The 210,000-nt window shown below is 41.3% G+C and overlaps 10 protein-coding genes and 2 long non-coding RNA genes across 24 annotated transcripts in view; 6 read left to right on the top strand and 6 right to left on the bottom strand.

The window, feature by feature from the left end:
* The first annotated feature begins 6,236 nt into the window (after window positions 1-6,236).
* hlx1 (H2.0-like homeo box 1 (Drosophila)) lies at window positions 6,237-10,915 on the top strand. 2 transcript variants are annotated; one of them, XM_037087502.1, is made up of 4 exons: window positions 6,241-7,100; window positions 7,496-7,681; window positions 7,826-8,010; window positions 9,773-10,915. In XM_037087502.1, the coding sequence occupies exons 1-4, from the start codon at window positions 6,587-6,589 to the stop codon at window positions 10,103-10,105; spliced, it is 1,218 nt and encodes a 405-aa protein (XP_036943397.1). In that variant the 5' UTR covers window positions 6,241-6,586; the 3' UTR covers window positions 10,106-10,915. The 2 variants fall into 2 exon arrangements, with proteins under 2 accessions (XP_036943398.1, XP_036943397.1); XM_037087503.1 differs by lacking the exon at window positions 7,496-7,681 and having other exon boundaries at window positions 6,237-7,100.
* Window positions 10,916-83,605: 72,690 nt separating this feature from the next.
* LOC119012336 lies at window positions 83,606-93,260 on the bottom strand. The gene is made up of 3 exons (XR_005072445.1): window positions 89,954-93,260; window positions 86,132-86,168; window positions 83,606-85,415 (listed from the first exon to the last, which is right to left on the bottom strand). It is a non-coding gene; the product is annotated as an uncharacterized LOC119012336 (long non-coding RNA).
* Window positions 93,261-95,554: 2,294 nt separating this feature from the next.
* dusp10 (dual specificity phosphatase 10) lies at window positions 95,555-121,404 on the bottom strand. Of its 2 annotated transcripts, none has more exons than XM_037086052.1 (4): window positions 121,241-121,404; window positions 107,402-108,231; window positions 102,249-102,611; window positions 95,555-100,844 (listed from the first exon to the last, which is right to left on the bottom strand). In XM_037086052.1, the coding sequence occupies exons 2-4, from the start codon at window positions 108,183-108,185 to the stop codon at window positions 100,579-100,581; spliced, it is 1,413 nt and encodes a 470-aa protein (XP_036941947.1). In that variant the 5' UTR covers window positions 108,186-108,231; window positions 121,241-121,404; the 3' UTR covers window positions 95,555-100,578. The 2 variants fall into 2 exon arrangements, with proteins under 2 accessions (XP_036941947.1, XP_036941945.1); XM_037086050.1 differs by lacking the exon at window positions 121,241-121,404 and adding an exon at window positions 109,407-109,850.
* Window positions 121,405-132,249: 10,845 nt separating this feature from the next.
* taf1a (TATA box binding protein (TBP)-associated factor, RNA polymerase I, A) lies at window positions 132,250-137,612 on the bottom strand. The gene is made up of 11 exons (XM_037085602.1): window positions 137,355-137,612; window positions 136,722-136,880; window positions 136,213-136,376; window positions 135,835-135,948; window positions 135,532-135,730; window positions 135,185-135,306; window positions 134,728-134,886; window positions 134,412-134,478; window positions 134,001-134,124; window positions 133,741-133,895; window positions 132,250-133,218 (listed from the first exon to the last, which is right to left on the bottom strand). Exons 2-11 carry the CDS (start codon window positions 136,837-136,839, stop codon window positions 133,190-133,192), a joined length of 1,251 nt encoding a protein of 416 aa, XP_036941497.1. The 5' UTR covers window positions 136,840-136,880; window positions 137,355-137,612; the 3' UTR covers window positions 132,250-133,189.
* Window positions 137,613-138,729: 1,117 nt separating this feature from the next.
* On the top strand, window positions 138,730-154,930 carry mia3 (MIA SH3 domain ER export factor 3). Of its 2 annotated transcripts, XM_037085586.1 has the most exons (28): window positions 138,730-138,945; window positions 140,099-140,232; window positions 140,333-140,419; window positions 140,548-142,648; window positions 144,352-144,681; window positions 144,932-145,062; window positions 147,851-147,982; window positions 148,262-148,283; window positions 148,373-148,461; window positions 148,570-148,647; window positions 148,838-148,948; window positions 149,038-149,109; window positions 149,202-149,306; window positions 149,409-149,531; window positions 149,639-149,726; window positions 149,833-149,885; window positions 150,014-150,104; window positions 150,220-150,358; window positions 150,558-150,720; window positions 150,809-150,844; window positions 150,965-151,032; window positions 151,692-151,777; window positions 152,041-152,154; window positions 152,817-152,879; window positions 152,968-153,014; window positions 153,099-153,167; window positions 153,595-153,979; window positions 154,156-154,930. In XM_037085586.1, the coding sequence occupies exons 1-28, from the start codon at window positions 138,825-138,827 to the stop codon at window positions 154,410-154,412; spliced, it is 5,295 nt and encodes a 1,764-aa protein (XP_036941481.1). In that variant the 5' UTR covers window positions 138,730-138,824; the 3' UTR covers window positions 154,413-154,930. The 2 variants fall into 2 exon arrangements, with proteins under 2 accessions (XP_036941481.1, XP_036941482.1); XM_037085587.1 differs by lacking the exon at window positions 153,099-153,167.
* Window positions 154,931-156,313: 1,383 nt separating this feature from the next.
* On the bottom strand, window positions 156,314-164,890 carry aida (axin interactor, dorsalization associated). 3 transcript variants are annotated; one of them, XM_037085603.1, is made up of 11 exons: window positions 164,504-164,889; window positions 163,611-163,677; window positions 163,463-163,516; window positions 162,634-162,688; window positions 162,168-162,231; window positions 161,402-161,505; window positions 161,228-161,236; window positions 160,557-160,679; window positions 160,191-160,313; window positions 159,118-159,235; window positions 156,314-159,020 (listed from the first exon to the last, which is right to left on the bottom strand). In XM_037085603.1, the coding sequence occupies exons 1-11, from the start codon at window positions 164,608-164,610 to the stop codon at window positions 158,921-158,923; spliced, it is 924 nt and encodes a 307-aa protein (XP_036941498.1). In that variant the 5' UTR covers window positions 164,611-164,889; the 3' UTR covers window positions 156,314-158,920. The 3 variants fall into 3 exon arrangements, with proteins under 3 accessions (XP_036941498.1, XP_036941499.1, XP_036941500.1); XM_037085604.1 differs by lacking the exon at window positions 161,228-161,236 and having other exon boundaries at window positions 164,504-164,890; XM_037085605.1 differs by lacking the exons at window positions 160,557-160,679; window positions 161,228-161,236 and having other exon boundaries at window positions 164,504-164,890.
* A 774-nt stretch (window positions 164,891-165,664) lies between these two features.
* Window positions 165,665-171,872, top strand: rnf8 (ring finger protein 8, E3 ubiquitin protein ligase). Of its 4 annotated transcripts, none has more exons than XM_037085594.1 (9): window positions 165,665-165,907; window positions 166,151-166,279; window positions 167,971-168,419; window positions 168,523-168,730; window positions 169,405-169,467; window positions 169,595-169,684; window positions 169,782-169,889; window positions 170,091-170,295; window positions 171,401-171,872. In XM_037085594.1, the coding sequence occupies exons 1-9, from the start codon at window positions 165,785-165,787 to the stop codon at window positions 171,613-171,615; spliced, it is 1,590 nt and encodes a 529-aa protein (XP_036941489.1). In that variant the 5' UTR covers window positions 165,665-165,784; the 3' UTR covers window positions 171,616-171,872. The 4 variants fall into 4 exon arrangements, with proteins under 4 accessions (XP_036941489.1, XP_036941488.1, XP_036941490.1 ...); XM_037085593.1 differs by having other exon boundaries at window positions 165,666-165,907; window positions 171,398-171,872; XM_037085595.1 differs by having other exon boundaries at window positions 165,666-165,907; window positions 170,091-170,302; window positions 171,398-171,540.
* Window positions 171,873-173,592: 1,720 nt separating this feature from the next.
* LOC119012108 lies at window positions 173,593-191,662 on the bottom strand. Of its 2 annotated transcripts, none has more exons than XM_037085588.1 (2): window positions 190,733-191,662; window positions 173,593-176,289 (listed from the first exon to the last, which is right to left on the bottom strand). In XM_037085588.1, the coding sequence occupies exons 1-2, from the start codon at window positions 191,524-191,526 to the stop codon at window positions 174,528-174,530; spliced, it is 2,556 nt and encodes an 851-aa protein (XP_036941483.1). In that variant the 5' UTR covers window positions 191,527-191,662; the 3' UTR covers window positions 173,593-174,527. The 2 variants fall into 2 exon arrangements, with proteins under 2 accessions (XP_036941483.1, XP_036941485.1); XM_037085590.1 differs by lacking the exon at window positions 190,733-191,662 and adding an exon at window positions 176,419-177,162 and having other exon boundaries at window positions 173,593-176,367.
* LOC119012112 (dynein regulatory complex subunit 5-like) lies at window positions 179,439-188,590 on the top strand. Of its 3 annotated transcripts, none has more exons than XM_037085601.1 (6): window positions 179,439-179,457; window positions 181,537-181,716; window positions 181,805-182,373; window positions 183,136-183,585; window positions 185,881-186,050; window positions 186,327-188,590. In XM_037085601.1, exons 2-6 carry the CDS (start codon window positions 181,560-181,562, stop codon window positions 186,346-186,348), a joined length of 1,368 nt encoding a protein of 455 aa, XP_036941496.1. In that variant the 5' UTR covers window positions 179,439-179,457; window positions 181,537-181,559; the 3' UTR covers window positions 186,349-188,590. The 3 variants fall into 3 exon arrangements, with proteins under 3 accessions (XP_036941496.1, XP_036941494.1, XP_036941495.1); XM_037085599.1 differs by lacking the exon at window positions 179,439-179,457 and adding an exon at window positions 180,755-181,200; XM_037085600.1 differs by lacking the exon at window positions 179,439-179,457 and adding an exon at window positions 181,194-181,210.
* A 3,304-nt stretch (window positions 191,663-194,966) lies between the features above and the next one.
* The window catches only part of LOC119012109 (dynein regulatory complex subunit 5-like), a 27,926-nt gene continuing 12,892 nt past the window's right edge, over window positions 194,967-210,000 (top strand). Inside the window, exons 1-5 of one of the 2 annotated variants that reach the window (XM_037085591.1) lie at window positions 194,967-195,108; window positions 195,445-195,624; window positions 195,713-196,281; window positions 197,228-197,677; window positions 198,883-199,052. In XM_037085591.1, coding sequence (XP_036941486.1) covers window positions 195,468-195,624; window positions 195,713-196,281; window positions 197,228-197,677; window positions 198,883-199,052 — 1,346 coding nt within the window. In that variant the 5' untranslated portion in view covers window positions 194,967-195,108; window positions 195,445-195,467. Of the gene's footprint in view, window positions 195,119-195,444; window positions 195,625-195,712; window positions 196,282-197,227; window positions 197,678-198,882; window positions 199,053-210,000 lie in introns of both variants that reach the window. The other variant, XM_037085592.1, reaches the window with a different exon arrangement.
* Window positions 199,059-209,657, bottom strand: tmem151ba (transmembrane protein 151Ba). The gene is made up of 2 exons (XM_037085597.1): window positions 209,113-209,657; window positions 199,059-205,795 (listed from the first exon to the last, which is right to left on the bottom strand). The coding sequence occupies exons 1-2, from the start codon at window positions 209,194-209,196 to the stop codon at window positions 204,350-204,352; spliced, it is 1,530 nt and encodes a 509-aa protein (XP_036941492.1). The 5' UTR covers window positions 209,197-209,657; the 3' UTR covers window positions 199,059-204,349.
* The window catches only part of LOC119012115, a 2,513-nt gene continuing 2,043 nt past the window's right edge, over window positions 209,531-210,000 (top strand). The window contains exon 1 of the long non-coding RNA XR_005072368.1: window positions 209,531-209,660. This is a non-coding gene — a long non-coding RNA (uncharacterized LOC119012115). The remainder of the gene's footprint in view (window positions 209,661-210,000) is intronic.

Raw genomic sequence — 210,000 nt, 5'->3', positions numbered from 1 at the left:
TGAAGAAGAGCTGCTGCCTCCTCAGAGATGATCAGACAACAAATCAGTTTCAGTCAGTTAGTCATTTTTGATCATGTTTTAACAGCGAGGGAGCTGTTCGTTCTGAATGAATCACATCTCCTTCACAACGCAAATGGTCGCACGTATGTTAGTCTCCAATAAACAGTTGATTTGATGTGCATTGTTATGAACCAAATGCACTGAGAGCTATCAGAATAAAAGTATTTGTTCCACAGAGAAATGACTGATATACTGATACATATGACATTAACAGATCATTTATATTGATTCAGTGGTGCATAAGCAGCATTTCGCTGTTGCAGCTTGTTGAGGAGGAGCTACTCTATACAGTTACTGTGGGTAGTGTAATGCAGTTGTCCCAACTCAGGTGTGAGGACCCTCCAGGAACTGAAAGACTGAAAAGACTTTAAATATGACTTAAAAGTTGAAGTCGTCCATCTGACTAGTAGAGTAAAAAGTCCTGAAGCATTGGCTCTTAAATGAACTTAGATATCATAAGTACAATGTAAAAGTACATTATGCATTACTACATATATCTATGCTATACTGTATACCATGGGTCAACTGATTATCAACTGTGCCATTTTAAGGTATTTGTACTTTACTTCCATTTTCTGATACTTTCTGCTTCCACTTTGCCACATTTTGGAGGCAAATATTGTAGTTTTTTACAACTTCACATTTATGTGCTAACTTTTGTCACTTATTGCTTTGCAGATCACGTAATACATCAGAGCCAAATCTACTAGGCCCATAATCAGTGGATGATAGCATACACAGTAAATACATTTAATGACGTGCATAATTTACTTTAACTCGTACTTTTGAGACTCAAGTACATCTAACATCAGATACTTTAAGACTTTTACTCAAGCACCATTGGTATGGGTGACTGTATCCTTTGCGAAAGTAATATTCGAACACATTATCTTTATTTTTACTTGAGTAAGACTTTTTTACAACACTGCTTGTTTTTTTTTGCAATCTGATGATTTAGTCCCAAATACAGGCACCTTCAGTGTAACTACCCAACCGTGGTCACAACATAAATCTGAGGGGTCGTGTGATGATTAAATGGTAAATTTCAGCTACATTTGTTTGTTTGATTTGCTTTACTGCAAAAAACTTTAATAATTTTACATAAAATGTAAGTTCATCTAAATAATCTCAATGTGGAATCACAAATGCAATTCATACCTTTTCTTTGTTTTGTTGTTTGAGGGGTTTCTGAAAAGTTGCTTCATTCGTCAAATAAACTGACGTTCCACTACAGAACTGAAGTGCACGAAGGTTCTTGTGGGACAGCAACAGTTGGAAAGACAGATTCGTAAAATGCTGGTACTATGAGCCGATTAAAAATTTATAATGTCAGGATCAATATTCTGTTTTCCAAACTACTCCGGACGAAGAGAGTGAGGCTAACTGTGAGTCCTCCGTCGCTGAAGACAGATGGTGGTGTGGAGAGCTCACGGTCCTTTAAACAGAGACAGGAGTCGCTGGCACTGGCTGTAATCCCACCTGCCATCAGTTATACAGCTCCGCAGAGGACGCGGCTGGAAAAGAGAAATAAAGGTGAATAATGGTATCCAGCAGGGCTCCGGCTGAAAAAGTCATATTTCAGCTTTTACAGGTGATTTGTGGATAAAATGTGTGTGTGTGTGTGTGTTTTTTTTCTTTTTGTTTCAGACCTGAACTTGTACGGTCTGCAGCCGTGATGTCAGGTTTATTCTTACGTGCAGAGGAAAAACACACTCTCCTCTGAAGAGCACGCATAAAAATCAAGTGGAGGATGATTTAAAACATGCACGCACGAATCATATAAAACCAAGGGAAGGGTAATTATTCAACAATAAAACAATCATAAAACAATGCGATGTCTGTACTCAGTGGCACAAATTCTGATGTTTTCATGAGCACAGTTACCTCCTGCATCCTCCACGCGTCTGCAGGCTCCACTGAGAACGAGATCGAGTGTCAGAGCTGGAGAAACTCTCAGCTCGCATTCCTCCTCTCCTCCGACTTGTGTGTCACGGCAGGAATATAATCAGGATTCGTTGCTTTTTCACACAAATGTTATCGTGTTTTCTCGGCTCTCTGCACCGAGTGAGAGTCCAGAGTTCACATCCGGTCTGCGTTTGCTTCGCGCAACAGAAGCACTCTGGTTAAGGTTAGGAAAATATATTCTCTGTGTTTTAACCAGTCCAGAAATGTAATCTATAGGTTTTTACTTTGAAGAGGGTTGGGGAAAGATTGCGAGTTTGGTCGTATGGAAATATAAATGTAAATGTAAACCCTTAAGCCTCGTGTGCGAGGACGCGAGGACAGTTCGTGCACGTTTACACAAATCATGCGGATTAAACTTCAGCTCTATTTTGCAAACTGCTGGGGTATTTACAGTATATAACCTTTATTTAAGAAGGAAGTCACATTGAGATTCAAATCTCTTTTACAAGTGAGACCAGAGTCAAGATAGCAGCGTCGAGAAGATTTGAATACTCAGCAGTAAGTACAAAAATACATTTCATGATGAAGTGACTGCTCTGTGCTCTGGATGTTACAGTTCTGTAATACTTTTACAATACATTTTAATGTAATTTATGAAGGAGAGAAAATCTGCAGCTTTACAGCAAGAAACCTTAAAATGTTTGTTCCATTTGTGATAGGATTAAGTTAAAATCCTGTGTGTGTGTGTGTGTGTGTGTGTGTGTGTGTGTGTGTGTGTGTGTGTGTGTGTTTGCGTGTGTGTGTGTTCGTATCGTTTCTTTCCTCTTTTCTCTCCTCAGGGACACTGTAGTAAAATGAAAATATCTTTCTGACAGAGGTTTGCAGATGTTTGCGCTCCTCTGCTGCCTTAAAAGTCCCGTTCAGTCTTACGAACATTTTGCCGTGTATCGAACACGTCCAGCTGATTGTGGTACGAGACCAGATATCGTCTTAGATTTCTGGATATGATGGTATCACGAGCGTGGATGTCATCCTCTGAACGGTTCCACTTGTTCTTGTGTCATTTATACTTGTGACACTGTGGACATGAATACCAAATGTCAAACATATCTGAAACATATCTGCACAGTATCCATACGCCTGTACGAGCTTTGCTTTCTCGCTCCGTTCTCTCCAACAGCCGGCTGAAACTCACACTGCTGCAGGATCCACACAGGCCCGCCTCCTCTCGCTCTTTTGACTATGGACAGAAATAATTCACCTTAATGTTGTTTTGCTTAAAGGAGCACTATGTAGTTTTAGAGAAGATTTTTTTTTTATACATATATTTACAATATCAACGATGTAATAATGCAAACTCAGAAATGTTTATTTCTCCCATAACTGAATAAACAAGCTGTTCTCAGAGGAAAATAAGGTCCCAGCGCACTGTTTGACGCTGGAAAGGTGGCAGGGTCCGCCACATATAAACAAAGAAAAACTTCTCATTATTTTTTTTTCACACAACTACAGAGTGCTCCTTCAACACACAAGCCTTGTTAGATTTTTCTTTTAATAAGAATGTAAAATGTTTTGCCCTCGATGCTGTTTAAGTTTTTCAGTATAAAGCGTCGTCATTTTTCAAGGTATTGTGTCAAAGTAAGAATTTCCAGTATCGCGAGCCAGGAAGTGCTAACCAACAAATGAGATTAAATGAATTCTGATACGCCGTCATACATTTTTTTTCCCTGTCATAATCATTAACTCTAACCTGAGACAATCCCATCATTCCATTACTGTCTCAATCCCGGTGTTAAAAAACTTTTTTTTTTGATTGCTCTTTTTTTTTTTTTTTAACTGTAAGCCCTGAGGTCCCCACCAGAAGAAAAAAGAAGAACAAGAACAAGATGAATCTTTATTTGATCACCCATAAAGTGAGTAATAATCATGCTCTTATTATTGAGATTTTTGGTTTTAAAAAAAGTCTTGATATTTGATTTGTAACATTTACGAAGTGTTTCTGAAGAGATGTGAAAACATCTAAATATACATTGTGTATATAACAATATTGAGATCTTATCTTGAAGCCCTGGAGCCCCACCCTATTTGGCTCCCGGTGCCTCCTGTCACTTCTACAGTAACTCATTTTATTAGAAATGTTTCATTATTTGAACAAGGCGTCCTTTAAAAAAAAATAAAAAAATCCTACAAGGCAACAGAAAAAATGCTCTTCAGAATGACGGATGCATATCTTCCACTAAAAAGTAAGAACCTGAGGCTAAATTTATCCAGCCCTCCTGTGCCTGCAGCTCAGGAGCCTGAGTTTTAAAGGCTGATCTGAGGCCTGAGGAGCTCATCAGCACCTGAAATAACTCGAGGCGTGCAGCGTCTGCCACATCCTCTTCCCTGGATTGTTTTGACTGCGTGATGGAGGGCAAACGTTACACACAAAAAAAAAAAAAAAAGAAAAAAAAAATCTCGTTTCTAATTTTAACCCGGAAAAGTGTCACTCGAAAACAGCATGATAGGAGGCAGTCAGGGTCATCGGCCCTTCCGGCCGCATGAATCAAGAGTAAATGGAGGCGCGGGGCTTCAGAGGCCCATTGTTCCAACACATGAGAGAGGACACACATGCGAACACACACCGACAGCACGAAGGCACGACACACACGGAGACAGCTCGGTTTAATTGAGAGTGAACGAAAGTGTGTGATAACAAACCTGCAAATATTACCGCAGACATAAACAAATAAAAAAATATATATTTTAGGTCAATCAAGCCAATAAAACTAATATTGTTGCGAGGGAAAAAAAATAATGTCGTGTTTTTTTTTTGTTTTGTTTTGTTTTGTTTTTTCTTTTCTAACAAGTGAAATCCTAAACTGTAAAATGTTACTGGCCAGGACCCAACGTGTGAATCCTGGGGGTGCGGATGAAGTATCGTCTCTGAAGTTAATTGTGTTTTGGTTGCGGAGGGGAATAGGTTTCCTCTGTTTATTATGAGCGTGGGGACGGATTTGCGTCACCGTGCAACTTGCAGGTCGAGATAAAGTTGCACAAATATTGAACAAGGGAAGTTCTAACAGTCATTATAAAGTCTCCCCCCCTCCGCTCCGGAAGAAATAAGGATTTCTGCTGTATCCTAAAATACTAAAGCTGGTTCTATTTCGGGGGCGAATCTAGCAGGAATATCCGCTCATTTAACACGAATCGCAGCCCATCAAAAACAGGATGAGACGGAGCTAATAGAGGCGCTCCTGGGCGAGGGGCTGTGGGACTGCACGCCCGATTTTAAAGGTGCAATATGTGGTTGTTGTTTTTTTTTTCTTTTTCGTGTAAATGTAAATTAAATAAACAAACTCTCTTTGCTTCCATGACTGAATAAACAAACGGACCTTAAAGGACAACACACTTTTATATGGTTTGACTTTGTTTATATGTGGCGGACCCTGACACATTTCTAGCATCAAACAGTGTTCTGGGGACCTTATTTTCCACTGAGAGCAGCTTGCTTATTCAGTTATGGAAGACATTTATATTCCTGAATTTTATCATTACCTCATTAGTATTGTGAATATTTGAAATTATGAATTCCTTGTGCAGAGTTACATGGTGCCCCTTTAATGTCACAAAAGGTAGGTAGATGAGTTAGAGGAGGGTGGAAGTCGACATGTAGGTAATAATGAATATATAAAAAGCTGATTTGATGAATTTAAAATTAAAAAAACGCATTTTTGATTTATTTATTTATTTCTAATTGGGACAAGGGGGCTCATGACCTCAGTAGTGTTTGTAACATCCTGGTCCTGTTGATTTATTGTTTTATTGTTCGTTCTGATCCCACAACATCTAGTCCTCTGAGTAGATGCAAAGAAGAAATTACACAGATTTTTTTTATGCCTAAACAAACTTAATAAACAAACTCTCTTTGTTTTCATGACTGAGTAAACTGAATAAGCAAACTGTCCTTAAAGGACAACACAGTTTTCATACTTGTTTTACTTTGTTTATATGTGGCGGACCCTGCCACCTTGATAGGTTCAAACAGAGTTCTGGGACCTCATTTTCCTCTGAGAACAGCTTGTTTATTCAATTATGGAAAAATAAGTGAGTTTTATTACAACGATTATGACTTTATAAACTACATAGTGCCCTTTTAACAGTTATTAATCTTTTTATTTTCTTTCTTTTTTTGCAGAGCATGGTGAAAACTGACAGATTTAAAGAGCTTTTCCTGCACGAGGTGTAATTTATTCCCACTCTGAAACATCCAAATTAACGCGAGAGTTAAAGGCTGTAATGTTTTTCTTGATGGGTGGAGGTTCCCCTCAAGCCATCGGTCCATCATCTCGGGCTCAAATTTGCTCCGAAGTGTCCCGGTCATCATCTACGAATGGGCGTGCGTGTGCGTGAGCGCGTAACACACCATCCTCATTTACAAAGGGCGTGATGTGAGCGGGAGCACAGCGTCCATTGGCTCGGGGAGCGACCAATCAGTGTTGGCGGAGGAACTTCGGAGTGGAGCTGCAGGGTTTGGATTTCAGAGTTGGGAGAGCGATTTTGGCTCTGACACAAAGAGGACGGTCATCTATCGCAGCTAAAACGCTCTCCCAGTTTTTTTCCTTCCCCCCACCTCTCCTGCATGCCTGTCAGTGTAAACCCTTTTTCTCAGAAAGACGCTTTAAGAGGCTGCGGGATGTACACAGCCGGGCTCAACCCGTTTTACGCGTCAAACTTCAGCCTCTGGTCCGCGTACTGCGCAGGGGGCTTCGCTGTGGATACCATGAAGAAACCCTCGTTTTGCATCGCAGATATTTTGCAGGCTGGAGATGCGGAGAACATCCAGGGGTCGTCGGCCCTCATGGTGCACATGGGACACCAGCACCACCACCACCGTGCGCAGCAGGGCCACTCCGGCGGCTCGCCGCTGCGCCCCTCCCCTGTCGCGCCAGAGCAGTCGGTGTACGGCGCCAGGGTGAGCCCGGCGTCCCCCTACCACCACAGACACGGACTACAGCTCACATCAGTCTCCTCCAGGACTGCTTTTAACTCCCAGCAAGCTCCCCCGCCTTCAAGCAAAGACCTCAAATTCGGAATTGATCGGATATTGTCGACAGAGTTCGATCCAAAGGGCAGAGAAAAGTCGTCATTAAGAGGTGAGAGGAGAGATTTTATTACATTTCTGAAAAATATAATGAAATTAAAAAAACAAAAAACATGTATGCTTCCTGTCAAAGACATCAGCAGATAGTGGTGTGTTTGTGGCCTTAAAGCGCTGTTTTGTAATAGAAAACGTAAAAATGACAAACTTTAGGAACTGAAAGCAGCCAGCTGAGCGTGTTCAGTGAGTCATCCAGCAGTTTGAGCGCAGACAGCCTGTCAATGTTCCCTTTAAGAAGCCCTGTGTGTGTGTAGGGGGGGAATCTGCTCCCCCCCCTCTTTTAACCCCCGAAAACCAGAGAGGTCAGAGGTCAGGATCAGCTGCAAGTGTGCGCAAAGACGCAGGTTCTTGTGTCGGTGCGATAACTCCTCATCTCTCGCTCTGTGACAGATCTCACGTCCATCGTTAGCTCGAACCGTCAGTCAGGCATCCACCTCCCCGTTCAGCCTCCGGCCAGCCAGTACTTCTCCTCCATAGACCCCGGGATGAGCGACGCGTCCTCCATGATGAGTTCACTAGGCAGCAGCAGCAGCGGCAGGCAAACAGGCCAGCATCAGTTTCAGGACACCTTCCCAGGTAGACACCACATGTAGGACTGTGTGGAACAGACAGGAAGCTGGGCCCAGTCCGGCTCTGTGACACCTGCCGTTGAGTCCTCTCTCCGGTTTCTGTTCCTCTCTAACCTCGCGTCTTCTCCCTCCCTCCCTCCGTGTCTTTCAGGGCCATACGCCGTCCTCACCAAGGACACGATGCCGCAGACGTACAAGAGGAAAAGGTCGTGGTCGAGGGCGGTGTTCTCCAACCTGCAGAGGAAAGGCCTGGAGAAGAGGTTCGAGATCCAGAAGTACGTCACCAAGCCGGACCGGAAGCAGCTGGCTGCGATGCTCGGGCTGACGGACGCGCAGGTAAGACACAACACCTTATTCTTTATCATTTCAAGGAGCGCATAAAGACGTAATTCATGAGGACAGGCCTGAAAAATAAATAGGTCTATATCAAAATACACTTAGATTATTAAATATTACCATTTTTCCTCCACTTTAATATTTTTTGGCTGAGTAATCTCTTTATACAACTATTTTGTCGACTGTGAATCTGTTGTTTACTCATAGTTTCTTCACATCTGGACCCCAGGAGGACCAGTTGTTGTAGGGATCCAAATCTACATTAGAACGATAAATCAACAGGGCCGTAACCAGAAAAACTGCTGCAGTCAGGAGCCCCCTCCTGCCCCCCTCTGAGCAACATTTAGAAAGTTTGTACCCAGAAATGACGTCCAGTTTTTTTTTTCTATTATTTCAATTGTGCCATAGACGTTTTTGATAATTCTTCTTATTTATTTTTTTTGTGTGTCTAAATCAGGCCTTTATTTTCTTAATTTCCCTAAAGATAAGATAAAAGCACGCCTATATAATTCAATAGTAAGAAGAAGAAAAAAAGCTAGCAGTGCGAGGGTAGAAATGTCCTTAAAGCAATAAAATAAAAAAATAGACTCAAAAATAAGTTAAAATAGAATCAGAACACTATACAGATGGATCTGTGTGCAGATCGCCCTGTTCCTGATCTAAAAGTTGCCTTCTTGACTCTTTCGGCTTCTTGAAGTGTTTGAAACTGAAGTAAAGTGAACCTCAACCTTTGATTCCCCCCAAAAACATATGTGAACGATGACCTCTCTGACCTCAGCAGAAGCTCAGGCCCCGACAAGCTAATGGAAAGATATGAGAGGAAAATGTGTGCGTCCATATTTGACGGTGTAAAATGACAAAAGTAGGCCTGAAGGGATTATTTTAATCAAGCAGTTCTCTGATTTTCACAAGAAACACTCACGTTTGCACCCTGCACTCTTTGCACATAATCGTTTGGGACAAGAACTTTTTGTTCAAAGTTCACATCTGACCTGTCAGGCACTGACACGATGTGATAAAGGCCGACGCAGCCTGCAACACCAGAGCAGGGAACGAGTCTCAAAAATCCACCGTCGTACAAACTGGAGCTTTAAACTTAGATATAATTGACAAAAGACACCAATGACCTTTAACTGAAGTGGCCAAGAGTCACGGTCACTGCACGCCAACGCAACCTGACTGGCTGAGACGCCTCCAAGTGAATGACATGTCTCACCACATCCTGAGCAACAGCACCCACTTGTTTACATTTCATCACACCGCACCTTGCATCATTGCATCATTGCATCATTGCATTGCAAATATCAGAGCAAAATGTCAACATTAATGACAATGATCTTATTTCATTAATTGATATTATTCATATCTCTGTCATCTGATAGGGTTTGGTAAAGTTGTGCACTTCATTTACACTTTTAATGCCCAGGTGTCCCTTGCAACAGGTCTCCCACCTCAGTGAGAGTAAATACAGGTTAAATTAAATATTTTTTAGCTTTTGTTAGCCTTAGAATATGTGTGAGGTGCGATACTATTTAATATTTTTCTTTGTCACAAGGGTGAGAAAAGCGTAATTTGAAGGAAAAAAAATACAGTTTTGGAGGCATTGTATCCAAAAAATTCAAAGAATGATTTACGAAGTGATACCTGGAACTTTAAGGGAATATCTTGGGTAAATTAAATAAAGGGGCTGTGCACAAAGGCTGCAGCTGAGTAACACACAGAACAGGTGCAGTAAGCGGTGTTTGCATGTGTGTCTCTTCAGGTGAAAGTGTGGTTCCAGAACAGACGCATGAAGTGGAGACACTCCAAAGAGGCCCAGGCTCAGAAGGACAAGGAGAAGGGCGAGCAGCCGGACAAGAGCGCGTGTGAGCCCGGCAGCGGGGAGCCCAAAGAGCCGGCGGAGTCCGAGTGCGAGAGCGAGGGCAGGAGCGAGTGCGAATCCGACGAGGCCCAGGAGGAAAACTCTGACGGACAACTGGAGCTTTCTGAGCTCAACAAAACCAGCGTGATCATGAGCGGGAGCGGGCCGGCGAGCGGCGCGCAGGCGGCGGCCACGGGCCCGGACACGCCGGCCTCCTCACAGATACTCATATGAAGGCTGGCGATGAACTCCGAGCGACGAGTTGTAATGATTTTTGACAGGAAAACGACAGGGGTGTGAAAACGCATGTGGAGTGGCTGCGAAGTCAGGCCCCGTCTAATTCCTGGGAACAATTGGAGCAGCAGTTTTATTTTCTTAGCCCGGACACGAGGTGAAGAGGTCCCTTTGAATTTGTGCATTTTATTACATTTCTCCTCAGTTCTCCTGCTCCTTTGTAATAATACATTTATAGGCTTTATAAAATGTAGAAATATGACTTTCGGCTGCCTCCGGCGTCTCCTTACTGTCGTTTTCCTCTCAAGAGCTTTGTGTGCGTCATGTTTTTTTCTCATCTGGAGGAAATGTGCGGTTGTGAATTTTAATTCTAGGTTATGAACCACTCGTTTTCACGTGTTCATGTATTATTATTATTATTGTTTTGGTCAGGATATAGTTGTGCTATTTTGTTAATAATAATTTGCACTGAAAATATTGTAAATAAAATGTTTCTTACTTTGAAAAATCGTATTATTATTATTATTATTATTATTATTATTATTATTATTATTCTCATATTATTATTATTCTCATAATTAAATTACCAAGTTATTTGTTCACTAGGAATCAGTCAGTTATTTCTTGTAGGTTTATTAATATGTTCAAAAATAATATTTATTGTCCACGTTATGGTTCTCGTTTGCTTTTACATTTAGGCCCACAGTAAGAAAAACAAAAGCCTCAGGAAGAATAAGAAAAAACAATCAGGAAAGACACTGTAAATAATGCAACAAAATAAACAAATAAAATAAATGTTATAGAAACTAAGAGTTGCCGCTCTCCAGAATGGTTACATGTTAAAAAGTCATTTATAGGCATGAAAATATGTAACTTAAATGAATGTAATTTGCATAGGCACACTGTTTTATTATACTTTTGTCTAATCAAATTTTTAAAAATGACAGAATAAAGACAAAAAACTCAATTCAAAACAAGGACAAAATGAGCATCTTCTCTTTCATCTGGCTCAGCCGACAAACAGTTGAAAATGGATGAGTGGATGAATCATGATAAATATGCACACCCTCTCCCCCGATAAGCACATTAATGTAACTCCGTGAGCTGAGGCACGTCGCTCTCTGGAAGTGCAGAAAGAAAGAAAGAAAGAAAGAAAGAAAGAAAGAAAGAAAGAAAGAAAGAAAGAAAGAAGGAAAGAAAAAAGGAAAGAAAGAAAGTGAAGGAGAGGGTAATTTATAGTTTGTATACATTGACTGGCTCCAGATAGCAGCAACGACCCGGATGGGTATATTTTATGTATCCAGACACAGTTACAATCAACATCTCCTCCATTTATAGAGCTGCTCATAACCTCCCTCTGCAGAGTCCTCCTCTCATCCGCTCCTTTTTTTTTCCCCTTTGTCATAAGGGTAAGAAAAAACAAAAGTAAGAGGACGGCTTGGTGTTGAAATGCCATTTCCCAATCAGCCTTATCAAGATTGTCAACAGTGACTGCTCAAGATCGAGAAGATAGAAGAAATCTGCATCTGAACACACGTGTACAATTCCATTAAACCTGTTAAAGGATGTGAAATGGCACGATGCAGTGACTCACTCCCTGCCTCTACAGGTCCATCTACCTGTGTCTGTCGGAGTTATTATTTTAAAAGTGCTCTATAACTCTGGGATGGCTTCAGCTCAAGAGCAAACTTTCTACTTTAACTTCCAATATTGATACTCGGCTCGACATGGAGTCGTCACAGCAGTCAGTAATGTTGCCTAATGTCTAGTATTTTTGCTGCAAAAACTTGATGACTCCTCAAGAAAATTCCAACTGAATAAGTGTTTTTCATACGCAGCTGCAGCCCACAGTCAATGGCTGAGTCAGACTATTGTTTATTACAGTACTCCGTGTGTGTGTGTGTGTGTGTGTGTGTGTGTGTGTGTGTGTGTGTGTGTGTGTGTGTGTGTGTGTGTGTGTTCCATGAGTATTATGCATCAGTTTTGGGGTCATCTGCAGCAATCAGTGTCAGCCATCGAGAGGTTTGTTGATGGAAGAATGAGCCTGAAGGAGTTCGGTGCAGTTTTGGCTCAAGTTAAAATCAGGTTTACATGAAATAAACAAAACATTTTTTACAGCTTCACACACACCAGTGCTGAAAGATGTAGATTTACTATGTAAAACTAGCATTAGCAGGCTATTCACCCAATGCTGTAATATTGTTTGAAAGCCTTCTCTGACACTAACATAGGGGTCCTCAGTAGTTTTCTGGGTCAAGGACCTCTTAGCTGATGGAGGAGGGACCCTCCATGACACAAAATTGTGTTGCATATTAAACCGGGCCTACAAAAATGTGACAGGCAGCTGAAACCACAAGTTATATTGGCAGCCTTAGCATGGCTAATGTTAGCATGTTAGCCTCAAAACAATCCAAGGTGACTCACAAGAATCTCTGCACACTTACAGTTAAAATACAGCTAACTGGTCAATGTGTATCAATGTGACATAGTCAGCTGTCGATCACTATGTTTTAGTGCTGCACAGTGATTTAGCACACAGTTAGGTTAGCTTACTCAAATGCATTAACTGTCATCAGTGTTGTGCATGTTTATTATGTTAGATTCATGTGAACGTGTATTTTCAGACACATTCACACTTTTGAATAAATTAAAACTCTAAAAATTTCAGTAATAACAACAATTTAGCTGCTTGTAACACGACCTTTGACGACACCACAGGGGTCAAGGACCCAGGCATTATTACATACATACATACATTATTCTTACTTTTGGTAGTAGTATATTTTTATACCAATACTTCTGTGATTAAGTAAGCTACAGGACTACTATAAGTAATACAGGACTATAACTTGCGAAAAACAGACTTTGCACTTTGGTATTTTCATTATTTTCCTTGTAACTAAAAGATCTGAGTACTTCTTCCACCACTAGTGCAGCTCTCAGTCAAGTTTAATTAAATTAAATAAAAAAAGAAATTGTCTAGAAACACAATCAAAAATAATCTACAAGTAAAAGTACTACATGTTTCAGTAAACTTACAACATGTTGGCATCAAAAAGTTAATGCAAAAGTCAAAATAAAGTGCAGCTTATGCAGAATTTGCCTTGTGTTATGTATTATATGCAAATACATAATAATGTAATTAATAATGATACTAATTAACATTATTTATGATTGATTGATTAACTTCTAAGCAGTACTTAAATGATGCAGCCTGTCAAGGTTAAGTTTGACTATTTTATACACCTTATTGTGTTTATTCTTTCACGGTATTACAAACACATCATGTGGGTTTAAATTTTTCTATGTAAAAAAAAAAGATTGTAGATTGAAAGTACAAAGTTTACCAGTGGAATGTAGTGACGTATGAAGACCGATAAAATGGTGCAGTCTGCCTCGAAATGCAAACTGCTAAACATTATTCAGCAACTAAATAATATAATTTCTTGTATCAACATACAACATAACTTCACGCTGAATAAAGCCTCAGTGTTATATCTCGGTCAGGAAGCTCGGAGCCCTCTGGTATTTGTTGTCATGTTAGCAGCAGCATCATAGTGAATGACCCAAAAACCCAGACCACCACCGCAAACTCCCTCTGCTACGGGGTCCACTTTCCTCTCCTCCGGAAAGAGGACTGACCCCCAGAGAGCTGCAGTTTTTCCGTTTTAGCCTAGCATCTTGAATTTCACTTTTCATTTTCCTCCTCTTACAGGCCGTACAGTAAACCTGCTGCTGCCTGTCGTTTCTCCTCCGTGTACGGACTCAGGACAGCGAGCTGGGCGGATGGCACTCGTGGTCTTAATCTTCACCTTTAACGCACGCTGGATGAGAAGTTGTCAGAGTTATGATAGCCAGTTTCCATGGCAGGCAGTAAAAGCCCCGGGCACTTTATCAACCCGATATTAACTGTTAAACGCTCGCATATTAAATGTCTGGGTGGGTTGAGTCTCGAATTATGCTCGAAAAAGCTATAAATTACATTAGTATTTGCAAATGTACAATAACAATAACAATCCAAACGCTTAACATAATACTGAGAGGCCTTGATTTGTGAACTGTCCTAAGAACTTTTATGAGCAGGATAGGAGAAAGTCCATCTGGCCTGTATTTAATGTCAGCCTCCCCCCCCTCCATTAAAAGCTGTCCTAGCCTTCGTCCCTGTTGGCAACCCCGGGACAGGGCAACCCATAAAACAAGCCCGCCTTTGCAGATTTCGCCAATATTTAACGCTTTGAAAAAGTAACTGTGTAAAACAAATTACGTCTGTGGGAGCAGAGGAGGGGTTTTTTTTTTCTGTCTGAGGGATTAACGTGACTAAAAGCTGTGACGTCTCCGGCGCTTTGAGGCATTATCTGTGAAGTTTTTTTGATAGGCTGATGGAGATTGCTCCTCCATTGTCGTAATGCATCAGAGGAGAGCGTCTGTGGCCCGGCCGGAGGGGAAGGAGGGGGCAACGACGCCTCGCCATAACTCAACAAGTGCTTGAGAAACTGCAGACGCTGAATGCAGCACACACACACACACACACAAAAAGGTGGAGGTTAGGTTTAGTAACTCTGCTTCTTCCTCATTTGGGCGATGATGATGATGATAAAGTCAGTAATTGTCATGATGACAGCGATGATGTTCAGATCTCAAGCCTGAAACCGTAGAGGGAGAAGTGCTCAGATCATTTAATCGAGCAAAAGCAGCAATACCACAATGTACATTTATCTCCATTACATGTTAATGTCTCGTGTTCAACACAGTGAGTTCTTAGTGTCACAATGCAAAAAACGTTTCTTCAGAAAAAAATCTCTTAAAAAACTGGCTGATTGATCTCACTGACATGCTTTTTGTGGACTACGAAACTTCACCAGACCTTCCATCAGCATGAGAAAATATATATAGTAGTATACTGACTTAATTATAATTTATAGGTGGTTGTATGAGATGGAAATAACAGGAAGTTCAAGTACCTTCCAATTCCTGGTTAATTACAGTACTTGAAGGCAATGTAAATTTACTTGAGTGTCACAGCTGGTAATACAGGAAAATATGCCATTACAGCACACAAAAGTACACAAGTATACTTTAAGTATCAAAAGACAGAATTTGATGTTATTTTCTGATAAGTAACATTATTAATGTATTACTTTATTTGTATTTCATGAGAATGTAAGCAGCATTTAAAAATGTTTTGGAACTAATATTACCTACACACTAAAAATGAACGGGTTTCAAAATCAACCCAGTTGAGGTCAGTGATGCAATACTGAGTTATCTTTTGAAAAGCACCAGTTGTAATTATTTATGTAACTTAGTTATGTTAAGAACATTTCAGATCATGATCGACTCTGGTCATTAGACATACATGTCACAGTTTGTTATTAAATGTAAATATAAATAATATGTAAATATTTACTGTTTACCAATATTTACTATATAGTATAATATAGTATAGTGTAGTTGGTATAGTATATTATACTATAGTATAGTATAAGCACAATATATGTGTACATATAGTATAGTATAGTATAGTATAGTATACTATAGTATAGTATAGTATAGTATAGTATAATATAGTATGGTGAAGTCTGGTATTGTATATGTATACGTATACATATAGTATGGTTTAGTAAAATATAGTAAAATATGGTATAGTATAAGTATAGTATATGTATATATATATATACATATAGGCTTATGCATATGTATAGTATAGTATAGTATAGTAAGTCTGGTATTGTATATGTATACGTATACATATAGTATGGTTTAGTAAAATATAGTAAAATATGGTATAGTATAAGTATAGTATATGTATATATATATATACATATAGGCTTATGCATATGTATAGTATAGTATAGTATAGTATAGTATAGTATAGTATAGTATAATATAGTATAGTATAGTATAGTATAGTATAGTATAGTATAGTATAGTCATGTGATAACGTCCTGCAGTTTTCTTGGATTATGACACCTCAGCGAACATTGTCTTAATCTCTCTGGCATAAATGAATGTTTTATGTCGCCTGCTGTAAACACAGGTATTAACTTTTGGCTAGCACGCGTTACACTCCGAAGCCAGAAAATGTGTTCATCATCAGTAGAGCGTTTTATTCAGCAAATGTAACTCCATGAGTGAGTGTCGATGCTCTGGAGGTGGATCTGCTTCCTTCTGAGGTATGTTTGTTCCATCAAACACTGATTTATGACATCGACTGGGTGCTCTTTCACTAAATGAGCTCTGAATCATCGGCATGAGAGATGACTTCCTCCTGAGACTAGCAAAATATTATTACATGGTAAGAACCTTTAATTTGACAGCTGGCCAAACTGTTTCCAGCCGCCCCCGTCGTTTTAGTCGAATTCACTGGAATAACCGGTATCAAGTCTTTTATTTATGGACTTTTATTCCAAACACAGTTGGGACGTTTCTCCCTGAATGGGATTAGAGGAGAGTGTGTGTGAAGTTGATATGGAGACACAGTAAATGCACGTTGAGAGATTTTTGATGTACTGCATGTGAAACTGAAATATCAGCAAAACATTCTGCATTTTTGAGTGATATATTTCCTTACACTTCATATTAACTTTCAGTAAATATACCTTCACGTGTTTTTCTGAATATTTATACACTGAGGCCTGTTCTGCAGCTGCACCAAACATGTTCACCAACGCTGAAAGCTGAGCCCCTCGTACAGAAGCTGTCGCCACATTTCCAAAAAGCCACATTATTGAGTGCTTTTTTAACATGGTCGCAGTTTCCAAGCGTCTTGGCCCTGCTTTCCGAACCAGGCCCTTGCCAGCAGTTGGGAGTGGAAGAAGCAAGAAGAAGAAGAAAAAAAAAAAAGACATCTCAAGTTAAATTTAAAGATGTGTTTCTCTTGGAAGCCAGGCTGCGCTGCCATAAACCAAGGGAGACATTTTCATGCTCCACATTTTTCATGGTTTCTCTCCGAGTTTCCTCCCTTCCTTTCTCACTCCACCTTGGCTCCAGAGTTACCTACTGCTGCACTGGCTGCGGACCACAGCCAGCGGGGCACCGTGGGGTGGCCAGTTCCTCCCTCAAAACAGAAGCCCCCCCCGCCTCCCCCCACCGCCACTGAAAAAGGCTCTCCGGGTTGTCCTTGGATGGCTCTCACAGTGGAGAATCCCTCCGAGAGTCCGCCACCTGGACAGCTCTACTTAAGCTCTCTTTCACCACCGGTCTCGCATAATACACGGCCTACACACTTGGAGCTGATGGCCAACAGTAATCAGTTATAAGCTAAAAGTCCTCTGACCTACCGCCCTGTTTTTAATGTGGCCATGAAGGAACCGTTTTATTGCAGACTGCAGACTGTTGTCTTGAGCCAGCCCCGTGTGGTACACGCTGTAATTTGTGAAGGGTGCAGAGGTTTGGTATTAATTAGGGCTGTGAAATGGCAGCGGTCCGACCGCCTGCCCGTTTCCATAGAGGCTGAATTCATTGAGTGATGTACACACTGGGAGGGGGATTATGGCCAAGCTCCGGCTGCCCGCTGAGATGCAAACACAAAAGAGAGGATGTAAAAAGCACTTTTCAGTTCACATGACCTGTCATCAGCAGCAAATTTTCACTCCGCTCTCTGCAACCGGGCTGAACTGCCTGCGGCTTTCAGCCTAACCGTATGTTAGGTCCAAGCATCAGATCGAGTTGACGTTATGTGCGTGCAAATGAGAGAGCTGCTCGCATATTTAACCTCAGCGCTGGCTTTCAGGAGCATGAACTTATTATTCCTCTCGGTGATGAGAATATCATATTATGAGGTTAGATTTTTAGGGTTTATATACAAATATCAAAGTGGAGACTCTTCAATTTGGGTTATACTCAAAGTAGACTGTAAAACACTTGGTTCAACTTGAGTTCTCCTGCTGCCATGACCATGTGAGTTAGCTCGACGAAAGTTAAATAATTAGTTCAAAGCTCCAAAAATGTAAAACCAGCTGATTTAAAGGTGCACTACGTAGTTTGGGGGGGGGGAGGAATTAAAATCTAATCAGAAGAGAAAGATCTTCATTGACTGATTTTTTTGACTAAACAAACTGAATAAACAAACTGATCTTAAAGGACAACACAGTTTCATACTGTTTTACTTTGTTTATATTTGGCGGACCCTGCCATTTCTCTAGCTTCAGACAGTGTTCTGAGGACCTTATTTTCTTCTGAGAACAGCTTGTCATTTCAGTTATGGGTTTGTATTATTACCTCATTAATATTGTAAGTACTGATAGAGTGCAAATTCTGCTCCAAATCCACATAGTGGCCCTTTAAGTTCACTTGGAAAAAAAACATGTTAAAGGTATAATATGTAACATTCCCGCATTAAAAAGTTGTGTTCTTAATGTTCGCTATCCCAAATGTTTCCAACAGTCTTCAAACCAAATCTCCTACTTCACCACCACATCAAACTTTTGTTTTCCTTGTTTTGACTGAGAGACTTCTAGTGGCAGAAATCACATACAGTGCATTTAAGACAGTATGTTTAATACCTGAACACCTGACAGTTTCAAGAGTCAGTTCTTCATTTGCCATTTTATCCCAAAATGAAGACAAAAGGCAGCTTTCAGTACCTCTATCAAACTGAATCCCTGGAGAGTTTTGACTTTTCTCAAACAATGCATGCTGGGAAGTTTACTAAAGTGCCGATCACGTTTCCTCAAAAACTTAACGTCATGATTTTAGTCAGCAGTGCATTGATCTTCTATCATTTCAGGTCAAACCAGTGAAAGTTTTCAACTTGAAATGTTTTAGTAAATGTATTATTAATTAATTAATTTATTCCCTATCATAAAACAGTGTGTTTATATGAAAAGGCCTTTAAGGAACATTAAATATATATTTATATTTTGAATTTTTTTTCTGGATTTTTTTTTCTCATGATTAAACACTACATAATACAAAATCACATCATCAGGGAAAAGGACAATAAAGCATGCTAAAAGCAAAAACGTTAACAGTAATCAATTTGCAGTGACACCCTATGTGTAGCCCATGTTGCCTCCACCTCTCAGTCAGACTTTACGGGTCACCAGAAGTTGAATTAACCTAAATAAAATGTCAACATTTTGCATTGAGTTAGTGGTAAAATCCTGTTACAGCCAGCCAGGACCTGACACATGATGCAACTCCCGTCACCTGCGTGGCCTCTCTGAAGATACATTCTATCTCCGCTGAGTATAGTTTGAGGTTTCCTCATTTCCCCTTTCTCGCTGCTTATCGTGGCTCACAGATGCCATTTTATGGAGAACAGCTAAAACGAAACACTGCTCGGTGAGTTACACGATGAACTACACATCTGCTTATCGTGATGTCAAAATGACCAACAAGGTTTTTGTGTCTTCATTCAGTAAATGGCAAGTCACCATGCCATGTTCTGTCGCTATCAATGCAGATGTTATCAGTTAAAAGGAAAAATAGTCAGAAGCAAGCGTCATGCAGGGCTTGATATCGGCTTTTAAAAAGCAGATTTTCCAGGAAGTGACAATTTAGAGTTGATCATTTTACACTGAAGTTCTGCAAAATACTTTATGCCCCAATTTAGGGTGACGAAAGAAGAAATGAGAGTACAGAAGTACTCTGACAGAAAGCTGTTTACCATTAAAATGCTTTAAAGAACCACATTTAAGCCGTGTTTCCTTAGTAGACCACCCCGGGGACCAATCACGACCAAGCATGTCACTTGGCTCATTGCTCATGCCCTTTTATCTGATAGTGGCCCTCATTATCTGACTGTGTTGTAGCATTAGACCTGGTCACACTCCGTTATATATCTACGTGTGTGTGCGTGTGTGTGTGGTGTCAACACTCCAGAGAACACACACTTCAGACTGATACTGACGGATCATCGAGGAATTCTTCTTCGCGACTCGGCCTGTTAAAGGGGAGGAGAGGGCAAGAGCGGGAAAATAAATAAGACGTCACTTGGGTTTATCTTGTTCTTGTTCCAAAATAAACAGAGCGACGGCGGAGGGGAACGGCAGGGGCTGCCGAGTATTACACACTCCTCCTTTGATCAAAACAATTTGGACCGAGAAAAGCGCCACACGCTCGTCACCACAGCAACCAGAGAGAGGAGACACGCAAGTGAGGGTGAACAGGTGATTTATAGAAAGCGCTGCTGGGTTTCACATCCTTCCCACTTCCTTTTAACTGATTTAGCAGGCAGATTTAGATGCGGGTGAGAGATCATAATTGCCATCCCCATTTGCATCAGTGTGGTCACAGCGAGGCCGTTCCTGCGACTGTAACCTGAATGCACTGTAACAGAGAATGTGATTTATGCCGCCGTAACAAGGGTCACGTACAGTCTAAGCTTTCAGTGCGAGCCAGCGAGCACACTGTGGCTTTCTTGTTCTGGGTGTGTGTGCGCGTGTGCGTGATGTTTGCACATATTTAAGTGCATGAACAAGAGCATGAGTGCGAGCCCTGTAACCCATATGTGCATGGGGTGAGAGTTCAGTTCCTGCAGGGTTTGTTTAGGAATATATGACACTGCGCAGCTGGCCTAATCATCTGTGCATATCTGACTATAAAACTTTACTGAGCGTCGCCAGAGCCAGCTGCCTTTATCAGCGGAGATGGAGTTATTCCCACTCCGGACGGACGGAGGCCTCAACCCCAGATCTGCTGCTCGCTCTCCCCGCGGCCCTCATCAGGATCTGCCCCGCTCGCTCACTCGCTCTGCTCGAGGAGCATTCAGATAGCGGTTTGTATCGACGTGTGTGTGCGGAGGGATGAATAGTCGCTTCAGTTAAACTGTCCAACCGGGGATGGCAGCTGCAAATGACTCCTAAGAAAGAAAGAAAGAAAGAAAGAAAGAAAGAAAGAAAGAATCAAGCGCTGTTTCCACTTTACATGACACAGGTCTTATTTTCATAGTTTTGGCTAAAAATAAGTCCAACGAGGCAAGAAACAGAAGCTGCCAGATTATCATGAGGGTTTTCCTGTGCAATTACAGATTATCACGCTTTTGGTTCTTTCGCTTGCAGTTCCACCTCTGAGTGAAGTGCATGATAGAATTTGGCTCTGACTCTGTATTTCAAATCCTCATTACACTGGTGATTGTTACCACAGCTAACATCTAAGTTCTGTACAAAGACAACATGACTTGCTTAAGAAGAGGCTTCTTCGGTTCCAGACCAGCGGGGGAGTCGTAGCCAGTTGGACGAGAGGTGAGACGTCTGCAAGAAACTCAAGCAAGTCCACAGTTTCATGTTTTCATTCTGATGCTCTCTCCCTGGAAGCCATTATAAGCAAATGCTCCGTCAGGACAGCGCTTTAGACTGAGCTGCATACTGCACATACTGTACACTCACACATTTCAGTATTACAATTTCTATATCACGCACAAATAAATTAAATCCGTGAGAGGTTTTGCCTCCAAAAAGTCTCACCGCACATCAAGAACAGGGAGCAGCATTTGGAAACTCCTCTTGATTCCTGATGGTGTCATACGAGTGAGCAAAACGCAGTTTTTTCTCAGTACAGTAGACAGACACATCCTCGCCATGCCGCCACTCTGCCCTCGCTGCTCTCCCCTGACACACATCTGACCTCAGGCTCACAACATCCATCAGGTGATCATTACAAGCTGGAGGTCACGACCTGCACACTCCAATCCCCACACCTCTGTCTCTTCCTGCAGTAACCCCTCGGCTGTACACATACCCCACACTTCCCCTCACACTAAAAAAAAAAAAAAAAAAAGTCATCTGCTTCATAATGTTTCCCCCGACACAAACTCACGGATTGAGATATAAAGTGATCCTGTCTGACTGCAGGAAACGGTCGCAGGAAATGGAGATGCACTGCGTCACTCTGAGTGCCACTTCAGGTTATTTATTTGGACGGATTTTTCTTTTTTTTTTTTTTTTTCATGGGAATCCCCTTCCCTCCATCTCTCTTGGAATCCCAAAGTCGATGTCTGGGAGCCGGAGGAACAAGCCTGCAGTGTCATGTAGCTTGTTGAGGCTACGGGGAGGGGGGGATCACTTCCCTTCCCTCGCGCCCCTCGCCACATCGCCCCCCTCTCCCTCCCGCTCCAAACAAAAACTCATGTGGGGAATCCAATTAGTTAATCTCTCTTGACACACTTCCACTTGTTTGCGGGACGGACACGCCATCCCCTTCACAGATCCTCTCATAACAAGATGTCGAAGAGGAGAGAGAGGGAGAGAAAGTCGGAGCTGCTCTGAGCTGAGTGAGGCTATTGATTATGAGCCTTAAACAGACAGGGAGACATCTGGCTTCCATTACGGCCTGTGATGGGATGCAGGGCTCCCCGGCAGCCAGCGGCGCAGGCCACACGACGTACAGGCACATGCTACACAGCCTGTAATTACTGCCTATGGGCTGGTCTGCACGACGAAGAGTATGTCATCTAAAGCTGAAACAGGTTTATTGTGGATTTTTCCATTATTCAAAAAAAAGCGTGACGGTTCAATTTATTTCAACCCGTCTAACTGGTGAACGACTTCATTTGGTCATCATGAAAGATGACTGTGTGCGGTGTACAGTAGGAGGACTGACATGAAAAGCTCTTTCTTAGTCAATCTGTCTGCTGTTAATTCAAATGGGGTGGCACTTTATTACACTTCATTATCATTACACTCTAAGAAAGTCCAATAAGGGTCTAACAGGTAGGAAAAAAAAGATTATTTCTTTAACTTTATTTTGCAGTTAAGTTTATGTGCAATATGTCTCAAGTGGCTATGAACTAGTAGCCTACCTACAAACTCCACAGGATGGAGAAGATCCAGGCTACGACGAGAGACTACGATGCTGATTGACTTTATTTTACAGAGCTGTTGTATTGTGATTAGTGACAAATTACCCTTGATAAAGTTGATCTATGTTAAATAAAGGCTTGATAATTGCTTCATCCTCTGAGCTCTGTGTGTGTGTCCAACCGTCGTCAGTCTGGCACCGCAGTTGTCAAATTACCTCACGTGTCGTCTTACAAACACAGTCCATGTTGGCAGCATTAGACGTGGTGTTTTATTCCACCGTTATTTGCTAGTAAGAGTTAAATAGCTTCAAATGAACAGATTTTGGATTCAGTGTGGCCTCTGATATTGTATTTGATTTCCAATTGCATGATCTTGTAAAATAGAGTGTAATTGGATTTTCTATGTGGTTTCTAATTACAGTATAATTCAGCATAAAAGTGTTGAAGTATGATATGATTTAAGTTTAATAAGACAGCGCATGTGGTTTCTAATCCCTGAATGATTTAGGTGTGTGGTTTATAAAAGGTGATAACAGTTTGTTTACTCAATTAAATTCTTTTTTGATACAAATATTTGGTGTCTTATGTCTAACTGCTTTCGTTTACGGTCTAATATATATCAGCCAGTAAATAAACAACATTATCTGATCATATCTTTTACAAAGTACAGCTTATTATCTATTGTTAGTTTACTCTAAATAAAGTGTGATCTCGAACTGCTAATAGCTGGGGTTGGTTATATTGTAGAAACCAGTAAGAGCAGGCACCATTTTGAAAATATCCAACCAAAAGTATCCTACACAGTTTATTTATACGTTTATCTGCCAAAAATCTAGAAGAATTTAACAAACCTTGTATTTAAGTGTCATAGTTTCTCTCATTGTGTGCGCACAAATGCTGGAAATATGCACATCATTTTGAGAGATCGAAGCTCATGTGTCAAAAAAAAACACAACGCAAGTCTCATCGTTTAAGCGCACTGTGTTTACTTTGGAAAACAATAGCTTTCACAATGCCACACCCTAATTACCAGCTGCACGCATGTGCTTCTCCGCTGTTCAAACTCGACTGGCAAAACTCTTCAGTCACCTTTCACAACAGAAAAAGAGTCCCCGGATGACCTCCACATGTGTTCAGCAAAGAGCAGCAGGGAGAACAGAGAGGAAGAGGAAGAGTGAGAGCAAGAGGAAGAGGAAGAGGAAGAAAGTGAGTCAATATTTCTAATGAAATCCTCCCAACTTCAGTTCGACCTCAAACACTACTGCAGCATGAAGTACCAGTTGATAACTTTGCTGTGGTTATAAGTTGCGGTTGTTTATTTGAGCCAATTTGATCTCAATGGATAGACAGATGTGCATTGTATCATATTGCTCTGACAGTTTTCTACATTTGAATAAGTAACATGGCCCCACGATGCCAAAACTTCGAGTATATTTTGACGGCAGTGTTTTAAACTTGTTGCTATGTTAGACCACAGCTGTTTTAACAATGAATGAGTACAGTAACAGGGTTTACAAAAGTCTGTCAGACAGGTTTCATTGTCCTCTATACCAGAAGGGACAATGCAATTTTATAAACAGGCCACAACAAGTAAAAATATACAACAGTTACCCAGATTGACATGTTAGCAACACATTAGCAATAGAGTGGTGTAATAGATAGCTCAGTTAGCAGTCATCTGATCACATAAAAGAAGCTAATATCTCAAATGGCCAACAAGAGTCATAATAGCGGTGAGAAATGTAGGAAATAAAAGGGCCAACAAGCATGTTAGATTTCTGTCAATATATCTCTAATCGTTGTGACAGATCAGACCAAATGCAACAATGTCGGTTGAACTTCTTTGGAACGGTGAAACTGCAGGAAGTAGAGAGTGGCCTCTTTGTGAACTGTGTGTCTTGACACTGCAATGACAATGACAATGACAATGATGATTTTTAATTCAACCGTAATATGAACTCCTGAACCAATTGTTATTAATCTTGACCATGCATTAACCTAAACCATGCTGTTGTCAGAAGGACACAGCGGAAGCATTTTCAAATCATGTAACTGGAAGTAAAACAAAAATTTAAGAACAGTGGAAGTGAGGAGAGGTTTTCATGTGCCAGTAAACGTGGCACAAACATGTCTTGGGTTTAAAAATCATCTTGGGCAAAATATTTGAATGTTGATGGCATACAAAAGGCATTACATTTCCAACGAAACATAAAATTACAGCTGCAGTTGGACCAATTCCAACTGTTCGGACTCAGTCACTTCACTGACACGCAGTGTGCCGTGTGTTTCCCTGCTGCATGTGATCTGTCACTTCCTGGTGTAAATGATTTGTAAAACATGACGTCAACTTCTCGCAAATACTTTAAATTCATGAGCTTTTGGAGGATTCTTAAACTAAGGCAATACATGTATCTGTAACTATTTTGATAAACATTTGATTTTTCTTTTCAAGCTCCTCCATTGTGACACTGAATATCCTTAGGTTTGCATTTGAGGTCACACAACAGACACAATTTGAAGAAATCAGCTTACAGTCTCCCCAAACTGTTTACAGTGCTGTCATTTAATCCTGATTTGTATTCACATTCATTCATTCGTCATTGAAGTTGTTTTTACCCAATATGCTATTTTCACAATTGCTTCTCTTTAGCTGTGCATCTACGGAGGGCGGGTGAAATCTTGAAGTTGTTCAGACTTTAAATCAAAACAGATTTTGAAACAGGATGTTTTTGGAATACACCCTGAATGAGTTAAGGGTTACTGAAATATTCGTGTATCTGTTAAGTCTAGATGATGTTTTAACTTTAAGAAAAAGCAGTACCGTTTACTGTATCTTTATCTCGTCAGATCACATTGGCTTGTGTGTACGTATTTGTAGAGTTCCCTTTACTGCGTGTTAACCACTATTATGTATTTGACCACTATGTGCGCTTTCCTTTTAACCAGCAACGCTCATTAAGTTTCTCACGGCCGTGTAGCCGTCATCTTGAAAAACAGATCCCTACAGCCACTTAGTAACGCTGACATTGTCTTCTGTGACCATGAAACATAAAAAAAAAAAAGTAAACTGCAATTTGCCACATTGTTCTTTTACTTTCAAGGGTATTCCTCCCCCAGGGCCAATTACTCAGACCACATGGTTCGACTGATGTTTTTGCTATAAGGAAACTCAAACTGCCACAGAGAAGTAATGGCAAAACTTCTCTCTGCAATATCACTTATCACCGTGGCAAGATTATTGACTTAACTGGTCTAAACATCAACAATGAGTGATTTAAGGCTCCCAGTCAGCGTCTGAGATTTGTGTATTTTACTTAACCGGAGGTGGTAGAGAGAAAAAAAAAAAAAGGGATCTTTATTTATTCTTTTAAGACAAAGACGCGGGCAGCGGGCGGCACAATCGTGTCGAGTCATCTCGAAGGGGAACAAGACGAAAAGCTGTTGTGACTTTAATGTGCTTGTTTGGGGTTGCGGGGGCGTGTTGATGAGGTGGGAGCGGGTCGTGTCACGGTAGTGGGGAACACTAACAGCACTAAATCACCTCTAAAGTTAAACTAATCAGACAGACAGTGCGTTTTGTCGGTGTGTGCCGGAGATAAGTTGGAGTGTTTGTGCAACGAGAGAGGCCCAGATTTGTGGCGATAGCCCTCATAAAGCATGTGTATTTATGCAGGAATTTAACATCATAAGCTTCAGAAAGTTAGTATTTATTGCAGGGATTTTATTCGGGATTGCGTTTTATTCCACAGGTGTTGCTTTTATGTGCTCTTGGCTTACGGCTCTGCAGGACTTGACTGTGCTGAGCTACCCCAGCTTGTATCAAGCTGCTTCTTTTTACTGCAGTGTCTCATCTCATTTATCAGCTTAACTAGTGCGTACGTGCATGCACATACATATGTGTGCGCCTCTCTGTGACATGACAGACACTAAAGCTAAACCAAAAGGCTATAATTTACTAATGCACTCCTCAGCCGTGCTCCCTGGGCCTGTCTGCAGCTCCTGATGGATGCTGACGGCTCCAGAGATGGACTGCTGCTGATAGGGAGTGACCAGAGAGGAGCCTGATTAAAAGTAGTGGAGCACGGCGGAGGGCGATAACCCCAATCCAGCGGTGATGAATCCACTCTGGACAGGCTGCTGTCTCATTAGGGTCTAACCTCAGCCAGGCACTGCATGTCCAAATAAACTTTGAAACAATCCTGCTTTTATCAGCAGGATTTTCGCTTGTTTTCCTTTCCACGGCTTTCCTTGTGTGGGCTCGTAGAGAGGGTCCTCCCCCTCTGTCTGTCTCTGTAAACTGAAGGTGTGATTCACCAGCCCTGACTTCACTGTGTTTACACAATTCTGGGTCTATCTTCTTGAATTAATGAGCCCAGCAGCACCATTAGACAACTATTTGCCTGACTAATCTGGAGCCAATATGAAATAGTGAGAAAACGCTGAAATAATCTGCCCTTTATTTGCGATAACATAAACAGTGGGGTTGTTTTAAAGGATGATAACATTAAATATTGGGCCTGGGGAGGGGGGGACAGAAAGAGGTAGTTTACATTCTCACTGGAGTAGTCTTGATAACAGGCCAGGGGGAATATGAGCCCCTTTAAATGTGTGCATTAGTGTAATTTATTGGGCTTCCCTCTCAGCCCTGCTGTTCCTCCAGCTCCTTTTTCCCAAACAAAAGACAGGCCAAGGCTTCAGGATGGATGGGAGTGAAAAATCATTCACAGTTGATAATTACATAAAACAACGCCATATTTGCTGCCTAATAAGCACAAAACGTTCCATCGGCCTCCTCCCTCCGATCGGGATTAGGCGACTCCTCCGAGCAGACCCGCGTGATTTAGACCCTCTGATTTGGAAATGCTTTGGTTTTGGAGTGGGTACGAGGGGAGGCAGGGAGGGTGGGGTGAGGCCGGAGATTTCATAATTCTTTGTGTATGTCTGGAAGTCATCCACGCGTCCCGATTTTTAACCAATTTATGTCCGAAACGGACTGACCCTGGGAATTAATGAGGTTCTGGCCGTGAGTTCCAGCACTGCAAGGTCAAGTAAATCATGCTTTAGGGCTCCAGTCCTCCCCACTCTGCTCTATCACTCTCCCCGACTCCACATCCTGCGATAACGGAAAGACAAGGGGCCTGAGAAATACCACCTCATCGACACTTGTGTCCATCCAGTCCAACATATTTTAGAGTGCAAGCGCCAACCAGCTGTAAAGCCAGCTTTTAGTGGAGACGCGGAGCTGATGAATGGGAGTGGGGCAAGAGCAGCGGGACCAGAGGTCACTTTTCTTCATTTCACATTTCGCAGTAGATTGTTGATGTTATGCACATTTCTCTCTCCAGAGGTGACTTTTTTCTATCCGGGCCTGTGTTTTATTGGGGCATTATAAAGAGTTTATACTTGATTTAGCTGCGCCGTTTCCCTTTGAATGAATATGTGGCGGAGCACACTCACATGGGGGAAAAGTTGACATCATTAGACATAATACCATGAAACCTAATAGAGTAACACCTAAAGTAACGAGCGCTGCAAATCAATCAGCTCTTTTTATGCAGAAAAATAATTTGTCTTTTCATTTCATAGCTGTTAAAGTGCTATAATTTTTACGCATGTGTTTAGTGTTTCATATTTAAAGAGGAAAAAGGGTGACAACATTTTCAAACAAGCATGAAACTGGAGCACAGTTCACCGCTCATGGAACATTGCGGAGAAGGACTGCCAAGTCCGGCTTGGCTCTGTGTTTTTAGTCCTACTGCAACCAACAAGGCGTTTATCACCTAAATTAATTCCCCCAGAACCAAAAGTCTGCAAAAAAATGCCTCTTTTTCATTTTTGCCAACAGTTTTTGTTTATTTTTTATTGTTTCAAAGACACTCAACAGTGATCTCACCAAAAGTTTCCATGTCTTATTTTTTTTGTCAATGACATTTTTTTCCTGTCTAATTAAAGCAGAAAGTTGACAAGCTTTAATAAATATATGAGTTAAACCTGCTTTTCTGCATCGTATAAGAAAATTTTCCATCTTTGCAACTCAGTCGGTAAACGCAGCCTGGATGCAATCTGATCCTCGTGAATCTGACCATAAAGCAAAATAACCATAAATTGTGTCCATACTACTGTATATCAGTATGGATGGAACTGGACGGTTGCCAGTTGAAAGCTCTGGACAGGCTCAGAAAGTCTGGCAGGGAGAGCAAATGACTAATGCCTCGTCCTGCCTGCAGTTCAACCATCAGGGTGCCCTTGAGCAAGGTACTTAACCTCCAACAGCCCAGCAAAGCTTTAATCCAACCACCGAAAGTTAGCAGTATGTTGAAATAAAGCAGATCAAACCACTAATATAAAAACTAAATAAAGGAAAAGTCTCAATTTCCTTTGCAGACAAATTAGATTATGTTCCCTGGCCGACTGTTTTAAGTATTTTCACTCAATGCCACATGGAATTTAATGGTATATGTTCATATTTTGCAACATAACAGAGAAACTGGTCCATTTTTTTATTTGTGTACTCTATTTGGTAAGTAAAAAAACAAAACAAGCAAGAAAAAAAAAGGTTTTTCGGTGAAAGACGCTGCAGTATATCAACACAGCCTGTCATTAAATGCTTTTTGCCTGACTCTCATCACACAAGTTCCATTTGAAGTTTCAAGCCCAAGTTGACATAACCCTAGTGATGCAATGTAACAAAGTACTTTTACTCTTTTTACTTTTACTTAAAGCGTTGCACTTATTTTGGACTCAACAATTTCAAGAATTAAAGTTTGAAACCTTATAAAAACAAACACATTATTTACAGCGGGTGAGGAAACAATAGTGTTGTACAAAGATGTCTATGTACTTTGTTGCAAAGATGTATAGTGAAGTTAGCATGCTAACCAGCAGGCCTCAGACCTTCCAGTCTCCACTTTGTACCAAGATGTGATAATAGCCCTGACAGCTTTTACTGTCAGATAAAACAAACCATTTCTACAGCCATAAGAATGTCAAAAAAATAAATATACTTACTTCTATTTTCCTTATTGGACAGAAGAATACACTATTACACCTTCTAAGTTCACACTTCTTGCTTAGATGAGCTTGCAGTAATTGCTTTGTTAACTTATAAAACATACTTTATTCAAACTCAACATAAATTGAATAAAACTCACCATCGTAGTCTTGGTTTGGATGAAATATACCCTCAGTTTGCTTGCTGTGTCTTGTCATCCCTGAAGTCATCCTCCTGGTCAGAGTCGGTGTAAATCACCTCTGTACTGTCTTCACACTGACCTCTGGTGGTCACGAAGGCAGTATCCAGCTGTGTATGCTCTCATGTCAGGCTGCTGACCCAGTTGAGCTGAGCCCGAACACTCACAGTGCCTCCTTCTGTGATCCGAGGTCCACTGCTAACTGGGCCATGAGCTAATGAGCTAACAGTAGCCTCCTACAGCTAAGGAGAACTAGCAAAGGGCAGCAGTCGCACCCTGGTGATATGCTGCCCCCTATGTTTTTAGATTTACCTTCAAATTCTGAACATCTTTTTAATAATATTTTGATATGCTATCTTTACTTTTACTCAGGTTTAATTTTGGGGTAACTCTGACACCACTTTATAACCCTGATGACATCATACAGTTATGTTTTTTTTTATTTTGGAAACCTTCTTCCAGAATCACAGAAGACATAAAACTGAAGTACTCCTCGTGATGAGTAAACTGAAGTTCAAGTGGAAAATCAGTGTCTTCATGTATCACTGATATGATTTCAGACAGAGAACTCCCTTCATGACCATTTCACAACCTAAGTTTATCCTCACATTCCTTCCCTGGCTAATACTTTAGCTTGTTTATAAGATTATCCTCCCAGTAACAGTTAACTTAATGTATGAATTAGACCAGGGCGACGACTCGGAATAAATCTGGCCTGTCTGTGATTATCGCCATTACATACTTCAGGCTCTGTTAAAACAAACGGAGCGGTGATGTCAGAAGTCCATGTCGGAGCAGCTGAGGAGAAGCAGTCTCCACACTCTTGGCTGATGGCTCCAGACAAGCACCTTGATGGCTGTAATTACTGTCATGTTCCAAAAGAGATGAGAGATACCAGAGGCCCAAATAAAACCTAAAACGGTTTTGATATGATGGATTTCTCCAACTTTGTTTAAAAATTCCTCGAGCTATCTGTCTGGATTCTCGAGGAGATGATGACTCGAGCACTACAGTTGGTCCATTCACCTCCTCGGCACACAAAAGCTTCATAGTGTTTAAATCAATGCGGCGAGCGAGATGCGAGGTTTTGCGAGCCGCTACGATTGCCGCCCGTTTGCTCCAGGAATAAGTATGCAGACTGGTTTCAGTAAATGTCTGCTGTGGGTGTTTACATTCTACCTAATGCACTGAGATGACACTGAATCTAAACACATTCACACAGAGACTCTCCGCCGCTCGGCTTTACTGGCACATTCCACCAAGGTCCATCTTTATGAGTCCAGCTGTCTTTAGGCTGAGGCTTCTCACTGCTTAGCATCTAAACATAAGCAGTCGCTCACTAAGTCAACAAAGATTTGAATTATGTTGTCCTTGAAAAGAAGGAATTTTTATTGTTTGAGTATTTAACCGTGGTGAACCCTGTATCTATATCATAAACATACTCTATTACAGGGGAAAGTCCTGCAATGAGAGTGTTTAGTAAAAGTGCAGGAGTGTTTTGTTTTTTTTTCTTCTTGCTGAATTTACTTAATGTATTAAAAGTGAAGGAACTCAATGAGAAAAATCTCCCTTGTGAGTGTCATGCTGTAATATACAGTATTATATATTTTGACAAATAATTCATGTGCATGTCACTGGTCAAAGAGAAGCTAATTTCAACGGTTTTATATGCTGTTAGATAGTTGTTGATTACATCTCATGCGACTTAAAAATATAATTACTTAAATCATGGAAAACAGTGAATACTTTACTTGTGTTTCATACATTTTGTGAATGACTACATTGTTTAACTAAATGTATACATTCCACAACTAGTGTTTAGAGTCGTCTTCAAACTGCTCTCCTTTTGAATCTTTCCACACAGCCCATTACCCGTCCTACAATCCCTATCATCTCTGTACTTATTATACTTTACAGTTGTGTGCTGATGGACTCCAGTTAAGTAAATGCGTCACAGTGGGAGCTGCCACATCCTCGCAGTGAGCGTGCCAGAAACTTAGAAATGAATGACTCCAGCAATCACTTGAGGTTTCACAGGCAGTTTCTCCCTCCCGCCGCGCTGCCAGGACTTAACACACCGGGGAGATAAAAATCTAATTTTTGCAAATGGGATTAAGGCACATACAATAACAAAAAGAGGAATGAATGGGCTTACTGTATTAAACAAAAGATGTACCTGATAGTCCCTGTGTGGTTTCTGCTCAACATATTTCTATAAATGGCGGACGGTTTGGAGATGCATTAAACGCAGGTCCATTTAGCTCTGCAGGAGGATTGTTGTGAGCCAAGCTACTGTTTAAAGATGTCAGAGTAAACGTCTCTATTTTGAGACAGTGGTGCCCACAAACGGGTGAAATATTTTGAGGGAATATAGTTTTCGCTGGCAGACAATGTGCAACGTGCATATATCGATAGCTAACCACGAGACTTTAATTTGTGCTTCCAATATCTCTCAATCAACTTTATTTTTACATGAACGGGCTCATATATCATGCGGCTGGCTGGAGTGCTGAAATGCGGAAATATCTCTCACAACCTTGAAATCCCTCCAAGCTTCTTGAATCAGAACAAAAAACCAAAGGAATTAAAATTTGCTAAAATATATTGTGTTTTCTTCAAATAAAAGCATGTGTTGCATTAATGCCGAGTCTAAACCTTAAATGGACAGTTCACCTCAAAAAATAAGTAAATAAATACACACACACACACACACACACACACACACACACACACACACACACACACACACACACACATATTTTGTATATACATATATATTTCACTCTTAACTAATGAAAAACTAAGTATGGAGAGCATCTGGTAATTGGGAAGATGATGAATGATGAAGTTGTTTTGTTGCAGAACTATGACTGTATGAAGGTGTCTCTGTTGTGCTATAACGGTCATGTCATTTTAGTCTCTCACTGTGAAGTCGTATTGGGTAGGCGTGCGTAGTTCAGTGGAGAGAAAATACTTCCTACATTACACTACTCACAACGAGGTCTGTGAATTCTTTTGAGAAAACTGGTAATCTACTTTTATCGTATTTGTGAGAAGTCAGATTTCTGTATTGCCATCATCTCCAAATTTAGCAAATCACACAAAAACAATATAAATAAAGCACCGCAGGTCAGAGGAAGAACATACATTTTAGATTTTGGGCCGCAATGTTCCTTTAAAGAAAACTGAGCATTTGAGTATGCCTTCAACAGCCTAACCTTGGAGTTAAACCTTGTGTGCCTGTGTTATATTGAGTTGAGAGGGGGATACTCCATATGCCTCCTCTGTTTAAGATGAAGGGCAAAGGGTGCTCCGGGCTGCCAGTTCTCACCACAGTTTCCTCTCCTAAGTAGCTCTGATGCTGCAATAACAACAACGTGCCAGAAACAAGATGATCCTAAAGGAAGGGATAAAAAGACGCTTTCAACTTGTCCAGGACCCAAACATCACATGCCTGAATCTCAACAGAATTTTAGGACTGCATCACATGAACGTGTTGCATTGTAAGTGACAAGCCCAATCTCTCGGATAACTAGACGGATTAGCGGGTAGAGAGGAAGACAGACAATGAGCAGACCTTCATGAATTAGAGAGAAAAGAGAGAAGAGACCCATCGGCCCTGCCTAAACCACAGGTATGATTTACAGAGGAGGGTTGGTCGCCTGCGTAAAATTAATAATAGGAAATGCGAGGGTAGTCCGGCGACTTGTCCAAGATATACTTTCCCTGGCTCTCCAGACCCCTGGAAAACCTGGGTGGCCCCGCAACCGGGCTTCCTCTGGTTTCTGATGTTAATGTCATTGCTTTTGCTGGTATGACAGGAGCTTCACCACAAGCGTGGTTTGGGTCAGACAAAAGGGACAAGCTGTGATAGCAGGATGCAGACCAAAGAAAAAGAAGAAGAAGAAGATATTCACTCTGCTGTTTATTGGAGGTATTTTCGTCCCATGGTGGAGTTTGCTGCCACAGAGAGGGAAGGAATGAAGAGGAGGATGAAATTTTTCAAATCCAATTGTTTTCAAGTACTTCACTTTTCCAGAAATCAGAAACCACATAGTGTATTATGGTTAGTGGATGTTTTGAATTACTTCAACTACTTAATGGTTCCTCCTTACCCAGCCCGCAGAATTGTTTCATAGTGGCTTTAAACTTTGCTTAAGTCATTGAGTTGGATGTTGAGTAATCTGCTTTCCAAACCTACCCGTCACACTAAGGTACGAAAGTTGTTCGCCTTATTCTAAGGACACACTGTTGAAGGAACATAGCGTAGATACACACACACACACACACACACACACACGCACTTTTTCTCTTTGAGGTCCCCGTTGCAGAATACCCAGTCTTCTGTGATTGGTCAGCTCACACATGCCTGACTCAGCACTGCCAAAAACAACAGAGCAGCTGTGCTAAATGTATTATCACGTGCCAAACTAGGCATTAATTTTGTAACATGGTGACATAGTGTGATTTCACACAATTAAAGATTGAGCCACTGGCGAGGCGTTTCAGGAGCGGTGTTTTCTGTGGGAGAGGGGAGCTTCTGTTGGTGCAGACATTAGCCTTCTTAAATTCCAAAACCATCAACCTGCATAAGCACAAATGTACAAATAAAAAAAACAGAAAGGAAAATAAATAAAAAGAAAGAGCATAATAAGTCTACTTTAAATAATTTTCTGAAGGGAGGCATTACATTTTCATTGAGATTGAAATGAAATTTGGAACGTGTGCAAAAGTGTCATAAATAAACTGAAATTAGGCTCTGAATGTTTTGCACTCCATACAAAAGTGCAGTGTGTCCTTAAAATTCTGGCTGTCAAAGTAAGTGAGAACAGCCCTGCTGGTACTGGTCTCAGTGTTAACCCCTCTGAAGTTGGCACCATTTTGAAGAATCCCCTGTTTTCTGAAATAACAGAGGATCTAAGGCCCATTACTCTATATACAGAGTATTGTAAGGAGGTAAGTGGGGGCGGGTGGAACATTTTGTAAATCTTGTGTCACCAAAACCGCTGCAAGCAGGATGAATGCATTTACTTCGCCAACAGGATATCCCCTCAGACTTTGCTCGCTGCGTCGCTGATGAGGATAACAGAGGGGGCATTATTTTTGCTCAACAGCTCGGGAAGGTGATAAAGGGCTCCCAGATCCTCAAAGCAGCTCACAAACATCCATTTACATTGACGCAACATTTCAACTCCCTGACTACGGGGGGGTTTCTCTGGATTTAACCCCTGAAACAGGGCCATGGTCAACCTGACTGGGGTCAGGAGGAAAAGCCCTCTGAACACAAAGCTGCCCAGACATATCCCCTAAAAAAAATGTCTTCATCATAACATCATTTGGCAAAGATGCAGTCGGAGAGTTTTGAATAGTGAATATTAAATGGGTCCCTATTTTTCTATTTGCACTGGTGTTCTTGTCACCCTGTGGTCATATTTTTATTCTGTTCACACAGAATAAAGCATAGTGCTTATAAATAGATATTTATAGAGTGTACAATACAACTTGATAACTTTCAGTGATAATAAAGCTGTGGTTTTGTGGTGTACATTAACAGTAAAAGGCGTTACCTGTGGTGATTTGTGTTTTATATAAATCCTACATTTCAAGTATTTTTTTCCCCCCACAACTTTATTGAACTCACGATTGATTCAACTTTATTGAAGTAATATGCTAAGGCTAATTTTGCAATCATAACTAAGTGTAGGTTATAAGCCTGTGCCACTGGTTTATTCATATAGGCTACTTGTCCCTGTACAAATAAACATCCATCCATCCATCATCTGTACACATTATATGTACGCCGCTTAATCCTCTGCAGGGTCGCGGGGGGGGCTGGAGCCTATCCCAGCTGACTTAGGGCGAAGGCAGGGGACACCCTGGACAGGTCGCCAGTCTATCGCAGGGCTACACATAGAGACGAACAACCACACTCTCATTCAGATTAAAATAAATGGATAATTAAATGGTGTTAAAATGTTTATGTAGCCTAACTTATGAAGTGACAATGCATATTTCATTTGAACAAAATTCAGAAGAGCATTTATTTAGGAATATATATATATATATATATATATATATATATATATATATATATATATATATATATATATATATATATATATATATATATATATAATTCATTAAATTGTTTTTGCAGAACATGACGTTTACACATATCTTGCAGCTAGCTGTATGAAATCCGTCTAAAGTTGACAATTTTAAAAGATAAAGAAAGTTAACCTACTAAAATATTGTTAGTCTAGTAGCCGACTGACTAACTGGAAGGCAGGGAGAGCAGAGCTAGCAACGCGTCTGTGAGAGCCTGCTATCAAACAGAACAACTCCTGGCCTCTGGGGAAAATAATATTGGGAATGACTTGTCACACTGAGATAAACGTCAGTATTTATAGACTATGAGTTTTCACTGATGTAGTTTCAGGGTAAAGCTACTCGGCTCAGCAAGGGCTAACAACAAACTAGCGCCGTTTCAGTCTCTTCTGTGGGTGGTAAGCTAGCTGCAGTGCTAACGTTAAGCTAGTGCGTGCCTGTGGGTATCCATGGCAACGGGTGGATCGCAAGAGGACATTATATCAACATGGCGGATACAGCTAACGCACCGGATGACTTTTGCAAGATGGAGGACCAGATGTTACTGCACCTTTGCTCAGGTATCAGCCGTGAGGGACCATGATAAAGTTAACCTCTGCAAGGTGAGTAGCTACACTACTGTCTAATGACAGTCATGAAACTCAGCCATCATTCTTTAGAGCATAAGTATATATTTTTCATATTTTTATATATGTAGTTGTATGTTGTTGAGTTATTCAGGGCAGTAAGAGTGAAGCCATACATACTGTGTACCCCAGACAGTGAGAGGGATTTTATGTTTCAGTTCAGTAAATCAGTAGTGACAAGATTAGGTCTCAAGCAATTAAGATACATGTTGGGTCGATAAATACACTGAGGCTGTTGTTCATAAGGAGCAGGAACTGAGCCTCTTTCTGTTCTGTCAGTATGGACTGTGAAAGTCTGAACATTTTCAAACTGTCTCAGTACCAATGACAACAAGACAGACTCTATTGTCTCTTGTGCTTGGTGATTAAAATGAATGATTCCTGTTATGACTAGAAGGCCCATTTTACTTCCCTTTTGTCCACTAACAAGTGCAAATACTTTCATTGTGAGGAACAGTTCTCACTCTCGATTAGTGTTGGATGCATATAGATGTACATTACCCAGACTTCCCCATGTTTCTCTCTTTTTTACTTATGGTCAACATTATATGCTATGTCACTTAGAAAAGGCCTCTGCTTGGTTCACATTTAATTTGTCAATTTGTCTGTAAAACATGAGTAGAACTGAGAGGAACACGTGGGCATGTGAAGCATTATAGTTTGTGTTTTTGAAGTGACAACATTGTGGCAAAGATGAGTTTGTTTCTTTACTTTTTTGATTTGTTTATTTAACACACTATGAAAAAAACGTAGCCATGTATGAATGTTTTATGACACGCCTCTTATCATGAGACATGGCAGGTCTCCATATTCTTGGTTAATTTTGTTTGGTTCGAGCATTTGCTTGACCTTTAGTTGAGCTACCCATTTCACTTCTTTAAGCCTTGGATTGGGTAGGGTTTAGGTTTGATTATATTGAAATATAATTTACTACAGAGATGTTTGTCTTTCTTCTATCTATTTAAGTCATGTGTTGCAAAAGGATGTATAAACACCCGCTGGTAAGGGGGACAGGGGTAGAGTAGCCCATGCGGTGCAGAAGCCTGACAAGCAAGTAGACAGTGAAAGATGGAATCGAGGAAAAATATAACCTCAGGTCTGGTTTGGGTCTGAGCAGTGGTGGACATAGGGTGTTTAAAAAAAGAGAAATGCCAGGAGCTGTATGCACTTGGGCACCACCACACAGAAAGGACACTGAAAGGGCACCCTTGAGGGTACTTCACCATTTATTGTCCGTCACAAGGGCAGTGTAGAGGGCATTTTATCATGTTTTATCTACCATAGGGGCATCAAGAGGACACTATGGTCCCCTTATGTCTGTTTCCAAACTTTACATCATCTCATTGAGTAGCAGATGTATGCTATGTGAGCAAACCAACAGAGTGATGTAGCCAACTGGATGGCTATTATGCTGATTGGACATTTTGCTTCACATGGCTCTTTCTTGTGACATATTTTTGAAGAATGCAACATGAACTATAGCTAATGACATGGCGGATGAGTAGCTTGTGCCAAATAGGAGCTTTTTAATGGTGCAAATGTCCATTTAAAATAAATGCTAAAAGTCTGGCTATTGTCTGCTGGCCTTTAAAAAAAATAAGTTAAAACATAGCAATTTAGATCTTGGATCATGACTGCAGTGAAATAGGACATTGATCATGATATTATTCTTTGGCCAGATCACCCACCTATACTTTTAAGCATTAGGCTGATTACTCATTGCCTGGACTGGTATCAGTCCATATGTCTCCACTGTGTGTCTATCTTTAAAATCATACTTTGGTTCCACAGTGCAAAGAACTGTGTAACTTTGCAGGCACAATAAATCACACTGGATATCTCCAGTGAACATTTAGGCTGGTGTGCATTTTCAACTGTAGAAACTTCAACACTGATTTACTAAAAGTTCAATAATGAGCCCTTTCCATCATTGCCTTAACTCACATGACTTGTTGAAGGGAGCTGCTCTCAATTATAGTGAAGGTGGTAGAACATAACGCTTCCTTTATAGCTCTGAAATCATTTCACAGGCTCTGGAAGCGCTGGCATAATTTTAGAAAAGCTTGGGTCTGAGGTAGCCCATTAAAAATACTCATAAACATTAATTTTGCCAGTGGGATGTGAGATTGTGTTACCTTCTTGGCAGAACTGTGCATGAAATATGTGGTTTTGCATTGGCCAAAATAGTTCCCAGCCCTCGCTTCCTTTGAAAAGTGTGTAATCGAGACTGTGACTGTTTGTCAACTCAGTCTGAAGAAATTGGACTTAACCCAGTCGCCATGCGCCTTGTCATGAGGGTGATGGCGGTCCTGTCAACATAAAACCCTGAAAATCTGTGGGAGGTGACCAAGCCAGAGAAATGTGCTGACCGATTAGTACAGCACATTTCATATATACTAAAGCCAAAAGATAAATAAAAGTCAAGTGATGAGGGGCGGAATGTCACTGAGACGTCTCCAGTACAATGACCTGTTTGAATATGGTTTTCAACCATTATTGTTTTAGGTTTTGGCTTTTGAAAACTTTCTCAATTTGTGAAAGTTATTTATTCCTGTGTTTGATGAAACTTAATACAGTCCCTTAATTTCAGTCCCTTTGCTGGCTGTTCCAACACACTCAAAATTATTACCGCTTTTGCAGCTCGTTACATCAGAAGATATTTAAATAGCTCAATTAACATCATAATTGTGCAACGACTATTTCCGTAAACTGACAACCTCTGGTCGTCTAAGAAAGTCTCTAGTCAGGGGCAGCCCTAAAATTCATAATAAAAATATTTGTATTCTTCATATCCAACTCTGAGAGAGGTGTGTGCAGCAGTCAATAAATCTTAAAACTCCTGTATGAAAAAAATGTTATTGTTGATTGTAACAAACGAATAAGGCACTGCAGATGGATAAACGTTTATGATTTTGTTTTTTTGTAATGTATATATTGAAAAGATGGAGCTTTTGCTTTGTAGAATACTGTAGTCTGATAATTGGGAGTACTTTCTGAATAAAAGGGGAATATAAATGATGAAACAGTCGCCATTTGCAGTGATATAGATCACTGAGGAAACCATACACTGAGATGCATCAAGATGCTTCAAGAATCATTTTGCATTCGAATCGCTGACAGCTGAGTCATAATCAAAGCGTAAGGCCAGTGAAGATTCATGCCTCTACAAATAATAGCAAGCATTGATCAGATCGAGGCAGAGGTATAATTGATAAAAGTCAACTTACAGAGATGACTCTTAGATACACATATTAAGTTGATTATGTGAAAAACATTATCTGCCCCTAGCATAAAAAGATAAGTAGATAAATAGGTCAGTCTCTTGCTACAGCTTGGTCAGGACAAACGGGCAAATAAAATGACCCCTGCTTCTGTAACACAGTCTAAGTGAAGAATCATTTTAGGTCCAGTCTAGAGCTGCACGATATATCATTTGAGCATCGTTGTGTACGCAATAGTCACATAGCAGGGCCTGCGATGTAGGAGGCAAATGAACTCATCTAATTTCAAGGGTACTTGACACACACTGTGCGTGCAGACTCTGCACGCCTAGCGATCCACCAATCACATCAGTTCTTAATCAGTGTGCCAATGCAGCAGCACACCCCTGCACATGGAGTGAGTCGCTGGTAACAACATTGAAAAAATTGCTGAAAACGAAGGCTTGGTGCCAAAAAGAAAAGCAGCGTCAGTTATCTGGAATTATTTCGGCTACAAGAAGGATGATATTAAGCAAACACGTGCTCTGTGTTGACAGTGCCTTGCATCTGTTGCCACAATGAGAGGTAACACAGCTAATTTGTTTTACCATTTACGTCGGTACCACAAAGAGGTAAGATCAGTGCAGGTTAACTGTTCACAAGATAGCAGCAGTGTAGCATAACAAAGTACTAATCAGGTCATATGATGAAAATTCCTATATATTGCAGGGTTAAAAAAAAATCCATTATCATGCAGCACTATTCTAGTCTGTAGGATCTAGTGATATCTAGTGGTTTGGTTGCAGTCTTTCATCAGCTGAATAACTCTCATTTTACCCTCCTGGATGGTGGTTGCTAAAAATGTAAAAAAAAACAAAACAAAACAAAACAAAACAGGAAAGCGCTTTTAATAACTAGTGTATGGATTGTCTTTTCTGGGCTACAGTAAACATCAGTGGAAGAGGTCCCACTCCCTCTTCAGTCATGAAAAGCAGTGAAAATGAAAACACAATTTATCTTAATTTCAGGAGATTATACATTTACAAAAACATTGTCATTTTAACATCATTAAGTCATCACAACAGTAATGCCACATTGTTGGCAAAATTACACCAATAAACAAATCAGACCATTGTGAAGAAGGTTTGCAGCACGTCATTTTTCACAGCTCAGATTTTACAAGATGTGTCCTGAGCTGCTTCACACAAAACGGAACAGTTTCTCACCACAGTATACACCGAACACATTAAATGAAGATTGACGCAAATCGTTGTCAATACATTCAGCTAAGGACAAAGATGAGACAGATGCATGCAGACCAACACCAGGTAGGGGTTAGCAGGGTCAAGTAGGAACCATCTCTTTGGGTTTATGGGTAATGCAGTCTTCATTTTGACAACTAGCAGCACCAGCAAGATCTGTTTACTCCAATAACACCAATGTATCATGATGAATTTGACATGTTGAAATGTTATGTTTTCAGCATGCCACCGCAATGTTAAAATACACTTCGTAATTTAAATTTCAGGTGCTGACCCACTGTGGATAGCGGGTCAGAATGATGTGAGGAGTCGGATATATGAGCAGTTCTGTGGTGAAAAGGGGCTTGGCTTCTTGGCAAACACTAGGTACACCCAATTGATGCTCAGCCAGCAGCCTGACCTACACTGGGTCAAATTTATGGGTAGATATTTAGCTTGTCTCTGCCACTCTGTAGGGCAGAAAGAATAACATTGTGCGTCTTCCAGCCTGGGGATGTTTCCCCTCAGAGGAACAGGCCTGGCCACACATCAGAGGCCCGCTGAGAGCAAACTGAAAATGTCAAAAACACTCCGTCACTCTCCTCTTCAAAGTTAGCGTGTGGCCTAGCGACTCATTTTACCATCACAGTTTAGTTTTAAGAGTTTTGAACTTCGTTGCAACATTACGCACATTACTCATCCCTCCGATCAAACAAGTAAAAGTATTTCCATGTATTTCTGTAGAATGATCATAACTTTTTCATAATTATTCATTGGTCCGTGATGCAAATTGTTTCATCGCGTTTAAATGAACTTCAGTGGGTTATTTACCTTGATCTTTCTTTGTCAGTATGTGGTTGCCTGTAACACTGGTGATAATAAAACAGGAAACAGTCAAAATGTGTCATCGTCAGAATGAGGAAGTAAAGATGCTGCGGTATCAATATAGTTTTCTGGAGAATTATGAGTTACTAGTCTCCATTTAAATGACCTTAAGAATCATCGTGTTTTATCACTGACACAGGAAGGCACAGAGGAGTTGCACAAACAGTTCAAAATGCAGAGGCACATCATTAATAACCCCTCTGCATGTTATAGATTATTCCCCCACCATCCACCTTTTTTTAAACATAGTATAAAATTACATATAGTATAAAAATGGGGAAGTACCGTTTTTATTTTCCTGTTACATGAACCTTGGAACATGCTGCCTTCCAGCTGCTCCAGCAGCTCAACCCCAAAAGGAGTTTCACTTCTCTATGGCTCAAGTTTTCGTTTAAGTTGCAAAATACCTAGTGAGCTCGTTGGTACAATCACTCTCTCCTCAACCACATGTTACTCAGACTGTGGGACTTAAAATCACCGGCCTGAGGGATCTGGCTCACTTACTTGCAAAGACCTTTAGTGTTACTGTACTTACACTGAACTGCTGTTTATTCTGCGTTTGCACCACATAATTACAATTACCTGTAATACCTAAAGTGGAAATCCTCAATTATGTGTAATGCATAAAGTGGAAATCTCTTTTTGCTGAGCACTTACCGTCACTGCACGTTGTGTTTTTCCACTGCACTTCCCAGAGAGAACAATTACTGTGACTGATCTTTCCTGATATTTTCTGCTGATGAAGTTTGTCTTTCATGAAGGGGTGCTTTTTGTTCAGCTGCTCAAATGAACGAAGTGGATTAATGACACACTTACCATCCGTCTCCTGTGGCTCTCAGTTCAGTTGAATTGCTTTGTTGTACATGCAGTGTTGCATGTCTGTCTGTCTATCTATCTATCTATCTATCTATCTATCTATCTATCTATCTATCTATCTATCTATCTATCTAGTGCTTCTTAAATGTAATACATGCATTTCTTTAATCAGTGTTTAACCTACTACTACGTACTACTCTGTTGTTCCATATATGATAGCTTTCAGAAATTGTGTAGAAATGCAGATAAAATGAACATAGAGTATGGACAGAAGGGTGAGTCCGTATCCGTCTATGTCCATCTAACGTTGAGCATAAAAGAGCCTTCACAGTGCTTGAAGTTCTTCCCACTTATCCTCTGCGTCGATGGAATCTTTTGGGCGAGGGCAGTGGTTGGAGGTCTACAACTGTGTGCCGTTGTCTCCAACTGAACATGTTTTGCTCTCAACCTTCTCTGTGACAGCAAGCGTCAAACCCCACCTTCATATGTATTCATTCAGAACAGCTAAAATTATTTTTCCCATTTTGGACAACACTTAATACAAACATTTAGCATAACCCCCTAGCCTTGATATCACCACTGCATTGACAAAGCAGGGAGTTCAGAAGCAGAGGACTCCTGCAAGAAACACAGAGTCATCCAAACCACCTCAGTTATTGCAACAGGGGTTAAAATTATTGTTGCCATAACAACTTTCCGTAGTTGTTAAATCCTTCCTTGTAGTATTATAAACAGCTATGCAGTGTCTTCATAGATTCCACCCCAACTGGCCTTCCTGGATTGTGTTTCATTGTCTTAACACTATCTGAAACAACACACCTCCACCAACGCAGCTGTGCTGCTTTCCGTCTCAATACCTGAAAACTTTAATTTCCCGAGCAACAGAAAAAAAGATAATAAAAATGGCCTTTGAGTAGTTCCCATCCACAACAGGTCCAGTATCTGAAGCCCCACTTTATGATTTGTAATAAAAATGGGTGCCCACACACTCAAAAGTAACCAAATATTACTTTTAGGCTCTCACAAAACTCTGCTGAGATTGGTTTTCAACATGCTTTTAAATCAATCAGCATATGAAATTGAGTTTAATTCATTTGTGGTCACTTGATGCAAGACAGCTGTCTCTCAACAATAGATATTGTGTTGCACAATGCTCTGCATTTGTACTTTGGCAACCATAAGTAGATTGACAGATAAGTGATTAAATGGAGTGATCGCACACAGAACCTCTATTAGCCTGCGTCTTCTGCCAAGTGCATTGCATTTAAGGTGTGTGTGTGTGTGTGTGTGTGTGTGTGTGTGTGTGTGTGTGTGTGTGTGTGTGTGTGTGTGTGTGTGTTTGGGGTGGTTAAGGTGTTGGGAACCGCCGGGCTTCTGCAGAGTCCAAGCAGCACATTTGTCAATGTCACAGAGTGTACTAATTTGTAGTACAGCTGTTTCTTTATATGATGTGTTGAAACACTCGATCAGAAAAATTGGGCTGGACCAGCTCGTGTCTCCAGCTCATAATAATGCCCCATTCACAAGGTAACCAGCCTGGTCCGGGCCTCCCATGGCAGCACCGGCCTGTGTGAAGTAGCAGTAAACTTCAGCTGCTCTAATTTGTAAACTAGGAGAAAGAAAATGGTTTGGAGAGTGTGTGTGTGTGTGTGTGTGTGTGTGTGTGTGTGTGTGTGTGTGTGTGTGTGTGTGTGTGTGTGTGTGTGTGTGTGTGTGTGTGTGTGTGTGGCACTGGATATGGCGACGGCAGTGGTGGGCAGGAGAGACGGGCAGCCCAGCAAGGAGCACCATATGTTCCTGATTGACGATGATTGAATCAAACGCAGTAGCAGAGAGAAGGCGTTTTCCAGCCTGTGAGAAATCTGTGTGCGTTGAGGCATTTGACAGGGGGACAAGGAGATCCCGCTGGAGCTGAAACAGGCAGGACAAATCGATTAGTGATGACCCATTACTCCAAAGAGCGTGCGGAAAGGCTCCTACATTTTCAACTGCACTCTTGCTCTCCTGGAAATACATAAATCTCACCATGCATGACTTTGTCTCAAGTTTTTATTCTGTAGGAAGAGTCATTTTTATATTGGTGTCATAAAAATATGGCTAAAAAAACAGCTTCTGGGATGCCTTTGAGCAGGCAACAAAATCTGATCCTCCCCTCAGTGTCAAGGCTGCAGAGAGATATGAAAGAGAAATTTGGGTGAAAAAAGTCCACCTTGAAGTTCTCCAAAACGCTGCCCTGTGACATGATGGCCTCTAGTGGTACACCGGCGATTGACACAGACAGCTCAATCATTTCCTTATAGGCGTGTGCTGCCAGGTCCAGCTGGCTTTGACATTAACACCAGGTTCTGACTGACAGAGGCCCTGGCCTTGGGCTGGGCTCCCGGGGCCTCCACAGTACATTCAGCTCTCCTTTTAGCCTGTTGATTTACTGTCCCTGGTGGCCGCTCGTTGATCCATTTCCCCTCTCAGTTTGCTCACAGGGCACCCCGAAAACCGTCCTCCAGCAATATATTTGCTTTATGATTTCCTGAGGAGCCGATGAAGAAAAACAAGCCCCCGCTCACTGCACCTGTTCCAGTTAATGTGCAGCGGGCCCGGTCGGCCTCCTCTGGTCTCGGCGACTGGGGAAAAGCAGAGGGCCGCGGTGTCACAAGCTCCATGTGGATCTTCCATTTCCCCCAACCGGCCCAGTCGGGACAGAGCAGCGTGGGGAACAGAGGGGATAGATGGCGTATTATATGTGTGTCAGTTTAACACACGCAGGTCAAATGGGGCCCACGTAGAGTCTTGCTGCGTGTGCATTATTAACATGTGTGTGGGTGTTTATGTAGCTCTGCGCCCAACGTGGAGCTGACATTAATAAGGGAAAGTGATGGGAACTTTGCTTACATCATTTCGGACGACATACAGATGTGACTGAATGGAAGGTCTTAGCCATCCTCCATTTGCACGATGATGTGACCAGTATGGTATTTACAGATTACAAAAAAGGAAGAAAAAAAAAAACAAACAATAAAATCGCCGGATTTATTTGCCTGCAAGTGAATTTTATAGTATAAACCCCTGCCTTGCTATCAAAGTTAAAATGACAAGTTACATGGTGTTGTGTTCAGTAGCCCAGAATCCGGGTAGCGGGTGAAGACAGCAGGGTAAAGGCCTGCTGGGTAAGATCCAGTGAACTGGGGGCAATGTGTCCATTTTACAGCAGAGACAAAGCTCTTATTTAACAGCCAGTTCCTGTTTTTTCAGCCATGCATGTTTCCTCAAGTGTGAAATGATGCTTGAGCTCCTTCATGACCCCTCTTTGACCTTTGCCACTGCCTAAACTCATAAGTAGATATACACTGTACTGTAAGGGGTTCCAGAGTAAAAACGTAATATATCTAATGCAGTGGGCAGGGTTTTTTCTCATTATATCAACTTCTTAAGTGGAAGACCAGGCAGAAACCCCCCCACCTGAAAATGTGATCCATTTATTTCATGGTCTGATATTTCCATTGATAGAGATGGCTGCTATATATTTTCCAAGTCAGAAAAGAGTGAATGATATTGTCAGTAAATTGCCAGAAAATTCCGAATCATAATTCAAGCAAATTCCTTTTTTATTCTTAAACGTCAGTTCCAAGTGTAAACCCACCCTGACGTCATCCATTGGTTTGTGGACTATGGCTCTAAAGACTACAGTATGGCTCTCGTTATCTTTTTTCTTTAGCCAGAAGTGACCATATTTGGACAAGAAGGTGGAGGTGTGGACGATACTGTTTGGATCTGACTGAGGACAGACAATCATAAGGTAGCATATCCTGTGTTATTGTCTTTTTTACTCTAAATGGGACTATAACTTATAAAATGAATAGCATACTGTATTGAAGAAGACTTGAAACTAGAGATTGAGTCCATAAGCTCATTAGGAAACTGTTTACTGAGGGGATATATCAAATAGGAATTAGGGTCATTTTTTCATAAGCTTACATACAATCAAATGTCACCTCCTGCTGGCCATTGGATAGAGTTCAGGTTCAGGGCACTATTGTATTGGCATTCTTCTATAGTGTAGTGTCTTGAATTTTAATCTTTTCTTTTCAGTTGCGATCATCGAAATTTAAATGCAGGACAGGCAATTCTGCTAGTAACTTTTGCGTGCACCACAAAAAAAACCCCAACAACCTATACTTCAGATTTGACACAGCTAGCTTACTGGTGGCTTGCAGCTGCACGTCAAGACTTGAGTACACAAAGACAATCATTGGAATGGCACTAGAGGACATTCTGACAGCATCGTACTTGTTGGGCTTATTTTCTTTTTCAGAGGCCTTTATTGATTTGTTTGGAAAGATAGTGTACTTGGGACAAATTGTTGTGTTTTGTCGAATCACTAAAGGATGCCGATGCTGATGTTGAGTAAAAGAATTCCAGTATAGCTATATTGGCAAGAATGCACACATTTTTTGCAATGATCCCTCAAATTTGTTTATCACATACTACTACAGTAGTGGAGGCAGGACAATACATTTTAGTGTCTTAAATGTCATCATTGTATTGAAACAGTAAACTTACATCAATCTAATAATTATTCATTTGCTCAAGCATCTTTTTCTGCATTATAATCTCGAAAAAAAAGTTTCATATTTGCCACCATGAAAAAAGTCTGTTTTTGTAAAATACCCCTATCTTTTTAAAGAAGAAAAATTTGAAAATGTAAATTACAGCTGTTAGGGCATTAAACCTATGATCTGTTGATATTTATAAGGCCAGATGTGACCATCTAACAATGGCATAGCTGTCAGCGCTGAATTGTATTTTTTTTTTTTATCAAGGATCACATCGAATCATGGATTCAGTGAATCAGGAAACCCCTAGTTCTTATTTTGCTTTGGCAGTTTTTTCCCACTTCACAGCCATTATTAGCTGACGACGAGAAAAATTTGGTTTGACAATTATGAGGCTCATGTCTGGGTAATTGCATTCAGCAGAATGGGAACAGCCCTCACTTCCTCACAGTAAGCCTCTGAACATGGTAGATATCACCATGAGTCCATCTGAAAGCTGTCAACTGCCTCGCTGGCCTAGTTCTTCCTGTTTCCTTGGAAGTGGCCCAGTGCTAAAGTGGCCCAGTGGCTTTTAGGTCAGGAAGAGAGGTGAACAGAGTTATGAGAGGAAGCATGCATGTGGCAGTGTCTGCTTTTCTCAGTCATGTGTGTTTAAGTAGTAACCTGACAGAGTAAATGTATTCCAGGGTGCATTTTTTTTTTTTCCATCTTAACTCACGTTGTCTTCCTGATGGCAGATGCATTGGGGCTCACCCTTGCGTGTAGTTGGTGAGTGTGTGTGAGTCCTTGTGCTTTTCCTCATGTTGTTTTTCCCCCCTCCTTCTTTTTTTTCTCCAGGCTTAAACAGTGTGTTAACCACCAGATCCCATCGCTATCAATCTTAATGGTGGTGGGTCAGTGTAAATGCGCACATGTGTAGGCTCTTTCTGCAAGCCACAGTTTAAGAATAATTCCCGCCCCAAAAAAGAGAGAGGGAAAATATTCTGGCCCCATTAACAGAATAGGTGCTCAGAAAACACCCCAGCCGGCCCAGAGTGATAGCTACTTCCTCAGCTTTTCCACTTCATTGATGGTTATGTGAGTTAAAACAACGCGGCTTAATGGAGACTCTGGGCCCTCGGGGGACTAATCATAGCCACGTGACTTCCTCCGGGGCTTCCATGAAAATAACTCCATTACAATGGCCTGTGATATTAATATCGGCTTTGGGAAAGTCAGGCACGGGATCCGCAGGGAGGGCTCAGCATGAGCAAACAGAGAGGAATGCACGGCATTCGAGGGAGCAAGGGAGGGAAAGAGAAAAGGAGAAACAGAGCACAAGACGCAGAGAAAGAAAATAGTGAGCCATTTGTGATGAGTGATAGCATATTGCACAGTCATGATGTTTGCTTTATCTTTTTGTGAGCCTCTGAACTGTTTTTCCGAGTTAGAATAACTGGTAGAAACTAGCGGTAGTTCCTGTCTAATGTGTCACTTGTGCAGACAGATCTTCACTTCCTTATCCAAATTTAAACACATACTAACTCTATCTCCATATACAGACAGGTGGTCATGCAGTTTTTATGCAGAGAAACATTATACTACCTCGATACCTTCCAGGGGGAAATATTGCACTTTTTGCCAGTAGAATATTTATTTCAAAACATATACATGCAAAATAATCCAATAATCTATGATGCACTGGTGATTTTAAATCATCCAGGAGGACATTAAGTGTAACGCAACTAATGCTGGATTATTGAAGCCCATAACTATATGTTCAAGAGTTTAAAAAAAAATGTAATAGATCAAAGGTCTCTCCACTTAATTTACTTTTTAATTTAACTTGAAAGATTAATTCAGCCTGTTTGTAGGACAGTGAATAAAGGAAACACAGTTTTTTAAAATCTCCTCAAAACTTGATGTCAAACTTGTATTTATGTACTTACTGGCATTTCTTACTACTTATCGCCCCATAAATAAACACTGATAGATGAAGATGCATTTACCTAATACCAACTTACATGTTTTCAGTACGGCATTTCTGGTGTCACATTTACTAGCAGTTTTTAGAAGTTGAAATTAGTCGCGCCGCATTTTCCATCAGTTACATATGATGGTCCCATGTGCACGCAGCCCAACTAAAAAGGGAAATGCTACCATGTTTTGCCCAAAATATGGTGTTTTAAAGCAGCTGTGCCTGTAGCATGAGTCTGTGTGTGACTGTTGCCTAACGCTGCTGCCTGTGTTAGCCAGCTAGCTAGCCAGCTCAGGATGGTTCACATAAAATCATAATGTAAGGCAGATTTGCACAATGTGATGCAAACATTACAAGTTAGGTATCGTTAACAATTATATGAGATTTTTACTCAGGCATCGCATTGGATTCATTGTTAATCAGTGATCAGCTTCAAACGACTGGCACGGAGACCACTGTAAAGTTTTGGTACTGAAGTGTCACATGACAGGGTATTGCTTGGTGTCTCAATAGTTCTGGACCAGTCCTAACCCTAACCCAATTTTTCTCATACTCATATTCATTTAGCAACAGCTGTAAAAATAAACAATGTGTGTTTTCCTCCAGAGAGGCAGATATAGGGCAAATGGGCTGTTGTTGGGGCAACTTTAGCCTAGTCTTTAGACCCTGTTTGACTGAAAGGCTTTCTTTCTTTCACTCTTAGACCTGCACACAATATTTTAACACTCGCACTTAGTACTCTGATATTTACATGTATGATTTTTAAATATTTGGTTCATCCAGGAATATACTTTGTCATTCACCTTTAGTATCGTAAGTCTATGTCGATTGTTTACCCCACTGCATGCTGCCACCAGTCATAATAGAGACTGTTCCTGCTGTGTTGTTGCAGTTGTAGTGAAAACTGTTCCACAGCACGGTGTGTGGATTATCCTCAAGTACAGGGACACTGATTCTGGAGAGAGATAATGGAGTGCTTTAAATCACATATTCAAAGCTGTGAGCAGCAGAAGCAAAATTTCAGGTCTTGCGCAAATAATACTAAAATGTTCTGCATGGCTAGAAATCATTAAAAATGCCAGTTATTTATTATAATTTACAAGCATGAGTTCTACTAAATAGTTTGGATTGATGATCTTAAAGTAATCTGCCATATTCTCTATCAGTAAAAATCCAGGTTTAAATGAAAAGAATTATGTCGGTATCCCTGCCGTTTCAACCATCACACGTATGAAGTATGAGACAGTAATGGGGACATTTAACAGTCAGAGACGGGAAGTGTTTCAAAGACATGTCAGATAGTCCCTGCAGATGATGTTCTGGCCAGGCCTCTGTTTTACCATCCTCTCCTCCTTCCTATAAACCTGCCATACTGTCATTCTCCTGTCTGTACAGGCAGTAACTCGTCGCCAGCTGCATTCAGAACAATTAAACCTCAATGATCGCAGTGAGGAGAAGTCGCCCACCTCAGAGTTCAGTACCCGCTGAAGACTCCCAGGCCTCCTCTGCTTCCTCCCATTCAAACGGACACGTGCGTTAGCTCCTCCAGCCGAAGGGGACATCTTATAGAGCAGCTGAACTCTTGTATAAGCCGTCACTTGTTAAAGACGTTCACTGGATCATAAGCCAGACGCTTTCTCTCCAGTTCCTCCTGTTGTGGGAGATTTATTGAATGAAATAACACTGCCTTCACTGTTAGGCCTGCTTTTATGAATATATATATTGTTTTAACAGCGCTTTTAAATTCCTCCTACACTCCCATTAGGGTCACGGCTTGGCCTTCATCTCTTTGAGGATTCGCTATGATAAAAGTTTTCAGACATTATCATAAACTATTTGTCCTGGACAGACTGCTGGATTTTCTGGTGAAGTATGGAAATGATGCGGGCGGAGAAATACTGAGGAGTATGGAAAGTGTAAATTTTCAAGACTTTTGCTGATACTACAGTGGGCGGTCAGTCTTTCTTGATTTAGATTTAGGTCTTTACATACCTTAAAATGTTGCCATTCCATTTTAAGATTGAAGTTAACCTATAAGAAGCACACCTTACAATACAGCTAAAACAATTAGTTGTTTAACCGTTTTTGACTGTTGTTCAGAAAAAAAAAATACACATGTAAAGAGATAATCTGATTTCACTAAATTAATATGAAACTATTTTGCATTAGCAATTGAGTAATTTATTTGATTTTTGGGAATTTTTTTATTCTCTGATTCCTGCTTCTTAAATGTTAATACTTTTTTTGTGTGGCCTCTGTGACAAAAAACAAAATATCATTGGGTTATGGAAAAAATGAGACATGTGAGGGAGTCATCTTTGTCTTTGAAAAGAGAACATTTAATAACTTAGCTTTGAACTTCCATAGGAATAAAACCAACAATCATCTTAATTAGTGAATGATCTATTAGTTTTTTTTTTTTCTTGACTCACTGATTAGTTGTTTGATCTTTAAATGTAAGTGAAGGTGTAAACTGTAAGAAAAAAATCATAGGGGACTTTAAGAACAGAAGATAATCACATTTAAGAAGCTGGACTTGATTAATCGATTACCAAGACAGCTGGCCATTGATTTAATAGTTGATTTAGTTGACAACTCAATGATTAATCATTGCAACTCTAAACTCCAGTGGGACAGAAATCCAGACACCACAGTGCTTCCAGGAGATGGTTTATCATAACATTCAGCATACAAAGGTTGTAGAAAAGCAGCTCAACTGAAAAAGAATCAACATATCCCACTATATGATACAGACAGTTGTAGATTTAAGTATGCAATTAGAAAACAAGGTCCGACAACTGGTATGCACTCTAAATATGTATATATTTTTAAAATAATGGTAATTAGTAAAATAACAGGGAGTGGGGAATAAATTTGCAAGAAGATTTAAGAATTTCCAGCAGCGTACTTACACCGCAAGTTGTGATATGGCTTTCACATCTTTCAAGTGAAATATTAGATGGCAGTAGCCAAGCCAAAGAAAAGGTCCTCCTCCAGGGTCCAAATAATTATAAGAGTGCCATAACAGATCAAACATTATTTCCTTGACCTTGTCTCCGGCTTTGAGGAACAGCTCAGACTTTTTGGCTGAAAGCTCAGGCAGCGAAAATCTCTCTGTCTGCAGGAGCTCTCGCTACACGGACCTGACGTTTACACAGGATTAGAGATTCATTCACCATTAAGTAAATGACCCTCTGCTGGCCAGGAGCAACACTTCTCTGGCTGTTTGGATTCTGTGGTACAGAATTCACAGAGGGATTAGTTCAGAGCATAAATCAGCTGCTGTGGCCACGCTTGAACAGTACGAGCCAAAAGAGTCCTTGCTTACGTGAGTTAATGTCATTTACTGGTAAAAAAAAAAAAAAAAACTTTTTCAGCTGACATGTTTTTGTCAGATTTGTTGATTGACTTGCTTTTCATCTACAATTAGAACATAGGATATTGCATAATTTTTTTTTTCAGCTGCACACCACATCTGAGAAAACACTGATTGTTGTCTCACGTCCATTTTAATAGAATCCAAGGAAGTTAAAGCGAGTCGATGAAAGCCAGCATCATGACATTAGGTTATATTTTCAGGGCATGATGTAACACTCTGCTTTCAACAATGTCACTTTCAAGTTTCAATGAAACAAAAATCAAACAACTGAATCAAAAATAAAAAATGAAAAAAAGAAACGCATGAGCTGAGGCTGCTGGGAGCACAGCCACAGGTCTTTATGTTTTTGTTGAGTCAGTTGCCTGAGGCTTTCCTGTCAGGTGTGACCTCATCAGCTCCACTGCATGTAACGACTTAATTTCAGGAAATGCAGCCTGTTAAGAATGCAAAACTAATTGCTGAGCCCTCCCTTTCTTAGAAAGTTTGCAGTGTGGGAAATGAAAATGAGCCATATAATTCACACTGGTGCACCCCAAAAGCCGATTCATTTTCCCTTTTGGACCTCAGGCAGTCACACCTTCCATCGCTCAACTAAAGGCCCTATGAGACCTCAGAAATAAGCATGAAACTTGACCTGGTCAACTGCTTACAGCTGGATGAAACGGTCCAGATTATTAGGATATGTAGCGGTGTGGTTCTGTGTCCTGTTATATGTTTTAGGATGCACCCCTGTAACAGCTAATTCATTTTACCAGCAAATGTTGGACTCTGCAACGGCTAGATGCAATTTTTAAAGCATCGTGGCAGGACATTTAGAAAGAGAAGTAAATAAATGAATTAAGTTTGTGTTTTGGTTTAACGTATAATGCAGCACTTGTCTGGCTTTTCCTTGTATTTTCCAAAAAAAGCACACAGCCTTTACAAAAAATATTATAATGAATTACACTGCCAAGGAGGTTATGTTTTCATCTGCATCCATGTGTTTGTTGGTTGGTTTGTTTGTCAGGAGGATTAGACAAAAACTTGGAGGATTGATCTCAGCCCAGAACAGACCCCATGAACATTCGGTGTGGATCTCAAAAAAGGGGCAGATCAAGTTGATGTCCGAGTTCAAGGTGATGGCTTTAAATGTCTGGTTTTGTCCCACCAGCAGTCCAGAAACTGAGGTATTCATTGCAAAATTGTATAAAAAAGAGAAAATCAGCACAGCACAGCACAGCTCCTCAAATCTCACATGAAAAGGGTAGAGAATTTTGACATTCTTGCGCGATAATTTATTTGATCAATTATCAAAATTGTTACCAGTTAAAGCTACACTGTAGAGTTTTTATGTAAACAAATAGAGGCTAAGTTTACATTCGGTGTTTCCCTCCGAAACACACTGTGTGTCCTTGAGGTCTAACACACATGTTGAAAGCATTCCCTTCCTCATAAAAAACTAAAAGTTTTCTTTTTCTTTTTTTTAATGATAATAATAATTGAAACCCTGATTTTTATTTTTTTATTTTTTTTACAAGAAAAGCAAATAAGATTGAAGCTTACTCGTAAAAACCTTGCTCCTTAGTGCTTCTAGTGCTCAAGAAACACTTATTTTATTGACTGGATCAATTGATTGATTGCCATACAAAAACACCCCCACACTTTCAACAGCATATCACTGAATTATCACTGAGCCAAGTATTTTTTTTTCCAAATAGACATAAAAGTGACAAGCTGTTCCCACAGTGATAGCTTTCCTTTGTCAAGTACATTTCAAGCCTCTGAAAGTACATTTGCTTACTTTGCTGAAAAAATGGAAAACAATATGTTTTCAATTCAAGAATCCACAGAACATTTTGCTTTTTGAAAGTGATCTGCAGTTCTGTAATGTGTATTTCAGTTTATAACTATAGTTTGTCTGTAATCCTTTATCCAACCGAGCTCTCTGTTAACATAAACTTAAACGATGAGCCATTATAAAGCTGTTCAGTGTACAGTGTCACGATGTTCTGTTTTGCATATGGCTCCCACAACTCCATCATCACTCCAGCCACCTGTCAGCTGAGCACCATCAGCATCTGAACTTGGCTCGCAAATAACCCCCCCACTCACTGGGGATATGACAGATGCGTGCTTTAATGTTGATGCTGATACATAGTTGTCCCATGCAGGCTCGCGGCCGTTCAGTGTTCAATATTAACAGCCAGAACTCTGGAGAAAAGTCAGAGAAGCCAGTGGTGTTACAGCAAGTGATTTAGGATGGAGCTCACTATATTTCTTCCTTTTTTTTTGAAAGGAGAGCTTTTCTTTTGTGCCACCCTTTAGAGTTGGAGTTTAATTGTCAGGAAGGGGATAGATTTATTTCCCCATAAATTACACACGTTTTCTGTGGTAGGAGCATAATGTAATCTACACATGTGCACACGTGTGTGTTGTGAGGGTGGTGCTCTATTTCTCCTCACTCTGTTCAGCAGAATGAGTTGTGATTTTTGTTGCTTAAGTCTATATTTAAAGATACTAGATATTTCTTTTATGTTTTGTTGAGCTGGACTTACGTTTTCCAAGAGGTTTCCAACAATGTTCAAACCCAGAAAAATCCGTAATTCTACTCAAGGTAACGATGTGTTTCATTTAGTCTCCTGTCGCTATAACTTCCAGGAAAACATCAAATGATTAGAGCCTTACCAATGAATTGTTCTTCCGTTATTATTGGCTGATACTGGCCTCTAACGAATGAATCAGTATCGATGTATATGTTGTTTGACGTACCAATCTGAAAATTTTTCTTACAGAGAACTTGATGTCGAAAATGAGTTATTCGGGCGAAAGTACTTTGTAAATATTTGATTCTTAGTCTACTGTAAGGACTATAACGTTTACTGTTAAACTATAAAATATCTGTCACATATGTCTGATAACAACACCTGAGGAATTATTGCAAAAAAAATGTTTTATACGTATAACATATGTATGAGAAAATCAGTCAATGTATCATTAAAAAGAGAAGTTCACCCAAAATGGAGTGTCTTCCAAGCTCTTCATTAGCAGTGGTGTTAGTCAATGAGGACAAGAACTCCCATGATCTCACACTACTACTTATGCTGTTCGTTTTGTTTTGACTGAGAGACCCCTAGTGGCAGAAATGTCAGAAGTGCATCTGTTGGCCCAGAGTCAGAGCGTGGAACACCAGAGGAGTGTTGGCGTTTACGGCAGCTTTGGACGGGGATGAGCCAGGGCTAGCTGATTAGCATGCTAATTTCAGTAGAAATCTAACACATAATACATGGACGTTTTCCTCACATTCTGTTGATAATTAGGGCCCAAGCAGGTGTCGACCTGCGAGGTCCCTATTATTTTTGTAGTGACAGCTCTATTGTCTATGTCAATTTCCACCACTAGGTGGCACTGTAATCGAGGAAAGTGTGTTTTGGCTTATAACTCCCAGATACTTTATCGCACATTCAAAAACCTATTGGCTGATAACCACAAGGTGGCGCTCTTTAAGTTGAAGTGTTTTATATCCCCACATCGGTTGGTCAGATTAACACAAAACTTTGTACAATTATTGCCAATGCCCTCCTGACAATAGCTGATGAATGGTGTTACCAGGGGACTCTATAGCACCCCCTGGAATATTAAAAATCCAAGCGCCGCCTCCTACATGCATATACATGAACGACTTTCGGTATGCATATGTATCATCACCAGACGCACAAAAAAGATTGGGCTACCAAACTGTCACTCCAACAGGAAGTCGGCCATTTTGATTCAAAGTTCCCATTTCACCCCCATTTTGATCCATTTCCATGCCTCGTGCTTTAACCAACAGATTGAACACCACAGACTTCCAAGTCACTCATTATCATCCTCAGACCTTGAACGTGAAACATAGCCCATCTTTCACCTGTAGTCCATTTTGTATTTATGTAAATTGCAGGGAGTTCTTCTGACTTCAGCATACATTATTTCATACTGGCAGGAGCAGGCCACCAAATCATAAAGGAACAACTTCTTCATTCCTATCTGGACCAAACCTCGCACATTTCATACGAGTCCAGCCCTGAACACATAGGCCAATATACAGTCATAATCACAGCGCCACATTTTGGACACAGGGAATGACATTTAACCCTTTCCTGCACTGTCCAAAACACAAACAGTTAAGATATGCGTAGGCAATAATCGGGTAATGGGGCTGAGTACGCTGCAGGCCCTGACACGCATGTACTGCGAGTACCCGATGATTGCTGCTTGCAGCTTTATTTATAGTTGTTTTCAACTGAAATTCTTACATATTGCACCTTTAACAAAATGGAAAAATCATCTTTATTTTGATAGATGAAAAAAAGTAATTTGCATTTTATACGTATATTTATATATATATATATATATATATATATATATATATATATATGAATTAAGTGTGTTAACCATAAAACAATATTTGATCTTTTGTAAATGTAGACACAGAATTCATTTTATTGAATGACTCACACTCTCCTGTTACAAAAGAAGCATTTATCCCTCAATGTTTTCAACTCTGTATTCAGAATCTGCACAAAATTTATAACATTTCCCAGTAATTACAGCAAAGAGAACAACAGGCTTGATTGATGCTCCATATGAAACTGAATTGCGGACTTTTGCCAGGGTTTTTGGAATATCCTCTCTTTTTTTTTTCCTACAAATTGGTCGGTTTTCCTTCCTGACCTTACAGAGTCGCCACTCAGCATCGGGAGGAAGCTTCTACAGGGAGCCATAACTGCCGCCAAAGGCCTTTTAAATCCTCAATTTGATGGCTTGAGGATTCGGCAGGAGGATTCGAATGGGATGAAGAGAAGAAAATTGCACATCCTTAAGAAAACAAAGAGCATTTCCTTCCCTATGTCAGGATGAAAAAGGGAGAGGAAAAAAATAGAAATACATCCTAATTCATCACTGGCTTTTACTGCTCCTCGATGGTCCATAACTCACTCTGACCATGATTCCCTTTTCCCCTTCATACTGTCGGATTCACAGTCCACTACGCCATGTTTTAATGACCTTATTATAGGCAATTCTACACTGTCCAATAAAAGTTTTACACTTTGAACTGTGATCCATAGTATGACTAACATATTTTATAATATTTCATGAATTATGCAGTAATGGAATAATGGAAAAGAGAGCCCAAAAGTCATTGAGAAGGAGAGAATGAGGAAATCACACAGTCCGAGTAATGAAATGACTCGACTTTGTCCTTAAAATGATGACTCTGGTCTTCTTATATCACCCCAATGCATGAAGGCTTTATCAAAGTTGTAATAACAATTCAATGTAGCTGACAGACATGACATATGAGTTCATGCTGTAACCTGTCTCGAGGCAACATTTAAGCACCGCTGCCATATGGCAACTCCATTTTGGAAGCACAGCTTCAGTGGATTCCTGAGCGTTGTCTGGTACTGTCATTGCTCATCCTACAGACAGGAGAGTGTATCTTCCCAACCTCTATTCCTCGTGGACAGTATGGAATTGACTGAATGGACAGACAGGCCAGCAGATAGATGCATGGATGGATAGATACGTAAATGCATGCATACATTATATTCATACTCTATCCACAGGCTTCAATATTTATACTCTAAAACCTCAGCAAAAGGTCTAATCGTAAATCAAAATCTGAAACAATGGTAGCATTTACAACTGCTTTCGTAGAGATGAACTTCACTGGCAGTATCCTTTGGAAACTAGAGCCATAAATTTTATTACTATTAAATGTTTCTAAAGGGAGTTGACAAATAGTTGAATGGAGTTGATTTTCCCCTCCTGCTCTTGGCAGGGCTGCGAGGAGGAAAATTCCCTGTCTCAAAAAGAAAAAAATGCACTCACATCGGTGCTGCCAATCCATTCATCTTGATGCTGTTTGAGTGTAATTTAAGCCTTTTTAAAACGCCTGCTGAAAATACAATGTGCTTAAGGGCAGTTGCGAGCATTTTATGAGCTCAATAAAATTGTCACTGCATATGGATTAGATGAATGTTGATATACGGGTGTGACGTTTTTCATGTGCACGGGTGTTTACAGCTGAGTGTTAATATGTCTACTGCTGAAGGAGTAACTCAATGCTGAAATTACTCACATTTAGCCCTCATTGGCATTAATCATATGCTCTGATTTAAGAAACAGCAATAACTAAAAGTATGTCTGGAGTTAACGTACACACTGTGATTGTCTATTTGCCAGTCTGCTTTAACATAAGCTGCAAACATTAGCATGCAGCATACTAACTTTATATCATTGCATAAAGTAGAGCTATTGCTGAGGCTGTTAACATGTTAACCTGACTAAATTAGTATGCAAACAAGTCTGGTTCTACAGACAGCAGATTCATATTCATATCTGTGTTCTCGGACTAGTGTGTAATATTTATGAATTGCGGAATGAAGAAAAAAAAACACGTTTGGGTTGAAATGACTCAGTTTCACATAGGAAATTAACCCCAGTGGAATTCAGCCCAGGCAGCAGGATAACCTTTTCATATAATTGACATTTCAACAAAACATATAATTTCACGTTCTTATTCCACATGACTAACTGACTTTAATGTCAAGAGGTGGAGGGGATGGTGGTGGAGTTTGAGATGATATATCTGCCAAGCCAGACACCACGGTTTGAGTCTGCTTTTCAGCTTGAAGTTTGAAACAACTGAGACCAGCACTGTTTGTGGCAACCAAACAAGTGTTTTAGGCCACTTGTCTGTAGTTTATGGACATTTTTGAAAATGTATATTTAGGCAGAAATTGTCACTCTTTATACTAATTTGCTTACTGGAACTTACTTATGCAACAGTTTACATACATATTTAAACCAAAGCCATGATCTTTTCCTTAACCGGCCAAGAAATCTTGGTGTCTAAACCTAACTTAACTGCAACGGTTACACAATGTCAGAGGTGTGATATGTACATTTTTGCTCCAAACAAATAGGGGGCAGCATATAACTAGAGTAACCGCTAACTGCTGCTACTTGTAGCTAATTAGTTAAGTAAGCAGTGCAGCGAGCGGTCTGGAATGGGGGCTTGGAGTAGTATTATGAAAATGGATTGGCCGGGGCTAGCTGGTTATCATGCTAACTTTGATAGATATAGCTGTAGATATTTACAATACATAGACGTCATTATTATAATGTCAAAACTCGAATTTCTTTACATTCTGCTTTGTTGATTTTTGTATGTTTTAAAACAAAATTCTTACATATATTGTACCTTTAAATACGTAACATACCTCACTTGCGTCACTTATGTAAGCTCCATTTTTACCACATTGTCAGGTATCATGTTGATGTTATGTGATGCACCTCAGCATAGCAGACAGCGCAACCGTAACCAAGGGGGTGTGGCTTATTGCAACTCAACAACAATGTATCTCAGCGCTTAAAAAACATTTATACTTTTGTATCTTTTCGTAGCACAGTCCATCTGTCTTGTCCAACTTTTTTTCAGTTGCCATGTTCACAAAATAACACTAAAGCTGACTTTGGTCTTCTCTGCTAGCATTTGGCAGAGCACACTGCCGTGGGTGGAAAAGTTATGACAGCTGTAGTTATAGATGCCAAAAGTGATATACCATATTTAAAGTCAGATATGAATTTAAACATGTATCCCCATGGACTGCCTGCTATAAATCATTCAATCTGTGTCTTATGTGAAGGGAAAAAAGAGTGATGCAACTTTTTTTCACCCACAATCCATATGTGCACCACTACAATGACACATATCTTACCATTCTCTGAAAAAGAAAAAAAAAGGATATAAAATCACATCCAGAAGTCACTTTCCAAGTCGTAAAGAAGTCCAGGTGCATAACAGGTGAATTCAGGTGGAGCTGTACAGCTGATTTAGCCTCAATTGGCAGAAAACTGTTGTCACGCCTACTGTACTTTTGTGTACACTGATGGTTCACTTGTTCGGAGAAATGCATAATTACTTGCGAGGTCACTGAAAGGACAAGCTCTCATAATTCATACAGACCAAGACATCAAGAATCTGGGAATAGCCCTAACATCGTCCTGCCGCCAGCCCTGTACTCATCCAGCCACAAGATGATTTTGTGGAGAGACTTTTCCTACCGTCGCTTTGGGTCAGTGTGATTTACGCACATGTTTACTGATGTCTTTCAGATGGTCCCTCTCGCTGGTTATTGTCTTCCACTATTAGTTCCCAGATGAATCACCAGTGGACAAATTGAGGCATGTCTCTGGGGATTTGATATTTATTGAGGTTACGCATCACTGTGGACCTCTCCATTGGCTTCCCAATGTACGAGGGAAAAACAGATGGTCCGGTCATGGCATGTTTGGACATTGAAACACTTGGGTTTCATGGTGCTTTTTATGCTTTTCTGCACATTTGGTTTACATCTTGTTCAGAGATTATGGCAGGCCTCCTTTTGTCCTTCAGCATGTTGCATATATATTGTCATAATGTTATTTTGAACTTCTGTGCGATATCTGGATCCCTCCTGTTCTGTGAGACCTCTGAATCGTGATCTGTTGACCCCTGCAAAATCACTGACATGGTCCTGATGATATACAGTTTCTAAATACATGGCTTCTGGCCATGTTCTGCTTGCTGTCTGTTGTATTTGGGTTGAAATTCCTCATACCAAAGCAATTGACTATATTTTAGTTTATACTGCAGTTTTTTCTTAATCTCTGTTCTATTAGCCAGCTGGTAATACTCCAGCATGTTTATTGTAATAGGGTAAAAATAAATGAACCGCAATGATTAAAGCAGATATGTAAATATTGTGTTGGCAGTTCATGTAGCAGGGAGCCTCACTGATTACCTTTAAGTAAAGAATAATGAACTCAGCTCAAAGGCAAGATGACAATGAAACTATTCTATTAAATCATCTGAGCACCGGGCTGCTTTGCAGCAACATACAGACTATAAAGCGAGTTTCACTTTTTTTAACAAGCACAAACTAGTCCCATCTCCATCCAGATTTCGTGGAAATCCGTTTTTTGTAATCTAGCTCACAAACCAACAAATGGACAGCTAGAAAAGACATGTCTGAGAACATAAACTTAACTTCCTTGGCAGATAATAAACCTTCTTGGGCAACTTTTCAGAAAGTAACAGTTGTAAAAAGTTCACAAAAGTCATAAAAAATAAGGATATCGTGTTTACATTATTACCTCCATAAAAGTGAAAGTTGCTCATAAAAACAGTGCTTAAATTAAAGTCTTGAAGTAGCTGATTTCAAATGTACTTGAATATCAAAAGTACAAGTAAATGTAAATTATACATACAGTGTATTTTCGCGTGTGTATGTATGTGTATACTGTATAATTTGTATATAATATTATATTTTTTTTATCTGATAAGCCATTTAGAAATGTGCTACTTTGGCTCTGACACTGCATTGCAGCATGTTGTAACTAAAGTTATTAAAACTACTAAACTACTTTTGATCCCTGGACTGAGATCAACAGAGCCTGTCTGGGACATTCATTTCCCAACTTTAATCTCTTTATAACGCCGTCAGCTGGATTCTAAGTAGATGACACCATAAACCACTCGCTGATGTTTTGGATACCATCTACACACTACTACACTAGTATTCGTCTTACCATGACAAGCTCTTGGAGCTGAGCAGATGGTGGATGTTTTATCCCCTGAACAGACACACCCTGGTAGTGATTACTAACCTACAGCATGACAGTCTTAGAAACACAATAACACAGAGCTGTGGAAAGCCCTCGAGATCTGTAAAAGACATGGCATATAATTTTCAAATGTGTGGTTGTCACTGAGAACGTTAGTATTTATTTTATTTCCAAATCATTTTTATTTCCTTGCTTTTTTTTCTCGAGTAAATCAGGGCAGTTTAAAGTGAATACAACTGTAGGGGGGAAAAAGGAAAAACACACGTCCTTAAATGGTGATACCGGAGTTTGGTTCAAATCTTGAAAACATATGGAAACCGCTTTGAAGCGCGCTGGGAGCAGCTGAGGCGGCTGCAGAACGTCTCATTGTTTACCTTTCAACCCCCAACCTCCTTCCTCCAAATAAAAAAAAAAAGGTAAAATGTTAAACCTTACAGGGGTGCACATCGGCTCAGTTCATTAAACCTGGCTAAGTGAAGACTTCCTAATTCACCTACCACCCCGCAAACCCCCCTGAGTATCTCCTGTGTGGTTTTAAATGTTCCTGGTTACTTTCATCCCAATTAAATGCTGCAAATTGGCCTGAAAAACCCAGATACCTCCATCGCCTGATAGGGTTATCTGAAAAACAGCCAGCAGTCTGTAAAATGTAATGCAAGTTTTTAATCAAAATGAATTATGTTTTCAAAAGTGAGTAAGTGTTATTTCATCGTTATAGCTTCCTCTCCGGCTAAATTTAAACCAAACGCCTGTGCCTTTATATTGTGTGGCTGGGAGATGACCCTCTGGAGAGAAACAGTACGGGCGAGGGGCCTGGATGTATTTATCTTCCAGTTTTTCACCTGTCTTCAGATACCGTTTCCTTTTTAAGTCGAGCAGTAGGGATTTACTGGGCTGCTTCCTTCCGTGACCCAGTGGAATACAACATTAAACTGCAGGGAGGAGAGAAAACCTGTAGCGCACTAAAATAAAGTTATGTCAAAACCATTCTGCTCTTCCTGTAGTCTTTCCTCAACCTTGCAAGTATCCTCCAAGGGCCTGAGAACATTACAAGCCATTCAGTTTATATGAATGGGCACTAACAGACTTTTTCGCCATTTTGATATGTCTAAATTTTGCAGGCATATCCTGTGGTCCATCAGGCACAGCCTTAGTTTCAATTTAGTGTCTCCCGATGGACCCCTGTCTTCCTATTTCATGTGGAAATTGTATAGAGTTTTTATCCCTGTGCACTTTCAGCTGCTTCAAAGCTGGGGATCAGTTTTTTTTTCACCAGGGAGATGTACGAGCTAGCATTTTAATGTTTGGAAAAGATTGGCAAGTCATTAACAAACAGCGAGGAAAGGAGTTGGAGTAGATGTACCGACACTGTCCGTCACCTCAGCTGGTCAAAGAATAAATAAATGATGTATCACCGTTTAGCTGTAATTGAACAGAAGTCTGCAGAAGTCTTTGAAAGAGGAAGGAAAGCACCTGTATTTTTATTAGGGCAGGCTTGCCTTATACTACTCTATAAAGTTTGGACACTGTCACGGGAATAATTTCTGATGATCTCTAGAACAGCAGTGCGCCTTAACTTCACACAAACGTGGCCCGAAAGGGTTGTATCCGGAAGAAATGTTTGAAAATGATGTCAATAAAAAAGAATTCATTTGATAGGCCAATTAGGGACAGTTATTTTATTTCATAGAGATTTTCTGCAATGACCCTTTAATGAAAACAACCCTCAATTTACTTGGAAATGTGTTAACAATAGCAAATGCTTTACCCACACAGCTATCCCATGAGAACGTTTACAGATTTCTAAAAGCAGGAAGAGAGCAATCTAGTAACATAGTTCAGCCCAACCATGTCACACTGGGAAGAGCATTTTCTTCTCGTATCACAGCTGAACTAGGCAAACTGCATATAGTCAGACAATTGTCATAAAACTATACATTATATATTGTTTATATAGTTATTTCCAAGAGGCCAAGGTCACATCTTGAATTCTTTCTTTGATTTATCTGACCAACTCTCCAAAGTAGGGCTGGGCCAGTAGAAGATGCCATCGTCCATCGTTGATGGCTGACATCTGAGCCCTTTACCATCTTAACAGAGATGGTAAGCACAAAAGAGACCACAAAAAGTAGTATAAACTTGTAGAGTCGCTCTTGTTGGCGTTTGGCATTAGCGAGAAAATAGGAAGAAATCTGTTGCTGCTAAGTGCACAAATGTTACATCTCCATGTCCCGTTTATTATTTTCCTCTCAGTTTGGTAACCTAAGATGCTCGGTTAAACTGGTGGCAGCAGAGTAGCTCAGCTTCCTCAGAGCAGCTAGCCGGCTAAGTTTGTTTTAAGCTACTAAGGCAGAACACAGCTACGCCTCGGACATGTGTTGCACATGTATGTCGTGGTGACAGGAGACTGGTCTCGGCTGGGTGAGATCTGTTTTTGCTTGAACCGATCAGATCACTTCATCAGTGATTCGACTCTGGTTTAATGCGGTTCATATCATATAAAATTTATTTCCATCCTCTTGCTGCTACAGTATTTGCAATATTTAAATGACAGCAAGACCCTGTGATAACTTTCACCAATAAAATTAGTGCTGTGGTTAAATAATGTAGTTAAACAAATGATTTCATCAGTTGATGATGCGTCCATGACTACAAAGGATCTGGTGGAGACACAAGCTTGTTCTATAGGTCCAACGGTCCGAGAATCTTGAACAGAACTGATTCCAGGGTTACACTGGTTTAAAAGGGGCATCTGGTCAGTGTTTTCCACCAATAATTAGTCCACCAATATGCACATTTACATTTTGGCACACTGTCTATCACAAAGCTACAAGGCTATGAATTTTACTCAATTATCACAAAACTCACTCTGGAAGTTTGCCCTATCAAAGGGGTCATGTAACAACGTCAGTAAACTGCTGCACTCCAAGTATTTTTCCGGGAAATTCATTTTTCCTTCAACAGACTCACTGGCTGACGTTTACTGTTTGGCTCATTAAGTTTGATCATTCACTTTCTCAGACCAGTTCTTAAGAAAGGGTGTTGCATAGAATAGTGAAGAACAAATGTAACAAACAGGAATTATTTACTTTTTATTTGTTATTTATCATTAACATGTTCCTTGTTATGTGAACAGGATTATACAATAAATCTGCTTCCAACTTCAAGCTATTAATGGCAGTTTTTCAAACTAAATAAGATGACACTGTTGAAGTAGACATTTGATTTTTAGCACATTGCTTTCTGTTAATTAATTGACCGAATTTAAAGCAGGCTGTAAATGCAGTGATGAGTCTTTGATTCAGAGGCCAGCCTCCAGTTTCTGCCTGGCTGTCGTAATCATATCTGCCACAGCTGCCACTTTATCGCAGATCCTGAGGACAAATACATTCCTGCAAGTAAACAGGCCGATGTGGCAGCTTGTGCTGAGTGACAATTCAGTCGCCAAATGGTGTAAAGGAAATGATCTTATTAAAGGCAGTCAAAGAAAAATAACTTATACAGTACATCCACATAAACTACAAAAACTCAAAGTAATGTTGTTGATTAGAATAGGCAACTGTAGCCTCAAGTTGTGATGTTTACAGTGATGTCTTAACAGCGCCGACCTACAAGCCACCAAAGACACACAGAATTAGTCTGACAGCTTTTAGAGATGACCTCACATGATCTTATTACATACCGTCCGTGTTTCCCTGCACATCCACGTCAGATCCCTTTCAGCAATTAGCCTTGAACTAGGAAAGGCGATCAGCTCCGGTTTCCCATCGCTGCGTCCCTCGTCATTTTGGAGTACTTTGAATCATTCCCCCTGCGTCCTAATTAAGACCTTAATGCTACCTCCCACGGGGATGTGGATGCCCCCGCTCCCACCCAACACATTCCCTCTGTAGCCATCAAAACTGTTATGATAATAGTCAGCTTCGCACAGGTGCAAATTGCTTACATTGAGTCTCCATTTGCTCTCAATCATGGGTGATCATCAAAGCGTAACCCTCCCCGTCTTAAGTGGCTTAGATGCTTGGAAGTTATGTGAAAGTTACGCTTATTTTCATGCATACAGCAACTGAAAACTGTACGAGAACTTCGCTGCTGCTCCGTTGAAGACCACCATCCTTATTCAGGAAAAGAAAAACTATAATTTCTTTCAAAATGGAGCCAGGTTGTCATCATGAACCTCAACACTCTCACCTGACGGTAATGTATTCAGACCAGGTACGGCAATAAATTCACAATACTTACTTACATGAAACCTCTCCTTGACCTTATAACTATTGAGTTGGACTGGTTCCACATAATGTGTATAAGCTACCCAGGGCAATTACAAAGACCTGGGACTGAAAGAGAGCTGTCATTAGGATGTGCTTTCACATACCAGCCTGCAGAGTTTGGCTGCAGGCCAGGCTGGCAAATGGGAGCCGAGTCGGGGGCCAGGCCAGAGGCCGTGGGGGATAATTAGACAGTTTTATCCCAGCTTGTTGATATAAATGTGGCCGGCTTAGCCCCCTATGCCTTGCTGCGTGGTAATGATCATGTCTAACAGGTGGCAGGCAAACAGACGGGGGCATGAAATGGATACCCAGCTTCCTGGCCGCGTCTCCTTTTTTGTTTTGTTTTGCTTTCCGGCCCAATTGGAGCTGCGTTCTCCTCCGCTGCGGTTGCGTTTAGGATTGTTGATGCGGGGGAGTGTTGGATATTTGTCACCATCTCATCACATTCTAGCTAATCTCAACCTCCCCCAGGACCCTCATACTGAGGGCCAGCCTTGCAGAGGGTAAAACAAAACACATCGATGTGTTTAACTTAAGTGGGTTTGAGAGTCCGATGCAGGAGAAAGTTGACACTCCTGATAAATACAGGCGTAGCGTTGTTAAAATGTTTAGATTTTTTCTTCCTCGTGTAGTCTTTGGAACAGCCTGGTCTTGTATTCTACTTTGTGACTGACATGTGCATGAGAATACTTTTATCTAATAGAGAAAACATGTTTATGGAGGCATGGAAACTAATTCCTTCTATTCTTTTCCTCCCTTTTCACCTCCATTCACGATCTCCATGATGTGTTTTGGAGTTACAAGCCTCTGGATTGAGTCATCTCTGACATCAGGGGCTGAGCACAGCTCTGCAGATCTAAATCTCTTGTATCCTGTGCAGGGGGGGGCTGTGCTATTGAGGTATGCATGTGAAGAGGCATTGGAGACCACTCAATTCCAGGCTCCTGATTCACTGTCATATAATGGATCATTTGGGGCAAAAAGAAGCAGAAAAAATGATGCATGTATTGAAATTTACTACCTTCCCAGAAGTGTGTGGAATAGATCCGGGCCAGCAGACAATCCTCATTTTCTCCAACAAATGCCTTTTTAATTTGGAAGGCCTGTTCAGCAGATATGTTTGAAAATCTAGATTTCTGTACGGAGAGCTGATTTCCTGATGGTACATCTTGTGAGTAGGGAGAGCAGTCAGTAGGAACATCCACATGGCTCTTAGTGCCCTGGCTTGTGGTCAGTTTTGTCCAGCTGATTGCGGAGGCAAAGCTCCAGATTTAGGAGCTTGATGCTTTCTGGCCCGGCTGCAGCGCTGGACTTTGTTATAATTTTCACCTACCAAGTTGTTTTTAAAGCTTACCCTAACCTTAACCCTAATCTTACTCTCATCGGAGGCTTAAAGGCTAACCCTGGCTTTAAATAGAGATGAAAAAACAACTTTTATGATTGCAAACTTTCAGAAGATACAGCTTTTCTTCTTCTGTGCGGTTTGGCGCTGCAAAGTGAAAACCAATTTAGGGTGTTTTGTGGGAGAGTTGGTCTTTGACTGGTTTGCCTGATGTGACGTCCTGAGACCTGTGGGTCACTCCGCCTGTTGGTGGTGAGGATTGTTGTATTTTTGTAAGAATTACCATGCGCTCAAATCTAAGCAGTGAGTGATATATGAATGTAGGGACCTGGTGAAACAGCCAGAGGAGGACAGCACAGTGGAGACATCAACTGGTGAAGACATCAGGTCCTGGCAGCACTCGCAGTTCATAATCCAGCACTCTATATTTGTTTGATTGCCCGCCACAGCTGACAGCAGGTCATCCGCTTGTTTTGAGACAACAAGAGTCGTGAAGGAGGCTCTCATTAATCTCTGCGCAGTATTTTTAGTGTCATGTTGAAGGCGTTTACAGATCATTTCTCGCACCTCGTTGCCTCTCCGAAAGAATTTTTCCTTCTCGCTCATGTGTTTCCCTTTCTGAAAGGATCTTGGCTCATTTTGTCAGCGGCGGAGCTGGTTCACCGGCTGCAGGTCACGGCGGCTGTAACAGAGCCACTGTGAAGCTCCATTTCACTGCACATTGAGCGTCCTATCTAACATTTGTGTTTTGAAGCATTGAGCCTAAGTGATGCAAACAGACCCTGGGATTGCAGTGAGGCTTTTTGTGTAAGATTTAATGAAGCAAATAACTAGTTGTTTCATATAATACTTTTTTACAAAGACCTATACCACTGATGTCTCGGTTTATCGTTTTTTTTTTTTTTTCTACTTGGAACATGTGAGGTCCGTTCAGAACCAATTTTCCATTTGATTCGGTCTTGTTGGCTATGGTGGCTTTTACTTTTGTTATTTAAGCTTTTTTTGAATTTTATAGCATTCTTTCGGGACCAGACTAGGTTAAGATTGATTGAATGAGGAGTAAATAAATGGATTTTAATTAATATTTTTAACATCCACAACTTCGACAATATATTGAAGAATTCAATTTTTTATGTACATTTGCTCTTCCTTCCACTTGTTGTGGTAAATTAATCAGATAACTGCATTTCATAATTTCCCACAGCCCAAGAGGACATTTTCTTATGTCCAACCAATAGTCAAAAACAAAGATATGGGATAATCACCCTGTACCCTCCTTTTCCAGTGCCCCCCAATGAAAAGGGAAGACCTTTCAACACCCTTATACACCATCAGTTGATGTCAATGGTGTTCGAACATTTCCAACATGGCATGTTACACTGAGGGGATTTCTCTTGTGTTACTGTATCCTGGTATTAACACAATGCCATTTGCAATTTATCTGATGAAGATAAAAAAAGCATGGACGCTTGCAATTTGTTCACAACTTCACGCTATCAATCGAGCCACCAGATAAAAAAGAACACGGCTTGTTTGCTGGCTGCTAATGTTAGCATACTTTAAAGGCTAACATCAGTAACCGGGGCTCCTACCCAGCCAGTCTGGACGAAGGAAAAGCAAAATTCCCAGCAAGGTTTGGCCAGTTTTGCCCTAAAATTGTTAAAGCATATTAGATTATCAAAATGGTTGGCAATTTTCTTTTTTTTTATGACAAGCAAATCAATGATAAACTAACATTACACTAAATGAAACATAATGAATGATAAACTAACATTACACTAAATGAAACATAATGAATGATAAACTAACATTACACTAAATGAAACATAATGAATGATAAACTAACATTACACTAAATGAAACATAATGAATGATAAACTAACATTACACTAAATGAAACATAATGAACTATGCTTCACCTAGTTTACTGAAAGAGGACCTGGGTCACAACCAGTATTGTGACTGAGTAGCAGTAGCATGTTCCTGGCTAGCTTGCTTATTAGCAGCTAGCCCACCAGCTACAGTCGAGAACTCACTCATTTTGCTGTGTTACTTGTGAGTGAACTCCCCCTACTGGAGTATTATCCGATCATTACAGATTGAAAATCATTTTTTCCTCCCACAATCAACATTAGTTTATTAGTTCCGAATTTAATTTCAAAAGTGACATCCAGTAGTGATCAAGTGTTTCCAAAGTATGAGAAACAAAGTGTTGAGGAGGATTAAATAAAAGATACAGCTTAACAACCTGCATTCATGTGCAGTGTCCTTGCTCAAAAGCATTAGTAAACATTATTAAAAATTGTATAAATTGTAATTGAATTGATTGATGTTCTATTTTTTTGTGTAAAGGGTTTTTTTTATTAATACAGGACAGCTTTGACATAACATCTTTAAAAACTTGCAGGCAAAAGAGAGAAAAACAAAAGAGATACAAAAACAATGAAATCTGTTGAGGGTAATAAAGTGTGCTAAATCTAATTCTGAAGTGTAAATGTCTTTTCACATTTTGTTTGACTAAAATGCTCAGCCATTTATACTTCATCATGTAAATATTAAGTTCCAGGACGCGCAGCTGTTAATGATGTGTCAACCTCAGCTTTCCACATAGAGCCAACCTCCAAAAACCTCCATATTCCCACAAGCCCACTGGTGCCTGAACCCGTCTTCCGTGCATATTTTTTTGGCATAGGTGAGACAAGCGGTCCACTGTATTTCTCCATATGTTTGTGTGTCTGCTTTGACTGAAATACCTCTGACCCAGAGGTGACGAATATCATTCCCGCTCCGGCGATCAACCAAAGGTCTAAATTTGTCTCTTTGTCTTTGTGTCTGAATCCTGTCCAACTGCTCTGACGTCTTCAGCCTCTGAAGATTATTGCCCTGTCATTGTCTGAAGCGAGTGGCAAGATATTTATATTTAGCAGACTTGTCCTGCTACGCACATGCAAACACACACGTAAGTAACTCTTTATGAGTGCCCTCGTATGTTAACCATCCACTAACCCACTGTTTTTCAACACTCTTGCGAAATTAAGTAACAATGAAAATATTTTTATTTTTATTTTCATGTAGAGTAAATTAGTATAAAATTTGCTCCACGTCGAATACATGAAAATAATGAAAAGCTTGTATTATGAACATATTTTATTTCAAATAAATGTTAAAAATCTTTCAGAACCCCATCTGTCTACCAGCTGGAGGCAAAGAGTTAACACCCAGGAGTGTAAAACTAAGCTTATTCAGCTGTGCCAGAAAATGCTGTTCCTCAAGTGGCCACTTGAGGCTGACTCCAAAAGTGAGTCAATATCCGCAGACCCCCAAATGCTAAACTTTACAGCTAATTTCCCTGTTCATTAAAAATGTACAGGGGGTTCTATATAACTCACAGGTTAAATTTATATCATGGCATAAATGTGTGCATCAGTGGAAGTGCCACATAAGTGACACTTAGCTGCCATAGCTGTTGAACCTCTTTGCTCATTATTGGATCCGTGGGGTGTTGGGCGGAGTCCACAGCCCAAGCCCTTCGGATGAGCAGCAATTAAGTTTCTTCCCATATGCTTACGTGGTGAAGGAAACATCTGTAAAATGGTGAATGCATTTTTTTTTCACAACCCCCCACAAAATGACTCCACCTCATATTCCAAAATATGAAAAAGAGATGAAATGTGAGATGCAAAGAAAAGTGACAGAATAGATCAGAAAAAATCCACATCATTTATTTTGAGATTTTTATTCTTTGTTTCTTGTCTCTCAGTTTTTCTTTGCATTTGTAGTCGTGACCTTAAGGTTGAGAATCTAAACTGTCTAAATGTAGAACTTTAACCTCAACTTTTCCCTCAGATGACCTCAATACAAAATTAGCTTCTATAACTCAAGACGGGGTCTTTAGTCAAGTCATTCAACCCTGAATAACGAAGCAGATAAAGAGTCAAGGCCCCCAGCTGTTTAAGTGCTGTCCTCAGCCATATTAATCAGCAGTGTTCATTTAAATCTGTGTTTGGCAGTTGACTCACGTGTGCTTAAAATACAGCACCTCTCCCATTAGCGTGTCTGTGGTGGGAAAGGTCCTCGTGGTGTGACTCTATTATTACAGCCATTATTATACTTCATCAAAATCCAAAGGCCAAACTGGAGATGTTGTTTCATCCACTCAAGGAGAGAGAATCAGCGTGCCTTCAGCCAAAAGGAGGTTAACAAAGACAGGAAGATTAAATAATACATTCATCACATTCAGAGAGGCCGGGGGCCAAGTTCATGTCAAATCCATAACAAGCAAAGTATCCTCGGACCAGCTCATTTCCCCACACGCACGTCACACTCTGCTGGAAATCTACGTAGAGGATGTATTGATCTTACTGGTGCTTCCTTTCTCACAAGCGCACAAACAGAGCCGCGGTATCACAGGCAGCGCCACAAAACAACCCCCCACCTCCTCCCAGCCCCATAAAACAAAATAATAAACTCACCGCTTGCCAAAATAATCCAAGCACCTTTGTGTGTGCAAACGCTTTTGTGTGCGTGCAGCCTGTGATAATGCACTGTTATTTGCTTCCTTTCACTTCAGCAGATGAAAATAGCCAGCGGGCGTGTCTGTGTGCAGTACGTGTGTTCGAGGTGAGGGGGAAGAAAATGAGGCGACATGACTTTTTACCTTGAGTTAATAACAGCCAGGTGATCCTCTATTCATGCCAATTTGGCACTAGGATCATATAATAATACTCTAATGTAAAAATACTATGTAAAAGTGAAGGTCTATTGTTGCGAATGTTGCTGTGTAACAATGTATCATAGTTTATATATGGCCAGTCTGCCAAGTGTAGTGATTGTAATAATCAAACAAATAAAGTGGGGTTAAAAGGACAGTGTGAAAATATAAGGATTTAATTAAAAACATTCGACAAATGAACTAAAGTCATCAACAGAATGTGAAGAGATAACAGCTTTTAAACGCCAACACTCCACTGTTACTCCAAGCTCCCCACCCAGACTTCAAGCTGCATGGCTAACTGAGCTAGCCGAGCTAATTAGCTAACGGCAGTTCAGGTAAAGGCAGTTAGTGGTTACACTGGCGATGTGCTGCTGGTTATTTGTTTGTGTATGAATTTAACTGCTTAGTTTTTTAATCTTGTAATTAATTTCTTCATCAATGGATTGTTCTGTTAACGTTACAAATGTTAACAGAAAATATCAAAAATATGGAAGACAACTTTGTAAAACACAAAGTGACAACAAATATTTTCACATAAGTCAAAGAAAGACAACATATTCTCACTGTTAAAGTGTAGCAATTTGCAGTCATTTTAACATGTATCAGTCTTGTCTATACAAGACTTGCATAGTTGTTTAATGCTGCTGGACTGTGAACTTGGGGTCAGATTTTCCATGACAGTCCAAAGGATGTGATATGTCACAGTGCTTCTCTGCACTAACAGAAAGCCACAGTTGCTAATGCTCTGAGTGTAACACCACTGTCATAAAAAACAAGTCCCAGGTCAGACACTGTACTATCACCATGATTTTTTTTTAAGGTAAAACAGTTATATCATGGTGTTTTAATTTCAGTACCTGAACAAATATCCCCTTGGCCTATTGAATTACAGTATGCATAATGGTGCAAACATCCAGTTGGTTCATTTACTTCTCAGTTGACACAACACTACTGTCGCAGTTACAGAAATAGAGAGTGATCTTATACATGCAGGTGCACACCAGTGTCAAGAATGAAACTTGAGCAAATACTTCAAACCTGTAAATTATCAGTAGTTTTGTCTCCCTTGATGCAGTCGTGCTTGCCTCTGATTATGATTGCCCTCAAACAGGAAAACAGAATGTTGTTTACCTTACTTGATTATTACCTTGTTTGTCTAACCTCTAATTGCACAGCCGATGTCGATGATGATTAACTAGCGAACCCTTGGATCGTAAACAATGACACGAAGGAAGTCAGACAATATGTCAGAGTTCATTAATTTGGCTGTAAAAAAAGTCAATCACTGAATGATTTGACTTTATTTAGGAGAAACTTTTACTGTACAAGTTAATCACACGTTTTCCTCTTCTTTCTAATGCCACCGTCATCCTTGTAGAAGTCTGTCAAAAGTCACCAGGACAGTAGGGTGATAACTGTTTACTGTTGATCTCTCACTCTGAAATCTGTATTAATACATTTGATAAGAAAAACTGACTCCTAGTGGATCTGGACAGCCACTGCATTTCTGACAAGGTTGTTTGTTTATACACTGTGTTCGACTGTAAAGTTCAACTTACCATATTTTTTGGAAGAAGTGCACATGTATAATGACTTGTTAGGACGCTTATTCTCTTAGTTTTTACATATGAGTGAAGGATTACACTCACTGTGAAGTATCATGTGGTGAAGTAAGTACCTGTACATGTACTAAAATACAATTTTGAGATACAGTGTTTGAGTTTGTTCCATTTAATACATCTAAACCACTCAAATGGAAATATTGTACTTTGTACTCCATTTCAAATTCCACAGCCAACATTGCTTTTAAACTCATATTTGTTTTCTCATAACCCTAACATAACATTAAAGATAAATAATACATACATAAATATGAATGCATCGGCGATAATCAAGTAACTCAGTTCAGTGTATTTCCTCCACCAACAGTCCCCTTTTATTCAACCAAGCCTTAATTAATTTAATATCAAACTGGACGGCCCGTGTCACTTTAAATTTGCAACCACCCACAACTTCTCACAACAATTTAAGCTCACCAGATTTCACCAGACTGACTCCTGGATACCAGTCACCTAAATATGACAGATTTTTTTCATTAAGATCTATGCATTAATTCCCTTAAAAAAAAAAAAAAAGTCCTACAATGACGCCTCACCTAACTAACTGATCTATACATGGGACCGTTGGCCTTTGTCAGGATGACACAGATCAGTGAGTTGAGTCACATTTCTGTTACATACACTTTTTGCATAAAACGACAGGGCTGCCCTGTGGGCATTTTTTTTTTAAATGCCAGAAATGTAAAAACACCATTGATTACAATTGCAGAGAGCTCCTGAAACACGACTCCGGCAGCAACAGAGAGGGAAAAAAGAGAGATTTAAAGGGTGAGTAAAAGTGTATGCTGACTGCGTGACTTTTTGCTCTCTTTCCCTCTCTCTCTGTTCAGTGCCTCGAGACACCTGACAGCAGCACTGGCTGGTGCCTTTTAAACTTTGCTGTATTAAAAAAAACTCCTGGCATTTCAGGTGTTGGGTGAGTTTCACATCCCCTGGGTGCTTGAACATGGTTAACATTAGGTTTAGAATGTCGGAAATACCCGAGAACTAACTGAGAGATTTAAAAGTTTCTGCATTTGTGAAAACAAAAGACATATTTCTGCAGATGTAAGTGCTTTTGTTTTTCCAACAGCATCATTTTGACAGTTTAACGGCAGCCGGCCTCGGCTCTGACTCAACCCTTCCACCTCTTCTCAAATACACTCGTAGCCATCGCCAAACCGAAGCCCCCCGGCTCTGCAGCTGTGTGTGGCCTTTCTCCTTTGCTGGGTCTACCAACTGGTTAATTATCCGACCACATGGGGCAGGACACAAGCAGGCAGGGGATTATGGAAAGAGAGGGTTGGGTTAGCTATAGGTTGTAAGTCAACACAGCGAGTTTTGATCCTGAAATCTGATTGGCTAAGTTATGTTCAGATCAAGGACTGTATTTATGTGGGTGCTAATCACCAAAAATCTCCTCATCAGTATCAAACATTGATATTTTAGTTTTAAAACATTTATTTTGTATTTGTCCCGATTTTCAAATTGTGGCAGTCCATTTATCACTTTATATTATTCATTTGATTTTGTTGTTGTCAAAACCACATGTCCATAATGTTCACACATTCATTTCTACAATCAAAGATCATATTTATTAGTATTTTAAATCTAAATCTATTTAAATTTATTGCAAGCGGTGCATCCAAACAAAGCAGAACAAAACAACAAGTAATCCTTTAAAATGCGCTTTAATCCATATTTCTATGTAGTATTCTTGTCCACTGTATTGTCATTGTGATGTATTATCTGCTTACCTCTGGCTTCACTTGTTGTTGTTGTTTGCTCAGTAAAATTAAAAGAAAAAGAAAAATCACACTCTATCTTATATTATGAGCCACTTAGCAAGTGTTTTTTTTTATTATTAACATGTGCTATAATGTGTAAGCCCTTTGCCATATCAAACCCCAAATTTGTGACTTTTTTTAGCTTGCATTTACACTGCTATATCTATTAAATTTATTTACACGTATACAATTACAGTCTGCATTGTCAGTGGCGGAGTCCGCCATTCCTGTGTATTCCTGCTGTATTCCTGCTGTATTTAAATAGCTTCAAGTGAATCACACGAAATGTGCATACATGGTTGCTACAACCTGTTGACTGTCTTCCTTAGGTTTTGTTTTTTTTTATGACTATAGTGTAATGCAACAAATCTACTCATCTCTCAGTTTAAGTGTGATTTAAACAAATGTCTCTTGTATTTTTCTTCAGCCAAACTGCATTTCCTGTCCCCAGTGATCAATAAATTTGCAGTTTTGCACAAAACTATGGGATTTGGAGGGTGTTCTTAGTTTCCACCTATCACCAAATCAGTACTACCTTTCATGTGAAAAAAGTTATATACAGTAAAGCTTTTAGGGGCCCCAGAGGAATCTCCTCAAATTCTGATTAATTGCCTCAAGTGATATCACTTGAGTCGGTGTCAGTTGGCGCTGAAGATTACAACTTTGCAAATGAAAAGAAACTGTTGGTGGGGAGTTCAAAAAAGAAGAAATCTTACCATTAGCTCATTCTGAGCATCGTGTTGCTAGGACCACACACATTAATCTCTGGCCAAACTGTCAGCAGTCGTAGTTGCATTGTGGGTAATGTAGGCATCAGGTTTTGACAAGTAAGGAAAGCGCGTGGGTTAAAATTGATGATATTTCTGCTTCTGCTGCATCAATATTTGATCCTTTTTTGTCTGTCCATCATGAGTCCAACAATCCTCTCGGACCCTGACGTTACGTAACTTTAATGTTGTTAATATAAAGTCAAGCCTCTGTGGTTAATAACAACTTCAGCGTGGCCTTGTGTTTGTGTCGTGCCTAACAACGCCTCATAACTTTTCCAAATCACTGCAAGCCATAGCCTCGAGTGGCTTGTTGCTTAAATGAAAATGGAGTAGTGAGTTATTTGCTGTCCTAATGAGCTCCAATAAAAAAAAAAAAAAAGCCGGACCCATATAGCATGGATGACCACCACCTCTCCTTCTCTTATTTTCCTGAACACACACACACACACGCACACACATACTTCACTGCATCTGCTGCAGTAGAATCCCATCGGCTATCCAGTTACAGCCCGCCTGGCCAGGGTCTTGCATTAGTGGCGTAGGAGAGCTGTGAACAGGGAGTATCAGATGCTGTAATATGGAAATTCCTCTGTAATGCAGTGGCTGCGGGATTGTGCGATTACTTAATTCATTTAGCTGAGTAAATGTTACCGGTCTGCCAAAGCACAGCGGGGATGGAGGGTTAGCGTGTGTGTGTGTGTGTGTGTGTGTGTGTGTGTGTGTGGGAGTACGCCTGTCTTAGGAGGGAGATAGCTGTATTGAGTGAGCTAGCTTGTGTGTGAGCATGTAATGGCATGCATGTGTGGTTGCGGCTGCGTGTGCGTTACTGGTAGACGGGAGTAACAACGGGGCCTCAGCAACAACAGGTCAGGTTTAAGGCTCCAGTTTCATGTGTCCAGGGAACAAACCATTAAGAAAGAGAGCGCTGAGCCCACCAAGCCCACACTCCTCCTCCTCCAGTACCCACATGACCTATCCCAGACGCTGATTTGTGGCTCCTGACACTTTAATTCATTGGAAAACACTAGTCAGGACCCAGGAGTTAAGTAAGTCCATTAACACCATGCAGAAGTAATGCTTTCCAGTGCCGTGCCAGCCCTGCCACCCAGTGTGATCAAGCATCGGGATCCAGTTATTTCACAGTGGGTGAATATTTCCTGGAAGTTTTACACTGAGGCCGCTGACAACATGATATAAAGCTAGAGTGTTTTTATGTGAATTTATCATCAATAAATAATCCTGTTATGGTGGTCCCTTATTCCTACATTCGATCACCCTTTTGTTCTATCGATGAATTACCGACTGCACCGTGTTCTGTATTCACTGTGGAGAAGGAATGCTGGTGTGGAACATGTTACACATTAAAACACAGGGATCAGCTACACGTCTATAAACAACTTAGAATATGTTGATCCAAAGTTTACAGAAATTATACTACAGATGTTACTGCAAGTTGTTTTGACACTTGTTCATAATGAGAACAAGTAGGACTGTTGCTAAATCTGTTCTCAACAGTATGGATTGCTGGGGGCAAGTAACATAGGCCTTCCCAAAAAAATGGATCTCTAACTCACATTCCCAGCCTGGAAAAACCCTTTATTTCAATTATATAGCACCTTTCATGCAAAATTACAATAGGTGATTAACAATACAATGAAACACAAACAAAACAAATAAAATATAGTTAACAAAGCAATTATGATAGACAGTACACATTAAAATGATAATCTAGGAAATAAGAGAGGCCGGAGTAGCACACTAGCAGAGGGTAGATTAAAGATAAAAGCAATATTCACAGTAAAGCAAAGTCATATTGAGATTTTGATTCTGCTCTACACAGTCTTTCTGACATAGTCATGATATTTTGTCTTTTATATTAGCTGTGTGCTGAAACAGATTCCCAAATATTCAGTCAATACATATACACCTGAATACATTTGTAAATCTTCAGTAACACACATCACAATCATCACCAATCTTTGTTCAGAAGTTATTTCACAATTCAATGTACTGTTTACTTTTATGTTTTATTTCATATTTTAAAGCAGCTGCAAGAAACTTTCTCTTTTGTTGATTCTGGCGACCCCTGTGGACAAAAGTGGTATGAGCCCCACTGCCTTGTGTCTACAGGTCTTGATGTGTGGATTTGTTTCAGTAAAAGAATGATGAATGAAGAGGCAACTTATTTTTTTATATTATTTTTCTCATGATGTTAAGTTTAGCTATTTGTGAATATGTAAAATTAACAATAGTTATATGATGAGAAAAAGTAAGTACACTTTGGTTTAGTGCCGGACCACCAGACTACAGAGCAGCTACGCTCCTCAGGCTCTGAAACTCCTCAAGTCATTCTCTGCAGTCCACCATGAAAAATGAATTAATTTTGTGACTTATCCAACCTTTAGAAGTCTAAAATTAAAGGCAGGAAGAATAACTATATGGAAATAACAAAAAATTTCTCGCTAATGGTCTCGTTCACACATGTAAGTCAAGTATTAAATGGAGACATAACCAGTTGAATGTCCCTCGTTGTGTATTTCAGTGCACCGATGGTGACATGCATTTGATGTATGGCTAACAGGAGACTGAAATTCAGTGTGCAGGAATTCAACACTTGTTATTTTTCTACTGAAATTACCCTAAACTGAGTAATGAAGCTGCGATCATCCACTCCAATCAATCTCTGTCTGGATTTTCAACACGATATGAAGTCGAAGATGCATTTTATCAGCTGTTGTGTCCACCGAATCCATCATTTCCCCAAAGGCATCGCCCAAAAAATGATTTCATTGTCCTCTAATCCATTATATGGAGCAGCGATGTCAGCTGAGCTGTAAATGACTCAAAACACAGCTGCTGGGGAATGGAAAACGGGGAGCCAGAACTCAACTCAAGCAAAATGGAAAAAGGTGGAGTCGAAAAGCTGTTAAAACTATCTGACAGATTCGATACGCTGTGCAGTGTGGAGCAGAATTATTAATTTGGGAACTGGGCCTGTTAAATCTATCATTCCATTATTCTAACAGGAATCCAAAGGACATTTGCAGCCTTCCAGTTCAGCGGCCAGTGAGCCCGATCTGTTGTTTTAACAGTTTAATGTCGGTTTATCTTCCATTTTAAGACGAGGAAGTGTTACTGTATTGTACAGCCTGTGCTCAGTTGGAAACTTTGCAGTGCCACCACATGGACACTCAGTAAATTCTCTGTAGTGGAACCACAGTACTCGAGAGGTTTTAAAAGCCTCTAATCTTGATCGTCCAGTCACACAGACACATTTTCTAAGCACTGAAAATAGCTACCACTCACTCTAATACGAGGTTCTATTCAAGGCCTTTTTGCGCTGTCGCACTTAGGTGAGATCACTATTGGCATTCCTCTTTTTTCTGCCACCACTTTCCGTCATTATCATCATCACTTGAAGGGAGAAGTCTCGTCCATTAGCTGTTTCTTTTTTTTTTTCCTTTTCAAGTTAAACATTTGAAAGGCTGTATAAAGGACCCAGAGGAGGATCAGGCTTCAATTTATTTATCCATAAAATCATGGAAATTATAGTTTTCCCGTTCTAATTAAAGCTGAGGCAGCACAGTCCTGTAGTATCACAGATATGTAGACGACCCAGATATTCAGTGAATTTCTTCTCTGCGCCGTGTAGAAGTATATGGAGAGCTGCTGACAGCTGGATTCCTTGTATGTTCATGTCACCATACTGTCTATCAGTTATTCTGTTTTCTCCTGAGGTGTGAGTAGAAACCCACACAGTACGTCGCTAAAAACTGTTTGTCCTGTTTCTATTTATCTGCGTCTCATCAGCTCCAAGTATAAATGTACTTCTATTTTTAGCATTTTGTTTGTTCGATGAATCAACTGATCGTTGCAGCTCTAGCTCAAAGGAACTTGGACTCTGAGTTTATTTGAGTCACACTAGAAGTTCAGAGTGGTCAAGTATGAAAATCTTAATTGGGAACTTTTTACGGTGAAAGGGACACAACATTTCCACAGATATGTTGCATTATTATTACTTGCATAATAACACACAAAGATGAGTTAAAACAGAGCATGAACAAGGTCAATTTGCTCGCAAGGACCGAAGCTTTTGATATATTTAGTGGTGGCACAAATCAACATTAGGTTTGGATGTAAGCCGCACATAAACAAGGGGCAGAATGAAGGGATTTATCATTAATATTCATCATTTTTTGTTATACTTGTTATGCCATTTCTGTTCTAAAAGGGTAGTCCTTAAGATTATCGAAATCCAATCTTATGTTGGCATATTTAATGTATTTATATTCTTTAACTCTCTCTATTTATACAGCTGTTTTATTTGTCAGTGGATGCGTCTGCCAGAACTGTGGTATCAATCAGTTCTGTTACAGCCAGTAATCATGGGTACATTTAAGTTTATTTAATTTCAACTGTGTCTGTAAGCGTTTTATTATTATGTTATTGGACCACCTTAAGTTAAGGTGGAGAAGTTCTTATGAGACCTGTTTGAATTTTTAAAAAAAAACAAACATACAATGCCAACCATGTCTGAGCATCGTAAGTAAAAAAAAAAAAAAGTAATATAATGAAATACAAGGAAACTGAAATACTATGTAGACAGAAATCTAATAAAGGTAGACTCTAAAAACTCTTCGAGTTAAGCTCCTGAAGCTGGTCGCTCTGAAGCCGAAGCGTGACCCTGGTAGTCCTCATGTGTGGTGGCTCGGGCTGAGAGGTTGTGGGGTCTGCCGGCAGTGCCAGCGGGAATCGCAGGGGGCACAGGAGCCTTGGAGGTCCTGGTTTTACAGCGCAGCAGTTCACAACGTACATACCGGCCCCCGCTCTGCTACGACTGGAGTTTGTCCCTTGCAGATTTATATTTCTCCCTATTAAAGCTCCTTTACAAGCCCGCCGAGATTCCTGGAGATGTGGAGAGGGCGAGGGCGAGAGAGGGAAATGCATAAGGAGAGGCCTGAAATGAAAGAATAAAGCATGTGAGACACCAGGAACAAAGCTCGGTTTAATGACTGTGAGAGAGTCAGGGAGGGAGGGGGGGAGTGCGTGTCGGTGTCAGTTCACAGCGATGTTGAGTCTGAGCCTTACAGATCCATTTAGTGGCTCGCCAATCAGCGTGGAACTAAATCATCGGTGTTTAAAGGAGAATTTACATGTAGCCCTCCATGTGAAAGTGAAGAACACGTCAAGACCATATCTCGAGTGCAGTCTGGGTCTTTGAAGTTTGTTTAAAGCATTTTGAAGTAACTAAATAACAGTTATAAAAGCAGATTTAAAGCAGAGGCGTATTAAAAGGCAGTATGCAGCTCATTAAACAGAGCAGGGAGGGCTGATGGTCACCGAGTACATGTTTCTGGGATCGCCTGAAAACAAACCAAATCAAGTGTGCAACTAACTGTACAAAATCCCCAGGTGTATTAGTGGCTTTTTGTGTACGATTAAGAAACCGTTCAAATAAACATTACAAATAAATGTAAACACTTTTTTACTACATATACCAAAGTGCATTTCCAAAGAGAATTAGAAACAACAAGTCAGTCAGGCCCCTCAGTCATGGAGGAACACCTCAGAAATCAGCACGGAAATGAATCAACACTTCGTACCGTTATGTTTTGAGCTTCAAATATTGAGCATTTATTATTATATATATATTATTTATTATTTATCAGTCTAATCACATTCACCAAGGAGGATATGTCGGTTGGTTGGTTGGTTTGTTTGTCAGTAGGATTCCACAAAATCCAACAAATGGAGAAAAGTTACAGGAAGTCAAATGAACCACTGTAGCTCTTTGTTTCAGCTCTTTCTCTCCCACAAACTCAACCTATATATATATATAGTGAACAGTCTCATTAACCAAACTTTTCTTTTTCCCTTTCCTTTCATGGGAGTCTGACTTTCTTGACTCTTGATATCCAAATGAAACTTAATTTATGTCATCTTCTGTGGTAGCCTGAACCCAGAAGTATCCACATCCTCATAAAATCACCCTGGGAGCTTCCACAATCCTGTTTTCCATCCTGTCCGCTCATTTCTCGGTGGTCCTATACGTCTCTGTAATTACAGCCTGAAGAGAGGAGAGAGCTTCTTTCCTCCACAGCCGAAAAACTGAAGTGAATGATCTCGTTCGCATTGCCACATTCAACGCTTCACTTCATTTAAAAACTTCACAGAAACAAACACCGGGGCTCTGACCCCGGTCGACAGAATGTAGTTTTGCCTGGCTTTCGTTCTGTGGCGAGAAGGCACCAAAATATACACGGCCGCAAATGTCAACGATGACACAACAAAATTCAAGACTCATTCCCTTTCGTGGGTCTTGGTGAAGAGTGAGTAAACTCACAAAAACACACAAGAAGTTAGCCAGTAACTCAGAAGGCCTTTTTCAGGATAAACCTCAGGCTTGCAGCTTTTCTGTCTGTCCTCTGCTATTTGATGTGTAATTTATTTGAGTTTTGTTTGTGTAGCCACACGATGCCCTGTTTATTCATGTATGTTTTAGATATTTGCTGTTTTGCAGTGTCACGTAATCAAGGGTGACCAGATTTCTGACATGAAATGTCATTAAAATATCCAATATTATGTCGTGTCAGAAAGGTTTACAGCACCACAGTGAGTTGGGCTATGGTAAACAACGCCACGCTTGGCAAAGAAAACTGCCAGTCTACAATAGTACAATAGTGTATTTATTGATCTATGGGCCTAAATACATGACAGAGGAGATGGATAGCAGCACAGCCAGACATGCTATGATAATAATATAAGAAGACTCTGAAAAGCAGCCTTGTTTTCAGCTTTGTGACCGGTTTTTGCAGTAAGTTATGCTTCCCTTCCCTTTCTCCTTCACCGTTATTCACAGCAAAAAATATATAGCATCTATGATCAGTATTTAACATTTAACAAATGGTGAAAAACACTGTAATTTAGCTATAATGTAGTTATTAACAGATATGAGGACATTTTAATCTGTCAACAATTCTTACTTCCTCTTTGAAGTACAATTCTATATGAATACAGTAGTGTTTGACTCTATTCTCATTCATTATCTATTTATACATCATTAACATTAAAGTGTGTTATAAACCATTCATTAAATCTTAACATATTATTTATGAATGCCACATGGTGTTGCTGGTTTCTAACAGCACAGAACCTGAAGGAACGAGATGTGCAGTTCTTCCTCTGTAAACAAGAGGGCGCCGTCTGCCTTTCTCACTCGAAAACCAAAGCATTCCCTCGCAGGCCTGTTCTGGCTTTCCTCTGCGCGGGAGATTCATGAAAGGTGTATAAATTCACAATTCATCAGCGCCGCCTATGTGAAGAGAGGAAGAGGTGGCGACGAGCCGCATGCATATGGAGGAGAGGCGCGGTGAGCATATGGAGGGGAGGTGTCCTGTCATCTCCTCCTCACCCTCCACTGCTTTCGCTCCTTCCGCCCTTCCTTGAAGTCAGCCACCTGCATTATGACAAAAAATCTGCATCCCTGTCAGCTGCTTTATCAGTTTGTATCAACAACAAAAAAAAAACCCAAAACAGGCGGGTTGTGTTGGAACAGCGTGGGGCACATGTTTCACAAACCCCCACACTGTCACATCACGCACACCTTTCCCCGGCATTCTCCCGCTCGCGATCTGAGCGGGCGTGCTGAATCACTGCGCCTAAAGATAGACTCTCATTTGCTGCCACAGCATGGGTCAAGCAGTGCAAGATAAAGGTGACTCAAAAGTCACGCGGCGGAGTTAAAAAGTTCAACGGCCTGTTTCGCAAAGCAGAACAGGCAGCCATATGGCCGTCCTGTCCTCCCACCTCGAACCCTCCTGAGAAATGGTGTTTGTCAGAGTAATAAAGCTGTCCCATAACCCCATAACCTCTGCAATATTCATGATCCAAAGTTTGTGCCTCGCAGGACAGCTTGATAAGTGTTAGACCCGCGTCTGTTCCCAGGCCCAACCATAACAAGTGCATTGTCTACCTGGGGTTACCATGGGCCGAGCTAGTCCAGACTCCCGGCTTGTTAAAACACACTCCCCATTGGTCGAGGCCAGGCGCTCGCACAGAGCTGTCCTCCTCTGTTTACTGATGTCACAGGCTGGACGGAGCCCATAATAGGCAATGGCTCATCTCAACGTTACGACTGTTTACGAACGAGGTGAAAAATGACACTTTTATTGCCCGCCGCCGCCGTGTCCCCCTGTCCTGCCGTGCCCCGGCCTGTCCTACCTGGTGCTGTCGTATCAACACAGCACTTCTGGGAGAAAATAAGTCAACAAGGAGACAGAGGGAGGAACGCACGACAGAGAGGAGGGGGGGAGGCTATCTGGACAATGACAGGTTTAACGCAGCATCTCATAAACATGCATTAATCAGAGCAGAGCGCTGGTACAACCGCTGTGGCATACAAATCAGGACGGAGAGAGGAGGAGACGGGGGGGACTGGTGGAGCGATGATTCACACTTTGTGCTCCGGTCAAGTTGTGTCCGCGCCAAAGTCATCCGGTGAGGTTCTGACAACCGAGAGAGGCACAAACACAACAAGCAGCATCAGCAGCATCGTCGTCAACGTGCATCAAAATCACTCTTGAGGAAAATGACACATTTCAGTGAAGCTTACTGTGTAAACAACTCTGATCCACTGGAATAGACCCAATCTTGAGTCACACTGCACTGTTATATCTCTAATCAAACATAGGTACAATATGATGAAAACTGGATTTACAATTTATGAGCTTTTTTTAAAAAAAAGTCCTGTTCCATGTAGCCGAAATTTTACTGGAACATTCATCTTGCATCATCAATTCCTCATTCTGCTCTCATTTTCCATGTCCGTAACACTTTATATTTGGTTATACATGTCAGCCATTTACTAGCTGCTCATTAGCATGCAGATTAGTGGCATAATGGTTCAGACCGCGATAGAGTGTGAAGGCAAATGCCCTCTGTTGACCATTTTGTTATGAGTTCAGTGCAGAAAATATTACATAACAAGACCAAAGAAAAATAGCACTACCAAAGGAAAAAAAAACATTTGTTCAGGTTTCTGTTGCCACATAAAGTAATTCATCCTAAAATATCCAGTGGTTTACAATTACAAAGATTGAAGTGCTGCATAAGAATATACAATATTTATGAAGTGTTATCAGAAAAATAATTAGTTTTGTGTTAACGTCCTCTTAAAGGGCCTATACTGAAGAATATTAAAGGAAATGGAATTTGTACTCACCCTCATGCAGAAGGAAAGTCGGGTGAAGTTTTGTTTCCTGCATTAAAAAAAAGTGGTAAACAACAAATGAAAATGTCTCCATACAGCTCGTCTGGTGTAATCAAGTATTTTGAAGCCCTGAGTTCTATAATTGACATGAACTAAACTCTTTTAAGTTGAAATCTTCACTGATAATAATAAAAGCATCAGCATTACTGTCTGACGTTTGTGTCGAGGGTGTAATTGATGCCTTTTGAATTCAATTTGTGACGTTTTAAAACTATTCACATCCACTTCAACAAAATAAACAAAGACAGAAAATGTTGCATATTATCCATGGAAACATTGATGTGTATTGGTTAAAATGTACACTCAGAACTGTATGTCTTGAACAGTAACACAGACAGAGCTGAGAGTCTGTCAGCGATCACGTGGTGGGACTGAGGAGTGTTAGTGGATGAAAATAAGGGTAATCATAATTACGCATTGTGTAGAATACTGCATTAGTTCTCTTTGTGTCCACCAGAGTGCAGCATTCACTCATTCAGCCTCCCTCTTTCTTCCTTTCTATCCAGCCTGAGTGTGGCTGCAGGGAGCTTCAGCGGCCCCACTGAGAAGCTCTGTTATGTTATCACAGTCTGAGCTATTTATAAAAGTCCTGATTCAGCTCCACTGATGTTTCCATTCTGAAACCAAAAAAAAAAAAAAAACCGAGAATATGAAGGAACAAGGCACGCTCAAAGTCACTGTACGAGTTGACACCTGATTGGAGTGGTTCGTGTAAAGTCGTCACTACATACATGAATGATCACCGTGAAGGGATCTGCCGGTCCAGCTGCACTTAACTGTTTTCAAAACAGGAATTATGTTTCAGTAAATTTCTGTATTTTCATTGTGTGGAGTGTTATTTGTCTTGCACTCTGCCTCTGCTCCTGCTGTGAGGGAGTCGCGGCGAGGTGAAAAGGGTTCCTGCCGTGACTGTCTGGAGCCAAATGCCTTCTGTTGCTCACTTTGTTATGATTTCAGTGCAGAAAAATATTACACGACAAGACCAAATGAATTTCAGGAAAGCAACATTACCAATAACTTGTACTGATTGTCTTTTTTTTTTTTCTCAGCTCTCCTGCTACATCAACAGTGAACTTGAGCGCTCAAAAGACCTTGTTATGTTTGATGATGGCCCCGCGAGCATCATGTAACTCTCTTATATGAGAGACAGACGGACATGTTGTTGGCTCTTTCAGTCTGATTTACCATCCACATTTCCAACTGCTTTTTTATAAATTACATATGCATCCAACTGCTATTGCGGTAGAGTCCTTGACGTGAGCCATACATTTCTCAAGACGTTTACGTTTGTTTGGGCCCTAGTTGCAACTTCCCTGTCCTCACTACACTGTGTTTATCTACAGCTTAGGTTTAGGCACAAGTCCTCCTTGGTTAGGGTTAAGAAAAGATCATGTTTTACCTAAATAAAAAAAAAAATGGTTTTGCTCGCCACAAACAAGGCTGGAGATGTCCCAAGGTCTCCTCCAAAATATCCACTTTTGTCCAAGCTGACAAATGTTGAAGGAAGTCTCGTACCGTGGTCACTGGTTTGGCACTCTTCTGGGTTACCTGTAAGCTCCTTTGTTCATTTAATTAAATATCAACAACGTTACCTAAAGCCTGCCCACCATGTCTAACTTTAAGGGTATGACGCAACAATTCTCAGAATTTCAGATTCACTCAGCGGCTCATAAAACCAGAAAGAAAAGAATCGTTTCCCCTGTTCCCCTGTTCAACTCAGTTGAGTCTGGTGCCAGTCGAATCAAAGAGTATACGTGATGGAATAAGTATGATTTTAATCTCCTACATCAGTGTCTGAGCGGGACAGTTGTCACACCCTCTGCTTCCTCTCCCCTCCATCACATACTGTCCTCACCGCCTCCTGTTTACTGTCTACACAATGGAGCATATACAGTCATTCTTTCACTCACAGTTATTTTCCATTTTGCTTTGATTTTGGCATTTGGCCGGTGTGTCTACCCGCTCCTACACAGCTGTTTAGTTGTTGTTGTTGTTTTTTTATAATCTTTCAATTTGTTCTTTTTTTCCTGTGCTGATAAATAAAGTAAATAAAGAGCTGAGCTGGCGAATGTGTGTTGAACGACAGACTCAAATTCAATCTAAAAAAAGAGAAACACTCTCATATATTCAAGGACAGAGTTTTGAATGAGGTTCTAGTTACCATGGAAAAAATTTACCTCTGTCCCACAACCAAAAACGAAGCCCGTGGCAACCTAATACAGCCACAGCATTGCTCGCTGCCGAGCGGCATGCCACGTTAATGTGTCATTTGAAAACAAGGGCAGCCTCCGATGAAATAAAAGTTTTGAGGATGTCAATACATTGTCCTCCAGTAGAACCACTTGTATTAGATAGAGGGAACAATGAGAACAACAGCAGCCTTCTTTCATCATCCTTCTGGTTTTCAGGCTTCGTGACATCTTAGCCCCTGTGATTGAGTTGCGCGGCTAGTTTATTAAACTCTGCAGCTGTTGTTTGTCAAGGCACCGAGGAAACAGAGGTAATTGATGGGCCTATTGAGTTACACTCGCTGCATATGAAACCTCCGTAGCTGAGAAAGTCAAGGATACTAATATGAGCTCAACTTTGCAGCCCAGCTCACTGTCTGCACACAGCGCAGTCAGTGACGAGCTGAGTTACTACAAGTCGTCATGAATTATTGCTCGCGTGCGTGCGCTGATGTGCATGCGCCGCACACGCATGTACACATGTGCTCTCGAAAGTGTCCAGACGAAAGGTCAGACTCTATAAATACTCAGATTGTTGAAGCCACTGTCTTCAGTTGCTCTCCAAACAGCGGACCGTTCGCGGACCCGCAAGATTCTCGCTGCAGAGAGGATAAAAGAGCATAGAAGATGTGCTGTCATGTATCTTTTAGCACCAAAAGGCTGAGTTAAAAATAACACCACATGGGTGAAATAACACTCAAAGCTCATGTATATGCAAGTCGGTCGTGATGAATCAAAACAAAGCGGGCGGAAGCTTATTATTTGAAATTCTTTATTACATCTTTGGCCCAGGACTATCTGTAGCCCCTTTTCCATACGTACGTGCTGGCTTGGTTTGACTTGGCGCGTTAGCACAGCATGGCAGCTACCTGTTTGAAGGTGTGTCTTATACTCATGACAGGCTTGTTTTGAGTTGTTGATGTTTAAAGATATAAAATGTAAGAATTTTGCATTGAAAATGTAAAAAAAAAAATGCCTAGACCTTTTGTTAGATATTTTATTGTGTTCTGGACTTTGTTATTCCAAATGTTCAAACTCCTTTGAAGGAGATTAAACGTAACGTGACTTAAACTTTACATCATCCGTGAACTTTTCTTAGCACGGTCAGATAGATTTTTATCAGCAGTGGTTTGATCATCACCAGGGAAGCGAGTTAAAATTAGATTACAAGTAAATTTCCCTTCAACTTTAGTCGGAAGTCAGTGTTAAATCGGAGAGTGGAGATCTCCTCCGCGGATCGCTGCTGCATTCTGGTTGATAAACAGGAGTGAAGAATCAACAAATGAGCTCTGAGCTCTCCTTCCATCAGTGAACAGTCCTGTATCAGAGCTTGTTTATTCCTCCAGAAGGTCTGGCTCTGCAGCAACTGTGTTTTGTTCTGTGTTGATTGAGAGGATCTTTGAGGCAGAAATGACATATTGTGTGTTGAAAAGTAGCGCCACCTTTAGCATAACTATTGGTGAGTACTTCTTGATTTTTTGTGGCGTTTGTTGTTGAGAAAGAAATGGACGGCAGATGACAAAATTGATCAAAAAGGGGAAGCTACCATTCATCCCTGAATGATGACGAGGCCCATCTGAACAAGCTCCGTGGTGTTTCGGCACACTTCGATCAGGTCGCAGTCCATCCTCGGCATGACATGGTTTGACCCGGCCCGGCCTAAAGTGCTGATGGAAAAACCCATATCACGTGCGAATATATTCAGTTTCTTTTGTTCAACTGTTTCTCAAGCAGAAAAACAAACCTATTTGTGTTTGAAGGGTGAGTTATGAGGTCTAACAGTTCCTTGTCAAACAACCCCTGTCCTGAACAGCAAGCCATTCACAAGTTCAGAGGTGACTGACTCTGGAAATAACAATCAAAGTCAAATAACCTCTCAGATAACCTCAAATAACCATCAGAGTTGTATCCCCGAGGACGTTTTGGGAAACTTTAAACTCAGAGCTCTTTACGTCTTCATTCCCCTGCCAGCTGTTTAAGCATCTTTGTGTCAAAAATTCTCTCAGTCGCAAACTAAGTGTGAGACTCCGTCATCCATCAAAATTGAACATTATAACAGTGTGTGGCTTTGACTACTTGTGCGAGCACTTAGAAGATAAGTGCTCCAGTAAAACGGGGTCTAAATTATTGTTTGGGTTTGCCGGGCCCCCCACAGTGCAGCATAATAGGTGGGTTAAATGTGTCATGGAGACTATGGCGAGGGGGTTTCCCAGGGTACAAAAGTAGATGGAAAGATGAGGAGGAAGGAGGACGGGGGGTTGGGTGGGGGCTGCTTTCTCTTGGCAAGGAGGCCGACCGAGCAGACAGCTTTCATGATACCTACAGACAGCGAAGGTTTAAACTTCCACTGGGGTTGTCTTAGATCAGCAGTGACAAAGCAGGAAGTTGCCTGGGGGTCTGAAAACTCCTGTGTAGTGAAATTAAAAGTGTGATTTTACTATAAACTGATCCAATAAAGACGTTTTTTTTCTTTTCGATATCATAAAATCAACAAAATAGTGGCACAGTGATGGAGAAATATCTTCAAAACACTTGTAACATTAAAATCTAATAGATCAGGAAGTCCACAGTTGGGTAACACGGGTTGCTAAAACCAAGGTGTCTTCTCTCTGGTCCGATGATGTCATTTCCTTGCCCCATTTGTAATTCAGTGAAAGGACGCAGCTCAGCGATTTCCCCTCAGGCCGGTGGTGTGACCAGCCTCTGTCTCTTCACGTGCAGTTTGTGGGCATATAGCGAAGCGAGGTCAGCGATTAAAAAGAACTTATCTGGAGCAGAAGAAAGAGACGAGTGGCAGCGTGGAAATGAGAGGCCGCTCAGTTTGCACGCATCACCCAAATTCACTGGTGTGCCTTCAGACTTTGGGACGCGCTCGGCTTTACGCAGCGGCAACCGGGATGTTGCTGATGCTGGACAAGCGGTATGAATATTTAAAAAAGGTTGTCGCTTAGTTACAGTTGATATTCGCGTAAAATACGTTTCGAAGGTAATGTTTCCATGGCCAACTAGGACATCAAGTCCTCATGAACAACTCAGACAAAAAAAACAAAGGCATCCAATGTTTATGAAGTCATGACTTAATGAGGTAACCAGAGCTGTGTACTGGCTGACTGGAATAACTTGCTGGGGCACTTAATGAAGCCATCGTTGATAATAATTCCATCTGTGCTTTTGCTGCTATACAGGGTCAAAACGCCTGCCGCTGTGAAACGGGTCTATACATGTACAGGACAGAAAAAGAAAGTCATGACTGAAGCCCATTAGGTCAGTAGGCCGACACAAATATCCCCGATTGTGAGCTCACGGTCGCTTGACGCCTACGTAACGTGTGTGACATTAGTCATATCTGAACTCATTTGGGGCCTAACTGCAGCTGACTTTTCCATACAGCTGTTCTCGTGGCTTCAGCTGTTATTTAAATCGAAGCTGTCTGAAGTGTCCATGAACATATGATATCACCCCTGCCTGTGAATCACGGGGCAAATTAGAGCTATTACTCGGCCGTGAACGAGCGCCTAAATGAAAACGACATGTGTAACGTTCTGATCGAGCTGGACTCTCGTCGCTGCTGTAGCTCCGCCACGCGGTGTCCGACATATGGCGTGGAGTCCCCACGCTGGGCGCCGGCCTGTCTCTCTCGCGCAGTGGTCGGTGTGCGGCTAATGTGTAACAAGACATGACACTTGGAAAGTCCAGTGTGTGCCACGAGCGGTAACAGCAGCACGCTCGCTCTGCAGGCTCGTGGACTCAGCAGCTCTGGATGACAGCGTGTTTTTATCTCGCCTCCGCGCAGTCGTCGTCGCTTGCTATCACTTGGATCTCGCCGAGTGAAGCGTTTTTCTCGGTTTGTGTCCCCTCTACGAGCCTTCCTTTGTCCTTCCCTCGGCTCCTCCGCAGGTGGCGTGTTTGCATCTGCGCGCAGCCCGTGTCATGCCCGCGGACCTCCTGTAATCTCCTCGTTGGCCGTGTGAAACGGGCCATGACCTCTTCTGCTCTCCCCGTCCGCCCGTCTCACTCCATCCCTCGCTGCTCTGCTTGTTTCTCTGTACCTACGCTCCCGTTTCTCTCTCTCTCGCTGTGTCTCTGTGATGCAGGAGGATAATTCATACTCACCAGCTAAGAGCTGACTGCAGAGAATCACAGGCCAGAGCTCATTTACAGCGACAATACATTACAGTGAGGGGGACAGTAGTCACAGCTCATCCTGACTAATCTACATCACAGGAGTGTGCGACGCGCGGCCAAATGCATGTGGACAATGGCAACGTCCGTATAACGTCTTATTTCAAAACTGCAGGCATTAATATGCTGCTGTAACAGACTTCAGTCCTCTTTGAAGGCTTTCCATAAGATTTTGACTGCAGGGATTTGCACCCATTCACACCGAGAGCACAAGTGAGGCTGAACACTGATGTTGGGTGATTAGGGCTCTGGCTCACATTTAGCTATGCAGGTCATCCCAAAGGTGCTGGATGTAGTTGAGTTCAGAGGCCTCATTTAAATGAACCCCCTTAGATTTATACTTAAAAAAAAAAAACATTTGTGATTTACACTCCTGTGATCTACGCATCTCTAATCAACTCAGGTCGACGGCACCTGCCTCACAATTTATACAATGTTGGCAAAGACGGGGGGGTTCAGTCGGGAATAACCGTGGACCAAAAGTGTTCATGGAAGATGAAGTCAAGGTAATGATAGAGGAGAGTGAAGCCGGGCAACACGTACTATTAGGCGGATTAAATAGTGGGTTGACAAACACGCCAACATGCAGCTTCGAAGCGCGTTGCAGCGAACAGGCAGAAAGACAGAACGGGAGAAGAGAACAGACCTACGTAACAGCAGCGTAAATACTGACTGTGGAGAGAGGACAGAAGATGTATTTGAAGAATAGTTTATATTTTGTGCTTCATTTGTTTTTTTCAATTAGTTTAACAAGAATGTAAAAGTGAAAGTTTGTCTACCAGCCCCTCTAAAGCTCACTAAAGAATATGTGTTATATTTGAGCAAAAAAGCACAGCACAGTGACATCCTCCAGTCGTGGCTTCATGGTGAGGCAGAGACTCAAGGACTCTGTATTTATTACACCTGATAATCTAGAGCAGCGGTTCCCAACCTTTTCAGTTTATGACCCCTTAAAATGAAGAGGTGTCGACTTGATGTAGACGCTCATAACAATGTTATGGCTATTAGTGAGCAACCGAGCCAAGCGTTCTCAAAAGAGTTTTCTCTCTACCAGATTGTCTCTTGTGAAATAAGATAAAATGGATGAAAAATAAAACAAAAAATATCATTTTGTAGAACAGAAATCTTTTTTCCTTCCATTCCTATCCCTGTGCTCGTTTGTCTATGGACTGGTTTCATGGTCCCAAACTCACAAATGGGAGCTCCTGCCATAGGACAATACACTGAAAGAAAACATCATTCCATCACACGATGAAATAATCAACAGACATAGAGAAAACATACTGTCTCGTTGATGCCGTAATAGCAAATCTCACAACCCTGTAGTACTGACTCTGCTTTCTTTCATGCTTTTATTTGTGCTCCAATTTTCCTCTCATTAACCTCAATCTGAATCATCCTTTGGCAAAACTTTGCCTAAATTAACAAGAGAAGCATGACCTCATGCGTGAGTCGTGCTGCTGTTTAGTGAAGCCTCGGTGGGATGACGTGCGAGTGCGTCTCCCTGTGACAAAAGGAGCGGCTCTGATGTTAACCAGCGCAGCAGAGATCCTCTCTGCTTTATTTCACCGTCTCCTCAGACGGGGAAGTATGCACACACTTCATCATGTGTGCGTGTGTGCGTGTGTGTTTGTGTGCGTGCACCTGTTTGTGTGTGTGTGTGGAAAAGGTAGGTCCCCCTCCTCTCGTCTCCTGCTTTGCCTAATACGTCCATGCAGGGCTCGCTGGAGAGCGGCGTGCAGCGGCACAAAGATCAGGGCTATTCTGGTACTACCAGGCTGCCCAGTGCTGATAGGAAAGGATTAATGAGGCGGGGCGCTCATCACTTGTAATTAGAAACAACACTAAAAAACTATTTTTGTGCCTGTTCCTATGGAGAGATCTTGACCCTTAGGCCAGCCCCCCTCAACAACCCCACACCCCTTTCGCTGTTAGCCATGAGGCTGTAGACGGAGTAAATATAGGCCCATAACTCCTGCAGCTATGTGACACATGGTTCAATGGAGGGGAGTGCGGATAATTCACAACTCTGGCTGTGTACTCCACTGGATGCTCAAATGTCAAGAGGCTGAGAGAGGCTGTCTCTTAAAATACACACTGTGGGGCTTGTTTTGTTGTTATTGATCCCGGCGATTAAAGCGAGTCCCGTTATGCTTTTTCGTTTACTCCTGCCCTTCACTGTTTTACATACTGTGTATTCCTGTGCATGTAAGATATCTTGAAAGTTAAAAAGGTCAAAAGCCAGCACCAACAGAAGCTCCTCTCTCGCACAGAAAACACACTGCTCAGTAGTCCCGCCTTTAAGTCCGTGACTGTGTGACATCACCATATCACACGTTTGCATTTTTCATTTCTGGTAATCTAGCCAGTTTGGCACATAAGAATTTATTGAGTACAGCTGCTCTGTTGTTAGCAGTGCTTGGTCAGGCGTGTGTGATATTCAAATGCAGATGATATTTGGCTGACGGGAACTTTTTTAGTTCCCTGAAAATTAGTTCCATGTACTTTGGATGGAAGCACAGCTAACGTTCACCAGCGAGCCGCTTATTTTGTCTTCCTGCTGTTTGGTGCAAGCAGGTCGTAAATGTTTAATGAGTATATAAGAACTTTTTGGTTGAAACCAGCGGAAAGCAAGCTGATGAGAGCTGTGACGGTGAGTGACAGCTAAATTGTGGGACACGATCTCAAATTAATGAACTGAAAGATGCTGCGTGAAACTGTCAGGTGATAATTCTGTGGTTTGTCTCTCCAAACGGTCACTTTCTCATGACACACTGTGATTTGCTCCATTGTCAATATAAAAATATTGATGTTAGCCACTCTAAACACTTGAATACAGCATGAAACATCTCAGCGTAACATCTTCGCCGTGCGTAAGAACTAGAGCCATATTACGAACAAAGAAATTAGCCCCTCCGCGCAGGAGGAGGAAACCAGGAGAAAACAAACCTCCAGGACGCCAAACCAAACTTGAAGCCTCCCTGTTTATTTCAAAGCTCACAAGTAGGGATTACAAAATTACAGTGCTTCAATTGCAACAGTTTAAGGAGTAGTAGGAGAAGAGATGACAGACCAGTTGAGGAATCTTGAGCAAGTCATGCAAAAAAGGTGTGGGAGAAGGCCTCCGTTATAATAGCACCCTTTGTGGAAAAAGAAAAATAAATCCATCTGTCCGTAGGTCAGTGCAAAAATAGTAATGAATATATGCATACAAAGAAAATAGATATATATTTTTATACTGTATATACTTGAACGTTGACTACAGACACAGAGAAAGATAGAGAGACTTGTAGAGCGAAGCCCATTTTCCACCGGAGCCTCTGAGCCCAAAGCAGAGACTCTTAAACAAGTCTAGTCGTAAAAGAGTGCACGTCAAACGTGACAGCTTGATATTGTTCTAATACAGAACCGTGTATCCAAACAAAAGGGAACAGATACCCAGATGCCTCTTGGAGCTGTCAGTCAGGCTGTGACCTCTATAGAAAGAGCAGTGTGGGAAAGACAGACAGCACCATAACGACTGCGAGTGTCCCTCACAGACCATGAGCACACAGCATGCTTCGTTTTCCAACCAGAGAGTAATGTACAGTATGACGGTTACATTGTTCAGTCAGATAGATCGTTACATACAAAAAGCCATGTGCCGCTGCGGTCGTAGGAACCAGCAGATGGGACGAAAATGTACATTATTCTTATATAACATTGGCTCAGATGATAAGCACTCTGTCCTTTTTTTTCTTTTTTTTTGCAAATCACCGAATATAAATGGACAAACTACAAACATGTGGCAAATTGTTATCATATACGTTTTGTTTTTTTTCTTATCATATTCAAATATATTGTGGAGCACCAGTAGACACCAATGACAACAGCAACAGAAATACAAGTGAGGACGCGGCGTCGCCACACACACATTTTCTAAAATTCTTCATCGATAAGTCACACCTGTAAAAAAACAAAAACAAAAAACAACTCACTTCAATCTGAGGCTGCAAACTGTTTTTTCATGCTCAAAGTGTTTCTTCTCTCTCAGACCTCACAGAACAAGTAAAGACACAACCTGTTACAGTTTCGTTTGCATAGCATGAATTTTTCACATGAGGGATTCTTGGAGCTTATTGTTGTGAATGTTGGTGTTGTAAAACCTTAAAGGGAGAGTTGACCCCAAAATCAAAAATACACAATTTTTCCTTTAACCTGTGCGGCTGTTTGTCCATCTAGATTGTTTTAGCTGGGGACTTAGGGTCGTCTCCACATATCCACATGTCTGCCTTCTCACCAATATAATGGTGCCCCCCCAGCAATTACATTTGATTAGGGGGCTGACCGATATGTTTTTTTCAGGACTGATAATGATCATTAGTTATGAAGTAGACCAAAAACTTCCAAGGAGACTTGAAACAACAGACAAAGACATAATGCTGCATCACAGCAAAATTAAAGGTGCTTTATGTAACTTTACTCGCCACAAACTGTTTTGCTACATTACCGACACTTTAAAAGTGGTTTCTTCCCGTCAAGGCACTACCTCTTAATCTTCTCATCTTCTCATGTCGGACTCAGTGCAGACCACACACTACAAATCACTACTGGCTCTTTTGAGGTACAAAGTGCTATGAAGCGACAGGATGGGCAGAGGCTAGCTGGTTGGCGTGCGAACAGTCCACAAATGTCTTTGATATGACGTCAGGACTAATTTCTTCAAACTCTGTTGAATGTTTTTGTCAAATTTTAAATGTTTCAAAGTAAGATTCTTACAAATATCTCCTTAAATGCACATTTCAGTTCATTTATTTAAAAGAAAACAGACAATGAAACAGAAAAATGCTGGCTACCTTGAATTAAAGGTAAAATTATTTACTCCTGCGGCTCCTCCGCAATTTCCAAATGTTATCGGACCGAATGGATCAAATTATGATGATGAGTCAAACGAGTCATTTTGGGGCGGCTGTGAAGCTCAAAAGATGCATCCACCATACAGACACTTCTTTCAGTGTGTGAGCTAATGGGGAAAAAGTATTTTTGGGGCACATGTTTTAATTAAATGATTACAATTGACTTTGGGGGTGAACTGTCCCTTTAAAGAGTGCACAGTAAATCTCTTCTCGCTGTGCTTTGAAAACCTGCATTCTCCTTCACCTGGCTGACAAACTTGTGGGTTCAGATGTACTCTTGAAGTTGTAATGGTTCACAGAGGCCGTGCGGCAAAAAAATGGTTGTTTTTGGCGAAGATAATACTGTTCGCCCTGTGCTTCATTTTCTTTTCTTTTCATGCAGACAATAGGGAGCTGAACACAAACCAGAGGAACATATGAACAGGAACAATGACCTGTGAGGAAGCTGCTTCCATTCAGTTCAGTTGACGAACGACAAAATACTAATAGAAGGCCTCATGCGCTTTGTTTTTGTGGTCTGAATTTAGGGGTTAAAATTTAGTTGATGCTCTGTTACGCTTGAGAAACTTTGACAGCCCTTGGGTTTATGAAATACCAATTAAGATTTTTTCAAAACAATGTGTGGTTCAGGCGAAAAACAAAGCAGTCTGGAAAGGAAAAGCAACATTTTCCAGACAACAACACTGGTGTCCAAAGTCTGAACTCACAGTCATTTTGCCAAAACAGGGTCTTTTTACTGTGTGCTAGTATGGATTCAGGGTAGAAAATCTAGTCACTCACTTGCAGATGATGGAATTAGCTAGTTTCAATCTCCGTTGTGAGTCGCACATGGTGGCGGGTTAAGATGTTCATAGGCTGCAGCACAAGCAAATGCTAAAAATTCTACCAGGAGTTACATCTTCAATATGTAAGAATTTCTTTTATAACTCACTGTGTCCTTGTTGTGTTCAGTTTTACTTAAATGAAGATTAAACATGACAATTAACTTTAGTCTTTGTTATCCAATAAGTAAAACCGGTGGTCCAGGGCGTGACTTGTAGATTTCTGACCACTGATGCTGAACCCTGCTGGGAACTTAGAAGTTTCCCTTTTTTTTTTTAAAACTTCCACAACAACTGAAGCGTTATATGTGTGAGAAATTTAGATTGTTTGGGGAAAAAAAGCAAAAAAATCTGCAGCCTGGATCAGAATGAAGCATGAGGAAGTAGCGCTAGCGAGTTGAGTATATATATATATAAATATATTTTTTGCCTTCCTCTCTGTATCTACATGTCATTGTTGTGATCAAAGGTGACTGTGCTCGGATGCAACAGGATGAAGGTAAACTTTGTGTGCGTGCATATACTGGTTACTACACTATTGTTTAGTGCGGAGTCAATTTACAATTCACGGTGGTGTTCAGATTCTCCTTCAAGTGCCACCGCCAGATCACAGTTACGCAACAAACGTTTTTTTCACCTCAAAGGCTTTCCTTTGAACGCGACTTTCTGGAATTTCTGCGTATGAATCAGGAAACCAGCAGAGAAAAAAGTTCAACCGGCACGGCGACAAGGAGGAGCCTCTGCATTCGGCCTCGTTCTGCATTCGTCTGCACGTGATGGTGTGCCGCGCGCAGGCCCAGTGGTGACACATGAATTAAGGCATCGATAGAGGCACTAGAACAGCACGTGACAGCAGCGCTCGCCTATGCAAGGCAGGAGAGCTCACTTAACTGTAGCTTAGTGTCAGCGACGGGGAGCTTGCAGAAGATTAGAACAAGGGTCGTACTGCTCTACTGTACCGCCGCCATCACGCTACACCGTGACCCGCGGGGTGAAGTGAATGTCTGTCTGTACCTTAACTCTGCTACCACACAGTGGACTAACCCTAACCCAAAGCTCAAAATTTAGGGCATTTACACACACACACACACACACACACACACACACTCACACATAGCTACATAGAGACGCAGTCTATGTGTAGCTATGAGTGCATTACAACAGAGCTGGCTCATGGATGAACGGGGTCAAAAGAACAGAGGAGACGACAGAAGCAGGCAGTGAAACTCTTACATTACATTAAACATCACCAGTAGCCCTGTTTTACAAGATTCACTGATTATTTCAGAGTGTTCTTTCCTCTGCCAGCAGCCATGCATTAAAATAAGCTCTTATGGCTGTCTGGTAATAGATGTATTGCTAAAATATATGCATATGTGGATGTAGGAATGGCAAAAAACGAAAAAGAAGCAAACACGCTAAATATGGATTTCAGTGACCGACATAAACCCACGAAGCTGCACTCAAAAGAAAAAAGAAAAAAACGGAAAACCCCATTTTTTTCTGTCTCTTGTACACAAACTGCATCAAATATTACAGCGTAACTGTATGCACCATAAACATATAGAACTGAACAACAGTAATTACATCAACATCAAAATGGCATTTCAGCAAAGAGCTGGAAATGTTGCGTAATCATCACCAATATATACACATAAGATCAAGGTCTCAGTTGCATTCCACTCTGAAATTATTGCACAGTAAGCCGCTGTGGGCTCGTCATGGTCACCCCCATAAACCCCTGTATAAAAATAGAACAACAACAGTAACACACCAAACTTCAAAGTCTTCATCTTTTTTGTTGTTTTTTTTGTGTGTGTTTTGTTTTGTTTTTTTTCTTTTTTTTTGACAGGCACTGCCGTGGCCAACCCCGCCTGAGTCTGCAAACAGAAACTGTGTGCCACAGTGTGAGCTTTGAGAGTTTCTCTTCTCTGTAATTGCCCCTAAGCACATAGAGTATCTTTTCCCAAAACCGATTTCCTTTCCCCTCATGTTTGCTCCTCTGCGGTCACAGATGGAAAGCTTCCCACTGACCGCCTCTCCTCCCTATCTCTATCTCTCCATCTCTATCGCTCTAACTCGTCCTCTCCTCCGGGACTTCGGCCAGGTCCGAACAGTAGGGATTTTTGGCATTTCTCCTCACCACTGACCCAAAGCTTTGGCACTCCAGAGAGTCCAAGATGAGCACGAGGAGATTCAAGAAGAATACAGTGGCTCTCGCAGAGCAGCCGCCAGAGTGAGTACAAGTGTGAGCGCCGAGTCAGCATGTTCGTTCAGACGACGGTCTCCACACCGGTCAGCTTTGGTGTGAGGATTCGTGGCGTTATTCCGTTGTTGAGGTCCTCCTCGAACTCCAACAGCTGGCCCATGAAGTTGAGGTTCGGGGAGATGATGGGCCTCCTGGTTTTGACGAACTTGTAGGCGTCCGTCATGGTCATCCAGGTGTGCTTCATCAGGTAGGCGATCACGATGGTGGCTGAACGAGAAACGCCTGCCTGGCAGTGGATCAGAAGGCCCATACCTGCTTGATGTGCTTCCTCTGCAGAGAGGAACATGGAAACAATCAGAACACGACAGGGTAAATGTTAAGTCCCATCGGGGGAAGTTCACTTATCATACATGACATTAAAAGTTCCCTTGTGACCGGGCATCTACGTCATCAAACCCGTAGAGAACTGGAAACTGTAAACTCCTGCTCAGATTGACATTATTTTCTGGGATGTTGCTTCATGGAAGGATTATTTTATCAATCTTATTCGCACACAGGGAAACACACACAATGCTGTTCAATATTCTGAGGCAATTTGATTGAACCTTGATTACTAAAAAGAAAGAAATGTATCCAAACTATAAAATATCTCCTGGATCAATCAGGGACAAGAGTCCTACCATGGACCTTCTTGCCATGAGGCAACAGTGCTGACCGCGGTCAGGGATGCCAGATCCATACTGACATTGTTCAGTAAATAGGCTGCTGTGAATTATCCACTCTTACTCTCTCAGAGAATGTTATATTTTACTTGAGATTGAAAAGAGTGAGGTGTGTAGACTCTAGAAGTATAATATTTCAAGGGGAATTATTTTGTTCCTCTCTAACATTAACGTGGTTTGGTGTGGAATTGACCAAGAGTTTCGAAATCGGTCCAGTCGATCACCTCAGCTGGGAGCAACAACACAGCTGCTGCTGCTGCTGCTGCTGCTGTTACGATTTAATCTTTTGGGGCAACCCCGACTTTCAAAGTCATGTTGTTTTTGTCACTGACAAGCTGAAGTTGTTATTATACGTATCTGACAACATTACAGATACAACTCACACAGAAAATGGTAAGAACAAGCACTTCTAGTGGACAAAACTTCAAAGGTTGCGGTTGCCCCAAAGAATTCAACTGCAGCAATTACAACCATGTCACAGCAGTTTTAAAGAGACCAGAATCCCCCTTTAAAATATACGACTACATGAAGGCCAACACCACTCACTAAAAATGCTTTCTCCTGAAATACCTTACAATATTATTTATAAATCGCAAGAATTTTAACTTTCAGAGAAATGTCGATCTACACAACTTTTACTGAGTCAAAACCTTCCTAAAATGAAATCAGCTTCACATAAATGACTAAAGAGTGACAATGTCTAAAAGGTCCATTCATCATCCTCCATTATGCAACCTTCTTTCTAACCTACTATAATATTTCCCAAAATTAAGGTCAAAAAGGTAAATCTCACAGTCACAAGATGATAAGAAAAAAAATTCTTTCTCACTGAAGAGTACACTAATTGTTTTTTTCCCCCTTACATGATGGAGGTGGATAATGTTCCTGTCTGTTTACCGCTTCAGTGTTTTGTCTCTGAAAAGAAATTATGAATAAAAGATATGACATTACTGCTTCGAGCCCCCATAGAGCATTCAGACATATCGCTTAAAGCTCAAAAGAGGTTTCGTACCGATGAATTCAAACGCCTCCTCGAAGTACTGCCGCAGGTTCTGCTTGTTGCTGTCTGTGGCGGGGAGGCGCTTGTAGATGAAGAGGCCTGTGTCGTAGTGGTAGAGCGGCAGGTGGGTGGTCACGTTGAGGATGTAGCCGATGTTGTAGCGCTGCAGCAGGTTGATGTCCTGAGCGTCATGCTCGTTCCCCAGGTAGAGAAATGGCAGGATTGGCGTCAGCTCTGCGTTCTCGATGTCCGGGGTGGAGGGCAGGGAGTGAGGTAGCGCCAGGCCGGCAGCTGCGCCGGTGTCCAAACCCTCGTGGAGGTGCAGCGAGTGCTCGCACAGGTTCTCGTGGCTCTGTCTGAAGCAGCTAAGTCCTCCTGTGGAGCAGAAGCGATTGTGACATGAGCTCAAAGTTGACACCAGCGCCGGGGGAGCAGGAAGCATTCACTGTACTTTACAGGAAAAATGTTTACTGTAAAACAACCTTGCCTTATTTACTTTACATTCATGTCACCACAAACTGACCTTGTTGGTCTCCTTGGAAAGAGGGCGAAGCAAGCGCTGCCAGGGGTTAAGGGTTCAATTCCCACTGGAGCGCTCCACGCTAAAAATACACGTGTCTGTCCGCCACATGGCACACATTACAACCAAGTGGGACGAGTTCGATTTGCATGCACATCTGATAAGAGCAACGACAACTCGCTTCAAAGAGCTCTGAAGCACTAAAACAGTACAGAAACCTCTCAATCCTGAGACCACGCTGTACATTCGGTTGTGAAATTCGCGTCCTCATTTGGATATTAAATCGATATGAAGGGACCAGCGGTGTTTCTGTCTCAGACAACCGACAGTGAACTTCCTTTTGAGGAGAGAAAATCTCAAAAAATGGCTGCGAACACTGTTTCCACTAGCTGAGCAGGGGCACGAGAAATCCCCCTTGTTAATCTGCAGGTAAATAGACATCCTAAACATTTTAATATACTTCTCGCTGGACATCTGCACTTCTCCAAAATAACTGGTTTGCACCTGCTGCCAGTGGTGGCAAAGTTTCCCTTCAGCTCACGAGTTATGTGGAGGGGGGTGGAAAGTCTCTCACACAAACACACACACAGTATCAGTATTGTTCACATTGCGAGAGCTGACATCATGCCATGTGAGGTCATCACGCAGCTTCCACTCGGTGACCGGGCAGGTGGGGATCTCCTGTCAACTGTCGGGCCAGTGAATTCACCACCAGGGACAAAGACATTAACCTGATGTTGTGGTTTCAGTCCTCACTGTGATGAGGCATCATGGTAATAATAAGAATACAGTAAAAAAAAAAAAAACGAAAGGGAAGTTTTCACAGGTTATCTGACACCAGACTTTAAAAGGTAAATTCCACTGGTACTGATTTTTTTTTTTTTACCACGTCCAACAGTTTGAGTTCCTGACACAGAGCTGTATTCACAAATTCAAAAACCTTGTCTGTATTGAATGTCTACAAAAGGTCGTAACACATAACACATTCTGTCACAGTTTAAACAAGTTACAAGATCAGAATTTTTGACAGCCACTTCACCAGACTGTATTTTTCTAAAAATCTTGCCTAAATTAAGGTCGTCAAAACAATCAAGATCTCAGTACTCTTTGAAAACCTGGTTTAGGGCGAGGGTTACGTAAGCAACAAACAGAAAAGTCCTTGCACCACATCACGCACCCAGGGATAATAAACGTTTTTTTCCAGCTGTAATTCTGTCCAGCAAATAACGATCAACCTGCTTTTGTGACTTTTTTTATAACATAAGCAAACCATTGCAGCAGACACAGACACTTAGCAGGCAAAGTAACATTAGCTACTTGTTTCTCTGGCCATCTTTCTTCAATATTCAGTCTCCCTTTAGCTCTGTTTTGGTCTCCACCACCTCCCAGGGGAAAAACCAGGCTCTCTAGCTGCTAACCTCTCTGGTATGTTCACAAGCTACTTGCTAGCTCTGTCTGTCATTTTGCTGCTGACCGCAGAGTGTAGGCAGTGCAACTGTCACAGCTTTGTCACAGGAAACGAGGTTGAAGAGAGCCGTCGAAATTAACCAAAACAACACACTTGCGGGAAGCGAATGTCTGCTCGTGTATCTGAAAGCGCAGTCAAGTGGCCACGCTAGTGATAACTGCTGCCTACTTTGGCTCACACTAAACCAACATCTTTCTCTTAAGGTCCGAGTCAGCTGAAAAACCATACGTTTCCTAGTAAACCGAGAATAGCAAAAGCAGCACACTGCTGCGAGATGAAATCTGTCGAGTGTGACCGACCGTCTGTCATTAAATGCTCCGCTTTGTTCACAAGCTGGATGCAAGGTCTGTGTGTTGTTGGGTGATGAGCAGGCAGTGTCGGCAGCGCCTTTATCAGAGCTTTTTCGCCGGAAAAGAGGTTGAGGACGGCATTGAATGCGAACTAAAACAACACTCGCTTCACACACTTTTGAAAGCTAACATCTCAACAGTCAGTGCAAGTTGCTAAGCTAGTCGCGCAGTGAACTGTGAAAACCGCTTCCCCGTGTTTCTCTTCAGCTCGCAGTCAGCTGATAAACCACACTTTTCCTAGTAAACTGAGAATAACAGAAGCTTCACACGCGCCACACTGGTGTGAGATGAAATCTGTCAAGTGTGACCGTCTGTCATTATCTCTCAACTAAACTCACAGGGGAAAACATGAAAACTGTGCCTATCACTTTCATAAGCCACGGGCTCGGTTCCTGCTCAGAAACTACCACTTCTGCCTCTCAGAGGCCTCTCACACCACAGACCTGCCGTTTCCAGCGCTTACCCTAAACCTTCCGACACCACTGACACGTTGTTTATGGCAATTCTGACGGATTACATGTAACCTATTACTGCTCTCTGAGCTGCAGCGCGGCAGAGACGGCAGATTTTTTTGTGGCTCCAGTGAAGCAGAGAATCATACAACAGCAGTGTGGCGATAAATCCTGACTAAAGCGTGCTGGTAACAGAGCAAACATGAGTAAATTATTCAGCAGCGTTCATGCGCACACATTCCAAATATGTCACCAGTGCTACGAGTAATGATCAAAATCCTCAGACTACGTCACCAAGTCAGACAGCTCTTATACGTATTAGGAAATAAAGTCTTAGTCACATCAGCGATCTGAGACTATCTTAGATTTGGATATGATGATCAGTGTTGCTTCTCCTGGTTTTGAATTACTGCATTACAGTAAACTGATGTCATCTTTTTTTTAATTGCCTCACTGTCCTACTTGTTCTAATACGTGCTCTTACCAACTTAAACATTTTATCCACATTCCTGATGATTATTTATTCATTTATTATTAATGATATTGTGAAAGCACCAACAGTCATGCCAACAATATTCTCACAAGTATTCTGTAAAAGAATATCACGGTATTTGATTTTGTTGTCTAGTCCTACCATTTAAGAGGTGTTCGCCCAAAAAGGGTAACACAGTCATTATCTATTCATCCTCATGCCACTGGAACGTCTGGTGAAGTTTTGTAGTCCACAACACATTTCTGGAGCTTCAAAACAGCACTGCAGCATTCTCCTAAACAACTGAAGTAGATGGGGCGGAAAACAGCTGGAAAAAATACACAAAATGGCTCCATACATCTCGTCCAGAAGAACCCAGGTCTTCTGATGCCCAGACATCCAATATTGATTTGAAAAGATTGTTATTTCCACCCTTTTTAAAGCTGAAGTCTTCACTATCGCCACAAAGCTCTAAAGCGTTAGCATTCACTGCGTCTAGACTGAGTGCACCTGCTTGTCCTCGCGTTGAAAATGTAAATAATGCCTTTTTCAATTTAATTTGGGATCTCAGGGCTTTATGAGTCTTGAATTACACTGTACAAGCTGTATTGAGCCATTTTATTTTTTCTGCTGTCTTTCTAAGTTATGAAACAAGTCCCCGTCTACTTCAGTTGCTTAGGAGAATGCTGAAACATTGTTTTGCCGTGAAGCTCCAGAAATGTTTAGTGGACTACAAAACTTCCCCTGACTTTTCATCCACATGAGGGTGAATAGATAATACATGCGTTTTTAACAGTGAACATCTTTGGGTGGACTCATCTTATAAGGCCATAGTCCCCAGCCCTATAATCACCATTACATGTAAAAACATATAAGTAGTGTATCAGAGGGATTATTCACAATGGAACCAAAAGCCAAGTTTTTTTTGCTTCAGTTCAGCTCACATTTTGGTAAAACACTGACCATTGAATCATACATACAAAGTGTTTCGGTCATTTAGGCCACAATCAACATGTCAATTTCAACACATGGGATAAGAAAAAAGGTCTTGTAATGCAGATAAAGACGTCAGGCTAAGCCACTCAAATCCCTCAGCAGAGAAGATGCCTTTGCATTTTGCAAGGAATTAAGCCCAGCGAAGAAAGAGCAAGACAGTCTGCCTGTTCCTCCCACCGAGGCGAGCTTCAGACAGACACCGGCGCAGGATGAGAGCCTCGTCCATCAAAGTGCACAAGAGGACGAAAGACGCGAAGGAGAGGGGAGATCAAGGTGCTGTGATCTTGCGGCTAGACTCTGACTCGGAGGCATTCAGGAAGCACTCGTGCAGCCCAGCCCCCAACACAACGTGCTGCTCCAGCTTCAAACGCACAAACACACACACACACACACACACACACGCCAAAGATAGAAAACATGGCAGCGACCCAGAGAATGCTATCTCGGTAGACCGCCTTATTTACTAACAGCTGCTTCTCGCTGCCTGCAAAAATGCTTAATATGTGTCATATAGAAAGCTGGTGCGGAGTGTGTGCATATGTTTGACGTAAGGCAGAGTGTGCATGGGCTTGTGCGTGCAGAAGATGTTGTAAGAGCTGACAGGAGGGGGAAAAAAAAAACTACAAGCAGTGTGTTTACAGACAACATCAGCTGACCAAAACAACAAAGGGGAAAGTTTAACAGGCTTTGTACACATTGTTATGCGGCCACACTAGTTTCATATCAGTTTATATTGCCACTAAGCTTCCAGCACTTCTAAATCGGACACTGCTTTCAGATGTCTGATCTGATTTACTCCCTCCGGAGTCAAACTAACGCCCATGAAATTGTGGTTTCTATCCCTTTTCATACAGGAAAGCCTCTTCCTTCTCTTGCCCAAGCCTTGACAAACCCTCTTAGGTGTTACCTTTGAGGATGATGGGGTCCTTGCCCTCCCTCCTCAGTGAGTCCAGGACCACATGCAGCGGCTGGGAGAACGTCAGCCTGCCCGGGTCCGTGGTGCTCTCGTCGTAAACCACAATCTCTTTGGAGAAGATGCCCTTATAAGAGTCCTTGCCCTCACGGCAGGATATGAGGTCCAGCACAGTGATCTTGCCCTGCTGCAGCCGTCGCCGGCTGATCTTGTCGGAGCAGTTGATGTGCACGGCCCCCCGGATGTGGCTCTTGTTGTACTCCATGAAAGGCCGGCAGTCGATGATAACCGGTATGGGCCCCACAGGGTGTCCCATGGGGCAGCAGGTCATCCGTTTGGCCAGCTCATTGGGGTGGATGACCCTCACGGCTGACAGGCCCTTCGGGGTGCCAGGGGTGAGACTGGGGGCGCTTAATGCTTCATGGTTGCTGACCATAGGAGTCGGGGCACCAGCATAGCTGAGGTTGGGGCTGCTGGCGCTCACCTGGCTGTGGTTGAGGCTCTGGCTGTCCTTCTCATAGGTAGTCACAGAGCAGCAGCTGGCACTGCTGCACCCACACGACAACGAGCGCGTGGAGCCCTTGGATGAGGGCATATACGTTACAAGATTGGCCGTCGCCCGGATCTTCACCACGGTGGTGCTGATGACTGTCTTGCTGCTGCTGCTGGTGGCGATGGAGTCCAGGTAGCTGGTGTCCAGGCGCAGTTGGAGTTCCTGAGGTCGAATCGGCCTTGGCAGCGCCACCACAATTCTGTCGTCAAGGGGAGATGGAGGCATGGGGAGGCCGAGGGCTGGACGTTTACGGAGAAGTCAACAAGCCGCTCTGTGGAGACAGGGGCAAGAAAAAAAACCGTTGGGTTCAATGAATTCTGCGTCCAGTGGAGAGCACAAAGGCGGACCTCGTGTCTGTTTGATCAACATGCAAACTAAAGAACGCCTGCTGGAGCCAAATATTAGTAGTGTCAACACCTGCAGGGCTACACCCAACTTGGTGGGAAAATGTGGGTGTGACAGACTGGCCACTAATAATAAACAGTGAAATCATCACAGGGCCTGGTGTAACTGAATCACTTTGTAATTAATATGAATCATCCTCCAGATACTGTAAGTGTGTGTGTGAGTGTGTGTGTGTGTATGAGAGTGAGAGAGAGAGAGAGAGAGAGACTGTGTGTGTGTGTGTGTGTGTGTGTGTGTGTGTGTGTGTGTGTGTGTGTGTGTGTGTGTGTGTGTGTGTGTGGTGCTGAATATTTCATCCCAACTCTGCTTCTGTGTCTGCTCCAAAGCTTTTATAACAAGAGAGAGGGGGAAAAAAAGAAAAAAAAGATAAAATACTGCATCAACGCTACGCCGCAGTTTGCTCTCTCCCCCAAATGGAAAGTCAGGGTACAAAAAAAAAAGAGAAAAAAAGAAGGGTGGCAATTCCTTTTGATCAGCAGCCTGAGCGTTTTTAAAAGCATGTCATCCTGGCATATTATGTAAAGACACCCGCCGAGCACTGCCTGTCCCGGCCATTGGCATCCTTTAAGCACGGTGCAGCTTCAAGCAAAGGCACAAAATCATTCATGGCCAAAATTCATTGAAGAAACCGGCATGAGAACGTGCCGAGAATATGATGTGGCTCTCAGGACGAGACGAACTGATCAGATGAGCTGAACACGGCAGGAAATTTCAATTTCACACCGCTGTGTGATACAGACAGGGAAAAAAAAATAGAGAATAAAAGCGAGGAGGATGCGTTTGAAAGCTGGAGATTGCAACTTTGTCGCAGCGGTAAGATTTAACAGAGATGACAGCTGTGATAAAAATAATAATAATAATAATAATAAAATAAAAAAATAAAATTTATACCAGGAGGATATTAACCACTAAATCAGCTCAAAATGGATGCAAGCAATTAGATATTCCTCTTCATTAATTATAGAATCGAGTGAAATCTCTATGACTGTGCATTTCAACAACAACTTGAACACCAACCCCCACAAAACTATTTGTTCTTACCGGTGTGTGTCGCGGGTCACTGTAGACGGATTTATGGTCTCCGCTCGCAGACAGCGTTGCCTCCATTCAGACCGTCCCGGTGTTGTGGAGCGGCAACATTTTTTTTAGTACTTTTACCCCTGCTCTCCCCAGAAATAATATTGAAGGAAGTCTGCCAGCCTACAGAAGTTGCGCAGCGGGATTGACGCGCGTCTGAGCCAATGCGCGACCTCATTAATATTAAACGCGCTCCGTCTGTACAGTGAGGTCCGGCCCTGCGGTGGGCGGGGCCTGGCCGGGCTGCGTTGCCTCTCTCCGTCGCTCGAGCTGCCTTCAGTCGAGTCCCACGTACGAGCGGGGGATGATGTCACTGGCAGCCAATCAAAAGTCTCTCCAGGAGGCTCGCGGAAGAAGACGCGGTGCCTTCACGTGCTGCTCGTAAAGTCTCGACGTACAGTGAAGTAACTGAGCCGCCACCGAGGAGATGGCAAGAGTGAAACAGAGGCACTTTGCGCTGCAGTGGGAAAAGACGAGGTAGCAAAAGCAAATAAGACATGTAAATATACATATATGCAAACATTATTACTCTGGACGGGAAATATTCACAAATCACAAAAAATAAATATTCAGATATGTCACAGAATAAACAAGTGAGACACCATAATATCCCTGACTGATTCTGAGGTGTGCAGTTTGTTTAATAATGAAAGTAACAGATAATTAAGACGAAAGCTAGATATTTTTGAGTAGACCTTCTGACAAATTCCTAGCCAGACCATAAATGCAGTATTGACAGAAGATAAAGTTGAAAATTAGACCTAGAAATGCGACTAAAACAAAATGTCAAGTTTCACCGTATCTGTGGTCTGCTAATATTTGCGATGGCAACTTGGGAAACTCACAGTGAGGGTGCATATTATTTGCCATAATCTAAACTCTAAACCCACCAGCACGGAGTTAGCAGTGTAAAATAGAGGTACTTTGTTCTGCAGTGGCAAAAGACAAGCAATTAAAAGCAAACTAGACATGTAAATATTCAGGTTTCAGATTTCTTTGTTTTTACTCTCAACCACTTCATTGTGGTGTTGGAGTACAAACACAAAACAAAACCCTATTACTGTAGTAAACAAGAGGAGCAGATTCCCTTCAAGTTATTTAAAGAGAGGCCAAACATTACTAAAAAATGTTCCTAATTTACATATAATCTTCGTTTTACCAGTCTGCAATAACAGTGTGAGTGTAAACATGGACGGAAGATTAACAAAGTATTTTGGCGAATATTTATTTCCATCAACCATGATGGTGTTTTTACACTCAAACAAAACATGTTATTCTTCCCTTTGGCAATTCTCATCACATGGATGCACCGCCTATTTTCACAAAGTAAATACTCTTTAAATTCACAGTGTAGATCACATGGTGACATATACTCTGGAGTTCATAATGCCACTAATGCCAACTTTTAACTTCTGCTCGACTGCGAATTTCAGTCATTTAATATTATCACATCTCTGAGCCCACCAAATGTTTGAAAGCCAATCTGCAGTTATACGTACGTTTCAGTTGCATTCAAGTGAAATAAACAATTATTCATTGCACACTGAAATATCCCAATATCCCGACTAATTTAAATCTGTTATGTTTTTCAGACACCCTGCCTACGAATACTTGTAACAGACAAACAATAGACCCCTTTCCTGACAAACATTTCAACTTGTCAAAGCAGGAAAAGCTCATAAATGATGGCTCATGTAAGGCGCGTGCTCCCTCCCTGGCATGACTTTATTGGACACGCAATAGAATGGAGCCATCGTTAACATAATGGGTCACACCTGTGCTGTGACAACTCAACATGTCAGCTATGAAAAAGGATCTATTGGGACCAAAGCGGCGACCTCCTCGGAGAAAAGATAATCAACAACATATCAATGCCAATAACTTTACATACAGTCAGCTGCGTGTCTTGAAACCGAAATATCTCCAGGTCCCTTATCTTTTCATTCCCTGTCATTTCATTTCCTTACCAGTCTTTTTCCAGACGAATCATTTGAGGGCCTGCTGAGCTTGCTAGACAGTATCAGCACCTTTATGACCAAACAAACCACTTCTACATTTTGATGTTCCTTCAGCTGCACCTCCCCTGATGTGACTGTTTGTGACGGGGTTTTGTCTTTCCAGTTTTCCTTCAGGTGTTAGTTACCAGTCCAGTCATTTTGAAGGGAGATCGAACATATATGACCAATGCGAACTCCAGCCCACTCGCCAGGATCAAATGTTGTCCGTGAAAATTTCTGCCACCCACTGATACATACACTGCAGGGCTCATGTGTACAGACATGTCTGCACTGCTGTCATATCACGTTCACATTACATATTCATGACCTGACCTTCATATCAGGAGATGAGTTACAGATGAGAAGGCCAGATATTCCTGAGTAGACCTCCGGAGAAATTTCAGCCTTGTTTGGTGCGGACAAACTTCGGCACATCTGCTGCCATGTTTGTGGCGACCAAAGCAGATATTTTAAGCCAAAATTACGATCTGTCCTAACAATACTGAAGTGGATTTTATACTTAAACTGAGACAGTCCATAAGTGCAGTTTTGCCATAAAATAAAAGTGTCATTATATCTGTGGTTTGCTAATATTTTCTCTGGCAACTGGGCTGGCAGCGCAAACTCACAGTGAAGGCACACATATACGCCTTTAGTTGGGTAAAGTTTGACTTTATGAATAAACTGTCACCATACAAACACTCTCTCCCAATTGTCCAGTGATTATATTGATATTTCCCACAGCACTTGAAGGCAGTATTACATAAGCAGGTATGACAAAACCAGACAAGCCTGACAAAGCCAGTTCCCTTTACCATCCCCAATGAAACTGGTTAACCAAACTGAGGTTAACTGTGTTCTTTGTTAGAGTAAACATATCAAAGGTCATTAGCTAAATATATTTCCTCATATCAAATGACCTTTAAAAGCGTGGAGAAGTGCTTGAAAGTAACCAGACTGTAATGAAAGAACAAAAACCATCCTGCTTGTGTTAGACAGCTGACCTGTGAGTGAGACAGGACGGTAACATGATTGGTGGTAATAAGTAGGTGTCTTTGGCTGGAGTGCTATTAAGCAAGTGCCAAGTTGGCTGACTGCACCGTCCCATATGACAGGACCCATGTTGCGCTGAAAGGGTCTCGCTGGCTTCAAACCCCAAATACAATCTGAGCTCTCTATTTATCCTCATTGGCAACCTGAAACAATGCAGGGCACGTATTAATGCTTCTATTATTAGGCCCCTGTACAGTTATTTATAAATGGACACAGCTGATCAAAGCCGATGCAGATTGGATTCCCAGCTACTCCTCTTTCACTTGTGATGAAGGGTAAGCGAACAAGCACCCCCTGCCTTCAGGAGAGACTCAGAGGTTTGGTGGGGTTTTTTTTGTTTTTTTTTGCAATGAAGCGGTCTTGCTTTTATTTGTTTCACTGTTTTATTCATATGAAATCAATAGAATAAATGCAAACTGTATCATTCTTTTGACCTCCATAAAATAACATTTACCTAACATTGTATATCCAGAGTCTGTGGTTTTAGGTTTATTGGATAAATTGTAGGATTAAGTGTTACTTCATACGGGAGTGGAAAGTAACTAAGTACATTTGCTCACATATTGTACTCTCTTCATGCTACCTTCTTTTTCTCCTCCACTACATTTAAGAGGGAAATACTGTGCTTTTTTACTGTCTGACAGATGGAAAGTCAATTTCCAAATCAGGATCACACAGACAAAACACAAACTTTCTAAAATACAAAGCATTGTTAAAGATTAAGCCCAACGAGGTGAAATTATCCAAGACTTTAGTAGAGTTTTGGATTCCAAGCTTGTACTTGTAATGGTGTATGTTTTCATGGCAGTGTCTTGTCCTCCAGTATTTTAAAAGGGATGAAAAATTATTCATCATTCTCTCACTCATCCTCATGCAGATAAAGTGTCATGTAAAGCTCCATAGTCTACAAAACTTTCCTGGAGCTTCACAGCAAAACGTTGAAAACTGAAGAAGATGGCTCCGTACAGCTCGTCCAAATTAATCCTCGTCCTCGGAAGCCCACAGATCCCAAATCAGTGATTTGAAAAGATGTTATTTACACCCTTTTCAAGGCTGAAATCTTCACTGCAGCTGCTAAGCTAAAAGCAACAATGCAACCCCCTTCTTACAGAACAGTAATTACGTGTCTATTGAGATCTACTTGAAATACTGACATTGTGTTATTATAACAACGTGTTGGTATCGGAAATCATAGGGGCAGTGGCATCACAACAGAAACTATATCCGTGTGAAAAACATAATAACTCCAGTATTTGTTTTGACACAGCAGTAATGGTGGAAATGTGACAGTCTCCAGATCCTTGAACAGCTTTCAAGAGATCTGTTGGGAATTCAAACGCTGGATGCAACACGACCTGACCAGTTATGTAAATTTAACCAGTTCTGCCTGTACGGCCTGTTTCATTGGGCCAAATGTTTGTCAAGCTGACATCCTAAATCATCTTCCACAAGTGTCAGAGGTGTCAGATTCACAGTCATATGCGGCCTATTTTGAAACGACATGAATGGATGGTTGCATTAGAGAAGATAAAAGGGATTGCCACGATTGCGCCATCAAAATGTGAAAACTATCTGATAAGAGATTGTTGTTTTGATGAGGAGCTTGTGGTCGTTATGATGACGTGGCCGTAATGATTATCAGGGACAATGAAGCAGAGCTCAGATGCTGACAGCTTACCTGGAAGTCACGCCGCTTCGTAGAAGAACCGGGTGCTAATCCAGCAGTCGATAGATTAAACAACCAGCTGAAACAAGGATGACTTAATTTATGTCTAACCATAAGCAGGGTACAACCACTGAAACCATTTATTAGTTGCTACAAGTGGATTCTGTATTTGAAGAAGATGATGTGGTTGGGAGAACAAGTGAGATGTGTCCATTTTAAACGGTTCCTCCTATTGGCTATAAACAAGGATCCTGAAATTCTTTAAACGGTGGCAGCTCTGTGAGTTTGCGCTGAGGCACAGCAGTGTTTTGAACTAAACGCAACACTAGTATGAAAACGTGCTCATAATGATGCCGTTATGCTAAGGGATGCTGATGCTCAGAAGGCAGGCTATCCAGGTGTCTCATGGGAGGTCAGTGGGGAAAGGATTATAGGTGACACTTCCTGTGCTTGACAGGAACTTGGCTAAGTAACAGTGTATCAGAATCTCTGTCCCACCAGTCCCACCAACAGCACTTACAAGGCTTTTGGTTAGCTAAGTCTGCCAAGCAATAATAATAGTGTTAGCGGTATTCACTCGATAAAGCTGATTACCTACATCTTAATGAAAGTCTAAGAGAGAGAAGTAGCTTCCTGTTGAGGGTTGGGTAATGATTTTGTGAACCCTCCTCCATGAACAACAAGGCCTCAACATTTTGATTAACATCTTTAATTGTAATTAAATGTAAGTAAAAATTCCTTACAAACTGTTTAGTTACATTAAACAGTATGTGTCATGTGTCTCTCTTTGTTCGCCTGTTCTGTTTTGCCCCTGTGTTCCTGTTTCTTCCTGTTCCACCTCCCCATCGTGTGCTTCCTCGCATTATTTTTGGTTTGTACTTCGCTTTCTGGTTTTCCCTTTGTTTTGCTTTTGTTTCTTGAATTTCTCCCATGTTGTTATCACACTTTTTGCTGCTACATTTTGGATTTTTTTCAAACTGGCTGTTCAGCTTTTTGTTATTAGATCACCCCCCCTTTCATTAATTGTTATTATTTCTTGGCAAGAGAGTCAACAGGCCAGAAAGTGACCATCATGAATTAAAACATGAGGCTAAATACGAACTCATACTTTATTTTTGTATAATGTTATCATCTGATTATTGAGTTCAACTTGCCACAATGTGTTAAAATCAGTTTTGAGGTAATATGTTTGTCCTGTAAATTACTTTCTCAATTTCAGTACATCTCAGATTAGAAAACGTAAACAAATTTCCTAGTCTATACTATCTAAATTGTTACACTTACAGGAAAATTGAAGGATGCCATTAATACCAGTAATCTCTTTATTCTTCTGTCATAGGAAATTATGAGCAGGTGGTTCTTAAAATGACTGTTGCTGATACAGTGATTACAGATGTTAGGAGATTTATTATTTCATTTGAGCGCTCAGCAGGATGAGACACCTCGTCCTACAACCATTTGCTCCTTTGTGCAAGATCTCGAACCGGATTGCGTTGACTATCTTTGCTTCACAAATGTCAGCTCGTGGAAAACATGACGCGATGAGTGTGTGTGTGTGGTTTTGTGTATCTGTTTAGAGATCACACACATGATATGAGATAATGTCAAACTTTGATGTCAAACCCAGTCAAGTGGTGAGACCTTTTTTAGTCGCTCGGGATGGAAAACATGAGTGATCGTGGTGCGGTATTCGCTGGCCCAGATGAAAGACGCAAACCACTTCCTGTCTTCTGCGAGGTGCAGACTCAGTGTCACATTCAGAGAGCAGCACAGGAAGATCTCAACCTTATGTAACCTGGAAACCAGTTGTCATACATACATTCATTTAGTGAAGACCCAGGAGAGAGTGTTTGACTTACAAATTAGCCCATTTACTAATTGCTGTTTTAGTCTTTAATATGCAAAAGACAGCCCGCTCGCTCCCTGTATTTCATCCCATCTGGCCATTAACTCCCTTTCTCTCTCAGTGCTGAGGATTTAAGAAATGGGAAAATGTTGCCACTGACGGTTTTTAAGAGGGAATGGCACAGATGGGCCTACTGCAGACTTAACAGCTTGAAAACCAACATGTCCAGCGATCGCAAGGAGGACCACTGCCAAGGATTCAACAGCCTGTCGACCTATGCCCTCTTATTTCTGCATGTTTATCAGCTTCCAGCGTGTTCGGCTGTAACACGACACACAGCTTTAAACGTGTCTAACCTCCTGAAACTCGACGGGCTGATCACCTCTCTTGTCATTTTGAATCTACTTCATTACCTTCATTAGGTGGTTTAATTGCATGAGCGAGACCATGACCGAGGGCGGGCACCGCTTTCCAAAATAACGTTCTGTTCCTCATCAGTGCTCGGGCTGTGTGACCGTCATTGTGCAAACTGTCTGAGTCCAGAAAAGAAAAAAACAAAACTGTCAGTCCAGTCTGTCGATGCATTATGGTGCCTCCCTCTGAAATACTGTCACACTGTGACTGCACGGCTTTGTTTGTTTTATGATTTATTGGATGGAAAGTCGATTTCCTGTCTAAACTTTTGTAAGTGCTGACAGTATGTGACAAACATGAGTCTCAGAGATTTGATACATCATGTGGTAACAAAACTCCCCCGAAAACCTAACACTAAACAAACATCTGATGAGATCAGTGACTTTGTTAATGTGGAGACACATCTTGGATTTCAGCTCCATGCTGAGAAGCGTTACTCCAATATCTGGAATTTAGTGTGAACATTTAATCATGATCGATGCATCAGGAGTCCAAAATAGTACTCTTGTAAGCCAAACAGAGCTTACATTTCCTGTTGTGTTCTATGTTTAGATACCAGAGCATTAAAGGATAAATTCACCCAAGAATTAAAATTTAGGTATTATCTGCTCAACCTCACGCCCAACAGCCTCGTGAAGTTTTGGTACTCCACTATGCATCTTTTGATGCTTCGAAGCGTTGCAGCATTCTCCTAAACAACTGAAGTCAATGGGGGCTTGTTTTAGAATGTAAAAAAAAAACTAAACATAAAATGCTTGTAGTTCAGCAGCTACAGTGAAGATTTCTGCTTCCAAGGGGCTGTAAATATTTTCTTTTCAAATCAATTTGGCAATTTGGAGAATTGTGTCATGTCGTTTCCCTGTGAAGCTCCAGAAATGTTTTGCAACCAACAGAACTTCTCCCGTCTTTCCATCTGCATGGGGGTGAGTAGAAAATGACTGAATTTTCATTTTTGGGTGAACTCGTTCAGTAACATGTATTATGTAATATTTAAATGACATTAGCATTAAACACTACATAAAAGTCTGACAAAACAATTCTGGCTATATTCAACCAGGAAAGCTTCATTGAGAATTGTTTCAGTGGTTACACATCAAGTGACTCTCAGCTGCCCTCATCTCTTTATCTACAGCCGCCTTTCAAATCATTTCAGTGTTTACATTGTAACTGACAGTTTCAACCGTTCCTGTTCTCAGGTCGCCACCTTTGCTAAACAATAGAATAGAATTGCAGAAGTCAGGAGTAGTGAAGATTCTTCACTTTTCCTGACTTCCGCAATTCATTGTTTGCACTTCACTCCACATTTCAACGGACTTTAATCTTATCTGTCTCTTTCAGTTTCTCAGCAAGCACTAATTTGTTCTCCGGACGTTACTTGACTGAAGCTTCGAGGTCAAGTTTTCACATTGACTGACATTTTAACACTCCACCTCAACCTCAAAGTAATCCAGTGCTAACACGTATTCAGCACTGTTATTTTAAGGCATATTTCAGCTTCTCTCAGTTACTGTGTTTCTGCTGTCACTTCAACTGCAACCTGAACGCTTTCAAAACGTTTCACCTGTGAATTTTCAGTGGCCTGCGCACTGCACGGCTGCTACAATATCCCAGAAAATGTACCCTTTATTTCAATTTGATTTAGTTTTGTTTAACCTTTATTCAACAAGGAAACAGAAAGTGACATTTCTTCCTCCCTTATCCTTTTTATCTAGAGATTTCCACCCCTGTAAGTGCTCACTCTTTCGACTGGCACTTCAAACCCTTTGAGGTCTCACACCCTCAGCTTTGAACAAGAACACCAACAAAAAACCCTTCACCCTTACCTTCACCTTCAGCGTCTGTCCTGTTACATTTCAACTGACATCTCTAAGTTTCTAGACTAAAAAGTAGAAGACTTCCACTTTAACCAGAACTTCTTGGCTCTGTTCATCACCTACGCTTCGACTGACATTTCAACAGCTTTTTTTTTTCGTCTGCCACCTCAACTGTCACTGTTTATTTAACTTACTCTCCAACTGACATTTCAACCGTATTCATCTCATTTTTCTCCAACTGACATTCAAACTCTTTTCAAGGATGCTCTTCAGCTGTCGCATCGAACCACCTCTCTTAATTCCTCAGGGTCGTCTAGTAAACGAAAGGTCGCAGGTTTGAATCCCCAGCTTCCCCCCAGCAAGTATCCTTGAGAAAGATACTGAACCCCAAACTGCTCCTGATGAGCAGTTGGCCCCTTGTATGGCGGCCTCAGCCATCAATGTGTGAATGGGTGAATCCGACCATGTGTGCAAAGCGGTCAGTCAACGTTGAAAAGTCAATCTATTTTTTAATCATTAATCAATTAATCAACTGATAATTTTCACAAGTGATTGAATTTCCTCACACATGAATGAGAGTTACTAAATGTGAGATGTACATTTTCACATGCGAATTTAAACATACATTCGCTTGTTATTGGCTTTTTTCACATGTGGATTACAGTTTCTGCAAAAGCAAACCATGGCTCATGAAATCGCACAAAACGTTCTTCTCGACATTTTTCACATGAGTTTGGCCATGTTAACATGTAAACTAAAATGTGAACATGCAAAAGGAAAATAATGTCCCACGTGGAATTTTTTTGAGTGTGTAAAAAAAACAAACAGTTAAACACATTTGGATTAGAATTTGCGGAAATAGGTCAAACTAAAACTAAAAAAACAACCTCCTCTGACTTCCACAATGATTACAAAATAAATAGCGACATGTAAAAGATTTGACTTCTATAATTAGAAAATAAAACAAACTTAAAACAAACCAAGAGCTGTCTAAAATCACAAAACTCACCAGCGCTACATTTGAACACATTTCATGCGTCGTCTTGTGATGCCCACCTCCTCTAAAACCATCTCACCACCCCGAGGGGTAGTTCCATCTGAAGGCTGAGAACGACTGATGATTGCAGGCTGCGAAAATATAAGAAAATCTTCCACTAAAAGGACAAATGTCCCCTTTAAGTGTTGCCTGTGCGAGGAGGCCAGCAGCCGTGACAGATTACCGGCACAAGTATAGTTTACACCTAACAATAACAGCTACATCAGGGAACTCATAACAACCCTGTTTTCTCTGAGTTGGGCTCGTCTGCTCAGTATTATTCATTCAAGTTGCCATGTCCCTTCGCCTGAGGAGGGGTGAATCATCCTCACGGTCACTTAGCAACAGCCAAATATTGTCTAGTTAAGGATCAGAAAAATTTAAACATTCACTCTCACTTGCTCGCATGTACACTAAGTGCATGAAGTCAGTGCTGAAGCATCACCGATCTTCCTATACGGCGCTCGATGTGCATGTCGAGTGGCTGTGGGTTGTGATTTTGGTTTACCTCGTGCTTTGGAGAAATCTGAGATAACGATCTCAAGAATAGCAAATACTGTCATTCTCCCTGCGGTGGGAGCCCAATTTAATTCTGACCTTATCCCAGAATGGAAGCATATCATACACATGGATGGATTTACACGACTGAGGGTATTAGATGATGTCCTCAGATATTTATACCCATCGCCCACAGCGAGAGTCTGTTTATTAAACGTTTGCGTCTTCTTAGAGGTTATAAACCAAACTCCTCAGCCGTGACCCTCGAGCGGAGCGACTTTATCAGGAATACTCGACCTCTGAAGCAAACACGGGGATAACACAATATAAATAACAATGACTCTGTCTGCACCCGCTGCTAATCACGTCTAAATAGCAACTGTTTCTAGGACAGGGAGTCACCTGCTGCGTGGCTGTGTGGGAGCCAGGGCCTGTCAGCTCTGCATGTCTGTCCCAGAGGAGGGTTGGTGTTTAACCTCTGCTGGTTCCGGACTATAACTGCAGTAATTAGACTGTACATTAATGAGAGACCATGTATAGAAAGTAGGGAGTTACAGGACAGTTATCTGGCTGCTGTGGCTGTCAGAAAAAAAGCCTCACTTCCTGTTGACCAGATGAGGGTTTTGCAAGGTAAATCTAAGCAGCCAGCAGGTGTACAGTATAACAAATTTCAAAGAAGTTGAATGACAGATGTGCTCAGTTATTCAGTGAATAGCAAAGAATTATTTAGCATTTTCAATCTCCATAACTGGACATTTAAAATTTTGTTTTTGGCGTACTTATTTACCTACTTAGTTACCCCAAAAATGAGCATACAGTCATTATGATTATCTACTCATGCTGATGGAAAGTCAGGTGAAATTTCGTCATCCACGAAATATTTCTGCAGAAAAACAGAGTTGCAGCATTGTTCTGCACAACTGAATCACATGGGGAAAACAACAAAAAAACGTGAAAAGAAGTTATTTACACCTTTCTGAACTGGGTGCGCCAGCTCAACAGGTGTCAAGTTGGGATCTCGGGTCTTCTGGAGACTTATGCAGGACAAGCTGTATGGAGCCATTTCTCCTGTGTTTTTTTAAGTTTCCAGAACAAGTCTCCATCTACTTCACTTGTTTAAGAGAATGCTGCAACTCTGTTTTGCTGTGAAGCTCAAGAAATGTTTTTTCGACTCCGAAACTTCCCCCAGCTTTCCATCAGCATGAGGGCGAGTGGATAATGACTGAATGTTCATTTTTGGGTGAACTTTTTCTTCAAGACAGTATCAAAGTTGAACTAAAACCAATCACCTTTTTCATTTATGATGGGTTCGAGAAAGTGTCCAAATGCTATATTCCACTTTAAGATGTTTAATGCACAATCATGTGAAACGTATAATACATCCTGCATTGTATTCCTCTGGTGCGACACATTGAAGCGTTACTTTTTAGATGCTTTTCTTCTAATACATGTGAAAAAACAAACAAACGTGTACCTGCATGTGGAATTCCCTCCTTTCATCCACCCTGTGTAAAACAGCTCATCATGATGACACCAAGCTGTTTTTTTCATCATCACAGCTGCTTCACAGACACTGGACCGCTATGACAAGTTGTGGAACTCATAAAGTTTGTGAGAAAATAAACGCGTCAGATCAGCCTGAACGACGCTGACACCGACGCTCTACTGTAGGTTCACCTTATTTGCATAAATTCTATTCCGGGTGTGGGTGATGTGCGCTGTTATGCATACAGGAAGCGATGAACGTGATGCGATGAACACATGAAACCTCGACAAGGAGCAAAATACAAAGCGAGACAGCAGTAAGCAGGCACTCAGATCACCACAGTTCTGGACCCTTTGTTTGGTTTGTTTTAGTATATTAAGCATTGAGGATCGGTCGATTTGAATAATTTGTGTGCAATTTTTGGACATCCTTTGGGTTTGAAGCTGAAATTTGACAGATTTTTTTCAAAATAATAAGACAGGAAACTTAAGATGTGTCTGAATTTTAGCTTTACAGAAGCCCTAAAAAGCCACGGGGGCGGTGAGTGTTTTCTGTGAGCTATCTATGCCATTATCCCAGAATAAAATTTGGATGTGTTTTTTTTTCCGAGATAACGAGATCATTTTCTGGAGATCTTGTGAAAAAGGAGCTTAATCATCCTGAGATCACGAGGAAACAAAAGGTCGTTCCCTCCTATTATACCCTAATGTTTATTAGATCAGCAGTGGTCGAGGTCTCAAGAAAATGATCTCATTATCTCAGGGAAACAACATTTGTTATTCCGGGACGAAGACATAAATAACACATGGTCTCGAAAAAAACCCCCCCAAAAAAATCAAATTAAAGTTGTTTTACGGGAAAATGGAGGAAATAGTATGTTTGACTGAGGGCTTCCTTACCACAAAACCTCTAACTCTTACCAAGTATTATATATTAATAATACAGGACACAGACACCTAAAAAGTAGCACTGCAGTGAGATACAGGGACACTTTTTAAGACAGTTGTCTCTTGTTCCATTGGCACCTTGTATTCATTGTTTTGTTGTACTTAAATTTGATATGTTCCTTTCCCAGCACACAATATTTATTGTTATTTCAAGAAAAGAAATTAGACTTGAGGTTCTTTCTCTAGCTTTCTCCAGACTTTTCAATGGACTCCCATTAATCCCCTAAAACCTGTTCTTACATGTCTAAGAAGAGTCTAAGAATATCACTTGTTATTATGTTTATCCTTTTTTCCTGATGTGTAAATGGGAACCAAAAAGAAAAACCTCTAACAGGTCATCATTTAAGATGTATGCCACTGATGCCCTGTTTAAAGCCACTCATCTCCATATAATCAGCTTCCAGTGAGCTGAGAAAAACAGCTCTGCGACTTTGAGTTTTCATTGTAATGAGCTTTTATCCGTTTGGTCAAAATCATTTTCAATGTAGTTTGGTTGGACCAATTCAGAAATTTTAAGCAGCTGGTCCCTTTAATTCCAAAGTTCTGTTTACTAAGGGACTGATCCAAAATACCAGACATATCCAAGTGTTGACTGTTATTATTGTGGGTATAATAACTGAGTTATTTTAAGACACTGGAAGGACATAATGGCCCCAGAACTGAATAATGGGTTTGTGCAATGGTGGAAACAGCAACTTATAAATGTAGGCGCAGTCAGAGGAAGGGGTGTCTGTCTAGGACCAGTCCCGAGCTTACTTACATTAGAATAGAAAAATAGGTCCTGGATAAATATCAGCCTCCTCTGTAACCATGTGGTCCTGTAGACCAGGCCTATCAAACTACTTTTTTAGAATGGCCAAAAAAATTAACATTCACATTCCCTATGCCTGAGTCACAGTCACCAGGATATGATGTTAGCAGTTAGCGTTTCTGCAAACCGCAGACACGTCCAAGGTTGACCTTTGAAGCATGTAATGTTCACATTAAATGCTTATTAGCTGACTTTCACATCAGGAAGTGGAGGATCACAGCCAACAAGGCGGCCAAACGGGCGACTGCAGCTCAAGTCACACCAGAGGATGTTTCTAAGGTCAGATTTTCATCCGCTTTTGTGGCAGCCCGAAAGCAGCTATTTGCCTCGGGGAGGTCAGACCATCCCCATCCGTGGTCATGGCGACCAGAGCAAGTATTTTAAGCCAAAGCATGATGTTTGCCTCGCTCTCACCAAGTGGTTATTGTGCTTGAACCTAACCAGAGACTGAAACAGAAAATGTATCCTTAGCGAAAAGATACGTGGCTTTCACTGAATAGTGACAGTGTGTTCGTATCACCTATCAACATCTAACCAGCTGTAAATCATTCACTGTTATTGATACAATTCACCATACTTCAGTTATTCTCTTATCTGTAGCCAACATCAGTGATTGCTTGAACCCTCCTGAGAGCACATCACATGACCCGAGCATCTCTGTCCTCCGCTCTTCTCTCCCTTTATCTGAGTCTCCTTGGGAAACTCATGGTGTCCTTTCATGCTCTCTCCCTCCTTGTTCACAGACTGACAAAGTGGAAGCCTACAGTGCAGGAAAAGCTGATGAGTATGCAAACGACTGGAGCAAGAGAGACAAAGCAGAGAGGTAGTAGTGAAGAGTGATATGTGTCATTTGGTGATGTCATGCATCCAAGCGTCCAGGGTGACAGCGGCGGTGGTAACAGCCTGAGTCAGAGGATGACATCAACGCTACACGCTGTCAGACAGGTTGTGAAAGGGCTTAGTCCCACGCTCCCATTGTTCTCTGGTTAATGCTGTTATTCAGCCTGCCACCGGCCTTACCATTTGTTAATCTGACCTAACACACAGTTAAACACGGCAGGACAAAGACACACAAACAGCAAATTTAAAGGCCAGCGTGGAGAAGAGGAAAAAAAAAAAAAAAAAAGGCCAGCGGTGAAATGTCAGCCTGTAGTACACCATCGCAGCTTTTTGAATACAAAAGAAGAAGCACACAGTTTTGAGTGAGGTCAGGCAGTGAAAATTCAGCGGTAGACAGATTCAGCGGAGGTTACACAGCTTGAATTGATTAGATCAGTGTTTTTGGCTTCCATATCGTGTGGAGTGAAGTTGAATATGAAGTGCATGAGAACATTTAGATTCATCAGGGGATCGGCCTCATGATGTTCTACAAATCTCCCGTAAAGACCAAAACAGAAGCCTGACTTAACTCCACTGTCGACCAAAGTTTTCCCAAGCCGGTCGTGCTGTGAAGGTGTGAATTTTAGCAAAGGTGTGTGATTTTGCTAACAACAGGGATGATGTCCCCTCACGACCCCCCCTAAAATCTCCCACTGACTGTACTGGATATCGGCAAAACACTCATCGCTTGTAAAAATGCTTGTTGAACAAAGTCATTATATTTCATAATGTGACAACGCTGATGTTAGGGTCAGGTAAGGCACAAAAAACTCTGGATTAGCACTAGGTAAAGGTGATAGTTTGGGTGAAAAACTTTCCCAAGATCTTTCATGGTTCAGGGGTTACAATCTAAATACAACTGTATACCTGCGCATGTATCCACCAGACAGACTCCAGAAAGCAATACATTAATGTCACGTGGAACCTAGTGGGGCCTCAAGCAATGGTTCACGAGTGAACATGGAAAGTTTAGGCCCTGCTTTAGTGCCACTGACAGGTTCAAGGCATCAGAATGTAGCTTAATGAGAGACAGACAAACACATGGTTGGTTTTGATCCTTTCATATGTATTGGGAATATTATGGAAAATTAAGATAAGATAAAGATGTGGGTTTAATCAGTGTTTTGAGCTAAATCAGCATGATAACATTCTCAAAGTGACTGCTAAGGTGCTGGTGATTAGCAGGTTTGCCTACATTGCCTAAATGCTTGATAGCACAGCTGAGAATGTTGATAAAAACCAAAGTAGTTTGTCCTGAGGACGACGCCAGGTGAGCTGTTATTGAGACATTTATCTATAAACCAAGAATATGAACCAAGTCACTAGGATTCATCCATACAAGAATTCAGACACAGACCAACATTTCCATTCACAGACTGTCATGATGCATCCAAATGCCTGGGGGATCTGGATGACAAAGACCCTCCCGGCTTTAATGCATTATTTCTACAGTTTGTTTATAAAATGGTTAAAAGCTCCTTCACTAATGCATTTAATAACCTGCTCCCCTTTAGGCATTACGCATCCAGATGACACATTTTACCTGGTGTCAGAGTCGTATCATGCTGAAAAGTTCAGCCACATTATCTCCCCCCACAGCCATCCAGACACAGAGGGGCTGAGAGGAAGTGGCGATTGAGAGGCGGATGAGTAAAAGCGGAAATGTAGAGACAGACAGACAGAGAGACAGAGAGACAGTGAGACAGGCCACGCTCTCCAGCTCCCACATTCATTTAAAATGCACCAGGCTTTGTTGTATTTTCCAACCACACAACCGCCCCCCCCACTTTGGAGACAGACGAGGCTTGTGCGGGGTCGGGTCGGGTCGAGTTCAGTGTTTGTTCGTTGCTCACTGTACTTGCAATTACAGATAAGCAAGGACAACATGAGTCAGGATGCTTAAATGAGTCAGTGTGATGCACGAAGAGAACAAAAAAAAGCATTTCCAAGAAGTGTCCAACCTACCTGGTATTATACCTGTAGAGATTCTGAGGATCGGACCGAGTGTTGAGGGCGATTCATTTACAGACTGATAGGTGAGCGGGTGGGTGTGCCGGGTGGATGAGATCATCATGATGATATCTCCTCAAAAATGGCATAAATATCCATTATGTTTTCTTCATAGTTCAAAATCTAAGATTACATGTTTACTGAAAAGAGTCATTATCTGCCTCTGTAGTCATAACAGTCAGCAGTGGGACAAGAAAAGGGCATAAATTAAAAGATTACATCATGTGAATCTACAGAAGGAGCCCGTGTGTTGAATAAAAGAAAATTAGATCTTTCAGAGGCTCTATTCACACACATGCTGCTCAACATAACAAATAATAACCTGTAGAAGAGGGGAAAAAGACATTACATCAGGTACTGGCAGTGTGATGCAGGTGGTTGGAGTGCCTCCTGCAGGGAAAGGTTTTAATAACCCTGTTGCATAAGAAAACTAGTTAATCAAAGTACTTTTACCTACAAACAGCACTAAGGATAAGTGTTTTAGTACCTTTATTTACTGTAAATGTGTTGCATCGTCACATTAAACTGCACATCACTGTTCACCGCCTCATGTTATTCAAAAGGAAGCTCTCAGTCCTGCTGTGTGTTTAGCTCCGTTAGCTGCTAGCTCCAAAACAAACAAAGAAAACCGCAAGCCTCTGCTCCCACTGACTGCTAACTACTTCTTCTCTCCTATTAATTTTAACATGGACTTGCCGCTCACAATGTAGCAGGAAAAATTAGGTTGTTAGTGGGTTTACTGCACCCTCTCTGATTGTAACGCTTTATATTTTTGCGGCTCGCGCGCCGAGTAGCCGTAATAGTATGGCGAGATGAGCTCCATAGCGGTCAGCGCTCATTTCAGTCTCTTCCGAGTCTTTTATTTCTAGATGAGTTTGCTTCTCCAGTACTCTTCTCGGGTCATCAGCTCAGCCTGGATGACGTCACCCGAGTCCGACAGTCTGCCAGATGTCCTGTGCCCCACCCATATGTGGCCCTAGGGTACACTGATAGCTCAAGTGATGCTGCCCAATATTAGTAGATGAGAGTGGCGAGTGATCCAAAAAAAAAAAACCTAAAAATGTTGCAGGTCAGACAACCAAAACACTTTTATATGCAATTACATGCTTCAGTATGCGATTTAAAACTTTCCACGTGGTTTGATGATGACCTCTGGAGAGAGCCAGGACAGCAGAGGCTCAGTGACCCCATGATCTTTGACTCGAGAAGGAGCGTGACGTGTCTTTGTTGAAATATTCACTTCCAGATGCAACATTTCAGCCTGAGTCAAACCATCCGAAATACTGTCAAGACACACCAAGACAAAGCGGTTATCTGTGGATTGTGTCTCTGCTGTCTTGCTCGTCTTAATAATTGATGTCTGCTGCGAATTCTGTTGTGCTTCTTCCTTCAACTTTCAGATCAGTCTTTTTTTTTTTTTTTTTTCCTACACTTGTGCTGCAGTTGGCTGGCCTCCACGGAGCTTGAAGGAAAGTCACAACATTTGGATTGCCACTTATCACACTCAGGCACGCAAGAAATTAAACCTCCATAGCCTCAGGTGAATGCTCTGTTGGTCAGGGGCACTTTGCATTTTCGGAGTCATTACATTGCTGTTCTGCTCTGCTTGTCCTCTGCTCAGAGCGTGTGTGGTTGGGGGGGGCAACAGTGGTTGTCCGTGCAACTGCATGCATGAGCAACGTTTCAGGAACGAGTCCCGAGTAATTATCCTGTTCCAAGGATTGTCCGGTCCCCCAGTGAAGACATGAGATCACACGCAAATATATGTAGAGAAGGATGAGCTGTTCATTCCCGGGCCAAGATTTTATTCCACGCTGGGTAAGTGGAGCAATCTTAGAAGTCAAGAGGATCAGTTTGTGTTCGTCAGCCTGATCTTTTTCTCACAGTCGCTGCACAGCAGAGAAAGCTCCTGGTCTCGGCACACACAGAGCCGAGCGCCGTCTCCCCAGAAATCAGCTCACAGTCTTTACTCTCCTAATACATTATTGAAAGCTGTTTTTTGCGGCTGCACTCCAAGAACAAAGGTATTGCAGTTGTCACTTTCAACTTCACAGACAGAACTGGGGGGATATTTTTGGGAGTCTTTTTTTTTCACGTTGCTTCTTTCCTCTCCCTCAAGTTCCCCAACATTTGACTCCCCTCGAGCAGTTTTTGTCTCGTAGCATCTGCCAGCATCACGAGTGTGTCGAAAGCCTTTTGTCATCAGGCTGCTCGGAAGGGCCATCGTGGGTTTGGAGCACGCCCCGTTATAAGTTCTAAACCGGCCATTTTGCACCAAAGCAATCGTAACAAATATGGGACTACGAAGATTGCATACTTACGCAAGAGTCCTCCAGTCCCCTTTGAGTCAATCAAGACTAATTCAATATCAAACTTGATATGATGGTGACTCATCCTGCACTAAGGGATGTGTATCAAGTTTTTGGTACAATAAATGTTTTCTTTACTTCATAATGCTGCCAGGGTATAAAAAGAAGAAAGTGTTGCTCATGACTGGGCCTGATCACTGAAACTGGGTCATGTTGCTGCCTGTGTTCACAGGAAACGCGTAACTACAGCTACTACTACCATTCAGTTAGCTGTTTCATGGGGAATTAAATGTTATGCCATCCACCCAACAATCAGTCCTCAACTTTAAATGGTGAGTGTGTGACACAGAGCTAAGGCTAAGACCTCACCGATTACTGTACGAAAACATAAATGTATAACTTTTTTCACTGATGTGCTTGAAAGGTGGATCATACTCTATGGAGACTGTTTTGCGGGTTTTCTCTTTGCCTTAACCCGCGGAGTTATTTATGGAGTTTCCTGATGAACAGATGGCTTTGCTTAATGCCAAAGTAGCTGCTAACGCACAAATTCGGAGAACAACTGCGGCCAGTTTGACAACAGGGGATCTCGTTCCGAGGTGGTTTATGGTGTTTAGCTGCTGTTAGCTGCTCGTTTAGTCATGCATGTTACCATTAGCGCTCCTATTAGGTGACTAATGTTTGGCTCCGAGTTACCAGGAGTTAAACCCGGCACCGTTGTCAAATTGGCAGCCTATTAATTACTTTTTATCGGCCATATGTGAGCGGATAGTAACGTGACATGAAAAACGAGAGCTTCCTCATGTCTCTGTCTGTTGCCTCTATAGGTGTTTGGACGATTTCTTTGGAAGAAGTCATTTACTGGACTGTGGATTTCTCTATGAAGGACTCCAGTCAGATTTCCCGTGACAGCCCAAAGGATGTGACTTTATGCTTGGTCTCGAGGGCCTCGTCTCAGTGCCTCTCTCTGCTAACAGAGGACAACAGCGGCTACCGTTAGTTTAGAAATGGATTCATAGAACTTTACATGAGGACAGTGAAAAAAAAAAAACATGGATTCGTCCCTTTAACCCAATCCACGCCAAAAGTTAACGGGTGTCCTTTCTGGGCCGAGACAGATCTTCCATCCCAGTTTTGTGAAAATTTGTTCAGCGTTTTTTGTGTAATCCTGCTGACGAACCAACCAACCAACAGACACGTTAGTTATGATAAGAAGCAGACTTTTTCTCCGCATTTATTTTTCATTTGATCTTCAGTTGCATTTTGACGGTTCGGACTTCAGCCCTGCTCGTAAAACTCAGCGCTGGCAAACACATCAGTATGTTAAGTCCAAATTGCATGGCTGAATTATCACGCCTCCCCCCTCCATCCAACTCTCAAACCACACCAGACTTCAAATGTCTTGCAGAGTTACTGAGATGTTACACTGTCACTGTGCAAGTCTGGATTTTAGGTTACAAATCCTCAGAGCCCCGCGGACCAACCAAGCGAACCCTGAGTCACCAGCTGCATTGTGTGTGTGTGTGTGTGTGTGTGTGTGTGTGTGTGTGTGTGTGTGTGTGCGCACTAGGAGAGGAGGGAGCGAGTCTATAAGAAAAAGGAAAACTCAATTAGTGTCAGCCTCACACAACAAAGCAACATCCAGCGTCTTTTCTACGCCAGGCACAAAATTAAAACATCTCTCCCTACATGATTTGTTTGTTTTTTTTCCTCTCCGCGGTGAATAGATTCAACAATTATTATGCCTGTCAGTTCACAGCAGGGTCAGGACGAAGACGTCAGGTAATTTCTCCCTGAGCTGGAGGAGGCACAAAAAGGGGCCTGTTAGAGTCGTCAGATGAGCTACAGAGAAGGGATGTGTTTAGTTTTTCACTTGATAGATTTTACAGTAACTGTATGTCTTAACAACCTTGGGGTGCATTCCCAGATGAACATACATCATTGCTTTTCGTCTCAGACTGAACGCTGACCAAGCTGGTGGAACCAGTGGAGCTGCTCAGGGGCCAGTTGCACTACTGGATGTACTCAGCAGGTGGAAATTGTTTAACACTCCCTCCACCTGTTATTATTCTCCCAGACTGGTACAGTAAAAACAAGTTACATAACGGTTACATCAAATATATCATTTTGAGAGAAAGAGCTAGTGGCTGTGTGCTTGGTTGCATTTCCTGTGATTCGTGTTTGTACGATGCTAAATTTGATGCTGATTTTAAGGCAGAAAGCTGTCAGATATGGCAAGACTGTTTCGGAAAATTGAAAGAAATGAAGAAAGGTTATCATCAGAGTGAGAACAGACAACAGGGCTGATGTTATTTCAAAGACATCTATGCAGCGTGCTCAAGAGATATCTACTGAATCTACCAGAATGCTAACCAGCTAGCCCCAACCTGTCCTGTTAGCTTAACAAATAACCAAGATAAACTCATAAAATATCTAGAAAAAGAAATCGTTTTTCTTACCAAACAAAAAATAATAGCCATATTGGATATGTGTATTCTCTGATTTCAATTTTCTCTCTGTCACGGAACTAAAACAAGTCAAACTGCATCGTTAACTTGAAGAAATTCACCAGTCTACAATGTAAAGCACCAAAAATGTTCAGTGGGTAACCACTTAAACAGGTATTTTTTAAGGTGGGCCTTCTTGTAGATGGCTAAAATACGTCACCCTGTCGGCCCCATTTAGCAGTACAATGCTCAGCTTCCCTGTCGGTGCTACGCACTGCTTCTCCGCACAGGGGGAGAGCTGACGGTCATCTGCTGCCGGTGACACACTGACCAGACATGAGTACCTCACACAACCCCACATCAGAGGACCCGAACTATCCCTTTAATTGGAACAAAGAAAATTTCATAATTTTACACCAATCCAAGCCTCATTTGATTGACCTCTTATTCTTGTCAGATCAGACTTCACAGGTGCAATATGTGACTTTTTCTGTAATCGTTTTAGTTATACACCCTGTCGACCATAACTCAAAATACAAGCTTATGCTTTTATGTTGAAATACAAATGTTAACGTGGGGATTTTGAGCGCGTCTAAAGCTTGAAAATTGCTATTCCATGTATGAAGAGCTCTCTCTCTCTCTCTCTGTTCATTTATATGCCTGCAGAAAAGTTGCATAGCGCACCATTAAGGTGCATCTGATGACGTACGAAATTGGAAAATGGGCTTGACCGAGCACACATGGACACCACAGGAACCAAAGCTGCAGTTCTAGTTAAAGCCTTGTTAACAGCGAGGACGCCCTGCCCCAGACTCCTGCTGCTGCCTCAGGAGGTGACAATGAGCTGATGGCTGCCTTTTTTTGTCAAGTGTCTTTTTGGATTACATCTACCTCTGAGGTCGCACTGCTCTCGAGGTTTGCCTGAAGATGAATCAAAGCCCAAAGCAAGCCAGATGTTCGTTGACAAATTTGGTGTGAAAACAATCAAACTTATCAAAAATGTAAAATCTCTTGTGATCTGTTGAGAGACAGCCCAAGATGCTCCTTTGTGGAGTGATGTTCAGTTGGACTACGTTAGGAACTGAGGGCCTGACGCAGGTGAATGTCTGGTCAGAAAAAAAAAACAAGCTTGAAGGGCTCAAGATGTCCTTGAGGAACAAAACAAACCCCCAGCAGAGCTGCTCCGTGACAGAAGGAGCAGTGCAATGACTGCTTCAACTGCAAGCATCTGTGTAGGTGATTAAAACATTCAAAGCCCTGAAAAAAAAAAAAAAAAAACCTTCATAAAAGGTCACAACCAGGACACAAAGCAGCGACCAGCTCCTAACTCGATCCTCTTCGCCGCTCCCTGAGTTTTGAATTTTCAAACGACATGTGTTGTGTATTCCCAGATCCCTTCTGCAGCTGCTCCTGTGGTCGGGCAAGTGCTTTGGGCTTTGGTTTATGTAATGACTGCAAAAGAGAAACACACACACACACACACACACACACACACACACACACACACACACACAGAGAGAGAGAGAGAGCACGGCTGAGCGAGTTGCTGCATGGCCAACATTGTGGCAAGCCGAAACAGAATCATTACAAACACTTTCACTTATTAAATTGGCATGCTGCTGGATGCAAGGCTTTATTTCATGGTTCAGTCTGGAGGAGAGTAAGCTCAGCGTTGGAGGGTCAACATCGTGAAACATTTTTAGCACGAAATTTTTTTTTTATCTTTCACAGAACAGGAATAGATAGATGGCATCAAATTATACAAGGTAAAAGGCACACTGAAATGTTCGAACTCGACAGTGATAGATTTAAACTGTGTGGAAAAATTTTAGCACAATAAACTGCAGAAATTGTGATCTTTTAATGCAGGCGTCTCTCAGATTCCGAGGGAAAGCACGAATACTCGAGAAAACATCTCACCATTTCAAAGATAACAGCCAAGACCACCTGTCAGTGCTCGGTCCCACTTCTGCTCATCACGCTGCTTAAAGCGTTCATTTGCGTTCATTTTTTTTTCTCACGTGACATCAGACTCGACAGAAAGAAAAACCCTCGGGTCGTGTGTTGTGTACACTCATTTGTGGCCTTAAAAACGCAGTCAAAGATCAGCTGACTCGGCTTCCATTAAATTTGTTTAGCGAAACCATGAAACCGGCATAAACATTCAGAGCCACACTTAAGTGGTCGTGGCCTCCAGACTGAACGCCACTGAACTAACTACAGAACAACAGCGCCACATGGTGGACCATCCAGTCTGTGCATCTGTGATAAAACTCAGGATGCAACTTACCAAACATGAAGGAACGATTTGTGATAAAGTAAAAAAAAAAATATGGAGCTTCAAGTTTGACCATGGCAACACATACAGCTTTATGTATAAAGTGCATTATTAAAAACTCTATAGAGATCCTCATCGCAACGCCACCGTCGGTTGATTCCTGGCGGAATCTCAGCAGAATCTCTTCATTGTAAGACACAATGTGATGTTGATGTTCTGAGTTGTTCTCTAAAGAAGTTCCTTCTCCACTGGTTTTCTATCCAGCTGAGTACTTCAGCGTGAGGTCTGTAAGAAGAAAGACATCGATGAAATGTGAAGCAACATTACACCGAAGGTGCGATATGTAAGAAATGGCGTCTTGAATCTGACTGAGTCTGAATCAGAATTTTGATTTATTTTTTCCTTCAAAAATTCCTCAAACCAATCATCAAAATAGTTGCTGGTTCATTTAATTGTCGACAACTCATCAATTGTTGCAGCTTTATTGATTTCTCAAGTTCTGTCATTTTCATTAGATTTCAGTGAACAATAACCATGTGGAGTTTTATCTTCAGGCTTCCCTTGAATTGTAAAATGCTGAATACCACAAAATACAATGTTTAACACTTATTTGGCATGATCTTTCTGAAAATTAGCATGTTATGACTGTTAGCAAAGAAATAGTATTACTTGGCAATGTCGTGTCTAAAAATCTCCTGCCGTGTAATTACAGTAACATTCAGGCCTGACTTAAGTAATGGTTCACAGTTACAGTTAACATCCTGATGTCATTTTATACACTTCTGGATGTTTTCTTCATCTTCTTACCTGGGCAAAGGATTTTTGTCAGTGATGCCTTCACTTCCTTGAGCTCCGGGTTCTCCTCAGAGTCTTTACTGGCGTGGAATCTTGTGAAGTGCAGCGCAGGCCACCAGTCTTTTCTTGCAGCCATTTTTTCAGAGACAACATCCTTCCAGTCCTCTCTGATTTAACACACAAATGTGCAGAAAAACAACAATAAATGACACATCAAAAAAAGGCTAACGTGTCCAAAAATAGTTTCAATTTCTCAAACACTGCTCACGTACTGTAACTGTAATTTCTGAATAATGGCTTTTAATCTCTTCCACACGTCCAGGTTGCCTCTCCAGCAGGCAAAGTCCAGCATTTCAAGAATGACTCCTAATGCTTTCTGGTGGTCACTTTTTTTCTCTGTGGAAAACAAAACACAACAATAATGGACATCATGGAACCAAGAAACGTTACACAAAGACATGGATTTAACACATTTTGAGTGTTTTTACCAAAAAAACATAAAAATGAATTTAAATAAAATACAAAAGCCACTAGATGTTTCCAGTTTCAGTCACTTCATCAAACAGAACTCAAATTAAACTTTTTCTCACGTGAATTTGAATTTTTATATCAATAAAAACCTGATAAGATGTAACTTTTAGGCCACATCATAGATATTTAATTTAAATCAAACCTGCTTTTACCTGACTGAAGCAGGAGAGAGCTGTACTCCAACATCAGCTCATGGCTTGGGACCAACACATGAAGGACCTGCAGTGTGAAGAAGAGAAATTTTAAGGACAAGTTTAAACAAAGGTTGTATCATAACTTGTACACAGTTTGACATCATTACACTTTTATATCTGTCTTTAAAATATCAGCAATACACAAACTGAAATACTGTTTACAGTATCAAAGCCCGTAACCCAAACTAGGAACAAGCAATAACTCAATAACGTATACAAGCATGAAAAGATACACTTCATTTTTAGCTACAGTGCTTTTAATAAACAGTTGTACCTTCAGTACTTTAATCAGCTTCTTGTCTGTAGCATTATGCCGCTTTAAGTACTGGTACAGGTAGACATGTGCGTTGGGATTGGGTGGGAAAGTGTCATCATAAGCATAATCATTCAGGACTTTTAAAGCCTCCTCGTGATCCTCGTAGAACTCCAGCATCTGTTAAAATACATCCACGGTTAAACAATAAGGGAGCAGGGACGTTTCACTTGAATTTGGCCTGAAATTCCACAAGAACAAGTCTGACGGAACATTTGATTTGTTGAACAGCAAGATGTATTGCATTTCAGGAACTGGTAGCAATGAAATGAAGGAAGTATAAATCGATTATCAAGATTGCTGCTGATTTTCTTTCAGCTGACTGATTGCTGCAGCTCGAATCTATTCTGTTTCACTGTGTGATATTACTTGTATATGCTTCTTTGATTAAATCAAGCAGCTGGGATTGAGTGCTCACCTCAACATAACTCAGTATGAAGGGATCCCAGACTCCAGGATTTTTCAAAATCTCCTTTAGATTCACGGAGGCCTGTCTGAAGTAGCTGTGCATGTCTTGGTTGTCACCAGTGTCATGATGATCTGAGAACAGAAGGACTAGTTTACTCTGCGTTTGAGACAAAAATATTCCATCGCACCAGTGGGCATTTAGTCAAAAGTCTCTAAAACTTTTTTTTTTATATGAGTAGTTGCTTTGTCTGATCACAAGGTGGCAGTATGAGATCACAGAGGAGCTTGCAGCATGTCTTGGTAATGGATATAAATGAATAATAGATGCTTTGGTTGTCAAGAAGTGTCTCATATTACCAGTTTTGGAGTGTGTGAACTTTTTGTCACACCAGATGATGTAATCCAGTAAACTCCTGTAGGCCTGGATCAGTTTAGTGTTCTGATACTGAGCTGCTGACTCCTTCCCATGCCTCCAACTCTCAGCAACAGACAGCTGATGCTTTGCATCCTCGATGTGGCCGTTGAGCATCAGGTGGAATGAATGTTCCAGACAGATCTACAGACGCAAAGCGACACGTCTCAAATGTGTTGAAGTAATGTAAAAATAAAGTAATTCAACATGGCAGTGCACTATGTCGTCAGGTCTACCAGCCAACATACCATCAGGTAATGTTTAACTCCAGAGTGTTTCATTCGTTCATAGATGTTGTTGTAGTCTTCCAGCCTTGAGTTTGGGTGATGGTGAAGGATCTCAGTGCTGATTCTCCAAATAAGCTGGGTTGGAAGTTGCAAAAAGAGATTTAATATCAAGATGATTTATCAGATTGTTTAGCTAACCAATACTTTATTCATTAAAAGGACTCAAATTGTTTGCAATCTCTGCAAAGCTATTTTGCCTGGAGTACTGTAAAATGTTAACCATTATGTTTTTAGAAAAAGGGCTCTTGTGGCAGTAACTGGACTGTTACATTAAAAATAGTGTCTCTATCCCAGTCTGCATGATACAAAACAGATTAACACAGACAAAACCAAATCTACCTCTTTAGACTGCTGAACTGCGCTGTGGGTCGTGTTCTCTAACATTTGCGGGTAACACGCCATGTACTCCGCTGCCTCTTGCCATCTATGATGCAGCAGGGCGTCTCTGATCTGCTCCAGACAGCCTCGCGTACTCCGGTGAAACCCGGTTTCCTTCAGTGTCTCTAAAGATAAAAATCAAAACAATAATTTGATGACATAAATTGCATTTGTCATAAACATTATTACCTATAGGCACAAAGTGATGTGGGACTTTTAATGGTGATATCAATATGGATATTTAAAAGGGTAAAAAATGACCGATGGACCTTTTTTACTGAAGCACATAACAGAAAGGAACATTTTCAAAAAGGATCCTATAAATTGTGACTACTTTGCACCAAGGTCTCTTGAAAAATGTACAGAGATATCGTTATATATCTTCAATAGGTTAATGTAAGCAGATCAGTCCCTCTTAAAAGGGTTCTACATGTAAGTAGAGCAACGTATGTAAGTACTGTACAACTCACCTTCACAAATGGGATTAACCAGAGGGAGCTTTGACTTCTTAATTCCTATTGAAGAGTTGTCATCAGAGGAATCCTCTAAGTCGTCGAGAGGCCTGAGCTCTTTTTCCAAGTCATCCATTATCAGCCACAGAGACTCAGCTGAGATAGCTGCCTTTTCTCCTGCGGTGTAAAAAGATATTCGCGTCAGTGAGCGACTTACTAACAAGACGTAAATATTCCCCAGCCTCAAGCACCATGAATCATGAATGTTTAACTGTTGCTTTATCAATCATTTAAAGTCCAAGCTGATGTTTTCAGATTGCTTTTCTGTATGACCAACAATCAACTAACCACTTAATCGATGTATCATTCATAGTGTGGAGTTCATTAAGGTGTAATAGCACACTGACACACAATGAAAGACCAGTGGCAGCGTTTTAGTAGTCAGTTAACAGTAACTTCATTCTACATTTGTAAAGGTGTTTTATTTGAGGCCAACTCACGAACTAATAGCTTTGTTAGCAAAGTGTTGAATAAACGTTCCCCCCGACAAACTATCCCTAATAAATCAACTACACCAAGATGACGTGTATTTCGACAGGAAAGACATATGCAAACTTATCTCGGGTAAAATAAGTGCAGCTCAGTTCCTACCTGCTGAGGGGTAACGCCACTCAGATATCACTGGAAGTAAACAATGTGCAGCTGCTAACCAACGGCTAAGCTAACCTGCAACGGGAAGCTAACACTCAAGTCCAACACGAGGTGCCGATTCAGACTTCGAATATCTGTTATTCTTGCGAAAAAAGACAGTTATAGAGCTGTTTCTTGTATTGAAGACTGGTGGCAGGTCCACATGTAGAAAGCTATTCAATACAGTAGCAAGGGAAGTAGAGAAGAAAGCTACACGATTATTGGTTATTATGACCGGAAGAGGCGGGACACATTCTTCTTCGTCTTCTTCTTCTTCCTCTTCTTCTTCTTCTTCTTCCAGAGGCCAGTGCTATCTATCTATCTATCTATCTATCTATCTATCTATCTATCTATCTATCTATCTATCTATCTATCCAGTATCCAGACTGAATGTAATTGTTTATTGGCAAAATATATTTTTCAAAGGACACTAGTTACTATTTTCTATTGAGTATGATAACATTTGCTGCCCAAAAACATTATTTCTCAGGGTGGATGGATAATACGCCACCTGCAATTGATAGCTGGCACAAACTGATGTTTGAGGTAATACCAATGGAATATCTAACATACAGATTTAAATGTAAAATGGATATTGTTTTTAAAGACACTCTACTTTAGATGTACTGTTTAAAATACTGACAACTATTATGTTGAAAGGAGAGCTGTATGGCAACAAAGAAAATTTTTAGGGTGTGAGATGGATAGTACTAGTATTTGTTATTCAAATGTATAATTTCTTATTTTGTCTTCTCTGTCTTTAGATGTTATTTTGTTGAAAACTGCCAACTGTAATGGGACTTAGCTTTTCCTTATCCATGTGTGCATGGAGACTGTGATAATGTGGCTGTTGTTTGTTGTGTTGTGGTTATTTGTCTTTATGTTGAAAAGCATAATAAAGATACCCTGAGATAAGACATTTATTTCCTTATTTTTTTTGTAATTCTCCTTTCTGCTTTCTCTGGCTGTTAGGTGGAATTATTAAGTATTGTGTTTTTTGTTTGTCTTATTTGTTATTGTTGTTGTTAACAATAAACATCTTAATCTTCGACTGTCTTGAGTCTAAACTACACATGGGCGCTGGGGATGATTTATGACATTAAGATGCACCAGTTTAAATGTAATAAGTGAATAGTCATAGACATGTTGTATATAACAAGGAACCCAGTTTCTCACTCTCACAAACCCAGTGTTGTGCATAATGCCTGGATGTGTGTTGGATCCATCAGCGTTGAGGCAGATAGTTTCTCTGTCACTGCATCTATCTGGCATATTGTTTCCCACAGTCCCTTGAAGCAGCCTGATCCCTGCTGCTGTGAAAACCTCTCCGTGCCTACACCCAGCCGGATCTGATCTGCTGACGTGTCGGCTCCTTGTGGCCAGTGCTCATGCTCCAGCAGCAGAACCAAGCCAGTCCACAAAACTGCCAACATGGCAGCAAAACACTTCTACCGACAAGGATTTTTATTACTTTTATTTAATTTTATTTCCACCGCAGCCTTGGAGAAACGTTTCTCCGACTTTAAAAGATGTGCCGACGAGGAGTGCAGCAGTAAGTTTCCAGGCTTGTCGGGACTGTTAGCTCAGCGGGTCTTCAGGGATGCTTCCTCCCGTATCCCGATACTACAGCTAGCCATAAACTGCGCCTTATCTCTTGACCTGTTGCCAGTCGATATTTGCTATCTGTAAATCCTCCGGGAGTTGTTGTGATGCTGTTGAGCTGTGTGCTGCTTATTAAACCCACGGGAGGCTAACATTAACGTTAGTCTTTAACCTGGGAAGGTTATTCGCTCAGACGCAGCCAGAGTTGGCTGGTTGCCTGGCAGCTCCGGCCTGCCTCAATGGATCGATAGTGAAGCAGCTAATGCTAGCAGCTAGCTAATTAGCCACCGGCCGGCTTGTTGGGTAAAAACTCTGCTAGCGCCTGAATAAACAATAGTTAAGATTAGCTAACAAAGTACAAGCCTCGCTAGCTCTATTGCTAAGCAACACTGGCTTTGGTTGTGACTTCTTACCTTTATGCTAAAGCTACTCAGCGCAAACTAACCTCCCTCTGGGCAGCAATTACCTCAAATCTGACGCTAGCTTAAGGCGACAAACTGATGGAGGAATGATACTGTCGTGCTTTTAATACAGGGTTATGTTCCAGGTTGCTTTGTCAGGGAAAAACCAAACATTGGACAAGCCCGGGGGGATTGTTACAGCTGTTGTGACCTAAAATATCCTGGAAGTGTTGACAACAAAACAAAAGGCTTATGGAATTGATGAGAAACAGTTTGATCATGAAGACATATCATCAGGGAAAGCTGGTTGTAAGTCATAAAAGATTAGACTGATTAACACATTAAACAAAGGCGCTACTAGATTACTTATTTTGATATTCATTCCTGTTTTATGAGATGTTTTTTAACCAACATAGGATGACTTAAACAAGGAAATTTAGGTTTTAATAGCTACCCCCACATGCCACTTAAACAATGCGTGCAGATAACTCTTTCCTTGTTTGTGACAATGTTGGATTTCTGGCTGTTACATTAAACCTCCAATCAATGCATCTCTATTTGCATTTTGTCTGGATGTGTCGTGGGAATGCATTTTATTATTTGGCATTTGGCTTTCGTGAAATAAGCAGTACGAGAGAAATATCAATTAGATAAAGCATACCTTTCTGAAATGATGCTGACGCTTGATATTTTGCCTTACAGTGCTTCTTTGTCGGGGAAAAGCTGTGGCAGATTTCTCAGGACCAGACTGTCGGTTTTTGTCCTTCAAGAAATCTGAAACTATCTATGTATACTACAAATTGTCAGGCAGAAGGACCGACATGTGGGCCGGAAGTGTAAGTATGCTATGGTTATTATTTAATCCGGAGAGGAAACATCTAAGTTCAGGCTGTTTTATTTATACTCAACATATTCTCTTCTTGCATTTGTCGACAGGTCGGGAGTGTCTTTGGCTATTTCCCAAAGGATCTTCTTGCAGTTAACCACATTTATACTGACAAAGAACATGAAATTCCAGCAGAGGTATGAACATCTGTTGCTGACTCACTGAATAAATTAATCAAAATGCAGTCTGAATACAATGGAGCCTTGAAAATATCATCATGATAATGCAACATTTTTTACAAATACATTTTTTGTCTTCTTTTCAGGAAACAGATTTTGTCTGTTTTGACACTGGCTTTGATAGGTTTAACAACTATGACATAGATTTACTCCTAGGCTCCTCAGTGCAGGAGGATGATAGTGAAAATAAGGGAACATCTGACCAAAGCCAAGTGTTGGAGAATGCACAGGAAGAAACACAGCCATCAGAGGATGAGGCTTCTGACAGTGAAACACAAAATGAGCTTCATGATAGCTCTGAGGATCTTGATAAAGTCCCAGATGATCAAAGTGCCTCTTTAACAGAACCTGAAATTGAAACTGAATTACCTTTTACAAAAAATGTAGAGTCCAAAGCAGCAACTGAAAGAGCTGCAGAAGACACAGAAGTTGTGCAAGAAAACCCAGACAAGTCTGTTCTTGAAAATGTTTGGTCAGAGACGAGTGAAACCAAAGATACGCCTGCAAAATCTGAAGTAAATTCTCTGGTCAAAGTTGATGTTGTTTCAGAAGATGACCCAGTCTCGATTTCTGAGGAAGTTAAAATCCCTGAGTTAAAAACCACACTTGGAACAACTTTTGATGCTGTCACCACTGATGAAGACATCACCAAGAATGTAACTCCATATGAAGAGGAGGAGAGCGAATATGTGGACGATCCTCCCGAAGAAGATGTCGATGTTATAGTTGGAACTCCGCTGTTGCCTTTCTCTGACAAAAAAGCAAATACTCCAGCATCTGATCCCCTCAAAGAGCATCAGAGTCCCCCAACAACAGATGAGCATAAACCAGAGACCACAGAGGAGAAGAACATGTGGACAACATTTGGAGATGCTGTCTTTGCAGTTGTAACTGGGGGAGAAACTACAGCGCATGATGTGAGCTCGGAGGAAGACGAAGACGACGATGAGGAAGAAGAAGCTGCTTTAAAAACCCCTCAGCATTTTGAGGAAGCAAAGAAAGATATGGACAAACTGGTTTCAGTAGAAACACCAGAAGATCCAGAGAAGGAAGAGCCAGTTCATCAAGATCCTCCATTCAACTTTGTAAAGACAGATAATGAAGAAGCCAACAGTGACTCTGAGGCTGATGGGGAAGTGATTGGACCCAAGGACACTTTGGAGGAAACCTTGAAACCCACAGAGGAGAAAACAATACCAATGGATCTAGTATCACAAGAGGATACTTCTGCTGTTCCTGAGGCTCAACAGTCAGGTGTTAAAACAGCAGATGAACCCTTTGAGCACAAAGAAGAAGAGGAGGAGGAAGTAGTGTTCAAAGATTCAGAGGACGACCATGATGCTGCAGGTATACAGGACAGTCACTTTGCAAAGGAACAGCATGAGGATTTCGACAATGAACTGGCAGAAAACGAAACGGCCACTGATCAAGAATTGGCCGGTGCAGAAACTGAAACACATCTGGACCCACTCGCTAAAGAGAATTCAGATGTCAATAGTGATGAAACAACAATAGAAGACAGCCTCCCTAATCAGACACATGACCATTTAGTCACAGATTTAGAGAGTAATAATAGTCAACCAGAATTACCCGTGGAGGAACCAGAGATTCATGAGGAGTTGGAACAAGTAATGGATGCAGAGAAAGAGGAGGAGAAGGAAGAATTACTTGATGATGAAAATGCACTTCTTTCCTCACAGTCAAATGGCACAGACTCTGACAAACCCTCACCCGAAGATTCGCTGCCCACTGTGTCGACTCCAGAGCCAGAGTACAGCGATAGCGTGTTGAGACTCACTATTCTCCGAGATCACTTCACGGAGGAGAAAATGGAGCGGATCCAGAAGCTTCTGGGTCTCGCGAATCTCTTCAGAGTGGAAGCCATGTTCTCTGACTTGGACATAGAAATGCAGGCCACCCGCCTGTCACACACCGGTACCACGCAAGACATTGAAAATGCACTGGAGGGCATCCTGGAAGCTTCTGAGAACACTATCCTGGACGAGATTGAGAAGATGCTGGATGACCAGGGAACGAAACAGCATTATAACCAACATATGGACACAGATGAGGAGACTGAAATACTGGATGACTTCCAGGAGCTCGCGTTCAGCCTGCGACAGAAGTATTCAACAGCCAGTGACAGCGCGCCTTTGGCAATGGAGAAAGCCTCATCTGTTGACCAAGGTAGCTTTGATGTTATTATTTTAATTTGAGTATCTGGTATAGATAAAGCATGTAGGATTGCCTTCTTTGTGATTGGTAGAGTCAGGCCTTACCACTGCACATTCTGATTTAGATACTGATAGTGGCCTTTCACAGACAAGTACAGCCTACTGCATCAGCTTATGATTCGCAGATTGAGTGAATGCAGAATTTGATACCGTGGTACAGCAGACATGCCGCCCTGAGTTGTCCTTTCAGACACTGTTAGGAAGGGTATCTTGTTTCCAGATATATCCAGATTGTTGTTAAAAGGGATTGTAGTTCTCACCTGGTATCAGGACATGTCTCAGGTGACGTTTATCGCGTTTCTGTTTTTACTGCAGGCAAGGAACACTGCAACAAAAAAAAAAAAAAAAAGGAAAACATGTTTTTGCCTGGCCATACAATAAGAGAAGATCCATTCACCAGCTATTTGTCACCTCACCCTTTTTAACCCTGGAAATATTGTCCCAGTTGTTGTTGATTCAGTTTACACCTAGTGATCTGCTGATTATTTCAAAGGTATCATATGATGCTCATTTTCAGGTTTAGACATTTAATTAGGATGTCTACTGGAAAATATTTATTTGCTTTGATATTCAAAAAACATTTTTTATACGCTATCCATTGCTGCAGTCCAATTTAGTGTCTGTCTCCCCATCCCAAAAAGCCTACTCTGCTCTGATTGGTCAGCTCTCACAGGCCTGAACAGGCTACATCTATCAGCTCTGTAGATGATTTTTTTTTTTGGCTGAGGGGGTTGATAGTATAGTTTTGACATCACAACATTATTGAAGTTCTAATGGCTCATTTAAGGCACAGTTTTCACATACATCTGTGTGCGTTTCTCTGTGGATTGAGAGTTTTGAAACTTTCACAGTATTTGTATATCGCCTAGACCTAATCAAACAAGGGTGAAATCACACTTCCTACACTAAATGGCCTTTTTATTGGTTAATCGATATGTTGTTATGAAAAAGGACCCAAAATGGTAATCACAGTTTCCCAGAGCTGTGACATCTTCAAATTTTGCCCAACCAACAGTATAAAACCAAAGACTCTTTTTTTATCATCATAAATGATAAAGAAAGCATCGAATCCTATAATTTAAGAAGGTGGAAAATATATGTTTGAGGTTTTTGCTCAGAATATGTCTGGAACTATTCATCAATTAGGGAGATAACTGGTAATTAATTTTCTTTGGATCTACTAATCATTCTATTCATAGTCACTTCAGCTCTACTCAATTCACTTGTGTTTCAGGCTCTGTGGGTTCTGCAATGTTAAATAATTTGACTCTCAGTTTGGTAGCTAGTATGTCACCGAGCTATTTGATCCAACAGTATCGTGCTTTGGCTGACCCCTTGCCTGCATCAGCCACACAGGATTTAAAATAGTTTGATTGCTGTTGATGACTGTACTAGACCTGCAGTGTTTACTCTCACATTAAAGAGTTAAACTGACCTCCCACTAAACAAACACTGCACTTGTTACCAAGCCATGGACCACACCTGCTGTCATTAGATCAAATATGATAAAGATAACAGCTCAAATGAAGTAAAAAAAAAATAATAAATCTATCAGGACTCCAATCCTTTCTAATAAGAAACATTTTGGAGACACCTGGAAATGTACCGTCTTGACTGATCCCTAATTGCCCTAATTTGATTTTATTGTTGTTGTAGATGAACATGAATTACACATTAAAGATGACACACCCCACATTGTTGAAGAAGAAAAGGTTGACGTCACCCCTGAGACTGAGAGTGACAACAACCTCACAGTAGCAGATCACAAGGAAAGCCCAGCAGAGACTAACGAGGAGCAGATAGTTTTGGATGAGGTACACGGTGGACCGGATGTCAGTGTGAAGGAGGATGGCAGACACTTTAATAAAAACAAAGACAGTCAGCCAAGCTTCAGCGCGTCAGAGGAGATGCAGAAAGTCCCTCAAGCCACCCTGGAAAATCCCTTGGACATGGGCCTTGGTGTTGAGGTTGATCCCTCACCTTCAGGTTAGTAAGCTAAATGACATAACATTTTAATCTTTAAAGACTTTTTCACTCTTGAGGTCGGCTGTAAAGGTCCACTACCTTTGGTTTATCACATTAAAGTAACATTTGTTTAGTTCTGTGCTTGTTCCTGGTTTTGATTGTTGTTGATCATCACATGACATTTATTTCTAATGCACTGGATAAAAAACGTGTCACTTCCTCTCTCCATACCACACATGAACTGACTAATGTGTCAATTGTGTTCCACCAGGCTCTGTGGACACCATGGAACCAGTGCCTGAAATTCAAGAGGAAGAAGTGGGATTATTTTCAAATGGAGTTGTTTACATGGGCTGCATCCTTTCAATGGTGAAGAGTAAAATTACAGAATGGACGATGGAGGTAGGTCAAAGAATCATAAGCTACTGTGAAAGCAAGCTGTATCTGCGAAAGTGATTAAATGTTAGCATTTAAAAGGACATCCCACTTCAAAATCGTCAGTTACCTGTAGGGCCTTTTTATTCACCAGTTGATTTGGTATGAGAGGCACGTGCTTATGACAGCATTGAAAGTATACTTTAATGGCACACTCCTTGGCTGAGCAGTAACGTTAGTTGATGTAGTTAGCTAGAGTGGTGAATAGTAATATGGTTGATGGTTCAGTAAAGAGAAAATTGTTTCTACATGAAACTGCTTTTTTGGAGTAAAACAAGCCAAGCATCATTTAGTCCCGTTATATTTGTGAGAAGACAGACATTTTGAAGGCTAATTTCTCCAAAACTTAGTTACTCGCACCAAAACAATCTGGATGGATAAATAGCATTACAGGTCTGTCTTATATTGAATCTGGGCAGTGCAGGATGTGATGCTCAGACCTCTATTTGCTCCACCTTTTGCTGTTGATCATAGCTGCAGCCTTGCGTTGTCAGATGTTTTATCTGCCCCGTCACTCGCATGGCATGGAAGTGAACAAGAGGCAAAAATTCCCAACTTTTAATTTCCTGCAAATTTGACTGTGCCTGAATGCTGCAAACACATTAGAAATAGGACAGTGTTTCCCATTTAAAAAAAAAAAAAAATGACATAAAAAAGGGAGGGAAAAAAAGAGGTTGAGGAAGCTGAACATCTGGTCCAATTTCAATATCCTCACCTCATTTTATAGGTATCATACTGGCATAATGAGAATGTCCCAAAAGGGTTCAGATCTTGTTTGGATATTACAATTTTTCAAATATTACTTGGAGATGAAGAACACACCCTCAGATATATATGTTCACTAATAACTGTCCCATTTCTCGTGAAGCTTTTTGAGCTCTTGGATTCCCCTGCATTCATACATTAAGTCAGTAATTACAGCGAGTCAGTTCAGATTTCCGATTGTCCCTGAACGCTTCGCGGCCCTCCCCCTGTCTTGTTGACTGTCGTGGTGTAGGCTGAAGTTCAACACAGCCGGTGCTGAGCTGGCTACTAGCACAACCCGGCGGGCCGTATTGTGGCATGGAAAGGCAGATATCTATCATAAGTCACAGTCGTAAGATGAACTCTATGCTGTCACGTTAATTTAGCTTCCTGAGCGCTTTTTGTACTTCATTTATTGCCCTCATTTGAACCTCCAGCTCAGCTAACGTCTCCGGCTCACCGCCTGATTTTCTGATAGTGAATGATACGACGAGTCATCTGTAATTTCTGTTAGCCAGCTGTTGTTGCCAAGTCCTACTCAGCAACTGTCTCGATTGTCTATCGTTGTCGTGGTTCTTAAGGACGTAATTTCTTATATTTCAGACCGTATTGCCTCTAACGCTAACAGCTAACGTTAGCCTCACCGCATACTTAACTTAGAGGATAGGTAACGGTGACGTGCTATCAAGCTAATATCTGTCAAACTAGCATACTCGAGCTAGTTCCGCTCCTGTTTCAAAGGCTGGCATGGAGAGTGATACAATACCCCGACCTGTAATGGAACCGGATCATGTTTACGTGTTTTTTCTCAAGCAGCTGCAACATGTAAGTGAAAAAAAAATAGTTTGTCTGAGTTTTATGTGTAATATTTGTTGTGCTAGCTCGGCCTGCTTACGTGTTATTGAGCATATGGCTAATGGACATCACCCAAACGTTATTTACTCACCAAACGGCTGCATGCAGGAGATGTTGCGCCTTATATGTTGACAAAAGGTCTTTAACTTCCACATGAGTCATCTAATATCTTCTTTTCTGTTTAGATGAGTTTAAATGCTCTTAAATACTGTATGGTTACAGTCTTGTCTATCTGCATTGCTATATTGGAAATTATAAACTTTTAAAATGCAACTGACTAGAAGGGCTGAAGAGGGCATGCTAAATCCTCCACACAATGTGTGCTGGTGATTAATTTGTAATCCCCTCATTTCATTACAGCCATAGAGTGTGTTTGTTCCTGTTTGAATGGCCTCATGCTCAGTTCAAAGGTTACTTTGTGGCTGGTGCAATAAGCAGAGGTCTGCTTGGTTCAGCTGGTGGTCACACCATGCTCCATTTTGGCTGATGATATTGAATTGTTTAAGTGGAAATTAAACCCCACCTGTGGTTTAAATGATCGCTGTTTGAAATAGGAAGTAGGAATTGGGCATTAGAAATTGGTTTCCTGTCCCAGTGACGTTCCTTAACAGTAATAGCCAAATACCCTCTATAGTAATGGTGTCACAATGTAATAATATGTGGCCAGTCATTGGGAGTAAATAGAAACAAACAGAAGGATCACTAGACGCCAGAAGATTACAACAACAACTTTCCATTTTTTAATTCGCTCTTGTGACACTACCTGAAATACTTGCGGTGTGAGGACATTGCTTGCTACTGTACCTGGTTTTATTATTATTGTATGTTGATGCTCTGATATCTTGACAAGCTTTCTTCTCATTGTGAGCAACAGATCACTCATTTAATTTGTTTTTCATCACATTTGCATTATTGAATACGGAGTCTACAAGGGAACAGGTAAACATTAGAAGTTGTCTTGAGGTTTAACCTCCTGTAGGTTCACTGGAGCGTCTAACTGAACAAATATTGATTCTGTCTCTATTCTTAGTTTTTTCATGATGTTCAGATTTAAATCACAGTAAGAAGGGCAACAATAACATTTCTCCCCTCATTTATTGCATTTCTTACTTCTGACCTTGTCTTTGATTGCTCTTGAATATTTGTGTGCCATCAGATTATCTCACTACTCCCAGAAGAGTGGAAGCCGGGGGAAACCTTGTATGGCTGTCCTTGGCAAGCTGTTGTCATCACCACTTTGATTGGAGTAGTGACCTTCACGCTCTTCTTCTGGAGGACCGTGTTGGCAGTGAGTGTTGTACTGTTGCTGCTCTCATCTCTGCTCAAATTATGTGTTACGAAGTGCCAACAACAAAAGAAGAAATTACATAAAATTAGATTTAATTTGGTTTTGATTGTGAAGATGTGATCAACCTTTTATTAAATGTGTCACTGTTTGATTCCTTACATGATAAAGCTACATTACTCCTTGATGATCATGCTGCTACAAACTCTGTTGATCAGACTTCAAACTGATCTCAGCTAATCCACTTATTTGTTTCTTTATCTCTTTTTCAAACGTGTTCAGGTGAAGAAGAGAGAATACCTTGGTGAGTCTTCCTTGTTTTTTCATTTTGCATTGCATTAGAGAAATTCAGAAGCATTAAGTCTAAAAGATTTTATACTTTTGTTGTCACAGTGGATGAAAAAAAGCTGGCAGAACAAATTCAGGCACTCAAAAAAGAGAAGAATGATGCTGTCACCAAAATGTCTGAGCTCCAGAAACAGGTGAGCTTCAAATAAAATGTGATCAAATATCTATAAGTTACTTTTGATTAACGTGAATGTTTTGTTCTTAATTGTTTTTCTGTTTTTTTTTCTTTCTCTTTTTTAAAGGCTGAAAAACTGAAAGAAAGTCAAAAACAGTCAAAAGAAAAAGTTAGTACTACAATGAAAAGAATACAAGACCTTGAGGTAAGCGTTAAGGATTGTTTTTGTCTATTTAATCGTATGGTGTGTGTATTTTTTTTAAGAATGAGGAAGTGTCCCTACTGTATCTTTAAACTGCTTAAGGATGATTTGTGTCATTTGGTCATCAACTTAAAATGGCTTCTCATTTTGTCAACAAACTGTCAGTGAAATTTCTCTTATTTCCTCTTTGCAGAGTAAAGTTTTGGAGGCAGAGACACTGAACAATAACATGGCAGAGGAAAAGAACAAATATGTGAAACTACTTGAAGAGGAGAGGGCAAACTGTCTGCAAAATGAAACCAGGGTAACTATTTAATATTTTTAACTTCCTGTCATAGCTTCAAGTGTCACAGTCTCAGATTCATGATGACTGTTTTTTGTTTTTTTTAACAGATTGAGAAATTGGAGAAGTCAAACGAGAAGCTACAGCTCAGCAGGAAAAAGATTCAGGAAGCTCTCGCTAAGGTACGAGTCGTTGCATAATCTCCCCCACATTGCAAGATTTCATGAAGCTTCTGGTTTCAGCTTTTCTTATTATCTGCATGTCTTTATCACAGACTACTGTCCTCCTGGATGAGGCCAAGATACGGGAGGATGCCCGAAACGTTCAGCATAAATGTCTTGAGAAAGATTATGCAGCACTTAAAGAAGAAAATAAAACTGTAAGACAACATGTAGACTGAATCTTAAATTATGATCTGATGAAAAGCAAAATTCTACATATTGTTTTCCTTAGCCACTCATGATTTTCCCTATTCTTACAGCTAAAAGTCAATATCAAGGGCTGGGAGGACAAACATAAGGAGCTGAACGAGCAGATTAAAGTCTATCAGAAAGCCCAGAAAGAGTTGGAGGACTCTGTGGTGCTCAAAGATCACAACGTAGAGGTCAGAGTTGTCTTTCTTTTGAAAACTACCATCACAGTGTGTCATGGTTGTACATTTAGTTGCATCAAATTATTAACTAACCCCCACTTTAAAATGTCTCCTGGCAGGTGCTGTCTGAACTTCTGGCAGACCTGGATGCTTGTGATTCCCAAAAGGGTGACAACAAAGTTTTAGCCAATGGAGAATTTGCACCTGGTGAGTCTGTTACTAACTTCAGCATCTGTGCTATTGCTGTCAGTCGCAGTATGAATGATGTTTAGCATCCTACCAAGTGGTTAACAAGCTTTAAATGTCTTTTCAGACAAGAAGACAGCCATAAAGAACCGGATCAAACAGATGATGGATGTTTCTCGGGTAAGATGTCAAGATAACAAAGCTCACTGTAGTTAGAACTGGAAGACCGATATTAATACTGATATTTTGTAAGTCTTGATCTGATTTTACTTGAATGTGTTTCTTTTGTTTTAAATGTTCCAAATCAGGTCCAGACCACTCTCTCTGTGGTTGAAGAAGAGCGTGACCGCTTCATGAGCAAGCTGCTCAATGAAGAAAAGACTAGAAAGTCACTGGAAGGTTTGTTGGTTATGTTTTTTTTTGTTTGTTTTTTTCACATAATTGCATTAACAAGAAGCCTCTGAATGACTTTCATCCTGTCTCTCTCTAAACACATGGTTGTATTTTCAAACAGAGCAACACCAGGAGCTCGAGCACGCAATCGCAACCCTCAAAAGCGAGAAGAGCCATGTTGAAAACCAGTTCAAAATCCTTCAGCAGAAAAATGAAATCATGGTTGAAATGTATCAGCAGAAGGAAAACGCCTTGCAGCAGTAAGTGGGCCGTGACAGCTAATCAACACTTTTATCAGCTTCTGAAGAATAATCTGCTGTCTTTCCACCAACATGAATATGAATAAGCTATACTGCTTTAGCATTATCCAGTCAAACATCTCCTGATTAAAATCATGTGTCTTTGAAGTGGAGAAGATGTGTTACTGACGTTAAAAGATTTGTTTCTGTGGCTTCACAGGAGATTAACCAAGGAAGAGTTGGAGCGACGCAGCAAAGAGAATATGCTTACTGAGGTGGGAGGAAAAGCTGTCGAAGCCGAGGAGCAGGTTAAACTCTTACGGCAGCGCATTAATGAAATGGAGGAGCAGATGAAGAAAACTGAGGAAGTCTATAAAGAGCAGGTAGACTCTCAGAATGATGATATATTTATTTTTAAATGGGCAAGTAAAAGAGAAAATCTTGACTGAATGTTTTGCTCTGTTTTTTTAGATAAAAGAACAGGAAAACAAAACTCACTCCAACTGGGTATGTTACACAGATTGAGATCATTTATGTACTAATGCCACTTTGCTTTAAATAGATAAAGTGTCCTTCAGTTCAATAATGAGATTCTACCTGCACATTAAGTTTTCATTCTGTCTCCAGGTAAATGCTCGTAATGCAGAGCGAGCTCTCAATCAAGAGAAGCTCGAAGCATCAAAGCTCCGTGAAAAGTAAGTGTGAAAGAAATAACAGAAAATGTTTGTTTGTTTTTCTTAAGTGTGAAGGGTTCTGGATTGTACGGCAGAAGTTTAAAGGATAAGTCCACCAATTTTACACAGGAATCTGCATGTAATCTGATAAATTGCCTCCAGTGATGTCACTCCATGGTTAAGTTGCATTTTGGGTACCAGGTTTTGAAATAGAAGAATAAATTGTTAAATTGTCCATAACCAGTCTAACAGTACTTTTCTATACCTGGCGGCTACATTACCCACAATGCATTTTAGCTACTGAGTGACATCTCTGGATGAAATTTATCAGATTACATGCAACTTTTGTCTGGACCCAGAAAAAATATTTTCATACCTGCAGTCATACTTCCCAAGACATGTAAACACACTTCAGTGTATAAAATGGGTGGACTTGACCTTTAAGCAAAATCACTTTTTTCAGCTCCTTAATTGCGAGTGTTTTCTCTGCAATCTCATTGTAAATGCAGTATGGTTTGGTTCAGGGTGGCTGGTTGGACAAAAGGAGTAGTTTGATGGGGTCATTTTGGGCTCTGGGGGATTTAATGAAAAAAAAAAACTCACCGGATTAATCAATAATGAAAATAAAAATTGGCTTGCACCACTTACTTTCATCTCACCTGTTTTCTTTCCAATAACAGACTGGCTGTACTGACCTCCCAGCTGAATGAGCGCCGCGCTCCTCTCTTCAGACCGAACTCCGGACAAAATGCAGGCCCTCGCCAAGGTAACCAGCCCACAACTCCTGCCTGTTGTTGTCTTTTTATTGGGATAGTTCTAATCCTCCAGAGCTTTAAGAAGAAGTTGCTCTCTAATAAAATTGTGCATTTCCTTTTTCCTGCATTTTGTTTTTGTGAAAGAAGGAGGTTGTTGTAGTTGAACATTTGTCACTTCGAAGTGAGAGCCTGAAACGAGGAGCTCTGTTTTCATAAATTGCGTATTATCAGCTGCTCGTTTCCCTTAAGTAAATGGATGGTTTGATCATAACAGGTGATTCATATGGTCCCTCTCCTGTGAGTGGGGGTGCACCATCCCCTCCACTAATGATAGAGGGTCCCAGGCGCCCTCCCTCTGCCCCAGTGGGCCGAAGAATTGACCCGTATGGTGAGTCCCAGCGGATTACTTCACTTTCTCTGATCTTCACCGCTGTTGGACACCATCCTTCTGCTGCAACCTGGTGTCCTTCACTTTCTCCTCTTACACACCTGACTACTTCTTTTTCATTCAGCCCTTTCACCTTCTTGAGTTCTTCCTTTTATTTCTTCCCAGTGTGCCTTACATCGTCCTGGTTCCTGTCTTCAACTCCCGTTTTCCTGCTCTTGTGTCTTTCAGTTGAATCATTTAGAAATGTCTGTAACATGGAGGCTCTTTTCTTGTGCTGCTTTTCAAATCTGCTTCACCTTTTTGTTCTTTAAAGCCCCCGAAAACATGTTTTTTCATTCAGCTTCTTAATCTAAGCATGAGTGTTCTGATGAAGCAGATAAGCCAAATTTTAAGTGGTTGGATTTTTCTTATTCAGGTATTACCTTTTGGTCTTTGCTTTTGTAGCAATTAATTAAAGAGAATTCAATTTCAGAAGTTTTCAGGGGCTTTAAACTCATCCAGAACATTTTGTTCCTCTTAGATTGTCCTCGAGTAGAGATGACCAAGATTTTCCCTTTTAGTTTCCTCTGCATTTCTTTCTCATATCTGTGTCTTTCCTGGAAAAGTGCTCTAGTCTTGAGAGATGTCCTCCTTCATTGCATCTTGTTCTCTTCTCCCCTCAGGTCCACGACCTCCATCAGACCCACATGGCCGTTACCCTGACAACAAACACATATCTGGGATGGGTACGTCCTCTGCAGTCTCTGTTTTCTAAAGAGTTTACCTTTCGTTTTTAAACCTCCCTCCAACAATGTGCTGCTTCTCCTCTTTCAGACATGATGGGCCCCCGTAGCTCCTCACCTGCTAACATGGACGGATCTGTAAGTGTTTCTCTAACCTGATCAGATTCATTTTTATACTTTCCTACCTACATGTCTGTTATGTATGTCCTTGCTCTAAAACAGACACAAGCAGTAGATCCACAGATAAAAGCAGAGACACAGGCTGAGGCCTCCACAGAGAGTCCAGAGCCAGTGAGTATAGAGGCTGTTCAGCCCATGTGTGAAGGTGTATGCCCGCACCCACTCTTCCCTAAAGCTGCATCTGGGAGGAGATTCGAGGTGTTCTTGCTTCACTGGGGATGACTTAACTTTTTGGGCTGAGTGTGTGGTTTCACCTGTCCTCACAGCACTCAACAGATCTAAACTTAAGATGAAATGAATCTTGGAAACTGTGAATGTTGCAAGTATGTGTGTCAGAGGTTAAATCAATGTGAGTGGTTTGTTTTTCATCCAAATAATCATGGTGTGTGGTTACTGGTCATGTGATTGAGCCCTGGCAAAATGCATTTTTTGCTGGGAGTAAACTGGTTTGTGAATCTTCATTGCATGACTGACATTTTAATCCATCATTCACAGGACCAACACATTCACTTTTTTTTATTTTATCTGTCCTCTTCAGGGCCCTGGATCCTTCCTAGTATCTCCGATCAGGGACTCGCCAGGCCCCATGCCCCAAGGACCTCCACCCGGCCCCGGGCCCCATGACCAGCTCCCCCCTTCTGGACCCCACGGCCGTCTGCCACCTCCTGGACCTTACAGACCGCCACGACCCGGCCTCTATCACCTCCCGCCTGGTCCTCATGGGCCGCCTCTTCCAGCCAACGGACACCCAGGTATGCCCCTGCCTGGACCAATGGGAGGAGAGTTTGGGCCTCGACCTGCCAACGGACATGCCTTCCACCCCAGGCCAGGCCCTGGACATGTCATTGATCCTCGAGGTCCACCACCGCCACACTTCCGTCCCCCTCCGCCTCATCACTTTGGGCCGATGCCTCCACCACACGGTGCGTTCTGCTCTTTCTTTCCAGCACATCATCACACCACTGAGTAGTGCTGGTTAGTTTGAGCGTTAAGACCCAAATATAGGCTAAGAAATCTGTCGGTTATTTTTTTGCTGTTTTTTCGTCCTGTCTCTCCCCATCATGTCATTAATATTTCTCTTCTCAATTGTTCCATCCAGGTGTCCGTGGACCTATGGGACCACGTCCACCCATCCCTCCTGACATGCGCTACGCAGGACCACTTGACCACAGGGGCCCACCTATGAACCTGCCCCCAGGTGGCCCTCCCCATCCTGCACATGGTGATGCTTACGGTCAGCCTTCTCACGATGCCCTCCAGAACTCAGCAGGAGCTCACAGCGGCCCTGGACAGGACCTGCATGTGAAGCAGGAGGCCCCTCAGGACTCAGCGAGGCCAGCCATGGTCAAGCCTTAAAGATGCCACCAGCTATGGCAGAGGACTTGAACTTACCCCGAACGCATCACATTAACAACCAAGATCCAGAGGAATAGGTCATGATTATTTCATTTATAAAAGAAAAGCCGCAAATGTTTATTAAAAAAAAAAACATGGTCCTTAATTAAAGCATCATCAATAATTGTGTCTGAATGAACTTGAGTTAAAGAGGGTTACCACTTTTCTAAACTGCTTATTGTGCAATAATAATTCATTATAAGCCAGAGGGTTTTCATTTCTGTTGATCTTTTAAAAAATACATATAGCAATGATTTTTAAGGGGCGAATTTTTTAATGTCATTTCCTGTGGAAATTATTTTAAAAAAGGAGAAACAGGAGGGAGTTTTAGCTTCTAGCATTTCAGGAATACCATCACTTCCCAAAGCTGTTGCTTTAGAACCGACTGTAAAGCAAAATGTGTAATTTGATGGCCAGATGTATAACTTATTTTACTATGTTGGTAGAACTTTTAATAATAAAGAATGTAAAAGCTGTCAGTGTTATGTTATCAACTGGGGTGCAGTTTACAAGATGCTTTTCACACAGACTATTTTTTAACATGTTTCTTAAGACCTTTGCTTTATTTGGAGAAAAAAATAAGGCATACATCTGTGCTCATACATCAACTTCAGTTCTGCTCATGATCATCATTTCCTGTCTTCGAGTTTCGTGTGTGTCGGGACAGAGATGCAGAAACAGACTGGTAGAATATCAGTAATAATTCAAGACATCTGTCATCTGTTTGACTTTTATGTTTATCACTTTGATCCAAACGGATACAACCATGGTCTCATAGCTCAGAGATTCAGCTCCTGTGGTCGGTCTGTTGTAGTACTTACAAGGTTGGACGTTTCCTTGTCTGGTATTGTGAGTGATTATATCAAATCTGGGGCATTAGGGCACATTGTCTCAGGACCACAACACTGAGTGACGCTATATTTAGATAGATTACGATAGATAGATGTAAGAGGCTTAAAGGATCAGTTTACCCAAACAACCAAAAAAAATCTTGTCTCTTTTTCTTCCACTGAGCCGTGCAGGCAACTGATTTAACTTGGCCAGATTTTAAGAGTTCTGGGTTTTTTGTAGCCATGTGTTACTGCTTAATTACTGAAATCTCAGAGAGGGGAATTTCAGAACTTGCTCAAGGTTTAATTGATCTATACTGAAATTCAAAGTCTGACTGTTTGCTGTCCTTTGTTATGTCAAGTTTTGCCAGGATAATATTTCTTTTTAAGTTCCTATTTCATTTATTTTCATCTGTGAATGTGAAATATGTAAGGAACTTACCTTAAAAATTATCCTGGCATAACTTTCTTTTCACCCATTATAAAGTCATAAACACAGAAGCGGTCAGACTTAGACAAAGACCACCAGGAAAAAAAAACCTTCACCTGCTCCAGTTCTTTCCAAATATACCAACACCAGCTGTGGAACATGGCTCATAAAATAAATCCGACATAAAACTATATTGCACAATAAAATCTGTTAGGAAATTAGAGTTTTATGATTTAATTTTAACAGGATTTAGTATTCATGTGTGTTTTGTGAGCAATGCTGGTTGTTTGCTGGGCTACATGCAACAAGAGGCAAGTAAAAAAAAAATATGTTGGCTTGTTTTTTTTTGTAATTTCAGTGAACTGACCTTTTAATAATACCATTAAGAGAGTGTGTTTCTTAAGAGCTCATGACAGCAAGCCTGAAGAAAAAGCCTGGCCTGCTTATCAACAGTATGCTGTTATTTTGAGAAAGAAGTACATCAGATTGAGAAATAAAGTAAAAGGAAAGTAAGTCCTAGTCCTAGTTTTAGAAGTAGGGGCTTATAATGTTTGCATAAATCCACATCCAGATGCATTCTACTGAAATGAATCAAAATAAAACACAGTCTGCTCACTGCATGATGCTCCTGATGAGATCATCCACCGAACTGCTTCATTTGTAGTTTATTAGAAATTAAAAGCATTGTAAATGTTTGATACAATTCCCCCTCAGTCTGTCATCAAGACCAAAAAAAACACTCCACAGGTCTCAGTCCTACTACATCATAGTGCTTCATACATACACAGTTACTGTATATACTCATCGGTTAGTGTATCTTACAGTTAATTTAGTCCTGAATATTGTGACCTTACAAAAATAAAAATCTGAAATCAAATATTACAATGTAGATGTTTTAGTGAATCTGCAACATTAGAACGGAAACATAAAAGTTACATGCAAGTTCATCCGAAACAGCCCTTTATAACAGGGCGACGTGGAATTTCAAAATAATAGTCGTAGTGGGCTTCTCTGGGTAGCAGTCAGTTTCTGAAAAAGTCAGGACAAAAGCATAATTCCTGCATCCTGCATGTGAGCGCTGATCAAGTTTAACCGCATATAAAAACATCTGACCTGTGACTTAACACTCGATTAAAAAAACACTTCCTAGTGGGTGTTAAACTTCTGGGCCGCTCACACTGCATACAGGATACACGTCCGCAGCATGCAGACCATGCTGCATCATATTTAAAACACACAACTCGTACTTTAAACACACTTCATCCGATACATACTGAAGCTTGAACACTGGCATGTTGAAGGTTGTCAGAAATATGGGGGCGTTTAATTGTTACTGGCTCATAATGGTTTTTATTCTGGGCTTAAACAAACATTTGCTTAATTGCTGGCTTTAAAAATACAATTTGTGAAATATTCTGACGAAGCCAATAAAAATTAAATGCACTGTATATTTAAAATATAAAAGCCACTGCTGATTGAATACTGTCTGTGACTGGAACACCAAAACTTTATAGAGTCTGAATGTGCCACCACAGCAATTGTGAACTTCTTTTAGAATTTAAATATTCTTCATATCATTATTATGTGCGATTATAATCAATTTACAGTTTCCATTTTGTGACAGCCATAATATAAACACAACTCTTTATTTAGAGGTTTGTAAGCGACCTACAAGTACCAGTTGTCAGATCTACAGAGCAGCTGGCCAATCAGGGTCTCGGATGCTTTAAATAAAAGCTTCACTGGCGAGTATTTCTAGATCAACGTTGAGTCAAATGACTGCATGTAATGTGAAAGCTCATAGTGACGAGCAAACAGGGAATTGTCATCTCACTAACTTACAGCTAAGCTGTTAAAAAGCCAGCTATTTCTCTCAGACGCTGGTGGAGACCAAAAATAGAGCTAAACTGACATCGGTGAACATTGGAGTTACCTTCATCAGGTGTCCACAAATCTTTGCATATGTCGCTCAATATTTGCTTGTTGAGAAAACAGGAAGTCCACAAAATCACCTTAAAAATCCAGTGTGTAGGATTTAGGGGCAGAAATAGAATTCAGAATTCATTAGCGTGTAATCACCTGAAGCTAAGGGGTTTGTAAAAGGTTGTGTTTTGTTACTTTAAAATGAATCTTTTATAGCTACAGAGGATGCAGGTCCTCTTCTGCCATGTGGTGCCTTCTTGTTTCTATAGTAGCCGACAAGGGGCAAAACAGACACTGGCTCAAGAGAGGGCATTACATGTTTCCCACAGCCACATAGGGGGAGGATGAATCGACGATGTTCGGTCAGTAGCACCCCTCAACCCCTTGGATGCAACTGAATCCTTCACACTGGACCTTTAAAAGGTGGTGATATGACAGTGTTATATTTACAGCTGGTCTCTGCTGCCCCCAAGTGGCCAAAATTAACAACACTAAAAACAGTTCATGGTGGTTAATTTTAAAGAAATCAAAAAAGGGAAACTGAGAAAGTTCAAGCAGAAAACAAACTGAAATGTTTATGCAGGCAGACACATTAGTAGCTTTTAATAACTTTTTGAATTAACTGATTTATTTGATCATAATTAAACACTATAAAAATCTATAATTATGGCACACTCCAAACTCCTGAAACCCTTTTAGACTATGACAGAATTCAGTGACTGTCGTCTCTGTCAGCCTGTAATTTATTCAATGGCTTTGCATTTGCAGTGTAGTTGTTTTTATTGTTTTGCTAAATTTAACTTGAGAGTCTAAAGTCCGACAGCATAAACTCGAATCAAAGTCAGTCAAATTCCATCAAGACTCAAAATAAGCACTTGCAAAAATACACGTTGTGTCCCGTTTCCCAAAATAATCAAGCTAAGGAAGACTGGAGATGAGGCGGTTTGACTTTTGTTAACACAACTCTGCTTTAGTATGAAATTCCTGTAGCCCTAACTAGTGAAATGAAAATCAATTTTAAAGGTTATAAGAAGTGTTTCCTGCAATAGACATCAAAAACAAAATCAAAGAATACAAAAATTTAGAACGAATGTGGCAGTCTGAGCGGATGTGACCATTTGGCTCAGTTCCCTTTTCTTCTTCATATACTCATGGGGGACAAAAAATGACTACAACCTTGTTTTAGTATTGCTGGATGTGATGAGGTGGAGCACCACATTTCTGCTGGATGTGGGTTCAAGAGAGAGATTAAACGAGGTGGTTCAAAGTTCGAGGCGTGCTCTGACTTAGCTGTCCTTGTGTAACGTCTGATGAAGATGGAGATAGAGTTGTTTCTTTGTTAGAAGCTGCAGTTTCTTCCTCTTGAAGTCTGTGGGCTTCTTGTACCTGGAATTTCGAGAAGGCGCAGTGTATACTTCATGTTTCAAGAGACGACAAAGGAATCGCTCAAATCATTCAGACAGATAGAATACAGTCCACTCACAGTTCAATGACGATGGGGCCGGGTTTGATCTCGTCCATTTCCATGAAGGCAAAACATTTTGTGCTGGTAAACCTCTTTTTGGGTTTGTAGTGCTTGAATTCAAAGAATATAGCTGCTCCTGGAAGAATGTACAGCAGGTTTGACAACATAAATAGGAGGATTGGGATTGGTTTTTAAGACAAAAGTAATTAACTGTGATTTTTAATGACGTCATTGCCCTATTTATTGTTTTTATTACAAATCCCATGAAAAGACCAAAAACCACCAAGTTTGTCTCTCCATACTTCCTTGACTGCACTGCTTCTGACAGACCTTTAAAAAAAGATCATAGATATAAAACTTTTTTCAAAGTACTAATTTCCTAAGACTTCTGGGCAGTGTAGTTTATCAGGAGTAAAGTATAAGAAACCTGTGGAAGATACTCAGTCTATGGTTTAAAAACGAAATGGCCAGAAGAACTCTAGGGGGCAGCATATCACTTACTGCTGCTCACTACACTCTTTGCTGTAGCTATCTTTGGCTGGAGTGATGAGCTGCTGTTTGCAAGTAGCTCAGTTATCCGTGGATGACCAGACTTGGACTGAACACGGCCTCTGAGACCGACAGATGCCAGTTTGAAGACAGGGGATACAGTATGGAGGCGATTTACAGCAGCTCTGACTATGACTCAGAGGACGAGAAGACACAGGAGGCGGGAACAGGAGAGGTGTGAAAAGGCGGAAGATCAGGCATCGGCAACGGGTGAAAACAGAGCATAGAATTGGAATATCTTTATATCTTACTGTGCGACCAAACCAAGACTGTTTAACGAGTGCTATTTTGTTATAAGCAAGCTTGAATATAGTGTGATTCACAATGAGTTAACAAGGCAACGTAGCTCACAGAATGAAACTTGAATTCATTCTGATGATAATGTTCTTTTTTTTTTGTTCATGTTTTAAGCCTAAACTCTGACCACATCTTACAAATTGCTTCTTTAAAATTATGTTAATGTATGTTGTCGTAATTCAATCTTATTAACATACATAACTGTATTTCTACTAGGTCACCTTGGATGAACTGTCATTTATTACCTTTTGGTAATTTCTCCACGTGTCTCTGGATCTCCACGTCCACACTGAAATGTATGTAGGTATCTTCCTTCCTGGTGGCTACAGGGGTGTCCTGCACAGGGTTCAAGTCTATACCATTTAAGTCTGCAGGCACAAAAAAACACAGAACATGCTCTTGTTTTTGCCCAATGGAAACAAGAACTGGCATTTTTCTGAGCATTCGAGCAACTTCTCTTAACAAGACAGTGAGAGAGCCGAGGAATCGCCGCAGCAGACAGAAAGGGTGTGGCTGTAATCTGAGACCAGCAGCTGTCACCGAACTGCTCACTTTAACCCGAACCTCACACAGGTATATGATATTGTGCCGGACTGGATGAGATCATTTACCTTTGACACTAATGGTCATGTAAGGGTCGATGCACTGGCCGGCATCCTTCAACCCAATTTTTTCAATCTTTATAGTAAGTAGGGACATCCCAGGCTCTGAGGGTAACCGTGGCAACAAGGTACCTGCAGAGGACAAAAGGGTGCGGACATTAACAGTCACCGTTAACAGTAAGCGATGACATCACCTGGGAGCAAAGATTAGCCAATAGCAGATCATTTTCAGTGCGGGGGTTAGCTTCTGTTAGCTTCTGTTCTGCTAGCTTTCAATGTATTTTCCCTGTTGAAAGTTTCTCTCGTTGCCATTTATGAGAAGCTCAAACATGATAATGAGGCTTTCTGACCAGACATGAAATCTCAGTCATTTATTTTTCGAGCCTCTTGTCAAAATACATATACAATGTATATATGTAAAGATCGGTTCTGACAGACCTGTTAGCTGGCAGCTGCCTGTGAACACATCATGCAGACGTGAAACAATCTGAGCACTGGATTCATGTTTCTGTACGCCTGGTGGATATTTACTCTGCTTTTAGCTCTGACCCTTTAAAAGGTGCTATCTACATTTTCGTCAATTCAGCAAGAGGCTGCTTATTCCCTCTGAAAGGTGTGATAAAACACACCCTCACGCACTACAGAACTAATTCAGATGCTGCTGGTCGATAACGCCGTACCTTGCAAAGCTGCAAATGAAGCAGGCAGGAATGAGCGATGAAGCCATGCACAGCACCGATGGAGAGAACAAAAAAGACACACAGTCAAACAGCCCTCCGAGGACAGGGACAACGCGACGACGTGACACAACGAATCAAGCGTTTGATTAACTGTTATGGACGTGTGAGCAGTACCAGGGGCCCGCGGGGGGAAGGCTTCTGTCGAACCAGCTCCTGCTGCAGCATCCTCCTCCTCCTCCAGCTCCAGGTTCTCCTCCTCGCCTGGAGCGAGGATTTTCCTGGCAGAGAGAGACGGCAGAGTTTGATCACTTCATCTGCAGATTAGATAAAACTTCAAACATTCCTGTGAGGAAAACCAACCGCGACAGAAGACGAGAGGGAGGGAGAGTTTTAGACTAGAAGTTTAGTTTCTTTTCAGCTTGTGATCACTCCCTGTAAAATTAAGCACTGTTGAGAACAATTTGACTAATGAGAGTTTTTGTCAGGAAGATGTCATAGCGGTTTGTCCAATTGCCTAAAAGTGTACATTTCTCAATTTTTTATTACAGACGTGCTGTTTGCAACGATGTGCACGCAATATTAATCACAGATCTGATTGATTTATCACTCCAAAAAAGGAAGACATAGCCTACTGTGTGACAAGTTAATCTCAACTGAAAGTAAACTTACTAGATTTGTCCGAGCAGTTTTTCATCACATATTTACTGATACACAGGCGACACCACCTGTTATCATGCAACTCATCGATTCAATCATATCATTTCAAAAGCCCTTGGAAGCTGTTAAGAGGACTCTGGGTTAAGTTTACTTGGGCACACACACACACACACACAGACTGATTTTTTAATTCATAAATAACAATCAGTGCTCAAGCAGGATATACTGTTCAATACAGGCACGAAAAAGTCGTAATATGAGATGTATAATGAGGGATATTTACCTTGAGGGCACTGGTTGGACATCGAAGGGGAATTCTTTGTTGTAGGTCAGTATATTTTGAATTACTGTCAACAAAAGGAGAAAGGTGAGGTGTTAGTAGATAAGAATACCAAGTCATGACAGCAGGATCACAAGTAACCTCCACATCAGTTTAGTTAAAGTGCACATCACCCACAGAGTCAGCAAAGAAAGACAAAAAAAAACCATGATATTATGTTAAAAAGTACACAAACATACAGGTAATGGTGCTACTAAGACTACATTGCTGAGGTTAGTCACGTTATAACAGGGATCATACAGTGTGACCATAACAGGAATGTCACAGAAGAGTCAGTGATTGGATGTCTGGATTTGAATGTTTCAGCAGGGCCCGCCTTCCAAAATTATGGAGGTGGGTTATTCCAGAGAAGTGGAGCTCTGCCCTTTTACAGCTTTATAGGTCTGAGAGCACAACACCTGATACTTACTGGTCTCCAGTTTCTTCAGTTCTTCTAACTTGAACTCCTCGTTTGACTGTGTGCACTGCAGAGGAGCAGATAAACGATCATCATTTATAGCTTTACAGAATTCATGGGAAAATATGACGTTGCGATGGCTGATAGAGAAACAGGACGTCAAAGCAACGAGTAAACTGGACCATTTATATAAATCTCACCTGTTGAGTGACAGTTTCTCAGCTACCAGTTGCTTCTGTATATTAACTAAACTATAACAGCTCAACATGCCACTATCACAGGTCCCACTTCCATCACTGAGGACTGTCCTGGACATCTTCTCTGGGAATTTGGTGGCTTTAATGAACTGGACAAGAGTTCATGTTCTACACAGCTTTAGGGCAGATTCTAATATTTTATGAACTTAAAACAAACAAATTATATCCTTGTAAGGTTCTGAATGAGGATTTCAACCAGGAAGATAAAAATGCACAGAAAAATGAACTAATTTCACAGTTACATTCAAAAAAATCTATATAACTTTGAGGATATTTCCTCATATCTTTTTTCAGGGTGCTTGATGAACATCAAATATCTTAAACTTTCTGAGGGTGGCACCAAAAAGGTTTGGACCTTTGACCTCTAGTGCGGCAGCTAAGGATTACCTTCACTGCTCATTAATCTGTCCATAATAAAAAAAAAGTTATATCAAATAGTTGACAAGTTAGCACTTAATCCTGGCAGCTCTGATGACCTCATGATTGCACATACCAACACCACACTTCCTCTTATTTGATTTCACTATAAACATATTAACTTGATCCCAGATATAACAACAGGCAAGAAGAAGAACAACACAAACCTGCAAACTGCCACTTCTCATCTCCAGGCATGTTGCAATTTTTCCTAAAGTTTTCTTTAAAAAAAAACAAAAACAAAAACACTTCTTAGTTGATGCAAAAAACTTAACTTTCCAGTACAAAGGTTAAATCCAGTAATGTAATGATTACCTTCTGCTCCTCTGTGAAGTCTGTTGAATTTGTAGACTGGACCTCTTTCTGCAGCTGTCTCGCCAGACTGAACAACAACAACAAACACAAACACAACAGAGAAGTGCGTTAAAGCTCTGCAGTAAAACTTGTGCTGTAGGGAGGCGACATCGTGTCGGCATGCGCCCCCTTGCGGCCAAGAAATATAAGATGTCAGGACCTAGATTCTTTTTGTGTTATTAGTCTTGCATAAATTCAGACAAAGGTTTTAATGAGGTGACAGAGCAGATGAGGTGTTGGAACATCTGCACAGGCCGTGATGAGAAGCAGGAAACATTCCTCACTGCACAGATGACACCCACCCTCAACAATGGGAGGGTGTGGCTCACTATTTCTCAACACTCTTGAGGAATACTGGCCCATTTCTGCACTGCATGACACACAATGCAACACACACTGCATTCAGCTCGGGATCGTTTTCCATGACGGGATCAGGGAAGGACTCCTTGAACTCAAAACTGGTGGTGGTGGTGGTGGTGGAGGTGGAGGGTGGATGGATCTGGGATGCAACATGCACTCTGGCTCCCCTCTGCAACAACTGCCACATCACGTCATTGGATGGGTAGGGTTTGTTTACTGCCGCGAGAGCTGACTGACAGCTCATGGAGAGAGAGACGACAACTTCTTCCTGTGAAGCACCATGCACCCACATGCTGATCGCCTCCAGGACAGAGGTGGATTAAGAGGGGAAAAAAGAGAAGCATGCCGCCCCGCGCTGTGCTGCTGCTGCTGCCGCTGCAGCTGTGTGTGTGTGTGTGTGTGTGTGTGTGTGTGTGTGTGTGTGTGTGTGTGTGTGTGTGTGTGTGTGTGTGTGCGTGCGTGCGGAGAGGACACACATGTTGAATGCAACTTACATTTGGTACTCATCTATAGCCTCCACTAATTGTCCCCACGAGTCAAAGTCTGTGCCTTTCCTAAAACTGGCGTGCCATTTCTGAATAGTCTTGTTGACATCAGACATGTTGGCGGGGCGGGTACTCGCGGCGCTCTCAGGGCAGCATAGCCGAGGAGGAGATTCATCTACGGGGCTTCGGCGGCGGCGTCGGCGGCGTCGTCAGCCCGGTTATCTGCTGTCCGAAGGCGCACAGATGGACCACTGACACCCCGACCAAGCCCTTTCTTGCCTGCTCACCCTAATATCGCATCCGCAATACAGAGGAAGTCCCGCCCGGAGCTCGAGGTGCGCGTGTTTTGGTGCGCGGGGTCGCCCGGGTGGACGGCAACAGGATGTCTGGTGCACAGCGCTGCAGTGAGGAAACAAATGGTCAAGTGGTGTTTAATTTAAAGGTGCAGGCGGATTTTTTTTAATTACCATATAAATGAGCTAGAGTTTACTTTAAGCTTGGGTGAGTACTCGGCTGAAAGCAGTATCCAGTACAGATAAAGTACTTTTTCCTGGTATAAGGACGTTTGTGGATTACAAAGATAATTTCCCATGTCAAGAAAGTTGCCGTTTGTTTAAAATAAGTAAAACATCATCAAATTTTGTGTTAAACTGCTCAGTGAGCTATATCTTCTTGCTCAACATACGTCACCAGCACCAACATGGTTGCCACCTTGGCACAGAGACATACTAAAGAAGATTAAAATCACAATAAATCTGGTCATAGTGACAAATGCAGTTATGTGAAAAGAGAGTTTGTCGGTTCTGTGAGCTGCTTATATACAGGACCAGCTCTACACTGTTTAATTTGCAGGTGCGACCATTCAATGAGACAACGTCACTAACTCAACAGTAATAGTAATATATTGATACTTCTACTTCAGTTAATTACCTGAATCCTCCTTCCATCAGAGATTAACATATGAACCGTGGATTTTTTAAATTACAAATGCATTGATATGTAAAGCAGCATTTTAAAAAGTCATTTGATAGGGTTAGGGTTGTGTTTTTTTATGTATTCTGTTATTATTGGTTACTCGTTGACGTTGAAATTCATGTTAATTTTAACGCTAACGAGTCAGCGCAACGAAAGGCGTCACATGCCTTTAATTTGAAAACCAAGCCTATCATTTTCCGGTCCTTCCCTGTCAGTGTCCATCTTGACACTTGTGCTACTACGTTAGCAATGGACGGAGGAACAACATAGCAAGTGTTTCGGATCGATATAAGCCGCTGACAGAATGAGATAAAGATGGAGACTGTAACGACAGACGCGTCTGCGGCTGAGGAGGATGAGTGTTCGGACTCAGAGGTTTTATGTCTGATGAGAGTCGGGAGAAACTCGGACTGGCTCCGCTTGTTCGACAACACTGAGGTGCAGTCTGCTAATGCTTGCTAACTAACTTAGCTAAATTAGCCTTGCACTCTCAACCATAAAACTTTTAAAGTTCTCGGTAGATTCAGATTTGCCTACAAAATAAACTCTGCATTCAGTGTTCATTTATGTCTGCATCTTGCGGTTGTATAAGAGTATCCATGTGTTTTAATGGGACAAAGAGCTGCACAGGGGGCTAGAGAGCTTGCTAACTGTTGACATGTTTGTTTTGTGGCTGTGCAGATCACCATTGGACGTGGTGTGGATGTAACCTACCAGCTGTTGTCTCCAAGTTGTCCCCTGATGATCTCCAGACTGCACTGCACTTTCAAGCAAAGGGAAGATGGCCAGTGGACAGTGACGGATAGGAAGGTAGCCAGGTTTAATATATGTTCACCTATGAGTGTTGCATTATCTGTTATGATATAAATTGTATTGATTTGACCATGCAAACAAATCCTGATGACTGTTTTCTAATTTGACATTAGAACTGACATGAAAAATAACAATAAACAACAATGTGGACCGGTAAAAGATCCATTCTTTTCTATATTTTTTCCTTTGTGTTTCTGTATGATTTTGTAGACAGAAGCCCTGTGGTTCCGTACGATATATTTTTAACATCAGCAAAATTCGGTGGCCGCAGTGTACTGGAAAAAGCCATGCACCTAACAAGCTAAACACTATTTATCAGCCACACAGGATCATTACAGTATGCTATGAAACTTTACATTCAGCAATGCAGTGCTTACTCAATCTTAAAATACATGTCAGGCTGCTGAGTCAAACTAAGAATTTTCATTTAGCTTGATAAGTCCTTGCAGTTTTCATGAAACAGTCATAGACACTAAATAAAATTGGGGTCTTTCTTACCTCAAAAGGCATGGGTGCGATCACTTAAATGCTCACTTTTTAATAATGTGCACCTCTGAATTACATATCCATATAATTTGCCCTGAAATGTCATGTCTTCTAGTCTCATGTTGCATTATAGAAAAAGAGGGTCATTATTGATGTTAACACTGTTAACTGTTGTGTCAAAGATGTAAAATATACATGTAGTTGGGTATAATGTCTAAACTTAATAAGTTTGAACTGTGCTCAATTTTTAGTGTTTCCTTACTTTTAGACTAGTCGAACAGTGTTAAGTTTAGAATTCTGTGTAAACATTCGGGTAATTATTCATTTGGAACATCCGTCCTTAAATCACTGTTTGGTTGTAAATCAGGTTTCTGTGCAAAGCTGTCCACCACCTTAACAAAATCTTGGGCAATTAGTCCTGAACTGGAGGCTTCCTCCTCTGGATACCGAACCTCTCCCACTCATTACTTAGGCAATTGCAGGTTATAGCACAAAAAGAGCTTGATCGTTACAGTGCACTATACTGAGTGGTTCACTTAGTATACTTAATCTAACATTGGAATCAGTATTAAAACAAAAGGGTGTTTTGAAAGCATAAATATTCATTCAGATTTCCATTCTCAACAGGATGGCACTGACTAAAGCTATTTAGCGTATTGAACCAAATCAATTTGTTTTTTAAACTTTAATAATACTCTCCCTGGACCCTTTATTAGATACAAGGTAAAAAGACAATTCATTACAACATATCTGCCACAAAATCTACATTCATGACAATGATCATTTTCAGTGTCAATGAAACTTTGTGAGTTCTTTAAATTCAACTCTATGTTAATTAGGACACTTTGTCAATCAGATCAAGCACCCATGGGGACATGCCATGAAGTGTGATCCACAGAGACCCCACTATGAATCAGGATCCAGGGTTTTCTAGCAGAACATTGTACTGAGATGATCACCAAAAACATGTAGACCTCCTGTAAGAGGTTTAAATGTTAAGGCTCATCAGTTTTTAGTAAAGCTCATACCACTGTGTGAAATTAATATTATTATCTCTGTAGAGGTTGGGCTCTAGTATTAGATTGCATTTCGATTTTACAGGTGGACCTAATGCAGTGACAGAATGTTTTTTTTTTTTATTTTGTACTGTGATATTCTGTTTACCTGCATCTAAAAAAGACAGTCTTGCTTCATTTTTCCAGAGTCTGAACGGTGTGTGGGTGAATGGAAACCGCATTCCTGCGGAAGAAACCCATCAGCTGAGGCTGGGAGACTCCATACAGCTTGGGGTTGCTGTAATCGGAACCAAAGCAGAGTTTGACTACATCCTCGTCCAGCGGCCGCTCAAAGACATTAAACTGTACCTAGCAAAGGGACACGGACAGGGGGCTAAAGCAGCTCACATTTCCAAGAAGCCCAAGAGGAAGTTGGCCGTGGAAGAGGTTGAGCCGTCTACCTCAAAGCCCAAGCTCTACCGCTGCTCCTCTGCAGACAAGTCTTTTGCAAAGCCCTGTCCTCTGTCACCAGTGAAACGCCAGCAGCGGCCCAGTCACAGCCATCCAGAGGAAACTGGAACCAGTAGACAAGTCCAGGAAGTAGACCGGCCCTCAGATGGCTCCAACACACCATGTGACATAGATAACTTGCAGATGTAGGCCTCAGCCGTGCCTATGTTGCACAAATCAAATTAAAGAGTAAATGATACTCAGTTTGGTTTTCCATAAGTTTTTGTTAAAAGTTGTTTGCGTTTGCAGGTACAGCCAGAATATTCTTATGCTGAGGGAGCAGGTGGACGACACCCAGAGGCAGGTAGCATCGCTGGGGGGAGAGCCCCAGAAGACGGACCCGCTCAGGGAGGAGCAGGTCAGGGAGCTGCAAGGTCAGCTGGAGACACTCAGAGCCAAGATGCACCGGATGGAGACGTTGGAGAAGTCCTTCAGTGAAACCAAGAGGCAACTTGAGGTAAGAAGTGGCTGCTTCTTCTTCTTCTGCTGCTTCTTCTTCTGCTTCTTCTTCAGTCGTTTTTCAGTTTTGATAATTAATAAAATAAAAACAGCCTCATATAACACATTAAATTACAGAGCAGAGAAGAAGACAGGATAATTTAAAGGGTCGGTTCACACAAATATTAAAATAAATAAATAAGAGCCAAGCATATAGTTTTAGATACATGTGCTACAATTCTGAGGTTCAGGTTTAATTTTGTTCAGTGTTTTGAGCAACACACATAAAATTCTATTCAGCACAAATTGTATTAGGGTGATGACATATTTTAGAGAAATGGATGCTTTGAAACCTTTTCACTTAGAGCGTAAACTTATCTGCATGGCCAAACAGCTCCTGCAGTGTGTAAGACAATGTGTTTTTCTCTTCTTTACTGTATAGAAATCTGTATTTTATTTTGATGTCAAAATGTTTTATTTCTTTTATCATAATCTGCAGTCTAAAATTCTCTCATTTATGCATTGGTAGTGTAAAATAAGTGATTTTTTCCAATTTTTTACTTAAGTATGTGGTGTGGGCCAACAGATTGTCATTGAGATGTGGACACATATAAATGGAGCACAAATTTTGTATGAACGACTGCTAATCTCGAAACTCTTAAATGAAAGTGTAACTTTTTTTAATGTATTTAGGCACAGAAAACACAGCAACAAGAGGAACTGTTGAAGAAACAGTTGGAAGATGCACTGCAAGAGGTACACAGAATTAGACTGGACCTTTTATGGATTGTTACAGCACAAGTACAAACAACTCATGGATTTAGTGTTAAAATGTGAATTCTTAATACATTGGTTAATTTTAATCTGTTTTTGTTGTCTTCAGCAAAAGAAAGTTATAGGCGAACTTTCTCTTTCTCGGGAAGCCTTTGAGGAGATTCTCTCCGCCAAAAACAAAGAGCTGGAAGTGACAAAGGTAGGATTATATATTCATGGTCATATAAGCATGCTTTCTGCATCGTTTGATGTGGCATCAACAAAATTTCATTAATTGTTTTTGTCTGTCTTTGTAGGAGGAGAAAGAAAAGGCAAGGGCCCAAAAAGAGGAAGTAGTCACACAAGTGACTGAAGTTCTGGAGAACGAGCTTCAGTGCATCATCTGTTCAGAGCTCTTCATCGAGGTCAGAGTCAATTTAGGTTTTACTAATACCATAAGTGCTGTATTTTATTTCTGTCTACAAATCTTTGACTGTGTTTGAGGCAATGTAAATATTTACAGCTGTCAGAAAAAAAAACTTGTGTTCTCAGTGAGGTATTTCAGAATTTTAATAACCTTTCTACATTGAAATAAACTCCTGAATCTTCATTGATATCGTCTGCAGGCAGTCATCCTGAACTGCGCCCACAGCTTCTGCTGTCACTGCATCAAGCAGTGGCGTAAAAAGAAAGACGAATGTCCCATCTGCCGTCAAGCCATCCAGTCCCAGACCCGCTGCCTGGCCCTGGACAACTGCATCAACAGCATGGTGGAAAACCTGAGCCTGGACATGAAGGCGAGGCGGCAGACGCTCATCACTGAGAGGAAAGGTGAGAGGTGCGTTACCAGTATATTGGACAGTTAGATTTACATTGTTTTTACAGAGAAACGTGGAAAAGAACCCAACAGAGGCAAGACACGTAGTTTACCAGCTTCTTTTTAGAATACAAAAATGTGAAATTATTGGTTATCAGTATCTCCTTTCGTACAAAACACGCTCTGCCTTCATTAGCAATTGTCCCAGTCGGCAGTCTTAAATACTCCACTTGACATCTGCTGTCATTTACCCAGTTAGACGAGAAGCGTATCTATAACCCTCAAAAAAACATCAAACTAAATCGGATGACAGTCAGGATTGCACTTGTGCACAAGCTACCCTCACGCATGACCCAGCATACAGCATTAATATCTGCCTGACAGTCTACTTACTAGCAATGGTGTGTAATGCCACATTCATCAGATCAAATGACTGGACAGCCTTGACGTGTGGGTGAGCTCAGTGACTCTCGCCCTCAGCGGTAACCACACAAGTGTCCTCGACCCTGAGCTGGTGTGGTGAAGCTGCTCGGAAATGTGAGGAAATTATGTTTACAAGCTGTTTACGGACCTGCTGTTTCAGCCTTTCTTGGCTTTATAGATGTGGAGTGAGGGGAAGGAGGGCCGGGGGCGGGTGGTCCAGAGTGTAGAGCACAGTAAACATTTATAACACAAGGTGGCAGCACAATGAGGCTGATTCATGTCTGTTCTTTCTCTTGTATGATGTTATTTGTTGTTTGTTATTTGAAATGTTCAAATTACAGCTAAAACACAATTTACTTCTACATAAGAAGCTAAAGAATAAAAGAAGCATTCAGCACTAAAATACTGTTAAAATGATAATTTCATACCATGAAAATTAGGTTTAAGGTGCTGAAATTGAGTTTATTTTCTCCAGAAACACAAAAGTGAAAAAAAAACCTGTATGTGCTGTACTTACTTTGAAAGAAGGAAGGTAAATAAATAAACAAATACCCTCCTGTTTCTAACCACCTCATGGGATTTGATGACATTAAGGCAAGCGTTTTTTCTTTAAAACGTCATGTGTAGATGCTGCTCTGTCAAAGTGTGTTCAGAGGAACTGACCGAATTGTTTTTCTGTGTTCTGTTTTCCAGCAGCTGACTCTGCTCAGGTGATGGTGATCCATGATGATGACAGCAGCAGCAGCAGCAGCAGCAGCAGTGACAGTGACGTCAGTGACGGCAGCATGGTGTCCATAGACAGTAGCCTCAGCTCTGTTGTCTCTGTGGACACAGACAGTAGCATCCACTTGGACTCCAGTCCACCCTACAGTGGTTACTCTGATGAGAGTGTTGATGAGTTTGAGGATTGAGATGGTTCTGTAAAATAAATTGGACTTTTTGGTGTTGATAAGAAGGTCTCATCATGAGTCCAGAAGTCAGTCAAGGTTTGTGTTTCTTTTTGTAAAATGTTCAGTTGTCTTATTGTCTTTATTTTTAACTATAAAAGGAATAAAGTTTCTTTCTATGCATTTTCACAGTCACGCCTGCCTGTATGTTCTGATGTACATTGTGTTTATGGTTCTAAGGAACTAGTAAATCTTATTAAATCAGAGTACTTTAATTGTTCTTTGATGCTGCCTGAGTTAATAAATTGTGGTGGTGGGTTTAAATCTTGACCTTTGGTCAGATAAAAAACAAACCTGCTGAGTTTGAAAGGACCAGACCAGTGTTTTTGTTTTCATGCATGTTAGTGACGTGGCCTAACACATGGTCCTCCAAATTCAGACTTAAATACCTCAACAAGTGTCAGATGGGAAAAATAATCCAAATAATTTTGTTGATACTCTGACTTTTGTTCTTGTGCCACCAGTAGGTCCAAGTTTTCTCTTATCCTGTGAAATATTGCAATATCTACAAGATTTGAAAAAATAAACATTTTCCAGTTGCTTGCTTTGAAACCAAATACCTGCTCAGCTAATGGCATTTCCATCAGCCTCGGCTGTAATTTGATGTCACGCTAACATGCTGAACTGTCAGGTATTAGCATTTAGCTGAAAGCACTGTTGTGACTAACTACCCCAGAGAGGCTTTGGACTCTTGAACTCTGATACAGTACATCACGTTATCCATGGTTTTAAAGTGTTTTCTTAGCTTTCAGTCAGCGCTAAGTATCATTTTCCAAACTCAGAGCCTCACTGATACCTAATCTCTGGGGCTGGATGTAAGTGGTTTGCAAAAATGTAAAATCCCATGTCAAATACAACTTAGACAACACCAACAGCAAAATGAACCGTAAAGTGTGAATAATTCCTGAAAGTCACTGAATGACCAAAATGGTTCACAATTTTCACGTTGTTGCCATTTTATGTTTCATTCAGCGGTGGCCTGCTCTCTTTTCATTCACGTGCCTTCCTCCTGAGTGAGTTACATTAACGACTGAATGCTTCCACCTCACAACATAATGTGAGAAGTGTTGAATATGTTCACTTTTAAGTTCACCATAAACAAAAGCTGTTATGGTCAGCTCTATCATCTGATGTAAGGGTATTTTATTTGGCTGTCTCAGTTTTCTCTTGTAACAGTCTACTGACATGGGTGTCACATTTAAAAAAAGAAAAAGATCTTTCTCTTGGAAAGGAACTCTTCGTTTTGCTAAATCCTTCCATTATTGGATAATTGCATGCAGGCTGTGTTGCCAAGCAGCTGACAGCTCCTTGGGCTGTGAGAGCAAATGAAAGTGTGAAGTGGAAGGTGAAGCATGCATTCTTCATCCTGGAGATAGTGTTAATGCTGTGTTTTCCAACAGGAGGGCTGAGGGTGTTGATTGCACCAAAAATAATCACTGCATGAATGCAATACTCTTAATATCCACATGAAATGGCCCGCGCACACTGAGATGTGTGAGCCAGCATCCTGCTTTAATGTTTTTAAGGGCCATTCCTAGTGTCACTTAGGGCCATTTTAAACCTTTCGAAGTTGTGTTTTGAGCGTTCATTTTACAATTTCAACAATGTACTTAGTACGTAAGATGAAACTGGACTGTGAAATTACCAATTAACCTATACAGAATAATTAAGTAGTGTAGATCTTTTTAAATATATGACTGGCCTTGGACACAGGGATGAGCAGACAAAGTCTGGTATATTATGAGATACGAATAAATATTTTTATTTGTAAGTTTAGTCATATTAACACATATAACACAACAGACAGCTTCCTTCCATAATGTAGCCTATAATGACATGACAAGAAAATATTTTCTTCTTTCTGTAAATAAATAAATAATAAAAAGTCATCGAAATACATACGTTTATAGAAATGCACACATGATTTATTTTCTTTTGAAATAGCTTTTTAATTTTTATTCTTCTATTTTCACTGTTGTTATATCTGATTATAGTTATTTTCTATGTGGGAGGAAATTTCACGAGGTAAAGCTACGCAACATGGCGAGTCTTGTTAAATACTGAGCTTCAGTGTGGCCCAGATGTTTCTCACAGTGGATGTTTTGACTTGTCAGATTCGATTTGGATGTGGCTTAGTGACACACCTAGATGGTGAAAAAGAGGGAAATTGGGCGTTTGGTCATCGCTGCTGGTGACGATGCCCAAATCGAATCTGACAAAACGTCCACTGTGAGAAACAACATTTTTTTTAACTTTACAAATGTAAAATCGGTGAACCGAAGCAACTCGGAGGAAACCGTACTGAATGCTGCAAGCTTTGACATTTTAAAGAAGCAAGGGGAGGTGAAAAAGAGGGAAATGGGCAATTAGTCATCGGTGCTGGCCGCGATGCACCGCCTGAATGGCCTGGTTAGCATTTTTTTATCATTACAAATGTAATGTCGGTGAACCGAAGCAACTCGGAGGAAACCGTACTGAATGCTGCAAGCTTTGAGATTTTAAAGAAGCAAGGGGAGGTGAAAAAGAGGGAAATGGGCAATTAGTCATCGTTGCTGGCCGCGATGCGCCTGAATGGCCTGATTAGTGTTTTTTTTTTTACATTACAAATGTAATGTCGGTAAACCGAAGCAACTCGGAGGAAACCGTACTGACCCAGGGAGTCATGACCAGCACTGTGAGAAAAGTCCATTGATGGCATTCATATTGAAGGAAAGAAGTTCTCTAGTTTCACAGCTAGTTTCCAATTCTTCTGACCTAACACAAGTCAGATGAGATGGAAGGTGTGATAGTTTGTGAACCTTTTTCCTTCAGGATGAAGGCTTCAGGCTTCGTGATGTCAAAAGAAGCGAGGGGGGGGGGAGGGAAGGTGGAGATGGTTAGTCTTCAACAGTGGTGCAACACCTGAAGGGTTTGGTTAAAGCTTTTCCCAGCCTTAAAAAGAACCTGGCGAATGCGGACCTTTTTGGTCTGTAGAGCTCATCCAGATGGATTTTCAGGTACCTAATGACAGCTTCATCAAAAGATGAACTGTTGGTTGCCATTGAAGCCTCCAGTAGCCGTTCAGAAGAGCCAAACTCCCTCGTGAGGTCCTTGATCACTGCTTTGGTGATTTTTGTCAAGTTATCTCTAGTTTTTCTGACGTCCGAGTCAGAGATGTCAATGTTACCTCGCGCCACTTCAGAGAGACGCTGAATGATCTTGTCGATGTCTGCTGTCTTCGTGAATCTTCTGGTTTTCCGAGGAGCAGTCATGATGAGTCTCATGAACAGAGCCATGATGATGCAGTTGGCTGTTCTCTCTGATATACAAGAGGAGGTGTAAGATGACTCTAAGCCCCCACCCGACTTGTCAGAGCTGGTAACATCATTCAGTTGAGACACTGGACGGGGGGAAAACAGCCGTCTGTCCTCAGGAGTGACATTAAGGGACATGTCTACTGAATCCACTCTGAAATTGGTCTCCTCCAAGGTCACTTTCAACTCGCCATCATCGTCATCGCACAAATCGTTGAAAGGTAAGACTGGAGTTGAACAATAGGGTGCGGAAGTCTCACTGTCGCTGGCTTCAAGGGCCTCCGGCGCGCTGACATTCTTTTCCTCCGTTGGGGTCAGTACTTTTTGGATTAGGTCTTCGATGTCGCTAAGCGCACCAGAAACTTTCTCACTGTGACTTGTCTGGTGTGACTGCTCCTTCTCCGCCCAGAGACACATCTGCTGAAAGAACTTTCCCACTGAATCCCATATCTTGGCCTGCTTACTTTGAAGAGAAGGGCCGCAGCGGGTAGAGTTCGCCCTCTCCCCAAGACTGATGATGACAGGGTCAGATAAACTTCCACTCAGTTGTTTTAAGGGAAGTTGTCCTGTGCCACTAGCCATGGCGTCACCATATAATTCATCCGTCAAGTCTGTTGAAAGCTGCCTGGCCAACTTTGTCAGGTTCTTCTTGGCATATGGTCCAGATTTCTTGGGCAGGGATAAAATGCTGAACAACTTCTCAAAAGCACTTTTGATCCAGCTAGCCTCTTGTAAGGAGGAAAGCTTCTGTGTGACATCGACTGATGGCGTCCTGCTGGGCTGAATGCAAGCCTCAGATTTGGGTCTTGGAGACTCTGGAACAGCTTCCAACTCAGCAGAGCCGTCTTCTCTTTTGAGTGTCGACTGAGAGGACCCTGAACTCTGACTGAGAGGCACGATAAAGTCAAGGTCTTCTTTCTGGAGCGATGTTTCCAGCTCTGTCGTCATTTCCTTGAATTGTTTCCGTGCAAACTTAAAAAATCTTTGTTTGCGCCCCTTCTGGTTGTCGCTTGCGGCGTCCTCTGAGCATGCTGCCCGTGAGGTGAAAAAGTCTTTCACATTTTTAAGTATTAACTTCAAACTGAAATGATGTTTGGATGAGCTGCTCTTCTCATTGCATCCATCATCTCCACCGTCCACATAATGAAGGTTATTACTTATAATGCTGACAATTTCAAACGCTGCATCACAAGCCTCCAAAGAGGGGCTGGGAGGCTGGAGCGCAGAGTCAGCCTCCTCTGTCAGATCCGGTGCCTCAGCGGACCATTTGTCAAGGATTTCAGCCACTGCTTGAGTCACAGAGATGACGGAGACCCTGGATCTCATGCTCTGAGGTGACTGATATGTTTCTGATGGAACAGAGATCTCAGATTTTGCACTCTGAGATGATTCACATTCCACTTCGAGAGAAGAAGTCTTGGATTTCTTGCTCGGAGACGATTCAAGTATAACCGAGGGAGCAGAAGTCTTGGATTTCTTGCTCGGAGACGACACACATATCTCTGGTTCTGGAGTCGGTGTTGTGGACTCAGGTCTGTTTGCCCACCAGCAGCATAGACAACTGGATTTCAGCTTACGCATATAGCTTTTCAGACATATGCTAGCATGATTCACCATTTGACTAAGAGACGGTGTGCTGGACATGGAGCCAGAGACAAAAATGGCAGACCCTTCCTGCCAGGTAGGGCTGTTGATGGCCAGAGATACAGCAGATGTTACCTTCTGTAAAACTTCCCCCTCGACCAGTTCTGTCAGTTTTTCGGCACTCTCACACTTTTCCGGTGAGATGTGAAGAACTTGAGCAAAACTACCAGAGAGGGAGTTTTCCATCTGCGTGGTGAGGTTTTCCAAAGCTGAACTTATATCAGCCTGTGAATCGTTCCTCCGTAAACGCTCCTGAAACATTGGCAAGGCTATGCTGAAGGCGGATGCCGAGAGGGTCTGTATGATTTCACAAATCATATTGGTCAGTATTGTGGCCACTCCTGGGTCACAAATCCCGTCAGCTAACAGGCTCCACTGTGCCTCAGAGATTTGATCAAAATGCCTGTTCAGGATGGGCTTCACAGCCTCTTCATTGATAACAACAGTGTTATCCATTGGAGATACGGACTGCATCACTGGGGACATGTCTTTGCTTTCTCTGTAGTTGATCTGAAACTTTCTGATCGTTGTCTAGAGAAATGTGGCTACTCGCTGTGGTTCCTGTGTGCTCTGGTCTGGTCAGCTACTGTGTTTAGTTAAAAACAAAAAATACTTGTTTCTGCAAACCTCCTGTAATATTTCTTTACCCTCTGGACCAGAGCACGTGCGTCATATAGAACGCACATCAAAGCGCTGGCCGAACACAAACACGCGGACATGCGCACACGGACACGCCCGACACACAAACGCGCGCACACGTTCGGGACGAAGTGACGCTTCAGTAACAGGACCAAATATTGACGGAAGTTTTTAACGTAAAATGAAAACATATTCTTTCAGCCTGGCTCTTATGTAGCGTCCTATGATTTTCTAATTTTAATTTCTTATATCTTGACATCTTTTAAATCAATGTTTATGTACAATTTTCTAATTTATTTCTATCATTATTCTCATTGTTTGTTTTCATCTTTTTCTTTAACTTTTATTATTTTTACTTTTAACCATTAATTGTATTGCAGTTGGCGTGGAATGTTTTTATACCCTGTTCTTTTTTGTATCATGTGTAAAGCCCTTTGAAATGCACTTTGCTTTGCTTTAAATGTACTATATAAACAACGTTTGATTCATGCATTCACTGATGAACAGAAATCCCCAGCAAATGTACACACACACACACGCACACACACAATGTTTGTTGGCGCCGATCAGTCAATAAATCATTATTATATGATCAATGATATTCAAGCACACCCAACAACACGGTGTTTCACGCCACACTGACTCGATGCAGAGTGCACTGGGACAACAGCTCACAGAGAGAGGTTGCTTCCTGTGCCGGGGAAGGCTGATGTCACGCCAGTCCATTAAAGCCGGAGTACGAAGGAAGCGTGTGTCTGTCAGGACGTATTACACGAGGACGACGGTGATGGACTGCCTCGGGGCTACAGTTGGAGCCTCTCATTCCTCCGTCCGACCCTCCATCTCACTGTTGATGCAACCTTATGATGCCAGTTACGACCATCCCTCCCTCCCTCTCTCTTCCTCTCTCTCCCTCTCTCGACCAGAACCTCATAGCAGTGTTTTTTGTTGTTGCATCACCTCGCTGCCTCCATCCACATGTGAACGAGTTACCTATGAATAACGCATGAATGTGGCTCAAACTACAATACAGATCAAATAAGCTGCAGCTATTGATTGTTTCATCGTGTTTTAGGGCAAAAAAAAGAAAAAAAAGAAAGAAAAGAAAGAAAGAAAGAGAGAGGGAATGAAATGCCCAAAATGTACTGGTTCCAGCTTCCTCACTGTGTAAGTTTGATGTTTTTCTTTGACATATTATAACCAACCAAATATCTGTGTGTTTTTATGCTGTTTTTGGGGGGGAATCTGGGAAATTGTTGACAATTTTAGATTCTTTTCTGATTTGTTAAAGCTTGAGCAAGCAGAATGCTTAGTTTGTCTAGTTTGTTTGCTCTTCACTGCAGATTTGACTGAGGAAAGGGGGGAAACCTTATTTACTGTACTCTCTCTCGCTACTTGTTTTTCATGCTGTCTGTTTACTGATTTCCAACCCGCTGCACTGTCACCGGGCACCTGTTCTGTGTTGTCGCTTGTAAGAAAGATGGATTCGCAGCCGGCTTGCATCCAAAAGGCCCATGATCCATATCCGTGGTCCATCTGTCAGTTTTGTGGACTCCAAATGTTCTTCACAGCATGATGAGGCTATAACCTGCAGCAGCCTCCTGTAACAGTGATGTCACACACAGACCGTGTAGTGGCAAATATAAACAGGGTCATGATCATGCATATACATTGATTTGAGAATACACCTTGCAGTTCTATGTTAACAGGGAATTTGAGCCTGATGAAAGACCAAGGTTTGATGCTCCCTTTATAATAAAGGCTGGAGTGGGGGAGCAGCAGGTGCAGCTACAGCTCACCCAAGGCCACAGATAGGGGCCTGGGTGAGACACTTTGTAGGCCTTAAGGAAGTCAGACAAAAATGAGAATAGTAAGATGACAGTCTCGCGTGATCATGACGAGGGGGGTGGTCCAGGAGGGCACTGGTGACCTTGACCCCGAGTATAAAAGAGGGTGATCGAGGGAGATTTCTCAGTTGCCCCGGGGTACCTCATGGATTTATAACTTCATCTCTTGGAATAAACACCTTTTTGGACTGAAGACTTGCTGCCTCACCTCTGATTTGGACTTAATCTCTGAGCTGTCTTGTTTCTAATTTGGACTTAGTCTCTGAGCTGTCGTGCCTCTGGTTTTGGACTTAGTCTCAGAGCCGTTTCTCCTCAGATTTGGACTTTAACTTTTAAGCGGAGTAACAGGGTCTGATAGTGGAATAATTGGACGGATAAGGAAGGTAGTCTCCCACTACAACCTCAAATCACACACTCGCATAATGTCTCCTTTTATGTCCTGATGCGACATTACTGTTATTAAATGCTAAGCAGTCTACTGTTAATTGTGTGCTCATCCGCAGGCAACTCTCTTTTATTCCTGCATTTATACATAACACTGCCTTTAAGTTCAAGAATGAATTGGCATTTGCAAAATACTGACAGCACACTACAGCATTCAAATCAAATCAAGCATGTGGAAAAAAAAACAAAAAAAACCTGTCCATCATTGGTTTTCCACATTATATTTAAACTTTGAATAAGCTGATGATTGAATCTTATACATCAAAAATCAGTTTCACCATATTAAAATAGTCACTTAAATTTGTCACGTACCTGCCATATAATATGCAACGTCAAGCTTTATGCTCATTTAATTGTGCACTTCTCAAAATTAGTCAGTGATATTTGGATATATTTGTTTTTCAATCGATTGTTTATGTTGTGTTCCGGTAATATCTTTGGCCCACCCAAAAATAATGCAGCAAATTTCACTTGAATTGTATTGCATATCCACGCACATGCATATATGCACCCACACTCCAATATCCCTAACTAATTTTGAGTGGTGTACCCTAAGCATACTTAACACCAGGATATTCAGTGTTGTAAAAACTACCCAAAAGTTATACTTAAGTAAAAGTAAAGATATCGTGCTAAGAGATATCTAAAAGTGAAAGGCGCCTATTACAACAGTAACTCTGAAAGCAAAGTAAAAAAACCAAATACAATGTACACGTATGTTCTTACTGTATACTGTGGTTTGGTCGATTATCCATCCGATACTTAGCATTTTTCAGATTTTTGGAATCACCATTGTTTATATGCAATTGCAAATTTAATGCACTAATTTCAAAACCCTCTACTTTGCCTCTGATGCAGCATACAACCTGAAAAGTAACTATTAGTTCTCAAATTGATTTAGTGGAATAAAAAGTACAAAGGCTACCTTCTGAAATCTGGTTGAGTGGAAGTGTTAAGTATCAGAAAATGGAAGAAAAAAAAAAACCTCAAGTAAAGAACAAGTACCTCAAAATTGTATTCGAGTAAATGTACTTAGTTATACTCCATCACTCTGAGTAACACACAGCGAGTAAACTCTTTGGACCCTTTTTTTCACTCTTGATCAACAAAAGCAAAAGAAATACAGTCATTAAAGCACAAACGGACACATTTAGAGGGAAGCCAGAGGAGTTTTCAAATAAATGACTAAACAAGGACACATGAACACACAATTACAGCGTTTTTGCTGCTTTTAGTCAGAAATTGTTGATGTTTATGTTATTTATTAATTTCTTAAATTTTAAGTTTATATCCTGAAATGTTCAACACTTTGATTTTCTAGTTATTCTGTGAACTCTTGCAGGACTGCGTCTTATGAGGAAAACAAATCATACATTCTATGGGCGTAGGAAATCCTGCTTTCCTGACAGTAAAATGTATACAAAGACCTTCTTAAGTCACAGTCCTGACAGAAAACTCCCGATTTCTCTACCTTTTGTTAAAATAAAGCTTTTGATAGTCACCGCATGATAATCCTTGACGTACTGTTCAGCAAACTTGCCTTTGGGTAGCGTTGAGGGTTGACTTGTAGAATTTCCCGAGTTAAGTGAAGTAAGCACACAGCGTTCTGTCACCAAGGAGACAGGTGACGGCAAGAGCAGCGTACGACGACGTTTGAACGGATGTGTGTGTTTGACTAAACGGTATGAAAACGTAAATACATGTCGTTTGACCACTTTTAGGATGTTTTGAATTGTTTTTCATAGTTGTAAAATAGTGGCATCTAAGCGACACGAGGGTCAAGGACATTAAACTAATTATATGCGGGTCTGTTGAGCTAAATGTAACTCATAGCCAAGTCACTTTCGGCACCGTTTTAGCCAACAGCTAAAGTTAGCTTAGTGGCTTATGTTCATTGATATTTCAGTTAATGTTGAATGTAGTCAAGCAAACTGTCACCACATATCCAAGCCTGAAAATAAGCAAGAACCCGTCTTCATTTCTGGGATGTGGAACATTTTATATGTCTTCTTTTTAAGGAGAGGATAGACTGCAAACAACAATGCCCAGGTCCGCTTATTCTCCAGGATCCAAACTCAACCCAGCTGACGACTACAGTAAGATGAGGAGGATCATTGCCGAGGATCCAAACTGGTCCCTGGCTATAGTAGCCTCCTTATCAAACCTCTGCCTGCAGAGCATCGTGAAAAACTTTGAGAGTATGCTTTTGTTTCCAGTGCCATTATCACCCACACTTTTAACCATTCACTTATTATATAAATGTAACTTTGTGCAAACCTGTTACAGAAAAGCCCACATTTGAAGATCTCACAGCCATCCAGAAAGACTTCGTGCAGGAGAGGCTGTCTACTTCCCTGCCACTGCGAGTGACAGCCAACCTGATCAGCGATGGTGTCTACTGGAAGCGATGCTGCGAGCAGCGGTGGGACCTTTGTGACGTCTCTCATTATGGCCACAGCTGGAAACGACAGTTCTTTGAGAGACATTTGGAGAATATTATTGAGCTTTTTATCCCAGATGTTACTGAGACAAAGACAGTTCTCGCGATGGTGCCTCTTTGCAGGAACTATGTCAAGAGGCTGGACATCTCCCAACTCCTGCCGCCTGTCAAGGAGCCCCAGGAGGAGGAAGTGGAATATGGCTCAGAGTTGACAATTGACAATGAGTATGATGGCCCGTCTATGGACCACTTTGACTTTAACATCCTGCTCAACAAGCTGACCAACCTGGAGGAGCTCCATTTGGTGTACAGGGTCAAACAATGTGGTATGAACTTTGAATGGAAGATGTTTGAGATGACCAACAGAGATTGTGAGTCCCTCGCTAGGGCCCTGAAGTCCTGTAAGACTCTAAAGGTGAATACCGATTCCTGCTCGTTGGTTGATGAAATACAGTATTTTGTAGCTCACATTATCTGGAGGATGTTTGTTTGTTGTAATTCAGCACTTCTGACTTTCTTGCCAGTAACAAAGCATCATTTGCAGAGATTTTACAGTCCCATGACATGAAACAGGGAAATTGGTTTTTGTCACAGTAATTTATCACTGCTGGAGAACATGGCGGTTAAACGGTTGACAGTTGTTTTGATGAATCATCTATAATTTTGCAGAAAATAGTAAAAAAAAATGCCCTCCAGAATCTCCCAGGTGATAATTTAGGTTGCTTCTTTTGGCATGTAAATATTATTTATACATGTGGCTAGTTCATACCACCCACTCAACAGAGACAGGCAGTTGCTTTCAAGTCCTACATTCTTTCACATCTAAGCTATGGAAGCCCATTTCTGCCAGTTAAAGTTATTTTTTAAACTACTTGAGACTTGAAAAAGTAATTCCCATGGAAAGTTGTGATTAAGAGATAAAGTTGAGATCATTGTAATTTAAAAAGTCATAATTATAAAATAGAAACTCGAAATTATGAGATTAAAACATTTATCTCATAATTTCTCGTCATATTTCCAAATTTCCCATGATTATGACTTTTTAGTTTTCTTAATTTCATTTCTGTTTAACTGGTGGAACTGTGCTTTCATACTTATCTGTACTCTTAGTGATCAAATTCTTTCTGCAACACATCACATAACCTTTGTTAATCTTCACAATAACCTGTTTCTACAGCTTCTAAGGCTCCATCAAAGCCACATTGAAGACCAACAGTGCAGGGTGCTGGTGAAACACCTTTTGGACCACCCATCCCTGAGGGAACTCAACTTTTCTCACAACCTGATCGGAGACAAAGGAGCCAGAGCCATTGGCAAACTGCTCAACAGGAGTAAACTGGAGATCCTGAACATTAGCGACAACAACATCACAGGCCTGGGAGCCAAAGCTATAGCAAATGCCCTGTCCAAGAACTCCACCCTTTTGTCACTCAACCTGCGACTCAACCGTCTGCGAGATGAAGGAGGTGAGGCGATTGGCAAGGCCTTGCTGAGCAACAATGTCCTGCGTCACCTGCACTTGGGAGCCAATGATGTGACGACACCTACTGCTATAGCACTGTCTAAAGTGCTGTTTCAGAATATCACCCTGAGGAGCATCAATCTTTCCTGCAACAACCTGGGTGCGGTGAGTTTTACCTGAGGGTGGTGCCAGCGAAAAGACCATGTTGACACTCAAATCAAAAAGCGTTTAAAACCTTCACAGGCAGATTTAGGATATTGCAGTGTCAGCTTGTCAAGCTCAATTAAGGACAAATTTCACTAGACAAATGTGTATTTTCTTAACTTCAGCTTCACTTGCACTTACATGCACTCAATCTGCAAAATGAACATCAAACTGACTGCAGAAAATCTGTTATCAACCCTCAAAATCGGTAATACCAGTTAAGAAACCTTCAAGATTCAATTCAAGATTCAAGAAACCTTAATTTATCCCGAGGGAAATTGTCGTGCAACAGTAGTAAAACAAAGTGAGAAAGGAATACAAAAGTAATAAATAATGGTAAAGTAAAAAATAAACAAGTTACTAAGTACACAGAATGCAATCCAACGGTGAGCAGCATAAAACTGATATAAAAAGTACACAATAAGAATAAAGTGACAAGTGGTATAAAGTGAAAAAATAGTAAATTTAGCAGCAGCATGAAATAGCAGCAATTTACGTCCAGTGCAGGAGATTTACAAGGTCCAGTGCACACTCAATAAGTGATGGAAGTGATAGGGAATGATATTGATTTGATTTGGCTCAGGTGACAGTGTCTCCACTGTCCCTCCCGCGACCAGAGGTGGATACATTAAACAGTCTGATGGCCTGAGGGAGAAAAGACTTCCTCAGGCGCTCCGTGTTACATCGGGGTGGGATGAGTCTGCTGCTGAAGGTGCTGCTGTGTGAGTTTAGCACCTGGTGGAGAGGGTGAATGTTGTTGTCCAGGATACTATGCAGTTTGCACAGCATCCTCCTCTCAGACACCACCATCAAAGAGTCCAGTTGGACCCCCAGGACGGAGCCAGCCTTCCTGATGATCCTACTGATCTCGTTGGCGTCTGCTGCCCTCAGCCTGCTGCCCCAGCACACAACCGCAAAAAAGATGGCACTGGCTACCACCGACTGGTAGAACATCCTCAGCATGATTTTGCAGACATTGAAGGACCCGAGTCTCCTCAGGAAGTAGAGTCGGCTCTGGCCCTTCTTGTACACAGCCTCTGTGTTCTTGGCCCAGTCCAGTTTGTTATCCAGGTGGACTCCAAGGTATTTGTAATCCTGGACCACCTCAACAGTCACACTGTTGATGGAGACAGGTGTGTGTGCGGAAGTCCACCACCAGCTCCTTTGTCTTAGTGGTGTTAAGATGCAGATGGTTATTCTCACACCAATCGACGAAGGAGTCCACAACGCCCCTGTACTCCTCCTCCTTCTCCTCACTGATACAGCCAACAATTGCAGAGTCGTCCAAGAACTTCTGCAGGTGGCAGGTCTCAGAGCGGATCCTGACATTGTAATGGAGTAAACAGAGCAGAATTTGTTGGAGGCTGGCAAGTTCCACCAATACTGATCTACTTGTGAGGTGTCTTATCAGTGCCAATTATTCTTTTAAACTGATTAATTGATAGTTAACTGACTAAAGTGTTAAATCAAATAAGTGAACTGTACAGGCATTTCTTTCATCTTTCTGACATTTAATAGACCAAATAATTTGTATCGACAGGTACCTTATCAATGAATTAGTCCTACATCCAAAAGTTCTCAAGATATAGTATGGAAATAGAAATATCTGTGTTTCCAATGAGTGGATAAAAAAAAAAGTGAACAGAAACTTTAAAATCCTTGCAAACCATTTACAGTAACAATGTACATGGCAACTTCTTCTTATATAACAATGATCAAATTCCCCCAGCAGAGGAACCCTGGAATACTGGATTTTCTTCACTCCCAAACCATGGTAGCGCCTGTGTAGACATAGTATAGAGAAGGTAGCAAGTACAAGGACTTTAAATTATTCATAGATGTGTGAAAAACATGTTTTCCCAAGAGAGGTGGATCAGATTTTTCTCCTTCTCATGCTCTCTGCTCTTCAAGATTTCACTGTACAGTATGTATCTCCATTGGATTACACTGCAGAGGATCAAAAATTGCCGAAAACCAATGTTCACTTCCATCAATATCTGTGACCTTGGCGTGCTCTCCACAAAAATAGAAACGCCTGTTTCAGACACAATAATAAAACAGTGGTGACACTCATAATAAGCACCTCAGATAGTGCGGGCTATTTGGACAGGGAGAGTTGCTGAGGGGCGATTTTTCAAGGTTGTTTAGACTCTTGTCAGACCTTCCCAGAACTGCATCCTGTGATGTGTTCAACGTGGGCATGCATCATTGCCAACTGTGTTTGATTTCTCTCTCTCTCTACCTGTGTGTGTGCAGGATGGAGGTAAAGCTCTGGAGGAGGCGATGTCTCACAACAGCAGCATTACAGAATGTGACATCCATCTGACAGAGGTTGATGAGAAGCACGTTGCCTTTATAAACCAGGTGGTTTGGAACAACCAGAAAGCAAAAGAGCAAAAGAGACCTGCTCAAGAAAGTAAAACCAAGTAAACCTCAGCACCTCCTTTTGAATACAAACCCATCTTTATTACCTCCACCAAGGAAGTGATGTTTTCACCCATGTCTGTTGGTTGGTTGGTTGGTTGGCTGTAGGATCTCATTCTCAATCTCATTAGCACTTGTTGCAGCTTCAGATAAAGGGACATATCCAGGATATTTTCTCACTGTCTTTAACAATATTAGGACGTTTTTCAACTGTTATGTTAATTTTTCAGGACTGCATATTAAGTTGGTATCTATCAGTGAGTATATTTTTGTTGCAGGACCTGCTCTACTCTGCAATAAGCTCCTGGACATGCAGGTGAATGACTCGCTAGTCAGCTGGATCGGGGACTACCTCACGGGGCGGCCACAGTATGTGAGATTGCAGAGAGCCATCTCAGACACCGTACTGAGCAGCACGGGGGCTCCTCAGGGGACAGTTCTCTTGCCCTATCTGTTCACACTGTACACCTCGGACTTCAGGTACAGCTCACAATCCTGCCATCTGCAGAAGTTTTCGGACGACTCTGCCATTGTGGGCTGTATCTCAGGGGATCAGGAAGCTGAATACCGAGGCGTGGTGGACAGCTTTGTAGAATGGTGTGGACAGAACCACCTGCAGCTCAACATGGGGAAAACCAAAGAGCTGCGGGTGGACTTTAGGAAGAAGAGTAACCCTCCAAACCCTATCAACATCAAGGGTACTGATGTGGATATAGTGGACTGTTACAAGTATCTGGGGGTCCATATTGACAATAAACTAGACTGGACAGCCAACATCAATGCCCTCCACAAGAAAGGTCAGAGTCGCCTCTTTCTCCTGAGGAGACACAGGTCTTTTAACGTATGCAGGACCATGTTGCAGATGTTCTACCACTCAGTTGTCTCCAGCGTCATCTTCTACGCTGTGGTGTGCTGGGGCAGCAGGGCTAAGACAGCCGATGCCAACAGGCTGGATAAGCTCATCAGGAGAGCTGGCTCTGTCCTGGGAGTTGAACTGCAGTCTCTGGCAGAGGTGTCTGAGCAGAGGATGCTGAGGGAACTGATCAACATCCTGGACAATACATCGCACCCCCTGCATGCAACACTGGACTCCTACTGCAGCACCTTCAGTCACAGACTGAGAGCACCGAGGTGCTCCACAGAACGCCACAGGAGATCCTTTCTCCCTGTGGCCATCAAACTTTTTAACTCTTCCCCCTTCTCCATATAGGACAATGATTATATCCCTGCACGTCCACCAACACTTTACGCTGCTGATTCGCACCTTATCTGCTATTACATGTCAATAGCTCATGTATCTATATTTTTTATAGTTGCAATTTACTTTTATTTCATTGTATTTTTTATATTATATTTTTTATTTCTATTTGATTTGATTTATACTGTTTCCTTGTACTGCAACCCTGGCACAGCAATTTCCTTCGGGATTAATAAAGTCCTTATCTTATCTTATCTCAGATTGTGGATTTGGTGATCTCATATCATGGTTAAACATGATGGTCTAATATATATAGTATACAGGGCTATCCAAAAAGCCTTATTTATTGGATTAGGTTTGAGTGAATTAAAGGGGCTGTTTGGCCTTGGTAGAGGTATGTGCTCTGCTGAGTGCTATTCTGAGGGTGTTGATTGCACCAAAAATAATCACTGCATGAATGCAATACTCTTAATATCCACATGAAATGGCCCGCGCACACTGAGATGTGTGAGCCAGCATCCTGCTTTAATGTTTTTAAGGGCCATTCCTGGTGTCACTTAGGGCCATTTTAAACCTTTCCAAGTTGTGTTTTGAGCGTTCATTTTACAATTTCAACAATGTACTTAGTACGTAAGATGAAACTGGACTGTGAAATTACCAATTAACCTATACAGAATAATTAAGTAGTGTAGATCTTTTTAAATATATGACTGGCCTTGGACACAGGGATGAGCAGACAAAGGATCAAAGTCTGGTATATTATGAGATACGAATAAATATTTTTATTTGTAAGTTTAGTCATATTAACACATATAACACAACAGACAGCTTCCTTCCATAATGTAGCCTATAATGACATGACAAGAAAATATTTTCTTCTTTCTGTAAATAAATAAATGATAAAAAGTCATCGAAATACATACGTTTATAGAAATGCACACATGATTTATTTTCTTTTGAACTAGCTTTTTAATTTTTATTCTTCTATTTTCACTGTTGTTATATCTGATTATAGTTATTTTCTATGTGGGAGGAAATTTCACGAGGTAAAGCTACGCAACATGGCGAGTCTTGTTAAATACTGAGCTTCAGTGTGGCCCAGATGTTTCTCACAGTGGATGTTTTGACTTGTCAGATTCGATTTGGATGTGGCTTAGTGACACACCTAGATGGTGAAAAAGAGGGAAATTGGGCGTTTGGTCATCGCTGCTGGCGACGATGCCCAAATCGAATCTGACAAAACGTCCACTGTGAGAAACAACATTTTTTTTAACTTTACAAATGTAAAATCGGTGAACCGAAGCAACTCGGAGGAAACCGTACTGAATGCTGCAAGCTTTGACATTTTAAAGAAGCAAGGGGAGGTGAAAAAGAGGGAAATGGGCAATTAGTCATCGTTGCTGGTCGCGATGCGCCTGAATGGCCTGATTAGTGTTTTTTTTTTTACATTACAAATGTAATGTCGGTAAACCGAAGCAACTCGGAGGAAACCGTACTGACCCAGGGAGTCATGACCAGCACTGTGAGAAAAGTCCATTGATGGCATTCATATTGAAGGAAAGAAGTTCTCTAGTTTCACAGCTAGTTTCCAATTCATCTGACCTAACACAAGTCAGATGAGATGGAAGGTGTGATAGTTTGTGAACCTTTTTCCTTCAGGATGAAGGCTTCAGGCTTCGTGATGTCAAAAGAAGCGAGGGGGGGGGGAGGGAAGGTGGAGATGGTTAGTCTTCAACAGTGGTGCAACACCTGAAGGGTTTGGTTAAAGCTTTTCCCAGCCTTAAAAAGAACCTGGCGAATGCGGACCTTTTTGGTCTGTAGAGCTCATCCAGATGGATTTTCAGGTACCTAATGACAGCTTCATCAAAAGATGAACTGTTGGTTGCCATTGAAGCCTCCAGTAGCCGTTCAGAAGAGCCAAACTCCCTCGTGAGGTCCCTGATCACTGCTTTGGTGATTTTTGTCAAGTTATCTCTAGTTTTTCTGACGTCCGAGTCAGAGATGTCAATGTTACCTCGCGCCACTTCAGAGAGACGCTGAATGATCTTGTCGATGTCTGCTGTCTTCGTGAATCTTCTGGTTTTCCGAGGAGCAGTCATGATGAGTCTCATGAACAGAGCCATGATGATGCAGTTGGCTGTTCTCTCTGATATACAAGAGGAGGTGTCAGATGACTCTAAGCCCCCACCCGACTTGTCAGAGCTGGTAACATCATTCAGTTGAGACACTGGACGGGGGGAAAACAGCCGTCTGTCCTCAGGAGTGACATTAAGGGACATGTCTACTGAATCCACTCTGAAATTGGTCTCCTCCAAGGTCACTTTCAACTCGCCATCATCGTCATCGCACAAATCGTTGAAAGGTAAGACTGGAGTTGAACAATAGGGTGCGGAAGTCTCACTGTCGCTGGCTTCAAGGGCCTCTGGCGTGCTGACATTCTTTTCCTCCGTTGGGGTCAGTACTTTTTGGATTAGGTCTTCGATGTCGCTAAGCGCACCAGAAACTTTCTCACTGTGACTTGTCTGGTGTGACTGCTCCTTCTCCGCCCAGAGACACATCTGCTGAAAGAACTTTCCCACTGAATCCCATATCTTGGCCTGCTTACTTTGAAGAGAAGGGCCGAAGCGGGTAGAGTTCGCCCTCTCCCCAAGACTGATGATGACAGGGTCAGATAAACTTCCACTCAGTTGTTTTAAGGGAAGTTGTCCTGTGCCACTAGCCATGGCGTCACCATATAATTCATCCGTCAAGTCTGTTGAAAGCTGCCTGGCCAACTTTGTCAGGTTCTTCTTGGCATATGGTCCAGATTTCTTGGGCAGGGATAAAATGCTGAACAACTTCTCAAAAGCACTTTTGATCCAGCTAGCCTCTTGTAAGGAGGAAAGCTTCTGTGTGACATCGACTGATGGCGTCCTGCTGGGCTGAATGCAAGCCTCAGATTTGGGTCTTGGAGACTCTGGAACAGCTTCCAACTCAGCAGAGCCGTCTTCTCTTTTGAGTGTCGACTGAGAGGACCCTGAACTCTGACTGAGAGGCACGATAAAGTCAAGGTCTTCTTTCTGGAGCGATGTTTCCAGCTCTGTCGTCATTTCCTTGAATTGTTTCCGTGCAAACTTAAAAAATCTTTGTTTGCGCCCCTTCTGGTTGTCGCTTGCGGCGTCCTCTGAGCATGCTGCCCGTGAGGTGAAAAAGTCTTTCACATTTTTAAGTATTAACTTCAAACTGAAATGATGTTTGGATGAGCTGCTCTTCTCATTGCATCCATCATCTCCACCGTCCACATAATGAAGGTTATTACTTATAATGCTGACAATTTCAAACGCTGCATCACAAGCCTCCAAAGAGGGGCTGGGAGGCTGGAGCGCAGAGTCAGCCTCCTCTGTCAGATCCGGTGCCTCAGCGGACCATTTGTCAAGGATTTCAGCCACTGCTTGAGTCACAGAGATGACGGAGACCCTGGATCTCATGCTCTGAGGTGACTGATATGTTTCTGATGGAACAGAGATCTCGAGATTTTGAGATTTTGCACTCTGAGATGATTCACATTCCACTTCGAGAGAAGAAGTCTTGGATTTCTTGCTCGGAGACGATTCAAGTATAACCGAGGGAGCAGAAGTCTTGGATTTCTTGCTCTGAGACGACGCACATATCTCTGGTTCTGGAGTCGGTGTTGTGGACTCAGGTCTGTTTGCCCACCAGCACCATAGACAACAGGACATCAGCTTACTCATAGAGCTTTTCAGACATATGCTAGCATGATTCACCATTTGACTAAGAGACGGTGTGCTGGACATGGAGCCAGGGACAAAAATGGCAGACCCTTCCTGCCAGGTAGGGCTGTTGATGGCCAGAGATACAGCAGATGTTACCTTCTGTAAAACCTCCCCCTCGATCAGCTCTGTCAGTTTTTCGGCACTCTCACACTTTTCCGGTGAGATATGAAGAACTTGAGCAAAAGTACCAGAGAGGGAGTTTTCCATCTGCGTGGTGAGGTTTTCCAAAGCTAAAGTTATATCAGCCTGTGAATCGTTCCTCCGTAAACGCTCCTCAAACATTGGCAAGGCTATACTGAAGGCGGATGCCGAGAGGGTCTGTATGATTTCACAAATCATATTGGTCAGTATTGTGGCCACTCCTGGGTCACAAATCCCGTCAGCTAACAGGCTCCACTGTGCCTCAGAGATTTGATCAAAATGCCTGTTCAGGATGGGCTTCACAGCCTCTTCATTGATAACAACAGTGTTATCCATTGGAGATACGGACTGCATCACTGTAGACATGTCTTTGCCTTCTCTGTAGTTGATCTGAAACTTTCTGATCGTTGTCTAGAGAAATGTGGCTACTCGCTGTGGTTCCTGTGTGCTCTGGTCTGGTCAGCTACTGTGTTTAGTTAAAAACAAAAAATACTTGTTTCTGCAAACCTCCTGTAATATTTCTTTACCCTCTGGACCAGAGCACGTGCGTCATGCAGAACGCACATCAAAGCGCTGGCCGAACACAAACACGCGGGCATGGGCACACGGACACGCACGACACAAAAAAGGCGCGCGTGCGCACACGGACACGCCCGACACACAAACGCGCGCACACGTTCGGGACGAAGTGACGCTTCAGTAACAGGACCAAATATTGACGGAAGTTTTTAACGTAAAATGAAAACATGTTCTTTCAGCCTGGCTCTTATGTAGCGTCCTATGATTTTCTAATTTTAATTTCTTATATCTTGACATTTTTTAAATCAATGTTTATGTACGATTTTCTAATTTATTTCTATCATTATTCTCATTGCTTGTTTTCATCTTTTTCTTTAACTTTTATTATTTTTACTTTTAACCATTAATTGTATTGCAGTTGGCGTGGAATGTTTTTATACCCTGTTCTTTTTTTGTATCATGTGTAAAGCCCTTTGAAATGCACTTTGCTTTGCTTTAAATGTACTATATAAACAACGTTTGATTCATTCATTCACTGATGAACAGAAATCCCAGCAAATGTACACACACACACGCACACGCACACACACACTGTTTGTTGACGCCGATCAATCAATAAATCATTATTATATGATCAATGATATTCAGGCACACCCAACAACACGGTGTTTCACGCCACACTGACTCGATGCAGAGTGCACTGGGACAACAGCTCACAGAGAGAGGTTGCTTCCTGTGCCGGGGAAGGCTGATGTCACGCCAGTCCATTAAAGCCGGAGTACGAAGGAAGCGTGTGTCTGTCAGGACGTATTACACGAGGACGACGGTGATGGACTGCCTCGGGGCTACAGTTGGAGCCTCTCATTCCTCCGTCCGACCCTCCATCCCACTGTTGATGCAACCTTATGATGCCAGTTACGACCATCTCTCCCTCCCTCTCTCTTCCTCTCTCTCCCTCTCTCGACCAGAACCTCATAGCAGTGTTTTTTGTTGTTGCATCACCTCGCTGCCTCCATCCACATGTGAACGAGTTACCTATGAATAACGCATGAATGTGGCTCAAACTACAATACAGATCAAATAAGCTGCAGCTATTGATTGTTTCATCGTGTTTTAGGGCAAAAAAAAAAAAGAAAGAAAAGAAAGAAAGAAAGAGAGAGGGAATGAAATGCCCAAAATGTACTGGTTCCAGCTTCCTCACTGTGTAAGTTTGATGTTTTTCTTTGACATATTATAACCAACCAAATATCTGTGTGTTTTTATGCTGTTTTTTGGGGGGAATCTGGGAAATTGTTGACAATTTTAAATTCTTTTCTGATTTGTTAAAGCTTGAGCAAGCAGAATGCTTAGTTTGTCTAGTTTGTTTGCTCTTCACTGCAGATTTGACTGAGGAAAGGGGGGAAACCTTATTTACTGTACTCTCTCTCACTACTTGTTTTTCATGCCGTCTGTTTACTGATTTCCAACCCGCTGCACTGTCACCGGGCACCTGTTCTGTGTTGTTGCTTGTAAGAAAGATGGATTCGCAGCCGGCTTGCATCCAAAAGGCCCATGATCCATATCCGTGGTCCATCTGTCAGTTTTGTGGACTCCAAATGTTCTTCACAGAATGATGAGGCTATAACCTGCAGCAGCCTCCTGTAACAGTGATGTCACACACAGACCTCAAATCACACACTCGCATAATGACTGAAGACTTGCTGCCTCGCCTCTGATTTGGACTTAGTCTCTGAGCTGTCTTGTTTCTAATTTGGACTTAGTCTCTGAGCTGTCGTGCCTCTGGTTTTGGACTTAGTCTCAGAGCCGTTTCTCCTCAGATTTGGACTTTAACTTTTGAGCGGAGTCACAGGGTCTGATAGTGGAATAATTGGACGGATAAAGAAGGTAGTCTCCCACTACAACCTCAAATCACACACTCGCATAATGTCTCCTTTTATGTCCTACTGATGCGACATTACTGTTATTAAATGCTAAGCAGTCTACTGTTAATTGTGTGCTCATCCGCAGGCAACTCTCTTTTATTCCTGCATTTATACATAACACTGCCTTTAAGTTCAAGAATGAATTGGCATTTGCAAAATACTGACAGCACACTACAGCATTCAAATCAAATCAAGCATGTGGGGGAAAAAAAAAAAAAAAAAACTGTCCATCATTGGTTTTCCACATTGTATTTAAACTTTGAATAAGCTGATGATTGAATCTTATACATCAAAAATCAGTTTCACCATATTAAAATAGTCACTTAAAGTTGTCACGTACCTGCCATATAATATGCAGCGTTAAGCTTTATGCTCATTTAATTGTGCACTTCTCAAAAGTAGTCAGCAATATTTGGATATATTTGTTTTTCAATCGATTGTTTATGTTGTGTTCTGGTAATATCTTTGGCCCACCCAAAAATAATGCAGCAAATTTCACTTGAATTGTATTGCATATCCACGCACATGCATATATGCACCCACACTCCAATATCCCTAACTAATTTTGAGTGGTGTACCCTAAGCATACTTAACACCAGGATATTCAGTGTTGTAAAAACTACCCAAAAGTTATACTTAAGTAAAAGTAAAGATATCATATATAACTATATAGATAAGATATATAACTATTAGCTAAAGTTCTCAAATTGATTTAGTGGAATAAAAAGTACAAAGGCTACTTTCTGAAATCTGGTTGAGTGGAAGTGTTAAGTATCAGAAAATGGAAAAAAAAAAACAAAAACAAAAAAACTCAAGTAAAGAACAAGTACCTCAAAATTGTATTCGAGTAAATGTACTTAGTTATACTCCATCACTCTGAGTAACACACAGCGAGTAAACTCTTTGGACCCTTTTTTTCACTCTTGATCAACAAAAGCAAAACAAATACAGTCATTAAAGCACAAACGGACACATTTAGAGGGAAGCCAGAGGAGTTTTCAAATAAATGACTAAACAAGGACACATGAACACACAATTACAGCGTTTTTGTTGCTTTTAGTCAGAAATTGTTAATGTTTATGTTATTTATTAATTTCTTAAAATTTAAGTTTATATCCTGAAATGTTCAACACTTTAATTTTCTAGTTATTCTGTGAACTCTTGCAGGACTGCGTCTTATGAGGAAAACAAATCATACATTCTATGGGCGTAGGAAATCCTGCTTTCCTGACAGTAAAATGTATACAAAGACCTTCTTAAGTCACAGTCCTGACAGAAAACTCCCGATTTCTCTACCTTTTGTTAAAATAAAGCTTTTGATAGTCACCGCATGATTATCCTTGACGTACTGTTCAGCAAACTTGCCTTTGGGTAGCGTTGAGGGTTGACTTGTAGAATTTCCCGAGTTAAGTGAAGTAAGCACACAGCGTTCTGTCACCAAGGAGACAGGTGACGGCAAGAGCAGCGTACGACGACGTTTGAACGGATGTGTGTGTTTGACTAAACGGTATGAAAACGTAAATACATGTCGTTTGACCACTTTTAGGATGTTTTGAATTGTTTTTCATAGTTGTTAAATAGTGGCATCTAAGCGACACGAGGGTCAAGGACATTAAACTAATTATATGCGGGTCTGTTGAGCTAAATGTAACTCATAGCTAAGTCACTTTCGGCACCGTTTTAGCCAACAGCTAAAGTTAGCTTAGTGGCTTATGTTCATTGATATTTCAGTAAATGGTGAATGTAGTCAAACAAACTGTCACCACATATCCAAGCCTGAAAATAAGCAAGAACCCGTCTTCATTTCTGGGATGTGGAACATTTTATGTGTCTTCTTTTTAAGGAGAGGATAGACTGCAAACAACAATGCCCAGGTCCGCTTATTCTCCAGGATCCAAACTCAACCCAGCAGACGACTACAGTAAGATGAGGAGGATCATTGCCGAGGATCCAAACTGGTCCCTGGCTATAGTACCCTCCTTATCAAACCTCTGCCTGCAGAGCATCGTGAAAAACTTTGAGAGTATGCTTTTGTTTCCAGTGCCATTATCACCCACACTTTTAACCATTCACTTATTATATAAATGTAACTTTGTGCAAACCTGTTACAGAAAAGCCCACATTTGAAGATCTCACAGCCATCCAGAAAGACTTTGTGCAGGAGAGGCTGTCTACTTCCCTGCCACTGCGAGTGACAGCCAACCTGATCAGCGATGGTGTCTACTGGAAGCGATGCTGCGAGCAGCGGTGGGACCTTTGTGACGTCTCTCATTATGGCCACAGCTGGAAACGACAGTTCTTTGAGAGACATTTGGAGAATATTATTGAGCTTTTTATCCCAGATGTTACTGAGACAAAGACAGTTCTCGCGATGGTGCCTCTTTGCAGGAACTATGTCAAGAGGCTGGACATCTCCCAACTCCTGCCGCCTGTCAAGGAGCCCCAGGAGGAGGAAGTGGAATATGGCTCAGAGTTGACAATTGACAATGAGTATGATGGCCCGTCTATGGACCACTTTGACTTTAACATCCTGCTCAACAAGCTGACCAACCTGGAAGAGCTCCATTTGGTGTACAGGGTCAAACATTGTGGTATGAACTTTGAATGGAAGATGTTTGAGATGACCAACAGAGATTGTGAGTCCCTCGCTAAGGCCCTGAAGTCCTGTAAGACTCTAAAGGTGAATACTGATTCCTGCTCGTTGGTTGATGAAATACAATATTTTGTAGCTCACATTGTCTGGAGGATGTTTGTTTGTTGTAATTCAGCACTTCTGACTTTCTTGCCAGTAACAAAGCATCATTTGCAGAGATTTTACAGTCCCATGACATGAAACAGGGAAATTGGTGTTAGCAGTACCCAAGCATTAAATTCATGCCTGATTAATGTCAGAGAAAAGACAGCAGAGCCTCTGGCTGCAACCTAAATAAGTCACTATTTGCCACAACATTTTTGTCACAGTAATTTATCACTGCTGGAGAACATGGCATATCTGCTACCGGTTTCTGTGCATGATATGGGAACAGTCTACAAGATTATTGCAGTTGATTGTAGGGGAGCAACTTATGATTGATTAAACGGTTGATAGTTGTTTTGATGAATCATCTATAATTCTGCAGAAAATAGTGAAAAAAATGCCCTCCAGAATCTCCCAGGTGATAGTTTAGATTGCTTCTTTTGGCATGTAAATATTATTTATACATGTGGCTAGTTCATACCATCCACTCAACAGAGACAGGCAGTTGCTTTCAAGTCCTACATTCTTTCACATCTAAGCTATGGAAGCCCATTTCTGCCAGTTAAAGTTATTTTTTAAACTACTTGAGACTTGAAAAAGTAATTCCCATGGAAAGTTGTGATTAAGAGATAAAGTTGAAATCATTGTAATTTAAAAAGTCATAATTATAAAATAGAAACTCGAAATTATGAGATTAAAACATTTATCTCATAATTTCTCGTCATATTTCCAATTTTCCCATGATTATGACTTTTTAGTTTTCATAATTTCTTTTCTTTTTAACTGGTGGAACTGTGCTTTCATACTTATCTGTACTCTTAGTGTTCAAATTCTTTCTGCAACACATCACATAACCTTTGTTAATCTTCACAATAACCTGTTTCTACAGCTTCTAAGGCTCCATCAAAGCCACATTGAAGACCAACAGTGCAGGGTGCTGGTGAAACACCTTTTGGACCACCCATCCCTGAGGGAACTCAACTTTTCTCACAACCTGATCGGAGACAAAGGAGCCAGAGCCATTGGCAAACTGCTCAACAGGAGTAAACTGGAGATCCTGAACATTAGCGACAACAACATTACAGGCCTGGGAGCTAAAGCTATAGCAAATGCCCTGTCCAAGAACTCCACCCTTTTGTCACTCAACCTGCGTCTCAACCGTCTGCGGGACGAAGGGGGTGAGGCGATTGGCAAGGCCTTGCTGAGCAACAATGTCCTGCGTCACCTGCACTTGGGAGCCAATGATGTGACGACACCTACTGCTATAGCACTGTCTAAAGTGCTGTTTCAGAATAGCACCCTGAGGGGCATCAATCTTTCCTGCAACAACCTGGGTGTGGTGAGTCTTACCTGAGGGTGGTGCCAGCGAAAAGACCATGTTGACACTCAAATGAAAAAGCGTTTAAAATCTTCACAGGCAGATTTAGGATATTGCAGTGTCAGCTTGTCAAGCTCAATTAAGGACAAATTTCACTAGACAAATGTGTATTTTCTTAACTTCAGCTTCACTTGCACTTACATGCACTCAATCTGCAAAATGAACATCAAACTGACTGCAGAAAATCTGTTATCAACCCTCAAAATCGGTAATACCAGTTAAGAAACCTGACATTGTAATGGAGTAAACAGAGCAGAATTTGTTGGAGGCTGGCAAGTTCCACCAATACTGATCTACTTGTGAGGTGTCTTATCAGTGCCAGTTATTCTTTTAAACTGATTAATTGATAGTTAACTGACTAAACTGTTAAATCAAATAAGTGAACTGTACAGGCATTTCTTTCATCTTTCTGACATTTTATAGACCAAACAATTTGTATCGACAGGTACCTTATCAATGAATTAGTCCTACATCCAAAAGTTCTCAAGATATAGTATGGAAATAGAAATATCTGTGTTTCCAATAAGTGGATAAAAAAAAGTGAACAGAAACTTTAAAATCCTTGCAGACCATTTACAGTAACAATGTACATGGCAACTTCTTCTTATATAACAATGATCAAATTCCCCCAGCAGAGGAACCCTGGAATACTGGATTTTCTTCACTCCCAAACCATGGTAGCGTCTGTGTAGACATAGTATAGAGAAGGTAGCAAGTACAAAGTACAAGGACTTTAAATTATTCATAGATGTGTGAAAAACATGTTTTCCCAAGAGAGGTGGATCAGATTTTTCTCCTTCTCATGCTCTCTGCTCTTCAAGATTTCACTGTACAGTATGTATCTCCATTGGATTACACTGCAGAGGATCAAAAATTGCCGAAAACCAATGTTCACTTCCATCAATATCTGTGACCTTGGCGTGCTCTCCACAAAAATAGAAACGCCTGTTTCAGACACAATAATAAAACAGTGGTGACACTCATAATAAGCACCTCAGATAGTGCGGGCTATTTGGACAGGGAGAGTTGCTGAGGGGCGATTTTTCAAGGTTGTTTAGACTCTTGTCAGACCTTCCCAGAACTGCATCCTGTGATGTGTTCAACGTGGGCATGCATCATTGCCAACTGTGTTTGATTTCTCTCTCTCTCTACCTGTGTGTGTGCAGGATGGAGGTAAAGCTCTGGAAGAGGCGATGTCTCACAACAGCAGCATTACAGAATGTGACATCCATCTGACAGAGGTTGATGAGAAGCACGTTGCCTTTATAAACCAGGTGGTTTGGAACAACGAGAAAGCAAAAGAGCAAAAGAGACCTGCTCAAGAAAGTAAAACCAAGTAAACCTCAGCACCTCCTTTTGAATACAAACCCATCTTTATTACCTCCACCAAGGAAGTGATGTTTTCACCCATGTCTGTTGGTTGGTTGGTTTGCTGTAGGATGGGTCTTGGGCCACAATACATCTCATTAGCACTTGTTGCAGCTTCAGATAAAGGGACATATCCAGGAATTTTTTTACTCACTGTCTTTAACAATATTAGGACGTTTTTCAACTGTTATGTAAATTTTTCAGGACTGCATATTAAGTTGGTATCTATCAGTGAGTACATTTTTGTTGCAGATTGTGGATTTGGTGATCTCATATCATGGTTAAACATGATGGTCTAATATATATAGTATACAGGGCTATCCAAAAAGCCTTATTTATTGGATTAGGTTTGAGTGAATTAAAGGGGTTGTTTGGCCTTGGTAGAGGTATGTGCTCTACTGAGTGCTATTCTGGTAAATCACCAACTGCACTCTCACTTTATTCATTTAGCCGTGTTGCACTATAAGCCAGCTTTGCTTGTTAAATTGAAGTAGCTAATTTTAAACCCAAAAAAACACACAAAAGACCATTTGTTAAACATGTTTCCATGAAAGGAAACATCAAACTTATGATACTTTGTATTGGTGAGCTTTACATATTGTGTCCATTCTGATATTTGATGGTATATATTCTGATATATCTGATAGTTAACTGTTAAAAGAATGCCTCTTAGTGCTTGTCAATTTGTGGACTTGTGTTTTGAAGCCTCGAGTTTGGTATAATCACCATGTTGTCTTTTTGGAGCCTGAAGTGACCATATTTGGACCAGAGAGTGAAGCACTGTAGGATAAGCATTACTAAGCCTCGATCCTGATTGGATCATACTGAGAACCCAAGGAGGTACTCTCGAGGTAGCCACACTGTACATACTCTATTTTACTCTAAATGGGACCATAATTTACAAAATGAACACCCTGCTTTGTTGAAGTAGAGTTGAAACTAGCAATTGGGGTCATAAACTCTTCAGGAAACTGTGTAATGAGGTAATAAATCAAATGAGAAATAGGGTCATTTTCTTATAAGGGTACACACAATTAGACTTGTTTTGGCAAGTAGTGGAGTTGCCCCCTGCTGGCCATTAGAGAGAATGCAGGTTATGGCTCTTGTGCTTGAGCTTCACTTCTCAGACCTTGAGGCTTCATTTATATTTCATACAATTAATGTTACAGACAAAACTTTTAACAAAACGACATGCGCATAAACCAGGGACAAGTATTGCATGCTGTAATCTTTTGCAGTGTGGCGACAGCTGTCATAAAGTAATTTCTGACACATTTTAGTGAGCATTTCGGTTTAATGAGGAGCCTTTTAACCATTTTTGATACACAGATTTGGTATTCAGTCCTTATGTAACATCAAGGCATCGTTGTGGTGGTATTGTTGAAATACATACAGACTTGTGTTTTTTTTAAGCTATATCTACTCGCTAATAGTATAGTAGTAACACCTTTGCTAGAGTAATTAATGTAACATTTCCTAGTTTTTAATCTTGCAAAGTAAGTAAGTTGTTTTCTAGGATAACAGAAAAAGAGACAAAGCTATTCAGTAAATTGATGGTGGACAAATACATAAAGTACCCACATATGATAGAATCCTGATATTCTTCAAATGAGCATTAGCTTTCATTAACCACCACCTGTGTCTGTGTTTATATACGTGTGTGTGTATATGTGTGTGTGTGTGTGTATGTGTGTGTGTGTGTGTGTGTGTGTGTGTGTGTGTGTGTGCATCTGATCCTAAATCAGTCAAATCATTCTGACATTTTTGGTTAAATAAAAGTGTATCAAATATGATTTAAAAAATGAAAAAATGGGTTTTAAGGGGAGCAGAAAATAATCTAAAATTGTAGATAAAAAGTAGCACAAAGATGCTGTTGCCTGAAACATTTTACATGGATTGTATTGCCATTTGTGACTCAACAAACACGTCCCTACCTCTTTTACCTCTAAGTGTGCGTGACACATTCAGCTAAGCACAAGATCCACTTCGACAGTCATTCTAACCTCTCGCCTCTACTTTATTTACAGTACAAATCCTTTCTGCCTCTACAGTCTTGAAAATCCACAAAATTGTTTAAATATAAAAAAGACAAACCCCAGAGCATTCTTAAGTGAAATAGTACATATGAAAGCAAACTAATCTACCTAACACATGATAAAGGGTTCAGTGCTTTGCATGACAAAAACCTTAATGCTAACAGTCATCTATGAAGGAAAATGTGTTGTTATGAACCTTGTGGTTAGATGTAATACCCCAAATATGTGTTTTTTTTGTCACTGCTGTAGCGTAAACATTGCACTGGATAGCACTTTTTTCTATTCTTACACGTATGGATATCACAGTGAAGCCATCTGAGAGGCTAATGATGAATGAGAGAATGCAATGACTTCAGTAAAAAACAGTGACTTAACTCCAAAATGATGTACCAGATCATGGAGTTTGCATGCTCTTCCTTGTAGTTTTTTAAGCTTTATCTCACAGTACATGAACAGCCCATGATGCCCTGCCTTCTGGCCAATGCGTGCTTGTATACGTTCCAGCCCATCATGACTCAGAACCATAAATAACTGGCAAAAGAAATTGTAATGAATTCATTAATTAATTTCAATTTCAATCCCTGCTTAATTCCTGGTAGTTGAAAAGCAACAATGCTGTTCATGTCACTTAAAAAGGTCGTACACCAATTTTAGGAAATGTGCTTTTCTTTCATTCTTTTCTTTCTTTTGCTCAAATCTGTTAAATATCAAGCTACAACCAGCAGTCTGTTAGTTTAAGTAGCTTAGACTAGAAGCAGGGTGACACAAAATTAACAAGTTTAAACGGTTCTCATGAAAAATATCCAGTGGTTTCATGCTTAAGGATGGTGAAACATGAGCTTAGTGGTCTCTAGTATGGCATGGTGATATGATACGTGTGACACCTACAAATTTGAACTAAAAAGCCTTTGAATTTGAATTTGGGCCAACCTGTTATTCTGATGACCGGGTTGGTTTCGCCATGTTTCCAGTCTTTTTTCTGAGCTTAAGCAAACTGGCTGCTGGTGGTTGCTCTATATGTTATGTCAGTTTAGTTCAGCATCCTGTGTTTGCAAACCCCCCAAACAATCTGATTATAATGCAGCTGATCCTTTGAAAATCAAAATTAAATGTCTGCATAACTTTGTCCTAGATAATGGAAGGATGACAGGGTTTAGATGTTGCTGCAAAGAATCTCTGCACTGAATACTATCCTGAGTTCTAGGGGCTTGCATAGAATAACCTGTGAGTTGGGGGGTGGTGGGGTGGGATTTATCATGCCACAACCTCTCTGGCTATTTTCAATGTATTTTCTAGTATTGCTTTAAAGATAGTCTGTGATTCCAAACCTAACACCACACATGGAATGTAATGAGTATGGCTAATTGGTCACAATTTACAGCACAGGCTCATTATTGTGAAGACAAGTTGTAACAGGAAGTAATACAATATGTCTGAACACAGGCGCAATTGTGATATACACTATTCTTAGATGTTTTAAAAGGTCTCTGTGGTGGAAAGTGATCCGCGCCAGTGTGTCTGTCTTTGCAGGCCTCGTGAGATGAGGGCTGGTTTACACACAAATAACTGTGCTTATTTTCATCCCTTAAGATTAAGAACCAAAGAAAAAATAAAGCACAATTTGAGTGATGAGTCATGCTGTGGGACTTTACAGTTAAAAGGAAACAAAACTGTTTGACTTTTGGGGGTTAATTCCTACATTCCTTGTGGCGTGCCTGTTTCCAGTAAAACGTTCAAACTTTTTTTGCATGGCTTGGCTGTAAAATAAAATTCACCATGACTAAGATACAACATGCACTCATTTGAGAGGAAGTGTTCTTTTTTAGTCCCTTAAAGTAATCCTGTCATATTATTAAATCTGACACTATCAGTAGTGAATCCAGGCCTCTGCCTATTTCGAGCGTCTTTGATGGCCAAGTCTCCGGCTGTCTCTCTGATATGCATCAGCAGCACCATCATTCGGCTAAACCAGAGCTGTTATATTAGGAAGGAAAATCATCTTAGGGCTGGATTTTTAAAGCCTTGTGTATTTTAAACAACAATGAGACTGTGTTTCTCTAGTGCACTGTGCTATTATGAGTGTAAATTCGACTTGTATAAATATGGAGATGTTGAGATGAAATGAGTTTATTTATAATAGCTTATGCTCGTCAGTAACAGTTGATTGCTAGGCACTTAAATAAAGAGGTAGGCTGAATACAAATATTGCCAAATATGAAATTAAAAGGATCTTTGAGATTCTAAACTTAGCTGAACTGACACAGATCTATCAATATTACGGTGAGGTTATTTAGTATTCAGTTGGCCGTTATACAAAATGTACAGTTTACAGTAATTAAGAAGAGGAGTTGTTGATTCGGCTTGAAGTTCTCGTGTCCTTTAGCCCACCTCTTCTAAATTATTCATCCACTGTGTTGCCATATTTAGCGAGATGGGAAGTATGATGTCATAGCAACTGAGCCGATTTCAGCTAACTTGATATTTCAGCATCCGCATCGGACATCTATTTTTATACCAAGGAAATGTATTACATTTTTTACTGTATTTCCATGAACGTTGACTTTGCATGAGGAGATTATAATCCCTCAACATCAACATGCAGATGTTTAGATTTTAGATTTTTAGCTGAGGTTAAAGAGCCATGAGACATTTTATTTCCGGAAAACCAAATAGCCTTGTTGATTATGCTTTGACAAGGAGGCTGACATCTTTGTATTCTACCTCTGAATTCACATGACTCACAATATTTCCTCATTTCTCATTAAGGCCCCCATTAATTGTCGTATTCCTTTCACATCCTGGCAATTTCTTGGGCTACCACTGAGTCAAAACCTTTATTCGGCTTAACCTACTATAAAGTATTACTCATTTCCTTGTAAAATGTCTGTGACGAGGATCTACAAATATGGCATTTACAGTAGGATGTGATTCCTCTTGGTATTCCTTGGTTATTTGGTCCTTTAAAGCCACATTGTGTAACAGTCTCATCAATGGCATGAAGTCTGTTTTTCCCTGACTTACTGACTGAACTGTATGTACTTTCCCAGATGCACTTTGTTTCCTGTTTGAGGCTACAGTGTCTTTAGAAACTAGAACACATCCTTGTTTGTGGTAACAAGCAGGTGATCAAGTTACGTCTGTTGTAAAAGGGAGAAGCATAAGTCAATGTTAGCCCAAGAGATTTCTTGCTGTGTTGCAGGTATCATTATATCCCTTGCTCAGCTGTGGGTCATAGAGAAGTCTCCACACAGGAGCCATTTCTGTGCAGGGAGCGGTGGTCGTGGTTGAGGCAGCCCTCGTTGCGATGTACAATGAGCACTGGGAAGTACAGCGCGTCCTGGTAGGCTGGAGGGTTCTCCTCACTACTGGTCTGCTGGCCTGACAGACAGCGCGTGCTCTCTGTGGGGCAGGACGTCTCATTCAGGCTCCCGCTGCTCCTCCACAGGCAGCTCCGCCTGGAGCCATACAGCCGGCCCAGCGAGAAGCGGCTGGCGCTGAAGGGGATGCGGGGGCTCCCCGTGTTGCAAATGCTGAGGGCGCTGCGTGAGAAGATGGAGGAGCTGCTGATGGCACGGTGGCAGCGCTCACAGTTCTGCCGGTAGCTGCCATAGCCTCCACAGACAGAGTAGCTGTTGCAGCTCCCTGAGAGCTGGGCCAGGTCCATGAGGACGGCCTCTGAGTAGCTGGGCACCAGCTGCTGGTTGGAGCGGATGTGCCACTCCAGCTCTGTGCTGTCGATTGTGTTCACTCGCGGGATGTGGCGGCAATACGGCCGCTCCTCAGATGGAGTTACTGGCACAAAGTCAAAACCAAACAGCTTCTCCACATGGTAGTGTACACAGGCAGTGCGATACTCCGTCAGCACCCGCAGAGGCCAGGAGAGGGTGAAAGCAGCTGCCGCCCAGAAAGTGGAGTTAGATGCGTACCAGGGAAGGTGATTAGGGTCAGAAAAGGTAATCATATACTCTTTAAAGTCTACATTCTTCAGGTGCATCCCCTCACGGGCCTCCATGTAGTCGTCCAGGCCCTCGTTCTCTGTGAAGAACCTGGCTCGCTGAGTCAGATACGAGTTCTCTGACTCCACGTTGGCAAAGCTAAAGCACTTAGTGAACCTCAGCCTGGTGATGGGGAAGTCCTCCAGGCCCAGCAGGTGCTTTGAAATGTCTTTAACCCCACAGTTCCCGTAGTCAAACTCTGCCTCAGCCACGTGGGTGTTGACCCGCTCATGGTAGACCTGCGTGGTGGTGTAGGCGTCTCCGTTACGGTAGCGCGTCACCTGCCGCGTCCTCCTGACATAGTGGTAGCTAATGGCCTTCCACCAGATGCAGGGCGTAGCCTGCTGCATTCGCTGGACGCGCTCCGCCACATTGTCTACATCCACCTTGTACTGCAGCTCGTTCCTGGTGTAGCAGTGCCAACACTCCACCAGGTAGACCACATAGAGCATGACCAGGAAGGCCAGAGGGATGTAGATGTAGCCATTGGAGCAGGGACTGTCGTGGTACATCATAGACTTTCCCTTGTGAGAGCTGTCGAAGGAGAGGTGTGTGACCTTGGTCACCTGGCACCATGCCATCACCCCGACGCAGCTGTACATCAGCAGGGACAGCAGCAGGCATTTCCAGTGAGTTTCCTGACACAAGGATTTAGTCAGGGACTGTTTCTGGGGTCGCTGCTGCAAAGAAGATGAGACAACACCAATAAATTAACAGAACCAAACCATCTCTGACCTGACCTGTCCTTCTGCTCTTCTATAAAAGAAAAAATGTTGAACTAAATCAAATGGGGGGGGGGGGGGGGCAGGAATTCTTCCTCAGAATAAAAACTAAAACATAGTAATCTCAAAGCAATTGAGAACATAAACACAACTCAATATACATTTGTAACTTAATTGATGAGAATGACCCAAATATCTGTTTGATATAAAGTTAGAAACAGTTCAAAAGTAGTGGCTCATACATATGAAATATTTAAGGAAATATTCTGCGTTCTAAGTGCTTTTGCATAGTTAATGCATGAGCTGAGAGCCAATTCCTCATGTCTTGGTCTATGCATGTTAAAATCATAAGACTCAACCACTCTTATAATCAAAGTCAGTAAATGTGTCTGATTAATGCAAAAGTACAATATTAAGTATATACCTTGTTCTCAGTAAGGAGAACTGAGTGCTTCAGCTTGACTGCTGTGTGGGTGTGAACATGGCCGCGGTCCATGTGTTTACATAAATATGACATTTGAGAACAGAAAAGAAATATTCTGAGGGGTATAGGCTTCACATGTAATGTCAAGCCAGCCAGAAAAAAGCAGTCGTTTGACTCTGGCAGTGTTAAGCTGGTGCCATCCTTTATCACCATGGGGCACAGCAACCCCCCAGTGTCTGCATCAAGAGCTAGTCACGCCTTTTGGGAGCACTGCCACACAAACCTGGCAGAGGTTCAAGAGCCCCAGGCAGGAAGGGTGACTTATAACAAAATTCATTCAAGAAATTTGCATAAAACACAATGCACCAGAGCAGAACATGCTGCTTAGAGACATCAAACATTTAGGCTTGTGCACTCGCAGCACTGATTTAGCTGAAAATCAAACATTATCCTCTCCATCTCTTACATAGGTCAGCCCCTGACCACAGCAGTCAAACAACAAGCGCAGCTACATTGATGTATTGAATTCAATATGTCAGCTCTGTGCTCCTCGAATGACAGACGAGCATAAATAATAGATGTTTCGTCTCCATAATTATCTCCCCCACCTTAGTCACATGGTCCCCAAGTCCCTTACCAACCCAAGGCTACACAGCGCGAAGGGAAAGGGATTAACACTGAAACTCCCCATTGAGATGGCCCTACTGCAGGAGGAGAGTTTACTCACCAGCATCCTGCACACGCCCGACAAACAGAATCAATACAACATGACATACTTTGTGGCTCATGTTACACATTACAGCTACTGTTTAAGCGACAGTATAATGAGAAACATGTAACATCACTCTGCATATGAAATAGTCTGTAATTCACTCGTGTTCATGGGAAGAAAATATACCGCTTGATTGGAAAATGTGCCGTAAAATGACAGAAGCCAATATAATCTTGTAATGCAAAGTCATTTTGTAATTCAAAAGAAATTTGGTGTAGCCCGTGAAATTAAATTACACCCCAGTTTCAACCTTAACTGAAAGAATTATAGCGGATATGACTATACAGTTCAGGAACAGCGAGTTGGATCAATGGAAACGTTAAATATTACCAAGATATTGAAAGCTGTGTCAACATCACACAGATGACCTTTCAGTTTAAAACTCCATGGTTGAGACCATAACAGATCTGCTCAATTGACCTATGGATAGCAGAAAAAGAAAAAGTGACTCGCCATGTGAATATACAATGGTGTTGACATTTTTGATACATTTGACAAAGAAATTCCTCTGGCCTGGTTAAACAGCAAGAATGGCCTCTTGTTGGAAATAGCTCAAACATTTGTCATGAAAGAGGAAAAACCACCAGCTGTTTTTGATTCCCCATGTGATGAAGTCGAGAAAAGCTCAGGGTTACAGAATGTGTTTTCTAAAGGGCTGCTGGATGTAAAAGCACCATCTAAATTGTACAACATATCTGTATTTGACACAGTTGTGGTGTAACCTGTGGTGTTAAATGCTGTAAAAAGCCTCAGAAGTGCAGTCAGCTGGAGGTTGCGATTGTTCTGCACTTAATAATCTTTGTCATTATTCTGAACGCAAGCACCATATATCCAGGATAGAAATTGTAAAGCAAAGCGATCAGGCATTGTACTGCGCCAAGATGAACAATGGTAGTTGGATCAATTCAGCTAACCAAGTTCCCTTAACACTTCATTTTACAGGTCTCACTCACCTGAGAAGAATTTTGTTTTTGGATTACTTTTTTTTAAATCAGAGAGTGTATGAACCTTTGACCAAAACCGTCGTGCCTTATTGCCATCATTGTGTTACTTATGGATGGAATTATATTGAAATTTGCTGGTGGTACCACTTTATGGTTGGCATGAGTGTGGCTTTGACTCAAGCGCTACACGTTATAGGGATGCTTTAACTAAAAAATTCTAAAATAAAAACCGCCATAGGATGGAACATGAGACGTTGTTTCTACCAGGAGGGATGCAAATCCATGAAACTAATCAGTCTTTTAGAAAGCGAGCGTTTCAGTCGGAAACCTGCGAGACTGGAGAAACATCCCAGTCCACAAGAGCGCAGTGTGTGGTGCCTTTAACTTAGAGCCCCTCACACTCACAGACACTTTCTCTTGACATAATAAGACCAGCTAGGTTATATAAAAACCCTCTTGTGTAATGGATATGTAACTTGTCCAACATGTGTGTCTGAAGTCTACACAGTGACAGGAGGAGAGAAGAGGGAGGGATAAGTATTACATTTGAATTTTTGATTCAGTGGTGTCACATTTAGGGATGTCATCATCTAAAATTTCAGATAATGTCCTCAGAGTGTAACTGAGTGTCCGGGCAAAGGATTTCTTCATCTTTAAAGGAACAAGCCTGCACAGATTTTTGTTAGTGGTTTTCCTTCTGGGAAAATGAATTTTAAAAAAACAAACTCTCTGATAATCCCTTGTGTGACGAGTGGCACAGATTTTTAGTTTCATTTTACTTCGGATCCATTTGGACACTTTCCAGGTCCCGTAAGAGGTCCCCGAACCTCATTTTTGAAACCACTTGTCTGGAGGGGAGACAAATAGGAGAGCATCCACGCACGTTCACGCTCTCGGGTGCGCGCTCGGACGCACATCTTCATATCTTACCGCAAAAATAAGCCGTGAAAACAACAAGTAATCACAGAAGAAATCCGGTGTGATTCCCAAGATCCCACAAATTAAACCCTAATCTCCTAAATCTGATTATTATAGCGCGATTGGTGCGATTCCACTGTGATGTTGATGTCTCACTAATTGACGGCTAAATTTGCTGAAAAATTGGCCTGCGCGCTTGCAAACAATGCGTCCTCACCTCCTCTCGCGGGCTGTCCGGCCCCTCCTCGGGGACGGTGGTGGTGCTGCTCTCACTGGCGGTCGCAGCCGACGCTGGGGACATGGTGACAACGGTGCAGAAACCGGGGCATGGATCTCCTGATGGGATGGGGGGTTTTCCAAATCAGGGTGACATACAAAAGCGCCGCGCAGCCCTGTGCGCATTATCCAGAAGAAACCAATCCAACTGGAGCCGAAATGGAACCGCGCATACGATCCATCATCGTCCCGGCAGCGGCAGCATCCTCCTCCAGGTGGGCAGACGTCGCTGGGTTTCGCCTACGGGGAGTCCGCTCGTTGTGCCTCGGGAGGACGCGCAAAATAAATAAATAAATAAATGAAATAAGGCAGAGACTCGATGCTGGTGAACGCTGCTTCTGCTGCAAGGGATGCGATGTTAGGAGATGGCAAAAGGCGGTAGTCAGCTTCTCTCCCTGTAGGCAGTGCCCATGGCAGCCAGTGAGGCTGTGAAGCAGGACAAAGACGACAGGCGGCGGCACGTGTGAGCAGCCACCCCGTCACCACAATGTAAATAACACACACACACGCACATTCCAGCCCGACAGCACACAGAGGCGGTGCTGCAGAGAGGAGAGGAGCCCACCCCCTGCATCCCATTAGATGCATGACCATGCCTGTATGGGCCAATAAAGATAATGATTTCCCCTTTCAAAATATTAGGCTATGACAGAGTGGCAGATCATTAAAAGATTTCCTTGCTGCAGAAAAATTGAGCTAAATGAGTCATGCTTTTAAAGGAAGAGTTCACCCAAAAAAATCTACTCACCCCCCTGCCAATGGAGAGTCAGGTTATGTTTAGTCGTCCACAAAACCTCTCAAGAGCTTTGCAGCAAATCATTGAACAAAA

Source organism: Acanthopagrus latus, chromosome 22 (assembly GCF_904848185.1).
Source record: "Acanthopagrus latus isolate v.2019 chromosome 22, fAcaLat1.1, whole genome shotgun sequence".
In the NCBI taxonomy this organism is placed as follows: Eukaryota; Metazoa; Chordata; class Actinopteri; order Spariformes; family Sparidae; genus Acanthopagrus; species Acanthopagrus latus.
Note: the sequence above shows the minus strand (reverse complement) of the source record. Positions and strands in the feature narration are given on the sequence as shown.

What these genes read in the sequence shown, in the direction of transcription:
- tmem151ba (XM_037085597.1), bottom strand. Translation starts at nt 209,196, where the DNA reads ATGTCCCCAGCGTCGGCTGCGACCGCCAGTGAGAGCAGCACCACCACC. An exon ending in CGGACAGCCCGCGAGAGGAG is followed by an intron (nt 205,796 to 209,112) that starts GTGAGGACGCAT and finishes TCTTCTTTGCAG; the next exon opens with CAGCGACCCCAGAAACAGTC.
- aida (XM_037085603.1), bottom strand. Translation starts at nt 164,610, where the DNA reads ATGTCTGATGTCAACAAGACTATTCAGAAATGGCACGCCAGTTTTAGG. An exon ending in GCTATAGATGAGTACCAAAT is followed by an intron (nt 163,678 to 164,503) that starts GTAAGTTGCATT and finishes GTTGTTGTTCAG; the next exon opens with TCTGGCGAGACAGCTGCAGA. An exon ending in ACTGAAGAAACTGGAGACCA is followed by an intron (nt 162,232 to 162,633) that starts GTAAGTATCAGG and finishes TTTTGTTGACAG; the next exon opens with TAATTCAAAATATACTGACC.
- dusp10 (XM_037086052.1), bottom strand. Translation starts at nt 108,185, where the DNA reads ATGCCTCCATCTCCCCTTGACGACAGAATTGTGGTGGCGCTGCCAAGG. An exon ending in GGACCCCATCATCCTCAAAG is followed by an intron (nt 102,612 to 107,401) that starts GTAACACCTAAG and finishes TCTGCTCCACAG; the next exon opens with GAGGACTTAGCTGCTTCAGA. An exon ending in GGAGGCGTTTGAATTCATCG is followed by an intron (nt 100,845 to 102,248) that starts GTACGAAACCTC and finishes TCCTCTCTGCAG; the next exon opens with AGGAAGCACATCAAGCAGGT.
- LOC119012108 (XM_037085588.1), bottom strand. Translation starts at nt 191,526, where the DNA reads ATGTCTACAGTGATGCAGTCCGTATCTCCAATGGATAACACTGTTGTT. An exon ending in ATCTCTGTTCCATCAGAAAC is followed by an intron (nt 176,290 to 190,732) that starts ATATCAGTCACC and finishes TCCATCAGAAAC; the next exon opens with ATATCAGTCACCTCAGAGCA.
- LOC119012112 (XM_037085601.1), top strand. Translation starts at nt 181,560, where the DNA reads ATGCCCAGGTCCGCTTATTCTCCAGGATCCAAACTCAACCCAGCTGAC. An exon ending in CCTGCAACAACCTGGGTGCG is followed by an intron (nt 183,586 to 185,880) that starts GTGAGTTTTACC and finishes GTGTGTGTGCAG; the next exon opens with GATGGAGGTAAAGCTCTGGA. An exon ending in GCTCAAGAAAGTAAAACCAA is followed by an intron (nt 186,051 to 186,326) that starts GTAAACCTCAGC and finishes TTTTTGTTGCAG; the next exon opens with GACCTGCTCTACTCTGCAAT.
- mia3 (XM_037085586.1), top strand. Translation starts at nt 138,825, where the DNA reads ATGGCAGCAAAACACTTCTACCGACAAGGATTTTTATTACTTTTATTT. An exon ending in CAAACACATATCTGGGATGG is followed by an intron (nt 152,880 to 152,967) that starts GTACGTCCTCTG and finishes CTCCTCTTTCAG; the next exon opens with ACATGATGGGCCCCCGTAGC. An exon ending in CTGCTAACATGGACGGATCT is followed by an intron (nt 153,015 to 153,098) that starts GTAAGTGTTTCT and finishes GCTCTAAAACAG; the next exon opens with ACACAAGCAGTAGATCCACA.
- hlx1 (XM_037087502.1), top strand. Translation starts at nt 6,587, where the DNA reads ATGCCTGTCAGTGTAAACCCTTTTTCTCAGAAAGACGCTTTAAGAGGC. An exon ending in AGAAAAGTCGTCATTAAGAG is followed by an intron (nt 7,101 to 7,495) that starts GTGAGAGGAGAG and finishes GCTCTGTGACAG; the next exon opens with ATCTCACGTCCATCGTTAGC. An exon ending in GTTTCAGGACACCTTCCCAG is followed by an intron (nt 7,682 to 7,825) that starts GTAGACACCACA and finishes CGTGTCTTTCAG; the next exon opens with GGCCATACGCCGTCCTCACC.
- rnf8 (XM_037085593.1), top strand. Translation starts at nt 165,785, where the DNA reads ATGGAGACTGTAACGACAGACGCGTCTGCGGCTGAGGAGGATGAGTGT. An exon ending in GGACAGTGACGGATAGGAAG is followed by an intron (nt 166,280 to 167,970) that starts GTAGCCAGGTTT and finishes TCATTTTTCCAG; the next exon opens with AGTCTGAACGGTGTGTGGGT. An exon ending in GACATAGATAACTTGCAGAT is followed by an intron (nt 168,420 to 168,522) that starts GTAGGCCTCAGC and finishes TTGCGTTTGCAG; the next exon opens with GTACAGCCAGAATATTCTTA.
- taf1a (XM_037085602.1), bottom strand. Translation starts at nt 136,839, where the DNA reads ATGGATGACTTGGAAAAAGAGCTCAGGCCTCTCGACGACTTAGAGGAT. An exon ending in CAGTTCAGCAGTCTAAAGAG is followed by an intron (nt 135,949 to 136,212) that starts GTAGATTTGGTT and finishes CTTCCAACCCAG; the next exon opens with CTTATTTGGAGAATCAGCAC. An exon ending in TCATACTGAGTTATGTTGAG is followed by an intron (nt 134,887 to 135,184) that starts GTGAGCACTCAA and finishes GTATTTTAACAG; the next exon opens with ATGCTGGAGTTCTACGAGGA.